Raw genomic sequence first — 247,465 nt, 5'->3', positions numbered from 1 at the left:
CAGCAATATTATTTAGCTACCTAACATTAAGTTTACTAACACAAATAATTTTAATATCAATGGCCTTGATTCAGTTTGTAATCATATAATTTACGCAGGTGGCCTTTTTGGCCAGGTACTCCGGTGCACCAAGTATTAGTTTCCGCAGAAAATTTCTGTGCTGGTTTTGGATACTGGTGATTCTGTTTGAACATTTTTCTGATATCTTACGGTTAGGGTGGTATGTTTATGTTATTAATCACAACAACAAGCATTCCCTGATCAAAGAATATATAAGTGAGAAGAAGACCAACTCTCATAGGCCCCCATGTAAACCTGTTCCGAAGGCTCCATCGAGGTGTGGATGTATTGCAAGGAAAACAACCTGCCTTCTCACAGAGGGCACCCCACTCCCCACCCCTTCCAACGAGCATCTCTCTCTTGTTTGGAGATTCCATCGCTTTAACTCAGTCGTTTTAAAGATGGCGCAAAAATATGTTGTTAAACAAGTTAGAGACGCTGACGACGGGGGAACGATGTGCGCCTGCGTTGGCTCAAAAACCTTGGGTGCTTTTCTTGCCATACTGAAGGACCTTGCTGGCCCCCGCTACGTATCGGAGAAGCGAGACTTCTTCACACCTATATATTCTTTGCCCTGATCCTCCTACCTTTCTTAAACGCACCCATAATCCCTTTCTTAAACGCACCAACGATCCATTCTTAACAACCACTTCAATGCTGTCATAAATGACCCTTACACTTGATGCAGTGCAACGGCCGTTAATAAAATAAGACTTAAAAACTTGTGTCGCGTAAGAAAACTCGATGAATTATATTTATTGAATATATTTAAAATATTTATTTACTGGTGAAAACAATGTACTTATTCAAAGTTTTATTCGAAGGATTCGAAATAGGCGTTACTTTCTGCTTTGTCATATCAGAAAATACCGCCTTCCCTCAATATGATAGAATGCTGTTTCTACTTATAAACTTTTCTGAAAAAAAAAAAAAAAAAAAAAAAAAAGATGCACTGTTAACCTTTTCGGAAAAGCAAATTCCGATTGAAAAGTTTAGTCAGGCAGAACATTGACAAGTGTAAACTTAGACCCTTCATACTAGTTCCTTGTTTCAAATGTAACAAGGCACCTGCCGCTATCCCAGCACTGGCTAATTCATCGAATATAATTTCAGTCCTGGTTTAAGTAAAAATATGTGATTGAGATAATGTCAAAATTATAAATAAAATTTAAAAAAAAAAGTAAAATGAACAAAACAAAATAAAGTCAAATGAAATCCATAGGCTGGAAGTTGCGATTAAGCTGACTCGAACTTCGGCTGGATTGCTATGATCATTGCTTACAAAGTCCCGTGAATTTGCTGCTAGTAGCATCTGATCAAATAAAAGAAGTTATTGGGTTCCATTCTGTGTTATAGTCGAGGAGTTTGCCGCTTCACAATTATGGACCTCCTTAGAATTTTGCTTTAAGTTTTTGAACAATGTAGATGTAGAGATCTTCGTGGATATTTTCATTGGTTATAAATTTTGGAGCATTAATTATTTGTCTTAGAATTTCAGTTTGTGTAGTATCAGTGATGTAAATTAAATGCTTGATTGCAGTTGCCCAGGCAGGTGATGCATGAGTTATTACAGCTCTTATATAAAGCATATGCACGAGCCTCTTGTTATCTAATCTCGTCTTATTAATATATAACTAGAGACTGGACGTTGATCTTCTACTTAGGAGTGGAAAACGATTGAAGTGGTTCTTGCTTTTCTAACAGTACATGGTCATGCTAAGTTAGCTTTTCATTTATGATGATGCCGAGATATTTGGTTTAACTAGTAAGTTTTCTTCATCAAAAAAATTTGGGTTTAGAGTTATCGGGACTGCTGATTTATGTTTTCTTATGATTAAAAAATTTGTTGCCATTAGTTTTAATTTCCACCTTGCTACGCCAGTCTTCGATGTTAGTGAGACTATCTTGTAATTTTTGTACATTAGGATTCAGATTTCTTCATTGATATAAAAGGGCTGTATTGTCTACATTCTATACTGCTATTTTCATCAGTGCTAAAGCTTCTAGGGAAATCACGTGTATAAATGAGATGGAGAATCGGACCCAAAACGCTGCCCAGCCCCCCCATTTTATTGCGAGAGAAGATTGACTAAGTAAGGTTTGATAGATGATCTTCTCTGAAATGTTGGTCATAGTCTGCAGTAAACTAATTGGGCCGTAAATTTACAGTTTTGCTAGATTTTTCCCTCAGTGACACCAATCTTTCTCACCTGGTTGAGATAGAATTACAATAATTTAATTGAGAATAAAGTTACGAGCAGTCGTACGCAGAAATAAACTAATTGCACACATTTAATTACTGAGTTTAGGAAATGATACAATTTTCCTTCCAATATTCACAAAAAATTATTCCTTCCACAAAGCAAACTTTTTAAAGAAATTCTTGAATCTGATATTTTAGCTTTAATTTAAAAAAAAAAAGCATTATGAAAGATCATAGAAATTTAAAATTTAGCTTTGTAAGTAATAAAGACTTCATTTCGGTAGATATGAAGTTACTAGAATAAATTGTATAGAAAATATTGGCTGGAATATTTGTATATGTGTATTTGTATATTGTATAGATATATTTGTATAAGAATGCAAACTAGAGAGATGTGTACCTCATGAATTGAACTCAGAGCCTTCCAAGTGCAAATGCAGTGCTGTAGCCACCTTTCACTTTCCTTCGCATTCACTTATAACAATCAAAATAATTATAAAATACTTTAAAATACATGCGCCCATTTCTTAATTTTTTTTATAATTTATTGTTGATGATAGTTTCATTTTGATGAAATCCTTACTGTCTCTGTTTTTGATATTTTAATTCGGTCACTCTTATTGCACAGATGCAGTGATTCGCCAATTTAGGGTGAAAAAAAACTTCATTTATTTCATCCCTTAAAATATAAATTCAAATGCTTACAGTGTCTTAAAATCTTATGTAAAACTTCACAAGTCTTCACTACACAATATCGTTGACCTCGAACATATTTCATATATCTAACAAATTCGATAAAATATACATTTTAATCTTACGTTTTCACTTACTGCATAATTTATATTTATGACAAAATGTCCGGTCTGTTTTAAAGAAGAAAAATCATTGTTTTAAATTTCAAGTGTGAACATAATCGAAGCTATATTAGAATATACAATGAAAAATATTATAATAAAATTATTTTGAGGATTCTTCATTATTTAAAAATTTTATCAAACATCAAATTATACAAGTGATCAAAACAAAGATTATAGCCGGTTCATTGTACGTCTCACCAAAACTTCATCAGTCAAGATAAGGGTAATTGCTTTCAGGTTCGTTAGTGGGTATCCCATTCTCCCCCAGAATGAGTTTGGCTTAATATTCTCTTGGCATAATACAGCTATTTTCTCTTGGCGCTTACCTGGTAAAGAGGTAGGGGAAAAACTTTTTGGCGAAACCTACAAGACACCTCATGGCCTTTCTTTTCCAACTCAAGCAGTGACTGGACTCCGTTATGATTTCCAGTCAAAAATAACAGCACAGTGGAGCAAAGAAAATGCTTCCAGAGCCGTGGTATGGAGCAGCAACAGGTTGTCACAGGAAATCATCTAACTTTTTCACTGTGATTTTTCGGAGCAGAAACATTATCTGTGACATCTGAAACAACAACAGTAGCAGTAAAATTTGTTACAATGAAATTTCTCACTGTGAAAGTATTAGTTAAATTTGTCACAGCGAAAATAGCAGTGAAATTTGTCACAAAGATTAGTAGAGTTTTTTTTTTCAATGTTTCAACCTTTTGGTTAGAAGCAGGTTGTCACAGTGACTAACAACTGCTCTTTTAATTTTGACCCATCTTTACTTTGGGGCGAAAATCATGTAAATTGAGGAATAGAATAAAACCTGGTTTGCGTGTATATGTATAGCGCTGTGTTCTGAACTGTCTATACTGAGAAAAAGATCAGCATCCTGAATTCCCATGTTTTTTTTAATTATTTTAAGGATGTAGGGTACACTCTTAATTTCTACTATACACTAGTCTTAAGCAAATAGAGGATATTTTTAATTATTTGATTTGTTAGTCTATAAAATGACCCTTATGTAGCTAAAATCTTTAAAGTCAATTCTTCTGCTGGGGTGTGTAATGGCACCTAAATGCTGCCAGTTTATGAATCTAATTGTACTGTTATGTATTAAGCTGTACACTCTTGCAAATTTTAAAATATCCTGGTTAGGAATACATTATTGAATCGCATAAAAACTGTAATGTGTAAAGAGAAACTGTTGCAGATTTGAGTAGGCGTTGCTCTTCATTGTAAATAATTTGCCCTTCTTCCATATTCAACAATAACGCCTACACCTCAGAGGGAGGTCTGAGAAGCTCAACAATCAATTATGCTATGAATATTTAGAAATGTATTATTTTCTCTACGTTATTATTGTTTTAAATACAATTAATCTACTTAGAAGGAATTGAAAATTGACTGTTTTTAGTTTAGAAACTAAAATCATTTAATGAATGCTTATAAATTCTATAGAATACAGGTTCCTACACAGTTTACCGCAGCACGCAGTCCGAGTTTCTAAGGGTATCAGTAAGTTTAATACTTACAATTTAATTCTTTGTGTAGTAGAAAATTTTAATCAAAAAATTTAGTGAAGCAAATCAAAGAGAATTCAGGGTTCGTGTTCGTAATGTCCTTAGATAATTTAAAAATGTAGTTAATTTCCCAAATATGAGTACAAAAATTAAAAATTTTCTATTATTTGTTTTCCCTTTAAAATTGCTGCATATTCGTGTGAGTGCAGCCATACCAATCGATTCATATGTACTAGTTAATCATGTTGACTTAGCTTTGCTTACGGACAAGACACGCATTTACATACCTGCCAACTTTTACGCATTTGGCGTAAAATTTTATTTTTATATTTAAAGTGGTAGTAAATATATACTATTATTTCTTTCATAAACTTAATTTTTAAATGATTTCGATCACCACTATTCTTACGAAAATTAAACAGATATATTCATATGTGTTACAACCATGGTTGCTAACCTGCCAACTCTTCCAAATTTTATTTTCATATTTAAAGTGGTAGTAAATATATACTATTTTTTCTTTTATAAATTTAATTTTTAAATAATTTTGAGCACCACTATTCTTACAAAAATTAAACACATATATTAATATGCGTTACTATGGTTATCAACTTAAGCTTTCTCAAATGCAACGTATTTGTTTGCTTAAAACTGAAGTTTTAATACCACTGGGAAAAATTATAATGGAAAGGATTAAAAGTTGGCAGGTATGCATTTATTTGTCTTACCCGTTTTTTGAGAAATAACGAGAAATTTAAAGAAACTGAGTAATAATTAGATAAATTACGAGAATAATATATAAGAAATTCCTTTTTAAAAACTAGTGGTAAAAATAATTTTTAAAAATGTTTTTAATTTCTTTTAGTGTACGACTTTAAAAAAAATAATGCGCGATTTCAACACCAGCGGAGTGAGAGAGGGCCATTAGAAAAATTCTATCTCGGCTGTAGAGAGAAAAAATCTAATAGAAAACACTTGTTCTTATCGTTTTTTCCCCCTTTCAAACGGTTGCAACGCTGACTTTACGATTCCATTATTGTTTGATTTTGTTGCTTAAATAGAATTATGTTACATTTTTTGTTTCATTTTCGTTGCGTTTTTGTTATCGCTTAGCATTTTTGTTGTTTGAGTGCTCGCATTGATTTATTAAAAATTTTTTTACACTTGTTTTATTTCAAGATAGACTTGTATTAATAACAGGTTAAAATCCATCTGAACTGACTCTAATCACATTCTTAATGCAAAATCAACTCTCGATCTCAGATATAAAAAGACTATCTATCTTATGATTTTAAGCCCTATTCTTACTTGTGTTTGCCCAGCCATTACAACACTTCCTGTATATTTTAAAAACAAGTTCTCCTCTACTAAAGGCAAAATCCTAAGAATAATAATAGTTGGTGCCCCTAAATGTATGATTTAGAATAGCCTTAGATCTGACTTGAAAATAGAACACGTCAATACTTTCACCAACAAATTAAATACTAAATTTTATAACAAAGTAAGTGATTGCATAACCAATGACTTTAACTATTATCTCCTACATCAGAAAGCCTCCACACGGTAGTCAGCGCAGACTATTTAAAAAGTGAACCAGTTGCGCGCATGATTTCTATTTTAAAAGTAATCGAGAGAAATTTATCATATGTCTTTGAGAATTGAATCTGTGGTGGTTGGCAAGTAAATAAGACAAACCAATCATATTCATAAATTAAAAAAATCGTAGACGCATATTTTCTTTCTTATTTTTTATTAGATTTTCGATTAAATGGCAATTTCAAATAATGCATTCATTCTTTATATTATTAATAATGTAAAAAAAAACTATGATAAACTTAATTAATGCTGTTATATTTTTTATTTGTCGACGTTCCTAAACATTTAATCATTAAATCTGAAATTTCCCTAAAAAATTAATATTCTTTGAAACAAAATATTGAACACATGTTTATTAAATTTGAAGAACTACAATAAATCAATTTAACGTTATTATAGATCGTTTTTAAATGCAAATAATTCAACAACGAAAACTTAGAGATAAGATATATAATAACTTTGCATTGTAAAAGTTCTAGTATCCTAAAAGACTCTTTGGTTTGATTTAATTTTATATCAGGGATAAAATCTTTTCTTCTGTTAATTTAATATATTCCAGTTAAATAAGTTCAAATATTGCTTATTAAAGCATCAAAAATTACTTACAATCGCAATGAATACTAAATATAATGATCAACTACATTAAATAATTATGTTAATTAATGACAATGAATAATTATATTAAAAATTTACTGTACCGATCGATTTTATTAAAAAAAACTAATTAGATCGATTAATTTAAACAAATTAATTTAATCGAAAATATCCATCGATAGCTTGAATTACATCATTAAAATAGCGATTAAATTTATATCCATATAAATGATTTTCGTCAATCACTGTTATAGGGAAGCCGCAATCGAAATGACGGAATCCAAACCAGTCACTGCCTGCTTAGCTGTGACGCACTGTTTGATTCAGAGGTAAAAAAAAACTAATTCCGGTTCACCGTTGGATGTGACATCACAAGCGCCGCGTTCAATAATAAACTATCTGTAATTTCATCATTGCAAGCGTGAAGACGTTTTTAGTTATTTGTTTTCTTATTAAAGTTTCATTAGATAATGAAAAACTCTTTAGCAGCTAGTTCAACGATTTTATTTCAACTGACAAACATTTTCAAAAATTGAAGTTATTCAACTTATTATCCTGTTATAACTTTTAAAAACTAATATTAATTAAGAAAACTCCTCACTTCGGTAATGTTCAAATTTTGATGCTGAATTGGAAAACTTTCTTTTACTAAATTGATTTTAAGAAAAGAAATCAAATTTAATAAGAAAAAATAAATGCAGTAAATACAAGTGAAACTATAGATGTAAACGAACTTTAGATTGAAAATTTAAAAGCAAATAAAAAAAAATCATCTGTGCCCTGCTTGATATTTTTAACTCTTTGAACATCAAAATCCGTCAACTTCGGTGACGAACTCGTCATCGATGGTGACTCCTGATAGTCACCAAGCCAGTCACGGTGACCCGAATCATCCCGATTGCGGCCTCCCTTAAAGGTTTGCTCAGCTGTAGTCACGATTACAGGTAACTGATATACACATTTTAAGAGCTTGCTTCAATATATTACCAAAGCATACTACAATCTACAACGATCAACCATTAAAAATCGTATACTTCTGTATAAAATCCGACGATATCCTAGTCATTATTCTTTAATTTTTTTTCTGTATTAAACGATTTTAATCAATTCCAGTACATACTGGATAGTAATTGAATTAAATCTGTCAATAAAACCTTAAGTAAACAGAGTTAAAACATTAATTTATTTTTACGCCATCATTCATTATTTATCTTATCAAGTTGTAAAATCAATAATGGAAGGATTAAAATTCTATTTCATTTCTGCCACGTATATAGCGACCTGTTTAAAACAGGTGTACAATCAATATCGATAAGAGTTACGAATCATCAAAACATAGTTTCACGAGTTCCGTTAATCCCTAAATCTTTTACAAAAAAAAGAAAAAAAAAGGTCAGCCTTCGTAAATTGCTTGTAAGCTTTGAAATTTCTTATTACCTTCATTCGCATGGTCGATTTTTTAGTAAATTGCATTTTTTTGAAATCGAAAACTATTTATATCCTTTATGAAGAAAAAAAATTAACAATTAATGTTTTTTTTATTTATCAGAAATCATTTACATCGTACCCACGAAAAATCTTTGAAAAATATAAAATTGAAAATAAATTTCACACCTGACAACTCTTCTGGATTTAGTAGAAAATCTTATTTTCAATTTTAATGGGGTAGCCAAATTTATATACATATCTATACACTTTACAGGGTAACAAAAAATTATAGGGATAATTTTTGAATGTTTTTATTTCCAAAATTTATTACATAAATTCAGCGATGTTTCTCAATGTGTCGACCTCCGGCATAATAGATTTGTCTACAACGCTTCGGCCATGATTTTAAAGCCCGCAAAATGATTTCCTGGGGGATTTTCTTCACCTCTTCTCTAATAGCTCTTTGAAGGCCTCTCAATGTAGAAAATCTTTTCTTATTCAGTTTGTTTTTCAGATGTCCCCATAGGAAATAGTCGCATGGTGAAGCATCAGGACTGTTTGGAATCCATTGTTCTAGTCTCAGGAATTTCACTTGCTGATCTGTTAGGAATTTCTGGGTGACCTTAGATGCATGCGATGGGGCAGAGTCCTGATGGAACACAGCATCACTATTAGAGTACAATCTGCAGTAATCATCCTTAAAAAAGGGCTTTAATATCTTCTGTATGGAATACTCAAAATTTATTTTGGGCCCCAGGTTTCGCAAACCGAGGTTTGGTCACACCATGGGCGGATATGCCCATCCAAACCATTACGCCTTTGACATGAGGCACCGTGGTTGATGGTGTCAAGTCTCGCCTGTTCTGTCCACGTCTAAGATATTGAACTTTAGATTTAGCATTGGTATCAGATAGATAGATCCAAGCTTCATCAGTTGTAATGAACTTTCGCCATCTGTCCTTACAGATAAGCTTGTTGAGAGGCCATAAGCGTTGCCTCCTAATCTGCACCGATCTCTCACTTAAATGATGACATTTAGGTTTTTTATGGCATTTTTTCTTCAACTTTTGTTTTAGTTGATAGCTTACAACTTGCTGACTCCCGTTAAGAGCTTTAGCTATGCTTGTCTGTGTTGGACGATCCGGTTTTGATGTCATCTTATCAAGCTTCTGCAAATCTGATTTCTTCAATTTGCTTGACCGTCCACTTCCTTTTGGTTTTGCATTATTTTGCATCGATCCAAGTTTTGAATTCTTGATGCGACTGATATGGCTGAGTGAAATCGCAATACCTTTCTTTTTAAAATGGGTTTCTATAATCTTGTGGCTCCATCGAAGTTCTAAAAATGCTTGTACTTGACCAATTAGCTTTTTGTCAAATTTCTTCAAAAGCATTTTTGTGATTTTATGAAATAGTATTGCAATTGAAAGTCAAATAGTAGAGCTTTAGATCAGTATGCTATATATGTAAAAAGGTTTTAAAACTTTAGTGGTAGATAACCACAAAAGTGATCCCTATAATTTTTTGTTACCCTGTATTCTTGCTTGAATTAATATGATTTCAAATAGGAATACGAATTGGTCAATAGGAATAGCACAAACAGCTAGTTGCTATTCGTCACCACAAAATTACGACAATTAATTGATTTATTATATTGAATGATATAGTTCAGGATAATAGTTTACTATCGGGGTCCCCTTTAATTTTTGGTGATTCGCAAATAAAGGAATATATAAGTAATTAATCAAGAACTAAACACATAAAGATAAACCGAACTGAACGAAAATTATTGTCAAATCAAGGGGCTCCCGATTCTATACTAGAGCGTAGTTCAGCTTCTGGTTTGGACAATTGGGTATACTATAGCCTACGTCACAGATCGTGTTATTCCTACTAAATTTAACTAGTAAACAGCATTTTCTGCGAACCTGATTTCTAGCAACAAGTAAAAGCACCAAACGAAGTGTCTTGTTTATAAGTCGTTACTCGCCAGGTTGGAATTGTACTAGTATTAGTCTAGTTCCTTTGGAAATAATTTATATTGTTGTTTTACCGAAGTTTATGAATTTAGTAAACATATTTAAAACTCAGTTTATTAATTAAACTAAAAGGTACATATTATTCCTAGTAAGTGGAAGTAGTTGTGCTTTTTTCATATTATACCCAATTGTATTAGGTCATTGCCCCGTCTAAGTGATTATTAATTAATTGCAATGGGATACCTGCATGTGACGTAATGTGGGCATAGATGTTATTGCGCATGCTCGCGGAACTAATGCGTGAACGGAATTTTCTCTAAATCAGTTTGTGAGATTCCCTCATTGAAATGCCGTTTTGTTTACATTTCGTAGATTTGGAAGTGGAACTAAAATGTTACTTTAAACATTTGTGCTGTGAGAAATTTTATTTTTTTACGATCTTGAAATCGTATGTTGTTGTATTAAGTGAGGAATAAAACAATATACGCAAATTTTTAATACTTATCTGACTTATTTTAGAAAGAAAATTTTACGAAATAGTAGATTCTTAAATAATGGAATTTTGCTTGACACTTTAAAAAATCTGACTGAAAGTGCTTGCTAAATAAGACAAATCTATAATAAAATGTAATGCTTTTTTTATTACTTAATTTTTCCAGCTTATTTTAGCTCCTATATCGAAAACATACGATAAACTGTGTGTTTTAAAAACATGTGTATAATATGATTTTTTCCCAATTAACTTAGAATTAGAATTTGTTTAAAATGATTTTTCTAGCATTATGAATGAAAATTAGTTTCAATTGAAAACTGCCAGAAATAACTATCATTTTTATTAAAATTTTTGATGAATTCTTCCCTGCAAAAGAAAGTAAAAATTGAACATAACAAGTGACAGGTATATTTTAAGAAACTGATTCACTGCATAGCTACTTATTGCAGGAAGAGAGTGATTTTTAAGTTATCCACATGTATAAAAATGAATGTCCGCCTGTGTGTTCTTTATAGACTCCTAAACCATCCAACCGAAAGCTATGAAATTTGGTATACAGATAGTTTCAAGCACGAGGAAGGTCGATCAACTGTCAACATTAGAATGACAAATCGTTCTAATAGGATGAGCGGTAATCGAAATGGAATTTTCTGATTGGTTAAGCGTTAGCCATTGTTTTAAATTTAACGAATCAATTTTCACGTATTTTAAAGATACATCAGTGATAATTGCTAGCTTATAGCTCTATTTGATCAAAAAATAGTTTATTGCACGTATTTAAATATTTAATTATTTTATATTCGCTATGTCAGATGAATTGGGTATAATATGAAAAAAGCACAACTACTTCCACTTACTAGGAATAACATTTACCTTTTAGTTTAATTAATAAACTGAGTTTTAAATATGCTTACTAAATTCATAAACTTCGGTAAAACAACAATATAAATTATTTCCAAAGGAACTAGACTAATACAATTCCAACCTGGCGAGTAGCGACTTATAACAAAACACTTCGTTTGATGCTTTTACTTGTTGCTAGAAATCAGGTTCGCAGAAAATGCTGTTTACTAGTTAAATTTAGTAGGAATAACACGATCTGTGACGTAGGCTATAGTATACCCAATTCAACGAACATTACGAGGTAGCCCGCGTGGTCGACGTCACCAAATTTATACTTTGTCTGATACCACGTCTTTTATTTTATTTATATTAATTCTCTTAAACGTTTTTCTAAAAAATTACTCATTTAAAACGAACAGTAATTGAATAGAAACAAAATATTTATGTAATCAAAAGCAAAAATTAATGGGAAAGTGGTACTAATTCGTTCAGGAGAAACATAAGAAATTAGCGCTAATGACGCTTAATTACTCCAATCATGATTAATTAAGGTAATATATGCATATTGAAATAAAATAATAAGCAATACACTAAAAAGCAAAATAAATGGAGTAAAGGTGTTTATTTGTCTAGAAGAACCGTAAGAAATCGTCACACTATCATTGACGACAGTGATGCTTAATTAATGTTGGTAATATGTATTAACTGAATTAAAAAAAAGTAACTTCTGAACTAAAAAGCAAAAATAAGTAGAAAAGATACTTATTTGCGTTTGGGTAACCGTGAAAAAATGTGCTTATTATTATTGACACTAATGCTCAATTAATATTGATAATGTGTATTAATTGAAATAAAATAAAATAAGCTATGTGCTAAAAAGCCAAGCTCATGGAGGAAAGATTAATTGGAAAATTCGTTTCAGAAAACCGTAGAAAATCGCCATTCACAGATGACACCTAATTAATTTGTATCACTGATGGTAATATGTACTACTGGTATTATAGTAATTGGCGAATTGGTTTAGATAAGAATTCAGCAATGGGTTTTCCGTAGTTTCGGAAATTTTTGTTTTTTCAGTGGTAGCTAAGATAGTGTATTAATATTTTAAAGAATTAGAATTAAAAGAACCACTACTTATAAATATTTTGACAGTAAATTAAAGGTCAGATAGAGAAATGGGCATGCTCCAAAATCTTTATGAAGTTCTAATGTATTTTTTTTTCGAAAACTCGGGTATAGTTGACTGCTACTGACATATATATATATATATATATATATATATATATATATATATATATATATATACAGTGGCGTACGCAGAATTTTTTCAAGGGGGGTGTTCATAATTTTCTGAAACTACTAAAAGAAATTCGAGTCTGTAATAAAGCACTATTATTTCCCTAATTTAGACAGCTAGACAATTTTGACTTTTTATTTAGACAACATTGTTTAGTTAAATTTTGACTTGATTTTTTAAGTTTAAGAACATAATGTCATATGGGTGGGAAGTAACACTTTGAGGGCCATTTTCACATTCATCAGATTTTGTTATGCTAGAAACGTTTTCTTCAACGGAAGTATCACATTTCTGTACAACAGAAAAACTTACATTGGTACTAGATGCTGTCACCTCACTAATTTCAGGTCGTGATTTTTTCTCAAAATGATTAAAAAATTTTAAATTCTTGCGCTTTAACACCCTAAAGATCCAAGAACAGCAAATATATATATATATACATATATTGGCGCAGAGATATCCGCTATGCTATGATCTCAAAATTTCGAGCTGGAATGAATAACTTCGACGAGCACAGTATCTCCAATGGTACTGTTATTGATTTTTTCACTAGTCGAAATAGTGGCGACGACGGGTTCTGCGATTGAATGAACTTTTTGTTAAGACAAAACAAAACAGATTTAGCGACAAGCTCCGAAAGACAAGCGGCAGAGATAACTCTTAGTCTGACTAACTAACTCCACTATACTCCCTCCGTTCACCCTTTTATATAATTTTTCACCCCATCTCCAAAATTCTCGAATTGTCTCTAAGACGACAGAACGTCTAGGATTCCAGAATCATCGCGTTAAGACCTCGCGAATGACAGCTAGTCTCGAAAACTATACTGGCAGAACAGAAAGGAACCAGTCCGTAACAGTATCACGTGAATTTAATTTTAAAAGTACAACCCTATTATCTGTAGTAAATGTTTTTACAGTATTCTGAGAAATACCGAGAGAAAAAAAAGTAGGCACGAGGCAAATAAAAAATATGTAGTCTTAAAAAATAATAGCTCGCATAATTTCTACTAAAATTTTTATTTTTGTCATTTTGTCTGAGCTCAAGGGGGTGTTTAAACCCTAACCCCCTTTGCGTACGCCACTGTATACATATACATACATATATATATATATATATATATATATATATATATATATATATATATATATATATATATATATATATATATATATATATATATATATATACAAACATATATATAAACATTTTTAAATCATTCTTGAAAAATATCCGTCCATGTAAGTTGTTATGATTTTGCTACTCGCTTTATAGTCCCCCCTTTTTAATGTTTTTTCTTTTTATTTTATTTTATTATCTGTTTTTACACGTTATTTTTACTTTTTATGATCTATTTTATTTGTAGTTATTTTATTTAAAAAAAAAATTGAGTGCTCCTCACACTATTGTATTAATATATTTTGCTTTGGCTTTATTGATACAATATCAGAAAGCACTCTGTTTTGCGGATATAATCGTGTGGTCTGAAGAAAAGATTATATCTTTTTTTTTCGGCTTTTTTTCCGGTTTTTTAAGTAAAATTTTTTTTTTTAATAAAATGTTGTTTGTTATTTTTTTTACTTATTATTTCCCACCCCCCTTTTTTTCATATGTCTATAATTTTCCAGATCCAACCAGATTATGACAGATTATGTAAGCTGCAAGTTAGACCCCGTGCGAATTTCCCAAAGACACGAGAGACACGAGAGCGCGTAATGGAACTAACAAAAAAAGGAGACGCTGATGAATTCCAGAGAGGGGCAGCGAGGATGACTTTTTTTTAACTTCACGATGACGAACTCATTTATTTTGTGTTATTTCTGTGTTTGTTTATCGTCCATCTTTATGCAAATTTAGCGTTTAATATATGTTTTGTTAAAGTACAGTGTCTCTCATTTTCAAAGACGACCACTCATGCCGTCCCCACATATATATACACAGTCCAGTCACATTAATGTGACCACCTGTCAAAATCCAGAATAACCACCTTTGGCAGAGCGAACCGCTACGAGACGTGCAGGAAGAGAGTCAGTTAGGTTTCTGAAAGTGTTCACTGGGATGTTGAGCCATGCCGACTCCAGTGCCGTGGCCAGCTGCGCTAGATTACGCGGTTGAGGATCCATGGTGCGAACAACCCGATTGAGGTGGTTCCACAGATTTTAGATTGGGTTTAAATCCGGTGAGTTTGCTGGCCAGGGGAGTACGGTAAATTCATTCTGGTGTTCTTCGAACCACGCACATGCACTGCGAGCTGTATGACACCTCGCATTGTCCTGGTGGTAGATGCCATCATCCTGAGGAAAAATCATTTGCATGTAGGGGTGGACGTGGTCCGCAAGGACAGATACGTACTTGTACTGATCCATAGTGCCTTCCACAATGATGAATGCACCCAATGAATGCCAGGAAAACATTCCCCAAACCATAACGCTCCCTCTTCCAGTCTGCAGCCTTCCGGCAATTGTTGCAGGGTGTTTGCTTTCAGACGTTTCACGCCGTATACGCCAACGTCCATCTGTCCCATGGAGCTAAAATGTGATTAATCGGAAAAAGCCACCTGTTATGACTCTGTGGACGTCCCGTTGCGGTACTGGCGTGCAAATTCCAGCCTTTGTCACCGATGAACAGCAGTCAGCATAGATGCATTAACCAGGCGTCTGCTGCGGAGGCCCATGCGCAGCAACGTTTGCTGAACAGTTGTTGAGGATACACTCTTGGTAGCCCCTTGGTTCATTTGGGCGATCAGTTGCTCAACAGTTGCACGTCCATTCGTCTGAACTCATCTCCGTAGCCTTCATTCGCCTCTGCCATCTTTGGCCTGTTATGCACCACATGTGCCACGCCGCTTGTTTCGTATAGTGCCATTTTACCACGCACGGTATACTTCTACCACGACGGCACGCGAACAGTTCACAAAATCAGTCGCTTCCGAAATGCTTCCACCCTTGGTCCGAAAGCCAATAATCATGCCCTTTTGGACGTCGGATAAATCGCTACGTTTCTGCATTGCGCCAACGACTGAAATGCTTTTCGATGCCCTAGGACAACCAATATATACACTACACTGTAATGTGCTGCCACATGCACTCTGTGATTGATTATTTCACGTTGACGTCGAAAGTAGGTGGTGGTCACATTAATGTGACTGGACTGTGTATAAACTCAAATAGTGAAGAGATATGTAACAAGTATAAATTTTCTAATATTGGTATAAAATATTATATTGATATATTTGGTGATGATATATTTTGTTCGCTTAATTTAGGTAATACATATATGCATATCGGAATAAAATAAGTTAACTATGTATTAGAACGCAAAAGTAATGGAGTAAAGATATTTATCTAGAAGAATCATGCTATCATTAACGACAATGATGCTTAATTAATGTTAGTAATATGTTAATTAATATAAAATAAATTTACCCACGAAAAAGCAAAAAGAATGGAGACTATGTAATTATTCATTTTGAGGAGCCGTAAAAAACACGATATTATTATTGACACTAATGCTCAATTACTACTGATAATATGAATTAATTGAAATAAAACAAAACAAGCTATGTGCTAAAAAGCGAATTTATAAAGAAAAAAAAGGTAAATAGGAAAACCGTAGAAAATCGCTATTTACGGATGGCGCCTACTTATTGTGCACTACTGACGTTAATATGTTCTACTGGTATTATGGTGATTGGTGCAGTTTTGATAATAATTCTACAACGGGTTTTTCGTAATTTCAGAAATTATTTTGTTCAGTGGCAGCAAAGATAGTGTATTGATATTTCAATGGATTGGAATATAAAGAATTTTGTTTCTTCACCACTTATAAATATTTTAATAGTAAATTAAAGGTCAGATAGAGAAATACCCGTAGCTCTAAAAATCTTATCAAGTTCTAATAAGAATTCTATGTTTTTTTTTTAAATGTCTGCTTTTGTTGGCTGTCACTGATAAATGTATTTTTCACAAAAGTTAAATGTTGAAGGGTTATGTAATATGTTCCAAATATACTAATAAAGGTATAAAATCATATTGATACATTTAGTTCTTCCACCAAGTTTTTTAATTAGATCGGTATATGATTTTTCATTTTTGAGCATGATTTCGTATTGTTTCTTTATACTAATTTATTTATTTTTTTACTCTCCCCGTGCGAAGAACGGGTATTCAGTTAGTATATAATAAATAAGCTATGTAAACATGACTAAAATTGATATTTCCTGACATAAATGCTTGCTTAAAAGGTGTAAGGTCTGAAAAGTGTTCAAATGGAAGTTTATTCAATAAACAAAGTTAAAAATTGCATGCCGTGCACACTATTATAAAAATCTTATTTTAGTATTTTATTAGGATAAAAATGTTTTAGTATATTAATTATGCTCATTTTTTATTAGTAAACGATGAATAACATTGAGTGTGGAATCGGCATGTTTTCCAGCATTAATGCAGGAAAAAAAGTCAAACAAAAAATTTGCTTGCTCTTTGCTTAAAAATAAACTAAAAATTTCAATTCTCGTCTACCAAGTCTTGAAAATGAGCTCCCGTTTTTTCGAAACGCTCGAAACATGTTAACTATTACACCGAAGAGCCATTACATTATGACCATTCTGCTAATAACTTGTAGGACCACCTTTAGCCCTCAAAACTGCTAGCACCCGCCGTGGCATTGATTCCACAAGGTGCTGATAGGTAGTCTGAGGTATCTGGTACCAAGCGCTCACCAACTGATCCTGCAATTCTCTCACATTGCGAGGGGTTAGCGTGGCAGCACGAATTTGGTTTTTCAAGTAGGACCACAAATGCTGTATTGGAATAAGGTCATGTGAATTTGGGGGCCAAGACATGACTTGAAAGTCACTGGAATGTTCCTCGAACCAATCCATGACGATTCGACCCTTATGACATGGTGCATTATCCTGTTGGTAAACACCACCCCTCGCAGGAAAAACTGTTGCCATGAATGGGTGAACCTGGTCTGCAACTATGTTCAAGTAGCTTACAGACATCAGGGATTGTTCTATGAGGATTATGGGTCCTAATGTGCCCCATGAAAACATTGTTCCTGGGCGAGAAACTATGAAAACCTGGGCGAGCCCATTGCTATAGATGGAGGGTGGTCATAATGTAATGGCTCTTCGGTGTATTTCATATTTGTATTTTTAAGCTAATGAAGTTTTCGCTCAGGTAAGTATTTCAGGGTTATTGTAAAATATTAACTTTAATTCTTATGATGGTTTTAAAAATAACAGTATAGACATAAGACAAGTGACTGATGCATCAGAACTTTCAAATAGAATTTTAAAATAATAATCTTGTTTTGCAATATTTTAAATTTTGAATTTCATATCCCTGGTCATTTTTGTGATCATTCCGAAAAGGTTTAACTCTTGTATGGTCGAATACAATATGCACAATCAATCAAATAGAAAATCCTATTCAGGAAATTAGATTTCAAACTGTTTCAATGTGTAATTTCAAGAAGACCAAAATTATTGAATTCAGAACAAATCTCTGCTTTTCAAAAGATGCATTCTTCTTGATTCCTAAGAAATCTCTCTTCCTACTACATAAAACAACTAGATTCTGTTTCTCATTAATTTGAACATATTCATAATTTATTTAAAATTTGTAAGCAATGCAAAAGATCAATAAACAAAACATCTACGAATACAAGATGATTCAAATACCTACTTCGATTATAAACATATTGTCTCCCCTTCAAGTAGAGAATTAAAATGCTGTTGTTGACGAATGCCATTTTAGGCATGGGGGTGCGATTGTTCTTGTTTTTTAGTGGCGCCCTCTATGGCGAAGAATTCGACTTACGCCACGTCATACGTCACACCCGTTTATAAGGCGGACCCATTCATACATCCATCCACGGATCGCAATTTTGACCTGAATCAAAGAACGATCGATCTCCAATCCAGTACCCCCAGAGGTTTTGATTTGTTTTGGGAACATGGAGAACTTTGCGACTCGACAGAATTTAACGTGCATCAGTCTCCAACTACACGGGGAGTCTTCGGCCAGCTGGGTTCGAAACTAGAAACTCCAGGACATGGGCCCAGCACCCTGCCGACCAGGCTATCCCGGCCCAGGGAATTAAAAATCACGAACTGATCTGGGGAAAATTCTGTTTTCACTATCATCAGTGAGCATGCGCCGAACATCTGAAAGGTCACATGTGTGGGTATCAAAATTCCTCTTCTTTTCGAAGTGCAAGTACTCAATTGCGAAGGAAGCTGACCGTCAAACTCAGAATCATTGAACGAATATTTTTAACGGTAATAAGAATAATGATAATACGGTAATATTATAAAATCACGTTATAATGAAAAAAAACAAAACAATTCTTTAGTAATTTAGAAAGCAATCAAAATTAAAAACGTAATAATAGCAGAGTAAAATAAGAAAAATAAATACACCACTTGTACACTGAATCATTGAACGAATATTTTTAACGGTAATAAGAATAATGATAATACGGTAATATTATAAAATCACGTTATAATAAAAAAAAAAAAACAATTCTTTAGTAATTTAGAAAGCAATCAAAATTAAAAACGTAATAATAGCAGAGTAAAGAAAAATAAGAAAAATAAATACACCACTTGTACTGTTTATTTATTTTTCTTATTTATTTTCTTGTATAATTGGTTTTATTTTTATGATTTTAAAATATTTCCGTAATGTTATAAATTTTTTACGTTTGGATAAAAGGAAATATTTAGATAAATGAGAGTTTTCGGCAAGATTCTTTTAAGTGATCTTCTATACTCTGTTGCAAGTTACGAAAAAAGCATTATCCCTGAGGAGAGAGCCTGTTTACATCTAAGTGCACGACAAACGGAGGCCAAGCTCCCAGCAGGCTCATATATCAATATCGCCAACTCTTGAAACGATGTTGCACAGCCTCCTTTTTACTTTGCTTTCTAATCTTTTCCTTCTTCATTTCCTTTGCTTTCTAATCTTTTCCTTCTTCATTTCCTTTGCTTTCTAATCCTTTCTAAACAATAATCAATTAAGAAGTAATAAGAATTAATAAAAATGATATCTAAAAATCGTTACAAACATACGTCTTTCTGTTCGCAGTTAAAAAAAGTGACGAAAGAATAATAAATATTTTTCTTGCAGAATATTTTCTTCGACTGCGAAACGAAAATAAAAATTCTTCATCGTGAATTTGATTTGTTATCAGTAGAGCCCGGATTTTGATGACCTAAAAAATCTCAATTAATGCCCTTAAAAAGTGCAAAAAATGCCCTTACAAACTGCAAAAAATGCCCTTAAAAATGCAAAAAATGCCCTTAAAATGCGAAAATTGCCCTTAAAATGCGAAAATTGCGCTAAAAATGCCTTATGACATGTTTTAAATAGAGGTAAAAATATTGAACTAAAACAATGTTTTACTCTTTAAAATTATTATGAGTCGTTTCAAAAAATATAAAGCAATGCAATACTTGTTCTACGTTCATTAAAGTTTGAAAAATATGTTTTATATCCTAAAATAACAAAAAAAGGAAAATATGTTGACTCCAAAGCATTTTCATTTTGTATAGAAACTTAAATGAATATAACAACTTCCATCTCATAATATTGCTAAATATCAGAATTACAGTGGATTATTAAATTTTTTTTTTAATATTTTGAATTGTAAACGAGCGTCTCTTGTCTGAAAGCAAATTTTTATACTAGGAGAAGCTTCTTTCAACGTCTACTGATGTTATTGGTGCGTACTTGAAAAGGACGGTCACACTTACTGACAATTCTTCTTCAATTTGAAAAGATGTTGCTTCACCTTTTAATATCCTATATATTTTCTTCATTGCTTGGAAGCCAGTGTAATAATGAAAAATTATAAAAAATAGCAAAAATTAGAAAAAATTAACAAAAAATATAAAAATGCTTTAAAATGCAAAATACGCCCCAAAATTTAAAGAAAATGCCCTATAAATCTCAAAAAATACTCTAACGGACAAAAAATGTCCAAAAATGCAAAAAATGCAAAAAAAAAAAATGCAAATGTCATTAAAATCCGGGCCTTAGTTATCAGCATAAAACTCGAAATTTTTAGTGGTCCAATCAAATTTAATGCTCTTGCAACGTTATATAGCTGTTTCGTTTTAAAGAACGAATCTTATTTATCGAAATATGTCGCCCAGCCTAGGATTCCAGTAAGACTACGAAACTACAACCTTTCTTTAATAATTTTATGGCATATATCGTAAAAGATAGCACGAATTAAATTTCTGCCGACTTGCTTAACTTTTAAAAGCTTTTATATTGTTTTGAAAGCGTATTTTTATAATTTGGTAACGAAATAAAACGGAACTATATGCAGACGCGGATGATTACTTAAATTCTATACCGCATTGTGATACTTGCAACGGAGAATAGTAGACTTCCTGACATTAAATATCATGTAATATTTGAAACGAAAAAAGAGTGACTTAGGATTTACCAAGTTAAGCTCTTATTAAATACTTTCAAGTATGAAAGTGAAAAGCGTGACTTTATTATGTCACCTCTACTATTTTTGTAAAAAAATATTTTCAAACTGTTCACAATCCTGGTAATGAAAATTATTAAATAATACGTCTGATGACAATTTTATAATTAATTTATCATAATATGTGTAACTCAGAGAAAATATCCCCTGTTTAATATGTGTCAGTTATAACCAGCGAATCGATTTTTAATACCATCGTGATATTATTTGTAATTGAAATCATCAATATTTAAATTCAAAATTAAAGATAAATATTAATATAACATAAAAAGGCAAAAGTCAAAAATTGTTACTCATTGTTTTCGATGTCTTCTCATTGGACAGAAAAATCATCATGTTCCTTAATTAACAAAGAAGATTTGGAATTCCTTGACTCAACATAAAATTAATAAAAGTTGCTGTTTCCCCGCATATTATTTATTTATTTATCTATCATGTCAAGATATTTCCTTTTGTTTTCTATTCTGTTTATAGAGCTATTCAATATTGTTGAAGTCATCTTCAATTATTTTGCTTAAACATAACTACGTCACAAAAGATTTTAAATGACGTCATGATTGTATATATTGTTCTGAGATGCAAGTGTAAAAACAACTCACCTAGTAAATATTATTTAGGGATGTTTTAAAAAACAACCATACAACTCTCGATGGGAGGAGTTTAAATTGTTGTAAATAAAATACAGAGCTAGAAGCTTGCGCAAAAAGCAAAGCTCGTCGCACTATTCTATAATCTAAATAAAAAATATATATTAGAAGGCCGGGATAGCCTGGTTCGCGAGCGTTGCACACATGTCCGAGAGGTCCTCAGTTCGAACTACGCTGGTCGGAAACTCCCAGTGACGACTGGTGCACGTTAAATCTGTCAGGGTCATAAAGTCCTCCAAGTTCTTATAACAAATTAATGCCTCTGGGGGTACTTGATCGGAAATTGATTGTGCTATGATTCAGGTTACTATTGCAATCTGCAGATGAACAGAGTATATAAATGTGTCCTCCTTGTAAAACGGGATGTGACGTGTGTATGCGGTAAAATGCTGAATTTTTGGCCCTAGAGGGCACCATTGAATAACGTCATTTTTAAAAACCCAGTTAATGGAAATACAGAGCTATAAGCTTACGCGGAGAGCTCGTCACGCAAGCAAACAAAAAATTTATTATGGAATATAATAAATGTAATATAATATGCAGTTCTGATAATTTTTTACCTTTAAAAGTCGTCTTGTGAAGTTAAATATTTGAAGTTTTGTTCCAAATAAATATTTTCTCATATTGTATGTGAGAATTTATATTTAGCTTTTTTTGTAATTTAATTATATTTGTTAATATTTTCATTAAAATGAAAATGCAACTATCCTATTCAAAGTAACAATCATATTCAAAACTAAAGTCTTAAATCAAATAGTAGTTGTGCATTATTATATTAAAAACTTGCTGTATGATAGTTTGAAATAAATGTATTATTGAATTAGCATTATATAATTATAGAAAGGTAGATTGTTTTTGAAGAGTTATCTGTTTATTTTCATGACATATTTTTTGTGAAACTGTATACAGCTGACACCTGTATTTAAATAATTATTAAAAAAATATTTAAAGATGCTAATTAACTGAATTAATTAAATAAATAGTAATTAGGTTAATGAACTTTTAATAAACTTAATAAACTTTTCGCACAGCTCTTAAATGATCTGTTTGGTAAAAAAACAATAAATTTTTATAATTACCGAAAATTAAATAAAAATTTGAAAACAAATTTGTGAAATTAGTTACAATGATAACCGAGCAAAGCGATTAAACTTAAAATTATATTCCAATGGCCAAAGCTACCAACTCGGACATAGACAACAACCATAGACCCGTACCACACAGACTATCAACTACTCTATTAATAAATGCAACAAAACATTTGTTTTATCCAGTGACATCAATAAAATGCGCATTACATGTCAGTAAAATTTGTAATTGCTGGCAACCACTCTAAATGTTTTGTTTTCTAAACAACTGGCGTTGAACAGTCAACCCACTTCCGAATAATACAAACAGTAAGTTTTGCCATGTATAGTGGTTGCATCAGTTTCCTACTCTGATGAAAGAACACTCAATAGAAGGGATAAAGACAATACGTAGATAAATTGCAATAAATGGTAATTTATTTTTTTAAATTTGAGTCCAGTTTTTTAATTTTTTTCTACAATAAACTTAATTTCCCCCCCTCCCGTATAAGATGTATCTTCAAACAAAACGTGTTAATGAAAATTTAAGAGTAAAAATAAATCTTTAATTCTCTTTTTATATTCTATGTTCTTATCAGGATCGATAATCTATACCGGAAAAATTTAAATAATATCTTCTGCTAAGTCAAAAGCGATATGCAGGTGCACACTTAGAATGGTCATGATTGTAAATTTTTGAAGGAATCGATTCAAACTTACCTTTTTAATTTTCCCACTTGTCAGAAAAGGGGCAGCCTTCGTACATTACAGGTAAGCTTTAACTTTTTTTTCTTCAACTTTCTTCTATGGTTACTTTTTTTTTGTTTGTCCTCTGTAAAAGAATGCTATGTTGAATTTTTATAATTTAAGAACCATTTGACCTCGGGTCCTGAAATTTGAACTGTGACTTTAGCCCCCAATACTAAAGGTCGTTGAAAAATTTCTATGAATTTGTCGGGAGAGATGTTGAAATATCAATTTTTCGCATTTGTTTAACATTGCTATAAATTGACTGAGGACGATTACGTTTAAAAACTAATTGCACGTTCTTTACAGGCTTTTTCTAATTTAGTGAACAATTTCTGTTTCTGCTAATTACTTATGAGGTAATTAATTTTTAAGATACAATTTTTTAAGGCCAATCTGATATTGAGGAATAGAAATAAGTTTTTAAATTAACAGATCTACTAAAAGAGATTCCTGTGTGAGACGGTGGAAAATGTATTGGACGGCAACGAGCTTCTAGCGCATAGATTGAAGAATATTAGAAATTAAAGAATTTCTACCTTAAGAAAAGTTTATTTATATATATATATATATATATATATATATATATATATATATATATATATATATATATATATATATATATATATATATATATATATATATATATATACAGAGTTATTCATAATTCCCTTCGGGCAGGAACTAGACTATCGCACTGATGTATGCCGTGTGACACCAAGGGTTCACAGATAGAACACCTGTAATGTATGTAAGTAAAACTTGAATAGTTTCGGAATAATTTCATATTCGTCTTCTTTTTTTTACTATAATGCTTCGAAACCCCGGAGGGAATTATGAATTACCCTGTATATATATATATATATATATATATATATATATATATATATATATATATATATAAATAAAGAAGAATTGAGATAAGCACAGATCTGAGCAAAACGGACATAACATGTTTTTTTTTTCTCACTCTCTCTTTTATAAATAAACGTTGTTGCTGTTGACATATGCCTGTTTAGGCAGAAGGGTGCGATTGTTCTTGTTTTTCAGCGCCATCTATGGCCAAGAATTCGACTTCTGCTGCACCATAAGTCGCACCCGTTTACAGGGCGGACCCATTCACACCTTCATTCATTCATCCACAGATCGTAATTTTGACCTGAATCAGAGAACGATCGATCTCCAATCCAGTACCCCCAGAGGTTTTGATTTGCTATCTGAACATGGAGGACTTTTGCGACTCGACAGATTTAACGTGCATCAGTCATTTTACTACACGGGGAGTCTTCGGCCTCGGGGTTCGAACCCACGAACTCTCGGACTCTCCAACGGCCTACCGACCAGGCTATCTTAGCCCCACGTATAAATAAACGTTAATTTTCTAACATAAATGTCATTAAAATTGTATAATTAAATATCAATCTTATTAATTATAAGCTTCTTAGAATTATCCAGTATAATATTATTACCCTGCTTACATCTATTTTCGGGCCAATCCTTGGTAACTAACAAATCAAATGCAATTCGTTACTGCAGTAAGAACGCGCCATAAAACAAAATCTCCCTATTTAAGATTCTTACTCCATTTGCGCTTCTGTTTTCATACTTTGTAATCTGGCAATCTTATTACAAAAATATTTTAAATCTTGAATTTCGCTACTAATTCTTGAAAGTTTCCGGTACATGTAAGTTAATTTGATTTCGTTACTCGCTTTATAGATTTCTTTTTGTGTTTTGTTCTGTATTTTCTTTACATTTTATTTTTTGCGGGATATATTTCTACTTAATGTGTTCTAATTTGTTTCAAATTTGAGTACTCCTCACACTATTATATTGATATATTTTGTTTTGGCTATATTGATAAAATATTAGAAAGCTCTTCGTTTTGCTGTTATAATTGTGTGAGTGATTAGGGTAAACCAACCAGTAAAGGAACATCTCATAGATATTTTTTAAAAATTAATTTTTTTGTATTTTAATCATTATGCAGGATCTCAAAACACCCAAATGAAACCCATCAAGCTGATTCTTGTAGTTTTGCTCCTCTACCAGACAGATGGATTAAGAAACCTAACTTTTAAGCAAGTCACAATTTCACAACATGCAAAGATGGTTCCCGAAATCCCTCAAGACAACATCATCTTGTCGTGGATGAATACGGAGGCTGCATTAAAGAAAGCGTACTTGAACCTGATTAAAAGTTTATTAACGAATTCATTCGGCTTGTCTCTCACTACTAATATATCTCAAAATTGTACTCACAGTTTAATTGAATACTTAAATGGATTGAGGAATATGAAAACCTGGGCTTTCAAAAGTAAGATTTCTATTTTTGAATTATCTACTAAGCTACTCGATTTTTCTCTCTCACGATATATATATATATATATATATATATATATATATATATATATATATATATATATATATATATATATATATATATATATATATATATATATATATATATATATATATATATATATATATATATATATATATATATATATATATATATATATATATATATATATATATATATATATACAAAATTAATAAATACAAGAAAACACAAAGAAAGTTAAGAAAAACAATAAGTTTCATTTATTGCCCATAAGCTGCAAGTAAACAGAACTCATTAGGTAAGTACAAAATGAAGATAAAAACAAGGAAAAATTATGGACATAAGAAAAAAAGTGGGGGGGGGAAATAATAATTAAAAAAAATAACAAACAACTTATTACAAAAAAAAAATATCTGCTTCGTTGATTTATACGATAAAAGAAATGATTTTAATTTTAATAATAATAAACTAATTACTTGGAATTCTAATGTTTCTAGGAGCATCTATTTAAATACCACTTTTAATGAAATGAGCAGAATTAAAAGAATATGTAGTAATATTTATTTATCCAAAAAACAAATCGATAAACTCTTTCAAAATTTGATGAAAAACAATGGATACCCAACTAAAGTAATAAAATTTTATATAAAATCATTGAATTAATCGTATTTTTTTATGGATATAATTACTAAACTTTTTCTTTGTTAATTTATATAATTTTCCCATGTGCAAATCAATTTCAGGTTAATCCATTACCAGAATTATTTACTAAACAATTTCTTTGTTAATTTGTATAATTTTTCCATGTGCAAATCCATTTCGGGCAAATCCGTGGTTAAAATTATTTACTAAAATATTCCTTTACTAAAAAATTTCCTTTGTTAATCTATATAATTTTTCCATGTGCAAATCCATTTCGGGCATATCCGTGGCTAAAATTATCTACTAAAATTTCTTTCTTAATTTATAAAATTTTTCTATGTGCAAATCCATTTCGGGCAAATCCGTGGCTAAAATTATTTACTAAAAATTTATTTATTATTTTTTCCGTGTGCAAATCCATTTCGGGTAAATCCGTGTTAAAAATTTTTTTCTTTGATAATTTATATAATTTTTTCAAGTGCAAATCCATTTCGGGGAAATCCGTGGCTATAATTATTTGTAAAACAGGCAATTTATGTTTCTCTTTTCTATTTTATATTTTTTCTTAAATAAACATCTATTTCCTAAAACTATTTATGGTCAGTTTTTTTAAAATTATCCAGTATAATATTACATTGAGCACATCCATTTCGGGCCCATCCTTGGTAACTAACAAATCAATGCACAGAATAACAAATCACTTCAGCAATGCAGTAAGAACGGCACTTTAAAACCCTCTATTTACACTGAATTTGCGCTTTTGTTTTCATATTTTGTAATCTGGCAATCTTGTTGCGAAAACAGTTTTAACTCATTCTTGAAAAATTTCCTGAACGTGTAAGTACTTCTGATTTCGCTACCTGCTTTACAGTGTATATTTTATACTGTTTTTTCTTTTATTTTATTTTCTGTTTTCACTTGTTATCTTTACTTATTGTGTTCTATTTTATTTTTTGTAATTTTTGTAAAAAAATTTTTTTGAGTGCTCCTCACACTATTGTATTAATATATTTTGCTTTGGCTGTATTGATACAATACCAGTAAGCACTCTTTTTTGCGGATATAATCGTGTGGGCTGATGAAAAGATTATATCTTTTTTTCTTTTTTTTTCTTCGGGTTTTCTAATAAAATTTCATCCTTTTTTTTTGTAATAAGTAGTTTGTTATTTTTTTAAAATTATTATTCCCCCCCCCCCAACTTTTTTCTTATGTCTATAATTTTTTCTTGTTTTATCTTCATTTTGCTCTTTTATATATATATATATATAAAAGAGCGTGACCATATATATGTATGGTCAACAAAAATAATACGATCACTTCTATAATCATATAATAATATAATTCTGTATCATGCTTGAAACTTTTAGAAGTACAAAACAATAAGATGTTTTTGAGGTTGATTTAAGGTTGACAGGTGTTATATTTTAGAAAATGAGGTTATGTTTTGCACCAAAAATATTCTCTTCCATAAACCTCGATTTCAACCTGTTTTACGTCCCGCAGTGGACTGATCGTTAAGACACGGTTCCCAGCAGATCACCGAAGTCAAGCATCACTGGCTATGGTCAGTGTGCGGGTAGGTGACCACTTGGATCAGTCTGCGTAGGGACCGAGGGTGTGCGGTATTGATCCTCGTTAAACTGTGCTACCGTAAAGTGCTCGACTTCGCGCGCAGGTCGTCGGGCTACCGAAGCGGGGGTGCCATCCCCTCCACAGAGGATCAAAATTGTGATGGCATGTCTTCGGATCATCCTCCGGGATGTTTCCCAGACCGTCGCCAATAGCCCATTGTGCAGATTTAGTGCGACGTAAATTAACAACAACAACAACAACCTGTTTTACACCTCATAATATGGCCTAGAAATACTTTAAATTGAAATTTAGGAAAATTATTCAAACCTCAAATGAACTGTAGAAACTGTAACTGTGCCTGTACTGTAGAAAATAACCTATGTACTTCAAAAAATACCTCTCTAAGCTTGTTGATCTAAGGTCAATTCATATCAACCTCAAAACAACCTTAAGTAAACAACTGCATACATTTTGATTATAAAGCTTGGGAGGTTGATTGTTTAAGGTTGTTTTTAGAGTTTACTTCAAATAAACCTCAAATCTATCTTATCCTTTAAAAACACCCTGAAATAAATCTCAATATCACCTTAAATTTTTATAAGTATTGTCCTGTTTACCCATGGAAAATTTACATCGTTTGTAATAAGTGCAGATTCTTTTATAATACCTCTATAATTCTGAAAGCATTCTTAAATAAATATCACAAACCTAATAGAAAGATTTAGAATTTATTAACTTCCTCTTCTCATTTTAGTATAATTTTGCATGGGTAAAAATGATTCCATTTCTAAAGCTTCAAGCATGTTCTTTCAAATTATGACTGCAGTTTTTCCATGTAAAATTTTTCAAAACTAATTTATACAAAAGCCAATTTATACAAAAGTAATTACTTCAGAGACATTTTATTTCTTCCATTCAACTCTATATGTATGTTAAAAATCTGAAAAATATTTTGTTAGTCGCATATATTTAACAGTTTTTATTTTTTCCCGTCTTGATACATAACAAGACTTGCAACGGACCATAAACAAAATTTAAAAAGTACTATCAATATTCTCATTGAAGAGGTACAAATTTTTTCTCATTTGCTATCAACTACAAATTTTAAAAATACAAAACACTGAATTTCGTAAGTATTTGTCTTTTTGTTAGAAATACGCTAATTCTAGATCGCTTGCCCATCTGGCTGCAGTAAATAACTACCAACTAAATTTGCAAATATTAGACGGATTATCATGACATACCTGAATGGTATGGTAGAAATCAGAGTTGGCCAAAAATGTAATCGATTAAATTTTTTGATTACAGTAATCAATTACTTGTAATCATGATTACAATTTTCAAAAATTTTGATTACAGCTGTAATCATGATTACAATATTGATTACAGTAATCAATTACTTGTAATCATGATTACAAAGTTTGATTACAGCTGTAATCATGATTACATAGTCAATTACAGTAATCAATTACTTGTAATCATGATTACAACTTTCAAAAAATTTTGATTACAGCTGTAATCATGATAACAATTTTGATTACAGTAATCAATTACTTGTAATCATGATTCCAAGTAATTGAGATTACAAGTAATCACAACAAAAACGATAACAAGTAATTATGATTACAAGTAATCAAAATATATGATTACATGTAATCATGATTACATGTAATTTGATTTCATGTAATTATGATTACATGTAATCTAAATACACGATTACAAGACTATTGTATTCTTATAAATGATTATATTTCACAGTAGATAGTAGAATGTACTTTATAATGATACATTTTGCACGTATTAACATGTACTGCATTTTGTACGTATTTGTATATGTACAAATGAATGTAACTAAAATGTATGTACATATGATTTTATCTAGTGTATATGTTCAGACATTTTAGTTTCACACACATGTACCTACACTTATATTGTAGGTATAAAATATATGTACGTATGTATATAGATAATAATTACGTACGTATGTGCAAGCAATGTAGACATGTACATTTATACACAATGAATATATGCATTTTATGCAAATATTTGTGTATGTAAAATGTATATCTATGTTCATGTACGCATGTATATACAAGTACTTGTGCTTGTACGAACATACATACATTGTCTGTACAATGTATGTCCCATGCATGCATGTGCAATTTATTTATGAACAGTATAATATATGTATGCATGTACAATATAGGTATATCTGTAGGATGTACAATATATGTATGTATACATGTACATGATATGCATGTCCAGTGTATTTATGTACATATACATAATATGTTCATGCTCAATGTATGTTTCCAAATATGCATAATACATTTGTGTACGATTGTACGTACATTGGGCGTATTTATATTTTACATATATTCATACATACATTCGACATGCATAACGTACGTACATACACACATTTGAGATGCATATATTGTACAGATGTATATACGTATAGCGTACAGATGTATATTCATATAATGTACATATGATGAAATGAACATATAATATTTATATAATGTACATATGTGTGTACATATACAGTACATATGTGCATAAATATATTGGGCATAATTCTTTCGTACAAATTTTACATGTGTACATGCATGCTATCTCTATCTATGCATATGGTGCAATGTATATATGTCCAATGAATGTATCCACACATGTACAATACACGTATGTTCCATGTATGCATATCCATATGTACTATATATGCACGTACAATACATTGTATGTACATACAGTGTACATGAGTACATACATTACACGTATACATATGTACATTACATTTATGTCTAAATATGTGTACAATGCAATAAATAAAATGCATGTAAGTTAACTTTTAATGACTCAAGTAAGTTAAAATGACAAAATCAAACGATATTTAAATTTAGTTTTCAGCTTTAATTGTTCTATGTCATTTTGAAATTCTTTGAATAAAGAGTTATTTTCAGGTAGTTTCATGATATGTTTGGCAATACAGATTTATTTTTTTCATAACATAATGCATGATTCATAGAAATTTTTTAAATGGTAAGAAAAACGGTAAATTTTATGTGTGGAATTAATATTTAGAAATTCAAAATAAAATTATCGTTTGCTTTCTAAAAAATATGAGGTCGAGTTTCATATGCCTTAGAATAAATTTTAAAACAAATTTTAATAACTTTACTCTTATAAATTTTCTTAATGTATTCACAATGTATGTGTATATTGTAATTACATATATTTAAATGTACGCATGTATTTGTACATTACTTGTAATTATGTACATGAATACGTTGTATGTACATGCGTACATTGTGCATATTACTATTTTTTTGTACATCCATGCATTACATGCGCATAAGTATTAACAAAGTATGTAGTTATACAAGTACATACGTAAGTTGTACATAAGTACATACTTTGCGTGCACATATATCGATGTACATATAAATATGCATGTATACCTGTACGCATTTTATTTACGCAACTATGTGCATATATTGCACCTTTAAATAACATTCTTACATATTGTACGTATTTCATATACATAAGTACATTGTATATACGCGCTATTATCGTAAATTTTTACAATATATGTACTTAAGTACATAAAAGCATGCAAACGCATAAACGTTATTTTCATATATGTTCATATACAAAGTTGTCTATGTATACAAAGATACAAAACATTGCTTTTTTGTGCAAACTAACATACATGCGTACATGTATCATAAATGCATAATTATATGTACTAAGCATATGCGCATTGCATTAAGTATATTACAATATAATTATGAATATTGTACGTACAAACAACGTTTGTGCATACATTGTATGTATAGGAATCGCAAATAGTACGTTCATGCGTGCGTACATTCTATGTACATAAAAATATGTAAACACATGAATACTTACATAAAAAATTTGTCTATAGTATACAATCGTAATAACTTGTAATCGCATAGTTTGATTACAAGTAATCACAATTACATGTAATCAAATTACATGTAATCATGATTACATGTAATCATGATTACATGTAGTCATGATTACATGTAATCATGATTACATGTAATCATATATTTTGATTACTTGTAATCATGATTACTCGTAATCGTTTTTGTTGTGATTACTTGTAATCGCAATTACTTGGAATCATGATTACAAGTAATTGATTACTGTAATCAAAATTGTAATCATGATTACAGCTGTAATCAAAATTTTTTGAAAGTTGTAATCACGATTACAAGTAATTGATTACTTGTAATCGTGATTACAAGTAATTGATTACATAGTTGTAATTATCTGTAATCAATTACAGTTGTAATCGATTACTGTAATCAACGGCCAACTTTGGTAGAAATCATATAAATCTCTGTGCGCTGCCGCGAAGCGGCATTAACCGATTCATCTGTAGTAGTAATTCGATGATGAGGAGTAGTGAGGTGGAATGGAGATGGGGGGAAAAGGTGGTGCTTAGCACCAAAAATCGAGAGTGTATTTCGTGTGCTAGGGCTACGTCATATCCCTAAGGAAAAAGGCAGTGATTGGGCTAAATTTAGTGTTGTCGTCAATTAATTCAATATCTAGGAGTGAGTTAAAATTGCTGGTGGTACAGGTTTTTGCTTCATCGTAGAAATTTTGGTTTAAATTTTTTATGTAGACGTTGATGTCATCAATTTTAAGATCCCTTTTTATACTATTATTGCTAATGCATTAAGGGGCGCCGACGAGTTTTCTTATAATCTTCCCTTCTGCCATAGAGAGTTTATTTTTTAAGTGATCACTTAGAGTGTTAATGGCGGGGCAGGCATAAGTTAGAATTGGCCTAATTGCCATTAGATAGACAGTGCGCTTGCATTTTAAGTCTAAATGACATACCTGATAAAAGTGGTGAGTTATATAAGCCTACGAATTGTTTAAAAATAGTGGTAGATAACAATCTACTAAATTGAATTTATTAAACCAAGAATCACAATAATTAAGCAAATTTTGAATAAATTTTCTGCAATTCCATAAATGAATGTAAATTTTATAGTTTTATATCATGTTATACGCTGTCAGCCAGCTGTTTTTCGCGGCCTATCTGAAAGGTCAGAGTCAGCAAGCGGTGGCAGACGCGTCCTAAATGTAATTTCAGTGTCAGCCACCGGTGGCTGGAGCGGCCTAAATGAAAAGTCCAGTGTCAGTCACCGATGGCTGACGCGGTGCTTAACGTGTTAAGCGTAGTCGGTGAAGACGAATTTGATGAAATACATCTTTCTTCGTATTTTTGCTCCTTATCTTTAAATTTTTAAGGACCGCACGAAACCTGTATAATACTGTAAAATGCTCTCACTTAGAAACTGGTTATACGTTTACGTTGAAACTAAGTGAGCATAAAGATTAAAAAAAGTCACATTGTGGTGCAAAATTTCATATCCCTACAAAATATTTATTATAACTATTTTATGGTGAAGGTATTTTTCTTTTTGCTGAATAAAGTTAAATATGGAAATCCTGCTATTAACGAATTAGACAAATCTATCACCTGCTCACCAAGAATGACTGGGTAGTAACCTGTCAATATAAATCAGCTAATGACGCTCTCTGTAATAAATTTCTTTATTTAACAAATTTAAGCCCGAAATTTTAATAATAATGTGGTAAATACTATTATGAAAATTGTTAGAATATTCAAGTTGTGGTAAATACTATTATGAAAATTGTTAGAATATTCAAGTTGTGGTAAATACTATTATGAAAATTGTTAGAATATTCAAGTTGTGGTAAATACTATTATGAAAATTGTTAGAATGTAAGAAAACCTTTACACATACCAACTAACTTTTAATCCTTTCTAGGATAATTTTCCCCAATAGTAGTAAAAATGAACTTGAATTACAATTTTAGGCTGACACATACGCTATATTTGCAGTGATGCCAATTTTCAAAACTTTTTGTAAAAATTTATTCTAACGGTGGTTTTTTCTAGTAGTAGTATGTTTTGATGCATTATTTTTTACTCATTTAATACGTTTAGCGCCGCGTCAATCATCGGTGGCGGACACTGAACTTTCCATTTAGGCCGCGTCAGCCACCGGTGGCTGACACTGAAATTACTTTTAATCCGCGTCAACCACCAGTGACTGACACTGAAATTACATTTAGGCCGCGTCAACCACCGGTGGCTGACCCTGAAACTGCATTTAGGCTTCGTCTACCACAACTTGCTGACACTGATCTTTCACATAGGCTGCGAAAAACAGCTGACTGACAGCGTATAACATGATATAGAACTATAAAATTTACACTCTTTTATGGAATTGCAGAAAATTTACTTAATTATTGTGATTCTTGGTTTAATAAATTCAATTTAGTAGATTTTTATTCACCACTATTTTTAAACAATTCGTAGGCTTATATAATTCACCACTTTTGTCAGGTAAGTCATAATAAACCCCCTAGAAAATAGCAAAATTCGTCTAATATTTGCAAATTTAGTTTACAGTTATTTAGAATGGCGTGGCGTTGAGCGTGATAAGCCTATTTTCCTCATCGATAAAAATAAGTGATTTAAAACCTCATATGAAACGCCGTTTTATTCCAGCTCTTTCATTGTAAGTTTTTTAAAATATTGGCAAAATTACCGAAAATTCTGAAAGCTTTGGTTTTTAAATGTCTACTATTCTATAAAATATTAAAAAAAAAAAAAAAAAGAGCAATAGCTTGCAGGTCTGATTACTTATACATAATGACCTCCCCTATTTAAGACCACTTTTGGAGGGCATGGAATTTTTTTCAGTAGATATTGTGTTGAAGAAAACCTTTAGGAGAGACCATCAAAATCTCTCCCAACGACCGGGCAAACCTCTGCGCTAAATGCGGAAACGGTCTAATATGGATAGATGAAAAAATATTAACAAAAGTAGGTTAAAATGTGTATTCAAAATATTTGTGTGAGAGCTCTTTGTGACGAACTCTGAAATAGATTTACTACCTCATTTTGCAGTTTGAGAGCTGAAGACAATGCCATTAATGATTTATTTTTAGAACTGAAAGTTAAATTAAAAAAAGATATATTAGAAAAAACAAAGCATCTTAAACAAAGCTCTTCGCATTTTTTTTAAAGCTAAACTAATTTTTATGATAAAAACTTGAACGCAAACTTAAACAAGAAGCATAATTGTTCATTTGTTTAAAATAGTTCTATCATTCATAATTTTTAAATTTGTTTTTACTCATAATTATATTAGTAGGGGTCATTCTTATCGACGCTAAATTTTATTTATCTATCCGGTTTTCATGACGCCAACACAAGTGGCATTTCTGCACCAAGGAAATGACAGTGGCTTAAGTTAAAATCGTTCGAAAAAAAAAATCATGCACCTTCGATAACATTTTGATATTTATGGAGGTAACCCCTAAGAACGATAATTTTATTGTGAAACAGAGAGTGGTCTCTCCCGGGAGGTTTCAGTGTATAGTACGGTGACTAAACACGTTACGTATACAAACTAATAAAAAGTTTATACGAAACAAAACTTCGTTATTATCTCGTGGTTAGCCTTCTATAGTAAAAGCAAAATCGAGAAAATTGTTGTAAGTTTTAAACCCTTAACCCTTTCTCGCCGACTGTCACAAATACGTGCCAGCATAAAACCGTATCAATCAGGGTAAAAAGATAAAACTGGTAATCAAAGTATTTATTTAGCACTTTATTTGTGGGCGGAGTTATAATTGTTTGATTTATTTAATTCACCATTACTTTGTTCAAAATAAAACTATTTAGTTATACGTTGAATTAACACTGATTATATGTATGGTTAAACTAACAATAATTAAAGTAAAAGCAAAGTAAGTCGATCAAATTAGCTACGACTACATTTAAGTTACCGTTTTTTATTTAATTACAACTTGATTCTGATTTTGTAAGAATGCTTTTCTGAATCACCCGTCCCCAAGGGGTTAATCGTTACCACTTTATAAGATCTTTTACTGGAAAAGCAGCAGTTGGAAACCCTGGGTATGCTTCACCAAGATAAAAAGTAGTCATGAAATAATTAAGGTACCAGTTTTTAGTTTTGTAAATAAAAGATCTTATTCTTTTTCCGGCATTATAATTGTATTTTTACCATTAACGTTCTTGAGACGTTTTTCAACTTCAAGCCTTTCACAGAGCAAGTGAGCTCTTCCCGTTCCGTATTTAAATATTTTTATTACTTTATTATTCTACCTAAATGCAAAATTTTAGGATGAAAGGGCCGTTTATGGCCTCAGATAATAAATTTATGTTTATATTTACATACCCGCCAACATTCACTCTTTTCGAGAATGGATTTTCCAAGTGGTAGTTAAAACAATTACCGAAAAACAGTTTTACTCAAAAATATATATGAATTTTAACCAGGTTGAAATTTGCTGTCTTAAAGATTAATATGCTTTTTATATATTTGTTGAAATTATTTATATGTAGTGGTGGTCAAACTCAATTATAACTATTATTATAAATCAAAAAGTTAAGTGAAATATCATGAATTTCGCTAGCACTTTAAATATGAAAATAAAATCTTCCGGGAAAACCGGAAGAGTTGGCAGATATGTATTTATGTCTTAGAAGCAGCCGTGTTAACTTTTATTTTTATCTTTAAAGGCATATTGCTAACAAGGTAAAAATCCTAGAAAGCTCTTTTAATAATGTAACTAAATATATATAAAAAATTAATTCCATGAATTAAATGTTTGTTAGAGCAAGACCGTCACACCTATTGGATCCATTGCGCAAGAAAAAAACGCTGGAAAATACATTTTCAGGACTGCCAACTTCCTCACATTTTAGGAAATTTTTTTCTAGTGGCAACTAAGTTTATGTTATAATGTATTATTCTTCATTTTGTAAGTTTGAGTTCAAGTTATTTTCAACACCACAACATGCAAATGATTCAAAAGTTTATATGAAATGCTGGTTACTTCCGGCTCTCGCATGGTGTAACAGCCAATGTAATTTTGATTGCCACTAAATGCAATTGAATCAATCCTAGATATAAGAATCAGTAATAAAAACTAAAATGAGTGTAAACCATAGAACTTGTAAAAAGTCAATTTTATCTACAAATGCATTTCAAATAGTTTCTTACTACCACTTGGGAAATACTTCCTCAGAAAGAGTGAAAGTTTTTAGGTTTCTCGCGTGGTGAGGTTTTTAAAATGTTGGCCAAAATTAACTAAAATTTTAAACGCTTATGTTTTTAATTGTCTACTATTCTATAAAATATTTTCCAAAAAGCATAGTAGTTTGCAGCCCTACAATTTTTCTGCATTTTTATCTGAACAAAAAAAAAGAAAAAAAAACAACAACTTCGCATTACCACTGCTTACTTATTTTTGTTTTTCCTTTTAGTGTTCGATTCATCTGGAAAAATAGCAAATGGGGTGATTGGTGGAAATCCCACGGCGTTTGGTGATTTCGAGACTTGTCTTGAAATAGAATCTCCCAGCGGAAAATTTAAAGGACAGTATTGCGATATTGATTTTGTTCCATTATTGCCGGAAAGAGAAATGATGTCACCAGCAGAAAAGCCAATAAAAATCATTGATACACTATTTGAGCCTGGCACAGTAAATAGCCTATCTTTAAACAAGTCTTTGTATAACGTAACATATGATTGGTTAATCCCGATATCTTTTAATACATGTACAGCCCACAAAAAAAAAAAAAAAAAAAAAAAACGAATCACCCTGAATATCTTTCGTTCTAATGATCGGATTTTCACGAACTAAGTGTCAATCTTAATGGTTTCTGGGGGTCACCTCAAATATGCTAATAAATCAGTGCTAACTATTAATTAAGTTACGAAATCAGACACAAAAACGTACTTTCTCTGAATAAACATATTTTTTTTTTACATATTTGGATTCTTAACCTTTAAAATATAGGGGGTAGCCGCAATCTGGAAAATATGGTCCCCATAGTTTGGTCAGGAGAGCGATCCAAAGTTCGTACCCCTTAATGTCAATTTCACTTTTTACATTTTTAGTCATATTTTTAAAACCAATAGAGCAATTCAAAGAAAATTGCACCCACTCATAAAACTCATTTACCCAAAGATAATTTCATGAAAAAAATAATTTTTAATAATTATTAATTATTTTTTATTATTTAATTAAATTGAGGATGAAAAAATTTTGAATTATAAGGTATGAATTTTTTTATACCATATTAATCTACATATTTTTCAATTGAAAAATCTAAAGTTTCAGCTGTTTTTATTTATTAGAAGCTGAGAAAAATTAAAATTAATTATTTTTAAAAAAATAATTTGGCGACAAAAAAGAAATAATTAAATGGGGCGATTAATATTAAAATGTGATAAACTTGCGAGGAACTTGACTTCGTGCGTGTAGCCTAAAATTTCATTCATATTTTATTCGCTAATAATCGCTTGCTAATCTTTTTATTTTTATTTCTTTCAAACTATAAAATGCTTCTTTTTTAGTCGTTTAATAATTTATTTGCAATTTAGTAAAGAAATTTGAATAAAGCCTTTTGAATAAAAAACACTTTATTCAACGAATGTCTAGTTTTATAAAAGTGTGCTTCTGATAGAATATGATTATACACCAGATTATATTATGTGCTTATTTAATGTGATTATTTTTTATTTTTTGATTTTGTTTTTCAGTAATTGATACAATTTCAATAATATACATACGTATGCATAGATTTATAATAATATCAATTTCTTGAATACAGGGTAACAAAAAAATATAGGGATCACTTTTGGATGTTTTTATTTCCAAAATTTATTACATAAATTCAGCGATGCTTCTCAATATGTCGACCTCCGGCATAATAGATTTGTCTACAACGCTTCGGCCATGATTTTAAAGCCCGCAAAATGATTTCCTGGGGGATTTTCTTCACCTCTTCTCTAATAGCTCTTTGGAGGCCTCTCAATGTAGAAATTCTCCGCTTATCCAGTTTGTTTTTCAGATGTCCACATAGGAAATAGTCGCATGGTGCAGCATAAGGACCGTTTGGAATCCATTGTTCTGGTCTCAGGAATTGCACTTGCTGATCTGTTAGGAATTTCTGGGTGACCTTAGATGCATGCGATGGGGCAGAGTCCTGATGAAACACAGCATCACCATTAGGATACAATCTGCAGTAATCATCCTTAAGAAAGGGCTTTAATATCTTATGTATGTAATACTCAGAATTTATTTTGGCCCCAGGTTTCACAAACCGAGGTTTGGTCACCCATCCAAACCATTACGCCTTTGGGATGAGGCACCGTGGTTGATGGTGTCAAGTCTCGCCTGTTCTGCCCACGGCTAAGATATTGAACTTTAGATTTAGCATTGGTATCAGATAGATAGATCCAAGCTTCATCAGTTGTAATGAACTTTCGCCATCTGTCCTTACGGAGAAGCTTGTAGAGGGGCCATGAACGTTGCCTCTTAATCTGCACCAATCTCTCACTTAAATGGTGACATTTTGGTTTTTTTTTATGGCATTTTTTCTTCAACTTTTGTTTTAGTTGATAGCTTACAACTTGCTGACTCACGTTAAGAGCTTTAGCCATGCTTGCCTGTGGTGGATCCGGTTTTGATGTCATCTTATCAAGCTTCTGCAAATCTGATTTCTTCAATTTGCTTGGTCGTCCACTTCTTTTTGGTTTTGCATTATTTTGCATCGTTCCGAGTTCTGAATCCTTGATGCGACTGATATGGCTGAGTGAAATTGCAGTACCTTTCTTTTTAAAATGGGTTTGTATAATCCTGTGGTTCCAGCGAATTTCTAAAAATGCTTGTACTTGACCAATTAGCTTTTCGTCAAATTTTTTTAAAGGCATTTTTTTGATTTTATAAAATAGTATTGCAGTTGAAAGTCTAATAGCAGAGCTTTAGATCAGAATGCTATAAATGTAAAAAGGTTTTAAAACTTTAGTGGTAGATAACCACAAAAGTGATGCCTATACTTTTTTGTTACCCTGTATATATTTTAGAAATATTAATAAAAATACGTAGTCAACATTTTTAAGCATCTCTCACAACATCGCAAATTTCTCAACATCTTATAGGATAAACTGACCAATGAAGGAACACTTAAGCTTATCTTGCTTTTAAAAAAATTTCAAAATTTTTAATTTTAGCTAAATGATGGTGTCGGCATATTTGTTATTAAATGCAAATTATGTAAAAAAAATTTAGATAACTTATATAATATTGTTTTAAGCTTTTGGTGGTTTAAATAATAAGTAATAAGATAACCAAGTGAAGGAATAGTTCTTACCAGTGAATAAACACTAAATTTTCCAGTGAATGAATTTTGAGAATGTTTGATGCTCACTATGAATCCATAGGCCATAACAAATGTCTAAAAACAAGATTTTTTTTGGGATTACAACATATAACCACAGTTAACGTGGAAAATGTTACTTTTTTTCAGTCATGGAATGGAAAGTAAGATATGTTTGAATACATAATTAAAAAAAAAAAATTTCATTTTTTTTCTCGCAGTTTAATAGTCCGTTCTAAATTATGAATGTTTATCATTGTGTAATCCGATGATGCTTTTATTATTACTAGATCACTTTTTTGTTTACTCTTTTTCCCATATTTTTTGAAGCCTTTTTTTTATCTCTTTAAGTTTTTTTTCCTCTTCGTCATACTTTCCGCTTTAACTTTTTTTCCAGCTCTTTCAATCTCTTTAAATTTTCGTTCTTTTTCTGAAGCTAATGCAAAAAAGTAATTTATTTATTTTTCTTTTGATTTAACCTTCCTCTTTTTTCCAAATTTTTGACCAATGAAATTGTATCTTCGAAATTTCTTTTGATTTTCCAGTACCATTTCTAGAATTCCTCACTGGATAATAAATGCGAAAAAGGAGTTTCGAAGTTTGAGTAAAATCTATCTCTCATTAACTTACATCTAGTGGGTCTTCAGCAGTACTTACCATTTACTTATGGAACCAATTGTTTTTGCAAATAACAATGCATCAAGAGGACTTATCTCAAAATCAGTTTTCAAGATACTTAAGTACTCAATAATTTCGCTATTTCCAGAATGAAATTTGTTTGATCGAAACATATTATTCCTTGAAAATTAAAACGTGGAAAAAATTAACTTTTATAATTTATCTAAGCTTATTCCATTTATTTAATGATAGCGGTATTAAGGTTAAGGATATGCGATGGAAGCCCCGTTTACTATTTTACTATAAATGCATTAAATCATGTAGCATGAATAATTTATTTCAAGCAAATTATTTAATAATTTTAAGCAAATAAGGGTGTAAAAATAAACTCGATCGAAATGCTCCGAAAGTATACCCTAAAATATATGTAGAATAAACTTTGGAATCGATATATAAAAAATACCTTTTCAAACAACTTCGAGTAGAACGGAAATGCTAACTTGTTGGAAATAGTTGTCCTTGTAACTATTGAATTTCGATTCCGGACATTCCATTTTCACATACGACTTTTGAAATTTCAATTGTAAACGAAATTTTTTTATGTCCTTAAATTAAAATGTTAAGGCTTGCAGCAAAAAAAAAAAAAAAAAAAAACTGCATTGATTTTTTTACAAAGTAGTGAACTATTATTTTTTTCAATCTAAGAACCTGTGCCTATAACTTATGTAAAACTTATTTTAATATCGAGTGAAATAATTTAATATGTTGTGTAACTAAATGAATATTCCCAAGAAACTGAATCGAAAATATAAAAACTTCAATGATTTAAAAAAAATAGATGATAATGAAAATAGACATGTTTTGAACGTCCAATAATAAAGGTCAAGAGTTATTCAAGCCTGAAAAGTCTTGAGAACGAGCGATTATATTTGATCGCTCGAAACATGTAGACTTTTAATTCCCTCTTCATATGTTTTGAAGCCAGTTGAGTTTTTATCGTCAATTATGCTGTTTTACATTTGGGTCCTGCTCATTATTTTGATAAGGATTTTACACTCGTTAAAGTAAACATATGCATTTTAATATTTTAACCGGATTCATGTGGTCTTTAAAAACGTAAGAGCATCAATATTGTAAAAGCTATATTAAACTTAAAAATTAAAATTTTGAGACCAGATATTTTGAGTTAATGAAATTAAATATTTTATCTTTTAAGTTTTTGTGCCCCCATTTCAGTATCTTAACACTTTACCGACCGGCCGTCGATTAATCGACGTTTTGTTCTCAGCGCTTACCGACCGGTCGTCGATTATTCGACGTTTTGTTCTCATCGTATACCGACCGGCCGTAGATTATTCAGCGTTTGCTCCCCAGCGCTTACCGACCGGTCGTCGATTAATCGACTTTTGACCGATCTGTGGTGACTACGTTTTCCACCAATTCAGCATGCCCTGAAAAAAATTCAGCTGTCGTTTTCTCGAGTGCAGCTGGGTGCGACCAGATTTTCCTGCGAAAAGAGTCGGGATTTTTTATCGTGCAGCTGGGTGCGACTAGATTTTCCTGCGAAAAGAGTCGGGATTTTTCATCGTGCAGCTGGGTGCGACCAGATTTTCCTGCGAAAAGAGTCGGGATTTTTCATCGTACAGCTGGGTGCGACTAGATTTTCCTGCGAAAAGAGTCGGGATTTTTCATCGTGCAGCTGGGTGCGACCAGATTTTCCTGCGAAAAGAGTCGGGATTTTTCATCGTACAGCTGGGTGCGACTAGATTTTCCTGCGAGGAAAGTCGGGATTTTTTCATCGATATGAAGGCAGGGATGCCAACTGCTCCGCTTTCTGGAAAAGTTCTAATAAAGTGGTAGCAAAATATTTTGTAAGATTAGTTAAAGAAAGATAGTTACGCCTACTTTTTAATACAGTAACCAGTATATTGATGATTTTACGTTGCATTTTATATCATATTTGTAATTTTTGATATTTAGTGGTGAAGTCAGGTCTCGGATAAAATAGCCGGTGTCTCGGACGATCTGCAGCTGAACGGGCGGTGAAAGGGCATAGTATGTTCGAACCGCTACCGGTCGGTAAAGTGTTAAGGATATTACGAGCTCTGCTTAAAAAGAGAGTATCAGATATATATAAGAAAACGAAAATAATCATAGTAGCAGTATTTGGAGGTAAATGTAGCTTATCGTAATTGAAGAATATGTGTGTGCACATTTTATGGTGAATTTGCGAACGTAAGTTTCAGAATGTATCGAAACATGATGATGCTATTTGCTAATCATCTTTATCCAAAGAAAACCATGTAACCTAAATATCTAGCAGAATGAAGCGATTTTTTAAACAATGAATCATACAATATGCAACGTATTATTTCAATATCTTATTCTTAAACATAACATATTTCAATGTTTTTAAAATGCCACTAAACATTCAGCAATTCCTTGAGTTATAGAAAAAAGAAATATCGTAAATTATAGAAGACCTTGTGAATGTGCATTAGAATTATTATACAATCTACATTTTATTTTTCAAGCACTTTTTTTTTCTTCAAACTTTTTTGCCTATAAGACTCGATTAAAACTGTAAAAATGATTATTCCTAAAATTTTGTATATAGCTGTAAGTTATGTTAATTTGATTTTAGTATGAAATCCTCGAATAAATGTAGCAAAAACAACATAATCTAAATAATATCAGATCATGTATTTAAGTTCCAAAAACTTAGAAAATCATCAGTAATTAATAAATCGATTCAAATTTTCTTTTCAAAGGAGATTAAAATAAAAATGTTTTTGCTTTTTGGACAGAAATCAGCTTAAAAATTGTCTATTGCCTAGAAACTTCGAAATATTTTCTATTAACAATTAATTAAACCTCTCCGAGCAATTACAGATTCATTATTTCAATTTTTTTACAGTCAGAGCTTCGTTGCCTAGCAACCTAGTAAAATTAAGCAATCCTCTTCTGAATTAGTTAATGGGTTATCTTAAAATATTCATTTGCGCAGGCGACTTTTTTGGCGGTTTTCTGGACTATCGCCAAATATATAAACCTTTATTGCGACCCAATTTACTACCCAATTTTTTTAAAATTTTGTCTACCCCCCATAATTCAAGTGTCTGGATTCCAAATATGTAAAAAAAAAAAAATGTTTATTCAGAGAAAGTACGTTTTTGTGTCTGATTTCGTAACTTAATTAATAGTTAGCACTAATTAATTATCATATTTGAGGTCACCCCCAGGAACCATTAAGATTGACTCTTAGTTCGTGAAAATCCGATCATTAGAACGAAAGTCATTCAGGGTGATTCGTTTTTTTTTTTGCGGACTGTACATACCTGCCAACTTTCACCTGGGTTGCTACGACAACTAAAAATGTTAAAAGTGGTGGCTAATAAACTTCAAAATTCTAAGGAAAAAAATCAATTCAATTTTCATAGCATATTTATTTCAGTTTATTAGTAAAACTGAAAGCAAAGAATGTTAGTATTTTGAATATAAATAATTCAAAATGTACGTCATAGTGTTAGTTATGATTAAGTAATTAAAAAGATAACGCATAAATAAAAATGAATTGAGTTTCTACCACTTTTTATATTATTAATCGACTGCGACATCCCTTTTTTTTATGATTTTCAAAAATTAGTGTTCCTCATGGTAGGGCAAAGCCAATTAAAATTAGATTGTAAACTAGTGCTATGTAAAGACGTGCTATCGCAAGAGCCTTAAGTAACTCATGGTGGTAGTTACGGTTAAATAAACATTAAGGTAATGAATAAACAAAATTTAATAGAGTTTATATCACTTTTTAGACGCCAATGGCACCACTGAAAACACTGCTTTTTTTTAATTATTCATTACATTATCCAAATTTCTGAGCGGAGAAAGAAATTACAATTAAAATTTTAAAAAAATAAAGAGTGGTAGCTTGTGGTATAAGTGGTTTTTGTTATATTCGGTACGTTACCCTAAAAGTCCGAACAATGAAGTAAATCTGATCCCAGATTAATAAAATAAATGAAACATGCTAGTACGATTATCTTTCCTCAAGTAAAAAGTAATTTTTTTACTTACTTTTCTGGCTATATATGGCGGAGTAGTTTTGTCTTAACATAGCATTCTATTCGCCGAGTAAACCTGACATTATTATTAGTTCCCCATGCATTGTATTATCAATGATTTTTGTTCAAGCAATTGCAGCTTTTTATTTACCCTTGAAATTTTTAAACATATTTGCAAACAATTGATTATTGTACTTAATACAATTGTACCTTTTAATACAAAGAAAGTCTTTAGTTGTCAGTTTTTGAGCTTTCACGTAAACTATTTTTCTATGATGCATTATTAAATTCCGTGAAAAAGGCAGAAATTGATTTATTTTTGCCTTCATTTATTCCCATAAATATACATAATTATCACATTGATTATATGTTTTATTAATAAATCTTAAATCTTTTCAAATCATATTCATGATTAATATATATTCACATTGTATTCACCGTATTCGGATATTTTAACAAGTATTTTTTGATTGATGAAATATTCTATTTGTAAAAATTTTGAGTATTCTACATACAGTCGTATGTTATAAAAAGTTTTTCCTCTTAATCTAATTATAATATTTTTTTAAAAAGGTTTAGATAAATGATCTTGAAAAATTCATTTTTTTTTTAACTATTCTAGTTGTCTGATACCTTAGCAAAAATGGCTAATTATCTCTACACTACTCAACTACGCTTAAATGCCTGTCTCCCTTCAACTTGTTCAAAAGAAGACGTAACAGCCTTGTTTTCTAGCGGTATGTAAAATAAGTTATTTCTGTAAGCTTTTTTTTTAATTCTAAATTATTTAATAACGAAATAAGGCATACCGTAATTTCGTTCGTTGTAGTTGAACTGGGCGTCTGAGGAATTACGGATACCGTAATTTTACCAAAAAGAAATTCCTTTTAGGAGAAAAAAAAAGAAGAAAAAAAACAAAAACAGTAACACTAATCTCAGCGTTTTTAACTTGCTTTGATTCATCATTGTTTAGTTTAACTTCCAGATTAAGTTTCCATATCTGCGAAGTAACTTTACTACCGAATTAATTTTCATATGTAGTCAAAAAGGTATAAACATGATAATAAAAGACAGCAGTTGTCTTAAACCAATAACACCCAAAATATTAATAGTCCAAAATGTAAAAAAGTGATGTTAAAAAAAAGAGTAATATGTCATTTAAGTCAGTTACGTATTTTCTTACATTACCTCCATGCTCATCTTTTTAAAAAAATTATAATAAACGATCATCATCTTGTCTTGAAATTTGAACTGGGCAGCGCAGCGGCCCCTATACCATCCATGATGTTTCTTTTATATTTGTGGTAGAGCTTTAAGGTTAGCAGTCCATGTGGTTGCGGAAACTAGTAATTGGTGCACCGGAGGCCAAAAAGGCTACCTCCGTAAATGATATGATTACAAACTGAATCAAAGGCCATTGATGTTATAATTATTTGGGTTAGTAAACTTAATATTAAGTAGTTAAATATTATTGTGGAAAAAGAAGATAGAAAGGACAGCACAGAACAGGGATAATACAGACAGGTAATAAATAACATATACAAACAAATGAAATCATTAGTCTTTTAAAAAAAATTTACTTTTTATTTATTTATTATTAACAAATAAGTAGTGAGTGATCAGCATTATTAGTAGTTGTATTAGTAAATTGTTTCAGAACGAGCCGCAGAAATTCCGCAAAGGATGGGCAGAATTAACCGAAAGACTTCACATTTTAGTTTGTAGTTTCTCCTCTGTTTTCTTGATATATTTCGTCATATCTGGAGCAGTTGGCATCACTGAGTATGACTCATTATTGGTGACAGGGAGGTATCGATAGAAAGCAAAAGGTTAATATACCGTTTGCACATCTGTCAAGTTAATAGCTTATTTGAGTCCTGCCACTAAGATTACATGCAAAATGAATAAAAATACGACCATTTTTTTAAACGCATTAAAAATGCGTTAAGTTTTGAGCAATATATGGCCAACCAAACTTATCGAAGGTGAGATTTTTGCATCATTAGGGAAATTGTGGTTTTTTTCCCCTCCAAAAATGCTCGACCGATAATTTTTTAAAAGTGACTTGTTATAATGTCCGGTGCCTTTTATATTATAGATTTATGGATAAATAAAATATATTTTTTTTCCCTTTTATCTCTATAAACGTTAATAATTTAAAATTATTTCATTTAAGTTGTGGCGTATATGAAGAGCGGAAATAAACTAATTGTACCACATTGTGACATTAAAGAAGAGCTGGAACTTACAGCCACGGAGATTTTTATTTAGTAAGTATAACTTTTCTTTCTATTGTTTTCATGCGTCCGTTCTGCTGACAAAGACATGCAAGGGAACTCGCAAAAGTAAATTTTCCTATTTTTGTTAAACTCAAAAATTATTTTATTTATTAACACTTAATTAAACTACATCAGTCTAGAGGTTTAAAATTTTTTCCGACATAACTTTGGTCGATGCCTTCTTGTAGATGCTGTATTAGTTTTTGAATACTCATGTCAAACCAGCTCTTTGCTATGTTTATAAGACTGCACTGAACCTAATTTTCACTTCCGTCAGAACACAGCCATCGCATTAATTACAATAGATGATTATCATCTTCCACCTTATTGTGCGGATTTGGCAGCCAGTTACAACTAACTGTTTCTTAAGTTAGAAGAATATTTGGCGGCAAGACGATTGCGAAAAGAAAATGAGGCGAAAGATTTGGTGCAACAAAAAATCATATCTCTGGAAAATGGTATGACATGGGGCAAACAAATTAAGTCACAGCGTATATAAAAACAAACAGTTTGATAAAATCGTAAAATACAATGTAATTACAAACGTACAATTGATTATTGAATGACTTAAATGACAATTGACTAATTCAGTAGAAAAGCAGATACAAGCAATTAAAGGTAGGAACGCTTTTTTTTTTAAAGAAAAGAGAGTAAAATAAGTAACGCCCTTTCACAAATACAGATGATAGCCGTAGACAACTTCGACAGTTAGTGGAAGTCGTAAGGTAGTGGTGGTACTGTGATCGAATTTGTGTAGAGGTAGTGGCGTACCTAGAACTTTTGCAGCCCGGGGCGATCTCCAGTTTGCCGCCCTTTCTATTATAAGTCAATCAAATAGTGGTTTTTATAAATTAATACACATAAATAAATTATTAAGTTATTTAATCAATATTAATTAATACACAGAGTAAATTTTTTTAGACATATTTGTATGCACTCGTAAACATATTTATATAATATCTACTCTTCTAGCTTTCATACTAGAAAAATCGTGTATAATGCTCTCAAAATTTATATTATTTGCAATTTCTTGTTCTATTGACAATATTGCAAGATTTTGTAGTCTTAATTGACTCATCGTAAAAAGAAAGATAATTTTTTTATCAACTTCAATTTTGAGAAGCTTCTTTCGCAACTAGCGACACTGATTGAAATTGTAAAAAAAATTCTTAACAAAATTACAATGTTGGGAACAGAATTTTCCAACCTATACTGCTGAATAAATTTTAGCAGATCAAGAGGGCCCTTCTCCCCATTTTTCCAATGTTTTGCCTCTTCTTTTAGTGTAGGTACAGCCATAAAAACCTGGATCCTTTTTCTTTCAATATGGAACTGTTCTTTATCAATGTTAATCAAGTCATTTATTTGAGATTCAAATTCTTCATTTAGTAGGTTACACGGATATTTTCACGGATATACACGAATATACGTTACACGGATATACACGAATATTTTCTTACAAGGCCATGCAACTGATCTAAGCGTTCTTTTATTTCCTTTATAATTCTGTCCATAGATGAAAACATTTCTCTTCGTACTTCTTTTTCTAAGGATAGCCCCACGTCTCGCGAATTTTCCCCACTCATATTTTTTCTCCTTCTAACTCGATGCTCAGTCGATATCTCCAACTCTTCACAATTTTTTTTGGCTGCTATAACAGCGTTTTGTACTAGCGTATCTCTTTGTTCCATGAAATGTGTTTGCAAAGAATTTAGTTTTATATGGCATTGGTGGACATTTAACCCTTTTATTTGCAGGTATTTTTGAGCGTCATTAATTTCCAAAAGGACGGGTTCCCATAAATGAAGTTAACATAGAAAAGAAAAAGATTGCATAGAATTGAGTAATACTCCAGCATCTGATCTCGTTTTACTATTTTCTTCTTCAGATGTCAATTTTTCCAAAGCGCTTAAAATGTAAAAAAATTTTTATTTTACTATAGTTACCGCGGCAGCTCTAGCGCTCCAGCGAGTTTCTACACTGCGTTTAACACCTTGACCAGTGACAGAAAGTAAAACATTCCATCTATGAGTGGAAGAAGAAAACAACGAAAACAACTGTTCGATAGTTCCAAAAAATGTGATGGAATTGATAGCTGTAGAAGCTGCGTGTAAACATGCCAGGTTTAAAGAATGATTTGTACATGCTACAAATTCTGCATTTGGATTTATTTCTTTAATACGAGTTTGAACACCGCTGTGCTTTCCTGCCATGACGGCAGCCTTATCGTAAGCCTGTCCTCTGCAATTTTTTATATCTAAACCGTCATTTTCTAATTTCGTTAAAATCTTATCTGTGATTTCACCAGCAGTTTTTCCTTTAGTTTCTACAAAGTCAATAAACGATTCTACAACTTTAACTTCGCTACCATCAATAACTACATATCTAATAATTTGACTGGTTTGATCTTTGTGTGAAATGTCAGGAGTGCTGTCAAACATAATACAAAAGTATTTAGCCTGCTTTATTTGATCCATAATTGTTTTTCTGACTGCGCCTCCCAATAGCTCTATAAATTCGTTCTGGATCTTCGGCGACAAATAAGAGATACTATATTTATTACCCATCTTAATTTTTACTACGTGTTCTCGTAATACTGGGTCGTACTTAGCCAATAAGTCAACAAGCTCAAGAAAATTTCCTCTATTTTCCATTGAATCGATGCTTTCCTGAGGAACACTTTCACGATGTCCACGAAACTCCAAATTTTGTTTTGCTAAGAATCTAATTATATCAAGTATTCTTGTTAGAATTTCCTTCCATTTTTTTATTTCTTTATCAATATTCTGTTGTTGTAGTTTGTCAATAGTTGCGCCACGTCCAAGTCTTATTTCTAATTCCTTCCATTTGGAATATGATCGAATGTGCAGTGGACTCACCTCATGTTGACTAATTTTGGGATTAAGTTTCCACCATTTGTTAAAACCATTTTCCGTATTAAAACCTGCTTGACAAAGATTATCAAACAGTTTGCAGCAGAAACAATAAATACTTTTCTTCGATGGTGAATATACCATCCACGATCTTAAGAGCTTTTCGCCATTAGGCAAAATTTGAAAAAACCAGTCCTGACTCAGTTTTCTTGTTTCACCTTTGGCTTTGATTATATTATTAGGACGTTTTACTCCTTCGCTGAAGTCGGCGTCCAAATTTTGAATTGCAAAGGGACCTTGACGTACCAGAAATACTCTTGTATTGTCGTCAATTTTGTTAGGCCATAATCCAATATCTTTCATAGAAATAGACGGAATAATTTGTGCAGCAGATTCTTCATCAGAACTTGATGAACTTTCTACTTCTTCGCCAGTGTGTGAAGCAGGTCTTTCCTCTTGAACAACATTGGAAAATGTTTTTTCGCCTTCGAGGGCTGCTTCTTCGCCCGTATTTGAGGCAACAATACTAAAAGAACTAGAAGTTGACTTATGGGAGATATATTTGAGTAGTGCTCCAGTATTTTTAGTCAGTATTTCCTCCCTTCTCTTCCTTTTCTTTCTAAAAGACGCACCACTTTCTTTTACTCGTTTCATCCTAGGGATATATAATAAAAATATAACCTGTCGAAATAAATAGTATATTATGTACAGAAAACGGCAAAGTCATTTTACTACTCTGAATAGCATTTAGAATAACATCTATATCTATAATACGTAATATAATATACTTACCTATAATAAACTCTCCAAATGCACTGGCACCCTAATAATTTGTTTCACTCTTCACAGTTAAAAGATTGAATCGCGAATGAACAAAATGGTTTATAAGCAATTTATCATTCCAAATACAATTCTTCAAAACGGACTGAGTATATTTATCTACGAGGGTTGCTATTTATATTTCTGGCCTTCGCAACAGTAAGTGTTGCTAGGCGACCGCAGACGATTTTAATCGAAAGTTTGATATTTTTAAACATAAATTCAGCAGACGATTTACCATTATAGCTTCATTTATGCTGTTGACAGTAAATTGAAAAGTTCTTCTCTTTCAAAAAATGGAATTGAATCATGAACATTTTCGTGCCATTATTTTTCATATCTTTCGACGTGGATTTTCATGACAAGCGTGGTTCGATGAACTTAATTCTTTATTCAGCGTTAAAGCGCCATCCTACAGCACTGTAAAAAATTGGTATAACGAATTTAATCGTGGTCGATGTTCGATCCAGGACGAATCCCGTGCAGGTCGTCCAAAATCGGTTGTTGTGCCAGAAAAGATCGATGCTGTGCGTGAACTGATAAAGCAAGATCGTCATATGACATACCGTGAGATAGAGGCGTCTTTGGACATTAGTATGACTAGCATCAATAAAATATTGCTTGAACATTTGAGCGTAAAAAAAAATTGTTCACGTTGGATCCCGCATAATCTGACAAACGCACAAAAAAAGACTCGTGTCGATTGGTGCAAGGAAATGTTGGAAAAATACGTTCAAGGTACATCAAAGGCTGTGTATACCATCTACACAGATGACGAATCATGGATCCATGCATATGAGCCGGAAAGAAAACAGCAATCAACTGCATGGGTCTTCCAAGACGAGGCAAAACCAACAAAAGTTGTTCGAGGAAGAAGCACATCGAGGCAAATGATTGCCTGTTTCTTCGGCATTAACGGTCATGTGGTAACAGTGGCGTTAGAGCAACGCAGGACGGTCAATTCTGAATGGTACACGACCATTTGTTTGCCAGAAGTCATCGGAAAAATTTGAAAAAAGCAGAAGAACAGGCGAATTATTCTTCCTCATGACAATGCGAGCTCTCACACATCGACTCAAACAAAGGCATTTCTGACGGAGCGAAAGATCGAACTGATGGGTCATCCGCCGTACAGCCCTGATTTGGCACCCAATGACTTCTTCTTATTCCCACACATCAAAAATAAATTACGTGGACAACGACCCCCGAAGAAGCGGTTGATGCATTCAAAACGCATGTTTTGGAGTTACCTCAATCGGACAGGAAAAAGTGCTTTGAAAATTGGTTCAAGCGCATGCAAAAGTGTATTGTTCATCATGGAGAATATTTTGAAAAACAATAAAACCAATTTCGATCCTACATATTTGTTTTTTCATTATTAGGCCAGAAATATAAATAGCAACCCTCGTATTTGCGATTCCTGAAATTGTAACTTCGTCAGTATTTTTGTTTTGTCTCGTTTAGATTTTGTTGTTTGAAAAAGATAGTTCTTATGCCGGCGCCCTAATGCTTTGCAGACCTAGCAGACCGGCGGTCTGCTAGGTCTTCCGCCTTCCCGCCTAGACCGCCTTCCGCCGGCCCTGCTTTTCAAAAGAAAAATCGATGATTTAAAAAAATATTGATATATCACTTCAAAGTAATCATATAAACTTTTCAAAAGAAATGACATTTATAAACTGATATCAAAAAATTTTAGTTAGGAAAAATTGCCGAACAAAATCGTAAAGATTCTTTTACGAATTCAACGAATTTTAATGAATACAATAAAATAAAATTATTATCTTGTTCTTGAATTAGAATTCAAAATTTACACTAAAATGCATTTATATACACCGAGGAATAATATTCGAAATCATATAATTAATCATAATTTATATAAACCAAATATTAAACTTATAATAATCATAATAATCATTTATTATTCAAGAAAGAAAATAAATATGAAATGAATAAGTTGCTTTTTACAACTATAAGTAAATATGAAAAATGCCGCCCCAAGGTAAGTGCCGCCCGGTGCGGACCGCACCCACCGCCCCCCCCCTAGGTACGCCACTGTGTAGAGGTACTCAATTTTCTCTCAGAACCTTGTAAAGAACATTTTGACGTATTGTAGCATAGTCTAATTTTTGTTTTTTGAGTTTCTTTGTTTACCCATCGTAAGTATGGCCAGTCATCATAGTCTAGACCAGGGATGGGCAAACTTTTTTGGTTGTGGGCCAAAAATTCAGAAAAAAAAGTTTGGTGGGCCGAGTAAAAACTTCTGAAATAAAATAAAGTCAATTCATCATTGAGTGCATGTCACTCTGCATCAACTTTGCGTTTTTTAGTTGCCATTTTGGGATAAAAAAATTTTACAAATAACTCAAAAAGGCAGTAATCATTTTATACATTTAATAATTTTACCATTATTTACAATGACGTTGTATGTGTGCAACCTTTCCATACCCAGTAAATTATGTTAGAACTCGAGCCGGCAGAAAAATCCGTTCGTTGGAACTTAAAACGCGTAGTCAGCCCCATGTGAAGTACAATTCACCTATATTAGATTCCATATGTCTGCTCCTCGAGAAAGACAAATACTAGTTGGAGCTAATCTACAGCTATTCTATAAAGAACTTTTGCTGTCAACATTTTACCAGTTAAAGCTGTTTGTGCTAACTATTTTAATTAATTTATGTCTTGTAGAACAAAAATAGAGAAAGTGAAAAGGTCATCAGTACTTTGTTAAAAAAGAAATCAACAAAAATAGTTTTAAACGAAGTAGATATATTCGCCACTTATCGGCTAGTTAAAATTCTGTCCGCGGGCCGGATAAAATCTTCCGGCGGGCCACAGTTGGCCCGCGGGCCGTAGTTTCCCCATCCCTGGTCAAGACTCTAGATGAAGCCACGTATTGGAGGATAGTTGGATAACTGAGGACTGGCGCATCACAGACTACCTGTCGTAGGGGCCCTCAGGATTTTAAAAAACGTTTTGCCTTCTCGGTGGAAACAGGTCTCAGAGATAAGAACAGTGGGTCAAGGCCACAAAAGTTTCACAACGCCGGCTCAAAATTGATTCCATGCTACGAAATTTTCAATTTTTTACTGCTAGTTTTTGTATGTTCGTCTAGGTTATTTTTTTAATTTTATTTAAGACTCATCTCTATACAATTAATCGCCATATTCACTTTTATACGAAAATTTTCGTTTTTCAATGTACCAAACTTTTTATTCTTCTTCTTACTTTCCAATAATCATATCTAGTTATATTAATCCTTTTGAGATTGATTATTCTTTACTCTAATCTATTTCTTCATAGATTACAAATATCAAGATCCCATTTCTCCAATTGTCTCCGATTTTTCTTTCTTAATCATCGCAATTCTCTTCCTGAATTTCCAATTTCATCGATTAATTTTCTGGCACATTTTACCGATTCTGAAAAGTACGCTGTAGATATCCATTTCTTGCATCGATGACTGAACATTTCTTCTTATCTTACTTTATTAACGCCATGATTTTAAAATATGGTAGGTATCTTTTACTCTTGTATTATTCCCGTTGAGGCCCATCATTCTTTGCTCTAATCTTCTTTCTAGACTTCCAATACCAAGATCCCATTTCTCCAATAACCGCAATTTTTTCTTAATCATCAAAATTCTCTTCTTAAACTTCCAGTTCCATCGATTAATTATCTTGCAAGTTTTACCATTCTGCAAAGTACACTAAATTTCAATTTCTTGCATCGATAGCTGAACATTTCTTACAATCTTACTTTATTAGCATTGTAATCTTTCCAATACGGTAGATGTTTTTTACTCTTTCATTTGTTCCCTTTGATTCGATTATCAAAATTACATTCAGCTCTTAATGTATTCATCTCAACCTTTATCCGCAAAAACTTCTAAATCGTTTCTGATTTACTTTCGGTTGTGTATAAATAGATTTGTTATCAAGAATATTTGGCGACAATTTTTATTTTACTCTTTGCATTACACTAATTCTATCTAAGTATTTTTAACTTTTCCTCTTAGCATTGATTTTTCGCCATCTGTACACTTCCATTCTTACCAAAGTTCTTATGAAAGAGTTCTACTTACGTTTGTATTGACTGGCGTTTTCAATCTTGATCTTAACTGCTCTTTCCCTACACAATATGCTATGGTTTCAATTTTATCTTTAATATTAATTCGATTCCCAGTAACTCCTTTTCTCTGTGACTAATCTTGTTTCAGAGAAAAGGATTTCAATCTTGATCTTAACTGCTCTTTCCCTACACAATATGCTATGGTTTCAATTTTATCTTTAATATTAATTCGATTCCCAGTAACTCCTTTCCTCTGTGACTAATCTTGTTTCGGAGAAAAGGATTTCAATCTTGATCTTAACTGCTCTTTCCCTACACAATATGCTATGGTTTCAATTTTATCTTTAATATTAATTCGATTCCCAGTAACTCCTTTTCTCTGTGACTAATCTTGTTTCGGAGAAAAGGATTTCAATCTTGATCTTAACTGCCCTTTATCTACACAATATGCTATGGTTTCAATTTCATCTTTAATATTAATTCGATTCCCAGTAACTCCTTTTCTCTGTGACTAATCTTGTTTCGGAGAAAAGGATTTCAATCTTGATCTTAACTGCTCTTTCCCTACACAATATGCTATAGTTTCAATTTTATCTTTAATATTAATTCGATTCCCAGTAACTCCTTTTCTCTGTGACTAATCTTGTTTCAGAGAAAAGGATTTCAATCTTGATCTTAACTGCTCTTTCCCTACAAAATATGCTATGGTTTCAATTTTATCTTTAATATTAATTCGATTCCCAGTAACTCCTTTTCTCTGTGACTAATCTTGTTTCGGAGAAAAGGATTTCAATCTTGATCTTAACTGCTCTTTCCCTACACAATATGCTATGGTTTCAATTTTATCTTTAATATTAATTCGATTCCCAGTAACTCCTTTGCTCTGTGACTAATCTTGTTTCGGAGAAAAGGATTTCAATCTTGATCTTAACTGCTCTTTCCCTACACAATATGCTATAGTTTCAATTTTATCTTTAATATTAATTCGATTCCCAGTAACTCCTTTTCTCTGCGACTAATCTTGTTTCAGAGAAAAAGATTTCAATCTTGATCTTAACTGCTCTTTCCCTACACAATATGCTATGGTTTCAATTTTATCTTTAATATTAATTCGATTCCCAGTAACTCCTTTTCTCTGCGACTAATCTTGTTTCAGAGAAAAGGATTTCAAATTGATCTTAACTGCTCTTTCCCTACAAAATATGCTATGGTGTCAATTTTATCTTCAATATTAATTCGATTCCCAGTAACTCCTTTTCTCTGTGACTAATCTTGTTTCGGAGAAAAGGATTTCAATCTTGATCTTAACTGCTCTTTCCCTACACAATATGCTATAGTTTCAATTTTATCTTTAATATTAATTCGATTCCCAGTAACTCCTTTTCTCTGTGACTAATCTTGTTTCAGAGAAAAGGATTTCAATCTTGATCTTAACTGCTCCTTCCCTACAAAATATGCTATGGTTTCAATTTTATCTTTAATATTAATTCGATTCCCAGTAACTCCTTTTCTCAGTGACTAATCTTGTTTCGGAGAAAAGGATTTCAATCTTGATCTTAACTGCTCTTTCCCTACACAATATGCTATGGTTTCAATTTTATCTTGAATATTAATTCGATTCCCAGTAACTCCTTTTCTCTGTGACTAATCTTGTTTCGGAGAAAAGGATTTCAATCTTGATCTTAACTGCTCTTTCCCTACACAATATGCTATAGTTTCAATTTTATCTTTAATATTAATTCGATTCCCAGTAACTCCTTTTCTCTGCGACTAATCTTGTTTCAGAGAAAAAGATTTCAATCTTGATCTTAACTGCTCTTTCCCTACACAATATGCTATGGTTTCAATTTTATCTTTAATATTAATTCGATTCCCAGTAACTCCTTTTCTCTGTGACTAATCTTGTTTCAGAGAAAAGGATTTCAATCTTGATCTTATCTGCTCTTTCCCTACAAAATATGCTATGGCTTCAATTTTATCTTTAATATTAATTTGATTCCCAGTAACTGCTTTTCTCTGTGACTAATCTTGTTTCAGAGAAAAGGATTTCAATCTTGATCTTAACTGCTCTTTCCCTACACTATATGCTATGGTTTCAATTTTATCTTTAATATTAATTCGATTCCCAGTAACTCCTTTTCTCTGTGACTAATCTTGTTTCAGAGAAAAGGATTTCAATCTTGATCTTAACTGCTCTTTCCCTACACAATATGCTATGGTTTCAATTTTATCTTTAATATTAATTCGATTCCCAGTAACTCCTTTTCTCTGTGACTAATCTTGTTTCAGAGAAAAGGATTTCAATCTTGATCTTATCTGCTCTTTCCCTACAAAATATGCTATGGCTTCAATTTTATCTTTAATATTAATTTGATTCCCAGTAACTGCTTTTCTCTGTGACTAATCTTGTTTCAGAGAAAAAGATTTCAATCTTGATCTTAACTGCTCTTTCCCTACACAATATGCTATGGTTTCAATTTTATCTTTAATATTAATTCGATTCCCAGTAACTCCTTTTCTCTGTGACTAATCTTGTTTCAGAGAAAAGGATTTCAATCTTGATCTTATCTGCTCTTTCCCTACAAAATATGCTATGGCTTCAATTTTATCTTTAATATTAATTTGATTCCCAGTAACTGCTTTTCTCTGTGACTAATCTTGTTTCAGAGAAAAAGATTTCAATCTTGATCTTAACTGCTCTTTCCCTACACAATATGCTATGGTTTCAATTTTATCTTTAATATTAATTCGATTCCCAGTAACTCCTTTTCTCTGTGACTAATCTTGTTTCAGAGAAAAGGATTTCAATCTTGATCTTATCTGCTCTTTCCCTACACAATATGCTATGGTTTCAATTTTATCTTTAATATTAATTTGATTCCCAGTAACTCCTTTTCTCTGTGACTAATCTTGTTTCAGAGAAAAAGATTTCAATCTTGATCTTAACTGCTCTTTCCCTACAAAATATGCTATGGCTTCAATTTTATCTTTAATATTAATTTGATTCCCAGTAACTCCTTTTCTCTGTGACTAATCTTGTTTCAGAGAAAAAGATTTCAATCTTGATCTTAACTGCTCTTTCCCTACAAAATATGCTATGGCTTCAATTTTATCTTTAATATTAATTTGATTCCCAGTAACTGCTTTTCTCTGTGACTAATCTTGTTTCAGAGAAAAGGATTTCAATCTTGATCTTAACTGCTCTTTCCCTACACTATATGCTATGGTTTCAATTTTATCTTTAATATTAATTCGATTCCCAGTAACTCCTTTTCTCTGTGACTAATCTTGTTTCAGAGAAAAGGATTTCAATCTTGATCTTAACTGCTCTTTCCCTACACAATATGCTATGGTTTCAATTTTAAATTTAATATTAATTCGATTCCCGGTAACTCCTTTTCTCTGTGACTAATCTTGTTTCAGAGAAAATGATTTCAATCTTGATCTTAACTGCTCTTTCCCTACACAATATGCTATGGTTTCAATTTTTTCTTTAATATTAATTCGATTCCCAGTAACTCCTTTTCTCTGTGACTAATCTTGTTTCGGAGAAAAGGATTTCAATCTTGATCTTATCTGCTCTTTCCCTACACAATATGCTATGGCTTCAATTTTATCTTTAATATTAATTCGATTCCCAGTAACTCCTTTTCTCTGTGACTAATCTTGTTTCGGAGAAAAGGATTTCAATCTTGATCTTAACTGCCCTTTATCTACACAATATGCTATGGTTTCAATTTCATCTTTAATATTAATTCGATTCCCAGTAACTCCTTTTCTCTGTGACTAATCTTGTTTCGGAGAAAAGGATTTCAATCTTGATCTTAACTGCTCTTTCCCTACACAATATGCTATGGTTTCAATTTTATCTTTAATATTAATTCGATTCCCAGTAACTCCTTTTCTCTGTGACTAATCTCTCCATTCTTATTTCGTCACAAACTGTCGCTGTAATCATCAATCTCCTTTGTTTCTTCAGTAACTGATGATATTAAATGATATTTTCATTGTAATTTAGTTTCACTATACTTTACTTTCGAAATTCTTTCGACTCTAACATATCTTCCTTTTGTCTGGCATCATTTTTCATTTCCTACCAAAACGATTTCACAATATTTCGATGAAAACGTCATCGATGTTCAGATCTAATTCTCAATATTCGACGAAATCCTTTTCTCATTGAAATTTTCCAACTGGTGAATGTTATTAGAGGTCTTGAAGGGGATCAAACTGAAAATTAAGAATGAGACTTTTTTTAAAAGTAATAATAAGCATCTTAATAAATTGGCAGATTATTGAAAGGTATTATTTTTAAAGCATACGAAGTCTAAAGCTCAAAATAAATTCGTCCTAAACATTTTCGCTTTCAGTTTAAAACGTTCGAAATAACCTAGACATTTTGGAGTCCTTTTAAAACATAGCAGACACTAATTTTACTGCCGATGCAGGAGAAGGGATGAAATTTGGCTCAAAGGTTTTTTATCTATGCAGTTTTTCATGATTCGCAGTTTAAGATTTTATGCGATTTCTTTCCCTGCAGTCATTTATTAATAAAACACCCTTTATCTAAGAAGAAAGTCATTACAATATTTATTGCCTACAATATATTCCTAAAGCTTAATAAAACATCTCTGGAATGCATCCCGACACTGCCAAAGGAAATATGTTTAAATTGAACTGAATCAAGCTTTACAGAAAAGATAGTTTATATATATAAAAACCACTTATTCGTATCATCCATAAGAAATCAACAAAACATCAGATATGTTTATATAATTTCTACTTTCCATAACGGTTTAGTAAATGCCTTTAAATAAAATAAAAAACAGTTTAAAAAACCACAATTAAAAAGCAAACAAACTAGCCGACAATTTAAAATGGGATACCTGCAAGTGACGTAGTGTGGGAGTCTCGATCCTGATTGGTTGTTGAAACGTAGCATTTGTATACGTTAGTAACTGCTCTTTCCATTCTATTTCGTGTAATCCAAACCCATGAAGCATCAATTTTCTTAAGTGATACATTCTGCATTCTTACGCAAATAATCTTTCACAAAGATTTCAATTCTATCACTTCATTTTTCTTACACAACACAAAAGACAGGCAAGAAGCCATGTAGAACATAAATTAATTTTGCATTAAAGTTGTCAGGTACACAAAACAAAAATATATCACGAAAAAAAATATGCATAGACAAATAAACAAATAATAAATATAAGTTAGGTATAAGAGGAATTACATTTCAACACTAGGAGGAATTACATTTTAACAAATTTGATGTGTGATACGGAGCTGTTGTGGCTAACCCTCTAAATGCCCGACGCAGTCAGACAAGGTGAATCTGACCGTTGACCCTAAGAAAATCGGGGACCAGATGAGTATATGTCCTCTCTGTAAATTCTCAAACAGTCCAGGAACGACGCTGTATTTAATTTAATTCACGTTAATTAAAATTTTAACTTATTTTAGGGAGAAACTTAGCTTAACCTTAACACGCTATTTTGCTTATAAACGATCAGCTTGTATAAACGCCTTTATAAACGCCATAGGTCCACATGTGGGTATCCTCGATCTTCTTCTTCTTGAAGTGCAAGTACCCAAATGTCTGCTTCTATTATATCATTGCTAATCTCGTTGTACTGTCTTTCTATTTATGCTTGTGCTAGTTGGATACTTTTAGAACCTTACAGGGAAGATGAAATGAGTAATATAAAATATTTTTTTTTGTCCATTAATTTTTAGAGTACTTTTATTTCTCTGTTGCAGTTATTTAAGTCCTTTTTTTACATGTTATTAATTTAGAACAATTTGTTTAGAATAAGTTTATGCTCAGCAATTCAGTTTTCGCTTAATATGTCCTAACGACCTCGTTGTTTTTCTTTGAAACAGTAAATTATCTCTACCAAGAGAAATCCTCCCTGATTCAAATGATACAATACAAAGAAGTTAAATATGTGAAAAATGAATTTTTTTCAATTCGCCTCTAATCAGCAAGCTTCACGCTTGACACAAATGAGTTATGCATGCATCTTTATTTAATTTGTTCCTTTGTACACAATATCTTGAATTGCGTGTTGCAAATATTGCGGAATTCGGTTTAAAACTGCAAATTTTTATTAAGATCATGTAAACAAAAAAAAAATTACTCATTAAGCTTTCTATTTTATCTATTTCAGCACATTATTCATCGTTTTAATCTGCTTGGTGGTACTGGGAACCTCATTGGATATTCTTTTCAGAAATAAACCAAAACGTGATTTTCAAACAAATAACAAGAGTAAGTTTTTTTTTAAATATATCATTCATATATCATCAGCACATTAAGTAACACGTTAATATTGTTTTTAATTCCAGGCACAGCAATAAAGGCATTATTATGCTTTTCTGCGTACACAAACACTATTAGACTTTTAAAGGTTGACAACAATCCAGATACTCTACACATATTCCATGGTCTTCGAGTATTCTCTATGACTTGGATAATATGGAGTCATTCATATCTTGTTTGCAGTTACCGAGCATTTGGTAAAAATTTCAACCTCATTCATCCTTTACAATGTTTATCATTTTATTGATAGAAATCTTTAAATAAATAAACAAAATGAAATAACATAACAAAAGTAAGAAACGGTAAAGCGGAAAATGACGTGACACAAAAATCTGCAGATATTTGAAAAATAATATGAATAAGACAATATCCTAGACCACGGGCGACTAAAAATGCAAAAATGTGCTAAATAATAACATGAAAATTTTTTTTATTTAAGAGATAAAAATTAATAACTCTTCACAATTTTTTTTAAATTTTTTGAATGTAAATACAAATGCAATATTATTTTAATTTGAATATAAATGATTTGAAATGCCAGTTATAGTGGTAGTTACGATTAAATAATTTAAGAGATAATTAAATAAAAATGAATTGAGTTTCTACCACTTTTTACATTTTTAGTCGCCTGGGGCGTTCTTTTCTCATCCTGATCTGTTTTCCTTAAATGTAATTTATAAGATTTCGAAAGTGTTTTTCTCTAGATAAATTTTAAGGATTTTCTAGTTCTTGAAGAAAAAAATATCCGTGAAAAAGTTCTCATCCGTGGCCTCTCTGATGATTTTAGTACAGATGAAATTTCCCTCGAACTAGGAAAGCGGAACATCGAGATCCTGAAAATTGTCCAGTTTAGGAAGAAAGTGGGTGGAGCCTTTAGGCCCCCCCGTACCTCATCGTAATGCCAATGCTAGCCAATCACGAGATGATCTACCATATTGAGAGCATCAAGCAGATCCCGATCAGCATAGAGAAATACCACGGCGGCCGACGGCCGCTGCAGTGTTTTCGATGTCAGAGTTTCTGTCACACTCAACGCTCCTGCTCCTCCAGCCCAAGATGTATGAAATGTGCCGAAGGGCACTATTCATTTCAGTGCAGAAGGAGCCGAGATTCCCCAGCTAAATGTTGGAATTGCATGCAAAACCACATCTCAAATTTCACTGGGTGCGAGGCCCGCCCCAGTCGAAAGAGGAAAACGACCAAAGACACGCCTACTTCTACAGTACACAGACTTGTTAGCCTCATCAGTGAACTTAAAGACTTGCTGAAGGACCAAGATGTGCTGCATCTTCTCACGACTTAAATCCAGCGGAACTCCCCATCCAACTGATGTACTACTGAATCCACTCATGCCTCACCTCATCATGGACTTATTATCTGATCCTATCTTAGAACTTTGAACTTCATATGACATCTAATCTAAATGCCAAAACAGTATAGATGAATAGGTTAGAAGAGCTTCGCGCTTAATGCCAAGATTTCCTACATATCAAGCATCTCGTTCGTGGTGGGGCCTCCCTGGCAGAACGGTATCATCCGCTCTGGGTGCATCTTCGTGCTGTCCTTCTTTTTGACTGTGATTTATAAACCTAAATTTAGCAATCAAGACTGCAACTATATGTAATTCCACTAAACCAATCCAATAAACTCTTTCGTGATGAGGTTTTTTGGTAATTTTGGCAAAATTACCAAAATTTTTTAAAACGCTCTGGTTTTTAAATGTTTAATACTCTATGAAATATTTTGCAAAATGCGCAGTAGTTAGTAGCCCCGTAAATGTAAAAATTAATAAAGTGTTAGTGTATGGTTAACAAAACTAATAAAATTTCTTTTTCGCGTCAAAGAAATGAAAGCTAAATTATCAAACGAGTGAGCAAAATGTTAAGCATAAACAATTAAACGTCTTAGATACGTTTTATAAACGAAGATCGACATTATATGTTTTTCTTTTTCTAAGATCATTATTTTATTTTTACGAATTTATTTTACGAGCTTACAGAGTAAATTCTCTACCTGGGGTTATTGGTTTAAATGATTATAATACAGAGATGCCAACTGCTCCGGATTCGACGAATTATCTTATAACACGGTAGTGAAAAAAAAACTTAAATACGCAGATTTTCGGTTAAATTTGCTAACTGTTTACAAGGCTCAACACAGGTTAACCGTTACTTACTTACTTTATTTACAAAAATTGAGCACCTGGGCCGCGTAGCGACCCCCATCCCATGCATCTAGAAATTTACAAACAATTTAAAGTAATAATGTTTCGAGTTTAGCAGTTGATGTGGTAGCTAATACAAAAATACAAGCACTTTGCTTGAGTAAATATAACATTTGAGTATCGAATCTAAATTGGCACATATATTGACATATATAAATATAAACATAATTTGAAATATGTATGCATAAGTTGACATAAATAAATATTTCTTTCTTTTCTTTATTTAAACAAAACTGGGTGCCTAGGCCGCGCAGCGACCCCTACCCCATATAAATAAATATTAGAATAAATTGGTACATATTTCACTAATTAAATTTCTATATTTAACTGGGACATGTATAATAATGAAAGTCTAAAATTTAGAGTTCAATGCTGACACGAAAAGTGTAAGTCCTGAATTGGGAATAAAAACATCACTGAGCTAGAGAAGTCTCTCCTAGGATCCTCTGTAAAAGAAACACTTCTTCATTTTTTAGAAGGTCTTGGAGCTCTTTAACAAGTGATACGAGTCTGTGTGCTAGTTTAGATGGTGTGGATGGAGCATCTGGGAGGTGCATTGCATATCCGTTGAGCTTGGCCGCATTCCTGGCAATTAAAACATTGCAGTGGACCCCGAACGTCACGAAAACGTTCTACTCGGACAGGAATCCTCTGTATATCTGTGATTATGAATACTTTCAGGTGATTCTAAAAAATCACCTGAAATCACTGAGGTACTCTGGAGGAGAAAAGTGTTTTGCCCTCTGTACCAAGTGCTCTTCGGCCCAGGCATCCCTTGAACATCTACTGGACTGCCTCGGTCTTTTAAAACAAGACCTTATAGAAAGACCCTTACTTGTTTTAGACTTTCTGAAGGCGAACAAACTCATGGACCTTGTCTAGCTAGGTTAGAAATGGGGATTTGAAGGAAGAAGAAGGTGATTCTTCGTTTCTCTAAAAATTGGGAGGAGCCTATAGGCCCCACCCACTCTTCTCTTAAACTGGATTACATTATGGTTTTCAATGTTTAATTTCTCTAATTCAAGGGACATATTCTCGGTCTTTAAGTTAACGGGCAGTTCACGGATTAAAACTTTTGGAAACTTAATATGCAGCTCTTTCTTTGTTGTTGTGGGAGGATCTGGAACTTTGTTGGAATCCTTCTTGGGTGGAGCTTTGTAGGATTTCTCTTTAGTTTCTGACAGTACTAAGATAGTGGCGGTCTCTAGCGGCGAAGAAGAGCAGCTATTAGTAGTCGTGGATGTGTGATTATCTTCAGCTTTTTTGACATCAGTTAGCTTTTTTTTCTTCTTTTTTCTTCTTCATTTTCCTTTTCTTTGCAGGAGGTTATGTGTTGTTTTTGTTGATACTTTCCGATTTCTTTACTCTGTTCCATATTCTAGTCTCCGTCATTGATTTCCAAAATTGGGTCGACAGCTGATGAAGTCGGCGTTTCAGGCGTGATTTGTTCAGGTACCGGAGCAGAATTGGCCGAATAATAAGGTCTTGTAGCTCCTTCGGGCACTATAAAATCGCGGATCGTGCAAAAACTTCCTCTTTTGGAATAACAGTAGAAGTGTCCATATTCATCTTAAAAAATTTCACCTGGCTTAGCGTCTGACTTTATGTAGTTGGGATATATCACTGGTATTTCAATTCTCTTGATGGGCGTGTGAATAATCTTGTGTCCATCTCAGTTTTCTTGACCTTGGACTCTGGGGTGCAGGAGCAGATGTTCCGGTTAGGTGGTCACCCGAACACGAAAACCCCCAGTATTTAGTTCCCAAGCATTCTTGGTACTCATTTATCGACCCACTGAAGAGGTGAAAGGTTGAGTCAACCTTGCCCAGCCCGAGGATCGAATCCAGGACATGTGGCACGGGAGCGCGAAGCTCTACCACTCAGCCACCGGGCGTCACATTAAAAATACTTCCACTGGAAAATATTGATTTGTCCGGAGCAAGTTGGCATCTCTGATAGTACAGATGGCAGAGCTGACAAAACTTCACTTCACTTACCTATCCACTAGCCGTTCATCAATGATCAATCAGTTACATCAAGCAAACAATAGGAACACGTTTTTCTGAACAGGAAAGCAAATCGTACAATTAGAATAAACCATTGCAGTTGATTTCTTTCTTTCAAGTGATATAGTTTAGCCTCAGGCTTGGATATTTCTTTTGCCGACTGGCATTAAAAAAATTAAAAGAAACTTTTAACTTTAACAGCTAAATTTGATTGGTACAAACTTTGCAATGTTGCAACAATCATACCTTTTCTAAAAAAAAGAAACAAAGATATTAAAAGTGTGAAAAAAATAATAATTTTTCGTTTTCAAAATTATTTTAGGTAAAATATATGTATACGTATAATGAAGAAAGTTTATTCAAATGAATTACATTTTGATGCTTGATATCGTGATTTCACAACTTAATTAATAGTTAGCTACATAATTAGCACATTTGAGGTCAAACACTTTTGCCATTTAGTACGTGAAAACCTACGTATTAGGTGAAAAGCTATTTGAGGTGATATCTTTCTTTCCCTTCCTTATTTTATTTTATTGTCATATGCTTACTGTTCTTCATCGGATGTTATATATTCTGTTTTGTTCTATTTTAGATGGAGGCTTTCGCAGCAGAAGCTTAGGAAAAGAATTTATCTTCCAGACTGTACCCTGTGGATTTTTAGCGGTTGAAAACTTTTTCTTTATGAGGTAAACTTCTTTTATCTTCACCATTAAAATTTATATGATGGCCTAAATTCATCCTTTTTCTATTTATCTCGTAAAATTTAACACTCTGGTTTTGGAGTAAAAAAATAAATAAATATTTTGTGTTATAGAAAAAGAAGCATACAAGCGGCAATTGGCCTGAGCTTTATGTCTTTTTTTCTTCTTTCAAATTTCAGAATGTAAAAATTTCATTAGAATTCTTAATATTAACCCCTTGACATACGAAGACGTCTGGGAGACGTCATTTGTTTCTTATGTCAAAACAATAATTGACGTGTCTCAGACGTCTTCACAGAGATGCCAACTTGCTCTGGACAGCAAATAAATATTTTAAAGTGGTAGTTTACAGTCCACAGGAAGGTCATAGGTTATATAAGAGATATTATCGGCACAAGGATGCTTCCTGGGGCCAAACCTGTGGTAATTTTTCTAACTGTTAAATTTGTACTTTTAAAATTAACTTGAAAGGTTCTGTTAAATAAGTAGGCCTATATAAAGACTCAATATTAAATAATTATGAATTAACTACCACTTTAAACAACAGGCCTGCCATCTACTGAACTATATCTTATAGAGTCCTAGAAAGGACCGCAAGGTCTCAGACGCCCAGTTCCATTACACCGAGCGAACGATATAGAGTCCTAAGACATAATTCTTGATGGTTCCATCAAAATATTTGGATAGTTTATGTTGGTTTCAGTGCAATTCATGATGGTCATACATCATTTGATGTTCACCATTATCCAACATTTTCCGTTATGCGTTCATGGGTTTTGATATTCCAAAAAACTTCCATCATTCCATGCTGAAAAAAGCTACGACTTTAATACTATGATGGCTGATTCTCATGGACCAACGATTCATGATGATCCTTGATGGTTCAAAGTATACATTTGCATGATGGTTTAATGGGACTTGTAGTTGAATCTCAGTAATATAGCGTCAAAACAATTTGTTTGTTTTTTATGTTGGCCTATCATAAATCAGTCCGAATCACTACATTGGTGTGATGGTGGTTCATGATCGTTCCAACATTTGATTTCTAAGAAACTATGATAGAAATTTCTGATAATTCAACATAAACAAACCATCGAAACAAGTTGCTATTCTGATCTTGGACCATCATAAATCAGACCGAATTCCAACACTTGGGTGATGGTTGCATATGTTGTTTACCATCCAAAATATAATGATTCATGATGTTGGTCCATCAATGAAAACCATCAAAAAAATTTTGACTTGGGGGGGGGGGCAGACATTTAATAAAAACCAAAGCTTTCCGAATTTCAGATAATTCCGACATTTTAAAAGAATGACCACGAAAAAGCTGGAACAAAGTGGCGTAGGATATGAACTTTTAAATAATTTGCATGAAGCGTTGTTGAAAATAAGTTTAAATGAATAAAAAATAATATATTAAGACATTAACTTAGCTAATGCTGAATAACTTTATACAAAGAGCGTAGAAAGTTGGCAGCCCTGAAAAAGGGAGTATGAACTACCACTACCATAACTTCTGTTTTTTTTTTCTTGGAAAACATTTCGGGAAAGTCTCAACATTTTCTAAGTTTTCATTCCATGATAAAAATTTGTTTTTAACCAAATTTTCAATATTTAATGAATTAATAAATGTACCATAAAGAACATTTGAAATGTTGTACTTTCTTTTTTTTTTTCTTATCAAGCTCAGTTCTTCTCTCGTACATTTGCGTCCGAATAAAAGGAAGGATCAGTATGCCATCACTCTTCCTGAAGAGGTATCTCAGGTAATTTACTTCAGTTTCTTTTAATTTTCAGTTTTGCTCTCTCATTCTTTAGGTGCATTCTTTAAAATGTTTAAACTGGTTTAAAAATGTGGTTTTTGTAAAAAATTGTGATTGAGTGTAGTAGATAAAAGCGGCCCCTGACTGAGAAATTTTTTAAAAAAAAAAGTAAATTTAAGAGAAATTCCAATTTTCTACATATCAGATTGCATTTGCAAATTCAAGAGAAGAGAAATATTTAAGGATTAAAATAGGCTAACTTTTACATTTGAGTGAAATTTAAACCATATAAATTTTCAACCTTCTGAACACTTAAAGGATTTTTTTTTAGTTGTAACTAACTACCTTGCATATAATTTTTTATTTTAGCTGTTATCACATTTTAGCTTATATTTTAAAAAAATTCATATCATTGGAGAAATACTAATCTAAATTTATATTTTTATTTAAAAAAAATATTTTGCATTCTTTCTTCTTATCAAAATTATATCGTCGAAAATTTTTACAATCAATTATTTGATATTTCAGAAAAGTATGTTGTAAATTACGAGTGCACTATTTTACAGTAAATGATTGACAATTCGCAAAGTGTTCATCATCGTTTGTTGAAGTATTGCATTGTCAATAGCGATGTCAAAAACAAAGAAGCGCAAATTCCTACAACAATATTTTAATAGCTAAACGTAAAAAGAAGGCAATCGCATAAATAAAGTCTTCAATTTTTGAGGTTTTAAACAAAATTTTTATATGATATTTTCTTATAAAAACTAATTTTTAATTCGATATTCCATCTCCATAGGCTGACTCCAACAATGATGCTAGTTGTAGCTCTCTTTTCGATTATTGGACGTTTTGGCTCTGGACCTCTGTGGAAAGAAATAGTTAGTGATTCATTGAGCAAGAACTGCTTAGAACGAGGATGGGTGAATTTGTTTCACGTTAACAACATTTTTTATTCATCAAAAACAGTAAGTTTTAAACAGTAATATTTTATGCCAAGTTGTACAGCATTACACTTCTAAATTCGTGTCCCTACTAACTACACGCTCTACTCGCCGCTATGAAAATTGATTACAGAAATGCTTTGTCTGACAGAAACAGTGGTCGAAAAACTACGTTATTTTTGCAGTACAACTACTATTTTGGATATGAAGTGACTACAAACTACTTTTGAAATATGGGTACTACTTCACTACTTCTAGAAGACGAACTTTGCTGGCGAACTTCATTTACATCCTTGTTTAAAACGATTTTGAATAAAACTTGGCTTATTTAAACATGAGAAATTATTGAGAAATAGTCATTCAGGTTTACAGGAGCCGGTTTGTTATTCAAAACAATTATTTTTTTACGAATTTATTCTTTTAACCATTATTTTTTATGACCTTAACGACAATACATAATCAATTTAAGAAATGCTAGGAAATAATCGAATACTTGCAATTTCGTTAGTGTTTAATGCTCTTTTTAGTGAAAGAAATAAAGTACACCAAAAATAACAAAGAAAATATGTTCCCTTCCATTAAAATAACATCAACTTTTCATTGTACATTCTTATGGGAAGAGGGCGTTCAAAGTTATAAGTTAGCTAATATTGGTAAATGTTAATATTAGTACTAATATACAATTCTTTTCAATGCTCGGCCACAGGGGTATTCGGATTACATCCATTAACGAACTCGCGAAGATTTTTGCCAATGCGATTCGAAAAATTAGTTGCGGTTGATCCTGTTGTTTCTTTCCTTATCTAACGTTAAAAGTAGTTAACAGCAATTGCTACAAACTACTTTTTTTTTTTTAAAAAAAAAGTAACACTACAAGCTACGAAAAAAGTAGCAACAATAGTAGTTTTGCTACTTGTTTAGCGTGCTACTTCTGACCACTGGACATGGTAAATAACTTAAGTCGAAAAAGCAGATCAATCAACTAATGGTAAAAAAAAAAAGAAAACTAAATACACAATTCGAACAGAGTGAAAAAATATTGCCGAGAATTTCGCTGAATTCGCGTTCGAATTCTAAAGAGGTTTACTAAATATTTTAAGAGTTGACTCAAGGTTGGCAAAATTTCCGAACCTGCACTTTATCTCTTTAGGTGTCTTTCGTGGGGACGAGGCCTAAACTTGTGCCCAAATACCCCATTTTAAGGGGAGGGGGTAAATAATAACGTATTTCAGGTAGAGCTTTTAATTTCTCAAGTTTAAGTATCTTTTATTTATGAATTTTATTTAGTTTAACTTGTGTTTAGATCATTTTTCTGAAATATTTTTTTTATATTTAGTTTGCTGATAAACCCTCTAGGTTTCTCTTTAATTTCTTTTTAAACCCTCTAGAGGTCACTCTAGTTCACTATTAAATCCTCTAGGAGTCCCTCCAGTTTATTGTTGTTAAAAAAGTCTGATGCTTATGCAAGTATTACTTTACGTAATTACATAAATAGTACCATGCGAGTTATAAGATAAATTCCAACGGAGATATAAAATTACGTACTGTTTCCATGTAAACTAGTATAATATGAAAAAAAACACAACTACTTCCACTTCGAAAATTTTACTAGGAGTAACATTTACCATTTAGTTTAATTAATAAGCTGAGTTCTAAATATGTTTACTAAATTCATAAACTTAGATAAAACAACAAAATAAATTATTTCAAACGGAACTAGACTAATACAATTCCAACCTGGCGAGTAGCGACTTATAACAACACACTTCATTTAATGTTTACTTGTTGCTAGAAATCAGGTTCGCAGAAAATGCTGTTTACTATACTAAACTGCAATGTTTCTTGACAATGGAGAAATATGCTGAGGGCAAACGAAGAAAATAGTTCCCGGCGCGATGTTTGTATTTCGAGGTAAATTACGCATTTCACAATAGAAATATGATAAGTTATCTTAACCCACACATATATAGCGTTAATTTACTATAATTTTCTTAAAATTTTATATATTTTCAAATTTACGAGCGGCGCATCGCGGAATGGTATCTTTATTTAGTTATATTTCTTCTATATAACGACTGAACTTATTTCTCCTTCTTCCTCCGCCAGCCGTGACGTCATTGTCAAGAAACTTTGCATTCTAGTATAGTTAAATTTAGTAGGAATAACACGACCTGTGACGTAGGCTATAGTATACCCAATTGCGAAACTGAGATGTTCTTTAAGACAGAGAATATATCAAATGGGATGGTAAGATAGCTCGATGATGATACATTTGAGTACCTGTGCTGCTTGAATAAGTGCACATTACGATGCGTCTGTTCTTGATTTGTATTTTCTTTTTTGCGTAAATGAATCATCTTTGTATTCGTTCATTAAAGGAACCCATTATTTAAATAGAATGCAATACCAGCGAATCTCTAATGTAGATTTTTCACATAAATATCATTTAATTATTTCTTTCAGTGCATAGGATGGACTTGGTATTTATCTACAGACACCCAAATATTTTTAGTGTGTTTATATATCTGCGCCATCATGAAACGGTAGGTTGTGCTGCTTAGTAAAATAAAAATAAAATAAAATAAAAATTTAGTTATAGACTAATATCCTACTCTTATATTAAACTTTAAAGAAATAGTCTATCTGCTATTGCCACTAATTCTTGACAGTTTATGATGCATATTTACCTGATAGAAATTACTCCAGTAAATTTATAGGTTGTATTTAAAAAAAAAAATGGTAGTTAAAGATGGTAAAATTTCCCAAAAAATATATGGTAATAAAATATTCTTACTACCAGTTTTATATCTTTTTCAGATATGTAGCATTTTCAAAACGTAAAGTAATTACTGTGTCCTATAATTTCTATAAAATAATTATTCCACTTGGAAATATGCGATATGTCACATTAGTTATATTTTAACATTTAATTCTGGCAAAAAAAGCTCTCTAATATTTAAAAGATATTAAAATGTTATTTTTAAAGATTTCTAACGAAAAAATTATTTGAGTAGGGAACAATATTTGTAGTCTATTTTCTTTTCTCTCAGGTGAATATATTTAATGCAATTGAATTCGTAAAATCGCAATTTGAAAAAAAAAAAGCAAAGTTTATTTGCTTTACATAATTAATAAATAATACCATGTAAAATTTTAAGCAAATGAATAAATAATTTAATTTTAAACTTTCCTCAGATAATCTACTGTTTTCGTTTCGATTGCATTTTCCTCTGACAATTCTATGCAACCGTAATTTTCTTCATTATATGATGCGATCGCCAACGTTATAATTTAAAGCCTAAATTTGATTTATTAGAAACACCCAAATGCATAACAACCTATCATTATTAATTTAAAAGTATGAAACAAATAAAGTTAAAAAAATAACAGATTGGGCGTAATGGTGCTCTGTCGTTCAAACTGGTCACCAATATGGCAATTAATGAGGAACCTGCATGCTTTTTGTACTTTAAAATGAAACATCATGCTATTTTATAAAGATAGACACCAATTTCAGACCTGTGCGATAACTAATTATTTTGTTATTAATAATTAAAATCACTCGCTTAGCCCCCCCCCTAAATCGATGCTAGGTTTCCCATCCGCTCTGATGACGTCATAATATAGTACAACCACGACTCCCATCATGCTTCGAAACGGCGAATGCATGTGCCGCGCTGAGTATAAATTCTGAAAAATGGCTCCAAGCAAAAATTACAAGTGTTGCATTGTACCATGTTGCAATAGTTCTACATTAAACACGCCAAATAGATTATTTTTTAGTGTACCAAAAGGAGAAAAAAGACAAGTTTGGTGCAAAGCTATTAAAGTATCGTTAAAAATGATAAGGGTTTAGCATTATTTACATTTCTTCCAAAAATAAAAATTCAAAAAAATATTTTAGAAGTGAATAATAAAAAAGAATTTTTTTAAAAACTTTTATTTACCTAAAAACTTATAATTCCAGGTCATATACTATTCGTTCAATTCCCTCTAATTGGGATCAACTCATTAAATGAAAACTTTCAAAACAGTTCAGACTTTTATATATAGACAAATATAAGTAAAAATGAACCAGTACAAATAAAGAAAAATGAATTTACTTCAAAAGTTATTACAAGAAAAAGTAGTTTCGACATTTATTTTTTCATTCCTCAATTTTATTTTATTATGCTGAAGGGTTTTGAGTTAAAAAAATATTAATTAATTTTATCTAGAAGAAAAAATTATAAAAGTTAAGATAAAAAATGATAGGGGTTTAGCATTATTTACATTTCTTCCAACAAAAAAAAATGCAAGAACATATTTTAGAAGTTAATAATAAAAAATAATTTTTTAAAAAATTTCACACCCTTGATTTCTGCTCTAAAGAAATCTGTTGTTACATATGGCTTTATTGGAAATATTAATCCATATACAATGTTCAACTTTAAGTAGACATAAACAAGGAGTAAAAAGGAACAAAATTACAATAACAAACAAAGAAAATACATGACAAACGCATATTAACACAAAAAGAACACATAGATTAAATTAAAGTAAGAAAAAATATATATATACAGTGAAGAATGATGAGTAGTCTTTACAGAAAGTTCATGTGATCTCTGGCGTCCCAGTAAAGTTTACAGAGATCACCCCGCTCTTGGGATTGTTTGTCCAGTAAAGGGCATACAAGCAAGTGGTCTGAGTTCATGGTTCCTGAATTGCAGATTTGGCACTCACTAGATGGAAGGATACCTATTCTGTTGAGGTACTTTGCCAAGCAGTCATGGCCTGTTGAGAGTCTGAAGTTTGCCACAGCCTACTTACGAGGACTGTGACAAAATTTCTTCTAACTGTTTTGGATGTTAGCCCAGGGTTTTACAGTGGATTTTACTGCTTGGTTACGCATTAGGTCGGTCATAAGTTTCTCGGAAAATTGTTTTTTAAGGGAGTCTGGTGGAATCGGTTTATTACATTGTGGTTCGAGTGTCCCTTTCTTGGCTAGTTGGTCTGCCTTTTCATTGCCATTGATTCCTACATGCGAAGGGATCCACTGGAACATAATAATTTTGTTGGCATTCTCGAGAAAAATCAAATCATCTCTAATTTCTGAAATAGTCTGAGTATCTGAATCATGATTTATGGCAACTGCCTGGATAGCTGCCTTAGAGTCGACAAGGATTACTGCTTTAGTGAAGTAATTGATCTTATTCTTAAGGTTTTCCAGGGCTATTGATATAGCGAAGATCTCTGCATCAAAATTTGACATATAGTATCCCACAGGGACGCTGTGAGAAAAGAGCTTACTGTGTACTCCTGCTCCGGTGCTGTCTTGTATTTTTGAGCCGTCAGTGTACACTCCCGTCCATTCTGGTTTAGGGTATTGCTCTTGTAGCATGCATAATGCATTTGATTTTAGTACTGTGTCAGGTATGTTTTTCTTACCCAAATCATTGATATCTAGTTGGTGCCTTACATCTATAAAATTGAGAGGGTTTGTGATGTTCTTGTTACAGATAATTGGCTCATCTACTTGGAAATCATGCTGTAAATTTTCATATACCTCTAGAGGAGAAATTTGGGTCTTCATGGAACTTGGTTTACATTCATTCATCCATTGCGCTCTATGGGAGGCTTTCATTTTAACATAAGTGCCAACTGCTTGTTTTTTAATTTCGGTGGTAATTGGTGGATTAGAAGTATAGTATTGTAGGGCTATAATTGGGCCTGTCTTCACTGCTTCCGTAATGATTCGGAGAGCATTGTTTTGGGCTCTTTCCAAAGAGTCGAGCTTTCCTTGTGCGCTAGAAATTAACACCGCACTTCCGTATTTGATAATTGGTTTGATATAGGTGTCATAAGTTTTATTTAGAGTGTGTTGTGAGCTTCCCCATTTGGCACCGGCTAGTCTTTTCAGAATTGAAGTTCTCTTTTCTACTTTGTCTATAACAGTATTGATATGATTGGTAAAGCTTAACTTGTTATCCAGTACTACACCTAGATATGTGGTAGTGCTACTTTTTTGAAGCTTACTATCATCTATTTTCAAATCAAAGTCTGGATTAACACGGCTTAGAGAGTAGAATTGGTTAACGGTTTTATTTTTGTTGATAATCATGTTATTCTCTTTGGGCCAAGACTGCAAGACCTCGAGAGCTTTATTCATAACACCTTCAAGATTATTCCTTTGATCTTCATATGCTTGGGAGTTTTCTGCTTCCGTCCAAATGACAACATCATCTGCGAACATACAAACGTTAATACCTTCCATACTTGTTAGCTTGTCTACCAAATCGTTGATGTAGATGTTAAATAGGGTACAGCTGCTTACTGCTCCTTGTGGTAGGCCGACTTTGCTCTGTTTGTAGGTAGATTCCTGTTCGATCCATCTTGTTTTTGCCCATCTTTGGAATAAGAACCTTCTGTACCATTTAAACATTTGTTTGCAAATTCCACAAGTTTGAAGTTTGGTTAGAAGTTTGCTTCTCCAAATTGTCTCGTAGGCTCCTTGAAAATCAACAAATACTGCCAAAGAACTTATCTTTGAACTGAAACCAGATTTAATTTTGTGAACCAACTTCATAATTGAGTTGGCGGTTGACATGTTTCTGAAACCCGACTGTTCTTCTGCTAGGATATCATTTGACTCCAGGTAAAACCCTAATCTTGCATTTATCATTCTTTCAAAAGTTTTGACCATGACGGATGTCAGAGAGATTGGTCGGTATGATTCTATGTCTTCGGGTGACTTTCCCGGTTTTAGAATTGGAATGATTTTTGCTTTCAACCAGTTTGTTGGGAGGCTTGATTTTTCGTTCCAGATATTATTAATAATCGTTAGTAAGGATTTCCTCGCTGATATTCCCAGGTGTTTCAGGAACTCAAGGAATATGTTATCGGGACCTAGTTGCTTACCGTATTTGAGGTCATGAATAGTTTTGTTCAATTCTTCTATTGAGAAGTCCTCCGTGAAAAGGTTTTCTGAGCACTTAAACTTAGATGTTCCTCTTTTTACTAGTTTGTTGTTTCTGTTCTCTTGTTTCTTTTGTTCTTTACTAAGTGAGTACCGATCAAGGTAAAAATTATTGAATAATTTTGCTATCTGTCTTGAATCACTTATATATTTGTTTCCTCTCTTTATGGGGTGATTATCTCTTCGTGTAAATTTATTGTTCAGGTTGTTCATTAATTGATAAGCTTTGCGTCTGTCTGTTCTATAGTCTAAATCGTTTAGACACTTATTCCATGCTTGTCGTTTAGCCTCTAAGACTTTTCTCTTCATTATTGCACATTCCTTTCGCCAATTGATTACATCTTTTTTTCCGTTCTTCATTAGTTTTCCCCTCTATCTTTTCAGCTTCTCTTCTTGCTTGCTCTCTGATATGTCTTTGTTCTTCAAGTTCAGTATTCCAAAATGGTTTGTAGTTAAATCTCTTGGAATGTTCCTTTTAGCACACTCTTGAAGGGCTAAGGAAAAAGTTGATACTAATTGTTGTGGAGTTGCATCAGTTTGAAAGCTGTTCACCTGATGTTCTATATCTTCAGTGAAGGCTTTCCAGTTAGCTTTCTTGAAGTTCCACATGATTTTTGTGTTACTTCTTGTCGGTATTTGATTTGTAGTGATTGATGTTTTTATCATTCGGTGACCGCTTCCCGGATCTCCAATTACTGATTTTTTACAACAGTCAACTAAGTTTGCGGAAACAATAGTTAGGTCAGGATTTGTAGAACTGACTGAAAAGTGGATGAAGGTGTTTGGATCATCTTTATTGTTAAGGACAAACATGGCATTGCTATTTACAAAGCTCTCGACAATTTGTCCTACTTGATTTTGATAAGTGTATCCCCAGTTGGGGGAAGCAGCGTTGAAGTCACCTACAATTATAGTGTTACGGTGAGAAGTTAAGCAATCTAAATTTAAATTTTTGTTGTTTGGAGGACTGTATATACCAAAAACCTTGAAAATAGTAGTCTTGTTCCAAATGCGACTGCGATATCTGATGTATCATGATTTTTCATTGTTTTCAACACTTCAAAGGACGATGTCAGTTTGCGTCGCACGGCCACAAGGATACCACTTGCGATCTGTCTGCTCTTGAAAAGACCATGCATGGTGAAAGATTCTAATTTGTAGAACTTCATTTTGTCTTCTGTAATATTTGCTTCTTGAACGACCGGGATGTCGATGTTCTCCTGTGCGACTACTCTCTTAATATCTGAAAACTTTGCAGAAGAAAGCCCTCCGGCATTCGACTGCAGGATAGAAAAACTAAAACTCCTTGCTCTATTTGTACTTATCGCCTTAGCCATCGCCGTTACTCATTTAGCACCACCCAGGAGGCACGTGTGATTTAAGGATATCACGGACGCGAGTAACATTGCCTTCCTAAAGAAATCTAGATTCTTCTCAAAAAAAGAAATTAAAGAAAAGTAATCTATCTTCTGTAGATTGTCCGATTGACCTTTAACAAAATCTTTCTCCACTTGCATTGTACTAAGAAGTTAATACAATTTTCTCAAATAAATGCAATTCAAATTAAAACGCCTTTGTAAAACGCCATTTGCCGAGTTACTATACTTTGACGTCATAAGCAAACCCCGCCTCATTTTGTGTCACGTGTAGTTAGTTTCGTTTTGGGGTAATTTTATGTTAAAATTTTTCAAAATTCGGGACAGTTTTTTGAATTCTGTATTGATTTTAGAAAGTTTTAAGATATAGACTGTTTAAAAAAATCAACATTCTGCGATTACCCAACGCATACAGGTTCCTCATTACCCATGTGATCGACGGCAGCCAATCTAAATCGAAAGCGGCCCAAAGGTCGTGGGGAAAAGAGCGACGCAATTTAAGCTATTTAGTGAAAAGAAGGATAGTTTGCAGAGAGTCAGTATAGAATTGTTTCCGTATTTTTGTCCAACCCCTGAAGTTTTTACTCCTTTGTTATGTTGAAGTAAAAAAAGAGTATTATTATTTTTTTAATAATTATTGTAGGAGGTCAGGAAGAGGATTCTTATTAGCTGGATTGATAGTAGTTATGGGTGTTTTGCTATCAGCATGTTCTCATCTATATTACAAACTTCCTCCAACTTATCTTCTTTCCTATTTGCATTTCGAGTAAGTTATTTAGTGTTGAATTTCTGAAATATTTAACTTTGTAGGTTTCTCATCTATATTACAAGTTTCTTCCGACTTATTTTCTTTCGTATTTGCATTTCGAGTAAGAATAAGCATATTCCACCACACCCTTAATTGGGTATTCGGATTTGACAATTAGCCGTCACGAAAGCAACCCGTACAGCCCGAAGGCCAAGCAATTTGCTGACACAAGGCAAGAGCCCGAGTCATGCATAACAAAAGAATATCATAGTCGCGTCCGAAAGCAAGGAAACCAAAAGTACAAAGACTGAACCTTTGCAGCACAAAGGCAGCGAGTTCAAACCCCCACACCCCTGAGGATGATTTTGAGACATATACATACGTCACCATCCTTTTTTACAGGGAGGACGCATTCACGCTGATTTTGACCTGAACTAGAGCACGATCAATCTCCGATCCAGTACCTTCAGAGGTACTGATTTGTTATGGAAACTTCGAAAACTTTGGGAACCCGATAGATTTAGAGTGCTCCTATCACCATTTGTCTTCATGCGACGGATAAATATCTCTGAATTTGTAACATGTTTTACGGTCGATGTATTTTTTTCTTTCAATTTTTAAATACTGTTCTTTTTTACAGTGATTGGTTTTTTTATGCTGTCAAAGGATACACACAACTTCATTTTCACATTCCTGTTAGTGCTGTTGGATTAATTGTTGGTTACATCTTGGCGACAAAAAGAGGCCATATACCAAAAGTATTTTCTTGTTTATTTTAAAAAATTTTTCAGTGTATCAAAAAACATTTTGCTTTCATTCTTGACTGTTTTGTGTTTTAGTACGGAAAATTTGTAAGTGAATATAAGAGAAAAAAATCATATCAAAATTTTTTTAGACCAATTTCTTAAGTGTTCTTGGATCATTATTTAAACTTTAAAAAAACACAAGTATGCAATTTTTTAAGATATTTTTAAAAAATAAATTATAATTTACTCCCTGCTAAAGTATATTAGATATCTTTAAATGTAAAATATTTCTCCTCTATAGCTATTGTAAAATTAAAATATACGCAATAAATTCAATAATACTTATTTCACTTCTTAGTTAAAGGTAAAATTAAAATTACGTTACCTGTATTTTCTTTTGACGCTTCTTCAAGTTTCTATTTCTTAGGGAGAAGACGGACCGGTTTTCTTTCGCTTTTCTTGAAAAAAAAAAGATGTCATTATTAAAATCTAGGAGGCTTCGCCCCCTGCTCGCTGGCGCTCACCAACCCCCGGAACTGCTTTCACAGTTCATTTCGGATTGCTTCGCAATCCAATGATCGCTTTGCTCGCTCATTGGATACGTTCTTAACGTCTAGTTTTTGTATACTTTTTTGAATACTGAAGTTCCGAAAACTTTTCACTGTAGAAAATTCTAAACCTGTACATTTCAATATTAATTTGAAATTGCAAACAGTTCACATATTTTTCTTAATCACACTATTCTAAATTTCAGTTGTTGAGAAAAGTAACTGTTGTAAGTTTTGTTTTAAAGTCTTTCCCACCAGAGGGCTAAAGCCATGTGTTGCAAAACAATATGAAATAGTAGCTTGCCACTGAACGCCGGATGTAAAGCATCGGCTTTGATGAAGATAATTTTGTATTTTTAATTCTCTGAAGGGCGCCACCTTAATAATATGGAATTTATAAAATAAATGTATATATTTTTGATTGTTGATGAAGCCCATCATTTTGTGTTTTCATCAGTGTTCAGAAGCAGAACAACTATAAGTTTTTTATTTAATCACAAAAAAATAAAATGTATAAAAAACAAAGAAAATGAGTATAGTCATAGAAAAAGTTAAAATTATAATGTAGTATTTGTCAGTTAAAATAAAACTTTTTGTTTAAGTCATTGCTAACAATTCAAATTTCTCCGAGGCAATTCTAAAGTATAAATTAAGGTAGTATTGTTAAGTTGAAACACAATATTTTTAGTTTTGATGTCAACAATACAATTCAATTTTTCACAAAAACGATTGTTTCCATTGTTAAGTTCAATGTTTTCGCTTTTCAAATTAAAGCAATTCTAATAGGGTAAATACACCGAAGATTTATTACTATTATTAGTGAATATAACCTTTTTCTCGTTTTCTTGATGGCACAGGAAAACTACTCAATAATTACCAAGGGGTAAGTAACAAAAATATATTTAAATCGTTAACATGAGAAATACGGTACAATGGTAGACTTTTCTACTACTACATTACAATAGTGATGTGCTTGCTTTTTACAAAATCTTTTTTTGCAGTTACGGTTACAATCTAATGATAAACTCCGCCATCTATCGGTGGTTCAATAACATGTATTTCTACAAACTCCCCGCCATGGACGGGGACGTCCATAATATCTAGTAAGATTAAAGGAAAAATGACAAATAGAAAAAAAAAACATTAAAGTTCAACATGAATCAAATTTTTAAGCATTATTTAAAATTTCAAAAGGATATAACAGTTGAACGGGACGTCTGATCCGACTTCCATTCATCCTCACGAGACAGCTCCGGATTTTGCCATCCCGTCCAGGGTAGACTTCTTCGATTACTCCAAGGCTCCAAAGTAATTTATTCTTTTGGGATCCTTCGATCAAGACAACGTCCTGGACTTGAAGGTTCCGTTGATTTTCTGAAGTTGTCAGCCGATGCGCAGTTTTTAAGAGAAGAACATACTGTTCTTTCCATTTGGTCCAAAAATTTTGTAAAATTCTCATCTGGAACAGTTTCCTTTTGATTAAGGAAGAACGATTTGAGTGTTCAAAAAGAGTTCCGGTGTAATATAACGGAAGCTCGATTTTCTTCTGGGGCAACAAAAAATGAGCAGGGGTCAAAGGTTCGGGTTCATTTAAGTCAGAATAAACGAAGCTTAAAGGGCGTTGGTTTAACACTGATTCTATGTCTGTTAAGATAGTTGTTAATTCCTCAAAAGTAAGAAGAGATTTAGATAGGGTCTTGCGTAAGCATTCCTTCACCGATTTCACTAATCTCTCATAGAAACCTCCCCACCATGCAGCTCGTTCCATGATAAATTTCCACTTGATCCTTTTATTTGCTATAAAATTTTGAATCTTTGGATCTTGAATCAAGTTAAAAATAAGTTGAAGTTCTTTATTTGCGCTTTTAAAGGTTTTTGCATTATCGCTATACATGGTTTGGACAATTCCTCGTCTGGAAATAAATCTACGCAAGGCTAATATAAATTTTTCTGTACTTAGATTTGAAACTAATTCTAAGTGTAACGCTCTTGTTACTGCGCAAGTAAACAAACATATATAGGCTTTTTCAGGAGTATTCGATGTTTTAGCATATATCGGACCTGCAAAGTCCACCCCGCAAACTGAGAATGGTGGAGATTCTGAAACTCGATCTTTAGGTAGGGGACTGGTTATTTGTTCAGCAGGTACAGCTGAATATTTGCGACATATTATGCAATTCTTTATTATTTTCTTTATAAGCTGCCGACCTCTAGCGATCCAAAACCGATTTCTAATTTTAGAAAGAGTGGCAGAAACACCACCATGAAATATTCCTTCGTGTTCATTTCTAATCAACAGTTCCGTAAATTTACATTTATTAGGAAGTAAGATAGGGTGTTTTTGTTCTAGATCAAATTCCGAATTTTCCAATCTGCCTCCTATTCTTAAAACCTTTTTATCATCCAAAAAGGGGGCAAAACTTCTAATGGAAGAATTCTTGTCAATTTCTTTTCCACTTTCTAAGGCCAATATTTCTGAATGATATGCTTTTCTTTGCTCAAATTTGACCCAAAACTCTTCTGCTTCTTCAATTTCTGATGATGTGAGTAGTCCCTTAGTAGTAGATTGTTTTCTTATCTTTGAAATAAAACGTCGAATCCATGCTGTTATCCTCAAAAATTTTAAAAAGCAACTATAATTCTCCGGATTAATTCTTAGATCATTGGAAGATGTAAATACTAAAGCAGAAACTTGGAATTTCCTCTTTCTTCTTTCTGAATTCCAGGAGATTTTCTTCCGGGGATGTTTCAAAAGTATGAGGCCAACTGTCAACACGTTTTTTGAGGAAAGGGGGTCCCTTCCACCAAAGAGTGTTGTTAATCAATTCGGATGCTTTCAGTCCTCTCGAAACTAAGTCTGCCGGGTTTTCTTTGCCGGGGCAGTGGAACCAATGTTCAGGATCTGTTAATTGTTGAATCTCAACTACGCGGTTTTTTACGAAGGGTTTAAATCGGTTGGGTAAACCTCTAATCCAGAAGTAAGTGATGGATGAATCAGTCCAAAATTTTTGTGTAAGTTTAAACTTTAAGTTTTTTACCAAATTATTGCTTAATCGAGCAGCTAAAAGGGCAGCCATCAATTCAAGTCTGGGTAATGACAGACTTTTGAGGGGAGATACTCTACTTTTTGATGCAACAAATGATGTATATATCTTATCTGAATTTGTAACAATTCTCAAATACGCGACACAGCCGTATGCTTTCAAACTAGCATCAGAAAATATGTGAAGCTGAATATCCTGTATACTATCTCCAAGAGCATCCCTTAAATAGTAACGTGGAATTTCAATGTCTTTTAATTTTTTAACACCATTGCACCAATCCTGAAAATCACGAGCAATTTCTTGAGGGAGTTCTTCATCCCAATCAATTCCAGCGCACCAAACTGCTTGAATTAAACACTTTATGGTTACTACAAAGGGGCTCAAATATCCTATTGGGTCGAATATACGACCAGCAGCTTTCAGCAAAAATCTTTTTGTGTGTCTCCCTTCAGATAAAAATTTGATAAGATGTTTAGTATCAAAATAAAAATTGTCTGTGTCACTATTCCACCCTATCCCAAGTACTTTATGCTCAGAAGGTATTAAGTCTGAATTTTCTATGGTGTGATCAATTTGAATGTTATTAGTTTCCCACAAGTCTATAAGAGGTTTCGGATTTGAATTCCATTTTCTAAGTTGCATACCCGCATCTTCAAAAATTTTAATAGCTTCCTGACTGAAACTAAAAGCTTTATCTACATTATCCTCGCATCCTATCACATCGTCCACATACAATGATTCTCTTATAATTTTTATAGTTTGAGGATATGTTTCTTCATAATTCTTCAAATGAAATTTTATAGTTGCCGCAAGAAGGAAGGAACTAGAAGTAAGTCCAAATAAAACACGAGTAAATCGATAAATTTTAATCTTACCTTCATCAAAGGGAGGTTCCATCCAGATAAATCTGGTCGCATCTCGATCTTCCTCCACAATTTCGATATTAAGGAAAGCTTGTTTCAAATCTGCAACAAAAGCTATCTCTTTGTTCCTAAAGTTTATTAGAATATCAAAAATATCATTAGTTAATTTGGGACCAGTGTATAAACAATCATTTAGCGAACAGGATTCAGCTGAGTGAGACGATGCATCATAAACAATGCGGAGTTTTGTAGTTTGGCGCTCTTCTTTAATAACCGCCCTGTGGGGAAGATAAAATATAGTTTTATCATTTGGATATTCAGTTTCAGGAATTTCTTCAATAATACCCTCTGCAAGATATGATTCTATGGTTTGTCTATATTCATTAAGTAACCAAGGGTTCTTTTCGAATTTGTGTACAAGATGGTGGAGTCTCTTAAGGGCAACATCATAATTTGATTTTAAGTTGTCAATCAATTCTAATTTCCAGGGTAATTTAATTTTATAACGTTTATCAAATGTAATGGAAGACTCAAACTCTTGAACTATTGTTTCTTCCTCGTTATCAGTAATAGGCGAATCAGGCAAAATTCCAATGGACTCAAGATCAAAAAATTGTCTAATTAAAGTCTCATCACCACGGTTAACAACTACGTTCATAGCGAGTAGATTGTTTATTTTATTTATATGCCCATAAATGCACCAACCGAAGATTGTTTCTACCGATACCAATTTATTTTCGAGCCTATGAATTCGGCCAGTCACTATATCAAAATAAAAATCCGATCCGATTAAAATCATAACATCTTTAGTTTCGTTTTGAAAATCATCCGCAAGTTGAACTGTTTTTAAAAATTCGTAATCCTTAACAATGTTTTTGTTTGGAGAAGGCAGCTGAGTTGCACAAATAGTGTCAGTTTCTACGGCTTCTATATCTATTTTATAATTAGGATCTTCCCTATTTCTTAATCGGATGCTAACTACATTAAACAATTTAGTTTGGGGTTGCTCTGATCCAAAGGAATTAATCGACAATTTTTCTTTTCTAATTACTGGCAAATTTAATCTTTTTACCAATTTATTTGTTATGAAAGTCCGTTGACTTCCATTATCAAGAAAAATTGTAACATTTTCTTGTTTGTTTTTATTTTCCGCAATGATTGAGCAAGTTTGTAATAAAATGGGATTCGAATTTTGTTTATGTTTTAATTTATTCTCGCAAGAAGAAATAGCCGAAACAATTTCTAAATTTTCCTTAGAATTTTCTCTATCGTTTAAAGTTTTTGTTTGTTTATTTTCCTCTAACTTAAAGCAAATCGCTTTTGAGTGTCTCCGATTGCAAAAAACACATTTCTTCTTACTGTAACAATCAATTAACCGATGATTTGGTTTTAAGCAAAGAAAGCAGAGTCTCTGCTTAATCAAAATATTTTTTCTTTCTTCTACTGTGAGAGTATCACACTTCTAAGATTCATGGTCACCCCTACAAAATACACATTTATTAATTCTCGTTGCGGTCGCGCATAATTCATGAGCGGATGTTATTTCTTTTTGTGGGTGCGGCCTTGATCTAAATTTATCTTCTTTTTGATTATTCGAACATTTTATATTTGTAATGGCGGTGGTTTTTTCGCGACTTTTTATTTCTTCACTTAAAAATTTTAGAAGGGCTTTTAAATCCCAATTATCCCCCTTTTCTTTCCTACTAAAGTCTAAAGTTATTTCCGATGGGAGAACCTTTAAAATTATCGGCGTTAATAGATTTCCATAAGATGCCGAATCAATTCCAAGCGATTCTAAATTTCTAATTTCGATTTCTACTCGATCGAATAATTTTCGCAATCCAAAAGTATCAGAGTTATGTTTTATTGGTGTTATATTCAATAATTGGCCTAAATGAGCATTTATAAGCAAGTTTTTCTGTCCAAACCGATCTTTCAACAAATTAAGGGCTGCTTTATAATTATCATCCGTTAAAGAAAATCCCGAAATTGCTTTTGAAGCTGCTCCTCCAACAAAACTTTTTAGATAAATTAGTTTTTCAATATTTGAGAGATACGGATTTTTATCAATTGAATTTTCGAACTGGCCGATAAATTCCAACCATGAATTTGGATCTCCGAAATATTTGTTTACAGTTAATTTTGGTAGTTTTATCGTGCATTTGTTTACTTCTGTTTGATTTACAGTCTGAGAGCTAGTTACACCATTTAATTTAGAACTAGTTGAGGGAGTGACACTAATTTGTTGAATCTTCTGTTTAATTTTACATTTATAGTTAATCAAATCTTCTACATATGCTTCAGAGGATTCAACTTCCTTTTCGATATCTTTAGCATCTAGTTCTTTCATTATCTCTTCATTTATTAATTTAATGTTCAACATTTTCTCACTTAATTGTTCTAAAGATGTTTCTAATTCATATATTGTCAAATTATCAAAGTTTTTATCTAAGTTAGTGAGAAATTTAGTAGTAGAACTTTTCAAAGCTCTTCTTTTCATTTTAAGTTTTTCTATATCCATGATAGATCCAAATATAATATTTCTCAATCAAAATAAACTTACCCCTTTTTCTGGCTTTCTTTTATCCACTAAAATTCAATTCTATTCTTATCTTCAGTGCATTGCCTTTCCCGGCCGATGCACCAGTTTCGCTTTTCAACTTAAAGCAATTCTAATAGGGTAAATACACCGAAGATTTATTACTATTATTAGTGAATATGTCATTTTCTCTCGTTTTCTTGTTGGCACAGAAAAACTACTCAATAATAATTACCAATGGGTAAGTAACAAAAATATATTTAAATAGTTAACAGGATTAATACGGTACAATGGTTGACAATGCTACTACTACATTACAATAGTGATGTGCTTGCTTTTTACAAAATCTTTCTTTGCAGTTACGGTTACAATCTAATGATAAACTCCGCCATCTATCGGTGGTTCAATAACATGTATTTCTAGAAATGTCAACAATTCAAATTTTTCTGAGGCAACTCTTAACCTCTAAATATCATTTTTTTATGTACACATTTCTAAATGTCAGTATTCAACCACAAAACAACTTAAAGTCCTCAAATTTAGCATGAAGTTGTAAAATGTAATGAAAGAGGGTCATAGCAATAATGAAAGAAGTAAAGTTAGTACTGTAAAATTAAAACAATATTTTTAATCAATGAGCCAAGTTCTTCAAGAAGCAGTTGTAGAAGTAGGTTGTTTGTTTAAAACTTTTTATAGAATTTTTTTAAGAACACAATTGTTAATTTGGGCATTTGGCGAATTGAAGGATTTGTTACGTCAAGCGCTCAGGTATCATAATTTTGATCTAGTTTCGCTTCTATGTCATTTTGATTTATGTTGCTAAGTTAACTTTCAAACAATTCTATGGCTGGCAACAGCATTTTTATTTTTTAAGTTGTTTATTTTTATTCGCGATCACAACGCTCGAGTACGCCGTCTAGCGGGAGCCTGTAAATATCGGACATTAATTTATCACGTTTTCATTTAGTTCCATCAAAGTCATTGACTGAATCAGACGCCATTTTTTAGCAGCAAATAAGAAACAAAATTTCCCTAAGGAAAAGGCCGAAGAACTTGAAAAAAAATCTCCAGAATATTAGTAAATCTTTCAGGAACAGAACACGCCAAACATTTGAAGAAAAATTCCTCAATAATTTTTAATTTCTATTATCAACAAACTTGCAACTGATGACTTCCGATTTCGGATACTGTTACAGATGTGTGTATTAAGGTAAAATGCATTTCTTCTGTCTTCAATTCATTACGAATTAAAGTGAAGTCAACATTGCTTTCGTCATTCCAGTGAATAAATATGAATTCAGAACATACAGAATTGTAATAGTTATAGCATATTCTTCTTCGTTATAGAATAGTATATATTTCTGTATCCATATAATTCGGAAAACAACAATAAAAAATTATCCAAGTTACTTGAAATAGTGCCATTTGTGCTGATTCTTAATTAATTTAAATCGTTTTCTTGGTAAGTTTTTTTTAATTTTGAAAGAATAAGTTCAACTAGAATTCAGCTATTCTGTTTTTAGCTACATATTCAAATTCATATCAATTATAAAATTTTGCTGTGTAGTATGTTATCTAAAAGTAATGAAGGTATAAACTATGTATCTATTATTTGAGAATAAAGTTTTCAAACAAGGAACTTATCATTTTGGAATTCTCCGGGAATCATAAATCAGGTAAGTGCAATGACTTTTACAATAAAAAATTTGCTTGTAAATATTTTTTTTTTCATTTGATGATGGTTCTCTACAGAATGGTTTTTTACGTCTGATTAAGAACTATAAGAATAATAAAAAAAGAAACAATATGAAAGTTTTTATTTCAATGTTAAGAATTCTTAAAATCGTTTTTTTTTATCCTAAGAATTCTTTATTTTCCGTTTTTTAGTTTATAATTTTTTGATAAAAATTGTTCTCAAAATACTTTTGAAAAATTAAATGGTATAACATTATGTGTTTATGTATACTTCTTGTATATTCCAATGTTTGAAATAATATTATTCAGAAAAGTATGGAATAAAAATTCGGCACTTACGTATTAACGCCACCGCCGCTACAGATTTGGCGGTTTTTAAGTGCCGCCAATCTACACTTAAAATTTTTGCGACAGTTCATAAAATACAACACTTTATTTAAAATCAAAATAGTTAATTGGATTTCGGTGGAAAATGAGCCGATATAGAGTTTAGCATAGATTCAAAACAATCATATCGCTATATGAACTCTGATGAATAAGATTCCAAATGAAATAACATTTCCAAAACGTACGTTTGCCAAGATAAAGTTTTATGTTGTGGGAATTGTTACATTTTTGTTTTTTCGGTCAAATATTTCCCTCCTGAAAAAATAAAATTGCATCTTGTTTTGTTTTTGGCAAATCCCAAAGACGAATATTCGTAGCACTAAAAATGGCGACAAAAAAGAATTGTTTTTTTTTTTTTGTTTTTGTTTCGTCAGCATTCTTTATTTTACGTTTCTTAGTTTCTAAATAATGATTTTTATTGAAACTTGAAATTTTTTGATAAAAATTGTTGTCAAAAAACGTTGTTTACAAAATTAAATTTCATAAAATTATGAGGCTTATGTATACTTTTTGTTCATTTTAATTTTTGAACTAATATGATTCTTAAAACTATAGAATGTAAAGTTTAAATGGGCCTTTCATGTTATATCATTAAATTTAGTAATACTATTTCTCGGGCATTAGGTTTTAACTCTTATAAGAATATACATATTTTTTTCTGTTAATGTACAAATATTTTTCCGATGTGTTTTGGATATTCCTTCTCTAATAAAAAGAGATACCATTTTGTTTTCGGTTGTACAAGAAAGAAGATCAAGCATTTTTCTTTTTTAAATTTAATAAGCCACATTAAAGAAGGAACGTTGCAATGCTACACGCTACATTAACGACGTCTCCAGAGTAACTGAATGACGGTTCATATGGAAATCGCAGGTAAGCGTCTCATACAACAACGCCCCCTATAGTTCGTTGCGATCGCGAATTTCGTTTAGAATTCGTTATTTTTTTAGCGAAATGTTTTTTAACCTAACAGAATTCTTTGCCGACTGTTTTCTCGATGAATGAAGAAAATAAAGTAAATATTTAACTGTTGTGAAAAGAATCTTATTTAGTTGTACAAAGTACTTCAGTCAAAATTTGGGAACCACGTAAGAGAATATATATTAGATCAGAAACACATCATTAAAAGGCAGAATGCTTTGGTGTTTTCAAAACAAAGCAAACGTTGCAACCGGCGGAAAAGAAATACAGCCAAAATTCGGGAGCCACGTAAGAGAATTATATATAATAGATAAACAAGGTCTGCTATTGAAGGAATCAACTCCTGTCCATTGTTTGAAAACATTTAATATTTAAACAAAATCGTAGCAGACAAGATTAAACGAAACATTAATATTTTGAAAATGAGCAGAGCATTTCAACATCTTCACTCGGAGGAAATTTAAAAGCTCTTTTATATCTGAATATACATTTTCATTTTCTATTTTATTATAGTCTAATACTAAATTTGGCGGTAATATTTTAAGCAACATAGGACACAATACATGTCCGTAATTTTCCGGTTTCAATTTTAATGGTTCTAAACTGCGTATATGTGTCATGCAATTATCATAAAATTTTCTGAAAACGCGAATATCGTTTGAACTTTTTAATGATTGCATATTTAAAATAGCGCTCATATTTGTGTGAATAAGTAAATCTTTTTCAGCAAATCTATCTTTTAATAATTCAATTGCGGAATAATACGCGTTCGATATTGAAAAACCCTCAACCGTATTTATATCAGACCCACCTAAATCTGCTTTTAAATAGTTAAATTTATCTACTTTATCTAATGATTCATTATTGTGTATCGCTGTTTCGAAACTATTCCAAAAGGTTAGCCATTGGTTGACATCACCATAAAATTTCGCGATACTCAGTTTCGGGAGTTGAATGCTCACCTTTCCTGCTGCTGTTTCATTTATTTCTGTTTTATTTACCGAACGTTGTAAGCTAATATTGTCGCTTACCACACTCTTTACAGACGTTTGCATTTCATTAATTTTCTTTTTTGCTCGAAGTTTAGAAATAACAACCTCATTTTGATACTCTTCGGTTTTTTCAAATTTGATTGATATTCATCATCGTTGAGGAGGGGTTCTAGTTCTTTATCAACAGAACTCAAAGAATCAAATTTATTTGTTAATGTTTCAATTAATTCTTCTACACTAACATCTATATCTTCCGTTTTCTAAAGTTCTGCATCTAATTTAGTCAGTGAATTTGTTACGCTTGTTCTTAATTAACCTCGTTTTCTTTTTAACTGTTTAATTTTCTCATCTGACGACATCTTTTTAAATTTAATAAATCAATTCGGTTAATACACGATCTTTTAAGAAAAACTAATCGTTCTTCTCATCCCGGCGAGGATGCCATGTAAAATTAAAATATACTCAATAAATTCAATAATATTTATTTCACTTCTTAGTTAAAGGTGAAGGTACAATTTCGTTACCTGTATTTTCTTTTGACGCTTCTTCAAGTTTCTGTTTCTCGGGGAGAAGACGAACCGCTTTTCTTTTGCTTCAAAAGATCGCTACTCTTGAAAAAAAGATGTCATTATTAAAAAAAAAACAAGTTCTGCCATTAAAGGAATTAATTCCAGTCCATTTTTTGAAAACATTTAATATTTAAACAAAAATATAGCAGACAACATCAAACGAAACATTAATATTTTGAAAATGAACAGAACATTTCAACCTCTTCACTCGGAAGCGATTCTTCAACTTATGCTTTTTTACAAACTGCGGTTACGTCACAGTTACGGTTAAATTTTAAAGTCAGATAGTTCCTCGGAGTTTCTCGACAGCTATGCTTTAATTTGTTCCACAGTTCTTCGAACTTTCATGCATGCAGAGAATAGTGGAACAAAACTAATAAATAGAGGCATATGATTGCAGCGCGTTAACACTCAATGTTTAACACCACGAATTGAATTTATCAATGTTTCTTCCTTTAAATACACGTTTGAACAGTACGATCAATTTTTATGATTTTATTATGACGAAAAGTCAACGCATTTTAAAATTGTATGAAAAATACAGTTAAATGTAGCTTTTTTCAAAATTTTTAAGTCGATATACTAATGGAAAAGTTTTGATTTAAACTAACACTTATATTGCATTACAGAAAAGAGGAGCAAGAATTAAGATTATTAGAGAGATTTTGCATAGGGCTATGATTCCCCCTTCTTCTTCTTGCTTGAGCTTGTCAGATATGTGGCACCTCTGCATTTGTTGCATTTTGTACCATACTCCAAGCCCAATTTTTCCAAGTTCCACTGTCTTGAGTCGCCTACTTTGTTTATATAATCTGACAGTCCCTTAATGGAGTTAAGGTGAAGCTCTTTAGGATATGGATTGCCTAAGGTAGTGAGGCGCGTAAGGGCGAGGGCACCACCCTCGTATAGGATGTGATCTGCTGATTCTACCGCTTCACGACATTTCCGACATATTGCTTCTTGTTCGAAAAGTCCCATTTTATGTAGATGTTTCCTAAAATGATAGTGATGATTCCCCCTAACTTTAATGTTAACACTAGTTGAGCTTCACTGAGCATGCGCAAAAATTTCTTTGCAAATCATCTTGTCTTTCAAGGCGTAAAAACTAAAGCTAAAAAGTTACTGTCAACCTACGGCAAATGCTATGCAAACGTTCTCTATTTTTGTCTCACTTAAATATGTAATTACGTAGGGAGAGTAGATAAGAAAAAAAAATATCGTCTCTAGCACACCAAAGATGGGTGATGCACACGCTCACTTTTCAACAACCTACACTTTTAAAAATCTAATTTGACCAAATAATTTTATAGCCAAAAAGTTTAAATTTAATTTCAGAAAAGGTTGTTTATCATGTTAATTACCGTAATATGATTAAATTCGCAAGTTATATATTCTAAATTTGCATTAATATAGCAGAACCTGCTCTTGTTGAATTAAATAATATTAAATACAAAATGGTCTTGCTTGTTTTTCTTCTGGATACACAAAATGATAACAAAATTAATTGAAAGTAAATTTAAAAAAAAAAACTAAAATCACTTCAAATTTAACACTTTAGTAACGCATTAGTTTCAGCATATAGTGTTAATGCATATAGTTTTATACAATAATATTTTAGGAATTTTGACTCATAATAAAACTGTTCATTATAACTGCTGACTAAATTAAACTTTTTATGAACAGCGGATCAATGCCATAGGATGGTTTTTGTCACTTATGGCATTCCTTTGTATAATTACTTTGAACTATAAGTGGAACCAAGGAATGGAACATGAATCAGGCCTCTTTGTTTCAACTTTATATGGCTGTACTAACAGACTGGCTTGGGGTCTGTGTCTAGCATTTATGACATTATCCTGTAGTTGGGGACAAGGCGGTAAGTTAATTTCTTGCAGTTTAAGAGAAAAAATTCACTATCTTTTGGATGCGAAAAATCTTCTATGAATTGTAAAAACGATTTATATCTGAGACATTGAAATATTCTTATAAATCTCTTTTTTCACATAACTTTTGCAATATTTTTTATAAGGAGCTATAACATAGAGTCCTGTGACCAGACGGTGTTTCTGTACTTTTATTTTAGCAACGATCTATGTGTAGCATAGATAGTTGCTAAAAAAAAAATAACTGTAATATTCACACAAATAACTATCATTCATTGATCTTTCGCACTCTGTTATCATTTATATGTAGACAACAAAAGCCCCAATCTAAAACTTAAAACTTTCTCATCCTCATAATTGGTAACCACAGTATTTTATGAAGCTTAAAAATATATAAAAATGTTGCTTATAGTGTTAACGATTTAGTGTTTACATTAGTTCAAACATATTAAGGTACTGGGAATTCAATAGGTTAATGCCTGGTCTCGAATGAAATAATGATGCGTAAAATGATCTTAAAAAACGATGCAATAGTTGAGATTTATTTGCATTAAGTTAATATTAATTCTACGGAAAATTCTGTCTGTGAAAAAACTCATCCCATGATACAAGGATGCAAAAGTTGCCTTTGTGAAATAAAAAGGTAGAACGTTTACCCTTAAATGTATATGCTACTGTGAGTGACTGAAATCAAGAAAATGTCGACTTTCACTGGTGAATGTCAACAATCACTTAGGTGAATGTCCGAAATATTTGTTACATCCGAATTGATATGAATTTATTTAATAATATTGTTATATTTATTCGATATTTTAATATCAGCCGAGGATAACAGGAGAAACATCAGCAATCGGAATACCGTTTAAATGCTCACTGGGCAGTGGCACTTGGCCTTAAAAAGACTTGATATAGGGCAAATGTATACCGGGCAGTGGCACTTAACTAGACCTAGAATATATTTACCAAAGCGGCAATGCCATTGTCAACATTCACCGGTGGGAGTCAACAACCTCAAATTTCGGTCATTCACAGTAACATATATATTAGGTGAACCGCTTAGTTTTGTGGGTTAATTTCGAAACAAGTTTAAATGTGCACGCACCATGCTCTTTTGCGCCATATATGCTGATTTTTTTTAAAAAAAATAGAATATTAGCATTTGTAGGGGAAGTTTGGGTTTATTTGTACTATTACCAATTCACATAAATGATGAAAGGCCAGAAATTAACTAACTCTAAATATTTATTGAAAAGGACAAAACACATAAAATAAAACAAGAATAAAAAAAATACAAGAATTTGGAAGAGGGGGTTTTGGGCTCGAATTAAACGTCCGTACTTTACGGCGGTTCCTGGCAGACTGTCTTAGTTCACCGCCAGAGGCGCTGTAGCGGGGGAAAGAGGAAAGCTTGTCACACTCCCCCTCTGGTTCCGATTAAACGTCTCGTTGAGGGACCAGCACTTTTTGGACTTTTGTTTCTTCTGAGGGTCATCAAGGTTTTTGGATCAGGATCAAGAGTCTTTGGTCTGCCTCGTTTACGTAAAGGTGCCACCGGCCCTGCATTTTCATCAGAACACTTTTCAATGCAGATACATGATACTGTCCTAACGGTTCATTTGGCTTATCAACGTGGGCTACTTCATACGATGTTGGGCACCTTTGGGTGAGGATGATGTACGGTCCATCTCTCTTTGGCATGAACTTGGCCGACTTTGATTTTGCAGCATTGCTCTTAGGATGCAAAGTAACCCATACTTTATCACCAGGTGTGTACTGTGGTGATTTTTGACGCTTTTGATCTGCGTAGGTTTCTCTCTGATCTTGCTTGGATTCAACTTTATCTCGGATGTCATTAGAGATATTTACTAATCTTTTTAGGTAGGGAGTGATCTCAGGCACGAAATTATCGTTGTTGACGATGGCACGAAAATCACTCGTAACGTCATCTATGGTTCTCATTTCTCGTCCAAACATGAGAAATGATGCTGTTTCGCCAGTTGTTTCACACTTTGCGTTGCCAGTTGTTCATGGCGAATCTAATCATATGAAGTTTTTTAGCCCAGGAAGTGTGATCTTGTCGCACAAGGATTGCAAGACGTGGCTTCAGGTCACGATTTTTCCGCTCTACAGGGTTTGCCTGTGGGTGATATACTGGTGTGAGGTTCTGATCTATTTTCAAAAAGAAACACAATTGCTGCATGACAGCAGAGACGAACTGAGTTCCGTTATCACTTATTATTCCTTGAGGAATCCCATAGCGAAGAAAGATCTCTTCTACAAGAACAGTGGCGCATTCTTTAGCAGTGGCTGTAGGAGAGAAATAATTCTACCCACTTAGTTAAACAATCTTCCACTATAAAAACCCAGGATTTACCCTCTTTAGTTGTGGGTAAAGGTTCAAAGAGATCTATTGCTAAGGTTTTAAATCGTTGGCTGTATATTGGTGTCTGCAGAAGTCCACAAGGTTTTTGATTACTGGCTTTGTATCTGGCGCATTCAACACATTTCTTAACATAGTCAGCTATGAAGGATCTCATACCAGTCCAATAGTATCGTTGATTTATTCTTTTTAATGTTCCCTCTACTCCGTAGTGTCCAGCACTTAGAGCGTCATGGTGTAATTTTAAAATCTGCGCTCTTTCATGTAAGGGTACTACCAACTGTGCTTCTTCAGTATCTGAAGCAGGAGAATATCGGAATAATACGCCTTGGTTCATTATATATCCTCTTTGTGTCCAATTGGAATAGTCTACTCCTTTTTCTGGATCTTCAAAACATGTAATTATTTTCTTAAGTTCTTCATCTTTCATTTGCTCCTCTCTTATTTCTTTGGGTGTTTTCTTAGGGAAGTCTACGGAAATTGTGGAAGCTTCGCAGAATACTTCATCAGTTTGACATATGGGTCTTGAAAGCATGTCTGCCACATAGTTCGATTTCCCGGGGAGGTATTCTATCTTAAGATTGAACTCTTACAGCTGCAGGGCCCATCTCGCGAGTCTTCCAGATGGAGATTTTAAACTCATGAGCCATCTGAGAAGTTGATGATCGGACGAAACGATGACCTCGGTGCCTTCCACGTATCCTCGGAATTTCTGAAATGCCCAAATGACAGCAAGGGCCTCACGCTCTGTTGTCGAGTAATTCCTTTCGGCAGAACTCAGCAATCAGCTTGCGTATTCTACAGGATGTTCTTGAGTTTCGTGTTTTTGCAAAAGGACAGCACCCAAAGCGTAGTTACTAGCGTCTGTCCGTATGAGGAATGGTTTAGTTTCATCCGCTTGCTTTAGAATCGGAGGAGAAATCAAGAATTTTTTCAGTTCTTCAAATGCTTTTTGCTGCTCAACACCCCATTCCCAAGAGGCATTTTTCTTTGTCAAATTGGTAAGTGGTCTGGCAATTTCGGAAAAACCAGGAATAAATTTTCGATACCATGAACACGTTTGTATAAACGACTGAACTTGTTTCACGCTTCTTGGAGAAGGCATGGAGGTAATGGCATTTACTTTATCTGGGTCTGTTTCAATTCCCTCAGATGCTATCCAAAGTCCTAGATACTTTACTTTAGAACATGCAAATTTGCATTTCTTTCTATTTGCACTAAGTCGAAATTTGTCAAGACGGTCAAAGACATCTTTCAGATCTTGGATATGTTGTTCAAAGGTAGGAGACAACACAAACAGATCATCTGGGTAAACCAGCAGTTTTACTGAAGGAAGTCCGTTACGGAAACAATCCATCAGGCGTTGGAACGTTGCTACAGCGTTTCGTAAACCAAAAGACATTCTTTTGAATCGGAAAGTGCCCTAAGAACAGATTAATGCTGTTTTATCTCTGTAAGCTGGGTTAACTTCTACCTGATGATAGCTAGCTGTTAAGTCAATGGTTGACATATATTTACATGTTTTTGCATCATACCATAAATCATCCATTCTGGGTAACGGATATGTATCGGGTAAAGTTTTCTCATTTAGTTTTCGATAGTCCACGCAGAGTCTTTAACCGTTCGGTTTTGAAACTAAAACCACGGGTGCGGCATAAGGCGAATCGCACTCTTCAATTATATCCTTCTCAAGCAAATCATCAATTTGTCTCTTCAACTCTTCTTTCTTAGAAGGAGGTAATCTGTACGGGGGAACAGACACAGGAGGATGATCACCAGTATTGATGTAATGTTTTGCATATGGAGTAGCAACTCCCCCTGGTTCGAAGATTCTTTCATACTGTTTCAACAGGGGGTTGAGTTTGTTTTTTTCTTCACTTGACAGTTGTTAACCTTCTTCCTCTCTCAGTTGACAAGTATTGGATTCAGCATATGGCATATTCTTGATATCACACAAATTGGCTTCCTCAGCAAAATTAAATTTTCGTCGGGGAAGATCATTAATGAACCATCTGCGACTTTTCAGATCAAGGACGATACCAGCGTCTTGAAGAAAATCTGTACCAAGGAGAGTACGATTATCTTTTGCATGGGGTAATGCAATTAAGTTTGTTTTAAAGACTCTTCCTTCAAGTTCTATATCTACCGAAGTAGTGAAGGCTTCCACTTGTCGTTTTTCTCCGTCAGCAAGTGTCATAGTGAGTTGGGTCTCTTGAAAGTCTGCACCTTCTTGTTTGAGAATTTGATACAACCGTTCTCCAGCAATACAATGGCTTGCTCCACTGTAAGCACATGCAGTACCTAAGAGTCCATTTACTGTTATACTCAAAATAGCTAATTGTGATGATTCGTCTACACATGACTGGAAAAGGACGTTCCCAACACTGGGAGAAGAGTTTGTGCTAGGTGGATTGCATTTAGGACAGCGAGATTTGATAATGCCAGGTTCACCACATCCATAGCACCTTCTACCAGTTCTGTTCTCTTCAAATCTGTCGTTGTTTACTTTATGATGTTGATCATCATACATAAAATCATTTCTTCGCGGAATTCTTTCATAATTAGAAAGATCCTGCTTGTTATGACTTTGAACTCCAGTATCTCGCCTACTTTCTTGTCTGAAAGGATACATGTAATATTTCTGGTCATATTGTACCCTGGGACTATGCGAATACTTATTTTGGTTACAAAGTCTTTGCGATTCTGTTTGTTTCAAATTATGCTTCTTTTCTGTATTTGTTTTCTGCAAATCTTTTTTGCTCATACGAAGATTTTCATACACATCCATTTTCTCAATTAAATCTTCAGGCGTTTTCCATTCACACCATACATCTAAGAAGTGCTCTTTAGCTTCTGGAAAAATTCTTTTCTTCATTTGATCGACGATCATCAAGTTTTTTAATTCATCAAAAGTTTTAATGTCTAATTCCATTAACTAATTTTCGAAAAAAGTTTGGAGTTCAAAATGAAAATCTTTCCAAGTTTTCTTAGGTGTTTTTCTGTGAGTGGCATACAACTGTCGAAACTTTTCTACACTTAGCTTAAATCTTTTTAGAAGCATTTCTTTGATGTAGTCAAAATCTTGAGCTTTATCTTCTGCTTCTCTTGTGATGAGTTGCGCAATATTGTTTGGCAGGACACCAAGTAAATAAGCTACCCAATTCTCTTTGTCTACTTTTAAAAATTTCAATTGGAGTTGAAATAAGTTGAGATATAAAACCATATCGTCCTCTTTCGGATTGAATTCAGGTAGTAATTTCTTCAATTGTAAGTTGACAGGACAACTACTAGTTAAACCAGATGATGGTTGTATGAATTTTTGGTCTTCAATTTACAAACGTGCTTTTTCCAGCTCAAAATTCTGTTCTTGTTCCTTTTCTTTCAATATTCGATTTTGTTCTTCTTCTTTTTCTCTATTTAACTTTTCACTTCTTTCTTTTTCGACTCTGTCATCAATAATATTTTTTAGCACAGTGAGGCAAAATTCTGCATCGTATGCTTCATTTTCTGTGATTAGTTTCTTAATTTGAACGACTTTAGCATCGGGAGGAACCTTGAGAACCATTTCTTCAGCTAATACACATAAATCGATTTTTTTCCCTTTCCTAAAAATGTCATTGTAGCAGATTGGGAAAAGCACCACTTAATAGATATTAGTTAATACGTATCGCAGGCTTGTTAACCCCAATAGTCTTAAAATGTTACTGATAATGAAATGTGACTTATTATTTAATATAAAATGCTTCTAATAATAGTTACCATTTCACACATTATTACTTGAGATAATTTGAACCAGTTAATATAATTTATTCAAACAACCAATGGAAAATGAAAATATACGATGTATTAATTGTAAAGCAAGTAGTGGTAATGTAAATTATAGCTATCAGTACATCAACAAAATTCCCATATAAAACACCAATATTGTAAATAAATCAATATTTTGAACAATAAACACTATACTGTATAAACACTATACAGACATTTTACTTTTATTTTTCTGGATAAAATTTTATTTAACCAAGATAAAGATTCTGTTTTCTTTTTTTAAAAAAAAAAGAAAACACAACTCTTTATTTATCAAAATTATCCACCTTTGTAACTAAAGTGTATTCAATATAGAAACATATATATAAAACACATAGCAAAAAACAAAATCTTCCCTTTTTTTTTAAAAAAAAAAGTAGTAACAAATAGAAATTGTAATAATAAAACTATACTATAAGTTAGATGAATGAATTAAAAAGAAGCAATATATTCTTAAATTTCTTTTCCTCTTTCTCAGTTTAATTTTTTTTAAAATAACAAATTTTATTATAATCTTAGCTAAATTCAAGTTGTCTCTGTAATTGAGATCAATGAAAATAAAACAAAATACAATATAACAACAACTAAGACATAAGTTCTAGACCAGTGTTTCCCAACCTTTTTTGTGCCATGCCCCACCTAAGCTTTTCTAAAATTCTTAAGCCCCCCTATGTAACGTATACATAATTTTTAATATTAAAAAATTGAATTGTTCACTTAAGAAACTTAAATTATATATTTTAGGAATAAATCACTAGCAAATTGTTTACGAAGCACAGTAAGCAAATTTTCAAGAAATGTAATGAAAAACTAAAATTTAAATTCGTAAATAAGTTTAATAAAGATTTTTCTACAATAATTTAATATTTTAATTTAGTGAGATCATTGCGCTTTCTGCTTGCTGCACAGAAATTTTATGTTAGGTTCCAATTTGGTTCCTTCAGTCTCAAGTCTCCCAGTTGTATTACATCCAGACGATTTCTTTTTTTTTACTAGTAAATAATTTACAGCAAAAATCCACATTCAGCTAAATATGAAGATGGAAACTGTAACAATAGTTTTCTTGCACATTTGGTTGAATTTGGGTACATTATTTCTGTTTACTCACAAAGCCATGACATTATTCCTTTGATATTAAACAAAGTTTTAACTGATTCATCATTTTGCATTTCTACGAGTTCTTCTCAGACCGTAACAAAGGCATGTGCATGCTGGGCAATTGCCCAGGGCCCCCATAAGAGGGGGCCCCAAATCAAATAGAAAGTTTATTTTAGGTTTCCTTCATTTGATGAACTTTTTTTTAAACAAAATACTAGCACAGTGTAAAATCCGTCAGTTTTATGTTAGCTTCTTCATTAATCTATCGTATGTATTTTCGTATGTATCGTATCTATTTTTCGTAAAACCATGGCTTTCTAGTGTGGATTTTGGGTAAATTTCGCAATTACGTTGGAAAAATTTGGCCAATCAAAAAACTGTATTTTTACATATCGCAAAATGGGATATGTTTACCAAAATACAGTATTCTGATTGGCTTAATTGAGCCATCGTAATTGCAAAAATTTCGTTGAATTCCGCCCTAAGGTCAGCAAGGATATGAACTTTTTGCAGCTGGATGACAAAGTTAATTAGAAAACTGCATTCAGCAAGATGAACATAGCATTGTCAAAAAATCAATAAAATGAACAGAGCGATATTTCGTCTGACCATTGGAGAGGGGGGGGGGAGAGACTTAATAGCTTTTTTAAAATTTTAATCAATTTTCTGGCTATATTTGTATAATGAGGGGAAAATTTAAATACCTCCTAAATTTTAATATTTATTTTCTAAAATTTAAATAAAGTCGGGCCATGGTTTTTTTTAATACTGCATATTTGATATATCAGTCAAATCCACTAACATTGACTGCATCATCCGTGTTGGAAAATCAATTTGTTTTAAATCAGAAAATCTTTCCTGTAAATCAGCCAAAAGAATTTTCAGATTATCGACAATTACAAGTAAAGCGGTATCATTTACTTCACATTTTTGGAGCAAATGAAACTGTTCAAAGTTTTTGTTGTTAATATACTTCCGACACAACTCAATAAGGGTAATGAAACAAAATATCTTCACTTTTGCATCAACAAGAGTTTCATTTGTTCCTTGAATTTGCTTATTTAATATATTTAGTTTTTCAAAGATATCGGCTAAAGAACTAACAAATGCTTTACCGTCGACCCTTAACAGATTCCGTTTCAGGTTTGTCGCTTAAAAATCGTTAACCATTATCCATTTCAGACCGTTAACCATTTCAGGTTTGTCTCTTAAAAAATCGCTAAGTCACATAATATTTATTGGCGCAATTATGTAAAAATTTAATTTTTTCTTTCAATTTTGGCACAGAAATCTGGCATTGCATTTAAGTGGCTCGGAGCAAAAGGGTTAAACTCGTGTTGAGTTCATTTTCTAATTACCCCCCTTAACAATCAAATTGCCCCCCAGTGGGGCGTGGGCCCCACGTTGGGAAACACTGTTCTAGACAATCATTTCCATAAGTTTCAGTTTCGATTTACAAACACTCTTATTTTACCATGAAAAGAAATTCGTCTGTGGTTTTGGCGCCACAGAAAGCAATAAAGAAAGAATCTTGTCTGATTCACAGACGCGCAAGTATTAATTGAAAGTGATATTCATAAAATAATATTCAAATAGATGAATAATTTTAAACACACTTTTTAAATGAGAAAAAAAATCAATGCTTAAATATTTTAAAATGCAGTTTTTTTAAACTTTTGCACAATATATATTCATTTTGAAACAGAAAAAGATAGCTAACTCTCATGATATATTTCTCTATCAGATTCTTAGTTTATAAATTTTTTTTTTTTTTAGAATGAATGATTTTTTAGAATGAATGATTTGAACTTAACACACAGAATTACTGTACAACATAATACTTTTCATTAAGTTTCAAATCAATCGATAGTAAATATTAATATTTTACTCTAGTATACTATACTACTATAAAAATTATACTTATCAATGTTGACCGGGAAAGGGTTTTCCCGGTTTTCCTCGTCTAGCTGGGAAAACGGAAATACGAAATTCAGGAAATCGAAGTACGGGATGACCTCATTAAATTCCACAAATTGAACAGGATGTTCACTTACTTTCTGAAAAAAATTGAGCCAGCAAGGAACCGTTAATTCGGCCACGAGTTGGGCGTCATTTTGTAGGGGAAGTTTGGGTTTATTTGTACTTTTACCAATTTACATAAATAATGAAAGGCCAGAAATTAACTAACTCTAAATATTTATTGAAAAGGACAAAACACATATATAATAAAACAAGAATAAAAAAATACAAGAATTTGGAAGAGGGGGTTTTGGTCTCGAATTAAACGTCCGTAGTTTACGGCGGTTCCTGGCAGACTGTCTAAAGGCCTGGTTTCTTAGGACAGGACGACGTCAGCTGGAAATCAGCGCTAGCCTCTGATTTGCCCATTTGTGAGTTTGATAGTATACGTCATCGAACGCATACTATGAAACTCACAAATGGACAAATCAGAGGCTAGCGCTGATTTCCAGCTGACGGCGTCCTGTCCTAAGAAACCAGGCCTTTAGTTCACCGTCAGAGGCGCTGTAGTGGAGGAAAGAGGAAAGCTTGTCACACATTGAGTTTTAAAGGTTAAATACCCTACCACTATCTCTGGGCCACTATCTTTGGGCTACCACTATCTCTGGGATGCACACTTCTTGGCTCAGAACTTTCAGGGAGATCGACCACCTTAGATTTGAAAATACACAGTGGGTTAACCTCAGTTATTATGTTAGATGAACTGTCTGATCTATGCAAAATATACTCTGATTATGAATATTTCGCGATAGCACCTTTAACTTCTTTTCGAAAAATAGAACAGTCTTTTTAAAAGAAAGCTAGGTTGAAATGGAGTAATAATCGTTTTTACTTTTATTTTTCAGGAATCATCAATAGTATTCTGAGTTGGGAAGGCTTCGTACCATTCGCAAGATTGACTTACATGGTGTACCTCGTTCATTATGGTCTAATATACATTTATACCGGTTCCATTAGGCAGTCAATGCTGTTAGGACATCGGACTATGGTAAGATCTTGTACGAAAAAGACTATTAAATAAACAAAATCTTTAAAAAAATGTGTCAAATAAAGTACCTTAGTAGCAAAAACTTACGAAACAAACAGAATTTCTTCATAACATTTTATTAAAATGTAAAAACATAACTAAGTTCTTGTTTGTTTTATGTTAATTATGTCAACACACTTGTCAACTTACTCCACTTTATTGCCATTGGGTGACTAGAATCGTGGCCATAAATCAGATCTACCGGAAAATTCTGTTTGCGAAAGAACGAGCCACAAGGATGCAAAATGTTCATTTATAAAAATAAAAAAATAGTAGGTAATGGTAGTAATTTTATAGATGAGAGGTTAATTGAGAACAGAGAAGACGACATCTAAAGTAGTACTAATACCGCGTATGTAACTATATTTTTTTGAAGGCATATTTAAGTACAATAAAAGCAAAATTATTAAATCAGAACCACTTAAAGTATAAACAACTAACTTCTGCCCCTCCCCTCAGCTAGCAGTGGTAAAATTATCAAACGCTGCCAGGTCCGCGCCAACAGAAAGGTTGGGGAGCAATGTTCAATAGGATTGCAAATTTTATATTAGAATGCTTTTCTTTAACTATAGTAGTATTGAAAAAGAAAAGCTTTAATTAGCTTAAAGCTTTAATGCACAGATTTTTTGAAAAGAATCGTCCAAAAAAAAATTTTTTTTTAATGTGAAAAAACACACTTTAAAACATTGTTTTTTCTTTCGGTGGACAATTAGTTGTGAATTATATAAGTCTACGAATTATTTAGAAATAGTGGTGGATAAAAATCTACTAAATTGAATTTATTAAACCAAGAATCACTGCTGATAAACTACCACTTTAAAATATATATTTGCTGTCCGAAGCAAGTTGTCATCTCTCTATATTTTATTTTTAAATAAATAAGTGTTAAAGCTTACAATCCTATGTAAATGATAAATATCAATAAAACGATTTTTTTTTCTTAGCTTTTAAATTTTTTTTCTTTTTTTTTTTTTTTAGATTTTTTTTTCACATTGTTATTTTCAATTCTCGATTATATTCGAGTGTGAAAAATTATAGCAGCATAAAATACAACGCCACTCGAATTATCTTGAGTGTGCTCTAATTAACTCGAGCGCACAAGTTAAGGGGTTAAACTTCTTACGCTCATTTTGGACGATGAAAGTTTTGTGTGAGTAAAAAGGATCCCACTTCTGAATGCTTCAAGCATGATCTTTTAAACTGTGCCAACAGTTTAGCCTTGTAAAATCTTCCAAAACATTTGCTGTTGAAAAAATGATTGTTCACTAAGGCCTGGTTTCTTAGGACAGGACGCCGTCAGCTGGAAATCAGCGTTAACCTCTGATTGGTCCATTTGTGAGTTTGATAGTATACGTCATTGAACGCTCATCTTGAACTACAATTGCCGTCAAACTCAACTGCAGTTGGATTACAACGTGACGTTAACCACAGAAGCAATGGCGGACAACATCCAACAGCACATTGAAATCAGCCAAGATTTTGATTTTGACATTAAACATAGCTTCTTCATTAAACATAGCAGTCTTCATTTAACTCAACTATAATGTGTTTTTTCTTGGACAAAGTCACTATTTGTTCTCTAAAACACTAGTCAACAATAACAAAATCAATACAAATTCAAAATAAATATTTGTTTACGTTATTAACGCATGCGCAATGAGAGATAATGTCTGCGTTGGACCGACTGCTCAAGCTGAGCTAACAAAAAAGTATTTTTGTGGCGTCAGCTCTACGTCAACTTTCCGCTGACGCCCAGATAAGGCGCTAGTTCTAAGAAACCAGGCCTTGAGCTAACAAACCAATATTTTGTTGGCGTCAGCGGGACGTTGACGTCCCGCTGACGCTCAGATAAGGCGCTTGTCCTAAGAAACCAGACCTTTAGAGTTAGCAGATAATTGTTTCTATAATTTTTTCCGAACCTTTTATACCATATTTAACAATTCCAATTTTTCTGCTTTTCAGATATTCATATTTTTCAACATTATGATCCTCAGTTTCTTGGCAGCTTTTGTGCTAGGTCTATTCTTTGAATCGCCTTTAATGGCATTAGAGAAAGCATTCTCGGATGGAAAACTGAGAAAAGAAATCATGCCAGTCAATGCAGTAAATGGAATTGATATTAAGAAGAACACTGCATGAGTATTGAATTCTATGAATATGACAGATATAATTTTTAAAGAGGTCTTCATTTGACAAGTGCCTGTCAATTCTTCATTCGTGCTGCCTTAAAGGCAATAAATCCATCTTTGACTTTCAAGCTGTTTTAACATTTGATATTCTATCAATCATTAGCCATTAATTGAATGAAAAAAAAACTATAGCATAGTAAACTATAGTAATATATTGATTTCAATAAATTGTTTTGAAACATTGCAAATGTATAATTCATATTACACTTATACACAGTTTCAGGTGAAGGTAATTTAATTCCTTTTCATTGTTTAAGTGGAATTATCGACAGCTGAAAATATTTAGACAATTTCGAAAAAAAGAACTCTTAGTAAGTTGTAAGAATGCTTAGTTAAGTAGTAATTAATTTAGTATTAACCTAATTTATGTAAACAATAATCAGACTTTTTTGTAATGAACAGAAGCAACAAATCCTAAAATAAAGTATGCATCCTTTTAAATTTGTGAACAATTTCAAGTTATAATAAATATTTCTAAGATAGACAGTAGCTATTTTTAAATAATGACTTAATGCTATACAAACTGCATACCTGCTCATCGCATGGGATGGAGAAAAAAAAGGAATCGATAAGTCAGTACTGAACAAAAATACAAAATCATGCACATACAAAAATACAGACACAAATAATAAAGTTAAAATAACTCCTTTTTTATTTGTTGCCTTTCTCGGTGACTATTTTTAAAAAAATTTCAATTTGTTTTCCATCCTTTTAAAATAAAGATTAAGTGTATATTAATAAGATTAACTGTATTAATTTTTCACTAAATTGAGTTCTCGATTTACAACAGTATAATTTTCAAATACTATAAATCAGCATGTTTTTTTTCCCTACTTGCTTGAGTACTGGCTAATCTATATATTAATAGGCTAGCAATATTTTGTCTCGCTAAAAACTCCCAAACTACGCAACAGAATTAAACAAATAAGGTGTCGTTTTAAAGGTATTGTTATGTAGATGTGCAATAAGGTCTTAAATTATTAAAATTTCCTTTAATTAATTAATAAAGTTAATAATTTAGTTTCAACCAATGAGAATTCAGCAAATCATTTTTCGGGTGGTTCGCATAAGCATTGTTTCCGTAAGCATCGTTTGATTTAAAGCATTTCTGAATTAATAGATTGATAAACAAAAATAAGAGTGGATAAAAAAAACGGAACTGAATTTCTTAAAAAAAGAATTCAATATCTTTAGTTCCTTTGATAAATTTTTAGTTTCATGATAAATTTTTTGTTTCGTTACAATAGAATGGCAATGGCATCGTGCGAATATTCAAACCAAAACAAACGTGCGAATATTCAAACTAAAACAAACTTTCTACAAACAATTATTTTGATTTGAGATTTAAAACGATATCTTAGTTATTTAGTTCTATTTTTATTTATTTAGTGCCTGCTGCCTAAATAAAATGCCTGCTATCAGGCGTCGAAATATCTCTGGCAGACGTCAGAGAAATGAATGGCGGAATTCTAAACGGGAAAGCATTTCTTATTGAGATATATTCTCTGCTACAGCTCCAAATTTCTCAGCTACATGAAGAAAAGATAATCAAATTGTGAAGGGGGCAGAGAAGTGTATAAATTTCATTAAGTAATTGATTTCAATATCTGGCATTTTTATTTTAAAATTTAAATTTGTTAATATGTTTTTATAAGATTGCGAAGCAATATGCAATGGAACTGCGAAGCAGTTCTGGGGGTTGTCGAGCGTAGCGAGCAGGGGGCGGAACCCCCTAGTTTTACTTATTTTAGCAGGATTTATTTTGAACATTTGTTATTTAGAGTTACATTTTATATTTAGTGTTAATAAAAATTATGTTGTAAAGTTATGATGAAGATAGGACACCGTTGTGCCGCTTTTATGTATTTTTTGATGCTCTAATTGACAGCGAAAATGTGTTATGATATTTATTAATTATAAGAATCAGTCAAACAGTTACTAAATGTAAAATGTTTAGTCCATTGCTGTTTTAAAAACAGTGGTTCTACATTGTTAAAATTAAATGAATAATTTCTTAACACCATGTTAGGATCTACTTTTTTGAAATCCTTACGCTGATTACAGTGCAGATTAAAAACTTATGAAAAGAATAAAGGGGTTTCCGAAGATTAGATAAAAGAATAGATAGATTAATGAAGAAAATTACGAAAAAAATAATAAGTTTTATTCACTGCGCATAAGCTGCAAGTACATAAAACTCTTAAATTAAGTTAATACGAGAGTTGCTATTTATATTTCTGGCCTAATAATGAAAAAACAAACATGCAGGATCGAAATTGGTTTTATTGTTTTTCAAAATATTCTCCATGATGATCAATACACTTTTGCATGCGTTTGAACCAATTTTCAAAGCACTTTTTCCAGTCCGATTGAGGTAACTCCAAAACATGCGTTTTGAATGCATCAACCGCTTCTTCGGGGGTCGAAAATCGTTGTCCACGCAATTTAATTTTGATGTGTGGGAATAAGAAGAAGTCATTGGGTGCCAAATCAGGGCTGTACGGCGGATGACCCATCAGTTCGATCTTTCGCTCCGTCAGAAATGCCTTTGTTTGAGTCGATGTGTGAGAGCTCGCATTGTCATGATGAAGAATGAGTCGCCTGTTCTTCTGCTTTTTTCGAATTTCTCCGATGACTTCTGGCAAACAAATGGTCGTGTACCATTCAGAATTGACCGTCCTGCGTTGCTCTAACGTCACTGTTGCCACATGACCGTTAATGCCGAAGAAACAGGGAATCATTTGTTTCGATGTTCTTCTTCTTCGAACAACTTTTGTTGGTTTTGCCTCATCTTGGAAGACCCATACAGTTGATTGCTGTTTTGTTTCCGGCTCATATGCATAGATCCATGATTCGTCACCTGTGTCGATGTTATACACAGCCTTTGATGTACCTTGAACGTATTTTTCCAACATTTCCTTGCACCAATCGACACGAGCCTTTTTTTGAGCGTTTGTCAGATTATGCGGGATCCAACGTGAACAAATTTTTTTTACGCTTAAATGTTCGTGCAATATTTTATTGATGCTAGTCATACTAATGTCCAAAGACGCCTCTATCTCACGGTATGTCACATGACGATCTTGCTTTATCAGTTCACGCACAGCATCGATCTTTTCTGGCACAACAACGGATTTTGGACGACCTGCACGGGATTCGTCCTGGATCGAACATCGACCACGATTAAATTCGTTATACTAATTTTTTACAGTGCTGTAGGATGGCGCTTTATCGCTGAATAAAGAATTAAGTTCATCGAAGCACTCTTGTCTTGACAATCCCCGTCGAAAGTTATGAAAAATAATGGCACGAAAATGTTCACGATTCAATTCCAATTTTTGAAAGAGAAGAACTTTTCAATTTACTGTCAACAACACAAATGAAGCTATAATGGTAAATCGTCTGCTGAATTTATGTTTAAAAATATCAAACTTTCGATTAAAATCGTCTGCTGTCGCCTAGCAACACTTACTGTTGCCAAGGCCAGAAATATAAATAGCAACCCTCGTATAGAGGAAACATGGAAAAAAATAAAAAGAGTTTTTAGAAGAGAAGAAGAAAAATTTTTAAAAAATATTGTAAAATTTAAAAGCATTTTTAAAAAAATAAAAAGGCTGAAAAAATAAGGAAAAGTTATAATCTCGTCAATCGCTCAAACGATTATATCTGCAAAAGAGAATGATTTCTATCATTGTAATAATATAGCTAAAGCAAAATATATCAATTCAATAGTGTGAGGAATACCAAATAAATTGAAACTAAACAAATTAAGCAAACAATTCAAAATAAAGCATATCAAGCAAAAAATAGAAAATAAAAATTTAAGAAAATACAGAATAAAACACAAAATATAATAAAAAAGCAATAAGTGAATTCATATGTACTTACACTTACCGGCATCTTTCAAAAATGGTTTAAAATATTTTCGTAACAAGTTTGCCAGATTACAAAACATGAAAATAGAATCGTAAATAAGAGATGGTGGAATAATTTTATGGTGCGTTCTTACTGAAGTAAAGAAGCGTGTTTGATTCGTCAGTTATCTTGCATTGGCCCGAAACTGGATGTGTGCAAGGTAATAATATTATACTGGAAATGAATAAGGTTAAAATTCAACCTTATAATGAATAAGGTTGAATTTTAATTATAGTATTGATGATTTTAGAGAAATTATTAAAATTTAAGGAAAAAAAATATTTTACAAAGTTTTTTATTGAGTATTTGAAGATTTTAAGCCACGTATTTTCCCAAATTGAATTTGTACATGGTAAAAAATTTAAATTTTGCTAACAGAGTAATCTTTTGTAAATTTTTTATGAATTATAACATACAGTTAACACTGAATTATTTTATACAGAATTTAATTACATTAGTTAGATATTCCTTTTTTTTATTTTTTTTTTATCAAATTTTGGTAGAGTTCGTCTATTTGTTTATTCGATAAATAAATATTATTACAAATTCTTCTAATTCTATTCATTTAAATAAAAATAGTTTTTATATAAATGTTTCTGGAAACATTAGAATTCCATGAGATTAGTTTATTTATGTATTAGTTTCATAATTTTTTTCATGATAGTGTAAAAATAAGTTAGCTAAGAGAGATAAAAAACTAGATCCTTGTGATCCATATTTGTTCTCATCAATTTGAACAAAATATGTTTTCCATTGTGAAGATAATTATTAAAAAGATAAATATTAATCAGATTTTCCCAATAACCAAATTCGCAGTTAAGGATATTTTTGTAATAATAGTAATAACTCAAAAAAATACCTTTTACTTTAGAAAAGGGAATGCTATTAAAGAGATCTTGTAAATCAAAATTCGAAGTAGATTTTTTATTTTATTTCGTTTAATAAATTCTAAAATAGGTTGATTATTAGTGATAATCTAAGAAAAATGCTCTTTAATAATATTGTTCACAATTTTATTTAAGTAGTTAGCGAAAAAGTTGCCAGGTTTAGTTAGGTAAATATTAGACCCTCAAGTGATTGTTCTAAATTTACTAGGAATTTTATGAAATTTTGGACTGATAATTAAAAATGGAAATTGAATATTAATTGCTATTATTTTAACTCCTTATTTCAAAGTTCAAAATAGAATTTTTTTTACCAAATATTACATAATTATTGTTAGCTTTGCCTATGTGTGGTAATTAAATAAAAAATTTTTGTAGTTGCATAATTTATTGATCAATTTTAGAAATATTTGTTAAATTGTTACTGTTTTTTAAATTTTCCTTATTATTAAAAATAAAGATTTTAAAGTAATAAACAGCCCATTTCCATTCTGTTAACATACCCAAAGGTAAAGAGCATCTATTTGATATCTTAAAACAAAAATTATTGACATCATTAAAAAAATATTTAAGAATTTTATTAATTAATGCATGGTAAATTTATTTGATGAAAGATATGGAAATTGTATTACAAAAAAAGTTGCACGAAATAATGTATATTAAATTTAAAATACTTATGATCAATAACAGAAGTTTACTACTGTTAGTGCAGCTGATAGTAAACCTACTCACAGGTTGAGAAGGTTCTCCTAAACATTTTTAATTTAGACAAAGAAGCTATAGTGTAATGTTTTTGTATTACTTTTATTGCAGTAAAATTAACATGTTTTTGCAAAAGAGTATTAGAAAACTGAATTCTCATAAATATGTTCTTCTTTAGGATTCAATGATACTTTTAGTTTTATTTATTTGAAAAATAATTTAAAAAATGGGGCAACACAAAAAATAAATACTAATTTAATAAAAGGTTTTTCCCCAATATCTAAAGTTGATAAAATAATGTAGCAAAGCCTATTTCCAAATTCAGATGGTTTTCTTAAAAATATCATATTTGGCAATGCTGTCATCACATAATTTTTCTATAATTTTCAATTTTATTGCATTCAAGATAGCAAAGATTCCCAGATGGATTTAAACTTTAATGAAGTTACTCTTCGTTAACATAAACAGATTCAATTAGTTTTTTTTTCTTTGTAAAAGACTAAGCAATCGTTACATTCTTTCACCAATATTCTTCGACAAATAGCTAAAATTTACTTATTGGTAAAACAACTGACAGGAAAACCTACTCACAGGTACAGATTTTTCTCTTAAGAATATTATTTTTGACAAAATTACTATCTCTTAATGCTTTTGTATTATTTTTATATCACTCTTGATAACAGTTTCCAACTGAACTCTAACAAAGTTATTATTCTTCAAGATAAAAAGATTATTTTGATTTTTTTCAAGCTTTTCAAAATTGCGTTAGAGCAACACATTTATTTTCATAATTGTAGCTACCATGAAATAAAGAAAGCACGTTAAACAGAATCAAATGTGGAAAAAAAATCGAACAAAATAACAAACAATTAAAACCTAAAGTTAATTAATTAGGAAACAACTGCGTACGTAGCAACGGAACTTTAACTCTTACTTTAATTCAAGCTTGCATACCTCCTAACAACTTTTCTGTTAAGTAAATTCTTAAAGTTTTAAAAATTAATAATTAAGATGAGTGTTAGGAATTAAAATAAAAAAAATATTAAGTTTAAAATTGCCTAGAAAAATTAATGTTTAATCCTCAATAAAATGGTGAGGAAATAACTGAACGCACATTTGAGTATGTGGCAAGGTAAATCCACAAGAATGTATGAGGAATAAAAAACAAATTAACAATCGAATAGTGTAGAGAGAGGTTACATGTTAGTAGTAGGCACCGCGATATAAGCTACGGAAGTGACGTCATAGTCAATCGGTGCTTATTTCTGCCCCAACCGAAAGTTGCTTATTTCTGCCCATCTATAGCCGGAAGTTGCTTATTTCTGCCCGCCCATTAACCGGAAGGTGCTTATTTCTGCCCGTATACTTATTTCTGCCCGTCTGTAGTTTCGATTTTAGTTTCCGTTTCGGTATATTATTTAATTTATTAGTTTTTTGAGGGTGGCAACACTTATTATTTTTAATATTAGTTTTTAAGGATGGCAACATTTAGAAACTTTGTTATTTGGGGAGATATTGTATATTATGAAGTTATGACGTCATCTTTTATTACATAACACATATCATACACATGCTTTAACTCTAGTGGCGGCATCTATGTGGGAATGTTAGAAATAAAATAACTTTAAATCTATTTTAATATTTAATTCTGTTTTATTATTATTTATTAAATATAATTAAGGCTGAGGATCGAACTCACGCCAATCAAAAAGCCTTCGTGGGTCAGTAGTTGGATATCATAACCACTGACCCACGAATGCTTGGTTAGATATGTGTTAATAAGTTAAACTTTTGTATTCTGAACACGCGTATAAATGAAAAGGATTTGATATCGATATCATCCTGCAGTTTCATCGATGTATTTTTCACTCTACCTTTGACAGTTATTAAATAATTATTTCTGCCCCTCTTAATGTCATTATAACTTTCTCTGGGTGGCAACGGTACTGACCATATACGTGTTAATTATTACATAATAAATAAATGATATCATACTTTCACTCTAGTGGCACCATCTATGAGGGAATGTTAGAAATAAAATAACTTTAAATCTATTTTATTATTTAATTTAAATATAATTATTGCTGAGGATTGAACTCATTATGTGGTGATAAGAGATAACGATAAATAGAGGTGGCGAGAGTAAAGTTTTTCATTCATCATGGATCTTTTGAGGTTCAAACATCCCTTTACAGCTGTCCTCGCAGGTCCAACAGGTAGTGGTAAAAGTTATTTCATAAAAAAAGTGATTGAAAACCAAATGATACAGCCTTTCCCAAAACATGTGGTATGGTGTTAAGGCGTTTATCAAAAATTATATGATGAGATGCCTAATGTTGTTTTTCAAGAAGGACTTCCATCCGATTTGAATCAATATTCAGATGCATTAATTGTGATTGATGATCTCATGAGTGAGTTGGGAAATGATCCTTAATTGGCGAAATTATTTACAAAATCATTTTTATTACCTGCAGCTATTTCTGTCACTAGTTCTTTAATTCATGGAGTACAGTTAGAAATTTGTGTTGGTTCCGGAGGATAGAGTACAAGTAGCGGAACACTTATCACAATTGGATCAACAAATGAAGAATATTCTACAGAAAAAGGACGTTGCAGATGATAAGAAAGCAACTCTGCATTTACAAATATTGCAGAAGTATACGCACTTTTCAATTTCGAGACCGAAAAAACCAGAACCTCAAACCGATCATGAGGAAATTCCGAACATAGACGATCCTCTAGTAGAGTCTGCAGAAGAGATCTCATCAAATATCAAAAAAGAAACTGAAGACTTGGAGGGAAAAATTCTAACTGTTGTTCCAGTTCGATTTCAAGAAAAAGCTAAAGATATGTATAAATTCTTAAAAAATAATGAATCTCTCCTTTGGAACGCTAAAGGTGAAATTATTTATGAAGATAAAACTGTTCCTGGAAGTAATATAGTAAATCTTATCAATGACTTTTTGCGAAATAGAAAATCAGCTCCAGTGGGGAGAAATGTATTTTTAAAAACATTAAATGATATTCAATTACCATCACATTTAGATGTAAATAAAAAATTGTATAGTAAAAATAAAATTGTTAAGAAACCTATGATGTATGCCCGCAGAAGTGCTTGGGTGAAACTTTGAATAAAATTTTATTTATTTTATTAAAATGTATTTTGTCTTTATTGATCATTTTTCACAGGTGAAAAAGTTTATATTATCAAGAAAACTTTCACCCTTTATTAATTAATACAAAAAGTTTTAGAAAAATAGATAAAATTTTCTGTAAAACTGGAAATTTTTTTTGCAAAAAAAATCAATATTTTCTTAAAAGATAGAATTTTTTTTATAAAAATAAAAATATTTTCTGAAATATTAGAAAGTTTTGTTAAAAAGTTTGAACTATTTTTACGAAACTAGCAAATTTTTAACAAAAAGTAAAAATATTTTCTTAAAATAGAAAATTTTTGTGTAAAAACATAAATATTTTCTTAAAAGATAGAAAAATTTTGTTAAAACGTTTGAAATATTTTTACAAAAACAAAAAAAAATATTATCTTAAAAGAGAAAATTTTTTTGCAAAAAACATAAATATTTTCATAAAAGATAGAAATTTTTTATAAAAATAAAATTATTTTCTGAAATATTAGAAAGTTTCCATCAATAATAAAAATATTTTCTGAAAATTTTGTTAAAAAGATATAAAAATGTTACACTATTGCCTACATAACAATATTTAAATGTAAAATTTTATAATAATGACATGAGAGACACTAGATTTAGTTTCGTTCTTTTTTTATTTTCTAAACACAAATCTTACACCATATTTTTTCTTTACAAATTGATACATCTGAAAATCATTTACATATAATTGATTTGAAATATGATACATAGAATAGCCTTGACAGCGTTTGAGTAAAAAGTAAATACAATATTGTCCACATACATTGGATGTAGGTGATTGAAACACTTTGGAATTCCATAGTACGTTCGTGTAGGAAGCGGTTTTCACGTTGTAAAATCCGGGAGACTTCCCATATGAGTCATAAAACTCTAACTGTCTTTGATCATTCACAAATAACGCTATCCAGTGAGTCCCAGGTTGTGATGAGTCATCTGAATTCGTGATAGCACATGTGTTTTCTTGGAGATTCGGAAGCGTATCTCTCGAATATACGCCTTGAAAGTAAGGTGTTGTTATCTTATCTTGCGATAAAATGTAGAATAGTTGCAATCCATCCATTCTTCAATTTCCGAAGTCGAATAAAATATTTCTTGACTTGTTAATTTCAATCAAATTTTCAAATTCGGCAAAAACGATTACGCATACTGTTTTTTCCAGTGATTTGGCAAATTTCAGTTCTAATCTCAAATTGCTATGCTTAATCAGATTTAAATGTTCTCCTAAACATAGATCTGGGGAGAGATTAAATCCAAATAATGTATTTCCGTTCCTGTAGTCTTCTCTGGAAATAAATATTCCTCTATCTTGACCCATTCGTTCCGTTCCATCAAATAAAGTTTGATAGGCACGAATGCATTGATTTTGTGAAAAGTTGAGTTCCAATGGATTATGGGGGACAGGTTGTCCATCTACATACACTCCAATAAAATTTAAATCAAAATGTTTAAAATCAAAAGGAGATTTTGTCAATGTTCCATGAAAAGCTTCATTATCTACACAACCAATAATAACTTTTTTAGGCATTTGACCCGAAAATATATTATCTTGAATAAAAGACATGCTCCCTTTAGGAATCGAATACACTTTGCATAGGACTCGATTAATGGGGTATTTTGAGCTTGTTTTCTCGAGTGCTTTAGTATGACCAAGAAGCACTCCAGGGTTCACGCGAACTTTTCGAATAAATAAAGAGACATGATCCAATACTACTTTAAATCCTTCAGATCCTTGTAGACAAAATTCTGGCTTGCTTCTTATTAGTTTTATTTTCAAATCCACTAAATTGAGTAAAAGACGATCTTGATGAAATAAATCTGAATGAATGCAGCCAATCATATCCACTGTTGCGCTTTCTTTGAAAAAAGCAATTCTTTTGTTTAAACCATCCTCAGAATCTTTATAAAATAATTCAGCTGTTAATTGAGATGTTTTGCTATCATATCCATGGTTTAGGAGAGTTTCAATATAGGCCCTATAGGGATAGGTATTACTTGAATTGGAAACTGTACGATCGTTTAAAGATACATCTACTTGAGAAAATAAGGAGTGTAGAAATAAATTCACAGGTCCTATATCATCATCTTTAGTGATAGCTGTATTGTTCGTTTTTACTATTTTCGCTTTTACTATTTTCGTTTTTACTATTTTTTTCAAAAACGTTAGAAAGTGGATGAAATTGTATCCATTGACCATCTTGAATAACTGTTTGAGTTCCAGGTAAGGTAAAAAGTTCCAATTCCGATTTTACGCACTCAGGAGAATCTTTCAACAAAAATGCCATTTTATGGATCAAAAATATCACGTCCACTCACTTTGCGTGCTTTAGATGAAATGAATCGTTTTTGCTTCTTACGCTTCCTTTTATAGTTTCCTTTTCCGACCATAGACTGCATTTTATCAATAGCTTTTTGTGCTAGATGTTTTCCACTTTCTTTAGTTCTTGTTTTGACGGCTTCCTCAAAGTTTTCTCCAGATAATACATCAGATGCTACTCGAGTTCCTGTTTTTAAAACTTCCTTTCCAATAGTTTTACCACCTCTTACTAAAAAGGGTAGCGCTGCTCTAAATAATCGACGAAATATACCACCAAGTCCATAGCCCTTTTGGAAATTAATACCCTTATAATAGGGCAAACCCGAGCCAATTTGACTCGCATAATGATCTTCGAATTTTTCAGCACAACAAACGTACGGTACACTCATCTTGACTTCTTCTCTTCAAATGAATGATTCAAAAACGCATCGCACTATTTATAGTATTTGTCTCATGCGGAAATGTAAAACTATAATCACTTTACCACTTTCAAAAGGTACGAAATCACCTTAATTCAATTTGAGCTCAAAAGGTACGAAATCACCTTAATTCAATTTGAGCTCCACATGGATAGTTTGAAAGGAGTGTCTCGTTAAAGGTAAATATTGAGGTCTATCATAATACTGGCTGATTGTTTCACCATCATATCCTTTTATTCGAACGATCCGCAGTAAAGGAGCTTGCGTATCTCCGACAATTTGTGGTGAAATTGAAATTAAATCTGAGTAAACGTAAAAAACGGAAAAATTAGACCACGCGTCAACCACAAATTCGCTTCTCCGGTTACCCGTAATGACTGCATCAGGTTGGAATCCTAACAATTCACCTAACTTTTCTAAATGAAGGCTGCAACCTTGAACGGCGTTAATTTGAACTCGTTTCGTAGCTTTATTGTAATTTATTGTAAATCGACTAGGATTTTTAGGTAAAGCAAGTTGTATAGCTGATACAATATCGAACATTGATTCGTAACACCCCACATCAATTGTTTGCCTCGCAGTCGATATGATATTACCGTTACTTATCTTGTAATGAAAATTATTGTTACTTTCATTTACGTTCAACCAAGAATGCGGATAGATGATTTCAGATAGGCCTACTTCCCATTCCCCTTTTAGATCAACTGGTATCGGTAACTGCGTCTTAAAATGGGAAATTTTGTTGTTAGGAAAAAACTGCATGGAGCTATCAGAGGGTAACGTCACATAGAAAGACATTTTTGAGAATGAGTCTTCATAGGTTAAGTTTCACTATTTATACTTTCTGAATATCACTCACCCAGGCATTAAACTTTTCAGGATAACCTAGAAATTTAACAAAATATTCCGTGCTTCCTCCTTTCTTTCTTTTTTTGATAACTTTTTCTACGGGAAAATAGCCCGAGTTGACTACTTTTTGTAATTCTTCTGCATAAAAAGTACCTTCTATTGCTTCATTCTTTAAATCTTTTAATTTATACACTACAGGATTTCGATGAACTATTTTATCTATGACAAATAATTCTCGAGTCCAATTATTTTCATATCCTTTCTCAAATGAAAGTTTCGATTTACTAATGCGAACAGTGTCACCGACTTGAAAAACAGGGTTATCAATATTCACCTTGTCGCTATATAAATTATTCCAAACTTGTTTCCGATTATCGATATTCACTGAGGCTGGTTCCATTTTCATACTTCTATGCTTTGTATGATTATAACTATGGATTAATTTAGAAAGGACATAAATTTTTTTTTTCGTGTTGAATTCTGTAAAGTATTTCTACATCTTCGCTTTTAAAGTGCGATTAAATCTCTCAACAATACTTGCTTTAGTTTCATTATTCGTTGTAAAAAAATGAACTCCTAAATTTTTAAGATACTGCTGTATACGTTTATTAGTGAATTCTGTTCCTTTATCTGATTGCAGTTTCTCAGGTTTTCTTTCTCTAAAAATAGTTTTTAAAGCTGGCAATACAGTTTTGGCTGATTTGTCTTTAATAGGAATAGCCCAAGCATACTTTGAGAAACAATCTATACAAGTTAACAAATATTTATATCCATTATTAAATTTTGCTAAAGATTGCATGTCAACTAAATCAATTTGAAATTGTTCATCTATACCTCCAACAATCACTCTATTACATTTAAATTTATGCCTCACAGGTTTAAGTAAAGTATAAGAATCTTTAGTCTCCAACCATTTCTTAACGTCGCTTTTCTTCACCTTACCTTTCACAGAATTATAAATAGCATTTACACCTCTAAAACTTCCTGGATGTCTAGGTTTCGTATAAACAGATGAAAGTAAACGATTCATAATCTATTTCAATTTTTTTTTAGAAATTATCAGATTTTTTTTCTTTGATAACAATTTAATTCTAAGAGTTAAAATTAACACTCATAAACATTCTTAAAAAATAATGGTATACAATAATTTCTACAAAATTAAATAATAATACCTATTTAAGTATAAAATAGTTTTCCTTATTGTATTACAGCAATAATTTTTTCTTCTTCTATTTTAAGAACCTGAAAAAAGTATTATTCTGAAAAAGAAAATTCATGCCTGTTGAAAAAAAGAAATCTCGTTTCCTCTGAAAACAAAAGTTCACAGTAATTTTTACAAAATATAAAAATAACAACAAAATATTTTAAAACTTAAGTTATTTTATTTGCAAAAATCATTTTTAGCAGCAGTTAATAAAGTATCTAATTTAATTTCTCTTAAAAAAGCTTCACACAAAAAGTCTTTAAGGTATTGTCTAAACAGCCTTCGTTCACTTAGTTCATTATTAAAATCCAGAGCAATATTCTCCACATGTAAGTCTAAGCAAGATTCATTGAAATCGTGAACACTGCACACAACCTGGTCTAGAAAGTCAGCAGACCTGTCTACTGGCTTCAGACCTTTCTTCAGTCTAATATGTTTATACAGCACAATTTTCAGGCAATCTTTCATAACAGGACCCGCTTCGTTGATGTCTGAATTCTTTGGCACCACTGGACACTGTTGATGGGTGGATTCTTGAAAAATGTTCAAAAAGTCCACGGACCTGTATTTTAAATTAATATAGCCTAATGTCACACTATCTCGACACTTCTGTAGTTCTCTCCACTGTTTGAAACTGATTTCCGTCTCGTGCTTGTATACGCGATCACTTCTGCAGGTATATTCGTCCACTAGCAGATACTTTCCCTCGTCATTCATCAGTACATAAAATTTTTCACGGGGATTAGCTGGAGGGATCTCTTCCAAAGCCATGTTGATGTCTGCAATGCCGAAGATACATGTCGGTGGATCATGACAAAAGCAAGCATTATACTGTTCAGGCTGTAGAGTTATACCATATTCTGAAGGATAGTATGAGTCTCCATATCTGTTAAACCTTCGTATATGAATGGCTGATTTCTTGTTATACGTGCTGGCCAAAACGAATAAGTCCTCACCAATTGGATAGCAATACTCTGGAAAGTTTCCCTCCTGGAACAAACCTTTCCTCTTTGGTTCATCCTAATAAAATAAAAAGAAACATTTTTTGAGTCATCAAGAACAACAATAACGTTTAAAATAAGTAACAACTATTAACAGAATGTAATTATGTTTTAAATTTAACTTAATTATACCTTTCGATTCAAATAATATTAAATAATTTTTTAAAGTTAACTAAGTTTTGCCACATGCTCAGCTTAAAAAAGAATTAATGCTAGAAGTTACAATAAAACAATTCTATTAACAATAAATTTAAAAGCATAGTAAATTACGAAGAAATCAATAGTACTTACTTCAGTTTCAACATGTTTTCTCTTTAAATATCCGTCCATAACGACCCGGTGAATCAAACAGTTTAAAAACTTAATCGAGACACAACAGAAGAACAAGTGAAATACTAATATAAGAGGGGGGAATTAAGCAAAACTGGGTGCCTAGGCCGCGCAGCGGCCCCTGCCCCATTCATCATGAAAATTATATACAGTGAGTAAAACATTTTGAACTATGTAACAATGTGGTAACATTATAATAAAGTAACCATGATTAGAAGTATGTACAAACTTGATCAGAGATTTGCATTAATTGCCATTGAAAAATGAATACAGCCATGATTAGATGGATATACATTAAATACGAGCTTAATCTGTGATATTTACATTAATTGCTGTAGAAATTTGAAATTGAGCATTAAAGATTGATGATAGCATCTATACAGAAAATCGGGATTCAAAATCATGAAGATTCTACATAAATTTTGCTAAGCCTAAGTGGCGTCATCTAGTGTGATCAGCATTCAAAAATATTAATTTGTATAGTAATAGAGATACTAACTAAAGTTAAAAAAGAGTTCAGATTTAGTCCAAATGTGACATTATTCAGAAGTGGACTCACGCATGATTGTTTGCAGCAGTTGTAAAACTTCTCTGTTTTTTAAAAGTTTTTTTTAGTTCTTTGATGATTGAAATCAGTCTATGGACTTGACCTGTCGTTGTAGATGGAATTGTAGCTGGAGTTGCACGAGGGCCTCTCCTGGGGGACGGATGCTGCATCCCGTGTAGTTTGCAGTGTGTGCCTCCCCACAGTTGCAGCACTTGGGTGTTGTATTTATGTCTTTGTGGCACTCAAAAGAACGATGGTCTGCGGCACATTTAAGACATCTTGGTTGTGAGTTGCAAATTCGCTGCGTGTGACCGTAATTTTGGCAGTTGGATTGGGCTTCCCCCTCCGCGGAACCTTTCAATTTTCACCGGAAGGTCACAAATATTGGTAACTGAGAAGATTTGTTGATTTTGATCTGTTTCAATTAGTATTGTGAGAAAAAGTGGGAGGAGCCTAGAAACATAAGCATATCTGCCAACTCTTCGGGATTTTCCGGAAGATTTTATTTTTATATTTAGAGTGGTAGTAATTATATACTATTTTTTCTTTTATAATCTTAATTTTTAAATGATATTGATCACCACTATTCTTACAAAAATTAAGCACATATATTAATATGCGTTACTATCATGGTTGTCAACTTAAGTTTTCTCACATACAACGTATTTGTTTGCCTAAAATTGAAGTTTTAATTCCATTTTAATACCACTGGGAAAAATTATAATGGAAGGGATTAAAGGTTGGCAGGTATGCATAAGTACTAAAAAGTGGTGAACAATATAAGCCTACGAATTATCTAGAAATAGTGGTGGGTAAAAATGTACTAAATAGAACTTATTAAACGAAGAATCACAATTTATAAACTACCACTTTAAAATATATATTTGCTGTCCAGAGCAAGTTGGCATCTCTGCTGATCTGACTACCTTTAACCCTCCGCTTACGGCTCAGTTTTTATACTACGGGGCCATTTTTAAGTTACTTTTAGTTTAATATTTTTCATTTAAGTAATTTTTTCACCACTAAATATCAAAAATTATAACTATGATATGAAATGCAACGTTAAATTTACGGGAACCCCTCGTAGGCTCAGAATGAGCATAAGAAAAGATCTGAACATTGACTCATTTGAGGAACACACGGTTTAACTCTGCATCTCTTTCCTCAATGATGCGCGTAAATGCACTACGTGTAACTGCAACCAAATCTTTGACTTCGAGCTCACTAGGAAAAACAGCCTATACAACCCGGCAACTGTTTTTTATCTATCAGACGTAGTTTTATCTAAAAGGTTTAACTAGCAAATAATTTCAACTATCCCTTCTCCTCAAATCTAAGTCCCTGTCTGTGCACCCGTGAAGCCCGCAAGGTGGGAGGCGATGCAGGCAGGTGACCGAGATTATCTCTCTGTAAATACCTGTCTCATTCTATCCTTATTGTACTCATTATCATGTCTTATATTGTCTTTATCCATTTGCTTGCTTCTTAAATTTTGTACACCCCTCTGATTGGAGCCACGGCTATGTACCATATCTACCACTGAGATGAATGAGTTGGGGACCCTGACGGGGCCGAAACTTAGATAAATAAGTCACATAGGCATAGCATCAATCTACTGGTTACTATATTAAAACGTAGAGGTTACTATCTTTCTTCCTTGACACTCGGCAAATCCATATCTTTCATAAATGTTTATCGCGTACGGGGAAATGGCGGGATCCGTATTGAAATCAGGGAAAAAATTTCTTCGCCCTCGATTTTCACGTGACCCGTAGTGGGGGACGAAACAGATACCCCACTCAAATCGCGGGAGCCGTACGCGGAGATTTAATAAACCATGTAGAGGCTTTCAGTTATAGAAGGTGTTGCTTTAACCAACTTTTGGTGAACAATATTATAGTCCTATTAATGTGTTTTCCTGAGGTGAATCTGGAGTTGCTCCAGTTACCTCGTCTTTTCACTCCCAAACTGAATTCAATCAATTAAAACTTATTTCCTTCATATATGCACAGATTATACCACTGCAATTTATCGGTACGCGAGCAGCCGATCAAGTCGCTACTGAAGAATCAACTTTTAACTTTACAATGATGACCAACCTAGAAAAGAATACTGATCACCAGGACGTTTAGGCCTTCAGATCAACAAAGTTACAAACTTAATTGTAATTTTAATTCTAATTTATTAGTTGTTGTTGTTTCGTTTGTCAATTTCAGAAGGACTAAGTAACTTGATTTTCTTATAAATATTGCATAAAGTTCTGTAAACTTTTTTATTACCCATTTTAATGCTTTCTCTATTTGAATTTTGCATTCTGTCTTAACCTTACGTTCCACTCCTTTAAGACATACCGATTTTGATGCATGGTACCTCTCTTCCCCCCACTCCACAAATCTTTATGATATGACTAAATAAATTTGATGATTCAGTTGTCACAGCTTCGCGACAACGTACTGAGAGATATTCGTTATTTCCAATATTCTAGCATCACACATTAGATAATTTCCTATGGAATTTGCATTACTAAATTCCGTCAAATCGGCAAAAATAGATTTAGTTTTGCTAGCATTTATGAACATTAATACCTAAGTATCAGATTACTTAAATGTCATATTAATTTATATGTCCAGAAGGTTAAAAACTTTTCAAATCAAATTCATTAACAAACTGCTAGTAGGCCGATACGTAAGAAAAAAAGACCTCAGATCTTTGATACAGAGCTTTTTTCATTTTACTAGTGGGCTGCACCCTCTGCTCGCTAACGCTCACCAACCCCCGAAAATTACTATGCAATCTTATATGGTTTGCTTCACAAACCAATTTCGCTTCGCTCGCTACAAACTTAGGTACATTGCTAATGCACAAAATTCTAAGAATTCAAAACAATCATTCAAATCCATACAACAACTTAAAAAACAAACAAACATCTTTTTAATAAATACTAAGTCATTAAAACAAATTTGAATTCAAATAAATGACATGTAATTCGTTAAACCTATTTGAAATGTGCTATAGTATAATTTGTGATATAAATCAAAAATCGTCAAATAAATTCGTAATATATAAATTTGTGAAAAAATCGCTTTCGACAAAATACTAAAATAGAGATCTATCGACAAAGACTTCTCACTTCTGTCTAGCTTAATAGTATGAGATTGCCGCAGCTGATGCTCTCTGGTTATTTCAGTTTCCGTGTTTAAAAGAGCTATATGTTGAGCCACCTCAGCTAGATTTGGCATGTGACATTTTAGCGGCAATCATTGGTCGATTCGCCGTGTAAGAGAAATAGTAATGTAAACAAAACAAAGCAAACGTTGCCACCGGCGGAAAAGAAATACAGCCAAAATTAGGGAGCCACGTAAGAGAATTATATATATTAGATTAACATTTAATCTAAAACTTTTGAATAAAATGGCTAACTACGAATTTAACAAGAATGTTATAGTAAAAAGTGTAATTGCTCCACCTCTTAACAGTCTTACCTAATATAGGCTCTGAAAGCGCAATCTTCTAAAATGTAAAAGCAGTAGAAATATTCTGGAAAAAAATGTTTCAATCAATCTGTTACTAGATTACATTACTAATGAAAACGGTTGTAAGTAAATTCTGAAACACATAATTTAAAGAAAAGAGCAAATATCCAATTAAAAAATAAATAGGACCATCCATCAGTTTTCCATTTACAAAATTCTTAAAAATATGAGTCTTTCTTTTCTCAGGTATAAATGATAAAGAAGGAATTAACTCTTTCATTTATAAGTTCACTCCTGTGACATATAATATGAAATACCTACAATTTGGCGATTTAATCTCAAAATCTCTTTTCTGTACCATTTTATAATTAAATAAGTAATCCCTAGAAACTGAAGCAGTAAGATATTATGGTTGATTTCTAACTTAATTCAAACCGGGAGCCTCTTCAGGTTTAAAATAGTTAACTTTGGGCCCACGTGCATGGTGAATGCTATTTTACTTTATAACCAGCGTTGAATAGCCGACCCAATTTTAAGTTTACGACTCGATTGTTGAACTTCCTAGCCTTGTAATTTTGGACCCAATCCAGAAGACAAGAACACTCCTGGATCATGCATTGGGAGAAATTTGACTTCGAGGCGGACTTTTTTGATGGAACTAACCCGCATTTGCATTACCTGGAGAGGTGAATCATGAAATTCTCCCACGGTTAGCCTGATGGCAAGTGGTCTCCAACTCATGTTTTGTCTACCACTCAGGATATTTTACGTCAGCACTGTAGTCGATGTGAGTCGGGAGCAGAAGTTGAATCAAACAGTCAACGCTGGATGGAACCTGGGTAACGTCATTGGGAGGCAAACCATAACCTAACTCTTACCATAACCTAACTCTAACCATCTATGACAGAACCTAACTCTATGATCTGAGCCACCACACCTCTACATAGTGAAGAGAAATTTTGGAAAATCTGTTTCCATAGTGAATTCGTGCGTTAGTGTTCGGAATTACTACTCGCCATGCAAGGTTTAAATATAAGTATAAAATTCTGGAAATATTGAAATTCAGCAGTTATTTTTTTTGTATAAGCATAAAAAATTAAATCGTCTCCCATTTTCAAATAATGCATTCATTCTTCATAATATTAATAATGAAAACATAATTATAGACTTAATTAATGCTGTTATAGTTTTTATTTGACGACGTTCCTAAACTTTCCAAAACTCATTAAATCTGAAATTTCCCTGAAAATTTAACATTCTTTGAACAAAATATCGAACAGATATTTATTAAATCTGAAGAACTACAATAAATCAATTTAACGTTATTATAGATCGTTTTTAAATGCTAATAATTCAACAACGAAAACTTAGAGATAAGATATATAATAACGTTGCATTGTAAAAGTTCCTGTAGCCTAAAAGATTCTGAGGCTTGATTTAATTTTATATCAGGGATAAAATCTTTTCTTCTGTTAATTTAATATATTCCAGTTAAATACGTTCAAACATTGGTTATTAAAGCATCAAAAATTACTTACAATCGCAATGAATACTATATGTAATGATCAACTACATTAAATAATTATGTTAATTAGTGACAATGAATAATTACATTAAAAATTTATAATACCGATCGATTTTATTAAAAAAAAACTTATTTTATAAAAATACTAATTAGATCGATTAATTTAAACAAAATAATTTAATCGAAAATATCCAACGATAGCTTGAATTACATCATTAAAATAGCGATTAAATTTATATCGATATAACCGATTTTCGTCAGTAGCTTTTATAGCGAAGCCGCAATCGAGATGACGGAATCAAGTCGCTGCCTGCTTAACTGTGACGCACTGTTTGATTCAGAGGTAAAAAAAAACTAATTCCGGTTCACCGTTGGATGTGACATCACAAGCGCCGCGTTCAATAATAAACTATCTGTAATTTCATCATTGCAAGCGTGAAGACGTTTTTAGTTATTTGTTTTCTTATTAAAGTTTCATTAGATAATGAAAAACTCTTTAGCAGCTAGTTCAACGATTTTATTTCAACTGACAAACATTTTCAAAAATTGAAGTTATTCAACTTATTATCCTGTTATAACTTTTAAAAACTAATATTAATTAAGAAAACTCCTCACTTCGGTAATGTTCAAATTTTGATGCTGAATTGGAAAACTTTCTTTTACTAAATTGATTTTAAGAAAAGAAATCAAATTTAATAAGAAAAAATAAATGCAGTAAATACAAGTGAAACTATAGATGTAAACAAACTTTAGATTGCCAGACGTTGAAAATTTAAAAGCAAATAAAAAAAAAATCATCTGTGCCCTGCTTGATATTTTTAACTCTTTGAACATCAAAATCCGTCAACTTCGGTGACGAACTCGTCATCGATGGTGACTCCTGATAGTCAACAAGCCAGTCAAGGTGACGCGAATCATCTCGATTGCAGCCTCCCTTAAAGGTTTGCTCAGCTCTAGCCACGATTACAGTTAACTGATATACACATTTTTAGAGTTTGCTTTAATATATTACCAAAGCATACTACAATCTACAACGATCAACCATTAAAAATCGTATACTTCTGTATAAAATCCGACGATATCCTAGTCATTATTCTTTAAATTTTTTTCTGTATTAAACGATTTTAATCAATTCCAGTACATACTGGATAGTAATTGAATTAAATCTGTCAATAAAACCTTAAGTAAACAGAGTTAAAACATTAATTTATTTTTACGCCATCATTCATTATTTATCTTATCAAGTTGTAAAATCAATAATGGAAGGATTAAAATTCTATTTCATTTCTGCCACGTATATAGCGACCTGTTTAAAACAGGTGTACAATCAATATCGATAAGAGTTACGAATCATCAAAACATAGTTTCACGAGTTCCGTTAATCCCTAAATCTTTTACAAAAAAAAAAAAAAAAAAAAAAAAGGTCAGCCTTCGTAAATTGCTTGTAAGCTTTGAAATTTCTTATTACCTTCATTCGCATGGTCGATTTTTTAGTAAATTGCATTTTTTTGAAATCGAAAACTATTTATATCCTTTATGAAGAAAAAAAATTAACAATTAATGTTTTTTTTATTTATCAGAAATCATTTACATCGTACCCACGAAAAATCTTTGAAAAATATAAAATTGAAAATAAATTTCACACCTGACAACTCTTCTGGATTTAGCAGAAAATCTTATTTTCAATTTTAATGGGGTAGCCAAATTTATATATCTACACTTTATTCTTGCTTGAATTAATATGATTTCAAATGATTTCGTCCTACCATAACCTTTTAATAATTAAAATGTTTAGATAATGAACCTGCTGGCTGTCTTGAAAGTGTGATGGAAAAGAACTAAAAGTAAAAGTATGTGATATTTTGGCAAATTTCTATTTCGTTTCAAATTTGTAATTCTTATATTAAAGCATTTAAGAAAAATAAAATAGAATACTTTAAGCACATGACTGACTGAAATACTATTAAATGGTATTTCAACCAGGTTGATCAATCCATTTACTTTTGACAACATCTATAAATATCCATAGAGGTAGCAGGTTCGATTCCCGGCGTCACCCTGGATATACCTTTATGATGTCCTTCATCTAGCTTATGATATCTGTACTTTAAATTGTCAAGGGCTTATAAGCCGTACTTTATAATGAGAATACAAGCTCGCATACGTATGTGTAATAATAAATAAAACGACAGCTATGAAATAATCTTAACTAAATTTTGCACTTTTTACCAATTTTTTTTTTAAACAGTAGTAATAGTTATGCTTTATTTTATTGGTTCTTTAAATCATTTTCACTGCTATTGCATATAAATAATTAAAGTCCCGCAGTGGACTGATCGTTAAGACACGGTTCCCAGCAGATCACCGAAGTCAAGCATCACTGGCTGCGGTCAGTGGGCGGATGGGTGACCACTTGGATCAGTCTGCGTAGGGACCGAGGGTGTGCGGTATTGGTCCCCGTTAAACTGTGCTACCGTAAAGTGCTCGACGTCACGTGCTGGTCGTTGGGCTACCGAAGCGGGGGTGCCATCTCCTCTGCAGAAGATCAAAATTGTGATGGCATGTCTTCGGATCATCTTCAGGGATGTTTCCCAGATCGTCGCCAATAGCCCATTGTGCAGCTTTAGTGCGACGTAAATGAACTACAACAACAATAATAAATAATTAAAACATTTGCGGTAACGTTTATTTGTGCTTGGGAAATATATAAAGCTCCTGTGCAGTTTTGAAATTTTTTTTATTCTTGTAATTTTTCGAAAATTTATCTGGGGCAAAAAGTGAGAAAGGTAGTAGAAATAAGTATAAAAACCGACATTCCAAGGACGTTATTTAATTACCTGCAGGCTGCCAACTACTATGCTTTTTGCAAAACATTTTATTGTGTGGTAGACATTACACAATTAAAACTTAAGGCTAACAGACTTTTTGGTTATTTTACTAACATTTTTATTGGGTATACTATAGCCTACGTCACAGATCGTGTTATTCATACTAAATTTAACTAGTAAACAGTATTTTCTGCGAACCTGATTTCTAGCAACAAGTAAAAGCATCAAACGAAGTGTCTTGTTATAAGTCGCTACTCGCCAGGTTATAATTGTATTAGTCTAGTTCCTTTGAAAATAGTTTATATTGTTGTTTTACCGAAGTTTATGAATTTAGTAAGCATATTTAAAACTCAGTTTATTAATTAAACTAAAAGGTAAATGTTATTCCTAGTAAGTGGAAGTAGTTGTGCATTTTTTATATTATATCCAATTCACTCACCCAGAGGCACAAAGTTTCCTTTTATATAAGCTTTCGAATCATTTACAAGTAGCGGTATGAAAATTGACTTTTAATCAAATTAACAAAACAAAGAATCAAACATTAAAACATGAACATGGCTACCACTAGAAGAAATTTTTTCCAAAAAGCGTGGAAAGTTCTGCTAACATGTTTGTAAAGACTGGTTTTAACTTTTTGACATACTAGAAGGCTAAGCCTCATATTCGATGCCGCTCTCCAGCCGCGATGGTTTCTTCGAATTTATTGTTTTTTTATTGAAATTATTCACCTAAAATATATAATTAAAAATTTGTAAATATTTGTATAACTTTGTAAGTATTCTTTGTTTATGTTTAAATATTTCAGAAGGACCCAAAATAATTAGTTGAATAAGAAAATTGGCGAGGAAGTTGTGTAACTTTAACTTAATTCAGAGAGTATTTCCCAATGGGATACTTGACTTGGCGACAATCTTGAAGATATAATGTCACTTAGCGACCATTTTGGCGACCAAATGATAGTTTCGGAATCTTCTAGTTTCAAAGCGATAGTACGACTAATACTTATGGACAATTACTAAGCTACCAATACTTATACTTATACATACTATGAGAGAATCATCTATAATCGTGTAGAAAGTTCCTAGATCTCATTCTTAAGCCTATATAAGCGACTACATTTCACGAGACTGCTAGTGACTACAGTAGTGCTCTGACCTGAATGCATGTAAACTCTCTTTACACACATAGTATCCCCAAGAGATTTTGAGAGCGGTGATTGGCTTTCTCGGCATTGCTTTCAGTTACGTCTTTTTGTAGCTCCTCCCCAATAACATTTCTCCGTAGTTTGTTCCCAAAATGTAAATCAATCATAAATCAGTTCCAGTATATTTCTCATACTAATTTTATGACAGATGTTAAAGTTTCGTTCAAAAAATTAAACAGCGTTATTAATTGTATTTATTAATAACACATTTATTTAAATCTAATTTGCTTTAAATTTTACGCTAATATTTCGTTATTAATTTTAGGTAAATGCAAGGTAAACAATCATGTTTTGGTAAAACATCAAATTAGCATAATAATAATTATTAAACATAAATTAAAGTTTTTAGCCAGCTTTTATGTAATATATATATAAGAATTGATTAATATTCAAATTGAATAGCATTGTGAATATCCTTATGCGCTTAGAAATTAAAATCTCTTACTTAAAATTATTAAGTATGATTGCAGAACCACTCAGTTAAATTTGAATTTATTATATGAGATTTTAAGATGTATATAAATAAATTTTTAAAATTATGGTAGATAATTTGAAAAGGATTTTATCGTATCTTAGAGGAAAATATTCTGAAATGTTATTAAATGTATCTAAAATGTTATTCTGAAATGTTATTATTCCAAAAATTAATTATAATTCAGCAAAAAAAATTGTAGAATTTTTCAAAAACTTCTTTTACATTTCTCCTGCGGCACTTTCATAAACGCACTGTGGTGACAAGCAAATAATTTCCTGCAATTAAATAATAAAAAAATAATTAAATCCAATAGAAATGTACTAGAATTAAAAGAGGGAATTTTTTGTAAATTTATTCTTTAATTACTCATGGTATTAATTTAATGGACAATTCATAATCATTAACTTTTATCTTGATGGGAATTATGCAATCCAAAATTAATAAAATAAGCATCTTAAAAGACAATTGCTTGATTTCTTAGATATCAATTAATAGTTTTTCGGTATTATAAAACATTTCAAAAAGAAAAACATTAAAAATAAGTTATAAATAGGTAGGCATAATGCAGATCTCTTAGTTTTAATTTATAATAATAGATGGCGCCACTAATAAATATTAAATTAAAAAATTTTATAATTTAATTTTAGTAATGCACAAGAAATAAATAAAATATTAATTTAATTCGATGAACATTAATTTAATTAAATAAATATCAAGTGAAAACTATTCAGTTTTCATTTCATAGTGAGAATAAGAATTAAGCAAGGTAATTAAATTCGATTTCAATGTTATTTAATAAATTAGAGGGATATTAGCTTCATAAGAATTCATGCATGTAATAATCATAAATTTAACGAAAAAAGCATTTCCCATAAAAATTAAATACAAAATTTTTCTAAAAATAACTAAACTAGTTATTTACCTACAAACAAATCTTTGCCCATGAGATTTGGAAGTTCTAGAATTCCATTTCGTATTGGTAAGTTCGTTGCAATCCCCACTTGTTGCAATCGTCTAAATTTAGAGCATTGCTTCTAAGGGTATTTGAGGAAATGTTTTGTACTTCATTTTTAAATGAAGAAGGCAGTTTCTCTGTTGAAAAAACCGACTTTTAAAGTTTGTACACAAAAGCTGGAGTATAAAAATCACTCTATGCTGAAAATAACAAGCATGGCAGAATGAAATAGCCATACGTCACAGATGGCGTTGCCAAGAAAGCCAATCAGCGCACTCAAAATCTCTTGGGGATACTATGTGTGTAAAGAGAGTTTACATGCGACCTGCATTGAAATTTCTATGTCTAATATACTAGTGAATGATGTTAAACTTTTGCAGTGGTAGTTACGCCACACTATTCATCACCACAAAATTACGACAATTAATTGATTTATTACATTGAATGATATAGTTCAGGGTAATACTTCACTATCGGGGTCCCCTTCAATTTTTGGTGATTTGCAACTAAACGAATATATAAGTAATTAATCAAGAGCCGAACACATTAAGGTAAACCAAAAGTTCCGTTAACCGAAGGTGACGTCATTAAAAGCAAAGTATATCACGGTAACCAGAAATGGGATTACAGCAAAACTGAACGAAAATTATCGTCAAATCAAGGAGCCCCCGATTCTACACTAGAGCGTAGTTCAGCTTCTGGTTTGGACACCTGTACTAGGTCATTGACCTGTCTAGGGTAAAGAAAATAAATATAACACTTGTACTGTTTGTTTATTTCTCTTACTTATTCTCTTGTATAATTGGTTTTATTTTTATGATTTTAAAATATTTCCGTAATGTTATAAATTTTTTACTTTTGGATAAAAGGAAATATTTAGATAAATGAGAGTTTTCGGCAAAATTCTTTTAAGTGCTCTTCGATACTATGTTGCAAGTTACGAAAAAATCGTTATCCCAGAGGAGAGAGCCTGTTTACATCTAACTGCACGACAAACGGAGGCCAAGCTACCAGCACGCACATATATCAATATCGCCAAGTCTGGAAACGACGTTGCACAGCCTCCTTTTTAGTTTGCTTTCTAATCTTTTCCTTCTTCCTTTCCTTTGCTTTCTAATCCTTTCTTTCCTTCTAAACAATAATCAATTAACGAGTAATAAGAATTAATAAAAATGATATCTAAAAATCGTTACAAACATACGTCTTTAAGTTAGTTAAGTAATACGCAGTTAAAAAAAAAACTGATGAAAGAATAATAAATATTTTTTCTTGCACAATATTTTCTTCGACAGCGAAACAAAAATTCTTCTTCGTGCATTTGATTTGTTATCAGCATAAGACTCGAAATCTTTAGTGGTCCAATCAAATTTAATGCTCTTGCAACGTTATATAGTTGCTTCGTTTTCACGAACGAACGAATCTTATTTATCGGAATAAGTCGCTCAGCCTAGGATTCCAATAAGACTACGCAACTACAACCTTTCTTTAATAATTTTATGGTATAGGGGAGAGTCGGGTAGCCCCGCTCACTTAAGAAGTATTGCTTATATTTCTGTATAATACTGAGTAATAATCAACATTTTTGTATGTTTCTATTGTTTTATCATCTAATTAAATAATGCAAAAAGAGTAAACCAAAAAAAGAATAGTTAAACTTAAAAAAATAGAAATTTAAAAAAACATATTTTTCAGCTCTTTTCAAAATGTGTCGGGTAGTCCCGCCCAGTTACAAAAATTGTGTTTTTTGACTATTTTTTCAGGTGTAAATGAGAATGACCAATTTATTGATTATAAACCTCATTTATCATTTTTATCACAAAATTATTTTATTTATTACATATTTATATATTTTTAGTGAATTCTATCATTAAATAACAACAAATGTCATACTTTTTATCATTATTAATGTATATTAATATATTATAATATTAATATATATTCATATTAAATATTTAACGAATATAATGTAATTTAAGTAACAATAATTAATAACAATAGTTGTTTTTCAATATAAACTTATTTGGTTGATCCCTTCTTATAAACTTAATATAAAATACTTCCTATACAATTACAAATTCACTTTGTATTTTGATTGCATTCAAATGCTTCTGTAGATTGATTCGTTCACAAATAAGTGAAAATAAATAAGTAAGCAAATAGCTTATCATAATATTTATGATTTCTTGATATTAAATTTAATTTGGATATATCAATTACATTTTAAAAATATTTAATTTTTCATTTTTAAATATATAAATTTATGTTTCATATAATATTAAAACATATATTTGTTGTTAAAAATGCATATAACATTCAAATTTGAAGCAATAAAATAATAATCTTTGCAACCGTACATTTATCGACGAAATAAAATTGAGCGGTGATACCCGACATTCATGTGAGCGGGGCTACCCGAAATCCAATTTTTTTGTAAATTTGTAATTACTCGAACAATTTTTTACATACAAACTTCTTTCTTTGTGCAAATTAAACTTAAGACTAAATACTTTAATGCTGTAGGTATGGAAAAAATTATTTTTTTAGTATTAAAATGAAGTTTAATCGAAACATTCAACCAATTTTTCTTAATTTCATGACTACTGTATTCAACATATTTTCAAAACTATTGTTTACCATGTTGCCAGCTGCATAAATACTTGAAACTTTGAAAACAATCTTTTTTTAATATAACAATTAATGTCTGATGACCCATTGACTTGAAAAAATAATCTATACATATGAAATTGACAGTGGGCGGGGGTACCCGCTGGGCGGGGCTACCCGACTCTCCCCTATATCTTAAAAGATAGCACGAGTTAAATTTCTGCCGACTTGCTTAACTTTTAAAAGCTTCTATATTCTTTTGAAAGCACATTTTTATAATTTGATAACGAAATAAAACGGAACTATATGTCGTCGCGGATGATTACTTAAATTCCATACCGCAATGGCGTTTTCTTAACTTGCAACGGAGAATAGTAGACTTCCTAATATTAAATATTATGTGATATTTGAAACGGAAAAAGAGTGACTTAGGATTTATCAAGTTAAGCTCTTATTAAATATTTTCAAGTATAGAAGTGAAAAAGCGTGACTTTGACTTTACTCTATTATATCACCTGTATTATTTTTGTAGAAAAAATATTTTCAAACTCTTCACAATCTTGGCAATGAAAATAATTAAATAATGCGTCTGAAGATAATTTTATAATTAATTTATCATAATATGGGTAATTCAGAGAAAATATCCCCTGCTTAATATGTGTCAGTTATAACCAGTGAATCCATTTTTAATACCATCATGATATTATTTGTAATTGAAATCATCAATATTTAAATTTAAAATTTGTTTCGAAATTAAAAATAAATATTAATGTAACATAAAAAGGCAAAGGTCAAAAACTGTTACTCATTGTCTTCGATGCTTTCTCATTGGACAGAAAAATCATCATGTTCCTTAATTATCAAAGAAGATTTGGAATTTTTTGACTCAACATAATAAAAATTGTAACGGTGTTTCCCCGGATATTATTTCATGTCACAAAAGATTTAAATAACGTCATGATTGTATATATTGTTCTGAGATGCAGGGGTAAAAACAACTCACCTAATCAATATTATTTAGGGATGTTTTTAAAAAGAAAAACAACTCAACAACTCTCGATGGGAGGAGTTTAAATTGTTGTAAAAAAATTCAGAGCTAGAAGCATGCGCAGAAAGCAAAGCTCGTCGCACTATTCTATAATCTAAGTAAAAAATATATATTAGATGGCCGGGATAGCCTGGTTCGCGAGCGTTGGACACATGTCCGAGAGGTCCTCAGTTCGAACTACGCTGGTCGGAAACTCCCATTGACGACTGGTGCACGTTAAATCTGTCAGGATCATAAAGTCCTCCAAGTTACTATAACAAACTAATACCTATGGGGGTACTTGATCGGCAATTGATTGTGCTATGATTCAGGTTACTATTGCAATCTGCTGATGAATAGAGTATATAAATGCGTCCTCCTTGTAAAACGGGATGTGACGTGTGTATTCTGTAAAATGTTCAATTTTTGGCCCTTGAGGACACCATTGAATAACCTCATTTTTAAAAACCCAGTTAATGGAAATACAGAGCTATAAGCATACGCGGAGAGCTCGTCGCACTATTCTTCAAGCAAACGAACAAAAAATTTATTTTGGAATATAATAAATGCAATATAATATGCAGTTCTGATCATTTTTTACCTTTAAAAGTCATCTTTTAAAGTTAAATATTTAACAATCATATTCAAAACTAAAGGCTTAAATCAAATAGTAGTTTTGTATTATTATATTAAAAACTTCCTCTATGATAGTTTGAAATAAATGCAGTTTTGAATTAGCAATAGATAATTATAAAAAGGTAGATTGTTTTTGAAGAGTTATCTGTTTATTTTCATGACATATTTCTTGTGAAACTGTTTACACTTGACACCAGTATTTAAATAATTATTAAAAAAATATTTAAAATGCTAATTAACTGAATTAATTAAATGAATTGATGATAGAATTTTCAAAGATTTTTTAAATTATCGCTAGATCTCTGATATCAAAAGTCTATTCTGATATCAAAAGTCTAATCTGATATCAAAAGCCTAAGACCCAAAAACCCCAAGAGTGCCTCTTAGGCACTACTGTCTGTGAATTAGCTAACAATCTAAATGTTTTGTTTTATTTTACAACTGGCGTTGAACAGTCAACCCAATTCCGAATAATACAAACAGCAAGTTTTGCCATGTATAGTGGTTGCATCAGTTTCCTACACTGATGAAAGAACATTCAGTACAAGGGATGAAGACTATACGTAGATAATTTACAATAAATGGTAATTTTTTTTAAAATTTGAGTCCAGTTTTTAAACTTTTTCTACATTAAACTTAATTTTTTTCCTCCCGTATAAAATGTATTTTCGAACGAAACGTGTTTGTGAAAATTTAAGAGTAGAAATATATCTTTAATTCTCTTTTTATATTCAATGTTCTTATCAGGATCGATAATCTATACCGGAAAAATTTAAATAATAACTTCTGCTAAGTCGAAAGCGATATGCAGGTGTATACTTAGAATGGACATGGTTTTTAAATTTTTGAAAGAATCGATTCACACTTGCCTTTTTAATTTTCCCACTTGTCAGAAAAGGGACAGCCTTCGTACTTAACAGGTAATCTTTAACTTTTTTTTTCTTCAACTTTCTGATATGGTTACTTATTTTTTGTTTGTCCACTGTAAAAGAATGCTATGTCGAATTTTTATAATTTAAGAACCATTTGCCCTCGGGTCATGAAATTTGAACTGTGACTTTAGCCTTCAATACGTCGTTGAAAAATTTCTATGGATTTGTCGGGAGAGATGTTGAAATATCAATTTTTCGCATTTGTTTGTAATGTTTAACGATGCTATAAATTAACTGAAGACGATTATGTCTGAAAACTGATTGCACGTTCTTTACAAGCTTTTTCCAATTTAGCAAACAATTTCTGTTTCTGCTAATTATTTATGAGGTAATTAATTTTTAAAATATTTTTCCAGCCTATCTGATATTGAGGAATAGGCTTAAGTTTTTAAATTAACAGATCCACCAAAAGAGATTCCTGTTTGAGGCTGTAGACATTAGAAATTAAAGAATTTCTACTTTAAGAAAAGTTGATATATATATATATATATATATATATATATATATATATATATATATATATATATATATATATATATATATATATATATATATATATATATATATATATATATATATATATATATATATATATATATATATATATATATATATATATATATATATATAAGTTCAAAATGAAGAATAAAACAAAGAAAAATTATAGACATATGAAGAAAAAGGGGTGGGAAATAATAAGTAAAAAAATAACAAACAACATATTATTTAAAAAAAAAAAATGAAATTTAAAAAACCGGAAAAAAAGCCGGAAAAAAAAGATATAATCTTTTCTTCAGCCCACACGATTATATCCGCAAAACAGAGTGCTTTCTGATATTGTATCAATAAAGCCAAAGCAAAATATATTAATACAATAGTGTGAGGAGCATTCAAAAATTTTTTTTTATAAAATAACTACATAAAAATAGATCATAAAAAGTAAAAATAACATGTAAAAACAGATAATAAAATAAAAAAAAAAAGAAAAAACATTAAAAAGGGGGGACTATAAAGCGAGTAGCAAAATCATAACAACTTACATGGACAGATATTTTTCAAGAATGATTTAAAAATGTTTTCGCAGAAAGATTGCCAGATTACAAAATATAAAAACAAAAGATGAAAGCAAAAGCGCAAATTGAGTGTAACAAGAGGGTTTTAAAGTGTCGTTCTTACTGCACTGCTGAAGTGATTTGTTATTCTGAGTTTTGATTTGTTAGTTACCAAGGATGGTCCCGAAATGGATGTGCGCAAGGTAATATTATACTGGATAATTTTAGAAATTGATCATAAATAGTTTTAGAAGATAGATGTTTATTTAAGAAAAATATAAAATAGAAAAGAGAAACATAAATTGCCTGCTTTGCGAATAATTTTAGCCGCGGATTTGTACGATATGGATTAGCACATAGAAAAATTATTTAAATTATCAAAGAAAGAATTTTAATAGATAATTTTAACACGGATTTGCCCGAAATGGATTTGCACATGGAAAAATTAACAAAGAAAAAAAAATTTTAGCAGATAATTTTAACCACGGATTTGCCCGAAATGGATTTGCACATGGAAAATTGTATAAATTAATAAAGAAATTTTTAGCAAACAATTTTATCCACGGATTTGCCCGAAATGGATTTGCACATGGAAAAACTGTATAGATTAACAAGGGAAATTATTTAGCAAAGGAATTTTTAGTAAATAATTCTAACCACGGATTTGCCCGAAATGGATTTGCACATGGAAAGATTAACAAAGAAAAAATTTTAGTACATAATTTTAGCCACAGATTTGCCCGAAATGGATTTGCACATGGAAAATTGTATAAATTAATAAAGAAATTTTTAGCAAACAATTTTATCCACGGATTTGCCCGAAATGGATTTGCACATGGAAAAACTGTATAGATTAACAAAGGAAATTATTTAGTAAAGGAATTTTTGGTAAATAATTCTAACCACGGATTTGCCCGGAATGGATTTGCACATGGAAAAATTAGATAAATTAACAAAGAAATTATGTAGCAAATAATTTTGACCACGGATTTACCCGAAATGGGTTTGCACATGGGAAAATTATATAAATTAGCAAAGAAACTTTTTAATAAATACGTCTACAAAAATATGCGATTAATTCAATGATTTCATATAGAATTTTATTACTTTAGTTGGGTATCTATTGTTATTTATCAAATTTTGAAAGAGTTTATTGATTTGTTTTCTGGATAAATGAATATTACTACATATTCTTTTAATTCTATTATTTCTTTTCTCTTTTCGATTTTATATTTTTTTCTTAAATAAATATTTATTTTCTAAAATTATTTACTGTCAACTTCTTTAAATTATCCAGTATAATATTACCTTGCACACATCCATTTTCGGACCCATCCTTGGTAAGTAACAAATAAAACGCACTTCAGCAATGCAGTAAGAACGGCACTTTAAAACAAAACTTCACTAGTTACGCTCAATTTGCGCTTTTGTTTTCTTATTTTGCAATCTGGCAATCTAGTTACGAAAATATTTTGAATCATTCTTAAAAAATTTCCCATTCATGTAAGTACATTTGAATTCGCTACTCGCTTTATAGATTATGTTTTACGTTTTATTCTCTTTTTTCTTTTTCTTTTATGTTATTTTCTGTTTTAACGGGTTATTTTTACTTATTGTGTACCATTTTATTTGTTGTAATTTTTGTAAAAAAACTTTTGAGTGCTCCTCACACTATTGTATTTTGCTTTGGCTATATTGATACAATATCAGAAGCACTCTTTTTTGCGGATATAATCGTGTGGGCTGATGAAAAGATTATATCTTTTATTTTCCGAATTTTTAAAAAAAATTTATCCTTTTTTCTTCCTCCAGTTGTTTTATATATATATATATATATATATATATATATATATATATATATATATATATATATATACAGTTAAACCTGCCAAGTCGACCACCTTTGTAAGTTGTACACCTGTAGAAGTTGACCTCAATTATCAAGAACGGAATTTTTCCTATATAATATAAAGAAGCAAAACCTTTGTAGCTTTACCACCTGTCTATGTTGTATGTTGACCACTGAAATAAGTCAATTTTGTCTAGGAGTATTATAAAACTCCATTCTAAAACCCCCTCATAAGTTGACCAGAAAAAAAAATTCAGAAAATTTTCTGTCATTTTGCAATGTATGTAAAAATTTCACTCGTTTGGTGAAATAGTGTAAAAAGCTAATCTAACCCCTTTTGTGAGTTGACTTTGCATAAAAATCTGGGGAAACTGTAGGGGGTCAGGTTTTGACCACTTCTTTCACTCAAAACATTGGGCTGATATAAAGTCTAAACATCAGCGCCAAATAACAATGAGGGAATATTTTTATAACAAGAAAGTTTTTTTTGAACTATGTTTATGAACGGAAATAATGTGTTAATTACGTAAAGTTTGAAGGCTAATAACCAGAAAAAGTCTAACTTATTTTTACAAAGAGAAAGATGCAAAGCTATCATATCTTTGGTTGCGATCTCCGAGATCTGTGGACACAGGACGTCATGAGGAGGGAAATCGTAGCTTCAGCTCTAAGAGCGGAGTGAACTAGCCCTTCTATTTTCTTTAGCCCTGAGTTGCGGTAGCGTTATTACGTAAGTACTGTATTTTTATTCCATACTTTTTTGAATCATATTACTTCAAGCTTTAGAATATGCAAGAAGTATACATTAACACATAATGTTATACCATTTAATTTTTCAAAACGATTATTTTAACAATTTTTATCAAAAAATTATAAACTAAGAAACGTAAAATAAAGAATTATTAGGATAAAAAAACGATTTTAAAAATTCCTCATATTGAAATAAAAAACTTCCATATTGTTTCTCTTTTTATTCTTATAGTTCTTAATCAGACGTAAAAAAGTATTCAGTTGAGAACTATCATCAAATGAAAAAAAAAATATTTACAAGCAAATTTTTTATTGTAAAAATCATTGCACTTACCCGATTTATAATTCCCGGAGAATTCCAAAATGATAGGTTCTTTGTTTGAAAACTTTATTCTCAAATAATAGATAGGGGAGAGTCGGGTAGCCCCGCTCACTTAAGGAGTATTACTTATATTTCTATATAATACTGAGTAATAATCAACATTTTTGTATGTTTCTATTGTTTTATCATCCATTTTAATAATGCAAAAAGAATAAACCAAAAAAGAATAGTTAAACTTAAAAAATTAGAAATTTAAAAAAACATGTTTTTCAGCTCTTTTCAAAATGTGTCGGGTAGCCCCGCCCAGTTACAAAAATTTTGTTTTTTGGCTATTTTTTCAGGTGTAAATGAGAATGACCAATTTATTGGCTATAAATAAACCTCATTTATCATTTTTATCGCAAATTTATTTTATTTATTACATATTTATATACTTTTAGTGAATTCTATCATTTAATAACAACAAATGTCATACTTTTTATTATTATTAATGTATATTAATATATTATAATATTAATGTATATTTATATTAAATATTTAACGAAAATAATTTAATTTAAGCAACAATAATTAATAACAATAGTTGTTTTTCAATATAAACTTATTTGGTAGATCTCTTCTTATAAACTTAATATAAAATACTTCTTATAAAATTACAAATTCACTTTGTACTTTGATTGCATTCAAATGCTTCTGTAGATTGATTCGTTCACAAATAAGTTCGTTCACAAATAGCTTATCATAACATTTATAATTTCTTAATATTAAATTTAATTTGGATTCATAATTACTCATGTTACAACAATTACATTTCAAAAATATTTAATTTTTCATTTTTAAATATATAAATTTATGTTTCATATAATATTAAAACATATATTTGTTGTTAAAAATGCATATAACATTCAAATTTGAAGCAATAAAATAATAATCTTTGCAACCGTACATTTATCGACGAAATAAAATTGGGCAGTGATACCCGACATTCATGTGAGCGGGGCTACCCGAAATCCAATTTTTTTGTAAATTTAAAATTACTCGAACAATTTTTTACATACAAACTTCTTTCTTTGTGCAAATTAAACTTAAGACTTCATACTTTAATGCTGTATGCATAGAAAAAATTATTTTTTTAGTATTAAAATGAAGTTTAATAGAAACATTCAACCAATTTTTCTTAATTTCATTGCAACTGTTTTCAATATATTTTCAAAACTATTGTTTACCATGTTAACAGCTGCATAAATACTTGAAACTTTGAAAATAATCTTTTTTTAATACAACAATTAATGTCCGATGGCCCATTGACTTGAAAAAATATTCTATACATATGAAATTGACTGTGGGCGGGGGTACTCACTGGGCGGGGCTACCCGACTCTCCCCTACATAGTTTATCCCTTCATTACTTTTAGATAACATACTACACAGCAAAATTTTATAATTGTAAGATCTTGATATGAATTTAAATATGTAGCTAAAAACAGAATAATTGAATTCTAGTTGAACTTATTCTTTTAAAACTAAAACATACTTACCTAGAAAACGATCAAAATTAATTAAGAATCAGCACAAATGGCACTATTTCAAGTAACTTGGATAATTTTTTATTGTTGTTTTCCGAATTATATGGATTCAGAAATATATACTATTCTATAACGAAGAAGAATATTCTACATCTATTACAATTCTGTATGTTCTGAATACATATTTATTCACTGGAATGACGAAAGCAATGTTGACTTCACTTTAATTCGTAATGAATTGAAGACATATGAAATGCATTTTACCTCAATACACACATCTGTAACAGTATGCGATAGCAAAATCGGAAGTTATGAGTTGCAAGTTTGTTGATAATATAAGTTAAAAATTATTGAGAAATTTTTCTTCAAATGTTCGGCGTGTTCTGGGTTTAAAAGATATCCCAATATTCTGGAGAGGTTTTCAAGTTCTTCGGCTTTTCCTTAGGGAAATTTTTATTTTTATTTGCTGCTAAGAAAATGGCGTCTGATTCTGCCAATGAATTTGATGGAACTAAATGAAAACGTGATAAATTAATGTCTGATATTTACAGGCTCCCGCTAGAGGGCGTACTCGAGCATTGCGATTGCGAATAGAAATTGCAACAAACTTTAGCTGGTAAGTTTAATTGTAACCATTCTGCTGGCAGCATTATTTAAAATTATTACCTTTTCACACACATGTGTTCTCAATTTTGATTGGCTGTTTTGTGAGGTACTAGCCAGAAGTCTTCTGTGATTGGCTATGTGTTATCATTCCACTCTCTTCTTATATCATATATCTATCTATCTATATATATATATTATTTCCAATTGCACATTAAAAGACAATTGAACATCAAAGAGATAACAATAAATCTATAAATAAGAGCGAAGAGCAGGGCACCTAGACACAGGTGAGACAAGTCCATTACCTCGTGGAGGTCACACAATGCACAAAAAGGATCATGAACCACGTTGATGAGACATAGATGTTTTTTTAGGCAATCGTGGCCAGTTATCAGACGAAACATGGCGACAGATTTCATCCTAGGCCACTGAGAGACTTTGAGAATCTGTTTAAGCCATGGTTTATTGGAATTATGATTTTCGAGTTCCTCGTGAAAAGAGGCCCTAAAGATGTTCTTTATGAGACTTTTGATATTATAGAAAGGGAGTCTGGAATTAGATCTCTGTAGGACAGGGGAACCCTTTTTTGCCAGGAGATCGGCCTCCTCGTTTCCCTGGATTCCAGAGTGGGCCGGAATCCACTGGAGAGGCACTATCTTGTTATTACTGGCAAACCATTTGAGGAGATTTGAGCAATTATCGATGGTTAAAGTTGGAGAGCGGCTTGGAGCAACAATTTGCTTGAAGTGCAGCCTTTGAGTCAGATAATATTACAACTTTTGAGAAAGAGTCTAAACGCTGTTGAAGTTATGAGAGGGCCTGGTAAATGGCCGCAATGGCCATCGAAAGCTGATCTATAAATGCCGATGGGAGTATACAGGCAGAAAAGTTCACAGTAAACACCGGCACCAGCGTTAACACAATCACTCATTTTAGAACCGTCAGTATATATTCTCAACCATTCTTCCTCGGGGTCGAAGAATTCGTCATTGTTTCGAAAGTGAGAGCTCTTAAAACTAGATCACTAGTCTCCGCCTTTGAGACATCCTTAATCAGATCAAGGCGGATAGAAAATCCCCTGTCAACGATGGGGTTGATGGGAGGTAAGAAATGTTCAATCTCAAAATTCAAATCTAACTTAGATATAATATTAGTAACTTCCTGCAGTTTCTCGCGGGCCATTGCCCGGAAGTTTCCTAGACTTGGCGATAATTCTGCCACAGATCACGATACTGAAATCTCCCTCAAATTCCACGTTTCCTGCAATAAAAGTTTGGGAGGTAAAGTTTCAGGACTTATTAGGCCAAAAGGATCAAAATTTTTCTGAACAGTTGCTAAGATATATCGTTTCGTATATGCTTTCTTATTTTCGGTATCCAAATTAATATTACATCATAGTGTATCTTTGTCCAGATCCCACAAAATACCTAAGACCTGTGCTAGCGCCTGTGCTTTTGGAAATCGATTCGTAATCAACAATACTCTCCCAATTCCTTAAATTGAAACATATTTTCGCAAAATTATTTTTAGCATCTTGTACAAAATTCTTCAATTCCTCTTCAGAATGAACACCAGCCACACAATTTTCAACGCAAAAAGACTGCCGTTATTTTTGGGCTAAGCACTCATATTCCGGTCCTACATTATCAAGAAGATAGGAAATCTTTTTTAAACTCTTCCAAGACCCTAGAATATTTTAAACTTTTTTTCTCATTCTGTATGGCCATAAATTACTAATTAAAGAGCCTTTCACGTGCAAAGAAATTCAATTCAAAACAGTATCATTTTCATTAATATTCGCTGACTTATATTGCCAGCTCACAAGATATCCAAAAGGCGTTTCAAATTAGTTTTCAATTCGACTGGTGTAGGAGTTAACAAGGCACCAACGATATTTGCTCCGAATAGCAAACCGATCTCCTTAACGCAAAATTTATTATCGGATAAAACTATTTCTCCATTTTTTAATTTCCCAATTAATGAGGTACCATTCATTTTAGGCAAACAAATCTTTTCTTCAGAAAACGCTTCTAATTGAAATTAGTACTTCTCTTCTAAATCACATATTCTCAAATCATGAACATGATGCGTTTCCGTTTTTCTCCCCCCAAATAACCCGTGACTCATTTTTATCTTTTGTTTCGCTTTTAAATCTAATTGTTTAGCAATGTTATCACTGACATTGAAATGCTGAAAAACTGAATCAATCAAAGATCGAGTTATTAATTCCTTAATTTTATCTTAACAATTACTGTCATCAAAAAAAAAATATTTACATTTTTACAATTGTTAGCTAATGTATAAGATTCAACAATTTCATTTTCTTTTTTATCACATTCATCAGAATTATTAGGACACATTAAAGTATGATGATTTTTGTTACATTTCATGCATGAATTTTTTACTTTACAAAATCTAGAAATGTGTCCCAAACGAAAACATGAGAAGCATGCCCCATTTCTAATTAAAATTTTTATTTTATTTTCTATACTCATATTTCTAGCACTAAAACATTCTCTAGAGGGGTGCTCCTTTTCACAAAAAATTCAATTTCGAAATTTCCTACCTTCTTTTTCCGGATAACTGCTACTTACTAAGCTGGAAGCAGTTGTATTATCCGAAACGTTTAACTTTTCACACGCGTAAGTTTTGTCCCGATGGTTATAATAAGAAGAAAACCCCAATTTTGCTAGGATTATCATCCCTTCACTAACAACATCTTGCTTCAGAAAATTCATTAAATGTTTCAAATTTCTTTCACCACCTTGAGGGTCTCTAATGTTCCAACTATGTTCGTAAGCAATAAGAAGATCTTCGGGTTAACAAGATTCGATAAGAGGGGTCAAAAAATCACCATATTTTTCCTGCATTCTACCTAAGCTTTCGAGGGCTCTCAGCTTTTCTTCGGTTTCATAGTAAAGGAAGTGGAGGTCTGTTTTAATCCTTCCAGCGGCGTCGATTTTCGTCACTAGTGACAGTAGGTCTCTCACATTAACCTGTACGAGTAATTCTTCTCTCCCAAATCTATTTTTCAACTGTTCAATTGCTTTCGGATAACTTGCAGCAGTTGCGGGACAAGATTCGATAACTTCAGCAGCTCTTGAATTGGGTATTACAGATTGTATTAGATAGTAAAATTTATCATCGTCGGATAACGTTTTATCTTCGTGAATTTTTGAAAATAGAGACCAAAATATCAATGAGTCTTTCGCTTTACCACTAAATTTCTTAAGTTCAATTACGGTCAATTTAAATGTTCTTTTTTGGGGTATATCCGTTGGCAGAGGAATCTTAATTAAGGTTTCTTCAGGTCGAGAGCATAGTTCTAAGAATCATCTCTATAGGCTTCTGCGGCGTTAAAATCTTCTTCGTACTCTTCTTCATTTGACTACAACAGGGCCTGGATAATGATAATTTGTCTTTCTTCCACACGAGAAAATTTGTCTTTCAGCTGCATTTCTAAAACTGAGATGGCTTTCATATCTTGTGTCTCCTTATTCAGTTCATCGTCCCATATTCAGTTCATTGTGTCTCCTTATTCAGTGTTTGCACAAATTGTGAAGGAAGTGCGCAAACTCTTTCGAAGAACTTTTTATTGAGGTAATTCCATGTTTGTTATCCTTATAAAAAAGTTCTATGTCGGGCCCCTCGTTGGGCGCCACTAAAACTGTGTTGCGTGCGACCAGTTCCAAATTTATCTTAATGGGTAAACATCCATCCGATGTTTTCACAGCAGGCCCAAAAAAAAAGGAAAACAATGTACCAAATTATCACAAACACATTTAATAAGGAAGACACAGATACAAAGATACATGGACAATCGAATTAACAGACAAAACTCTGAGAACTCTTCTCTCTCTAAAATCATAAAGCCATCTGCCCGCTCAAATCTAATGACTATACACATAACTCAGGGTGAAAAATAAATCCACTCCTTATCCCTCACTGTGAGTTATTCTGATTTTCATTGTTTTATCTAACTTTTAAACAGAACTTGTGTCGTTCAGTTTGATCATATCTTTTCTGTTAGCTAAAAGGAAGCGTGTTTTGATATCTTCGTAAAAAATGCAATATTGAAGAGCAGTTGGAATTATAAAAAAAATCTTAGAAATCTTGCAAATTAATGTTAGTTAATGAAACCGACTTGGAAATAAATTAAACAAGCTATATATTTAGAATTATGAAATGAGTTTGTTAAGAAAATAGGCATTGTTCAAAATGTGTGCTTAAGAATAGAGTACTTAAGAAAATGGTAACATACTAAATTCACTGCTATTCAGCGTCGTGAAAATTTATTTCTTTATTCCTTTTGATTTTGCGGATTGAAAAAAATTTTACCAGCTCAGAGACACGAATTTTATGAAAACTTCGTTCACTGTAAAAAAAAATTGAAAACAGGTTTTAAATGGATCTTACAAATTTTTTAAAAAAATAGTGAAGAAAATAAAACAGACGTTATTTTTTATGTATTTTTGACACCGTTACGCATTAATTTTTAAAGGAAATTTATAAGTATGAAAATACTTTCCTCTCAGACCTATAAACTTTAAAGTGGCATTTGAAAAAGAAATTTCTAAAAGTATTAATGCAAAATTACTGGAATGAAACAATAAATTTAATAAAGGTTTTAAGTATTTCAAATTTATTTGCAATGTTTAAATCCTTTATTAAATTTTTTTTATTATTATATATTTTATTTATTATGATATATTGCAAATATATAAATCAGTTAACTCTTCTGAAAAATGTAACAAAAAATACTCATAAGAATAATATGCAACAACTGACTAAAATGTTATCATCAATTTCTTAAGTTCGTATAAATTTGTATTTCGAGCTACTTTTCACTTATTGTCTTAAATATGCATTTTGAGCTATGTTCATCATCTTAAATGCGCCTTTTAAGAAAAATAATATACTTTTTTTAATACGCATTCTGAGCTACTCTCATGCCACCATTGTCCAAAAGTTTCTATTTCTCTAAAATGAAAAAAGGTTTTCCAAAAAATTGCAAATTTTAAAATAAAATATCTTCATTTATATTAAAGTGAAATACTATAAGGCATCGTCATTGAAAAAAGTTGATTTTCACAATTTTTCTCTCCAAGTTACAGTATACTAAGTTACAGTATAAATAACATTTTCAAACTTGTAAATTTAGCCAAAAAAAGTTATTTTTTAGAAAAAAAAACGTAGTTAAGTAGTAAATAATTTCGAATTTGAAATCTTGACACTCAAATTAGGCAAGATCTAGTTTTTGTATAAATACAACAAAACATTTGTTCCCCAGTATAATTTATTTCCTTCAGTATTGTAAAATGAACAGTATCACCTTTATTACTGGTTTTAAAATGACTAATTTGTATTTTAATCATTATGCAGGATATCAAAACACCCAAATGAAACAATGCCAGCAATATTCATCCCCATCAAGCTGATTCTTGTGGTTTTGCTCCTCCACCAGACAAATGGATTAAGAAACCTAGCTTTTAAACCTCTCACGATTCCACAGCATGCAAAGATGGTTTCCGGAATCACTCAAGACAACATCATATTGGCGTGGATGAATACGGAGGCTACATTAAAGAAAGCATACTTCAAACTGATTAAAAGTGTAATAACGAATTCATTCGACTGGTCTCTCACTTCTAATATATCTCATAATTGTACTAACAGTTTATTTGAATACTTAAATGGATTGAGGCACATGAAAACTTGGGCTTTCAAAAGTAAGATTTCTATTTTTGAATCATCTACTAAGCTACTCGATATTACTCTCTCACGATATATATATATATATATATATACCCTCCAACTGCTACGGAATTTCCGTAGTTTCAGAAATCTTCTTTTCAGACGGTAGCAAAATTAATGTCTTAATATTTAAAAAAAATTAATTTTAGCGTAACTTGTCCACTATTACTTATAAAAGTGCAGGCCATATGGCTAGATTCTTAAGTTCTGATAAAAGTTTTATGAGAGATCCATTTGCTTTAAAAATTTCTACTTTGGTTCGCTACCATTAGAAAGAATTATTTTCAAAATCCTCATAAGTTGGAGGGTATGTATATATATACACCGAAGAGCCATTACATTATGATCACCCTGCTAATAACATGTAGGACCACCTTTAACCCTCAAAACTGCTAGCACCCGCCGTGGCATTGATTCCACAAGGTGCTGATAGGTAGTCTGAGGTATCTGGTACCAAGCACTCACCAACTGGTCCTGCAAATCCCTCACATTGCGGGGGGGGGGGTAGCGTGGCTGCACAAATTTGGTTTTCCAAGTAGGATCACGAATGCTCTATTGGATTAAGGTCAGGTGAATTTGGGGGCCAAGACATGACTTGAAAGTCACTGGGATGTTCCTCGAACCAATCCATGACGATTCGACCCTTATGACATGATGCATTATCCTGTTGGTAAACACCATCCCCCGCAGGAAAAAATGTTGCCATGAATGGGTGAACCTGGTCTGCAACTATGTTCAAGTAGCTTACAGACGTCAGGGATTGTTCTATGAGGATTGTGGGTCCTAATGTGCCCCATGAAAACATTGTTCCTGGGCGATAAACTATGAAAACCTGGGCGAGCCCATTGCTATAGATGGAGGGTGGTCATAATGTAATTGCTCTTCTGTGTATATATATAGACAAGAAGATGTTTTTGAGGTTGATTTAACGTTGACAGGTGTTATATTTGAGGTAGAAAAAATGAGGTTATGTTTTGCACAAAAAATATTCTCAAAAAGTAGCTCTCAAGGCTTTTTGCTCTGAGGTAAATTCATGTCAACCTCAAAACAACTGTATACATTGTGATTATAAAGCTTGGGAGATTGATTGTTTAAGGTTGTTTTTGAAGTCGACTTCAAATAAACCTTATAAATGCAGGTAACCCCTAAGAATGACCTCTCTCCATTAACGAGCATTTTACTGTGAAACAGAGAGTGGTCGCTCTAGAGAGATTTTATTGTATATTACGGTCTGTGACTAAACACGTTAGGCATACAAACTATTCAAAAGCTTATACGAAACAACACTTTGTGGTTCTTATCTCGTGGGTCCCGCAGTGGACTGATCGTTAAGACACAGTTCCCACCAGATCACCGAAGTCAAGCATCACTGGCTGCGGTCAGTGTGTGGGTGGGTGACCAATTGGATCAGTCTGCGTAGGGACTGAGAGTGTGCGGTATTGGTCCTCGTTAAACTGTTCTACCGTAAAGTGCTCGACTGCGCGTGCAGGTCGCCGGGCTACCAAAGCAGGGGAGCCATCCCCTCTGCAGAGGATCAAAATTGTGATGGTATGTCTTCGGATCATCCTCAGGGATGTTTCCCAGACCGTCGCCAACAGCCCATTGTGCAGCTCTAGTGCGACGTAATTGAACTACAACAACAACAATCTTATCTCGCGGTGAGCCTTTTATAGTAAAAGCAAAATAGAGGAAATTGTTGTAAGTTTTAAATCCTTAATCGATACCACTTTTTAAGATCTTTTACTGGAAAAGCAGCATTTGGCATCCCTGGGTATGCTTCCCCACTTAAGCATAAGTTTGTTAATCTTCATGATTTGTTAGTACATGATTGTTAGCGTCTTGCTACTTAATAATAAATGGCGCTATTAAAATGCATATACATTTTTACTTCTCTTTTCTTAATAAATACAGTTCATGTCGTCGTAAAGTGTGGTGCTTTGTTGTTTGTGTCGAGCTTTTCTTGTGTATAAAACAATGATAAACAAGTAAAGATGAATCTGTTGGTGGCTCTTCATGCCAAATGCCGAGATCACACATATATCCAGCACCAGATATGCTTCACCAAGATAACACGAAATAATTATGCTACCAGTTTTTATTTTTGTAAATAAAAGATCTTATTCTTTTTCCGGCAATATTATTGTATTCCCATTGTCAACATTACAGGCGCCCACGGGCTCAAGTTCATATGAAAGAGTCAATTGTCCGCTTCGCGGACAGGCAGGCACTCTGTAAGAAACACCAGTTCAAGTTCAAATTATTCTTACCGTTGACGTTGTGACGTTTTTCAACTTTAAGCTTTAGAGACTGTTTTTAGACTTTCACATTACACAGATCAAGTGAGCTCTTCCCATTACATATTTAAATATTTTCATTACTTCATTGTACTACCTTAATGGTAAATTTTATGATGACAGGGGAAAGGCCGATTATGGCCTCAGGCTCCCAGGTAATAAATTTATGTTTATATTTATGTATTGGAAGCAACAGCGTTAAGTTTTATTTTTATCTTTAAAGGCATATTGCTAACAAGGTAAAAATCATAGGAAGCCTTTTTAATACTGTAATTAAGTTTATATGAAAAATTATTTTTTAGAATTATATGTTTTCTTAGAGCAAGACTGTCACATCTATTGGACCCATTGCGCCAGAAAAAAACGTTGGAAAATATATTCTCATGGCTGCCAACTTCCTCACATTTTAGGAAAATGTTTTCTAGTGGCAGTTCATTTTATGTTTTAATGTATTATTCTTTACTTTGTAAGTTTGATTTTAAGTTTTTTCCAACACCTCAACATTCAAATGATTCAAAAGTTTATATGAGATGCTGGCTACTTCCGGCTCTCGCACGGCTTAACAACCAGCAACTAAGGATTGTCTGTAGTATTAAGTAATAAATTTTTTTTCAATTCTTGTATTTATAAATTTAATTTAATGTGATTTTGATTGCCACTAAATGCAATTAAACCAATCACAGATATAAGAGTCAGTAATAAAAACGAAAATTAGTGTGAACCATAGAACTTGAGAAAAGTTAATTTTATCTACAAGTGCATTTCAAATAGTTTTTTACAACCACTTGGGAAATACTTCCTCCGAAAGAATGAAAGTTGGCAGGTCTCGCGCGTGGTGAGGCTTTTAAAATGTTGACAAAATTACGTAAAATTTTAAGCGCTTGTGTTTTTAATTGTCTACTATTTTATAAAATATTTTCCAAAAAGCTGTAGTTTTCAACCCTACATTCTTTTCTGCGTTTTTATTTGAAAAAAAATAACAACTTTGCATTACCACTGTTTACTTATTTTTGTTTTTAATTTTAGTGTTCGATTCATCTGGAAAAATAGCAAATGGGGTGTTTGGTGGAAATCCCACGGCGTTTGGTGATTTCGAGACTTGTCTTGAAATAGAATCTCCAAGTGGAAAATTTAAAGGACAGTATTGCGATATTGATTTCGTTCCAACATTGCCGGAGAGAAAGATGATGTCACCAGCAGAAAAGCCAATAGAAATTATTGATACACTGTTTGAGCCTGGCACAGTAAATAGCCTATCTTTAAACGAGTCTTTGTTTAACGTAACATATGATTGGTTAATCCCGATATCATTTCATACATACCTACTTTTACCATGGTTGCTACTGCAACCGAAAATTCAAAAAGTGGGGGCTAATAAACTTCAAAATTTTGGGGGAAAAAATTAAATTTAGAAAGCATATTTATTTCTGTTTACTAGGGAAAATAAAAGCAAATAATGTTATTGTTTTGAATATTAATAATTAAAAATGTACGTCGTAGTATTAGTTATGATTGAGTAATTAAAAAGATAACAAATGAATAAAAATTAATTGAGTTTCTACCACATTCTACATTTTTAGTCCCTGATTTATGCTTTTCGAAAATGTGTTTTCCTCGTGGTAGAGAATAATAAATTAAAATTAGATTCTACGTTAAAATTCAGCCAACTCTTAAAAGCAATTTATACAACATTTAATCAAATAATCTTAATATTTTTAATAAGAAAAATTTTGACTGTTGGCAGCTAAGTAGAGAAATTGATCTTACTTTTGTTAACATTTGAAATTCATATACAGCTTTTAAATATTTCATTAGCATTTATTTCTAAACACTAAATCCTCTGATTACGAATTTTCCAGAATTTAAATATATTTAAATGAATCTGTTAAGCTATAAGCAATGAAGATGGTTGAAAGAATATTTTAAAACTAAAACACATAATTTAAGGAAAAGGAAATGTCAATTGAATGAAGATAATTATGTACCAGTTATGTATGAAAATTCTTTAAAAATAAGGGCATATCTAAATTTTAGGAACCAATGCAGAGTTGCCAACTGTTCCGCTTTCCGCGTTCCTTTCCACCGTCACCTGTAAATTACCCACCACTCTAATTGTGAAAATTTTTTCATCTTAATGTTTAGTTACCACTTCATTCAGTGATCCTTGGATTTTACAAGGTAAGATTGCAAAAATTCTTTCAAAATATTAGTGGTTGCTTCCATTTTTTTAATAGTTGAAAGAACTTCGAGTGCAAAGGGTTAATTGGTAGCGAATTAAAAAATAAAAAGTGCAGAATAAGAATAATAACTCTCACTGTTTAAAAGTACCACTACGAGGTAACTGCAGAAGAGATGCCAGCATGCTCTGCTTTGTTAAAAAATATTTTCTAGTGTTAACGAAATGGAAGTTATTGTTAGCTTACTATTTTGCATATGAAGTAATTTTTTCACCATTACACATCAAAAATTCTAATTGTTATATCAAGTCTAATGGTTACTCTTACAAAAAGAAGAAGTAACTATCCTTGTTAACCCCTTGGGGACGGGTGATTCAGAAAAGCATTCGTACAAAATCAGAATCAGGATGTAATTAAATAAAAAACGGTAACTTAAATGTAGTCGTTTCTAATTTGACAGACTTACTTTGCTTTTATCTTAATTATTGTTAGTTTTATCATACATATAATCAATGTTAATTCAAAGTATAACTAAATAGTTTTATTTTAAACAAAGTAACGGTGAATAAAATAAATCAAACAATTATAACTCCGCCCACAAATAAACTGTGCTAAAGAATTACTTTGATTACCAGCTTTATCTTTTTACCCTGGTTGATACGGTTTCATGCTGTCACGTATTTGTGACAGTCGGCGCGAAAGGGTTAAACAAGTTTTACTATTTAATTCGCTACCTATTCAGTGAAATTTTTCAGAGAGCTGATCAGCTGCCAACTCTGCTTTATTCATACTCACATGTGGTGGTTATCTTAGCATCAGCCCCGCGAGGGGCTCTAACAAATTCATCTGAGTGGGAATGAATAATAAATCGCCGAAATGCAATTGAAGGGTGAAAGTTGGGCTTCAGTATCATTTACTGAGAGAAAATTAAAATAAAGTAGCGAGATTAAACAAACAAATTTAAGAGAGAGAAGATGGTTTTGTTGCAGACTGCCTCGCCTCCTCTGGAGGTAAAAATTGCATTCCATATGATACTTTGAGTTTTCTATATATAGTGGTGGAAAATTACTTAAAATTTCTCTTTTCTCTTTATTTAACTAAAACTGGGTGCCTGGGCCGCGCAGCGGCCCCTAACCCATTCATCATGAAGTATTTACAAGTTGAATTAAAAAACATTTTGAATTATGCAGCATTTAGGTAGCATTACAGAAGATCAAGTATATTTGCTTGATAAATTAAACATGATTTGATATTTAATATAAGTCATGATTTATGCAATAATCAGAAATTTTCGTGAATATAAAAAGCACAATTGATATTTAAGCATTAATTGGTATTAAATTCGATGCAATCATAGGTTGTGATTAAAATATGAATTAAATTAATATATAAACAATTACAATTGATATTTTAGCATTGAATGGAATTTAAATTTGATGCATTCATAAGTTGTGATAAATTATGAGTAAAATTAGAATATATGCAAATGCGATTGACAATTTAGCATTGAATAAAGTTAGAATTGTGTAATTTTAAGTTGTAAAACAAATATAACATGATATATGATAAATTTACAGAAGTTTTGTTTAATATTGGTGTCGTCATCTATCGGATACAGTTTGCAATTTAATTGAGCTGTTTTACTTTTTTCATTGAAGAAGAGTTTGATAATCTACATATTACTTTAATGCAAGAGTTCAGAATGAATAGTCCGGAATTGGGCATGACTATGACATTATGGAGCATTATCTCTAATGATTCTTTGCAGTAATTGGAGTACCTCTTCATTCTTTATGAGTTCTTGCAGTTCTTTTATTATTACGACAAGTCTGCGAGCCATACCGGCTGTTGTTGTGGAAATCGGACGAGAGCCCTTCCTAGTGGGACGGGCTATGCACCCAGTGTAGTTTGCGGTGTGGGATTCACTACAATTGCAACATTTTGGTGGAGTGTGTCTGTCCTTTCTGCATTCATGGGAGCGATGATTGCCAGCGCATTTCACACATCTTGAGGCAGCGTTGCATGATCTTTGAGTGTGGTGGAATGCTTGACAATTAAAACATTGAATTGGTCCACGACCCCCCCCTAAATCTCTCTATTCTGACTGGAATACTTTGAATAGTGGTGATGGAGTTAATTTGATGATTTTGCACTGTATTTTTAAGAATTATGAGAAAAAGTGGGAGGAGCCTATAGGCCTCGCCCACTTTTCTCTTAAACTGTATGACTTTATGAGTTGTAATGCCTGTTTTTGCCAGTTGATGGGAGATCTCATCTGTTTTGTATTCTGTTGATAGTCCACGGAGTAATACTTTAATATGTATGGTTGGATGTGCTTGTGCAGAGGTTATGGGTGTGTCTGTTTCTTCATTGGGAACTTCCATGGGTGGAGCTATGTCGGAGTTGACGATTGTTTCAGATAGTAGCAAGGAGGTGGCGGCATCTATTGGTGAAGAAGAGGTGCTTTCTGTAATCATGATTTGTGTATCCTCAATATTTTTGGCTTTGTTTTGCTTTTTCTTCTTCCTTTTTCGCTTTTTTGTAGGAGGCTCTGCATTATTTTTAGCTGTATTTTCTGTATCGGTTGTCATTTCGCTTTTCTGTTCTAAATTTTGGCCTGCATCTTGAGTTTCCATAAGTTGAGTTTTGAGTTGCGAGCAATCCTGGAGCTCTTTCGCTGTTGTTTCAATTTCTTCGTTGGTCATCCTTATCATTTCCATCCATTCTTCATATAACTTTCGTTCACCTGGACTCATGCTTTCCACATTTACCGTTGGTTCTCGTGAAGTCTTTTCGGTTTGGCATTTTCCGCCACGTGGATGATTTTGATATGTAGCCATATTGCGTGATTTGAATTCTGTGGATTCCTCATCCGTCGTAGAGTCACTGAGGTTTTGACGCCCGGTAGGCGTGCTTGTCTTTCCACCACGTCCGCAACGTCGAAGACTCATTTTGCAGTACTTTAAAAATTGAATTGAATAAACTTAATTTTTGTACTTTACTTTAAACTACGAGCTTCGAACTTTGCCACGTCCAGACATAATTTCGAGAGAATTATTAAGAACTACTCACCAAAAGGATTAAACATCAATAACTCAATACATCAAAATTTTTTCCTCGTCAGGAACATCAAATGGGCTGACCGGAATCGTCAAGGATCTGAATCAACTCTCAAAACCTTTTATCACCCGAATATCAAGTTTTGGTCCAACTCCTCTAATTTTCATCTAATTCTAAAATTTTGCATATGTAAAGTTTATAAACCTAACAAGCCTGCCGACTAAAAAACTTTTTACAAAATATTTTATAGAGTGGTAGACATTTAGAAACGAAAGCTTTCACCACTTTAAAAACCCACCAATAAAAAGCTAGTAAAGTGACTTTGCATACGAACTTTTTAATCATTTGGATGAAGTGGCGCGGAAAATAAGTTTACATAAATAAAAAATAATGCATTGAAACATAGGCGGCTACAACTAGAAATTTTTTTTTAAAAAAATGAAAAAGTCTGCCTAACAATTCAAAAATGTTTTTCTATAATTAACAAATTAATTAATAAAGTTTATTATCTCCAAATGCCTCACCAGATTACATTTTTGTCTTTGGGCCTAGAGTTTATAAATTTTAGCATCAGAAATATTATAATTTACCAAATCAATTTAAAGCTATGAGGAAAAATTTGACAAATTAGTATAATATTAGTGTAATAATATTAATCCAAATTTGAGCGATTTATAGTGGTTAAACTGTTAATACCAACTTTTTAAAACTTTCTCAAATCCTCTTATTTTGAGGGTGATAAATCCTAATTTGATTGAGAAAAAGTCATGTTACTTCAGAAAAATGCGTATTTCTGTCAAAATTAACGCATTCCGTCAAGATTACAGTCAACTGCTATACATAATTTAGGAGATTTTTTTAAAGATATCGCAGTAACATTTTACAGAATAAAAATTCAACCATCCGTTCAAAAGTTATAAGAGTAATTAAATTTTTCTTTCTTTCTTTATTATTTACTGACTAAAAAGAGTGCAAGATCTTTTTACTAGTGTTATATATATATATATATATATATATATATATATATATATATATATATATATATATATATATATATATATATATATATATATTTCTAAAATGCTTGAGCATTCTATATGCAGCCATATGCAGAGATGCCAACTTGCTCCGGACAGCAAATAAATATTTTCGAGTGGTAGTTTATTAATGCGTGATCTTGGTTTAATAAATTCAATTAATAAGGTTTTTATCCACCATTATTTCTAAATTATTCGAAGGCTTATACAATTTGTCAATTTGTTACAGTTAAGTCAACCACCACCGATTCGAGCATTAGATATCACTGAGTAATAAGGCAGTGTTGTGACCGATTCGGCTGCGGTGGAAGGTTTTCCGATCAGTTCGCGAAACAACAAAGAGCATCGATCATGCTGCACCAAGGAAGGAGATGAGGACTATCGCCTTGAGGTTTCAGAACAATCCAGTCAATTCCGATTTCACTCTCAAGTTAGAAAGACATATCAGATGAATATAATAAGATGAATATAATAAGATGTAGGAACAAGAATGTAAAGATAAATGCCTCACCAAGGAAACACATGCAGAGTTCAAAGCCACTTACACCATAGAAGAATTAAATGCTTTGAAAAATGCAATAACACCAGTTGAAACTTCTAAAAACTTCGAGGAGCCAATTCCAGAGGATAATCCTGAGATTATGGAGACTACTCCTGATATAGCGATTGATCCTGTCAACATAGAGACAAATCACGAGCCAGATCCAGATACCAAACAACAGAAGGAGTCAGAATCCGAGTTAAAAGAGTCTCCGACCAAGAACCGCAAAAAGAAAAAGATTCCCACTATCGAACCAGAAAAGGATAACGGCTCCACCACAACAACTATACAGCGAGAAACTCCAACTCCAGCCCCGGCTACAGATGAGACTTCCCCCCAAATGAGACTTTCACGTACTCATGTACAAAACCGATATGCGAGCCGGCAAAATGCATCAACTGCTCTTGTGAGCACCCGGCCTGTTTTTCAGGCTGCGTTGCAAGACTGAAAAGAAAGCCAAGAGGAAATCAAGCCGAGCCAGAAAAAACCACCAACTCAGCCACCAGATTCTTGCTGATCTTGAAGGAATTATGGCAGTTATTTCTAGATCCGGATCTAGTATCACTCCTCAGATCTCTACTACCTGACGAGAAATAGACACAGAGATCTCCCACCAAGCCCTACTTACCCATGACGTCCGCTGCCTTTCTGTGGAAATCTTCTACAAACTTTTAAAAGTCAAAAATCACCGTTGCCTTAAGGGAAGCGTAACAGATGAAGAAGTGAGATGCTTGCTTCGCGAGCAGGTACTTTGTTCCACCTTATGTCAAGTTAAGAACAGTTAAGTCTTGCTACACTGTTCAAAAAGTAAGCCAAATTAGTCACAATATTAGAATATTTGCACAATTTAATTTGTAGTTGTTTACTGTTTAATAAATAATTATGGCGCGTCCGGAGCAGATGGCACCTCTGCACACGTTATAAACAGTTTTTCCTCCTAGTCTATTTATAATATTTTTTTAAAAGATTTAGAGAAAAGATCTTAAAAAATTCCATGTTTATTTTTTTTAACTATTCTAGTTGACTGATACCTTCGCAAAAATGGCTAATTATCTCTATGCTGCTCAAGTACGCTTAAATGCCTGTCTCCCTTCAACTTGTTCAAAAGAAGACGTAAGAGGCTTGATTTCTAGCGGTTTGTAAAATAAGTTATTTCTGTATGCTTTTTTTATTTAATTATTTAATAACGAAATAGGGCATACCGTAATTTACCAAAAAAGAAATTCCTTTTAAAAGAAAAAAAAGAAACAGTAACTTTAAAAATAAAATATCGGCGTTTTTAACTTGCATTGATTCAACATTGTTTAGTCTAACTTGTAGAAAAAGTTTGCATACCTGCAACGTAACTTTACTACTAAATTAATTTTCACATGTAGTCAAAAAGGTGTCAACATGATAATAAGAAACAGCAATCGTCTTAATCCAAAGACACCCAAAATATTAATTGTCAATAACGTAAAAAAGTGATGTTATAAACAGTGTAATAGTATATTATTTAAATCAGTTATGTATTTTCGTACATTACTCTTATCATTTTTGAAAAATTATAATTAATGATTCATCAATTACTCATATTTATATGTGGTAGAAATCTTAGCGTCATCCCCGCGGGGAACTCTAACTAATTCGTCTGAGTGGGAAAAGCTGGGGTTCAGTAACATTTACTGAGATAATTCATCAACTTTCTTTCTTTCTTCCATTATTTACAAAAACTTGGGCGCCAGGGCCGCGCAGAAGCCTCGTATCCCATACATCATGAAATAAGATAAAAAGGTAAAATAAATTCATCACCATCATCATCATCATCGAAATGTAACTGGGCGCCTGGGGCCGTTAGCGGCCTTTTTCCCATTCATCTTGTATTTAATCTTTAAGGTGGTTCTTTCTGGTAATTGGAATAAAAGGAAATCAAATATTTTGTATTTTAGTTAAAATTATGTCACTACAAAAATGAGCTGCAATCGGCCTGAGGTTTATGTCTTCTCTTAAGTTTTCGAACGTAAAAATTTCGTTGAATCCTGCGGTGTCACAATATATGGTCTTTTCAAAAAATCTGAAGTTTTGCTTTGCAATGTGATGATCTAAAAAATCTATGTTGAGGTCGCTATGTATGTTTTTATTGCGGATAAACCATCTTGCTTTTGTTATTTTCCTGAGGATTTTGTTCTGGCATATTTTGAGTTTTTTAAGGAGTGATGTAGAAATGTTGCACCAAGCTGGAGATGCATAAGTCAGGATGGGACGGATCATCGAGATGTAAAGTAAACGTTTAAGTCTGAGTTCCATTTTAGGGTTCTGAAGAAGGATTTGTAATCTGTGGCAGGCTGTTTGTGCTTTGTTGATGACTGTTTTGACGTGATCTTTCCAATTAAATATGCTGTTTATGACCAGACCAAGATATTTTGCTGTTTTGACTATGGGTATCGTTTCGTTAACTTGATTTTTGGGGAGGATCGTTTTTCTTTTATGTTGAATGATTAGTAGTTTCGATTTTTGGCCGTTTACTTTAAACTTCCAGTCTTGGCACCAGGTTTCTATTTCAGTGATCTTTTCTTGGAGTTTTTGTAAGGCAATGTTGGGATTTTTGGACTTCACGACAATTCCTGTATCATCTGCGAAAAGTGCTGTGATGCTGTTAAAGTCTTGTCTGTCGATGGGAAAGTCGTAGGTAAATAATATGAATAGTATGGGCCCAAGGATGCTTCCTTGAGGTACTCCTGCTGTTATTTTTCTGTTTGTTGATTTCATATTTTTAAAATTAACTTGAAAGGTTCTATTATGTAAGTAAGCCTGTATTATTTTAATGATACCAGTTGGGAATTTCAGTTGAATAAGCTTGAAGATGAGACCCTGATGCCAAACTCGGTCGAAAAAATTCATCACCTAGCTTACTTTCCAACTTTAAATGCTTTTCAAAATAATGTTTCCTAGTGGTAGAGTAAAACCAATGAGGTTGAGATTTTATGTAGGATGCCGGATATTAGGGTTATCTCGGCTTTTAGCGTGAAGCACCACTATACGATATGTCGATTCTGGATAGTCTGATGCTATAAGTCATGTGTGCCTATAGTGGAATAAAATGAAAAGATAAGTAATACACAGTGTGAAACTGTGGAAGTCAGGAAAGATGAGATCTTGGATGTAGTGGAAAGCCACGTGTAGTTCTGGGTCTCTGGGAGAAGAGAACGAAGCAGTTTAACAAGCTCTTCATCGTCTAGCAGTTCCTTCATCTCCTTGAATAGCCGTAAAAATGACTGGCAGTATCTGTGGTTTTCTTGGGATGGGTCTTTCTATCTTTCAGCAGTTTCCTGGGTCTTGCACCACAGCCAGTAAAACAGGCTGACTGCTCACCGTTACAGTTGACGCAGGTCGCCAGGATTGTTCTTGGTTTCGTACAAAGGAACTAGAGACATGTGCGCCGGCGCATGTCATGCTGGCAGGATCGGATGTGGGGCAGCTTCGTTGAGTATGTCCGAATTGTTGGCACAGGTAGCACTGAATCTGATAGCGTCCCCCTCGGAAACGCTCGATCTTAACTGGCTTCTCTAGCATTGAGTTGATGTTAAAAATGTTTCTGCTCGTGCTGGAATCTGATTGGATGATCAGAAACAGTGGGAGAGGCATAAACTCCTGCCCACTCCTTCTCTTGAGTTGAACTATTTTTTCAGGGAAAAAAACCAAAGTTTTGAGAATATTTTTCCAATTCTTGAGAATCGGTGTCGATATTCAGTCCTCTAATTAGGGTCTTAAGCTTTTTACTCGGTGAGGAGTCTGTAGATGTGGTTGGAACGGGAGGGTCAGCCTTCACCGAAGCTTCGGTTTTCTCCTCTCTCTCTGCCGGTGCCGCTGGAGTTGCGAGAGCTAATCCTGGGTCTGGGTGGTTTCCTTTTCCGTCTCAGTCGACATGCATCACCGTGTTGACGCATATTTTGAGCTCCTTTTTCCTTAGCTTTTTCTTCTTTTCGGGACAGCCCAGAGTTTCAATTATATCCATATCTGTAGGAGTCTGTTGTCTCTATGCTGGGTGTTGTATCAGTAATTTCAGCTTTTGGGATATCCATCTTTTCTACCGGCGTCGAAGAAGGTTCAGGTTTCTGGGGAGTTTCAGTCTCAATGATAGTAGTTTCTTTCTTTTCAGCTTTCTCAGGCATAGTTGATTCCTTCTCGTTCCATTGCTCTTTAATCATCTGGTAGCGTTCGAGTAAATATTCCATTTCGAATTTGTTTTCGTAGAGAATCTCGAAGTTTTCGCCAAATCTTTTGCAGTATCCTTCGTACTCTTCTTTGGCATTTCTGCAGAAGTTGATCATCTTATCTATGTTGTCATGAGTTGCTTTTTTTATCAGCAGCTGCTTAGCAATCCTTTCTCTCATCATGATCTGAGATGGGAAGCGGCTTTTGCTTAAACATTCGTTTGCTGCCGCTGCCGAATCTGTGGTATGAAGACATAGTAACACGGGAGCTTGGTCACAACACAACCTTACTCCTCAACGTCCCAAGGGATAATCAGATTTTATGTATGTGTTTGTAAAAATTTAGCAAGCAATTATTACTTTTAAATGTAATGGTAGTTAAAATAATTTTAAAGTGTATTTATTTAATGACTAATAAAATATGATCCTTAAATTTGTGCACCACATTAAATCTTGCTATATATAAAAATCTAATGATGGTCTCAAGGTTTTCCATCGTTGTCCGTGCATTTTTATTGACCGGAAAATCACGTGGTAGGATCCAGTTTTTCCTCATTCATTTCCATATTATTTTGGTAGTCATCAGCATAAAAGTCATAAAGGTATTGTTTCTCTATATATATTTTTGTATCCCTAATTTCAAGGTATTTTCCTGTACTGGTATTATTACGCTTTTAATTCAAGAGTTTAAAACAAAGAGAATTGTAGTTTTATTATAATTATAATGTAATTCCGTGCTACATTTTAAGATGAAGTTACTCAGAAAGATGGTTTAATCTTATTAACCGTTTTGCAATTATTATTTTAGTGCGAATGACATTAATTGAAGGGTAAGGGAAAATTAACTTACCCTCTCTTGTATTTACGTGTAAATGGATAAAAATTGACGTACTAGAAAACACCAGGAAAAAGAACTATATATTTATTTCACATCAGAGAAGAAAAACTAAAAACTATAGAAGTTGCCATTAAGTGGTACAATAATAAAATAATAAAAAATAAAATAAGATAAAAAACAAATTATAGGTAGCGTTGTATTTTGGCACATGTTGGCCTCCGCTATATTAATATACTGTTATTAATTACAGTTAAAGAGATATGTTAAATGATTTAGTACTTAACGCTCAGCTTCATGCACAAGGAGATACAAGCAAAAATAGTACTTAATATATCCGCCCGTTTGGTAAGCGAAAGTATTACGGGATTAAATTACGGGAGTGAACTCATCAAATTTGTTAGTGTTATAATATAAATGTTATTTAAAAAAAATATTACTTAGAAAAGTTACTTATGTTCACTGATAGATCTAAATATTTGTAATACTAATAGATAGTAATGTTTGGATGTGGGGAGTGGGGGCACAAGCGTTAGCAAACATAATTTCTTTTAGTACTATATGTTAAGTGAATAATTTTAACTTTAGTAGAAAAACTGTTTTCTGCCAAGAAGCAATCATCGGCGTTGGTGAGCGGCAGCGAACAAGAGGATTAGCGCCCTAGTATGAAAATAAAATCTTGAGGGAAAACTGGAAGAATTGGCAAGTATGAACCAGGCATCTGCAACAGCTTATTACAGCTATTAGTCCATTCATCAACGTTGAAGGGATAGACATTAACCCCTTGGGGACGGGTGATTCAGAAAAGCATTCGTACAAAATCAGAATCAAGTTGTAATTAAATAAAAAACGGTAACTTAAATATAGTCTTTGCTAATTTGACAGACTTACTTTGCTTTTACTTTAATTATTGTTAGTTTAATCATATATATAATCAATGTTAATTCAAAGTATAACTAAATAGTTTTATTTTGAACAAAGTAATGGTGAATTAAATAAATAAAACAATTATAACTCCGCCCACAAATAAACTGCTAAAGAATTTCTTTGATTACCAGTTTTATCTTTTTACCCTGGTTGATACGGTTTTATGCTGGCACGTATTTGTGACAGTCGGCGCGAACAGGGGTGAAAGCGAGACGGAAAAGAGGAAAGGCTGGTAGTAAAACCATTTCAGTTATAGCTAGTTTTGGGGAGGAGTTTACTTATTCTTCTTTTAAATTTTTCAGCAATATCTACTTTATCTTGGAAAAGAAGCAGTTTTATATATATGCCAGAATTATAAAAGAAATCTTAATAGTTACAGATATTTCATTTTTTTCGAAAAAATTGCTGGAATGAAATGTTTTACGTACCAGGTTTTTCTCTTTTCCGTCTTGCTATATAAGGGCTTTCACCCATGGGCGCGAAAGGGCTGAGTGATTCGCCCAAAAAAAAAACCGCGAAAAAGAATACAGTGGAGCTGATAGAAAGCTAGTGCAGTACGATTAATTGGGAGTTTTGATGCCACTACAAGATTAAAAGTTTTTGTGGTGATAGTTATAAGAATGTGTGTAGTCTAACGCTAGTAGAAAAGATGGTTTAAGCAGTGAGAAAATTGCAGTCAATTGCAAGCTTACTACTTGTGGTAAATATTCAAGTGAATATTTATTTATTTTTTTATATTATTATTACTATTTTGCACTGAAAGTATACAGTGAATTAAGCCATGGAGGTCCAAGATCCAAATAGCAATGAATATCCTATTACAACAACTACTCCTCAGCCAGGAGATATGGCGCAACAACTCTCTATCATGAATTTTCGGTTATGTGCTCTAGTTGAGCAAGTCGCAAAATTAAACGAACAAATAGAGGATCTTCGCACCAAGAACTCTCAATTGGAAGCTGAGAAAAGACATCTGGAAAAAGCTCTTGATAAAGCACAAGAACCAGTGATTTCCCCAACCCTTCCGATTACACATAAAAAACGCAAGATATCAACTAAAAAGAAAACGAAAAACAAGCAAAATACAACTGCGGCAACTAAAAATGACGCCACCAGCAACAATGAAGACAAACAAATATTAAACGATAATAAACTAAGCGATTCATTGGAAACCGATGAAGAAAACGCTATGGAACTTGAAAAAGTTATTGATACGCTTCCATCAGCAGAAAGCGGCGAAGAAGAATTCAACAAAAACAAGAAACCTCGATTTGAAACTGATGACAAAAAACAACGAGAAGATGAAAGTGACTTCTTTCAAACTCCCAAGTTTAAAAAGCAACGCATTCCACCAATCCTCATCAAAGATCCTAATTTCAACTGGAAAAAAATCAAAGAACTGCTTCAAAATAACAACTGTTCAGACTTTACGGGCAAAGTGTTTGGTGATCAAATCAACTTAAAAGTAGCAGATGACGATGCTCATAGAAAAATCACAAAAATCCTAGATGACAACAAAGTCGAATATCATACATTTCTTCTTCAACAGGACAAACCACTCAAAGTCGTGCTCAAAAGCATACCTGCCGAATACGATGCAAATGAAATTGAAAACGAACTCATCAAAGTGGGATTTGTCCCAACTAAAGTTACCCAAATGACAAAATTCACTGAAAAAGGCAGAATTAACTTGCCCTTATTTATAGTGACATTACCAAAGAATAATCACAACAAGGAGATTTACGACCTCACGAGACTTATGAATTTAATAATCACAGTAGACAACTTCAAAGGGCGCGGTGGTGTGACACAGTGCCATAGATGTCAGAATTTTAACCACGTTCAACACTTATGCCGACATGCTCCTAAGTGCTTAAAGTGCGGTGAAGGGCACTTAACATATACCTGCCAAAAATCCAAAGATACTCCGGCCAAGTGTGCCAATTGTGGTGGTCCCCACCCTTCAAATTATAAACAATGCTCTAAATATCCTCAAGTTGAATCCAGACACAGTTACAGCTCCAATAACCAAAATAATGAAGTCTACCGAAATAGAACTTCTCCAACTGCAACATATGCCTCAACCCTTAAAGAAGCTAAGCTTCGGGATCTTCAAAATGCCCAGCAAGAAGACAGAAGTCTGGTTCAAGAAGCACACACAATCCTGAACGAACTTAAAAACTTTGTGGAAATTTTAAAAAACAATGAAGGATTCAACCTAATTCGCCAACTAAAAGCAACAGCGGAAGCCGTAAAATCAACCAACTCCTCAACAACTAATGAATAAAGCCACTTCTCGTAAAGCACCACTTCACATTATAAACTGGAATGCAAACGGAATTTTTAACAAAATACACGAACTTAAAGACTTTATTTCTGAGTATGACCCAGATATTATGATTATCACAGAGACTCATCTTAACAAACAGCATCACATAAAAGTTGCCAACTATACGACCTACAGGTGTGACAGGAATTTCAGAGGCGGGGGAGTTGCCCTCCTGGCGAAGAATAGCCTAATGACAACCGAATTTAACAAATCAAACCAAGCTGGATATGAACAAATCTCAATTTTTCTTAACTACGATAACAAAAACATCAAGATCACTGGAATTTACAATGCTCCAGGTAATGCTCTCTCAGACGATGACATCAGACAACTTTTCCCAACAAACATAGAGACAATTGTAGCTGGAGATTTTAACTCGAAACACACAACATGGGGATGCAACAGAACCAACCGCAACGGACTACAGCTCAAGAATCTCGTGAATAAGCACGCACTCACTGTTATCGCGCCATTATGTCCCACATATCTACCAAACATGAGAAATCAAAGACCGGACATTCTTGATTTCGCTATTTCCAACTTGAATACACCCATAGCAGCTGACGTTATAAATGCATTATCTTCTGATCACCTTCCAGTCTACATCTCGATTGGGATATCCTTAACACAGGCGAGTAAGCAGATCACTAGAACCGACTGGAATCTTTTTCAAAATATTCTCACATTAAATAAACCAAACCTTGCAGCTCTAAAGAGTACCGAAGAAATTGATACACAAATTACAATTCTTCAGAATGATATAATAACGGCCTATAATAAATCAACTGTATCAAAAAAACTCGCTTCAAATTACCTTAACTTCCATCCGAAATCAAGTTTTTAATCAAACAAAGAAACTGGTGCCGAAAGAAATACCAAAAAACTTCTGATCCAGACTACAGAGAAGAGATGATTAATCTTAACAAGCAAATAGACAAGAAATGCCGTTATTACAGAAGAAGACAATGGGGAGACAAAATTGAATCGCTCAGTACGGAGGATAATTCTGTCTGGAGAATGATAAAATCACTTCAAGCCACACCTCAAGTGGATAAACCCTTACATAAAGATACCGGGTATGTCTTCACAGCTCAAGATAAAGCTGAAACTTTTGCTGACTCTCTTGAAAAACAATTTTCTCCAAACCCGGATTTCAATCTGAACAATCACAACATGGTTATCGAAGATGTTAAGCAATTCAACGTAATGCATTCATCACCAGAGATAATTGAACCGACCAACACGGAAGAAGTTATAAACCACATCAAAAAACTAAAAATGAAAACAGCTCCTGGTTGTGATAATATCAAAAACAAGATGATCAAGCTACTACCAAAACAGTACATAAAACTAATAGTTCATATCTACAATGCCTGCTTTACATTAAACTACTTCCCTGATGCCTGGAAGAACGCAAACGTCATACTTTTCCTTAAACCCAGCAAAGATCCTACTTTACCTGAAAGTTACAGACCCATCAGTCTTTTGTGCAACTTAGGAAAGCTCATGGAAAAAATAATCTACACAAGGATCAAGCCTCACCTTTCTTCACTACCAGACGAGCAGTATGGCTTTCGGAAGCATCTTGACACAACCAAACAGCTCCTCAGAATTATCGACTATATTGGACGTGGACTACATAACAAACAGAGTTCAGCACTACTGATGCTAGATATTGCAAAGGCTTTCGACCAAGTTTGGCATCAGGGTCTCATCTTCAAGCTTATACAACTGAAATTCCCAACTGGTATCATTAAAATAATACAGGCCTACTTACATAATAGAACCTTTCAAGTTAACTTTAAAAATATGAAATCAACAAACAGGAAAATAACAGCAGGAGTACCTCAAGGAAGCATACTTGGGCCCATACTATTCATATTATTTACCTACGACTTTCCCATCGACCGACAAGACTTTAACAGCATCACAGCACTTTTTGCAGATGATACAGGAATTGTCGTGAAGTCCAAAAATCCCAACATTGCCTTACAAAAACTCCAAGAAAAGATCACAGAAATAGAAACCTGGTGCCTAAACTGGAAGTTTAAAGTAAACGGCCAAAAATCGAAACTACTAATCATTCAACATAAAAGAAAAACGATCCTCCCTAAAAATCAAGTTGTACTCTTTAACGAAACGATACCCATAGTCAAAACAGCAAAATATCTTGGTCTGGTCATAAACAGCAAATTTAATTGGAAAGATCACGTCAAAACAGTCATCAACAAAGCACAAACAGCCTACCACAGATTACAAATCCTTCTTCAGAACCCTAAAATGGAGCTCAGACTTAAACGTTTACTTTACATCTCGATGATCCGTCCCATCCTGACTTATGCATCTCCAGCTTGGTGCAACATCTCTACATCACTCCTTAAAAAACTCAAAATATGCCAGAACAAAATCCTCAGGAAAATAACAAAAGCAAGATGGTTTATCCGCAATAAAAACATACATAGCGACCTCAACATAGATTTCTTAGATCATCACATTGCAAAGCAAAACTTCAGATTTTTTGAAAAAACCAAATATTGTGACACCGCAGGATTCAACGAAATTTTTACGTTCGAAAACTTAAGAGAAGACATAAACCTCAGGCCGATTGCAGCTCATTTTTGTAGTGACATAATTTTAACTAAAATACAAAATATTTGATTTCCTCTTATTCCAGTTACCAGAAAGAACCACCTTAACCCTTTCGCGCCGAATGTCACAAATATGTGACAGCGTAAAACCGTATCAATCAGGGTAAAAATATAAAACTGGTAATCAAAGTATTTCTTTAGCAGTTTATTTGTGGGCGGAGTTATAATTGTTTGATTTATTTAATTCACCATTACTTTGTTCAAAATAAAACTACTTAGTTATACTTTGAATAAACATTGATTTTATATATGATTAAACTAACAATAATTAAAGTAAAAGCAAAGTAAGTCTGTCAAATCAGCAACGACTACATTTAAGTTACCGTTTTTTATTTAATTACAACTTGATTCTGATTTTGTACGAATGCATTTCTGAATCACCCGTCCCCAAGGGGTTAAAGATTAAATACAAGATGAATGGGAAAAAGGCCGCTAACGGCCCCAGGCGCCCAGTTATATTTCGATGATGATGATGATGCGCGAAAGGGCTAAAGTATGATCCTTTGTGTAATAAATTTGATTTAAAGTTAATTTCTACACCACTACAAGTGAATGATTCAAAAATTCATATTGAAAACTTCTTCGTTTCTGTTCTTCATGCTTGCCCAGCCCTCACTACTATAAGCAACAACCTAAAAAAGAAGCAATCTACAACTGAAGGTAAAATTTTACGCACAATGACTGGCGCCCCAATGGCGATTAGCAATAGATTACTCAGAAAAGACTTAAACATTGATGATATCAATTGCTTTATAGCTAAATTGACCACAAAATTTTATAGCGCCGCAAAAACATGCACCGCATCAGATTTCAATAAGTTGTTCGATATTGATATAATCCGTGATAATTCGAATTTCAGCCCAATTACCGCCTTTTTATGCTCAGACTGCATACTATCAAAATACTATTAACTTTATCATACAACTCTACTCTAGGGGATCTCCCCATTCCAAAGATGATTTTCACTTAAAAACTAAAGATTTACTTCTTTAAGGACTTGATTTGTCGTTACAACATACTACAACTTCAAAGATATTTAGAACCTCCTAGAATACGACAAAACAGAATCGATGAATCGGTTAGTGGCGCTTCGCGCCAAACGCCGAAATAACCCCAATATCCAGCATCCAGCTTCATGTTCTTCAGAACAGATGGCTGTTTATTTTTGCAGCGATGCATCTTAATCTGGAATGCAAAATATATAATTTTCCTTTCACTCCGATTTGCATTCCAGATGCTAGAAAATAGCACCTTAAAGTTAAAACATTAAGATGGATGCGAAAATGGCTGTAAACGGCTTAATGAGATACATTTTGGATAATTAAAAATAATAAATAGATAAATTTTGATGATCATGTTTTTCAGAGATGCCAACTTGCTGCGTTTCTAAAAAAAAAAATGCTATATAGTATACACTCTCTAGTATATAAAAATTACTCTCTAGTGGTAACGACATTTAAGGTATTCTTAGTTCAGTATTTTTCAATTTAAGTAATTTTTCCAACACCACAAATCAAAAAAGTATGATATAAAATGCAACTTCATTGCCTTTATCTCGTGTTAAAATTTTTAAAGAGTAGGCCTAATGATCCTTATTCTACAAGTTTTACTATTTAACCCCTTGGGGACGGGTGATTAAGAAAAGCATTCGTACAAAATCAGAATGAAGTTGTAATTAAATAAAAAAACGGCGACTTAAATGTAGTCGTTGCTAATTTGGCAGATTTACTTTGCTTTTACTTTAATTAGTGTTAGTTTAATCATATATAAAATCAGTGTTACTTCAAAGTATAACTAAATAGTTTTATTTTGAACAAAGTAATGGTGAAATAAATAAATCAAACAATTATGACACCACACACAAATAAACTGCTAAAGGAATACTTTGATTACCAGTTTTATCTTTTTACCCTGATTGATACGGTATTATGCTGGCACGTATTTGTGACATTCGGCGCGAAAGGGTTAATCCGATACCAATATTTTAAAACTTATGCAGAAAGCACAGTAATTGTTGTGCTTTCCTCATTCTTTTTTGTTGAGGGTTTGATAATTTTAGCGAAATTAACTGTAATTCTGAATGCTTTAATTTTTAATTGTTTACCATTCTATGAGATATTTAGCAAAATGCGCCACTGAAGGCAGCCCTGTGTTATGTTTCCTCAATATTAAAACTAATGATAAAATAATTGAGTGACCAGATTTTAACATTTGGGGGAAAAAGATCTCTTCTGAAATGAAGGAGGTTAAAATAGGGGTAAGAAGGTTAAAGTGTAACTAGCTCTTACGCTGTATGTAATTTAACCGACACATAACTGCATTGTCGATTAGATAGCAAAGAAGGGGGGGGGGGCACTTAGTAATCACTTGCTTAAATTTTAAGGAAAACTTATTCTGAAATATATTATCGAATAGAGAAACTAGACTGAATGGGGAAACTAGACTTGTAGAGAGAAAGCGATTGCAGTTTTGACATCAACAGTGCGAAAGAAAAAGAAAGCAAAATTTTTCTATTCTAAGAAGAAAGAACCTCTCCCCTCTATTCTTTCACGCGGTGACGAAGTCAAGAATCACGCCGGCTAATGGAAAAAAAATTCGCCTAACAGGAGACATGGCTGAAAGCCCTTATAAAGCGAGACGGAAAAGTTCAAAAACTGGTACGAAAGACATTTTATTTTAGCATTTTTTTGTTGAGAAAAATAAAATTTCTGTAACTATCAAGATTTCTTTTATAATTTTAGTCTATATATAAAACTGCTTATTTTCCTGGGATAAAGTAGATATTGTTGAATAGTTTTAAAAAGATTAAGTTAGCTCCTCCCGAAAACTAGTTATTACTGAAAAGGTTTTACTACCAGCCTTTCCTCTTTTCCGTCTCGCTTTCACCCCTGACAGGAGAGCGGGTCTTAAAAGCTTTGGATAGTCGCGAACCGGAAACGAGTCACGTGATGAGATTGCTGCTTTCTGAATGTAATGTATCGTGAGTAGTCTATCTATATTATAAGTCTATGTGTTGATCCTTTGAAAAATTTGTCAGAATTTACCGAAAATCTGCAACATTTAGTTTGTTGTTCTCTACTGTTTTCTAATATATTTGTTAAATCTGGAGCAGTTAGCATTTCTGAGTATGCCTCATTATTGGTGACTGGGAGGTACCTATCGAATGCAAAAAGTTAATACATCGTTCGCACATCTGCACAAGTTAATAGCTTACTTGAGTTCAGCTACAAAGCGTTAAGGTTTGAGCAATATATGGCCAACCAAACTTTTTCCAAAGTTGACATTTTTGCATCAAATGTATCATTGTTGAAATTTTTTCCTCCAAAAATACTCAGCCGAAAACTTTTTAAAAGTGGATTGTTATACTGTCCGGGTCCTTTTATATTATAGATTTATGGAGAAATAAAATATAATTTTTCCCTTTTATCTATATAATCGTTTATAATTTAAAATTTTAAATTATTTCATTTAAGTTTCGGCGTATATGAAGAGTGAAAATCAACTAATTGTACGACATTGTCACATTAAAGAAGAACTGGAACTTACAGCCATGGAGATTTTTATTTAGTAAGTATAACTTTTCTTTTTATTGTTTTCATGCTTACTTTCTGCTGAAAAAGATATACAAGGGGACTCCAAAAACTAAACTTCCCTACATTTTTGAAACACAAAAAATTATTTGATTTATTTATTACAAATTAAATTACACCAGTCTAGACTTTAGAGGATTAAACTTTTTTCCGACATAATAACCACTTTGGTCGATACCTTCATGTAGATGCTGTATTAGTTTTTGCATACTCATGTCATACCAGCTCTTTGCTATGTTTACGAGATTACACTAAACCTAATTTTCACTTTGTAGTCAGTCAGAGCACAACTGTTGCTTTTTTGCATTGGTTGCAATAGGTGACTATCACATTCCACTCTGTTGTGCGAATTTGGCAGCCAGCGACAACTAAATGTTTCTCAAGTTGGAGGAATATTAGGCCGGGAAAGATAATTGAGAAAAGAAAATGAGGAAAAAGATTTGGTTCAAAACAGAGACATATCTCTGAAAAGTGGTATAACATGGGTCATACGAAGTCACAGCGTATATAAAAACAAACAATACATACTTGATAATATAAAATGGTAAAATACATTGTAATTACAAACGTACAATTGATTTTTGAATGACTTAAATGTCAACTGACTAATTTAGTAGGAAAGCAGATATATAGTTAAAAACAATAAAGAGGAACGCTTTTTAAAAAATTAAAATAGAACAAAATAAGTACTGCCTTTGCACAAATAAGTTATCAGACTATCTTCGAAGACTACTTTGCCACGCCAATGATGTAGTAGCGTAGTGGCACTGTGATCGCATTAGTGTAGAGGTACTTAATTTGCTCTCTGGAGCTTGTAAAGAACGTTTTGACGTATCGTAGCTTAGCCCAATTTTTGTTTTTTGAGTTTTTTTGTTTACCCATCGTAAGTATGGCCAGTCATAGTCTAGACGATGCTACGAATTGGAGGATAGTTGGATAACTGGAGGCTGGACCATCACAAACTACCTGTAGTAGGGGCCCTCAGGATTTAAAAAAATATGTTGTCCTCTGTGAAAACAGTTCTCAGAGGTAGGAACAGGGGTTTGCAGACCTGGTCAAGGCCACAAAAGTTCAACAATGCCTGCTCAAGACCGTCATTTGAGACCACTAGCCAAAAGTAATTGGTTCGCGACAGTGGCGTAACTGATCTGTAAATTGCATCCATTTCACAGCCTGTATGACAGGTAACCTTTAGTATGTATCCCTTTGACTGTGAACCAGAAAAAAGAATCGTGTAGAGGATGCAGAGATGATAGATGTCGGATTCTCTTCAGCGATGTGTAGCGATTTCGTATCTTTTTCTACTTTCACTGTTTCGTATTGTTCCTATCGATCCTCCATGAAAACATTCCTTACACTTTCTTACGTAAAAAACAAAACAAAAAAACGGCTGGAGTTGACGTCAGCTGGAGTTGACGTCATAGGTCACATATGTGGGTATCCGTAATCTTCTTCTTCTTGAAGTGCAAGAACCAAATTGTCTGCTTCTTTTATATGATTGTTATTCTCGTTGTACTGCTTTTCTATGTATGCTTGTGTTAGCTGAATACTTTTAGGAACTTACAGGGAAGATGAAATGAATAATATAAAATTATTTGCTTCTGTTCGCTAACTTTTAGAGCACTTTTATTTACCTGTCATAGTTTCTTAAGTCCTTTTTTATACGTCATTAATTTAAAACAATTTCTCAGAATTATTTTATGCGCAGTAATTCAGATTTTACTTGTTATGTCGTCATGACCTCATTTCTTTTTTTGAAACAGTAATTTTACTCCACCTAGAAAAATCCATACTGATTTAAATGATACTATACAAAAAAAGTAAAATATTAAAAAAAAAGAATTTTTCAATACATATTCGCCTCTAATCAGCAATCTTCACGTTTGACACTTACACATGAGGTATGAATGCATCTTTATTTAATCTGATCCGTTGTACGCAATACCTTGAAATGCGCATTGAAAATATTGTGGAAATCAGCCTAAAACTGCAAAAATTTTATTAAAGTCATGTAAACAAAAAATAACTGATTAAACTTTCAATTTTATCTATTTCAGCGCATTATTCATCGTTTTAATCTGCTTGCTGGTACTGGGAACCTTATTGGATATTATTTTCAGAAATAAACCAAAGCATGATTTTCAAACAAAGAACAAGAGTAAGTTTTTTTAAAAATATATTACTCATATATCATCAGCACATTAAGTAACACGTTAATATTATTTTTAATTCCAGGCGCAGCAATAAAGGCATTATTATGCTTTTCTGCATACACAAACACCATTAGACTTTTAAAGGTCGACAAGAATCCAGATACTCTACACATATTCCATGGTCTTCGAGTTTTATCAATTACTTGGATAATATGGAGTCATTCATATCTTGTTGTTAGTTACCGAGCATTTGGTAAAAATTTCAATCTCATTCATCCTTTTCAATGCTTATCATTTAATTGATAGAAATCCTAAATACATTTCAAAAAAAAATAAATAAATAAAGTAAAGGAACATAATAGGAGTGGGGAAAGGTAAAGCGAAAAAAATAAGATAACGTGACACAAAAATCTGCATAGGGTAAACCAACCAGTGAAGGAACATTTCATACATATTGATTAAAAATACGAATTTTAAAGTTTTTCTTTAGATTGATTGGTAACAATAGCTTACTGCCAAACAATAGGAAGTCATCTAGCAATGTTTTGGATTACCTGGTCAAATAGACTTCTCTGGAAAAATTTTTGAATTTGTAATTATATCTGCAACACCTTGTTTCTTTGAAAAATTATAAGATGAGTGTTTGTATTTATATGTTTGAAGTGGAATTAATTGCATGTAGTAGTTTTATTTTTCTCACTGTGAAAAAGAGAATTAAAAATATAGTTATTGAAGTTACGTTTATTTTTTTTTAGGCATCATAGCATAATAAAGTACCGAGATAAGGGGGTGTTTATTCACTGGATCACCAAACGATGAAAAACCAGTGAAGGAACAAGTGTTCCTTTACAGGTTTTTTTTTTAAGTTAATGAAAATAAAAGATAAACTTTAATTTTCCTGTACCTTAAATGATGTTCCGCATCAAAAACATGTTTAAAATACGAAAAACAACTTCTAACCAGTGAGGGAACAGGCATATTCCTTTACTGGGCATAGATTTCCCTGTGAATGAACAGTATGTGTTAATATGTTGACACTTTAATTTTCAATTCATGAATACAAAAAAAAGTTAACATTTTACAAATATTTATATGTTGTAATTTCAAGAATAGGCTTGTTTTTAAATATTTGTATGGCTTATAAATTCATAAAGAGCATTAAAAAACAACCAAAATTAAGTGTTCCTTTACTGGGTGTTCATTCACTGGTAAGAGCTGTTCCTTCACTTGGTCTTCTTACTACTTGCTATTTGAACCTCCAAAACTTTGAAACAATATTATGTAAGTTCTCAACAATTTTTTACATAATTTGTAATTAGTAACAAATATGTTGACACTGTCATTTAACTAAAATTACGAATTTTGAAATTAATATGATTTTTTAAAAGACAAGAGAAGCTTAAGTGTTCCTTCACTGGTTAGTTTACCCTATATTTCAAAAATAATGTGAATAAGACTATATCAAGGTTTCCTCGGGCGATTACAGTCAGTGCGGGTGGGTGACCCACTTGGATCAGTCTGCGTAGGGACCGAGGGTGTGCGGTATTGGTCCTCGTTAAACTTTGCTACCGTAAAGTGCTCGACTTCGCGTGCAGGTCGTTGAGCTACCGAAGCGGGGGTGCCATCCCCTCTGCAGAGGATCAAAATTGTGATGGCATGTCCTCGGATCATCCTCAGGGATGTTTCCCAGACCGTCGCCAATTGCCCATTGTGCAGCTTTAGTGCTACGTAAATAAAGTACCTACCTACCTTAAATGTAATTTATAAGATTTCGAAAGTGTTTTTCTCTCGATGAATTTTAAGGATTTTTCCAGTTTTTGAAAAAAATATACACATAATCAGTCTTTTAAATGTTGGTAAAATTTACCTAAATTCTCTGGCGTCTAAGCTTTAGTTTCTGATTGTCTATCTTTGTATTAAACAAGGTTTCTAAGCTTGTTGTAAAAATTTATTCCAGTGGTAGCTATGTTTTTGTTTTACTGTATTATTTTTTATTCATTTGAACTTATTTTCCACACCAATACATATAAATATTTTAAAAGCTCATACGCAACGCCATGTTGTCTCTTTCGAGTTTATTAAACTAAGAATCACAATTAATAAAAATATGAATATATTTATTCGCTGTTCGGAACAAGTTGGCATCTCTGTGCATATAAATAAAACTATTTTTGTGTGTTCTATAATGCATTAATTTCTTCAAACCATTTTAATAACGATAATGAAATAAAAATGTACTCGAATTATGTGTTTCTAATAATCTTGGCTTCGTCGGACACCGGTGACCCCCGTGGAGCTACGAACAAACTAAGTGCCTGTCACCGGCGACCCCCGCGGCATTCAGCGTGTTAAATGTCTAACACTCTATAAAATATTTTGCAAAAAGCGCAGTAGTTGGCAGTCCTGTATTAAATATTTAGCAAAATGCGTAGTTGTTACTAGCCCTGTATATGAAAAAATCAAAGTTTTAGTGTAATGTTGACAAGTCCAATAAGATTTCTTTTTCACGTCAAAGAAATGAGCGCTGAATTATCAAACGAGTGAACAAAATGTTAAACATAAACAATTAAACCTCATACATACGTTTTGTAATCGAGGATCGATTATCTATTATTTTTTTTCTAAGCTTATTATTTTATTTTTATGCCTTTATTTTACGAGTTAACATTAATATGAGCAAATTCATAGTCATGTAAACTCATTATTAAAATACAGAGAGGCCAACCACTCCGGGTTCGACAAAATATTTTATAACATGGCAGATTTTTGGTTAATTTTGCCAACTGCTTACAGGGTTCAGCGCAGCTTAGCTGTGACACAGTAGCGTTTTAGATAAGCTTTTGAATTAAATAATTAATGGTGAGTTAAGAATCCTATAAATCGAATTCACTATACCAAGAATCATACATTGAAAGACTACCACTCGAAAATATTTAAACGCTGTCTGGAGCAATTTGGCATCTCTGATAATAGAGATGGCAGAGCTGACTTCACTTACCTCTCAACTCGCTATTTGTCAGTGCTTAAATCAGTTTAGAAAACAATAGAATAGGAATACAAATCTACAATAAGAATAACTTACTACAGTTGATTAACTTATTTATTTCAATTAATATAATTCAGCCTCAGGCTTGGACATCTCTTTTGCCGACTAACATTAAAAAAAATAATTAAAAGAAACTTAGAACTTCAACCGCTAAATTTGATACGAACAAAATTTGCATTTTTTTTAGTCGTATGCCTGTTTAGGCAGTGAAGGTGCGATTGTTCCTGTTTTTCAGTGGCGTCAACTCAACACCTCCTAGAAAAGAGTAGGCCTCTGCACGGGCTACCATAAATATCCTTTAGTAGTCCAAACGTAATGACATATTTCGTATTTTCAACCACTGCGCAGCTTAGTACCCCGAACGTAATGACATCTTTCTTATTTTTCATCAACTGCGCAGTTAACTTCGTCACATCGGACTACTAAATTGATCCGTGCTGAGGCCTTCAGACTTCTAGGAGGTGTTGGTCAACTACGACCAGGAATTCGACTTCTGCCAAGCCATTCACACAACCACAACCCGTTTATAGAGCGGGTCACATTCACACACAAAGGAGAAAGGACATAGATCACACAGAGAGAGAAAGAAACATCCATGCCTTGCCCGGGATTCGAACCCAGGACCTTTTTGATGCAAGGACAGTTCCCTGCCCCCTACACAAGTTGGGCAGCAAAATTTGCAATGCTGCAACAATTACAAATTTTCTAAATTAAAAATGATTATAAAGTTCTTAAATGATTCTTAATTAAAAAATAAAAAATCACTTGTTTTTTTCGTTTTCAAAGTTATTTTAGCTAAAATATACGTATAATATTTATTCAATTAAAGTAAGTTTTAATGTTTGATATCGTGATTTCACAACTTAATTAATAGTTAGCTACATAATTAGCATATTTGAGGTCAAACACTTGTGACATTTAGTACTTGAAATTCTACGTATTAGGCGAAAAGCTGTTGAGGCGATATATTTCTTTTATTTAATTTGACTTCATCTGATGCTTTATATTTTGTTTTGTACTACTTTAGATGGAGCCTTTCGCAGCAGGAGCTTAGGAAAAGAATTTATCTTCCAGTTAGCACCATGTGGATTTTTAGCGGTTGAAAACTTTTTCTTTATGAGGTAAACTTCTTTTATCTTCATCCTTAACTTCATCATCATTATCTTCATCCAGTACCCCCGGAGGTATTGATTTGTTATGGGAACTTGAAGAACTTTGCGAGCACGACAGATTTATCGTGCTCCAGTCACAATTTTGTACACGATGAGTCTTCGGCCGGCTGGGATCGAACTCACGGTCTCTTAGGCATGGGCCCAACGATCTACCAACCAGGCTATCCCGTCTCATTAAACACTAGTAAAATATACAATAGGTCCACCTCTAAGCAGTTTTTCTGATCTAGGCTCGGAAAACGGAATTCTGCATAATTTATAAACAGTAGCACTATTTTGAGAAGAAAATTGTTTTAATTGTTTTATTACATTAGGAATAAGGACGACTGGAAAAATATTTTAAAACTTAAAAAAAAATGAAATATTAAATATATATATCGATCCACAAGGTTTAATTTAAAAAATTTCGCAAAAAAACGTGGCGCCGTTTCTTAATTAGACAAGTTCGCAGCAACCTCACTGCTTGCTGATAGTAAAGACACAACACAAACTGAACTCGAATTCACGATGAATGGGATAGGGGCTCTTCGCTGGCCAGGTGACCAGATAAATTGCACTATTAGGACAAGGACTTATTATAAAGATTTTGTAGTACTGCGCTTTGGCGTTATTGTTGAACAGAAAATAATCATTTGGCTATTAATTTTTAATAACTTTTTTTTAATTAAATGACACATAAAATTAGATATGAAAAAAGCTGAATATTTAGAATATATTAGGTTTACCGGAAAATTCAGTCTGAAAAAGTATACGACGCCATATTATGCAATGATGTAAAAGGTATCTTAAAAAGAGAAAAAAGTGGTAGGGGCTTTATGAAATTTGGTAGGTAGGAGTTTAAATCAAATGCATCGATTACGTGTGTCCCTTACTTTTGTTGCATGCATGCACATGCTTTTTTGCGCTATATGTGTTGTAAATCTTTAATTTAGAACATTACCATTGGAAAAAATATCTAACCACTTTCTATTATAAAAGAATTTTTTGCATTGCTGTAAAATGATGAAAATGTCATTCAGATTTTCTAGAAGCTTTTGCATAGGACAATTTTGAAAGTTTTGGATTTCATGACGATTCCATTATCACCCACATAAAAGTCAGTGATACTGTTAAAATCTTTTCTGTCCACAGGAAGGTCATAGGTTATAAAATAGATACTTGTTGTTGTTGTTGTTCATTTACGTCGCACTAGAGCTACACAATGGGCTATTGGCGACGGTCTGGGAAACATCCCTGAGGATGATCCGAAGACATGCCATCACAATTTTGATCCTCTGCAGAGGGGATGGCACCCCCGCTTCGGTAGCCCAACGACCTGCACGCGAAGTCGAGCACTTTACGGTAGCACAGTTTAACGAGGACCAATACCGCACACCCTCGGTCCCTACGCAGACTGATCCAAGTGGGTCACCCACTCGCACACTGACCGCAGCCAGTGATGCTTGACTTCGGTGATCTGATGGGAACCGTGTCTTAACGATCAGTCCACTGCGGGACTAAAATAGATACTATCGGCATAAGGATGCTTCTTTGGGCCAAACCTGTGGTTATTTTTCTAACTGTTAAATTTATACTTTTAAAATTAACTTGAAAGGTTCTATTAAATAAGTAGGCCTATATGGAGACCTAATATTAAATAATTATGAATTAACTACCACTTTAAAAAACAGACCTGCCATCTACTAAACTTGTTGTAACATATCGTATAGCAAACCAGCCCAGTGTTGCCAGAACTTAAGATTAAAAAGTAGCGAATGTCAACTTCAAAAGTAGCGGATTCGAAAATTTTGTAGCCCAAGAAAACTACGTTATATATATATATATATATATATATATATATATATATATATATATATATATATATATATATATATATATATATATATATATATATATATATATATATATATATATATATATACATACATACATACATACATACATACATACATACATATATATATATATATATATATATATATATATATATATATATATATATATATATATATATATATATATATACATACATACATACATACATACATACATACATACATACATATATATATATATATATATATATATATATATATATATATATATATATATATATATATATATATATATTGGCTAGGAAACATCCGATGATCCAAAGACATGCCATCACAATTTTGATCCCCTGCACAGGTCATGGCACCCACCGCTTCAGTTGCCCGACGACCTGCACGCGAAGTCGAGCACTTTACGGTAGAACAGTTTAACGAGGACCCATACCGCACGACCTCGTTCTCTACACAGACTGATCCACGTGGCCACCCACCCGCACACTGACCGCAGCCAGTGATGTTTTATTTATTTTTTTATAACCGTCGTTGAACAACAGACCCAATTTTTTTGGGTTTACGGCTACCAATGTTCAACTCCGTAGCCTTGTATTTTTGAATCCAATACAGAAGACAAGGGAACTCCTGTATCAAGTATTGGGAGGAATTTCGCCATCTTGGGGGACTTTTTGATGAAACTATCCGGCATTTGCGTTACATGGAGAGGAAGACCACGAGAACTCTCACGGCAAGGGGACAGTAGCACATGATCCGTCTACCACTGAGGATATTTCACGTGAGCTCTGTGGTCGGTGCAAGCAGGATGCGGAATTCGTATCGACCAGCCATCGCCGGTATCGAACCCCGGTTCACCTCATTGGAAGGCGAACACTCTCACCCCTGAGCCATCGCGGCTCAGCCAGTGACATTTGACTACAATGATCTGCTGGGAACCGTGTCTTAAGGATCAGTCCACTGAGGGACTTAAATTTCGATGAGCTGCGTTCATAATTTCGCCAACTTCAATATTTCGTTTTAGCTCAGATTAGAGGTCCCGCGATTTTTCCGGATGATAAGCGATTAATAATGGTTGGAGTTAAAGATTTTCCCCCCATCATACTAGCCGTGCGTTTTTCCATATATATCTTTGCGTTTTCGCGAGTCTATGATTTGAAGCATAGATATGGAGAGATTCTGGACTCTTCGCGGCAAAACAAAACAAGAATCCAAAACTAAAGCTGATGCGTTTTCAGAAATAAAAGAAAATATTTTTTTAAAAAGATAAAGAAACTGCAGACTTTACAGAATCTCTCATTTTAGAACAGGAAAGGAAAATTTTTTTTATAAAAGTATTTCTGTGAGATAAGTAGCATGAAATTCTCTAAGTAGCGAATTTTTAAGATTTGTAGCTTTCAAAAATAATGAGTAGCCCAAAAAGTAGCGGGTAGCCCAAATTCGATTTTGTGTAGCGGCGAGTTTTAAAAGTAGCCCAATCCGCTACTTATAGCCCAATCTGGCAACACTGAACCAGCCAACTTTTACGCATTTGGCGTAAAATTTTATTTCTATATTTAAAGTGGTTTATTTCTATATTTAAATGCATGCTTTCTATATATTCCTTCCATTTATAAACTTAATTTAAAATCTTTTTGACCACCACTATTTTTAAAAAACTTAAACATAAATGTAAAATACTGTCATGTTTGTCCACACAACCGTTATCCAAAAACAGCTTCTGCTTCTGCTTAAAATTGCAATTTAATTTCGAATTTACTACCACTGGGGATAATCATCATCGAAAAGATTAAAAGTTAGCTGGTATGTTATAGAGTCCGAAGGCAAAATTCTTGATGACTCCATCAAAATATTTTGATGGTTTATGTTGGTTTCGGTGCAATTCATGATGGTCGAACATCATTTGATGTTCACCATTATCCAACATTTTCAGTTATGCGTTCATGGTTTTTGTTATGCCAAAAAACTTCCATCATTCCATGATGGAAAATGCTATTTTAATACTATGATGATTAACCATCAAGAGAAGTTTGATTCTCTTGGACAAACAATTCAGGATGATCCGTGATGGATTAATGGGTTCAAAGTATGCATTTCCGTGTGATGGATTAATGGAAATTGTAGTCTCTCAGGAATATACCATCAAAAGAATTTTTTTTAATGTTGGACCATCATAAATCAGTCCGAATTCCTACATTGGGATGATGGTTGTTCATGATTGTTCCAACATTTGATTTCTAAGATACTATGATGGAAATTCATGATTTTCCGTAATGGTACAACAATGCATTTCTATGATGGTGGAATAATAATTGTTGGTTAAGCAGGAATATTGCATCAAAAGAATTTTTTTTTATGCTGGACCATCATAAATCAATCCGGATTACTACATTGGGATGATGGTTGTTCATGATTGTTCCAACATTTGATTTCTAAGATACTATGATGGAAATTCGTGATTTTCCGTAATGGTACAACAATGTATTTCTATGATGGTGGAATAATAATTGTTGGTTAAGCAGGAATATTGCATCAAAAGAATTTTTTTTTTATGTTGGACCATCATAAATCAGTCCGAATTCCTACATTGGGATGATGGTTGTTCATGATTGTTCCAACATTTGATTTCTATGATACTATGATGGAAATTCGAGATTTTCCGTAATGGTACAACAATGCATTTCTATGATGGTGGAATAATAATTGTTGGTTAAGCAGGAATATTGCACCAAAAGAATTTTTTTTTATGCTGGATAATCATAAATCAATCCGGATTACTACATTGGGATGATGGTTGTTCATGATTGTTCCAACATTTGATTTCTAAGATACTATGATGGAAATTCGTGATTTTCCGTAATGGTACAACAATGTATTTCTATGATGGTGGAATAATAATTGTTGGTTAAGCAGGAATATTGCAACAAAAGAATTTTTTTTAATGCTGGACCATCATAAATCAATCCGGATTACTACATTGGGATGATGGTTGTTCATGATTGTTCCAACATTTGATTTCTAAGATACTATGATGGAAATTCGTGATTTTCCGTAATGGTGCAACAATGTATTTCTATGATGGTGGAATAATAATTGTTGGTTAAGCAGGAATATTGCACCAAAAGAATTTTTTTTTTATGCTGGACCATCATAAATCAATCCGGATTACTACATTGGGATGATGGTTGTTCATGATTGTTCCAACATTTGATTTCTAAGATACTATGATGGAAATTCGTGATTTTCCGTAATGGTACAACAATGTATTTCTATGATGGTGGAATAATAATTGTTGGTTAAGCAGGAATATTGCACCAAAAGAATTTTTTTTTATGCTGGACCATCATAAATCAATCCGGATTACTACATTGGGATGATGGTTGTTCATGATTGTTCCAACATTTGATTTCTAAGATACTATGATGGAAATTCGTGATTTTCCGTAATGGTTCAACAATGTATTTCTATGATGGTGGAATAATAATTGTTGGTTAAGCAGGAATATTGCACCAAAAGAATTTTTTTTTATGTTGGACCATCATAAATCAATCCGGATTACTACATTGGGATGATGGTTGTTCATGATTGTTCCAACATTTGATTTCTAAGATACTATGATGGAAATTCGTGATTTTCCGTAATGGTGCAACAATGTATTTCTATGATGGTGGAATAATAATTGTTGGTTAAGCAGGAATATTGCACCAAAAGAATTTTTTTTTTATGCTGTACCATCATAAATCAATCCGGATTACTACATTGGGATGATGGTTGTTCATGATTGTTCCAACATTTGATTTCTAAGATACTATGATGGAAATTCGTGATTTTCCGTAATGGTACAACAATGTATTTCTATGATGGTGGAATAATAATTGTTGGTTAAGCAGGAATATTGCACCAAAAGAATTTTTTTTTATGCTGGACCATCATAAATCAATCCGGATTACTACATTGGGATGATGGTTGTTCACGATTGTTCCAACATTTGATTTCTAAGATACTATGATGGAAATTCGTGATTTTCCGTAATGGTACAACAATGTATTTCTATGATGGTAAAATAATAATTGTTGGTTAAGCAGGAATATTGCACCAAAAGAATTTTTTTTTTATGCTGGACCATCATAAATCAATCCGGATTACTACATTGGGATGATGGTTGTTCATGATTGTTCCAACATTTGATTTCTAAGATACTATGATGGAAATTCGTGATTTTCCGTAATGGTACAACGATGTATTTCTATGATGGTGGAATAATAATTGTTGGTTAAGCAGGAATATTGCACCAAAAGAATTTTTTTTTTATGTTGGACCATCATAAATCAATCCGGATTACTACATTGGGATAATGGTTGTTCATGATTGTTCCAACATTTGATTTCTAAGATACTATGATGGAAATTCGTGATTTTCCGTAATGGTGCAACAATGTATTTCTATGATGGTGGAATAATAATTGTTGGTTAAGCAGGAATATTGCACCAAAAGAATTTTTTTTTTATGCTGGACCATCATAAATCAATCCGGATTACTACATTGGGATGATGGTTGTTCATGATTGTTCCAACATTTGATTTCTAAGATACTATGATGGAAATTCGTGATTTTCCGTAATGGTACAACAATGTATTTCTATGATGGTGGAATAATAATTGTTGGTTAAGCAGGAATATTGCACCAAAAGAATTTTTTTTTTTATGCTGGACCATCATAAATCAATCCGGATTACTACATTGGGATGATGGTTGTTCATGATTGTTCCAACATTTGATTTCTAAGATACTATGATGGAAATTCGTGATTTTCCGTAATGGTACAACAATGTATTTCTATGATGGTGGAATAATAATTGTTGGTTAAGCAGGAATATTGCACCAAAAGAATTTTTTTTTATGCTGGACCATCATAAATCAATCCGGATTACTACATTGGGATGATGGTTGTTCATGATTGTTCCAACATTTGATTTCTAAGATACTATGATGGAAATTCGTGATTTTCCGTAATGGTGCAACAATGTATTTCTATGATGGTGGAATAATAATTGTTGGTTAAGCAGGAATATTGCACCAAAAGAATTTTTTTTTATGCTGGACCATCATAAATCAATCCGGATTACTACATTGGGATGATGGTTGTTCATGATTGTTCCAACATTTGATTTCTAAGATACTGTGATGGAAATTCGTGATTTTCCGTAATGGTACAACAATGTATTTCTATGATGGTGGAATAATAATTGTTGGTTAAGCAGGAATATTGCATCAAAAGAATTTTTTTTTTATGTTGGACCATCATAAATCAGTCCGAATTCCTACATTGGGATGATGGTTGTTCATGATTGTTCCAACATTTGATTTCTAAGATACTATGATGGAAATTCGTGATTTTCCGTAATGGTACAACAATGCATTTCTATGATGGTGTAATAATAATTGTTGGTTAAGCAGGAATATTGCATCAAAACAATTTGGTTGCTTTTTATGTTGGCCTATCATAAATCAATCCGGATTACTACATTGGGATGATAGTTGTTCATGATTGTTCCAACATTTGATTTCTAAGATACTATGATGGTAATTCGTGATTTTCCGTAATGGTGCAACAATGCATTTCTATGATGGTGGAATAATAATTGTTGGTTAAGCAGGAATATTGCACCAAAAGAATTTTTTTTTTATGCTGGACCATCATAAATCAATCCGGATTTCTACATTGGGATGATGGCTGTTCATGATTGTTCCAACATTTGATTTCTAAGATACTATGATGGAAATTCGTGATTTTCCGTAATGGTACAACAATGTATTTCTATGATGGTGGAATAATAATTGTTGGTTAAGCAGGAATATTGCACCAAAAGAATTTTTTTTTATGCTGGACCATCATAAATCAATCCGGATTACTACATTGGGATGATGGTTGTTCATGATTGTTCCAACATTTGATTTCTAAGATACTATGATGGAAATTCGTGATTTTCCGTAATGGTTCAACAATGTATTTCTATGATGGTGGAATAATAATTGTTGGTTAAGCAGGAATATTGCACCAAAAGAATTTTTTTTTTTATGTTGGACCATCATAAATCAATCCGGATTACTACATTGGGATGATGGTTGTTCATGATTGTTCCAACATTTGATTTCTAAGATACTATGATGGAAATTCGTGATTTTCCGTAATGGTGCAACAATGTATTTCTATGATGGTGGAATAATAATTGTTGGTTAAGCAGGAATATTGCACCAAAAGAATTTTTTTTTTATGCTGTACCATCATAAATCAATCCGGATTACTACATTGGGATGATGGTTGTTCATGATTGTTCCAACATTTGATTTCTAAGATACTATGATGGAAATTCGTGATTTTCCGTAATGGTACAACAATGTATTTCTATGATGGTGGAATAATAATTGTTGGTTAAGCAGGAATATTGCACCAAAAGAATTTTTTTTTATGCTGGACCATCATAAATCAATCCGGATTACTACATTGGGATGATGGCTGTTCATGATTGTTCCAACATTTGATTTCTAAGATACTATGATGGAAATTCGTGATTTTCCGTAATGGTACAACAATGTATTTCTATGATGGTAAAATAATAATTGTTGGTTAAGCAGGAATATTGCACCAAAAGAATTTTTTTTTTATGCTGGACCATCATAAATCAATCCGGATTACTACATTGGGATGATGGTTGTTCATGATTGTTCCAACATTTGATTTCTAAGATACTATGATGGAAATTCGTGATTTTCCGTAATGGTACAACAATGTATTTCTATGATGGTGGAATAATAATTGTTGGTTAAGCAGGAATATTGCACCAAAAGAATTTTTTTTTTTATGTTGGACCATCATAAATCAATCCGGATTACTACATTGGGATGATGGTTGTTCATGATTGTTCCAACATTTGATTTCTAAGATACTATGATGGAAATTCGTGATTTTCCGTAATGGTGCAACAATGTATTTCTATGATGGTGGAATAATAATTGTTGGTTAAGCAGGAATATTGCACCAAAAGAATTTTTTTTTATGCTTGACCATCATAAATCAATCCGGATTACTACATTGGGATGATGGTTGTTCATGATTGTTCCAACATTTGATTTCTAAGATACTGTGATGGAAATTCGTGATTTTCCGTAATGGTACAACAATGTATTTCTATGATGGTGGAATAATAATTGTTGGTTAAGCAGGAATATTGCATCAAAAGAATTTTTTTTTATGTTGGACCATCACAAATCAGTCCGAATTCCTACATTGGGATGATGGTTGTTCATGATTGTTCCAACATTTGATTTCTAAGATACTATGATGGAAATTCGTGATTTTCCGTAATGGTACAACAATGCATTTCTATGATGGTGTAATAATAATTGTTGGTTAAGCAGGAATATTGCATCAAAACAATTTGGTTGCTTTTTATGTTGGCCTATCATAAATCAATCCGGATTACTACATTGGGATGATAGTTGTTCATGATTGTTCCAACATTTGATTTCTAAGATACTATGATGGTAATTCGTGATTTTCCGTAATGGTGCAACAATGCATTTCTATGATGGTGAAATAATAACTGTTGGTTAAGCAGCAATATAGCATCAAAACAATTTGGTTGCTTTTTATGTTGACCTGTCATAAATCAATCCGGATTACAACATTGGTGTGATGGTGGTTCATTATCGTTCCAACATCTGATTTCTAAGAAACTATGATAGAAATTTGTGATAATTCAAATTATCAAAACAAGTTGCTATTCTGATGTTCGACCATCATAAATCAGACCGAATTCCAACACTCGGGTGATTGTTACTTATGTTGGTTACCATCAAAAATATAATGGTTCATGATGGAATTATTGATGGTAAATTTTGACTTGAGGTGGTAGACATTTAAAAACCAAAGCTTTCCAAATTTTAGGTAATTCTGACAACATTTTAAAAGCCTGACGACAAAAAAACTGGAACAAAGTGGCGTAGCATATGAACTTTTAAAACATTTGCATGTAATGTTGTTGAAAATAGGCTTAAATGAATAAAAAATTATATATTATGACATTAACTTAGCTACCACTAGAATAACTTTATACAAAGAGCGTAGAAAGTTGGCTACCTTGAAAAAAGGGAGCATGCTCCTCTAACATTGCTTTAACTTCTTTTTTTTTCCTTGGAAAACATTTCTAGTGACTCTCAACACTCTATGGACTTTTCATTCCATAATTGAAATTTGTTTTTAACCAAATTTTCAATATTTAATGAAAATAATAAATGTACTATATAGTACCTTTGAAATATTGTACTTTCTTTTTTTTCTCATCAAGCTCAGTTCTTCTCTCGTACATTTGCGTCCGAATAAAAGGAAGGATCAGTATGCCATCACTATTCCTGAAGAGGTATCTCAGGTAATTTACTTCAGTTTCTTTTAATTTTTAGTTTTTCTCTCTCAATGGTACATTCTTTAAAATGTTTAAACTGGTTTAAGAAATGTTATTCGATACAAGTCAAAATGATTATATTAACTTATGGCCACTAGAAAAAGTTTGGAAAGTGAGAAAAAACTGGAAGTAAAACTATTGCATTTCCAGCATATTTTCGAGAGGGGTAAAATGCCCGTGATTACTATGATTTATTTAAGTTATAACATATGTGGATTAAAATGTTATGCAGAGTGTCTGCCGTTTTAAACAAAAATCTGCTTTTGTCGATCTGCTTACTGGTAAGTCTGGCATACTGGTACAATATTCAAATTATAGCAACTTAACTTTCCACCCGGTCTCATCAAATAACTTTCCTGTTATCTTTCAAATAGAACCTTTCAAGTGTCAATTCAAAACTGCAAATCATCAAAAAGAAATATCACAGCTAGAGAACCTCAGGGCAGCATTCTTGGACCGATTCTATATATTTTATGCATTTATGATTTTCCAATTAATAGAACAGATTACAATAGTGTTACAGCTTTTTATGCAGACAACACAGGAATCATCATCAAATCAAGAAATCCAAATACAGCATTAATAAAATTACAGGAACAAATACACGAAATGGAAGACTGGTGTGTTAAATGGAAAATATGAGATAAATCTCAAATCTTAATTATACAAAAAAAGAATAATAAAAATATTACCATAATGTAAACCAAAAATTTTCAATATCCAAATACCCTTTGTCAAAAAAGCAAACTACCTCGGCCTCTTAATAAATAGCAAACTCACCTGGAACGACCATATCAAAAATACAATAGATAAAGCAAATGCAGCAACAATAGTTATACAACCACTCATCTACAACCAGAATACGTCATTAAAACTAAGAAAACTGCTCTATACATCGATGATCAGACCAATTCTTACGTATGCCCAGTGTTGCCAGGTGCTGATAACCGTTCACCCCCAGATAGCGTTCTAAAATCCCCTAAAAATTTTTAAAACCCCCCAAAATTTTTAACTTATTGTATAAGTATTAAAAAATAGTACAAAAGTTAAATAATGTTTAGAACAATTTTTTTAATATTTTTTATCAACAAATTAATCTTTTTTACATTTCAATCGTTACATTATCTTTAATTTCTACTAAAATATTTAAGATATTTCTTTTCAATACTTTTTGATTTGCACATTTTTTCATAAATATTTTATTATCAACGATATAGTCTTTTTTAATATTTTAATTCTAACATTATGCTTAAACTTTTGATAAAATATCCAACATATTTTCGTCAATGTTTTCTGATTTGTATATGTTTCCGCTGTTAAACGTTTTTAACATAGAAGAAGTAGATACAAAATCCTTTACCCTTAAACTGCTTTTCGTGTTCCCAATCTTTCTTGTACTTTCGTAAGTATTTCTTTTTTTCTTTATCCTTTGGCATCATTTTTAAACTATGCACATTAAAAATTTTAAATAATTTGAATTCAAATTCTCCAAACGTACTGGTTGATCGAGCTAAGTAATAACCTACATTCAACAAAGGGGTAAAGTCTAAAATTATATCTTAATCTTTTTGTTTTGGTTTAACATATTGATTTTCGTATTACCATCTCACACATTCAGTTATAGAATTTGATGTTAGAAGGTAACCAAAATGAAACTAGTAAAATTCACAAATAACCCTAAAACAAACCCCTAAAAACCAATTCCCCTAAAATGCCCACTGAAGATAAGAAATCCCGCTAAATTTAGGGGGAAAACCCCAAATCTGGCAACACTGCGTATGCCTCACCTGCCCGGACAACCATACCGGAATACCTCATGCAAAAGCTTAACCAATGCGAAAACAAAATACTAAGAAAAGTCACCTGTGCCAGCCAGATGGTTCATCAGAAATGCAAATGTTCACGAAGACCTCAAAATCCCGATCCTGACCCACAATATATTCGCAAATTAAATGCAGATTTCTTCGACAAAGCCAAAAAATGTAATGCAGCTAACTTTAACCAGATGTTTAACTCACTCACTTTACATCCGACGCCTCATATCACCATCATCAAAATGAATAAAAGCTTTAAAATTTTTTTATCACAGATCAACCTATAACATCAGCTTCTACAACTACAATATTGAAAGTTCTTCTAAGCGTTACCGCTAGTTGACCATCAACAAGCATTCAAAACTCAAGGCACACATAGTTTAGAGCAAGCTGTTGCGTTTCATTTTCATTTTTATCATTTTTTCAAGCAAAGTGCTTGAATCCACCTGACAGCAACCACATTGCCTCCTATCCTCAACGAAACCAAACAAAATGACAAATACTACGCGAAAAATGGGATAGGGGCCGTTTCGCAGCCCAGGCTTCCAGATCCAAAAGCAAGACAATTCTTTTATATTTCAGAAAATTATGTTGGAAATAACGAGTGTACTATTTTACAATAAATGACTGACAATTCACAAAGCGTTAATCATCTTTTGTTGAAGTATTAGGTTGTCAAAAGCGATGTCAAAAGCAAAGAAGCTCAAATTCCTACGATATTTTAAAAGCCAAACGTAAAAAGAACGCAATATCATAAATACAATTTTCAATGTTTGAGGATTTTTAAAAAAAATCTGATAATTTTGTGTAAAATAAATTTTTTGTTCCATATTCCACATTTTAGGCTGACTCCAACAATGATGTTAGTTGTAGCTTTCTTTGCGATTATTGGACGTTTTGGATCTGGACCTCTGTGGAAAGAAATTGTTGCTGATTCATTGAGCAAGAACTGCTTAGAAAGAGGATGGATGAATATGTTTTACCTTAACAACATTTTTTATTCGCCAAAAACAGTAAGTTTTAAAGATTCTAGGTATACTTTCAGGTCAAATTGTACAGCATTATACCTCTAAATTCGTGTCCCTACTAAATACGCGCCTGTATGAAAACCGATTTCAGAAATGCTTTGTCTGCCAGAAACAGTGGTCGGTAAAACTGCATTATTTTTGCAGTTAAGTATAACTGCAACAACTTTATTACAAATTTAGTTAACCACAGCTACAACTACTTTTTATTAAATGTAGGGACTTAAAAACTACTTTTGAAATATATTTATTAATTCACTACTTTTAGAAGACGAACTTTATTTACACCAATGTTTGAAACAATTTTGAATAAACACTTATCTAATTTAAACATGAGAAATTATTATGAAATAGTCATTCAGGTTTACAGGAGCCAGTTTGTTATTTTAGACTATTTTTTTACGAATTTGTTCTTTTAACCTTTATTTTTTACTTGCGTTTTTTGCTATTTACTTGCTATTTTGTAAGTGCCTAATGCTCGTTTTACCGAAAGAAATAAAGTACACCAAAAATAAGAAAGAAAATATGTTCCCTTCCTTTGAACAAGAGTATACATGCTTATTTGAAGGGGTGACCAAAGTGCTAAATTAGCTAATATTGGTAATTAAGTGTTAATATTAGTAATACATAATTCTTCTTAACGCTCGGCCACAGGGGTATTCTGATTACGGTCATTGACGAGCATGCAAAGATTTGTACCAATGCGATTCGAAAAATTAGTTGTGATTAAACCTTGTTTCTTAACTAACGAAAAAACTACGAAAAAAGTAGCAACTACAGTAGTTTTGCTACTTGTAGCGTGCTATTTTTGACCACTGGACATGGTAAATAACTTTGTGGATAAAATCAGATCAATCCACAAATGGAAAGAAGAGAGAAACTAAATATATTGCGAACAGAGTTGAAAAAAATTGCCTAGAATTGTTGCTTGAGTTCGCGTTTAAATGCTAGAGTGGGTTATGAAAATTTGATGAGTAGACTCGTATTATATGAGCAGACTCAATAGGTAAAATTTCCGAATATGCAGTATCCGCAAAAATTGTGCTTGTTTTCCTTATGTAGTATTATAGTCTTTAAAATATCCTTTGAAATGCAAAATTAAATTCTTCGCAGACCGGGCGCGCTCCAGCTGAAATCTGTACCTTATCTCTTGGGGATGAGACCTATTAAAACCTCTAGGAGTTCCTCTAGTTTACTATTGTGAAAAATGTTTGATGCTTATGCAAGAATTAGTTGGACTGATCGTTAAGACACGATTTCCAGCAGATCACCGAAGTCAAGCATCACTGGCTGGCTACGGTCAGTGTGCGGGTGGGTGATCCACTTGGATCTGTCTGCGTAGGTGGGCGGTATTGGTCCTCGTTAAACTGTGCTACCGTAAAGTGCTCGACTTCGCGCGCAGGTCGTCGGGCTACCGAAGCGAGGGTGCCTCCGTAGAGGATCAAAATTGTGATGTCTTCGGATCATCCTCCGGGATGTTTCCCAGACCGTCGCCAATAGCCCGTTGTGCAGCTCTAGTGCGACGTAAATTAACAACAATAACAGCAAGTATTAGTTTAAGTAATTACATGAATTGTACCATGCAAGTTAATAAGCTATCCAGTGAACGCGTAATAAGATATCTCGATGATGTTACTTGTGCTTGAGTAAGTGCATATTACGAGGTATGTGTTCGTCATTTGTGCTTTCTTTTATCTTTGTATTCGTTCAAATCATCTTTGTCCTTGATCCTTAAACCATCTTTGTATTCGTTCATTAAAAGAACCAATCATTAAAATAGAATATAACACTATTAAACCTCTAATGTAGATATTTTAAATTAATGTTGTAACAAACCAATTCCCTGTGGTGCCACCTATGTCCCCACCACCGAGACTCAGTTCAAGTTCGGATATGAAACCCTAAACATGACTTTTCCCCTTTCCCCGAGTTTTCTTAAATTCTAATTCTTTTTACTTTTGTTCAAATGTAATTTATGTTTGTATCTGTGGTTATTAATTAAAATTCTTTATTAAGTGTACTTTTAGTCACTTTTGTTCTAATTTACAATTAATTTGAGCTAGCCGATATTCCTTCACACTACAATGTCATTTAATTATTTCTTTTAGTGCTTAGGATGGACTTGGTACTTATCTACTGACACCCAAGTATTTTTACTGAGTTTATATGTCTGTGCCATTATGAGAAGGTAGGTTGTAATGCTTAGTAAAATTTAAAAAAAAAAATTCAGTTATATTATTATTTTACTCTTTTACTTAACTTTAGAGAAATAGTCTATCTACTATTGTCACTAATTCTTGACAGTTAAGATGCATATTTACCAGATAGAAATTTCTCTCCTAAATTTAATGGTTGCATTTTTTAAAAAAAGGTAGTTTAAGATGGTTACTTTCCCCTCCCCCCCCCATAAAAATGATAGTAAAATATTATTACCACCAGTTTAATATCCTTACCAGACATGCAGAATTATCAAAAGGTAGTTTGAATACTGTTTCCTCCAATTGCCATGGAAGAATTATTCCCCTGGGAAATGGAAGAAAAAATTATGCATTTTTATTATATTCTTCGTTTAAAGAAATTCATGAAAAAGAAGCTTGATCATAACAATTGAAACTTAGTTTTGAAACTTCATGGCTATATGTTCTTGTCCTTGTTATATTTTTAAATAGTTGTATTTGCTTTAACTCCTTTCCTCTCGCTTTCGTCAAAATCAAGGGGTGGGCTTTTGTCTCCCATATCTCGTGCCCGTGATATTTCCGGCCTGAATCGTTCAAAAGTATTGAATCAAAAACGTTTAAAAATATCTCCATCTCTTGTGCCCGGAATTTTTTTATTTCTTATTTGAATATTCCATATTATAAATGGAGTTTTCCATTTAACATATGGAAAACATCAAAAAACAAAAATAAATGCATATATTAAACATGTACCTTTTTTTGATATATTTTCTTAATAAAAATAAATATGCCTCCTTATGACCGTTTTCTTAAAAACAGTAAAATTGTTCAGGGGTTAATAATATTTGATATAATCGACTACCACTGGAAAATACCTATAGTGCGAATTCTGAAAGCTGTCTGTAAATGTATAGCAGGACTGAAAGCCTATATATACCAAGACAAAAAAGAGCAAAAACTGGTACGAAAGACATTCACCCATGATATAGAGTGCGAGAAAAAGTGACCACCATGAATAAACTTTCGATTTAACGATCAGATTTTCACGTACTAGGATACATAGCTTTAAATATGTAAATTAATTAGAGTTGGTCGATGTTAACTATCGAAATCAGACACAGAACTGTACTGACACAGAACATAACTTTTTTCAGAAAGAGTTGGATTTTTGACTCTCATCACATGGAAAATAGGCTGGAAAATAGGGTCGCAATAGTTTAGACAGGAAAGTAGTTGATCTCTTAATGTTAATCTAATTCTGTACTTTTTTCACAAACGTTTTAAACGAACCGAAAAAAACATTGCGCACATTATAAAATTTGATTACCTAATGGTATTTTTAAAAAAAAAATAATTATTATTTTTTATTTTAATAATAGTCAAAAAAATTTTGAATTTGAAAGTATAGAAATTTTATATGATATTAGCGTATGTGATTTTAATATATTTTGAGCGAAATCGGCTAAAAAGTTTCTAAGTCATTAAATTTTTAAAAAAACTCAAAATTTAATTTCTCAAAAACTATCCGACCGATTCCGTTCACATTTTTTCACTTTAAATTATGTACCTAAATGGTAAGTAACATAAGTATAGTTCGTTCACCAGGAGTTGGCTCTTGGCTCCGCCTTCATCACGTGGCATCCGAACTATTCCACTATTTTTGGGAGAAGGATGTGAACAATCCCGAACAAGGTTGCCATTTGGCGATCGTATGACAAAAATATTTATTTCGCGTTCTTTATGTGCATTTCTTTAGCATTAAATATTTCATAAGTTTGATGATATTTCACTCTTTTGAGTGAATAGTTTGCCCTTTTTGAGACATTTTGCTGCAATATATTTAATTATCTAGAGTAATTAAGGGTATAATAGAAGATGATAAAAAGCGAAGTAAGTGACTGAAAAAGAATTTACTGTTTGCGTTTGGCGCGCATAAAGGGTTGTCTCAATTTCAAACGTGGAAACGTTTCTCCTCTCACTCCCGCCCTGAAATGAACTCTTCGACCGTGGAGGTACAGCCGCCAAGTGCCAACTCCTGGTGAACGGCCTATAGTAATTGAAGTAATACTGCATTTTCTTACTTTACTTACTTAATTTAAAAACAACTGGGCACCTGGGCCACACAGCAGCCCCTATCCCATTCATCATGAAATTACAACAATGAGTTAAAAACATTTTGAATATAAGCAGTCGTTGTGGTAGCTTTACAATAATATTACCATGATTAGAGAAAATACAAACTTGAACAGAGATATTTACAGTAATTGCCATACTGCATTTTCTTAGTTTAAGTGCTCATGCCTTAACAGTTCACAAATCACGGTATGAGCATATTAAAATCTCACCAGAGGACTGGCAAATTATTTTCTTTTTACCATTTTCACTTTAACTGGCTGTCATAGAGTCTAGAGCCCCTGAATTAGACAGGCCGACTTATCATTTATTGTTGGAGCAAAGAGCTAACATAGGCACAGCGAATAAATATTTTCAAGTGGTAGTTAATTAATTGTAATTCTTGGTTTAATAAGTTCGATTTAGTAGATTTTAATCCACCACTATTTCTAAACAATGCGTAGGCTTATTTAATTCACCACTTTATAGTTCTTATTACATGCTTTACATTTTAAAAAGCAAGCAAATATTGTCAACTATTTTCAAAATTTACTTTGTAGTTATTTACCGTTTTTTAAATTATTTTGGCGTGTCCGGCGCAGTTGGCACCTCCGTAATAACATAACGTTAACTTGCGAACTGGTTTGCTCCAATATTGCTTGATAGGTCAGCTCTGATAGTATAGGAGCCTTAATAGAGTCAAATGCATACCTGACAACTTCTATGATCGTTGAAAAAGATTTTACAAGGTGGTAGAAAAACGACAAATAAGTGTGGAAGAATTATCTAAAGAAACTATTAAGACATGTATAAGCGTAAGTAGCCAACAAATGGATCTTATCTACATAAACTAAACTAAACTCAGTGGCGCGACAGCCCATAGAGGGCCAAGGCCTACTGTGCTCATCTCAGTTTTCTTGACCTTGGGCTCTGGGGTGCAGGAGCAGATATTCCGGTTAGGTGGTCAGCCAAACGCAGAAACCCAGTGTTTAGTTCCCAAGCAGGCTTGGTACTCATTTATCGACCCAACCATTTATAACCTTACCCGGCCCGAGGATCGAACCTAGGACCTGTGACACGGGAGCGCATATCTACATAATTTTCTCAAATTATTGATTCGTCGAGGTAGTTAATTTTTTTTTTTCAACTTCAAGATTTAATTCACCAAAACACTAATTTTGCTACCAATAAGAAAATTATTTCTCAACGGACGTCCAAGTTGGCAGCTTTGCAAATGCATGCCTGCCAACTTCTACTCTTTCCTAGAACGGATTTTCCTAAGTGGTAGTAAAACAATTACCAAAAAATAATCTTTCTCAACAATATATTTATATTTTTACCAGGTTGAAATTTCTTTCGTATTGGATGCTGGATATTGGGGTTATCTCGGCGTTTGGCGCGAAGCGCCACTAACCGATTCATCGATTCTGTTTTGTTGTATTCTGGGAGGTCCTATATATCTTTGAAGTTGTAGTATTTCTTTCGTATTGACTATTATGCTTTTATATATTCGTTGTAATTATTTATATGTAGTGGTGGTCAAAATCATTTCCAATTATAATTCAACAAGTTTACGGGATTAAAATTTAACAATAAAAATAGCAGCTTCGCCACCACTTTAAATATGAAAATAAAATCTCCCGCAACAGCGGACGAGTTGGCAGCAATGCCAATGATACAGAGTCAAATAAAATAATTTTTATTTAAAAAAAGAAAAATCTTCTAGAAAAAATATTCCATTTGTATCTTTACTGCGGTGAACGTAAACTTTCTGTGCCTGCTTTTTTGTAATTTTCCGCTATGAAAAGTAGAATTGTTTGTGAAATTTCAGAGCAAATAAATATGTTACAAGAGTGCCACGGGTGACTAAAAACATAAAAAGTGGTAGAAACACAAATAATTTTTTTTATTATCTCTTTAATTTTTCGATCGAAACTATTACTATAACTTATATTTCAAATTATTCATATTTAAACCAACAGCATTCACTTTCATGTAAGTTGAACAAAATTCGCTAGAAAATGTTGTTAATTTTAATATCTTTTAATAAAAGTTAGAAATTTATTACTCACCACTTTTTGCATTCTTAGTCACTCGTGGTATCATAATAAGACAGAGATGCCAACTTGCTCCGGACAGCAAATAAATATTTTCGAGTGGTAGTTTATTAATGTGTGATCCTTGGTCAATAAATTCAATTTATTAGGTTTTTATCTACCACTATTTTTAAATAATTCGAAGGCTTATATAATTCGACACTTTGTTACAGTTAAGTCATGTCACACCGTATAAAAAGTAAGCAAAATTCGTAAATTATTTTTAAATTTTAAGTTGCGGTTGCATACCGTTTTTTAAATTATTATGGCGCGTCCGGAGCAGTTGGCATCTCTGATAAGAATCAATATTGATGTAAACGAAAATTTATTTCTCTGACACAAAAAAAGTGTCGGAGAAATGTTTTATTACCAGTTTTTTATCTTTATAAATTACATGATAATCATTTCATTAAACTCCAGGAGCAATCATGATTTGAACTGCATATGCAGGTATCTCGAGCCGTTACTGCCTCGTACTCCTCCAAATTTCCTCTCCTCATTACTTCCAATGTCATTAGTCCCAGTCGCCCTAGGGCATATCACAGATAAGAGGTCTAGTGCCCGCTTGCGCGGGCAGGTACCTTGCCAAATTACATGATCTAGCTAGTAACCAGGAGCATATTTTAACTTAATGTTAACGCAGCACCTCCCTTCCCATCCACCACATATTATCCAATTTAGATCCATACATGGATAGGTACTCTGAAAAAAATTTATTAGTTAGTTAGTTAGTTAGTAGGAGCAGATCTAGACATAGAAGAAATTAACTGCTTCATTGCCAAACGCAACAGCAAATTCTATAGTGACGCTTGAAACTGTACGGCCTCGAATTTCAATCATTTGCTAGACATCAGCTTAATAGACGACAACATTAAATATAGCCCAGTAACTGCATTCCTCATGTCTGATTGTATCATATCAAAATATTACAAATGATAGTACCGCTGTTTTTAAACTCTTATATACTATTGACCCTGGGGATCTCCCCCGTTAATTTTGTACCAGTATAAGCTTATTCCTTCATGACTTTTGAGCATAGAACAAACCAGTATAAAATGAATCGGTTGGTGGAGCTACCCTACATATCCAGCATGCAGGAGCAGAGAGGGCCGGAAGGCCTCAGACACCCAGTTCCACTACAACGATCGAACCAGGAGCAGGGATGCCAACTGTTCCACTTCAAAAATTTTTATTAATTGGTAGCATGTTAGTTTAGTAGTAAATCTTGTAAAGGTTACGCATATTCTTTAACAGGGTCAACACGAGATCATTTTCATAAAAGTTGCATTTTATATGATAGTACTCTGAATTTTCGATATGTAGTGGCGGAAAGAAAACTAAATATAACTTAAATTTCGTTACCACTAGATAATATTTTTTTGCAAAACAGAGCAAGTTGGCATCTCTGTAGAGGTATAAGGGTAAGAAACCATACACTCGCGGTTAGTTTTAGAAATCATACATCAATAAACGCTATTGGTTCATATTTTTATTTATGGATATCTCAAACTCATTTAGTAAATAGACTAAAAATGATACACAGCTCTTTATTCAAGGTAATGAAGTACAGGGGTTGGACAAAATTATAAAAACACTTCTGTACAATCTTCCCTAGGCACGAAATGTTTACGCAGATCTTGTCTGGAAACTTTATCAGAGTTCCTAGCCCGTTGGGCTATCTACTCTTTCATCGAAAAAGGATTTAACATTAGGGAAGTGAGGGGGTAAGATAAATACGCAAGCGAAGGATAAATGCGAAGGAAGATAAATACACAAGCGTACATATGATGAATAATAAATTGTCTAAGTCAATGGATATAATACAAGAGAAAAGGCGTAAAAATAAACGCAATCTGGGTTAAATACGAAAAATACACGATAAAAAAAAACATTGAAGATAATAGAAACACGTTGAGAATAATAAAATGTTTTCAATTAAAGAAGTTATGTACATCGAATATGTGCTGATGCTCGAAAACGAAGGGATGCTGAAGAACAAGGGTTTACTCTTGAATCTTTGAATCACTCCCTCGCCTCCCCCTCCCCGAAGGTGCAGAGTGATGCAGTTCTTGAGTAATTAAGTGTGGTTAACTTTAGTTAAAATATTTAAATAATACTACGTCACTAATAAAAAATACGGTGGCGGGGCTAAATTTCGCGTTATCATTTATAAGTTGGAAGTCGAAAATATTGTTAAAGTTGCACGTAGTACATTTTGTAGCATATTTAATAAAGGATGCGTTTAGTCGTTGAAGACAATTTTCTAATTGATCAATTTTTAAGTCTTGGTGAATAGTTTTGTCGCTAGCGTGCCAAGGCGCACCTGTTATATATCTAAGGATTTTATTCTGGAAGGTGTTGAGTTTTTCAGTCTGAGTTTTTGTAAGAGTCCCCCATACTGGGGAGGCTTACGTTAATATGGGTCTGATGCTGTCTGATCTGATGCCGAAATCTGTATTGCTCATTGGGCAAGAAGCATAAAAAGGGGAGGATCCTATTGAGTAGGATTTCCCCCCAATATTTTTGAAAGTGTATTGAGTAAACTTATAGGTCTATAATTTTCAGGTTGTGAATGATTTTTCCCTGGTTTGGGAAATAAGATAACTGCAGCATTTTCCCAGGAGTTAGGAAAATAATTATTAACAATGCATGCATTGAGAATATTAGTAACTTGTTTAATTTGTTTCGTGGGAGATTTTTAAACATGGTATTTGTGATACAGTCTTGCCCTGAGGCTTTCTTGTTTTTCAGATTTTTAATAATTTTCTTGATTTCATCTTCGTCAGTTATGTTTGTAATATTGAGAAAGTTATTATTTTTTTATGCAATTTTGATAATTATTATTAATTTCTTTTTCTGATGTAATATCTCTTGGTTGGGCATTGGGTGTGAATTGTTCTTCTATAACGTTTGCAAAAATTTGTGCTTTATCTCTGTCTGAGTACGGTTTTCCATTATTTGAATTAAGAGGCATTATTTGTTGTTGTTGTTGACTTATTCCTCTTGGTCAGCCGCAGGCTAGACCAAGTCAATGAGCTCGAAAGTCTTCAGGAAATCAAATACAAGTAAGGGACCAGAGTAGAGGTCTTTGTGGTTTTTTGTGGTTTGTGGTTTTTTGGGATTTCAGTGATTTTACCATCTTCCATGCAGAATTATCGTGGATTTCTAGGCTTCTTACTTTATCTTCCCAGATGTCTTGCCTGTATTCTAAAAATTGTTTTTGGATAATTTTTTGTCTTCTGTTAATTTCCGTTTTTATTAGAGGATCTGGATTTTTTTGGTAATTTTTTCTCATTTTATTTTTAATTCTGATATTTTCTTTTACTTATTGACTTTTATTTTTCGTTATTTATAAAATAATTTTTGTAAATGCTACAAACTTATATTATACGTTTTATTAAACCACCAAATTTATTCAAACGCACTTCAAGAAAGCTGAAGTTATTAACGAATGGAAACCTAAATTAAAAGTGGTTAAAAAGTTCACCATGGGCTTTAAAAATTGGTGGAAAGTATACTTACCACGGCATTCGAAAGGGTTAAGCTAAGTAATCCAGTTATTTAGTGATTACATAGAGATTGTCTACATAGAGTCAGTATAGAAGTGTTTCCATACTTTTGTCCAACCCCTGAAGTTTTTACTCCTATGTTATGTTAAAGTTAAAAAAAAAAGAATATGATTATTTTTTTTTATCAATTATTGTAGAAGGCTGGAAAGAGGATTCTTATTAGCTGGATTGGTAGTAGTTATGGGTGTTTTGCTATCAGCATGTTCTCATCTGTATTACAAGCTTCCTCCTACTTACCTACTTTCGTATTTGCATTTCGAGTAAGTCATTTAGTGTTAAATTTCTGAAAGATTTAACTTTATAGGTTTCTCATCTATATTACAAACTTCCTCCAACTTACCTTCTTTCCTATTTGCATTTCGAGTCAGTCTAGTTAGTGTTAAATTTCAGAAATATTTAGTTTTTTTTATAACAGACCTTGTCACAAAAATTATTAAATTTTATTACTATATGATAAAATTAAAGGAAATTAATATTTTTTGCAACGCTTAGATAGCTTATCTGCAAGATTCTGAGTGTGTTTACATAGGAAAACAAGAAAATTGCTTAAAAATATCCGTTTTATGCGATAAAAATAATAATTTAATGTATTACTATTCCAGAAAAAAACAAAATGGTCACAAATTAACCATTTCATAGAGCTGTCCAGTTTAATATGTTATTGACTTAAACGTGCCCACTTTTTGATCAAGTCCAAGGCAAAGAACCAATCAAATGTGTATTTAAATTCAATACGAAGTATTTAAATTCAATTTGTAATTAAATTCAATACGAATTTGTATTTAAATTCGATACGTTCTTCCTGCAGTTATCTATCACGCTTGAATTTCATATTACAGAGTTTGGTAACAGAGTTAAGGGTATAAATTTTTAAATCATCGTAAGTAATATTTTATATAATTTTGTCTTCAATATTCCTGTCATTTCTTTTATTATTTTTGTGCATTTTGTTTCAAACTTTTCGTGTTGTTTTTACTTGGTAAAATTATGTTAGCTGAAAAAGTTGGTGTTTTGGTGCTCTTTACAGTTGCGTATTTTGGTTTGGAAAATATCGATACAACATTAGAATCGATAAAATATCGATACAACCTTTTTGCTGATAAAACTGAATGCGAGTAGAGAAAAAGATTGCTCGTTTTTGTAGTTAATTTACCTTAGTTTCAAGTAATTAATTTATAATTGTTTGATCATTTATTTTTTTTCCAATAAATTTTACTTATTAATTTATAATTTATTGTTTTTTCTTTTAAACTATCTTTCATTATTTCATATTTATATACAGAGATGTCAACTGCTCCGGATTCTGCAAAATATTTTAAAAAGAACTGTTAACTAAATTAAAAGAACCGTTAACCCCTTGGGGACGGTTGATTCAGAAAAGCATTCGTACAAAATCAGAATCAAGTTGTAATTAAATAAAAAACGGTAACTTAAAAGTAGTCGTTGCTAATTTGACAGACTTACTTTGCTTTTACTTTAATTATTGTTAGTTTAATCATATATATAAACAATGTTAATTCAAAGTATAACTAAATAGTTTTATTTTGAACAAAGTAATGGTGAATTAAATAAATCAAACAATTATAACTCCGCCCACAAATAAACTGCTAAAGAATTACTTTGATTACCAGTTTTATCTTTTTACCCTGATTGATACAGTTTTATGGTGGCACATATTTGTGACAGTCGGCCCGAAAGGGTTAACTAAAAAATGCCGAGTTCAGGTAAATGTTGAAAACTTTTACTCGAATCAACACGAAATTACTGTAACAAAACAACCTTTGAATTACCTGAAGTGGTGGTGTGTAAACTCTTCAAAAATGAAATTTACAACTCACTAAACCAATAATCTTATATTTAAGCATAAACCTTCATACCACTAAAAACTATTGATCCAGAATCGGAAGAAAGTTGGCATCTCACTCCCTGTGTATATAGATACAGTCAATTCGCTATAACTCGAAGAACGATAACTCGAATATTACTATAACTCGATTTTTTTATGAGGTCCCGACCCGTTTATCTTCAATTTCATGTTAATTATTCTCGATTACTCGAATTTTACTCCCTTTAACTCGATTTTTTTTTGGATCTTTTAAAGCAAGAAAAAAAAACTTACGAGCTGATATCTTGCCCCTTCTTTTGCAACACACACACACAATGTCATTCGCACTCTTCATGGAGAAGCTAAAGCTGTCCCTCTTGAAGTTTGTGAACAGTGGTTAAATTAAACGTTACCAAATTTACTTCAAGGATACAGTTAGAATGATGTTTTCAATATTGATGAAATCAGTTTATTTTTTAAATGTCTTCCAAATAAGACTATGATGTTTAAGGATGAAAACTGCTCAGGGGGTAAAATGAGCAAGGAACGTTTGACTGTCCTAGTTGGAGGAAATGCGTCTGGGACAGAAAAATTGCCCTTACTTGTTATCGGAAAATACCGAAATCACCGATGTTTCAAGAATGTTAAAACGTATCCCTTGGATTACAAGTCTAACAAAAAGTTTTGGATGACATCAGTTTTATTTGAAGACTATGTAAGAAAATTGGATCGGAAATTCTTTGCTAAAAAAAGAAAAGTGATACTCTTTATGGATAAATGCACAGCGCATAGTGATCCACCTAATTTGAAAGCAGTAACTTTGCAGTTTCTCCCGTCAAACACAACAGCAAAGTTGCAGCCGATGGACCACGGTATCAAAAAGTGCTTCAAACAGTCTTATCGTAAATGACTTGTCAGAAAAATGATCGTAAATATTGTAAGCATTTAGAAAGTTTGTAATTAATAAGCATTAATTAAATAATCCGACAATATTTTGAAAGTCCAAAACCGAAACTAACGGTAAATCGGACTTCCGATATGTCGAAGTTTTTCCTCAGTACTATCAGATTCGAGTTATCGCGAATTCACTGTATATACAGGGACAGCCGGAAAAGCAAAATAAGGAAAAGATATATAATCTCGCCGTCAGCTCACATGATTATATTCGTAAAAAAGTGATTTCTATTATTGTATTAATATAGCTAAACCCAAATATATCAGTACAACAATGTGAGGTTATTTATTCTTAAATTTTAGAATATTTTTTAAAAATATTTCATTTATTAAGATTTTTCTCTTTAAAAGTATTCGTATTTTTTTCCTTGTCTTTCTGTATTTTAAAATTAGTCACTTTCTCTAGCTAAATTTTTTCAGTTTACTATCGGAAATGAATGAAAGAATCTTTTTTCATATAACTATGACTATTTTGCAATCTAAATCGATATGGTAATTACTACTGAATAATTAAAGAGACTATAAATAAATAAAAATGAATTTAGTTTCTACAACTTCTTGCATTTTTAGTTTCCAGTCACAACCCTGTACATATGATCGGTTCAGTGCTATACATGACGGAACTTTCGGCAATGACAGAAAAAAAGGAATGTAAGAAATGTAAGTTTAATTTTAAGCAAACTACGTAGAATGAAAGAGATGTAGGAGAAAATATATGCAATCTACAAAGAATGAAAGAGATTTAGCAGAAATTATAAGTAAACTACAAAGAATGAAAGAAATGTAGCAGAAATTGTAAACAAACTACAAAGAATGAGAAAGATGTAGGTGAAGATATAACCAAACAACAGGGAATGAAAGAAATGTTGGAGAAATTATAAGCAAACTACAAAAGAATGAAAGAGACGCAGATGAAATTATAAGCAAACTACAAAGAATGTAAGAGATGTAGGAGAAATTTTTTAAGCAATCTACAAAAAGAAAAAAAGGCGAGGTTTAAACATAAACAAGTGGAAGAACAAGATCAAATGATATAACCGATTGCAGCAGGGAGATAAGAATTAAATGTGGTATAGGATGAGATGGAGAATAGCGTGTGTTGAGTGTGTATAAAGCACAACAACGTGAATCGAGCACAAATATGTTCAGAAACGGGCATAGTTTTGGTTTTATAAACAAGAACTTTCTTCAGTGTCTAAACACAAAATGCGTTATTGTTAAAATACTTACACTTACATTGTACACTTAGGATGGTTTATGTTCATAGAACCAAAACTATGGTATGTTCATTTCGGTAACCTTATTTGTGCTTTATTCACGTCGTTTCGCTTTAACTAAACACAGCACAAAATATACCTTACTTCGATTTGGATATAGTGTGAGATCAAAATGTTACAAGAGTCCATAATTTAGAGTTCAATCCTAATCACACTTTTTCTCTTTACCTTCCAATTTTTTTTATTATCTTCTTTATCTGTCAATGCTCTTATTTTTCTCCTTGCTGTAACTTAATTGTAATTATTCCTGTGTTTCTATATTACAACACTGAAGAATGAAAATACTGGTACGTTGCATTGGATTAACGTTGCAAGCCGACCGGACTGTGTAGGGGGCAGGGAACTGTCCTTGCATCAGAAAGGTTCTGGGTTCGATTCCCGGGCAAGGCATGGATGTTCTTTCCTTCTCTGTACTATCTGTGCTCACTGTGGGAGCGATGTTGGCTAACCTAATATGGCGCCCCTGAAAGAGAGGTCAACAAAATCGCCCTGTAAATGCCAGAATTGACGGATGTTAACACAGGTGGGCATTGGAGAAAAAAAAATTACGTTGCACTAGAACTACACAGTGGGCTGTTGGCAACGGTCTGGGAAACATCCCTGAGGATGATTTAGAGACATATACATACTTCACCACCCTGTTTTACAGGGAGGAAGCATTCTCGCACCATCCATCCGCAGATTGCAATTTTGACCTGTACTAGAGCACGATCAATCTCCGATCTAGTACGTTCAGAGGTTCTGATTTGTTAGGGGAACGTGGTAAACTTTGTGACCCCGACAGATTTAGAGTGCTCCTATCACCATTTGTCTTCATCAACCGGATCTCTGAATATGTAACATGTTTTACGGTCGAAGCATTTTTTTCCAATTTTTAAATACAGTTTTTTTTACAGTGATTGGTTTTTTTATGCTGTCAATGGATACACACAAGCTCATTTTCACATTCCTGTTAGTGCTGTTGGATTAATTGTTGGTTACATCTTGGCGACAAAAAGAGGCCATATACCAAAAGTATTTTCTTGTTTATTTTACAATTTTTTTCAATGAATCAAAAACATTTTGCTTTCATTCTCGACTGTTTTCTCGTTTTAGTAGAGAAAATTTGTAAATGAATATAAGAGAAAAAAAATCATATCAACAATTTTTAGACCAATCTCTTAAGTTCTCTTGAATCACTATTTAAACTTTAAAGAACACTAAGTATGAAATTTTTCAAGGTATTTTTTCTTTTTAAATAAATTATAATTTAATTCTCGCTAAGTATATTAGTTATCGCAAAATGTAAAGTATTTCGCCTCTATAGCTATTGCAAAATTAACCCTTTTTAACGCCGTGGTAAGTATACTTACCACCATGTTTTACCACTTTTAATTTAGGTTTCCATTTTTCAATAACTTCAACTTTTTTGAAGTGAGTTTGAATAAAATTGGTAACCATTTGTCACTTTCAAAAAACGTCTTAAAGTTATAAAATACATAATTGATTTTGAAGTTTGTAGCATTTAAGGAATTTATTTTATAAATAAAGAAAAATAAAAGTCAGTAAGTTCCTAATAAGTCATGCTAAATATATTTACCACCAAAAAAATGGCATTTTTATAAACTAAATTATTTTTTTTTTATATATCAGTTACTGTTCTTACAACAATTTCAATTCCAAAAATACTGTAATTTACCTTTACTAGAAATAAAGGGCCCATTAAAGGGTTAAAATATACTCAATACATTCAATAATACTTATTTCACTTCTTAGTTAAAGGTAAGGGTAAAATTACTTTACCTGTATTTTTTTTATGACGCTTCTTCAGGTTTCTATTTCTCGAGGAGAAGACGGACCGCTTTTCTTTCGCTTCAAAAGATCGCTACTCTTGAAAAAAAGATATCATTATTAAAAATAAACAAGGTCTACCATTGAAGAAATTAACTCCAGTCCATTTTTTTAAAAACATTTAATATTTAAACAAAAATGTAACAGACAAGATTAAACGAAACATTAATATTTTGAAAATGAACAGAACATTTCAACCTCTTCACTCGGAGAAGATCATTCAACTTCTGCCTTTTTACGAAGCTGCGGTTACGTCACAGTTAGGGTTAAATTTTAAAGTTAGATAGTTCCTCGGAGTTTCACGACAGCTATGCTTAAATTTGTTTCACAGTTCTTCAAACTTTCATGCATGTAGAGTATAATGGAACAAAACTAATAAACAGAGACGTATGATTGCAGTGCGTTAACATTTAATGTTTAAAAAACCACGAATTGAATTTATTGGTGTTTCTTCCTTTAAATACTCGTTTGAACAGTACAACCTTTTACTTACTTTATTTAAAAACAACTGGGCACCTGGGCCACACAGCAGCCCCTATCCCATTCATCATGAAATTACAACAATGAGTTAAAAACATTTTGAATATAAGCAGTCATTGTGGTAGCTCTACAATAATATTACCATGATTAGAGAAAATACAAACTTAAACAGAGATATTTACAGTAATTGCCATGAAAATATGTACAGAAAATATAACCTTGATTAGAAAAAATTACAACTTGAACAGAGATATTTACATTAATTACCATAAATATGTACAGAAAATTGAATATGAGCATTAATAAATGAAGATAATATATATACAAAAGTCGTGATTCAAGGACGTGAAGAATTTACATAAATTTTGACAAGCCTTAGTGGCGCCATCTAGTATGATCAACTTTAATTTGAAAGGGCAGTATGCAGTATTTATTTTAATAATCTGTATGGAAAATTAGAGTTCTGAATAATAATAAGAGTTCAAATAAAAGTTCAAATCAAGTAAAATAAAGATGTTACTGTGCAAGAGTGGCTTCCCCCATAATCCTCTGAAGCAGTTGAAGCACTTCTTGATTTTTTAAAAGTTCTTGCAATTCTTTAATTATTGTAACCAGCCTTTGAGCAAGTCCTATTGTTGTTGGTGGTATGGCATGTGTTCCCCTCCTGCGGGGACGGGCTCTGCACCCCGTGTAGTTGGCTGCATGAGAGTCTCCGCAGTTGCTGCACTTAGGTGGTGTATTTTTATCTTTTTGGCACTCGTATGATCGGTGTTTGGCGGCGCACTTAACGCATCTTGATGGTGAATTACATTATCTTTGACTGTGGCCAAATTCTTGGCAGTTGTAACACTGGATTGAATTTTGCCCGCCTCGGAACCTTTCAATACTGACCGGGATACTTAGTATATTGGTGAGAGAGAAAAGTTGTCGATTAACATCTGTTTCTGTGAGAATTGTGAGAAAAAGTCGGAGGAGCCTGTAGGTCCCGGCCACTTTTCTCTTAAACTGAATTATCTTTTGCGTTATGATGTCTGACTTCGCCTGTTCCTGGGAGATATTATCAGTATAGAATCCAACTGGAAGACCACGAATAAGAACTTTTATATGCTTAATTGGTTGAACTTTTGCTGGAGTTGTGGGTGGATCTACAGTTGAACTGGAATCCTCCTTGGGTGGAGCTAAGTCAGTATCAGATATAGATTCAGATGGTTGTAAGGAGGTGGCGGTATCTAGCGGTGAAAAATGTTTACTATTTGTGGTCATGATTAGATTTGCTTCAGCTTTTTTGGCATTATTTTTCTTTTTTTTCTTCTTTTTCATCTTTTTCAAAGGGGGTTCTGCAATATTTTTGGTTGAGCTTTCTGAATCTATGGTTCCAAAAGTTGGCCGCCTTCATAAGTTTCCATATCAAGGACATCAATTGGTGTTGTCGGTATTTCAGGCTTACTTGGCTCAGACATGGGAGGAATTATTTTGCCTGCTGCCTCAATCATTTCATTCGCTATTCTTTCGTCTTCTTTCATTTTCGTTTGACCTTCTTTCACTTTCCGTTTAATTTCTTCCATTTTCCTATTCAAGTCTGGAAACTTTGCCCAGATTGTCTGTTTGGCTTCGGCATCGTTGGTGGCAGTATCGGTGCATTCCTCATATTTCTTTGAATCACGTCCTGATCTTTCAGTGAGCAGCTTTCCGCCACGTCCGTGATGGTGATAGGTAGCTATATTGCGTGATTTGATTTATTAACTTGACAGTGATGAAACATAAATTGATGACTACTAGTGGCAGAATACTTTAAAACTTAACTTGCTACACACACAAACTCTTAAAACATATCAACTTTAGAAGAAACTAACATAATTGCAAGAGTATGAAATACGTACGACTCACTCGAAAGACACGAGTAAAAATCCCAGTCAGTCAAAATGGTCATGACCGAACAGTACAATCAATTTTTATGATTGTATTATGATGAAAAGTCAACGTATTTTAAAGTTGTATGAAAGAAACAGTTAAATTTACCTTTTTTCAGAATTTATAAGTCGATATACAAAGGAAAAAGTTTTGATTTAAACTAATAAATAAACAATTTTTCCTTTTAACACTTTTATTGCATTACAGAAAAGAGGGGTAAAATTTAAGATTATTAGAGAGGGCTATGATTTCCCCTAACTTTAATGTTAACACTAGTTGAGCTTCACTGAGCATGTGCAAAAATTTCTTTTCGAATCATCTTGTCTTCTAATGCGCAAAAAAGTTACTGTGTAAAGTAACCAACGGCAAATGCTATGCAAAAGCTCTCTATTTTCATCTCACTTAACACGTTCAAGCCGGGTCGACCCACCGGTGGGACACGCTAGATTGTCTCATCTTGGCAGCACACCGGAGTAAAAACTGGTAACAAAAAATTTCATTTTTTAGTTTTTTTCCAGGAATAATAAAAATCCATGCTACCAATTGTTTTTAACGGATGCAATTTTTATATTGAATTGCTTCTTCACTGTGATAAATTTTCAGCTACAGAGGACGCCGAGACTACACCCAGTCCCACAGGTGCCAGCAATTCAATCATGTGCAGGCATCCTGTCGGCACACACCAAAATGCCTTAAATGTGAACAGGAACGTCTAACTTATCTATGCACGAAAACACGAGAAACAGCAGCGTCCTGCGCCAACTGCGGCGGACCACATCCAGCCAACTAGAAACAGTGTTCCAAACATCCGATCAACCAAACATCCCGACGTAAGAATAATCCACCTATATTTTCTCCAAGCAACAACCAGTTTACCACATATGCAGACAAGCTAAAAACAAGCAATTAAACAGTCAACACAGACGTAATCAGAGAAGCAAGATCAATATTAGCAGAACTAAAGTCCTTTGTAGACCTTGTGCAGAACGACGGGGGAATGAAACTATTCAAGGCATTTCTAACACATTCATCAAAAATCATCGACAGACATCAAGAAGAAGAAGAAGACATAGAACAAGATGAGTATTAAAACAACAACCAAACCATCCCTCAACCTCATAATATGGAATGCCAACGGAATCATTAATAAACAGCACGAATTCAAAAACTTCATCATCGACTTCAACCCAGACATCATTATAATAACTGAAACACACCTAATGCCAACATTCAACCTTACAATAGCTAACTACAGAGTGCATAGATGCGACAGAAACTATAGAGGAGGAGGAGTAGCGTTACTAGCAAAAAATAGTCTAATAACCACCACCTTTAACCAAACCTCAGATAGAGGATATGAGCAAATATCTATACTATTGTGTTGTTATAGTATTAGTTATCTAGCCATTTTAGAAATTGTCATTACTTGAAATTTGTACTAGGGTGATCGCATATATATTTTAAATAAAGAAGGAAAGAGTTCAAAGGTTACCTGACCCTTCGTACAAGAAGGATCTCCAGGTTCTTCTGGTCATCGGAGCTGAAATTCAAGATGATATGAAATAGGAAACTGACGCAGCTTTTTGAAACAAATTAAACTTCTTTATTTCTTCGATTTCATGGTTCCATGAATATTGTTGACTCCACTGAAACTTCTTTCATCAATCCGAGAAAACTCGTCAAACCTTGGCGATCGCTACCACGTGTCTAATCTGGTAATGCAGTCGTCATTTGGGTTAAATCACATTCCCAAAATAAACATTTGATGGACTTCTAAACCAAGTCTACATTAATCTCTTTCTCTTATTCTGAATCACTCATTTTCTTTCCGTCTAAAGGTAAGCTCATAAGAGCTAAAAAAGGTTTTTAAGAGATCTCGTTCACATACAATCTCATCATTATTCTCCCAACTGACGCCAAGGAGGGACGCTGGCCAGAGCAAAGCACAACTCGGTTAAAGTTAGATGGGAAAACATCGATATAAAAAATCAATACTAAATTCGATGGGCTATCGCAGCTAAGCGCAATTAAAAGGTAGAATCATACTGCAGATGTGATGTAGCAACATCACACTATCCCCCTTAGGAAGAGAAAAAAAACATACCTGACTGATTAAAATTTAAAATGAGCGACAAAAACTCTTAAACCAATGCAAAGAAGGACAGCCGGAGGAGTCAGCAACATCCCTTGAACCTGCCAAAACAAAAATACAAAAGACAGTATTGTTGACAAAACAGAACATAGTAACAAAATATCAAACACAAATGAATGTGTAGTTCTTGGATATACACACAAACCCGATTATCATATCACATGCAAATTATCACATTAAAAGATAAAATCACAAAAATTAATTTTCAAAAATTAATTGTCAAATCCATATTTACGAATATCTGTTACTCAACCTACCTAAAATAAGCATGTACATCTCAGCTTTTGTGTGTGTGTGTGGTGTTACATAAAACTGTAGAAAGCTGCATAAAACTACTTGTTCATTTCATTCATTCAACCAAAAGCAAAACACTATCCTAATATGCTTATTCTACTTTTTATTTTAAGTTTAAGTAACAGAATGCTGTACATCAAATAACATATTTACATATATACAAAAGGAAAAAGAAAATGTGCATGCATATCAACACATCATGCTTATCACATTTTGTAACATATATCATGTTAGAAAAAATTTAGTTGTAATAGTAACATATTGTACACTTGAAATTTTGGGTGGTGGACTGTTTACCTACTCGAACCAAACATTTATATATTAAATTTTTAAACAGTTTGTAAGTATACATAAATACAACTTAAAAGATATTATCACAAGTTCAACATACCAAACTGAATTGAGGTGAAAAAAAAACTCAAAAATATGATACTATACATTTAGAAAAAGGTATAAATATTTAAAACTTAAATTGAACAATAATTTAAAGGAAAGTACAATTACTTAAAATTTACATTACATAATAATTTAAAGATTAGGTCTAGTGAACATTAACTTAACCATAAAATAAACACTACAAAAGCTTTTCAACTGGAGAAACCGATCGTATTTTCTCCAACAAAAAACTACTCAATCAGAAGAAAGTATGCCAGCATATTTTCCCTAGAATGAGGCAGTAAAAATTTGGCAGGTAAAGCTGAGTCAAGAGAACCAATTACTTTTGTCTAGATCTTAAAGAGTAATGATAAGGAGCAGTGCTTATAGCAGGTTTTTGATCTGATACAACTAAATGAGGAAGTCTTGGTAAACAAGTCCTCAAACGGCTAATATTAACTTTAAAAGTATCTTGCAATGGGGAATCAAATCTTTTAATTGAGACATTGATGTCATTATGAATTTCAGTTATAATAAATGGGCCTAAAAATTTTGACTTATAAGTACTTCCAGAATGTAAGTACACAATATCTTTAACATTAAATATCCTATGCTTTGCTTTCTTAAGTTGAATCTCATTTTGCTTTTGTTGTTGTTTTTCTAAATTATCATAAGTTTCTTTATATACAATATTCAAATCATCTAAAAGATTTTTGACATATTGGGTCTTATCTAATTGCTGTGGTTGAATTTTAGGGTCAAAGGTATCAAAAATTAAGCTTAATTCTCGTCCAAAATGCAAAAGATTAGGAGTAAAATTGCTGGATGGATGCACAATACCATTATACAAATTTTGATGAATTAATATCGAATTTTTAAATGATACACCTGCTTCGTTTAAGGTAATTAAAGATGTTTTAATAGACTGATTAATTCTTTCAGTCGCCCCATTACATTTTGGATTTTTGGGAGTAGTATGGGCTAAATGAATACCAAGTGCTTTATTTACACAATGTAAAACTTCACAGTTGAACTGTGCTCCTAAATCTGATAACACCATAGCAGGTCTACCATTGTTGGCAATATAATCAATTAAATGTTGAGAGACACTCTCAGCTGTTAAACTGTTCAATGGGTATAATTTTACAAATTTAGAGAAGTGGTCCAAAATAGTGAATACATATCCACAGTTTTTAATGGGGCCAACTATATCAATTGATATGAATTCATTGGGTACCCTAGGAATAGGTAAAGATTTAAAAGGCGGTTGGGGTATACTATAATTTTTGGTACGTAAACATACATCACATGAAAGAACAAAATTTTTAGTGTCTCTATAGATATTTTTCCAGAAATATTTATTAGTTATAAGTTCATATGTCTTTTTCAGACCAAGATGAGTAATGTGAGAAATTTTTAGTACCTTGGCTTGTAAACATTGAGGCACTACTATACATTGAGATAAATTTTTATCATTACGAACATGCATCAATAACTTAGTTTCTGAATCAATAATAAAATCTTTAGTTTTTTTAGCATTAGTTAATGAAGGTGAGTTAATCATATCAACAATTTCTAAAATATTTGGATCCTTTTGTTGTTCACTATAAAAGGTGGTTAAAGAAATTTCATTATCAGGGTCAGAATTTTGAATAGAATTTACAATTTGATCATCAACATTAGTATCAACAAAAGGTAAAATTAACTCATTTTCTGAGAGTGGATCAAGAGCAGGGGTGTAATGGTCAGGGTCTTGACTTCTACTAAAGTAATCGGCTAATTGATTCTTTGGACCGGCTATATATTTTACTTCATATGTGAATTCTGACAGCTGTAGAAGCCAAAGAGTTATAATGTCAGCAGGGGATGTTACCTTTTTATAGTGAATCAATGGTTTGGAATCAGTGAGGATAGTAAACTTTTTATATGCCAAATAGTGTTTAAATGCCATTACAGATCTATAAATAGCATATAGCTCAAGTTTTATGGGGGGATAATTACGTTCTGATTGGGATAAACCTTTACTAAAGTAAGATATGGGTTTAAGTTGACCATCAAATTCTTGCATTAAAACACCTGAAATAGCAGTACCACTGGCATCAGTATTAAGGATGAACTGCTTATCCCATTGAGGAAGATGTACAAATGGTTAAGAGAAAAATATATTTTGCAATTGATTAAATGCATCTTGATGCTCATCTCTCCACTGAAATTTTGCGTTTTTAAGGGTTAATTGAATTAGCCCACTAGTGAGTTGAGCATAATTGGGAATCAGGTGGCGGTAAAAACCACAAACTCCAAGAAACTTTTTGACATGTTGAGAAGTTTTACGGGGCTTAAATTGAGTTATTTTTGCTATATTAGTATTGATAGGTTTTATGACATTTTGACTTAAATTAAAACCCAAATAATTGACCTCTGTTTTGACAAAGTTACATTTTTGAGGAGAAAAGGTCATATTATACTTAATAAAAATTTTTAAAACAGCAGTAATTTTATCTAACATCTCATCAAATGAGTTAGCACCTATTATTACATCATCCTGATAAGAATATATTCCCTCAATACCTATGTTTTTCAATTCATCTATAATTAAGTCCATTAAAGCTTGAAAAATACTAGCCGCTGTTTTCAGACCAAACACCAGGCGTTTGTAGGCAAACGTACCAAATGGTGTTGTGAATGTTAATATGTCTTGTAGGTTTTCAGGTAGTGAAATTTGATGATAGGCTAGAGGCATGTCAAGAACACTATACATCTGATATTGGGAAATGTCATTAATTAAAATAGGTATTCGAGGTAAAGGATAAGTTGATGCCTCAACGATTGAATTAAGTAAGCGAAGGTCCATGGCAAGTCTAAATTTTATTGGGGCATCTGGATTTTTAGGGTCTGGGCGTTTCTTCACTAAAATTAGAGGGCAACTCCAATCACTTATATTTCTCTTAATTATACCAGCTTCTTGTAATTCTAACAATTCCTGTTTAACTTGGCCCTGTATGGCATAAGGAATTTGAAACGGCTGAGTTTTTATTGGATTATTAGATCTGAAAGAAATTTTAGGGATGACATGGTCAGTATGACCCAATGTTTTAACCGATTTAGAAAAAGCAGTAGAGTGGGAGATTAAAACAGTAAGTAATTTTTGTTTGTTATTAGGATTCAAATGAGAGAGATCAAAATCATTTTCAATAAGTTGTTCTTTTCTTAATGTTAAAATATCAGATGGAGCAGTAATTAAATTTACATAATCAGTTAAAATTTCCTTAGTAAGCTCTTGAACATTTTGCTCAGAATGTTCCTCTAATTCAGGGTTAAACTGAATTTTTCCTATACAAGTATTTTTGTTTATATGCAAAGTTACATCAGAATTATTTTTAATTACTGCGGTAAAATTAGCACTATCAAAAGTGTGCAATGAAGCAAAAATTTCAATTTCAGGTTTCTTAATTAGGGGTTCAAACAGAAACATATCACCTTGTTTACAATTATCATTCTTAATAATAAGATTAATTTGAGTAGACTCATTGGGTTCCAATATTACTTTCTGTCTAAGAAAACAATTACTTTCAAAATGCATAATATTATTACAATTAACAACATCTTTAGAAATTAAAGGTACATTAAAATTTTGAAATTCAGCAACATTATCTGACGGACAAATTTTTACATTATTTTTACTCAAAAAATCATAACCAATTATTGCTTGAAAAGCATCGTGTTGAAAGTGTGATATATAAAATGGAGATTTGAAATTATTTTTCTCAACTTTAAATGAGATTTCTGAACAAAATAAAAAATTTAAATTGGAATTAATAGTCTTAATCTGCACATTAGAAGACAGAAGTCTTGTTTTAGTGTTACTCTTTATGATATCATAAGTTGTTTTTGACATTAAGCAAATACTGGAACCACTATCGAGCAAGCATTTTACAACATTGTTACCAAATTTAACATGAATCAATGGAATATTATTATTATTAAAGGCATTATTTGAGTAAGCAATATTTAAATTATGTTCATCATAAGACATATTTGAAGAAAGTTCATTATTGTGTATAACAGAATCATGCTGCACATTATCTTTGTTTACATATGATGACACATTTTGAACATCAAAATTGTTTAACACACTACCACATAAATTATTATCATAATTTCACTTATTTTTGTGCAGAGAAATATACTGCTGAGAGGAAACATGTCCACCACCACATTCTCTCACAATTAGTTTAAAGATTTAGGCATTGTATCACCATTATTTACATCAGAAGCATGTTGATTAAAGTGTGAAGGTACAAAAGGGTTAACATTAGGTTGTTGAAAATTACCAACATTTTGAGACCTAAAATTTTTATCAGGATTAAATTGATTAGCATAAGGATTAAAATTATTATGACTGGTTGGTTGATTAAAACTTTGGCTCGGCATAAAATTTCTATCCCTAAAATTATTATGAGAGTAAGAAAGTTGTGGCATTGACTGCATTTGATCGTTAAGAAATTTTCGACAAACATTTTGTTTATGACCTGGCTTTTTACAATAGAAACAAATTATTCTCTTATTCTTGAATGCATTATTACTTGTTCTAGGAAAATTATTTGAAATACTATTTACTGTTTCATTGTTAGTTTGTTTAATTAAATTACGAAATTGAGTACACTCGGCTAGTGAGTGAGCTTCATTACAGTATGAACAATTTTGTAGCAAATTTATTTTATTGCTTAAGGCGTCTATCTGATTTTGGATACTAAGGATATCTCTATTAGCAGGGGCGGCTGAACTTAATATGTTATGGGCTTCGGCTTGTAAAATAGTTTGCTGGGCAGTTGATATACTACGGGCTTTATCAATTAAATCTTTAAAGTTATCTGTCTTTTCAAGCATTAGCTTTTCTTTCAAATTTAGAGGCAAAGCATTTATGAGTTGGAGGGATTTAATTTGGTTTAGTGCTATTGGATCCGTAACAGAATTATAAGTTTTAGCTACTAGGGTGTTTATTCTATGACCAAAAGTTTTGATACTCTCGCCTGGCAATAACTGAATATTATTCAGAGTTAATAAATTAGTAGAGGGGCTATCATCATTTGAAAAAAAAGACTTAATTAGGATAACTGCTTCATCAAATTTAACATTTCTGAATTCTGGTGATGTTTGGAAGTAGTTTCTAGCATTTCCTGTTAATTTCGATTTCAAAAACAGAAGAGCAATCTCATCTGACCAGCCATTAAGTTTTTTTAGATCACAGAGCTGTTCCAAGAACCACTCTGGAGACTCGTCTCCATTGTAATTTTGGATCCAAATAGTGATCTTTTCAGCCATTTCGTAATTTTTGTCTCGTGTAATAATATTTGCAATTTCAATCATAAAACATTATAACATGATCATCAATTAAATAAAATATATACAATGCATTTCCAGTTCATAAACAAAAAAAAATCAGCACCATACGGCACCATTAATATATTGTGTTGTTATAGTATTAGTAATCTAGCCATTTTAGAAATTGTCATTACTTGAAATTTGTACTAGGGTGATCGCATATATATTTTAAATAAAGGAGGAAAGAGTTCAAAGGTTACCTGACCCTTCGTACAAGAAGGATCTCCAGGTTCTTCTGGTCATCGGAGCTGAAATTCAAGATGATATGAAATAGGAAACTGACGCAGCTTTTTGAAACAAATTAAACTTCTTTATTTCTTCGATTTCATGGTTCCATGAATATTGTTGACTCCACTGAAACTTCTTTCATCAATCCGAGAAGACTCGCCAAACCTTGGCGATCGCTACCACGTGTCTAATCTGGTAATGCAGTCGTCATTTGGGTTAAATCACATTCCCAAAATAAACATTTGATGGACTTCTGAACCAAGTCTACATTAATCTCTTTCTCTTATTCTGAATCACTCATTTTCTTTTCGTCTAAAGGTAAGCTCATAAGAGCTAAAAAAGGTTTTTAAGAGATCTCGTTCACATACAATCTCATCATTATTCTCCCAACTGACGCCAAGGAGGGACGCTGGCCAGAGCAAAGCACAACTCGGTTAAAGTTAGATGGGAAAACATCGATATAAAAAATCAATACTAAATTCGATGGGCTATCGCGGCTAAGCGCAATTAAAAGGTAGAATCTTACTGCTGATGTGATGTAGCAACATCACATATACTATTAAATCACCAAAATCAAAATATTAAAATTACAGGAATCTACAACTCGCCACAAAATCAACTCACAGATCAAGATATTCAACTTCTCTTTCCACCAAATATACCAACAATAGTCGCAGGAGATCTTAATAGTAAACATACAATATGGGGCTGCAACACCACCAACAACAATGGATATCACCTAAGAAAACTAGTTCTGGATAATAACTTGACTGTCATAGCACCAACCAGCCCAACACATATTTCAACCAACAGCTCCAACATTCCGGACTTTGCCATCACCAACCTCCAAATTCCCATACTAGCCTACACACTCGACCAGCTCTCCTCCGATCATCTACCAGTACAATTCTCAATAGGACTATCCACGCAGCATCATGAAAAACCAAAACTCAAAACAGACTGGAATCTCTACCAAAGAATACTAGCAGCAAACAATAGCAACCCACCCAACCTGGAAGACGAGCCCACCATCGTAAACCATATCCATCAACTACAGCAAGAAATAACTAAAGCATACGAAGCAGCAACCACCGAAATAAGTAAAATAGCACATCATTACAAACTACCAATACAAATCAAGAATGTCATCAGACTAAGAAATTACTATAGAAAAACATTCCAAAGAACTGCAGACCCCATATATCTGAATGAAATGAAGCAACTTAACAAGCAAGTCAAAAAGCAAAGTAAAGAATTCAAAAATAAACTCTGGAGAAATAAGCTCGCCTCTCTATGCACTTCTGATCAATCAATATGGAAAATAGCCAAAACTTTCAGGATCGAACCACAAATAAACAGACCCATCAAAGGACCGACCACACTCATCTATGACACTAAAAAAAAAAGCCGAAATATTTGCCGATTCATTACAAACCCAGTTCTCACCTATTACAAAAGCAGATATGAACCACCATAATACAATAGTTGATGCAGTAAACAAATTTCACGAAGAACATCCTATCAACGAATCTATTGAACCAACGGACAATAACGAAATCCTAAATATTATTCGCAGACTAAAAAACAGAAAAGCCCCAGGAGAGGAAGGAATAACAAATCTGATGATAAAACTATTACCACATAACTATATTAGCAGAATTACAAATATCATAAACAGCTGTCTCACACTCAACTATATCCTACAATATGGAAAAATGCAATAGTCATCCTATTTCTCAAGAAAAACAAAAACCCAAGCTGCCCTGAAAGCTACTGTCCGATAAGCCTTTTAAGCATAATAGGAGAAATCTTCGAAAAAATAATCTACAATAGAATTAAACCTCACTTAAATATACTACCAGACGAACAATATGGATTCAGAGAAAAATTAGACACAACCAAACAGCTACTTAGAATAATTGATTATACAGGCAGAGCACTAATAAATAAAGAAGCCATAATATTCCTAATGATAGACATCTCCAAAGCCTTTGACAAGGTCTGGCATACTGGCATAACATATAAACTAATGCAGCTCAACTTCCCCCCAGGCATTATAAAACTACTCTCCTGCTACCTGAACAATAGAACCTTCCAAGTCAGCCTTCAAAACCTGAAATACTAAAAAATAAACATCTCAGCGGGTGTCCCTCAGGGCAGCATACTGGGTCCGATCCTCTACATCCTTTATACCTACGACTTCCCAATAAACAAAGACGACTACAATAGCATCACAGCATACTACGCAGACGACACAGGAATAATTATCAAATCACGAAGCCCAAATCTAGCACTCATCAAACTACAGGATCAACTAATCGAAATAGAAAACTGGTGCCTAAAATGGAAAACAGCTGTAAATGCAGATAAATCACAAATCCTAATAATACAGAAAAGAAGAAAAAGAATCCAGCAAAACTGCCAACCGAAATTATTTAACACCCCAATACCAATAGTTAAAAAAGCGACATATCTCGGACTAATAATAAACTCTCCTGGGCAGACCACGTCAAACACATCACACAGAAAGCAATAGCAGCAACAAATATCATCCAACCACTGATCTATAATCCAAATGTTTCCTTACTAAACCGAAAACTACTATATACCAGCATGATAAGACGAATATTAACATACGCATCTCCTGCCTTGGCTACAATACCAGACCACCTCATGAAAAAACTCAATCAGTGCCAAAATAAAATCCTAAGAAAAATCACCCGCGCCCATTGGTTCATTAGAAACAAAAATATCCACAAAGATCTCAAAATTCCTCTCCTCTCAGAATTCATCCATAAATTAAATGACGATTTCTACCTCAAAGCAGAAAAATGTCAAGCAGCAAATTTCAACCAGATCCTCTCATTTGAAAACTACAAAAAAGACAGCCATCTCCGACCAATAGCAGCAATCTACACATCTGACGCCTCATATCATCACTATCAACGTAAATAAAAGCCAACAGCCATAGCCTCATGAATAGCACACCCGACTACAACCACCAAGGTCCTTGGATCGACCCCAACTGACATCACTTTTATAAAATATCTTCCGAAACAGCCATAATGCATTAACCCCTTGGGGACGGGTGATTCAGAAAAGCATTCGTACAAAATCAGAATCAAGTTGCAATTAAATAAAAAACGGTAACTTAAATGTAGTCGTTACTAATTTGACAGACTTACTTTGCTTTTATTTTAATTATTGTTAGTTTAATCATATATATAATCAATGTTAATTCAAAGTATAACTAAATAGTTTTATTTTGAACAAAGTAATGGTGAATTAAATAAATCAAAAAATTATAACTCCGCCCACAAATAAACTGCTAAAGAAATACTTTGATTACCAGTTTTATCTTCTTACCCTGATTGATACGGTTTTTTGCTGTCACGTATTTGTGACAGTCGGCGCGAAAGGGTTAAATCATCAAATATCAAGAAAATCAACTACCCCTCACTGCATCCTGACTTCCTACATCCTGCCGGTCATCATCCAGTGCCTCCTGAAAATACAGTATCAAGAACTTTGACTTTCAATAGAACTTTAAAAACCAATAAATACTTCAAATACTACAAAATAAAAATGTAATAACCAATATAAATAATTTCAAAAATAATATTCAACTATGTAAAAACAAAAACAATGCCTGTAATTTCTCTTTTTATATATTTTTTAATTTTTTATTTATTTATTTATTTTTTTTCTTCTCTTCATGCCACCATATTGTAGCATAACTCAAAATGATTTAACTCATTGTAAATATTTCATGATGTGTGGGTTAGGGGCCGCTGCGCGGCCCCAGGCATCCAGTTTTAGTTAAATAAAGTAAAGTAAGTGTGATAAATTTTCTTGCAGTGAATTGTTGAGAATAGATTAACTCCTCCCGAATATTATTTAATATTGAAATAGTTCTTCTACCAGTATTTTCTCTTTTCCCGTACCATATGATTATAATACATTAATAAAACTAATTACTATGTCTAAATTTTCCGTGTTTTTGATGAAGAAATGCTAGGTCACTTAGGCGATCTGTCAAAATTAATTTTAATTTGCTGAATGAACGTTTGCAGCTAGCAATTGGTACTGAGATAGTCAGGAGTATTTGAAATGCCGCTCTCAGATTTGGAAAAACATCTTCTCCATTCGAGATTGATTATAACAGTAAGAAATTCTAATGGAATTTTAGGTTTAATTTCTTTTCTACTGCGGAGTAACATTTTGCTGTCATATATTTTGATAAAAAGTTCTATTACATTGAAATCTGTATTATAAAATTCACCCGGATTTTTACAATTTTTTTTCAATGTCGTTATCAACATTATCCTTGTTTAATAAATTTTCAACGTCTTGTAGAAATCCAAATTTGAAATTAAAGTCACTTAATCGTTTACACATTTCTTGTTGGAGACGATCAAAAGTGCTTTCCTTCCATAACGCGGGGAAATTTCACTTTCTGCTGAATGACCACCATAGCCAATTCTCCAGGCACGTATTGTTGTATCCATATCCCATTTTTCGCAAAGAGACTGCTTTTTCTATTGCCTCCTTACAGAGCTCGTCTCAAATTTCGGCTAGTTCAGTCGCTAATGATTCAAGATCATGGAACACTTCTCTAAAATTCATTCTAGGATCTTGTAATCTGAGCTGCACACGATCAATCCTTCTTAAGATTTCGTACCAGAAATGAACTAAAGTTACAAAACTAAAGGTTAGTATATTTTACAACAGAATTGTAGCTTTACTTCTGTTGTCACTTGTAGTGGTAGTGTGCTCTGCTAATTTTTCTATTAGTTCTTTTATATTCTATAGCCCATAGATGATAACGATATCCGCTCCGGTGGCGCTCCATCGCGTTTCAGATGTGTGACCTGCCATCACGGCAGCATTATCGCAACATTGTGATCTGCAGTTTGTTAATGAAATTTCATCGTAATTTAATTTCTCGAAAATTGTATTTTCGATCGAGGCTGCATCTTTAGCATGTATTTCAATAAAACTCAAAAAAGATTCTTTGATGGAAACTTTTTTATTGATAAAATCAGCATCTACATACCTAGCGACTTGGGACATTTGTTCTCGATGAGAGATATCAGGAGTTGAATCAAACAAAAGTCCATAATATTTATTTCGTTTGAAATCGTTTATTACTTGATTTCGAACTGTAGATGCCAGAAGATGATGTTGTTGTTCATTTACGTCGCACTAGAGCTGCACAATGGGCTATTGGCGACGGTCTGGGAAACATCCCTGAGGATGATCCGAAGACATGCCATCACAATTTTGATCCTCTGCGGAGGGGATGGCACCCCCGCTTCGGTAGCCCAACGACCTGCACGCGAAGTCGAGCACTTTACGGTAGCACTTTTAACGAGGACCAATACCGCACACCCTCGGTCCCTGCGCAGACTGACCCAAGTGGATCACCCACCCGCACACTGACCGCAGCCAGTGATGCTTGACTTCGGTGATTTGCAGGGGAACCGTGTCTTAACGATCAGTCCTCTGCGGGACGCCAGAAGATGAATGAATTCATTTGTGGTGACAAATATGAGAACAACAAATTTTCCTGTTAACAAATTTTTTCATACTCTATTCACTTAATAATGGAATCGTCGAATAGATGTAGTAAGTAATCTCATTTGATTTATTCCTTACCAAGAATGCTTTAAACTTGAAAGGTAATAACATAGTGAAATAAACAATATAATTTATGCTGACATTAAACTTATATACAACATTTAATAACATTTCATTTTTATTCTAAGCAGAGCGCGATGACAAGGACGTGAATTAAATATTGAAATATATTTAATATGAATTTAATATAATATGAATTAAATATTATGAATAATATTTATGAATTAACATTTATTATATTACACTGGCACTAATTTAAAATATATTTTCCAGAAATAAATTATAATAAAAAAAAATTATCCAGCAATTTTTGTTTTGCGGACCATTTGGCGCCCCTTTGTGAGTAGCGCCCGGGGCATGATGCCCCCCCTTGCCCACCCCTCGCTACGCCACTGAAAAAAATATCTCAATTTTCTCACTCTCAATTTTCAACGACCTACAGTTTTAAAAATCTAATTTGACCAAATAATTTCATAGCCAAAAAGTTTAAGTTTAGTTTCAGAAAAGATTGTTTAACCCTTTCGTGCCGACTGTCACAAATACGTGACAGCATAAAGCCGTATCAATCAGGGTAAAAATATAAAACTGGTAATCAAAGTATTTCCTTAGCAGTTTATTTGTGGGAGGAGTTATAATTGTTTGATTTATTTAATTCACCATTACTTTGTTCAAAATAAAACTATTTAGTTGTACTTTGAATTAACATTGATTATATATATGATTAAACTAACAATAATTAAAGTAAAAGCAAAGTAAGGGTGTCAAATTAGCAACGACTACATTTAAGTTACCGTTTTTTATTTAATTACAACTTGATTCTGATTTTGCACGAATGCTTTCCTGAAACACCCGTCCCCAAGGGGTTAACATGTTAATTGCCGTAATATGATTAAATTCGCAAGTTGTATATTCTAAATTTGCATTAATATAGTAGAACCAGTGATAGCTAGATTACATTAAATTATATTATATCACATTCTAACTGGTCTCGTTAAATCAAATAATATTAAATTCAAACTGGTCTTGCTTGTTTTTCTTCAGGATACACAAATTGATAACAAAATAAATTTAAAAAAAATTAAAATCACTTCAAATTTAACACTTTAAAAAACGCATTAGTTTCAGTATACAGTATTCATGCATATAGTTTCATACAATAATATTTCAGGAAATTTTGACTCATAATAAAACTGTTCATTATAACTGCAGACTAAGTTAAACTCTTTTTAATCAGCACATCAATGCCATAGGCTGGCTTTTGTCATTTATGACATTCTTTACTATGATGACTTTGACTTACAAGTGGAACCAAGGAATGCACGCTAACCCAGGCGTCTTTGTTTCAACTTTATATGGCTGCACTCACAGACTGGCCTGGACTCTGTGTCTAGCGTTTATAACATTATCCTGCACTTGGGGGCAAGGCGGTAAGTTCATTTTTTGCAGTTTAAGCGAGAAAAAAAAGATTCATGATGTTTTGGATGTGTTTTGAAAAAATCTTCCATCAATTGTAAAAACGATTTATATCTGAGACATTGAAATAATTTTATAAATCACTTTTTTCGCATAACTTTTACAATATTTTTTATAAGGAGCTATAACATAGAGTCCTGTGACCTGACGGTGTTTCTATACTTTTATTTTAGCAACGATCTATGTGTAGCATACATTTAAGAATGATTTTAAAAAAAATATAAAAAAATTAATTTTAAATATTTACACAAATATCTATAATTCATCAATTTTCTTGAACTCCGTTGTCATTTCTATAAGTAGACAACAAAAGAGTCACCACCAACAATCTAAAAATTTAAATTTTCTCATCCTCATAATTAGTAACCACATTATTTTATAAAGTTTAAAAGTATATTAAAATATTGTTTATAGTGTGGTGTGATCATGGGATCACCACAATGTTTATCTTTCTAAGTACCTACTGGGCTGTCTCCAACAGGAACGCCCTCTTCGTTCCCTTTGAGAGATCTCTAGGGCTCGACTCCTAGCTTGTCTTTAGAGATTCTCGCAACCGCCAAGAAGAGGACGCTATCTTTTGGAGATAGACCAGTATTCCCCGTAGATCTCGAGAGTACAGCTTCTTCCTTTTTTGAGCTGCGTGTTTGATTTTTTCCCCCTGTGTGCTCCAAGTTTGTAATAATTCATCATAGTTTTATTTTTTCACCTTCATAAATTCAACAAATCGCAAATTATCTATTTCGTAAATTTAATTGCAACAGTCTCAAATATGCTAATTACATAAATTAATATTTTTATACTCCCTGGAGCACACAGGGAGGACATAGTCCACGTGTTGAACTTGATAATTTTTTTTTCTACAATTCATGAACAGTAGATGTACTCTATTAATAAATATGACAGTTAAATAAAAGAATTTGTGATGTATTTGGAGTCCAGAGAAATCTTTTAGCTATGGCAACTTAGAAATATCTCCCATAAGAAATAACTTCGATGTTCCTGTTCTGAGAATTAAAACAGCGTAACCTTTAGCTCATCGTCGTTAAGGTACGTCTGAAGTAAGTTTGATATCTGTCCATGATCGATGCCAGAAGACGAGATACCACCAGCTCTGGCGAGCAACATCTTCTCTCCACTAAGCGGTTCCACACGGTATATAATGATTTAGCGTTTACATTAGTTCAAACAGCATATTAAAGTACAGGGTCTCGAATGAAATAATGATGCGTAAAATGATCTTAAAAATCGATGTAATAGTTCAGATTTACTTACATTTAATTAATATTAATTCTACGGAAAATTCTATCAGTGAAAAAACTCGTCCCATGATACAAGGATGCAAAAGATGTCTTTGTAAAATAAAAAGGTAGGGCGTTTAACTCTTAAATGTATATGCTACTGTGAGTGACTGAAATCAAGAAAATGTCGACTTTCACCGGTGAATGTCAACAATCACTTAGTTTATTTGGTGAATGTCAGAAATATTTGTTTCATCCGAATTGATAGTAATTTACTCGTAGATATTATTATATTTATTCGATATTTTAATATCTGCCGAGGATAAATTAGGAGAAACATCAGCGTTTGGAATAACGGTTAAATGCATACTGGGCAGTGGCATTTGACTTTAAAAAACATTGATGTAGGGCAAATGTATTCCTGGCAGTGGCACTTAATTAGACCTAGAATATATTTCGGACATTTACCAAAGCTGCAATGTGATTGTTTACATTCACCGGTGGGTGTCAACAACCACAAATTTTGGTCATTCATAGTAACGTTTACATTAAGTGTACCGCTTAGTTTTGTGGGATAATTTCGTTACAAGTTTATATGAGCATGCACCATGCTCTTTTGCGCCGTATATGCTGTTTTTTTTTTAAAAATTGAATATTAGCATTGAGTTTCAAAGGTTAAATACCCTACCACTATCTGTTGTAAAAGAACCTATAACAGGAAGCACACTTCCGGGCTCAAAACTTTCAGGAAGAAGTAACATCTTTTCGACCACCTTAGCTTTGAAAATACACAGTGGTGGGTTAACTTTAGTTATTATGTTAGATGAACTGTCTGATTTATGCAAAATAAACTCTGATTATGAATATTTCGTGATAGCCCATTTAACTTCTTTTCGAAAAATAGAACATTCTTTTTAAAAGAAAGCTTGGTCAAAATGGAGCAATAATAGCTTTTATTTTATTTTTCAGGAATCATCAATAGTATTCTGAGTTGGGAAGGCTTTGTACCATTCGCCAGATTGACTTACCTGGTGTACCTCGTTCATTATGGTCTAATGTATATTTATACTGGGTCCATAAGGCAGTCAATGCTGTTAGGACATCGGACTATGGTAAGATCTTGTACGAAAAAGACTATTAAATAAACAAAATCTTTTACCACCTCCTTCTCGTTCCCGTGAAAATGACGGGGTGAGGTTTCACCCTCTATTTCTCGCTCCCGTGATATCGATGGGCTGGAGTGTTCAGTAGTAACGAGCCAATAGGAATGAAACTAATTCTTTTCTTTTGACCGGATATTTTTTAAATTTTCCTTTCCTGCTGGAAAACCAACATTAAGTCGCAGTAACCCTAAATGTTGGCTTTTCCTAAAAACTTAACTTTTTTTTTTAAATTTCAAGATAAAAACAAACCAAATATTAAAAATGAATATATATATATATTGTTCATACACATATTTTTATATAATTTTCAGGGATAAAAAAATAGGCACTTTTATGACCGTTTTCTTGAAAATTCACCGATTGTTAAGGGGTTAAAAAAAATACGTCAAATAAAGTACCTTAGTAGCAAAAACTTATGAAACACATAGAATTTTTTTTATAACATTTCATCAAAACGTAAAAACATAACTAAGTTCTTGTTTATTTTAAGTTGATTAATGAAGTACTTGTCAACTTACTCCACTTTATTGCCAGTATGTGTCTAGAATCGAGGCAGTAAATCAGGTCTATCGGAAAATGTTTGCGAAAGAACGAGCCACATTATACAAGGATGCAAAATATACATTTATACAAAAAATAAATAATAGGTAATAGTAGTAATTTTATAGATGAGAGGTTAATTGAGAACAGACAAGACGGCATCTAAATCCGTATTAATATCACGTATTTAACTATATTTTTTTGAAGGCATTTTTAAGTATAAATAAATCAAAATTAATAAATCAAATCAGAACCATTTAAAGTTTAAACAACTAACTTCTGCCCCTCCCCTCAGTGGGCAGTGGTAAAAATTATCAAACGTTGACAGGTCAGCGGCAACAAAAAGGTTGGGGAGCAATTGCTCTTTAGGATTGCAAATTCCATATTAGAATGCTTTTTTAAATTATAGCAGTATTGAAAAAGAAAAGCTTTAAACTTCTTACGCTCATTTTGGACGATGTAAATTTTGTATGAATAGAAAGGACTCCACTTCTAAATGCTTCTAGCATGATCTTTCAAACTGTGCCAACAGTTTTGCCTCGTAAAATCTTTCAAAATATTTGGCAAATTGAAAAAATGATTGTTTACTTAGATTTAGCATAGAATTATTTCTATAATTTTTCCCTAACTTTTTATATCATATTTACTAATTCTTATCTTTCTGCTTTCCAGATCTTCATATTTTTCAACAATATGATCCTCAGTTTCTTGACAGCTTTTGTGCTAGGTTTATTCTTTGAATCGCCTTTAATGGCATTAGAGAAAGCATTCTCGGATGGAAAACTGAGAAAAGAAATTATGCCAGTCAATGCAGTAAATGAAATTGTTATTAGGAAGAATGAATTGCTACATGAATATTGAATTGCTTGAATATGACAGATATAATTTTTCAAGACGTCTTCTTTTGAGAAGTGCATGTCCATTCTTCATTCGTGCTGCCTTTAAAGGCATCGTTGACTTTCAAGCTGTTTCAGCCTTTGATAGTCTATCAATCATTAGTCATTTATTGAATTAAAAAAAACTAACATAATAAACTATAGTAATATATTGATTTCAATAAATTGTTTTGAAACATTGCAAACATAGAATTCATATGACACTTATACACAGTTTCAGGTAAGGGTAATTTAATTCCTTTTCTTTCTTTGTTCCTTCTTAACACTAGTTGAGCTTCACTGAGCATGTGCAAAAATTTTTTTTGCGAATCATCTTGTCTTCTAATGCGTAAAAAAGTTACTGTTAACCAACGGCAAATGCCATGCAAAAGCTCTCTATTTTCATCTCACTTAACACGTTCAAGCCGGGGTGACCCACTGGTGGGACACGCTAGATTGTCTCATCTTGGCAGCACACCGGAGTAAAAACTGGTAACAAATAAATTTCATTTTTTAGTTTTTTTCCGGGAATAATAAAAATCCATAACTACCAATTGTTTTTAACGGATGCAATTTTTATATTGAATTGCTTCTTCGCTGTGATAAATTTCCTTACAGTGAATTGTTATTGTTGAGAATAGATTAACTCCTCCCGAATATTATCTAATATTGAAATAGTTCTTCTACCAGTATTTTCTCCTTTCTGTCCTGCTTTCAGGCGCAACACCCGGCGTGAACGCGTTAAATGGATTTATTGACAGGTAAAAATATGTAGCTAATTTTTAAAAAAAGAATGCTTAGTAAGTATTAATTAATATAGTATTAAACTAATTTACGTAAACACTAACCAGATTTTTGTGTAATGAACAGAAGCAGCAAATCCTAAAATAAAGTATGCATTCTTTTAAATTTATGAGCGATTTAAAGTTATAATAAATCTTTCTAATAGGGAGCAGCTATATTTTCAAATAATGACTTAATATTATACTAACTGCATACTCGTTCATCGCACGGGATGAAAAAAAAAAGGAATCACTAAGTCAGTGCTGGACAAAAATACAAAATCATGCACTATGAAAACACCGACACAAATTATAAAGTTAAAATTACTCCACTTTTTATTTATTATTATTTGTTGCTTTTCTCGGTGACCATTAGATTGAAAAAAAATTCAATTTGTTTCCCATCCCATTAAAATAAAGATTAACTTTATAGTAATAAGATTAATTTTATAAATTTTTCACTATATTTAATTCTCAATTTACAACCGTATAATTTTCAAGTATTTTAAAAGAGCATGTTTTGTTTTCTTACTTGCTTGCATACAGGCTCATTTAATTTATTTTAGTGGGATTTTTCTTGAACATTTATTATTTAAAGCTATATTTAATATTTAGTGTTAATAAAAATTATGTTGTAACATTATGACGAAGTTAGGACACCGTTGTCGCTTTTATGTATTTTTTGATACTCTAATTGCCAGCGAAAATGTGTTATGATATTTATTAATTATAAGAATGAGTCAAACAGTTACTAAATGTAAAATGTTTAGTCCATTGTAAAGTGATGTTTTAAAAACAGTGGTTCTACATTGTTAAAATTAAATGATTAATTTCTTAACACCATGTCAGGATCTTCTTTTTTGAAATCCTTACGCTGATTACAGTGCAGATTCTAAACCAATGAAAGGAATAAAGCGGTTTGCAAAGATTAGACAAAAGAATAGATAGATTAATGAAGAAAATTACGAATAAAAATAATAAGTTTTATTTACAGCTCATAAGCTGCAAGTACATAACTGCCAACTTTTAATCCCTTCCATTCTGATATTTTCCAGTGGTATTAAAATGGAATTAAAATTTAATTTTTAAGCCAGAAAATACGTTGCATTTGAAAAAGCTTAATCTGACAACCATGATAGCAACACACATCTATATATATGCTTAATTTTTTTAAGTGTAGTGGTGATCAAAATCATTTAAAAATTAAGTTTATAAAAGAAGAAAAAGTATATATTTACTACCACTTTAAATATAAAAATAAAATTTTACGCCAAATGCGTAAAAGTTGGCAGGTATGCAAGTACATAAAACTCATAAATTAAGTTAATATAGAGGAAAAATGGAAAAAATATAAAGAGTTCTTAGAAGAGGAGAAGAAAAAAATTTAAATAAAATATTTTTAAGAAAAATTTAAAAGTATTTTTTATAAAATAAAAAGCCCGAAAAAATAAGGAAAAGATACAAATCTCGTCATGCGCTCACACGATTATATCTGTGAATCTAGTATAAGAGTGATTTCTAATATTGTAAAAATATGCAAAATATATCAATTCAATAGTGTGAGGAGTACCAAATAAATTGAAAATAAACAAATTAAGCTGACAATTCACAATGAAGCATATCAAGCGAAAAAATAAAAACTGAAAATTTAAGAAAATACAGAATAAAACGCAAAATATACACTGGTGTGCAAAACTTAAGCAACAAGTGGTTTTTCGGCCACAGCTCCCCAACAAAGTATAAGACAGCCATGAAATTGCAGTATAATATGCACGTAATTCAGTAAAAAGATTATTTGTATGCAAATTTTAGAAATAAAACGTCGTAGGTGATGTAAGTGTACGTAAACCTTGTGGGTCGGCGCGTGCAGGTCAAAACTGTGATAAAAGGATGAAGAGCACCGTAGTTAAAGACATTCGCTGCAAGTGCAAGTGATTTTTTTTGTGAAACATGTCTTCAAGAAATCATATAGACGACTTTACTCGAGGAAGAATGATTGGGACGCTTGAGGAGGGGCGTAGTGTGACCAGTGTCGCCGAAGAGTTCGGGATCAACAAAAGTGTTGTTTCGCGTGCTTGGAATGCCTTTAAAACTACTGGTACAGCTGTTCGGAAGGTTCGTGGTGGCCGTCCAAGGAAAACAACACCAAGAGATGACCGTTACATTGTCCTCCAGGCGAAAAGAAACCGTTTTCAGTCAGCGAGCGCCATATCTCAGCAACTGTGCGCAGCCACAGGACGACAAGTATCAGGATTTACAGTCATCAGACGCCTCCACAAAGGTGGCTTATTTGCTAGACGTCCTGAACGCTGCATACCTTTAAAAGTTAGCCATCGGCGGCACCGTTTAGAGTGGTGCAGAGAACACGAAACCTGGACATCTCATCAATGGAGTCGCGTCCTCTTCACAGATGAGAGTCGTTTTAGTGCTACAAGCGATTCTCAAAGTCAGTTGATCTGGAGAGAGGTTGGAACTCGATTTCATCCCAATAACATCGCGGAAAGAGATCGTTACGGTGGTCCTGGAGTTGTCGTCTGGGGTGGCATTATGTTGAACGGGCAGACTGAGCTTCAGATCTTCGACCGAGGTTCTGTAACTGGAGACCGCTGCTGCAATGAGGTAATCCTACCCCATGTGCGTCTGTTCCGAGGGGCCATTGGACCAGACTTCATTTTTATGGATGACAATGCCCGGCCACACCGTACTGTTAATGTTCAAGAGCTACTGGAAAGTGAAGATATTACACGAATGGATTGGCCAGCTTACTCTCCAGTTCTAAATCCCATAGAGCATGTTGGGGATGCATTAGGGAGACGTCTTGCGACACGACAGTATCCCCCTGGTAGCACCCATCAGCTGAAAGATGCGTTAAAGGAGGAATGGAGACGTTTACCCCAAGAACTCCTGGATAATCTGGTGCTTAGCATGGAGAGACGATGCCAAGCAACAATTACAATAAGGGGAGGGCATATCCCATACTAGGGAACATCTGCCAGTTGTACTTACGCTTCTTCAGGCAATCATGTGTAACGCCACTATATGTCAAATAAAGCCTTTTTTTGTTCCATACCCTACTTTAAGCTTTATATTCATTTCTGCACCATTATTCTTTTACCATCGTTTAAGTACAAAAAAATTTACATCATATTCAAATTTCATGTCAATCGGATGATTTCTTGTAGAGTTATGACAAAAAACGCACTTGTTGCTTAAGTTTTGCACTCCAGTGTAACATATAAAGCAATAAGTGAATTCATATGTACTTCCACTTACCGGCATCTTTCAAAAATGATTTAAAATATTTTCGCAACAAGTTTGCCAGATTACAAAGCATGAAAATAGAATCATAAATAAAAAATGGTTGAATAATTTTATGGTGCGTTCTCACTGAAGTAAAAAAGCATGTTTGATTTGTTAGGTATCTTGCATTGGCCCGAAACAGGATGTGTGCGAGGTAATAATATTTTACTGGAAAATTCAAAGTTTATAATAAATAAGGTTGAATTTTAATTATAGTATTGGTGATGAATGAGTGTAGAGAAATTATTAAAATTTAAGGAAAAAAATATTTTACAAAGTTCTTTATTGAATATTTGAAGATTTTAAACCACGTATTTTCCTAAATTGTATTTGTACACGGTAAAGATTTAAATTTTATTAACAAAGAAATTTCTAATAATTTTTTTATTAATTATAACATACAATTAACTGAATGATTTTATAAGGAATTTAATTACATTAGTTAGATATTCATTGTTTTTTTAATAAAATTTTTGTAGAGTTCGTCTATTTGTTTTTTCGATAAATAAACATTACTACGAATTCTTTTAATTCTATTCATTTAAATAAAAATAGTATTTATATAAATGTTTTTAGAAACATTAGAATTCCATGTGATTAGTTTATTTATGTACTAGTTTTATATTTTTTTTCATAATAGTGTAAAAATAAGTTAGCTAAGAGTGATGAAAAATTAGATCCTTGTGGTATCTCATCAATTTGAACAAAATATGTTTTCCATTGTGAAGATAATTATTAAAAAGATAAATATTAATCAGAATTTTCCAATAACCAAATTCGCAGTTAAGGATATTTTTGTAATCATAGTAATAACTCAAAAAAATATCTTTTACTTTAGAAAAGGGACTGCTATTAAAGAGATCTTGTAAATCAAAAGTTGAAGTAGATTTTTTATTTTATTTTGTTTAATAAATTCTGAAATAGGTTGATTATTAGTGATAATCTAAGAAAAATGCTCTTTAATAATATTGTTCACAATTTTATTTAAGTAGTTAGCGAAAAAGTTGCCAGGTTTAGTTAGGTAAATATTAGACCCTCAAGTGATTGTTCTAAATTTACTAGGAATTTTATGAAATTTTGGACTGACAATTAAAAATGGAAATTGAATATTATTTATTGCTATTATTTTAACTCCTTATTTCAAAGTTCAAAATAGAATTTTTTTTACCAAATATTGCATCATTATTGTTAGCTTTGTCTATGTGTGGTAATTAAATACAATTTTTTTTGTAGTTGCATAATTTATTGATCAATTTTAGAAATATTTGTTAAATTGTTACTGTTTTTTAAATTTTCCTTATTATTAAAAATAAAGATTTTAAAGTAATAATAAACAGCCCATTTCCATTCTGTTAACATATCCAAAGGTAAAGAGCATCTATTTGATATCTTTAAACAAAAATTATTGACATCATTAAAAAAATATTTTAGAATTTATTAATTAATACATGGTAAATTTATTTGATGAAAGATAAGGAAATTGCATTACAAAAAAAGTTGCACGAAATAATATATATTAAATTTAAAATACTTATGATCAGAAACAGAAGTTTACTACTGTTAGTGCAGCTGATAGTAAACCTACTCACAGGTTGAGAAGGTTCTCTTAAACATTTTTAATTTAGACAAAAAAATTATAGTGTAATGTTTTTGTATTACTTTTATTGCAGTTAAATTGACATGTTTTTGCAAAAGGGTATTAGAAAACTGAATTCTCATAAATATGTTCTTCTTTAGGATTAAATGATACTTTTAGTTTCATTTATTTGAAAAATAATTCAAAAAAATGGGGCAACACAAAAAATAGACACTTATTTAATAAAAGGTTTTTCCCCAATATCTAAAGTTGATAAAATAATGTAGCAAAGCCTATTTCCAGATTAAGAAGGTTTTCTTAAAAATATCATTTTTGGCAATGCTGTCATCACATAATTTTTCTATAATTTTCAATTTTATAGCATTCAAGATAGCAAAGATTCCCAGATGGATTTAAATTTTAATGAAGTTACTCTTCGTTAACATAAACAGATTCAATTAGTTTTTTTTTCTTTGTAAAAGAATGTAAGCAATCGTTACATTCTTTTACCAATATTCTTCGACAAATAGCTAAAATTTACTTATTGGTAAAACAATTGACAAGAAAACCTACTCACAGGTACAGATTTTTCTCTTAAGAATATTATTTTTGACAAAATTACTATCGCTTAATGCTTTTGTATTATTTTTATATCACTCTAGATAACAGTTTCCAACTGAATTCTAACAAAGTTATTATTCTTTAAGATAAAAAAGATTATTTTGATTTTATTCAAGCTTTTCAAAATTGCGTTAGAGCAACACATTTATTTTCATAATTGTAGCTACCTTGAAATAAAGAAAGCACGTTAAACAGAATCAAATGTGGAAAAAAAATCGAACAAAATAACAAACAATTAAAACCTAAAGTTAATTAATTAGGAAAATCAAACAACAACAGCTTACGTAGCAACGGAACTTTAACTCTTACTTTAATTCAAGCTTGCATACCTCCTAACAACTTTTCTGTTAAGTAAATTCTTAAAGTTTTAAAAATTAATAATTAAGATGAGTGTTAGGAATTAAAAAAAAAAAATATTAAGTTTAAAATTGCCTAGAAAAATTAATGTTTAATCCTCAATAAAATGGTGAGGAAATAACTCACGCATTTTAGGAAACTAACTTTAGGAAATAACTGAACGCACATTTGAGTATGTGGCAAGGTAAATCCACAAGAATGTATGAGGAATAAAAAAACAAATTAACAATCGAACAGTGTAGAGAGAGGTTACATATTATTTCTTAAATTGCATTTAAATTGACCGAATAGTGATGATAACAGCATTGTTAAACAAAAAGAAAGTGAGACAAAAAAATGAGAAGTAAATTATAAGAAATTAAGGTGAAGGCATTCATGTGAGTCTATTGTTATCAGTGCTAACTATTAATTAAACATATGGCTACTCACCCAAAATGACGATGACAATCCGATTGCTGGATTGGAGGAAAAAAACAAGAGTTCATGAAGAAACACATTTATTTTTTATACTTATTGATGTAATATAATGGTACAAATCCACACCAACAGCAACTCTCACGCATACCAACTCTGTTGATCATTTCATTAAGCACAAATCAAATTAAATTTTTTTGAAACTAACGGCAGCAAAAATATTTTGAATCCTTTACATATTTATATCACCAAAAGAACATCTTGTAATTCAGAAAAAAATATTAGTGTGTCATCCTCCCCTAGCCGTGCATCGCCTTAAAAAAACTTGGGGTCATTCGTAAATAACCAATGAAGAAAAAAAAACGGAAAGACACATTACCAGAAAGGTCAATGAAAAAGGAGGTGGGCAGATCACACCGAACCCCTTAAGAAATTATTGGCCGACAGAAGAAATTAGCAAGATATAGTAAACATAACACTTGACCACGACTCTCACGCGAGAAAGGGGAACAAGGTCAAAAAAGCTAAAACGTTAAAAAAATAACGATTTCCGTCCAAATGGCTTTTTGAAGTTCACATGCTGTGTGAAAAAAAAGAAAAATGTCACAAGGTTAAGGGGACTAAGATATAAAATTTATATATTTAAGTGAAGAGCACAGGGATGCAGCTGCAGAGGGGGCTGGAACAGAGGGGAGACAATACATAAAACCCTATCTCCCAGACAACTCGCAACTGACCATTGGATGCACATGTGTCAGTTGCAGAAGGAAATTAAGAGAAGAGGGGTCTCAGAAATGGTTTTAGTTCACAGAAATGGTAAAAAAAAAGATTGGGGGAAGATATCAATAAACTTTCTTCCCTCCCCCTCGTCGTGACCGGATGGATGTATTATGATCTAATGAAATTAAATCACATCATCTAAATTATAGCACAGAGCTTCGGCTGCTTGATTTTTTTTTATTGAGCTTAAAGCAGCACATCACACTTCTAAATTAAACATATATAAGAAATATGTATCCAAAACATATCAGCGGAGACAAAAATAGTCTTGCTCCAGGGCTGATTGTGCTCCGGAAAAAATCCGGATTTCCGGAATTTTCGTTAACAGTTATCCGGAAGTTTCCGGAGATCGAAGGTCCAGACGTTTCAAAAAATCATTGATCACAGAAGTTTCCGGAAATCAAATTTTCTAAGGTGGAACTTAAAAACACAGTTTCTTTTATTTGTTTGTAAGGGAGAGCCAGAGAGATACTCTATAAGCTTATATTCATGATTAATATTCATTTTTTATCAGTAAATAGTTGTTGTAATCATAAACTCAAGAAAGAAAGACATATTTGTAAATTTTAATTACTTCTCCAGGTCGTCATAGGTATGTGTAAAATTTTTAATATATTTTAAGTAAACTAAGAAATATTGAGAAAAAGGAAAAAAAACCTTGTTTAAATTTTTTTCTGATTTTTCAATTTAAACTTTTTTTTTTTTTAAACTCAAGAAATTTTCCGGAATTTTGACTTGGGCTCACAATCACCCCTGCTGCCCGGAAGAGCGTCCAACTTCTACTATTGTCTCTAGCTTCGGCTTCCTCTCCCTTTCTCTTCTCAGTTACTTTCGTTTTCAATCTTCACAATATCAAAGGCAGTGCATGACTAAAAAGGATGGGCAACATGAAATACTGTCACAAACAATTAAATATAAATTCATATATTGCATAATTAAAATATACATTATCAAGCTTGTAATTAAAACATAATAATGATCTGTAAATGTTAATAATTAATAATAAAATATGCTGTAGTTAAGCATATACATCGTAAATTACACAAATTAATAACAGATTTAAGTATTATAAATTGAATGTTGATGAAGTTAAGGGCAGGAATACGTAAACAAGAAATTAAGTTTTAAGAGGCCAAAAGTAAAGCAAATTAAAAAAATAAAAATAATTAAGGAGAGTATGAACTTCTGATAATTAACATTATCACATAAATCAACTAGCATTTTTGTTTTTATGACCCTGTTCCTCTCAGTGATTGAATGAACAACTTTATTATAAAAGCATTCGAAGCTTTTTGTATAAAAAGTTTCAAAGATAGATTGAATAAGATGTAAGAGTTTAACGATACGATTCAATTCAAAACTAAGTATGCATTTTGATTTCTAATTCAGACAGAAAGAGAGTGAGAGAGAAAAAAAAACATCGCTCTATTTTAACAAAACTTCTATTAAATTTATGGGGTTTTAATGTTCAGTCTAATTTAAAAATATCCATATATGCTCCAGATCATTCTAGTTGAATACCTCATAGACTTCAACGTTTACAGATGATTCAACTAGGAATTCTTCTATTCACGAGGCTTAGGCAAGATCAATTACTTTGGTTTGGAAATTAAATCGTGTATCTGTGTTGCATTGAATAGTTAGCATTTTAATTTAAAGAATTACGACTGATATATCTGAAACTTATTACAATCAGCACATACTTTTGGCTAATTAGGAAATGTGCGAAAAATTTACTCATTATTGCTCTTTGGTTCATTACAATTACCCTTTAAAAAGGTTATTTACAATAAACTTTCACGATTATTTTATGTGCTTGTATGATTATCATGCATAATATGTATATTTCAAATAGCATGGAAAAAAAATCAGACTAATTGAGTAAAGACTGGTACATTTAATAACCGCATTAGGTCTCATTACATTGAGTCTAAAAAGTATACGACTGATTTTTATTTTATTATGTAACGGGTGCTAAAAAGGCGGCTTAATTCTGAATTTTTTGACTTTCATTAATCAACTCCATAGACTTATAGTTTTGAACCCAATCCAGAAGGCAAGAGAACTCCTGGATCAAGCATTCGGTGAAACTAGCCTTCAAGAAAAACTTTTTGATAGATCTAGCCCGCTTTTGCGTTACATAAGAGGAAAAACACGAAAACCGTCTACAGATACCCCGACGGCAATGGGATTCTAACCCATGATCCGTCTACATCTGCACTGTGGTCGATGCGAATCGGGAAAATAATTCATATCAACCAGACAACGCTTATATTCGAACCAGGTCACCTCATTTGGAGAAGAACATTCCATTCCCTGAACCACCGCGTCTCTTAATCAGGCTGATTAGAAGCGTACTTAAGACATTTTCCCAATCAACTTTGTGCATTGTAAAACGGAGGCAGTTATTTGAAAAAATTCTGATTATTCAATTGGCCAGTGGGAGCATATTATATAATTTTTTAGTAACATTTTTAGATAAAGTGAATTAATTTGTAAAAGTCGTGAAAAAGTCTGTTTATATTACGACCTTTTGTTTACTTTCTTAGTTTTTAAAATGGATTTGAAAAACTAAATATAAGTTCAGAAAATTATGCGCTTTTTTTTTATAAACTTAAAAATGTATTTTTTTATACTTTGTCATTGTACAAAAGAACAGAAGTAAATAAAAACATACAATAAATACGATTGCATTTTTTGAAGTAAAGTTCCCCTGAAAGTAGGCAAGCTAGTAGAGAACGGGTGTTCTGTGAAATAAAACGTTGCAAATGATTACTTTTCGAAAACTTTTGGAGACAATGTTTCTTGTCGTTTTTCAATGTGGAGAAGGCTGAAATCGGATAAAAGTAAAAATACGTTCCCTGTAAAGGGGATGCAGATTGTGTTTTGATTGGAGGCTCTGCTCTTAGGACGTCTCGTCAATGCTTTGCATTCATGATCTTTCTCGTTGTAAATTGGAAATTTCACTGAAAAAGTTTTTCGATTTTATATATTTTCTTTATTTAATTGTTACTTCAACGTTATAACGTAGGCTCTTTTCTTCTGATTTTTTTTAATTAATTCTTTTTAAATTAATTCCTTAATATTTTATTCGAATTTAACTTAGAAAATAGCTATTGAAACAAATTCATCTTCCAGGAGAATATTTCGAAGGAAAGTAACAATAATCTCCTAATTAATTCTGAAGAGAGGGATATCACGAAGACTTATCAAGTTTGTCCAGCCACTGCGTGGATCTGATCTGGTTTGATGATAAAATTATTGGATATTTTTTTATCTGCATTATTGTCCGCGGAGAAAAAAACTCCTACTTTGATACATTCTTTTTCTTTACTACCTACAAACGTCGCTAAGCAATCTCCACCTCTGATTTGCAATTATTTCTACTTCTCTTTGGTAATTCTATGAAAATAAATCTACGACATTCAAATTTCAAGTACGATATTTTTCTTTTGTAAATTCTTAATACTTCTTATATATTTCCGTAATTATGAATCAAACTCAGAATATAAATATTAAGAAGCGACAAGCTGTGTGAAATGAATTAACAATCCACGAATAAAAAGTAAAAAAAAAAAAATTAAACTTTTCCAACGGCAATTGGATATCTATTTTCAATTCAAATTTCCCCGATTACAGTTTTTGCTAGTAATGTTATGTTTTGCACTGCAGACTAATGCGGTTTGTATATATATATATATATATATATATATATATATATATATATATATATATATATATATATATATATATATATATATATATATATATATATATATATATATATATATATATATATATATATATATATATATACAAACCGCATTAGTCTGCAGTGCAAAACATAACATTACTAGCAAAAACTGTAATCGGTGAAATTTGAATTGAAAATAGATATCCAATTGCCGTTGGAAAAGTTTAATTATTTTTTTTTTTTTTTAGAGGTGGAGAACATTTGAATAGATATAAGTTGAAAAATGACAATTATTCTAAGCGTTGACGAAATTAGGGCTAGCATTTTCCCCATTTTCATTTTCAATTATCCCGAAAAGATGTAGTGCAAAAAATAAAATTATCGAGAGAAAAAAACATTTCTACTTGTCTAGAAACAAACAACTATATATGGCTGAAGTTAGAAAAATTAGCGAAAATATGGCTTTAACTTTCGAATCAATAACAATACAATATAGAAAAAAATCTCAATGTCTAATACACTAGATGTGCACACACATGTGGCCCTTTCTGCACACTCAATTTCAACTCTGTAGCTGCATTTCTGCGTTCTGCAGAGTAGATAAGATAGAATTGTTTTAACTGTAAGTTAAACAATTCCCAAATGAATTATGGAATGTTAAAATTTTGCGTGAAACAATTGCGACATGTTATTTTTTTAACACTAGGTTCACGGGACGCATCATTTTGACGCATTTCGAATTTTGTAAGGAAAATTACAAAATCCGTTTACATTTTTATTTTATCTCTTGTAATGACTTTTATCCATTGATCGAGGTTAATATATTTTGAAGTCTATTTTCTTCAAAAGCGTTGAAATATTGAAATTCTCTTTGTGGTATACCTATCTCTACGGATATGCGTAAATTTGATGCAATCGTAATTTAGACAAAATTTTGAGTAAACATGCAAACATCACATCAATAATAAATAGGAATGTACCGACAATACTTCGATCCGGTTCGAAGCGATAAACAATTGTTGCCGATAAGCAATGATAGAAAGAACAAACGCAGAATGTCAGATTTTGAAGATTTCAGTTGCTTAGTTCCAGTATTGAAAAGTTAAATACTAGAATATTTCATAAATATCTCTCTCATATTTTCATTTTTTTTCTTACAGTATATAATTACATTGCTTTCTAAGTGCAGAGATGCCAACTGCTCCGGACACACCAAAATAATTAAAAAACGCTAAATAACTACTATGTAAATTTTGCAAATCTAGTCTAGTCCTGTCGTTTGGTCGGGGTGCCTGAGTTTCTTGTTATCTGAATATTGAAAGCAAAGAATTAGTAATGAGCATATTGCTCGAGTAAAATCATTTGAAATGACACATGTTGTATTAAATTTTGCAATTATCTTTTCTTTTTTCCATTTATTTCGCAAAAACTGGGCACTTGGATCGCGCAGCGGCCCCTATCCCATACATCATGAAATAATATTATATACATTGATTTAAAGACATTTTGATTTTAGCAACAGTATGGTAGCTATTTCTAAAAGTCAAGCGCTTTGCTTGATAAATTAAAACATTTTGTACTACAATCAATTTAAAGATGGTTATTATATACAGGCATGATTTCAAAATATACATAGGTACTTATTTACAGACATAATTGAAGATAGATACATTAATCATTATTTGCAACCTTGATGAATGAAAAAGAAACATTGTATTCAAACATAATTAGTGAAATGTGCAATAGCTTGATTTGAAAATGCAGTGTAACTCTTTTATGGTAGCTTTTTAAAAAAGTCGAGCTCTTTGCTTGATAAATTAAAAACATTTTGTATTACAAGAAATATGATAATTATATACAGGCATGATTTGAAAAATATACATTGATATTTATTTACAGACATTATTGGAGATAGATACGTTAATCATTATTTGGAAAAAGAAATATGAATTCAACCAAATTTGAGAAATGTGTAATAGTAATTAAATGCAGCTTGATATGAATATTAGGCATAGAAATATGAAAGGTGAAATGGAAATTAAGCAATTGAAAATTATTGAACGAGTTGATACATAGATAAAAACATAAGTCGAGCTGTATAAATCTTTGGTTTTGCCAAACTTTAGTGGCGCCATCTGATGTATACAACTCGAAATTGAATAAACTGAAAACATTCTATATTTGCTAAATAAGCAGTGTGGAAATACGAAATTAGAGTTCTGTGATTAAAATAAGGGTTCAAACTAAGGCAAAAGATATCACTATCCAGGAGTGGTCTCCCTCATGATCGATTATAATAGCTGGAACACTTCTTTGTTTTTTAAAAGTTCCTGAATTTCTTTGATGATCATTAGCAATCTGTGAGCTTGTCCTGTAGTTGTGAATGGAATGGCACGAGGGCCCCTCCTGGGGGGACTGGCTTTACACCCCGTGTAGTTGGCAGTGTGGGTTTCGCCGCAATTGCAGCACATAGGTGGTGTGTCGATGTCCTTGTGGCACTCGTAAGATCGATGTTCTACGGCACATTTAACACATCTTGGAGGTGAATTGCATATTTTTTGATTGTGGCCAAAATTTTGGCAGTTAGAGCACTGAATCGGACCTCTTCCTCCGCGGAACCTTTCAATTTTGACCGGGACATCACATATGCTGGTGACGGATTTGTCGGTTATTTTCTGTTTCTATGAGAATTGTGAGAAAAAGTTGAAGGAGCCGATAGGCCTCGCCCACTTTTCTCTTAAACTGTATTACTTTTTCGATTGAGATGCCTGCTTTCTCCAATTCATGAGAGATATCTTCAGCTGGGAGTCCACGAATTAAGACTTTAGTATGCTTGGTTGTTAGCACTTTTACTGGAGTTGCGGGTGGAGCTGCAGCTTCATTTGAATCCTCCATGGGTGGAGCTAAGCAGGAATCTGGTAGTGGTAAGGAAGTGACGGTATCTGTCGGTGAAGAATGGCAGCTTGTTGTAGTCATGATTAGATTATCTTCAGTTTTTTTGACGTTGGTTTGCGTTTTCTTCTTCTTTTTTCGTTTTTTTTGAAGGGGGTTCTGTGTTATTTTTGGTTGAGCTTTCTGAATCAATGGTCGATGCTTTCCAAGTCTGTTCCAAAAGTTGGCCGCCTTCATAAATTTTCATGTCAGTGGCATCAACTGTTGCAGTCGGCATTTCAGGCCTATTTGGCACAGGCATGAGAGACTGCTCCAACTTATTTAACTTCTCAAGTAGTTCTTTATTTTTCATTTCATCTTCTTTAATTCTCCTTTCCATGTCTGCAAATTCTTTAGCCATTTTGGTTTCAAAATCCGTACATTCCTCATCCGTCGTTGAGTCACGTGCATGTCTTTCAGTCAGCCACTTACCGCCACGTCCGTGATGATGATAAGTAGCCATTGTAGCGTAGTTGAATTATCAGCTTAATCGGTATGGTTGCGTAAATTGATGACTACAATTTGCAGGCAGAAACCTTTACATAACTTGCAACTACTCAAACTCTCAAATCAATTCAGCATTAGTAAAATCAGACATAATTGCAAGAGAATGAAATAGGTACGACTCACTCGAAAGTAAAATGGTCAAATGCAGTCAGCAAAATCAAGACGTCGGTTGGTTCTCAAATCCCATTTCGTCAGTCAGCATGACGTCGCATGATATCGGATTCAGCAGCCACCGCAGGATCAGTATCTAAATACCGATATCAATTTTGCAATTATTCTTTTCTTTCTTTATTTAAACAAAACTGGGTGCCTAGGCCGCGCAGCGGCCCCTACCCCATTCATCATGAAAATTATATACAGTGAATAAAACATTTTGAATTATGTAACAATGTGGTAACATTATAATAAAGTAACCATGATTAGAAGTATGTACAAACTTGATAGGAGATTTACATTAATTGCCATTGAAAAATGAATACAGCCATGATTAGATGGATATACATGAAATACGAGCTTAATCTGTGATATTTACATTAATTGAAGTAGAAATTTGGAATTGAGCATTAAGAATTGATGATAGCGTATATACAGAAAATCGGGATTCAAAATCATGAAGATTCTACATAAATTTTGCAAAGCCTTAGTGGCGCCATCTAGCATATTTTAATCTAGCAAAAAATCAAGCCGTTTACTTGTGAAATAATAAAACAATGAAAAAATTCAATATGACAAATTGGCATTTTTACATAACACTAGAAATATTGATGGTAGACTTAAATTAAAAAAAAAGATAAAATATGATTTGATATGTACAATAATTGATTTTTGAAAAATGAATATAGATAAATCATACCTTGATATATGATAAAATAACATATTTGTAGAAAATGCAGCAAATATATTTTATCAGAGAAATATTGCTCTTTAAATACAATAGAATTTGCAAAAGAATTTAACGTGCATAAGTTAATAAATATGTATGCATAAATTGGTTATATTATCAGAAAATAATGTAATTTAATTTAACGTAAGTAAAAGTCCGCAGTGAAAAGTTCAGTGAATTTAATTTTAGAGTCTTGAAAATAAAAATGGAGCTCACTGCGATTGAGATGTTTCTCCGATGATCCCCCGCAGACGGCGGAGCACTTCTTCATTTTTGAGCAATTCCTGTAATTCTTTGATTAATGACACTAATCGGTGAGCAAGTTTAGGCGTCAAATTTGATGTTGGCCGAGGGCTCCTTCTGCTGGGGTGGGTCTCGCACCCAGTATAGTTGGCCGTGTGGCTTTTGTAACAATTACAGCATTTTGGAGGTGTTGTTTTGTCTTTGTTGCATTCATGTGACCTGTGGTTTCCAGCACATTTTACACACCTTGCAGGTGCATTGCAGTGGCTTTGCGTATGTCCATAATTTTGGCAGTTGTAACATTGTATAGATCCTAGACCTCCTCGAAATCGTTCGATTTTGATCGGGATCTGCTGTATGTTGTTGACTTCGAATACTCTATGGTGATTCGCCGTTGATGTTAGGATTATGAGAAAAAGTGGAAGGAGCCGATAGGCCTCTCCCATTCTCTTCTTAAACTGCACTATTTTAAAGGTTTCAATATTGTTTTTCTGTATTGATGGCATCTGTATCAAAGTCCACAGGCAGGCCCCGGACCAAAACCTTAATAAATCTGGCTTGCAGTGTTATTTCAGGTTTGCTGGGCGGATCCCGTACTTTGTCGGTATCATCCTTGGGTTTTGTTGTCGGAAAGATAGTGACGTCATCGGTTGAGTTATGGTGGCTAGAAGAAAGACAGCTGTTTGTAGACATGAGTGCAGAATTATCGTTTATTGTTTTGACTGCATTTTGCTTCTTCTTCTTTTTTCTTTTCTTTGCTGGTGGTTCTGTATTATTGTTAATATTGATGTCCGTGTCAGTTTCTGTATTTGGTGTTGTATTCAGGTTTTCATCTTTATTTTTCATGGTTATGTCGCCAGTGGTTAGATTAGTTTCAGTCATTATTGATTCGACTTGAATGGATTTTTTATTCATCTCCTTGTTTTCTTCTGCTTGAATTTTCCTCTTCCATCTGACGTGATAAGCTGCATTTGTCAGTTTTAGGAAGTAATTGTATTCGTAGTCTCCAAGGTAACTTGATCTTATTTGAATTAGCAGTTTGCTAAGTAATTTATCTAAACGAATCAGCTCCTCTGTATCAAACTGAGTGTAAAACTCTACGAGATCGTCAATATGTTCGTGTTCAAGTGGTGGAAAGTATTTTTTTGATATCCCACAGATAGCAATGATTTCTTCTAATGACGTGGACTCTTTGCAATGCGACGGTGAATTACGACCAGAGAGTGAGACCTTTCCACCACGAGCTGTTTTATGATACGGCATGACTTGAAAAAACAAAATGGCGGCTCAAAATCCAGACATCAAAAATGGCTAGTTGACAGTATTATCTCTCCCGACTCCAGAATCTGACCAGATCAAAATAAGTATCACTCACCTCGTAAAGTTCAGCATAATCAGCATCAATTCGACATAACCGGCATCACAAGGGAGAAGAGGACATCAGTAGAGCATCCGCATCTTAAAATTCAATTTTGCAATTATAAAGTGGTGAATTATATAATATATATACGAATTATTTAGAAATAGTGGTGAGTAGTATACACCGTTGTATAAGCGGCGGAAGTGACGTCATCATAGAAAGTCAACCGGAGCTTATTTCTGCCCCAACCGGAAGTTGTTTATTTCTGCCCACCTACAAACCGGAAGTTGCTTATTTCTGCCCACCTACAAACCGGAAGTTGTCTATTTCTGCCCGTTTGCCTATTTCTGCCCACCTGAAAATCGAAACTTCGTCTGCAGCGTCATGGGGAGCTTATTTCTTTTTTTCTTAAGCCTAATATATTTTTAGTTTCGGTTTCTGTTTTTAATTTAGTTTCGTTTTTTTAAATATTATTTAATTTATTAGTTTATTGAGGGTGGCAACACTTATTATTTTAATATTAGTTTTTAAGGATGGCAACACTTAGAAACTTTGTTATTTGGGGAGATATTGTATATTATGAAGTAATGATGTCATCTTTTATTACATAACACATAAATGATATCATGCTTTTGATCTAGTGGCGCCATCTATGTGGGAATAAAATGACTTTAAATCTATTTTAATATTTAAATCTGTTTTAATATTATTTATTAAATATAATTAAGACTGAGGATCGAACTTGCGCCATTAAAAAGCATTCGTGGGTCAGTAGTTGGATATCATAACCACTGACCCACGAATGCTTGGTTAGATATGTGTTAATAAGTTTAACTTTTGTATTCTGAACACGTGTATAAATAAAAACTGTTTGATATCGATATCTTAATACAGTTTCATCGATATTCACTTAACCTTTGATAGTTATTAAATAATTATTTCTGCCCCCTCTTAATGTTATTATAGCTTTCTCTGGATGGCCACGGTACTGACCATACACATGTTAAGATTTGACGTGTTTTTGTGTGATAACACAACTACTGGTTACAGAGCGAGTCATTCTGATAACATATAACAAGCTAGATCTTGGGCTATGACGCATGTGTTGAATTCAGTTCCTTTCACTTGCGCTGGTAAATAGTTAAGCATGTGACAGTTTAACATTTTTCTAATTGGTTGTTAGAGTTATACTTTCATGATTTGGCAACTAGAAGGATAGAGTGACTTAATTTCCCCTACCACCCTCTTATATTAGTATTTCACTTGTTCTTCTGTTGTGTCTCGATTAAGTTTTTG

General features: G+C 32.5%; 5 protein-coding genes across 5 annotated transcripts in view; 3 read left to right on the top strand and 2 right to left on the bottom strand.

The window, feature by feature from the left end:
• The first annotated feature begins 23,715 nt into the window (after positions 1-23,715).
• On the top strand, positions 23,716-105,317 carry LOC107437648 (nose resistant to fluoxetine protein 6). Its single transcript, XM_087159103.1, has 16 exons — positions 23,716-23,851; positions 25,818-26,144; positions 37,759-37,976; positions 45,961-46,075; positions 47,515-47,608; positions 61,554-61,654; positions 61,732-61,902; positions 66,531-66,624; positions 68,328-68,408; positions 69,205-69,373; positions 71,813-71,892; positions 78,324-78,446; positions 79,069-79,186; positions 92,416-92,608; positions 102,765-102,907; positions 104,909-105,317. The coding sequence occupies exons 2-16, from the start codon at positions 25,835-25,837 to the stop codon at positions 105,083-105,085; spliced, it is 2,187 nt and encodes a 728-aa protein (XP_087015229.1). The 5' UTR covers positions 23,716-23,851; positions 25,818-25,834; the 3' UTR covers positions 105,086-105,317.
• A 7,818-nt stretch (positions 105,318-113,135) lies between these two features.
• On the bottom strand, positions 113,136-116,000 carry LOC147813751 (uncharacterized protein F54H12.2-like). Its single transcript, XM_087160080.1, has 2 exons — positions 114,954-116,000; positions 113,136-113,384 (listed from the first exon to the last, which is right to left on the bottom strand). Exons 1-2 carry the CDS (start codon positions 115,998-116,000, stop codon positions 113,136-113,138), a joined length of 1,296 nt encoding a protein of 431 aa, XP_087016206.1.
• A 1,374-nt stretch (positions 116,001-117,374) lies between these two features.
• On the bottom strand, positions 117,375-117,788 carry LOC147813750 (uncharacterized). Its single transcript, XM_087160079.1, has one exon. The coding sequence runs from the start codon at positions 117,786-117,788 to the stop codon at positions 117,375-117,377; it is 414 nt and encodes a 137-aa protein (XP_087016205.1).
• Positions 117,789-136,063: 18,275 nt separating this feature from the next.
• Positions 136,064-228,927, top strand: LOC107439577 (nose resistant to fluoxetine protein 6). Its single transcript, XM_087159102.1, has 16 exons — positions 136,064-136,117; positions 147,616-147,962; positions 151,308-151,525; positions 158,117-158,231; positions 171,502-171,595; positions 173,676-173,776; positions 173,854-174,024; positions 177,845-177,938; positions 188,178-188,258; positions 190,950-191,118; positions 193,239-193,318; positions 201,222-201,344; positions 206,037-206,154; positions 224,667-224,859; positions 227,113-227,255; positions 228,519-228,927. The coding sequence occupies exons 2-16, from the start codon at positions 147,641-147,643 to the stop codon at positions 228,705-228,707; spliced, it is 2,211 nt and encodes a 736-aa protein (XP_087015228.1). The 5' UTR covers positions 136,064-136,117; positions 147,616-147,640; the 3' UTR covers positions 228,708-228,927.
• Positions 228,928-247,416: 18,489 nt separating this feature from the next.
• Positions 247,417-247,465, top strand: part of LOC147813749 (uncharacterized) — a 3,058-nt gene continuing 3,009 nt past the window's right edge. Inside the window, exon 1 of the mRNA XM_087158480.1 lies at positions 247,417-247,465. This exon is cut by the window's right edge and continues 66 nt beyond it. The gene's annotated coding sequence lies outside the window, so the exon portion shown is untranslated.

The sequence above is a fragment of the Parasteatoda tepidariorum genome, chromosome 3, assembly GCF_982258835.1.
Source record: "Parasteatoda tepidariorum strain Cologne lab strain chromosome 3, Ptep-v5.0, whole genome shotgun sequence".
Lineage (NCBI taxonomy): Eukaryota > Metazoa > Arthropoda > Arachnida > Araneae > Theridiidae > Parasteatoda > Parasteatoda tepidariorum.
Note: the sequence above shows the minus strand (reverse complement) of the source record. Positions and strands in the feature narration are given on the sequence as shown.

Excerpts from the sequence above, each read along its gene's own strand:
- LOC107437648 (XM_087159103.1), top strand. The coding sequence starts at position 25,835 with ATGAAACCCATCAAGCTGATTCTTGTAGTTTTGCTCCTCTACCAGACA. Across the intron at positions 47,609-61,553 it reads GCCACGGAGATTTTTATTTA|CACATTATTCATCGTTTTAA; the intron begins GTAAGTATAACT and ends TATCTATTTCAG. Across the intron at positions 102,908-104,908 it reads TGTTAGGACATCGGACTATG|ATATTCATATTTTTCAACAT; the intron begins GTAAGATCTTGT and ends TCTGCTTTTCAG.
- LOC147813750 (XM_087160079.1), bottom strand. The coding sequence starts at position 117,788 with ATGGAACCAGCCTCAGTGAATATCGATAATCGGAAACAAGTTTGGAAT.
- LOC147813751 (XM_087160080.1), bottom strand. The coding sequence starts at position 116,000 with ATGGTCAATGGATACAATTTCATCCACTTTCTAACGTTTTTGAAAAAA. Across the intron at positions 113,385-114,953 it reads CCAAATCACTGGAAAAAACA|ACTCTACTAGAGGATCGTCT; the intron begins GTATGCGTAATC and ends TCTCTTCTGCAG.
- LOC107439577 (XM_087159102.1), top strand. The coding sequence starts at position 147,641 with ATGCCAGCAATATTCATCCCCATCAAGCTGATTCTTGTGGTTTTGCTC. Across the intron at positions 173,777-173,853 it reads TTTTCAAACAAAGAACAAGA|GCGCAGCAATAAAGGCATTA; the intron begins GTAAGTTTTTTT and ends TTTTAATTCCAG. Across the intron at positions 191,119-193,238 it reads TTTTTTATTCGCCAAAAACA|TGCTTAGGATGGACTTGGTA; the intron begins GTAAGTTTTAAA and ends TATTTCTTTTAG.